At 43.9% G+C, this 232897-nt stretch overlaps 3 protein-coding genes across 4 annotated transcripts; 1 reads left to right on the plus strand and 2 right to left on the minus strand.

Moving 5' to 3' along the window:
- Window positions 1-9266: 9266 nt before the first annotated feature.
- Window positions 9267-35817, plus strand: ctxn1 (cortexin 1). Its single transcript, XM_014148717.3, has 2 exons — window positions 9267-9381; window positions 31897-35817. Exon 2 carries the CDS (start codon window positions 32894-32896, stop codon window positions 33161-33163), a length of 270 nt encoding a protein of 89 aa, XP_014004192.1. The 5' UTR covers window positions 9267-9381; window positions 31897-32893; the 3' UTR covers window positions 33164-35817.
- LOC106573567 (fibrillin-2) lies at window positions 35338-147963 on the minus strand. Its single transcript, XM_014148716.3, has 64 exons — window positions 147826-147963; window positions 145787-146117; window positions 132851-132933; window positions 132424-132531; window positions 121018-121113; window positions 120813-120908; window positions 111401-111598; window positions 99758-99883; window positions 89194-89319; window positions 84838-84990; window positions 83781-84023; window positions 79179-79322; window positions 78844-78963; window positions 78506-78631; window positions 78208-78330; window positions 77791-78066; window positions 77462-77515; window positions 77089-77214; window positions 76693-76818; window positions 76040-76159; window positions 74196-74333; window positions 74067-74117; window positions 73703-73828; window positions 72929-73156; window positions 72501-72626; window positions 69556-69684; window positions 69266-69391; window positions 68689-68814; window positions 68350-68472; window positions 68114-68239; window positions 67672-67797; window positions 58973-59095; window positions 58442-58690; window positions 58225-58347; window positions 57779-57901; window positions 57480-57641; window positions 57250-57318; window positions 57025-57150; window positions 56744-56869; window positions 56452-56601; window positions 56256-56327; window positions 55915-56040; window positions 55467-55592; window positions 49385-49510; window positions 49178-49294; window positions 48875-49003; window positions 48523-48642; window positions 47961-48086; window positions 47597-47749; window positions 47366-47431; window positions 47123-47248; window positions 45469-45588; window positions 44709-44831; window positions 43815-43946; window positions 43476-43601; window positions 43091-43297; window positions 42806-42931; window positions 42568-42690; window positions 41156-41272; window positions 40850-40978; window positions 40176-40295; window positions 39681-39912; window positions 39109-39268; window positions 35338-38962 (listed from the first exon to the last, which is right to left on the minus strand). Exons 2-64 carry the CDS (start codon window positions 145963-145965, stop codon window positions 38591-38593), a joined length of 8673 nt encoding a protein of 2890 aa, XP_014004191.3. The 5' UTR covers window positions 145966-146117; window positions 147826-147963; the 3' UTR covers window positions 35338-38590.
- A 67359-nt stretch (window positions 147964-215322) lies between these two features.
- On the minus strand, window positions 215323-221950 carry LOC106573565 (kelch-like protein 23). 2 transcript variants are annotated; one of them, XM_014148712.3, is made up of 4 exons: window positions 221457-221950; window positions 219360-220392; window positions 218760-219171; window positions 215323-218656 (listed from the first exon to the last, which is right to left on the minus strand). In XM_014148712.3, exons 2-4 carry the CDS (start codon window positions 220321-220323, stop codon window positions 218353-218355), a joined length of 1680 nt encoding a protein of 559 aa, XP_014004187.1. In that variant the 5' UTR covers window positions 220324-220392; window positions 221457-221950; the 3' UTR covers window positions 215323-218352. The 2 variants fall into 2 exon arrangements, with proteins under 2 accessions (XP_014004187.1, XP_014004188.1); XM_014148713.3 differs by lacking the exon at window positions 221457-221950 and adding an exon at window positions 221100-221433.
- Window positions 221951-232897: the final 10947 nt, after the last annotated feature.

Genomic DNA, 232897 nt, shown 5'->3' on the forward strand with positions numbered 1-232897 from the left:
AGAGCAGAGCCAATTAGAATTTGTAATGCCCCCCTTCTCCCCCCCCCCTCTTTTTTAACCTTTATTTAACTAGGTAAGTCAGTTAAGAACAAATTGTTATTTATGTTACCACCTCCAAACCCGGATGATGCTGGGACAATTGTGCGCCGCTCTATGAGACTCCCAATCACGGCCGGATGTGATACAGCCTGAAATCCAACCAGGGGCTGTAGTGACGCCTCTTGCACTGAGATGCAGTGCCTTAGACCGCTGCGCCACTCGGGAGCCCTGAATCACTCCCTCCTCTCTTCCTCTCTCACCACCCTGGTCTAGTGAATACCTTCATGGCTCCATTGAAGCTTCTTGGGCAGTTGCTTCAGTTAACACTATCCAGGTCAGGTCGGTTCCCAGAGGTAATGAGCTATTTTCCTCTTGACATGCGAACCTTAGCACGACTAAACTTAATTCACCGTGTTCGGTCAGGTCAACTGTGATCAAATATTCACAATAAACAACCAGGGCTAGGTGTTTATTCCGATCAGGTCACATATTGTAAAATAATTAAAAGGGCCAAGAGTTTTCCTTTGCCATGTAACCTGATCACGTTAAAAAAACTGTCCATCTGAACTTGACCCTTGTTCTGGTTGGAGAACTCTTATGGCTTTCCTGAGACTTTGTCCAAGAAACTGTGAATTCAGAGAGACAAATCACTAAAGGTCCACAAACTCTGCTCGACTCAGTGACTTCCCGCATGCAATCACCAGAGTCCCCATCAATAAAAAAGCACACTTTAGCTGGCTGGAGAAATCCATTTGGCCCAACATAATTACCTCCAGAACTCCTTCTCTCATAATTAACATTTTCCATTATTGATGTCCTCGGCTGGTAACGCTTCATTTGAAAGTGGCAGTAATTATGAAAAAATTCAATTTAATTTGTCAACTGTCATCTTAAGCTCTGTCAAATAATTGTTTTTTGCTGGGCTTTAATTTTGCATCGACGTCAACTTGTTTCATCAGTGGTTGGGTGGAGCTGGTTCGGGGGCCTGAACATGTAATTTCCTGCCTGGTTGGTCTCACCTTGCCTGGGGAAGCCTCACCTCCTTCCTCCCTGGGTCACTGGAGATCCAGACTGTGATTGGACTGAAAACCTCAATCACTCTGCTGAGATCTTCATCTGAGGGAGGCTCCCTGTCACCGCTTTCTAATGACACCAGACAAGCCTGTGATTAAACTATATTGAACCCAGTCTGCTGTTAATCACAGTATATAGACAACTATACAGACAATATTGATTCATTAAACTGGAGGGGGAAGGAGGGGGGTGATCAAGGGTTAAATCCAGAGCAGAGGCCATCCAGTCAAACCACTGGAGACATACCCTGGTTAGATGTCCTTTCCTTTAACCCTTATTTAATACCTTTGAGGTTAAAAACCCATTTTTCGAGAGCAACCTTTAGCCAGGCCCTGTGTGTGTGGGCGGGTGGGAGCGTGCATGATGGACTGGGATAGTTTCTCTCCACTGGCAACTCTGGGGAAAATAACACATTTGAAAGTGATTCATGGCTGCCTCTGACGTGACTCGGCCCTCATTCCTTATTAATATATTAATTCTTTTTTTCATTAATTTATGAAAATTATCAATCATTTTAAATGTAGCCAGAATGAATCATCTGGTGATGCTAATCTGGTGGAGAATTTTTAAATTGGGCATCATCAGTCAGCTGGCCTGGTCATAGTTATCTGTGCAAACTGTCCTCTCATCTCAGTCCATTCCTCTACCTAGCCCTCCTCAGTGACTATGGGATAGCCAGAGCAGTCTGCACACACTGCACAGAAAGAGCTACTCTATGTCAAGAGGGGTTATGTAGTACAATTGACTCCATCACGCTGCATGTTATGGACCTACCCTATCGTTGTCCATCATTGTAATGTGGAAAGACCACATTTTGTAGCTAAATGAGTGATGGCTCATTTCATTCTGCAACTTCAAGTGAGAAAAGAGGAAGACTGCTGGTTTGTATCCATGCCACTTGGGACTCTACCCTCAGGCTGGACTTGTAGGCAAAAGCAGTTTGTTCTGTGATAGGCTTTTGAGGGAGGTTGAGAGAATCAGAACATTGATGGTAGAAGCAGCTGAGAGAGTTGTACAGTATAAGGGTTACTGCAGGCACATTTTCCTCATGATCAAGTTCACGACACAAGGAGTAGGCCTACATCAATCAGACATCCCCAGAAATCTCCGACCAGCCAACCAACACAACCTCTGTAAACACAGATATACACTGAGTGTACAAAACATTAGGAACACCTGCTCTTTCCATGACATAGACTGACCAGATGAATGCTATGATCCTTTATTGATGTCACCTGTTAAATCCACTTCAATCAGTGTAGATGAATGGGAGGAGACAGGTTAAGGAAGGATTTTTTGTTGTTGTATTTTACCCCCTTTTCCTTGTCTCGTCGCTGCAACTCTCCAACGGGATCGGGAGGTGAAGGTCGAGTAATGCGTCCTCCGAAACATGACCCGCCAAACCGCACTTATTAACACCCGTCTGCTTAATCCTGAAGCCAGCCGCACCAATGTGTCTGAGGAAACACTGTTCAATTAACGACCGAGGTCAGCCTGCAGGCACCCGGCCCACCACAAGGAGTCGCTAGAGCGCGATGAGCCAAGTGAAGCCCCCCCGGCCAAACCCTCCTATAACTTGGATGACGCTGGGCCAATTGTGTGTCGCCCTATGGGACTCCTGATCATGGCCGGTTGTGATACAGCCTGGGATCGAACGTGGGTCTGTAGCAACTCCACTAGCACCGCGATGCAGTGCCTTAAACCGCTGCACCACTCGGGAGGCCCCAAGGAAGGATTTTTAAGCATTGAGACAATTGAGACATGGATTGTGTATATGTGCCATTCAGAGGGTGAATGGGCAGGACAAATTGTGTAAGTGTCTGTGAACGGGGTATGGTAGTAGGTGCCCGGCGCACCGGTTTCATCCAGCCAACTTGACACAACTGTGGGAAGCATTGGAGTCAACATGGGGTGCAACTCAATATTAGGAAGGTGTTCCTAATGTTTTGTACACTCAGTGTAGACTGTTTCCTTCCATTACAGAGCTATGCATAATTAACAGTTTATGAATATGAAAGTATTCTCACTATGGCCTACAATGCATTTCTGCCGTAACTCTATCGGTAAACACGCCTTGCGTTCTCAGGCTGTAACATAAATTGTAGAACTCCAATTTCCAAGGTCATTGGGGGAATATAATGTCCCTATCACACATCTCATTCTGCCATCATGAGAGCAGTCCCATTGGAATCACAAGGATGAATGGCTTCACTCTATTGATCTTTACCGGTTGGCTCTTTAGAAGTGGATAGTGAATGGCAGTCATCATTCCCATACATAGACTGCATAGTACTGAATGCCTAGCACCCCGGGCCTTGTACTTGGGTTGTTACAGTGCTAGGTAATGTCCATGGACCAGAGAAGGCCTCTATGAGGCAGGGTGTATCCAGAATGGTGCAGCCTGAGAGCTGGCCAGCTAGTTTGGGATAATTATACTGAACAAAAATATAAATGCAATATGCAACAATTTCTAAGATTTTACTGACTTACAGATCATAAGGAAACCAGTCAATTCAAATACATTAATTAGGCCCTAATCTATGGATTTCACATGACTGGGAATACAGATATGGATCTGTTGCTCACAGATAACTTTTAAAAAAGGTAGGGGAGTGGACCAGAAAACCACTCAGTATCTGGTGTGACCACGATTTGCCACATGCAGCACGACACATCTTCTTCGCATAGAGTTGATCAGGCTGTTGATTGTGGCCTGTGGAATGTTGTCCCACTCCTGTGCAAAGTTGCTGGATATTGGTGGGAACTGGAACACCCTTTCGTACACGTTGTCTGGTGAGTATGCAGGCCATGGAAGAACTGGTACTTTTTAGCTTCCAGGAATTGTGTACAGATCCTTGAGACATGGGGCCCTGCATTATCATGCTGTAACATGAGGTGATGGCGGCGGATGAATGGCACAACAATGGCCTCAGGATCTCGTCATGGTATCTCTGCGCATTGAAATTGCCATCGATGGACTGCGGTTGTGTTTGTTTTCTGTAGCTTATGCCTGCCCAAACCATAACCCCACCTCCACCATGGGGCACTCTGTTCACAATGTTAACTTTAATCAGTAAACCGCTCGCCCACACAATGCCATACACGTGGAGTGTAGTTGTGAGGACGGTTAGATGTACTGCCAAATTCTCTAAAATGACGTTGGAGGCGGCTTATGGTAGAAAAATGTAAATTAATTAAATTAATTGGTAACAGCTCTGGTGGGCATTCCTGCATGGCAATTGCACCCTCCCTCAAAATTTGAGACATCTGTGGCACTGTGTTGTTTGACAAAACTGCACATTTGTGAGTGGCCTTTTATTGCACCCAGCACAAGATACACCTGTGTAATGATCATGCTGTTTAATCAGCTTCTGTCATGTGGATGGATTATCGTGGCAATGGCGAAATGCTCACTAACAGGGACGGAAACAATTTTGTCCGCAACATTTGAGAGAAGTAAGCTTTTTGTGTGTATGGAACATTTTTGGGATCTTTTATTTCAGCTCATGAAACATGGGACCAACACTTTACATGTTGAGTTTATATTTTAGTTCAGTGTACATAAAAATGAAATAGTTAAATGGTCCATGCAGTGTGGGTCAGCCAGGAGAGGCTTGGACTGGTCAGTGGCCGTAATGTAAAGCGTGATGTATGCTTCTCCACAACATGTAGGTCACTGGAGGAACAATTAAGCCGTTATCACTGAACACTGATCACACACACAGACACACACACACACTAATGACTGAGAAACATACATAAGGGAAGAGATATATTGTGATCCTCTGAAGGAAATTGGACACATTACTGTATGATTCCTTATGGTAATGCTGACTTTGACATGTGGTTTTAACACTTTGAAGAGGGAGTTTGTTCAGTTGGTGGTTATTGTCATAGTAATCAAATCCACAATTATTCAAGTGCAGCCTGCTGTTGAGCTAGAAAGGGATCAGGCTATGAGGGATGTTGGACTTGGAAGTGGAGAGTTGTTAAGCTCAACAAAAAAGCCTTCAAACATATGTCTCTGTTGTCATGTACTGTACATGTGCACATTATGTAACACCTAATCCTGTCTATATGAGCAGGGCTTCATTTTATGAGCCCCAGTTCTGAGCTGTCAGGGCAAAATACCTCGCTTTCACAGGATATTTAGAAAAACACACTTCTACTTCCCTCTGTTAGTGTAAATCCCTGGTGCCTCATTTATCAATATTGCATAGAAACTGTTCTAAAGTACTATTTAGGAACGGAATTTAGAATGTTCATATGCATAGAAAAAGTGTGATTTATCAGACATTCGTGCAGCCTCATTTATCAATATCACGTGGAAATGATTTTAAAATTAAAATAAAATCTAAATAACATGGCTATAAAGAGAGGACTATTAAGACAATGAGTTGCTATAGCAATGGCAAATATACATCAAATGGGTAGGGAACACTCACCAATAAGCCATCCTTCCTCAACGGCTCCTTCCTGTAGGCGTATAGGCCAACATTGATGCTCTGCAGAATGAACGAGATGCGCCTTCCACCTGGCCAGCTTGCCACCATATTCAGCAGGGTCTTTTGCGGATCACATAACCTATCACCTGCACATTAAGAGTGGAAACCTTTTCTGTTCACATAGTTGAACTCGTTTTGTGATGGTGCTTTAATGGTGATGTGGGTGCTGTCTATTTCTCAGTTCATATTTGGGAACCCATTAAATGGCAAAGAACCCCCTCTTGACGTCAAACCTTTGTGCGATGATTTATGGAAAATATATGTAACAGTTCGTTTTGCTGATGATTGCATCAAAAACGATCGGCAAGCTCCCGCTGCCAAAAAACCCAGGCTGGATAGCACTTGGATTTGCACTGGAATGGCAACTGTTAGCTTTTTAAAAGTAGGCCTTAAGTCCTTGCAAAAAAAGACTAAGATTGGCTTATCAAATTTCATTTCCCAAAACCAATCTGTAATTTATCCCATAAAAAAGGTCCACGTGTCTGTAAAAACGCTTTCTGCGAAATTCAGCATATGCCGAATCTTCAAACAGAGCAAGATCAGCCTCTCATTCGATTTCACATCATTTCAGTCTTTATAGTATTTCAACAATTGTTTCACTTTAACACATGTAACATTACTGTACTTTTTATGGATTATTATCGCAAGAAATGCACTGATGTGGTCAAATTATATGCATGTCAAGATATGTTGCATGAATTCACAATGGAAATACAATGAAATCGAAAAATGATTTAGTTATTACTCTCACAATTTCTGACAATTTCAACATATAATGTATTTTATTCCCCATTCTATGCTTGACAAGCAGTTAGTTTCATTATTCCACCACTTGGCACTGTGTGTATGCAGGTCATGGCTCTGCGCACATTTACGCACACTCAAGCACGCGTATTGCGCGTTGATGTGCTAGTCGGAACTCGGACATTTCGACTCGCTAACTGGTTGTAGTTATACACGTGCCGCGTTCAACGAATCAGCAAGTCAGACATTTCTGAGTTCCTAGTTCCGACTAGCATTTGAACCGGCATTTCTATTGATACATCTCACACGTTGCGTGGAAATGATCCCATGCACAGATTTGTACCTATGCATGATTGATAAATGAGGCCCCTGGACTCTGTATTTCCAGTGTATGGCTACGTTTACACAGGCTGCCCAATTCTGATATTTTTGTTCAGTAATTTATCTTTTGATCAATTAGATCAGCTCTGAAAAAGAGTCAAGGGACCAATTAGTGGAAAAAAGATCAGAATTAGGCTGCTTTTCTAAATGCAGCCTATGTGCCCTATATGAAGTGGAAATTTGCCCTAAACCACAGCATACTGTATGTGAACACACACTAATATTAAATGAGCACTGGGCTTTATTTGTGCTTGTTGAGAATTTGTACATGTTTCATTCTTCATTAAAACGAGGAAAAAGCCATGTTGCTTATGAGGAAAAACAACAAAGCAGTGCATCCTCAGTGACGGGCTGGCTCTAAAGGTTAATGAGGTGTGTTTGTGTTCCGAGGAGAAGGCAGTGCTCTTTACGGACGAGGAGGCGTTCTCCGCCCGAGGGGCGACCATTATTACACCCCTCAGTTCTCATTATCCAGGTTATTGATTGGCTTGGGCCACCTACCTTCCCCTGTCTTCGCCTGCCTCTCTGGCCTCACCTACTTCACTCACCCTGGTTAACAGGCTCACAGCTGCCAGACTGCCAGTCAGTCAGCCAACTGTGCCACCCTGGGACTGCCACTCCAGCCTCCTCAACTTCAACCTCATCTTCCTCCTCCTCCCCCATAGACCTCCCATCAGACACATGGGTGACACTTGCACTCATTCACTCACTGACAGTCAGACACATCGCCATGGGAGAGATGGGAACCACACTTGGTTCCCAGAGCCTGACAAGCATATACACATGCATGCACATACAGGCAGGCTCTGTCTCTCTCTCCTCTCTCTCCTCTCGCCAATGGTCAAGGACATTTTAGCACATTAGGGAAGCTGCATTTGGCTCCCATTTTTTGGGGGGTTTAATCAGAATTGAAGTCCTGGTAATTTGTGTGTATCCAGCTGGGTTGTCAAAGGTTTGAACCTCAGTGTGTAGGCCTACATAGCTCTCCTCAGTAATGAATCTGGAGGGAATACTTGATATTGTTGGGAAATTTGTCCTCAAATTATTGTCATCCATTTAATTTAAACTGACTGGGTTTAGAATCCAGGGAACCTGTTCATGGAAACTCACAAAAATCCTAAAACACATTCAGATTGGGTTCTTTTGCCGGCCAAAATGGTGGAAGGTTGCAAGCAGGAACAGTGCTGTAGTAAATATAATTAGGGGCGTGAAGCATCCAGGACTCGTCTGTAATGACTCTGTGGCTCTGCCCTCACCCGGGCTCCTCTGACCCATTGGAGGGGGCATTGTTGAAGCGCCTGGCACTGATGAAGCCTGGCAGAGTGACAAGAGGATGGCAGCAGGTGGAACAGATGGCTCAGCTGCCACCTTTCCCTTGGAATGAAGTCTGGGAGAGGGGTCCTGGGACTGGGTCTGGAGGGAGGATGGATGGATGGATGGATGGATGGAGGAGCAGAGAGGTGGAAGGATAGATGGTCAGGCTGAAGGAGGTGTGTTTGAAGGTGAGATCTGGCAGAGACACAGCAGAGAGGTGGAAGGATAGATGGTCAGGCTGAAGGAGGTGTGTTTGGAGGTGAGATCTGGCAGAGACACAGCAGAGAGGTGGAAGGATAGATGGTCAGGCTGAAGGAGGTGTGTTTGAAGGTGAGATCTGGCAGAGACACAGCAGAGAGGTGGAAGGATAGATGGTCAGGCTGAAGGAGGTGTGTTTGAAGGTGAGATCTGGCAGAGACACAGCAGAGAGGTGGAAGGATAGATGGTCAGGCTGAAGGAAGCATGTTTGGAGGTGAGATCTGGCAGAGACTGTAGATGACTATCGGCTTCACTTTAACTACTCTCTCTCATCTTATGGAATAGCCAAGTCCAGTACATTCTTTTACTGGGCATTGGGCTGTTCCCCGTAGTAAAGGCAGTTGAAGAAGGTTAAAGGTGAGTAGTGAACAGTTAGGGGGAGGAGGGGGTGGGGCAGGGCATCCAACGAGCTTTACAGGGCAGTGGAATGATGCAAGAAAGTGTTAAAATTATACAATGACTCATGGGGGAGTCCTAAAAATAGAGGGCTGGAGTAATGTGAATATTTTCGACGCTAAAGGGGTTTAGGGTTAAGTACATTGGGTTTAGGGTTAAGTACATTGATTCCACCTCTATGTTTTGAAGCCTTATGAGGTGTCAAAGGAACACAGCTGCTGGCATTGTGTGCTCCATGGAATGGAAAACATGCCTTTGTCATCACACTTCAGTATGATGTATCATCATCGTCAGATCCAAAGTTACCTGCAGGCCTTTACATTAATAATCAGATTTAACATTGTTTATAGTTTGTCTATTTTTAATGTATAAAAAATGATGTGCACATAAAGTACATGCTCGAATTACAGTACGATCATAGGCATTATTTGTGTTACTGTATTGTGTGATGTTGTATTTTTTTCTGATTGGATGACTATCTCCCAGAAAGAGAAGAGGGTGGGGGTGCTTTAAGAGACTCGCGCAATAGCCCTCATCAAATAGTCGCCCCGGCAGGAGAGCGCATGAGCAACACATGCTACCAGCAAGAGCGCACATCATAGAGCACGAAGTTTGACCAACCCTGTCTCTTCTAACGATAACGACGTGTTGTCACCCCTCAACAACTCAGGTTTGTGAACACTATTAGCATACAGTTTTGAGGAATGATTGTCGTGACATTGTTTCTTATCAGCTTGCTTAGGCAAGGTTTTGAGGCGCGCGTAAAAGTAGTTTACCAGGTTATGTCAGTCTGTGTTTCCGAAGTGACTTTGGAAATACTGTAGCAATGTGGAAATGAATGTTAAGGCACAGGTTTTTAAATGCATTTGCATGTCAATAAGTGTCCATGTTTTGTAAAATAATACTGAACATTTTACAGAAAAAAACTAAAATGTATCCGTATTTTTAATGACTTAAAGAGGGTTGTAAGCTTTTATTTGTTTTGCTATTATGTGATATATAATACTATAGATTACGCGCCATATAGTCAGCTGTTTCTCTCAACAAAACGAATGCAAAGAAAATCGGTTCTGCCGTGTTGCGTCAATCGGTCGATATCGTTCTCAATTGTCAATACAGAATGTGAATTCAACCAAATGCCAAGACACATTAGCTACTCATAGTAGGCCTACCTTTTCCAACGTGCTGCAATAAACGTTTCTGTGAAAGCTCTTGACTGGAGCAGAATATTGGGAATAGCCTACTGTCTTGGCACAATATTATTCAGCAAAACAAAATGTTACTCTCAGTTATTATTATTTATTATGATAATAATGTGCAATTGTTTATACATTGCTTTTTGGATTATTATGTTTTTTCATTATGGTAAAAGCAGTATGCTTTCTTGGACCTAACAAACTGTATATGGTTGTTTTGTGTCAAGGTGATTAAACATGACTTAATATCACACCAGAGGAATGAGCATGGATCATTTGAGTTTAAAAAGAGAACACTAGATTCAGGGATCTATTTGGATATTCACAGGTACATTGAACGGACGTCATCTGAATAACAATGTCCAACAATGTCATATTTCTGTAATACATCATGTAACAAGTGTATAACTTGACTGTTAGGGAGCAGTGAGCGCACTAACAAAACAACAACAGTCACTGTTTTCCCGACACTGTTGGCCTTGAGTTATTTGAAACCATGCAATTACCTGCAGCTTCCCATATGAGGTGGACCAATATGTCAGGAAATTGTATGACAGCGTGTGTTAGCAACTAGACATTTTTCCAGGTTCCTTTTTTTGTTTCAGGCAAGCCAGAATAGAAAACCTGAATGAAATGAATATTTGTAGATATCTATGGTGCTATTCCACCTTCCAAACAGCTATTAGGTGTGGTTAGACCAATCACAAGCAACAGATTAGAACTGACAATAAGACGACGTGTTTCATTTGAACCTCATTATGTCCAGCTTGATGCTCTCTGCCCAGTTCATAATTGATATTAACAGGAAACACTAGCAGCAGTGTAGGGTAAGCTACTCAGAAAATGTAGTTTACCAAGCTACCAATTCCTTCACACTGGGATAAGTTAAGATACACTACAGCTAAACCTTACTTAACTGAAGTTACTACGTCATTCACTACATCCAAACTTCTTAGTGATAAATTATCTACATCTGAAATGTCAAACTCCAAATTGCAGAACAGATCACTGGAGTCAGATGTTAACAGAATGTGTCATTTAGCCTATTAAACACAACTGTTTCAAGTGAGAATTATCTAGAAGAAAAAGAAACGCACACCTAGGTGCTGGCTAGCGGAGTAGAAAACTTGAAAATAAGGGAGAGCCGCACACAGATCAAAGGTGTTATTACGTGCTCCACTAAGGCAGTTATTTATCTTATAACTTGTCCTTGTGGTAAAAATGATGTGGGTAAAACAAAGCGTGAATTAAAAGTACGTATCTCAGAGCATCGTAGCACCATTAGGTGCAAAAACTTGACTTACCCAGTTGCGGCCCACTTTTTGGAAGCAAACCACTCGATTTCGTCTCTGCGTTATATTGGCATCGAACATGTCACCCTCTCTAGGAGAGGGGGTGACCTTGATAATTTATTGTTAAAACGAGAGGCTGCCTGGATCTTTAACTTAAAGACCCTTGCTCCCTTCGGTCTCAACATAGACTTTGATCTGAAGCCATTCTTGTGATTAATGTAACTTTGCCATTGTAATTGTTTGTAAGCTAGTGTAGTCTAAAATGAATCTATGATCGTATGCTATCCACTTGTTTTTTTGTATGCTGTTCTTTGTATGCCATTTTTATATTTGAGAATTAACCAATGATATTAGGCCACACTTGGCCATGATTACAGACACCTGTGCGCCTTTTGACACTATATTAACGAGTCATCTCGCAGTGTTTGTGATCATACCCTGATGAAGACAGCTTGGTTGTCGAAACGTTGGATATAAAATATATATATATATATATATATATATATATATTTATTATTATTATATTTTTTTTTTTTTGCATCTGAGCTCCTAGAATGTGCGGCTCTCCCTTATTTTCAAGTGCGAATTAAGCAGGTCGGATGCCGAAAATGAAAATAAATTATTGCCTAATTCACCCATATTTTATTTTAGCCAAATAAGTAGTGTGTAGTTCCAATAGTTAGCTACAACGCTACATGGCAAACAAGTAATTAACTACTGAAAACACTACCTAGATTTGAATCCAAGCTACTGCAACATGTAGTTACATTTCTAGTTTGACAACATGTAGTTCACTACTCCCCAACACTGATCTAGGAGCAGCTGCTTATGTGTATACTGTATCTTTCATTTTGTCCTCTGTTTGTTATTGGATACAGCATGACCAGCTGTATCCAGACACAGGGAAGTGCTATTGGCTATCCCCGCTGTGCATACAGAACAGACATCTATTGCCTTAGTCTGTTGCCAGAGTCCAAGAGCAATTTGAGTTGAGGAAATCTGTGCTGGGTGTGAGTGACCTAAGCCTCCAAGGCTTTATCTGAATTGTGTTGCATTGTATTACTATCCTCCTGGCTTATTATGAAGCTGGTTGACTGTAATGAGTAATCAGAGGCTTCTTTTCTTTAGTCTGATATGGTAATGATGATCTACACCAGTAATCTGAGAAGCGACAAGGAGGAAACCTGTGGGATTAACACTAATAAAGCACTCATGTCCTTGTCAAGTGCTACAGGGTGACTAAACTCCTGCTATTATCCATTTCATAGCCCTTATCATATCTCACTATTGCTCTCAATGCTTATATTTACATAGGAACTGTGTTATAGAGTAAACCTGCCTTGCTAGCTCCCAACATGATGAAAATGTCACGCTGTGGTGGGATTCAATTTTGAGCGCCAGTTCAGATGTGGCCACACACTGCGTTTTGAATGTCTAACATCCTTTATTCCCTCGAACAGAAGCTGGCATCTCCCAAAAGGCCGTAGCGGCCAGCAGCTGCACGTACTGTTTCCATCAGCCGTATCTGCATCTACAGTTATTTGAATGGAAGAGAACAGAGCCGTCGGTCATGGAACTCTAACCTCGATTGGGAAACACAGGGTTTCGATTTCCTGCCGAGATCGCTCTTCAAATATTCATCGTCCCTATATTCTGGAGCCATTTGATAATTGACACTGGGACAGGTTTTATGATCTCCTCTCTTCATCTGAGCGTGTGGAGCACCATTACAGATTGTCCTTTAACCTCTCAAACCGGACCTATTAAACCAGCCTTTGTGTTGTGGCCCAATGCTTTCTTGGACTAGAATCTGCTGACAGTTAGGAGATATTCTGTTAAACTCTCCCTTTCTTCTCTAATTGTGTTTGGGCTGCTTTTCTTAGAGAAATATTATTCCGAGATGCTTGAGGATTTCCCTAGTCCAGAGATCAGTTTTACTGACTCTCTGACTTTACCAACATCCTGTGTTTGGGGACTTCACTTTCTTGCTTAATCCATTCTTTAGTGCTCAATTTATGCCTTCTGTTGTGACTTGGATCTGGACAGTTAGCATGTATTGTATAGCCCAGCTACCAGTTTGACCGGACAATTAGCATTTTTAGTCCTCAACTGCCATTTCACTTAATTTCATTTGTAACTTTGTGGCCAGAGATAAGAAAAGAGGGACCTTCAGCACGTCTTCTTTTCACAGACTGAAATGTATTGTATTATATCCTGTGTGAGTTGCTCTAACCTTTACCAACCTTTCCTTTGGACATTTTTAGTTTTGACTTTGCGGACTCTGTATTGTTGGTGCTCTGCGGAGCGTGTAATATATGTGTTGATATTCCCTGATCCCCACAGCCGACCAGAACAGAGGAAAGTTCTGTCCTCTGACTTTGGGAGTGCTGACATCTTCATATTCCTGCCCACCCTGCCACCCGCTCCCTCCCAGATATCTCTGATTGATGTTCGTCTGCCTGGCCGACTATCGTCCGCTTTCCTTCATGAATACAGACGTGAATCACAGGGATTAGCATTCCGCTCTTCTTCTCTGGCCGCCTCTTCCTCAGTGGTGTCTCAGCTCCATACACACGTCTGGCAGTTCCGCTGACGTGGGGGGTCTGTGATGAGTGGCAGGGGGCCCCGGCAGAGGGAGCCCTGTCGGACGCTACCTCACTCACTGCCACTTTGGAAAGCCCTCGTCTCACTGAATATTTCATGGTGTGATTTGGGATGTAAATTAAAGATGTATTCCAGGTGGGTTTGACTGGACTGAGTCTTATTCTCTGTGACTGCTGGGGAGAGTGGCTGTTCTAAGGCTGCCCTTCACCCTGGCAGTCTCGTAGGGATGCAGGGTTGGAGTGACCAAGTCTTTTCTGGGTCTTGTTGTTTGGCTTTTTCACAGGGAAATTGAGATGAATAGAAACTCAGAAAGAAAGAATTTGAGTGTTAGTGTCTATGTGTGTGTGTTGATTTACTGTAGACTGTGTGTGTGTGTGCCAATGAGAGACTTCTAAATTTGTAATGCCTGCATCCCACCCTCTGAGAGGTGGCTGTTTTCTCTGCCAGCATGGAGTAACCTCAAAGAGTGTAATATTACTTCATCAGCAGCATGGGCTCTTTATGGAAGGCCACAGGCTCCCTGCGGTGCGACACACACTGACAGCTCAGACAATCAGTAATATTACACAAGCATCCTGGAGTGGAAGCAGCCGTTCTGAACTAGATTATCTCCCCTGCTGGGTTGTAGTGTGTTGCTGTCCTCTCTCACCAGATGACCCTGAGTCTAGCACAACACCAGCCCAGCACGGGATATGTTCATGATGTAATACATTTGTCTCATAACTGATCCAAACACTAATTGGAATTGACTGATCATGTTTATGCTTCCAGTAGTCTGCATGATGCATCTGTGGGATAACAGAGTGGACTTTGTAAAAGGAAAACGCTTAGCCATTGTGCTCCTGTCTAGAACAGATTTGTCCTCCTCTCTCTGCCTGGGCAGTATCACGGTGAGGAATGTCTTCCAGGGAACCCACAAACAATTTATAACCTCCAAAGGCCACCGTTTCCTCACTAGAATAGCCTGAATGGCTTATACTTCAAAATTATGAGGGTGAATGGGAGAAAAGTACATTTATATATGTGAGTCGACATGTCTGGAGAATGTATGAATATACAATTCATCTCGCTGTCATTTTATTCGCTGCGTTGTTTTTAAAAGGTCAGCGGTCTCAAAGTGCTCCACCCCTTCACCCCCTGCTCGCCCCACTCGCCCCGGCACCAACACATGCACACTCAGCAAAAGAAGACTGTGCTTCTCTTCTCACTAAAGTGGCAGGCCGACTAGAAGGGGATGGCAGAGGGCTAAACGGGCACTACAAGATGGAATAGCTGTATGTTTAATTGCTCAACTTGATCTCTACAGTAGTGTTTGAATAGCAGCAAGCATCATTAACTACAGTGAGGATCAGAGACCAGGGCCTGGCCTGAGACTGAGAGGAACGCTTACTGTAAAGGGAAATGCCAATTTGCCCATTTTGTCTTTGGTTGTCTCTAAAAATACCTCTGTTTATGAGGTGCGTGAGCGTATAGTGTTTTTATATAGACTGACGCTAACGAGCTGAGAGGCTTGGATGCGGTTGGAATTTGGTTGGTTTGTTGTTGTTGGGAGCCCAAGGTGACCTGGTGCTATACTGCTCATTAAAAACGGAGTAGTTTGAGCCCTGAATGCTGATTGGCTGAAAGTTGTGCTATATAAGACCGAATACCACGGGTATGAAAAAAAACGAATTACGTTGGTAACCAGTTTATAATAGCAATAAGGCACCTCAGGGGTTTGTGGTATATGGCCAATATACCACGGCTAAGGGTTGTATCCAGGCACTCCACGTTGCGTCGTGCAAAATAACAGCCCTTTGCCGTGGTATATTGGTCATATACCGCACCAATTTGGGCCTTATTGTTTAATTAGTCCCCTCGTGCTGGGATGAATGGTAGAGGACAAACACTAGTATATCTATCTATACACGGCTAAAATCAAAGAAGCACATCAATAAGGGCCATGATGGATGGCATCAATAGGTTTTCCTATGGACCATACTGTGTTACCTCTTCTGTATTTCCTCAGCATATGTTTTTCCTACAAATAACAGTTTTTTTTAGGGGCTGGATATATCCTGAGATTTGTTGACTGGCTTCTCTCCTCTTCCAATTCACCTTTATAAACACAACATTGGAAAGGGTTCCTTCAATTCTCTGCAGTCCTGTGAGACTGGAGGACATTTAGATCTTTAGAGGAGGGGGTTGCTTCTCTATCTTTTCCTCTCTCTCTCTCGCTCTCTTTCTCTCTCGTTACCATCTCTCTTTCTCTTTCTGTCGCTCTTTCTTTTATCTTTCCTTCTCTCTCTCTCTTGGCTGTAGTTAGGTGCTGCAGTTAGAGGGAGTTTGATAATACAATAATGGTGTTGGACCTAATGAAAAGATATTGCCCTGCCATGTTAATGCAGGTTGTGTGTGTGTGTGTGTGTGTGTGTGTGTGTGTACACTTGGAGAGTAGGGAAAGGGTAGAGCAGAGCCCAGTAAGGTAACTAAATGTCATTTAGCTATTTCTTCATTTACTCTGATGAGCTCTGTCACCACCGGTGTGACCAATGGCCCTGTGTAGTCTGACCCGGTGTGTGTGTGTGTGTGTGTGTGTGTGTGTGTGTGTTAAGATGCGGGTGTTCTATAAAGAGTGATAAGGTAGGTCTTCCCTCTGCACCTCTCAGAGGACTCGTTCCAGCAGCAGGGCTGAGAGGAAGTGTCCTCATGGAGTAATGGAGTGGGCGAGCGAGCCTGATGGATCGTGATGGTTGGAGGGAGGACTAACGAGGAGGAAAATAAGCTGAACAGTCTCCCCTCCCCTCCCTCCCTTCCCACTGACTGAGTGACTGTACACACACACATGTACACACACACATGCACACACACACAAATGCAGGCAGGCAGGCTGGCAGACATGTGTATGCGCATTCACACACACACACGCGCACGTACACAAACACATGCATGCACGCTCACACACACACACACACACACACACTGACAGCCACTGAATAATGCTTTTCCTTGACTCCTCAGTGACAGAGAGACTCTATCTTTGTGTTATCCTCTATCTAACACACTATCAAGGTCAGTTGTAACGAGTGTTGAACAAAGCAACGAGTTATCAGACACGTACAAATGGATGGTGTGTAAGGTTTCTCTAAACAGTTTTGCCAAATTGCCAAATTTTTCCTTGCAAACTTTAATTTCTAAGTAAAATCAATAGTTAGTTTTCCTACTGTAGTGTAAAAGGAATGAGACCTTTGAGAACACACCTATGATTGGATGATTGAATCCATAGCCATTGTTGGCGTGGAGGTGAGTCTGTGCTCAATGGGACATGTGACAGGTGATTAGTTAAATGTTTGTCTCAGGGTGAATATGATCCTATTGAACAGTAGTCGGTTTCATAGGTACTCTGTCTCTGTCACACACAGAGAGCCACAGGCACGACGCAAGGAGCCACAGACACGAAGCAAGGAGCCACAGGCTCAGCAGGGAGGGAGGTGTGTTTCCTGTTTCTTTGTCATTCCCCAAAGAGGGGCATTCTCTGCCAGGAGTCTGTTTCTGCTCCTTACTTTACTTTGTTCCCTCTCTACATCCCTACCTCCTTTTTCTATTTCTGCTCTGCCTACCATCCAAGTGTCAGAGGAAATAATTGAGATGCCTGTGTGTGTGTGTGTGTGTGTGTGTGTGTGTGTGTGTGTGCGTGTGTGCGTGGGTGTCCATGTGTGCATGCAAGCTTGTGTGTGTCCACAAGGGCTTTCGTTAGCCGGTAATAACCGCCTTCTGATGATAAATAAAATTGATGCAGGCCAATTGTCTTGGAGAACAAAAATAATCCCATTGTGAAGAATGCTTTTTAGCCTATTAATTGATGGAAATACCAGTTGATGTAAATACATTTGACTGGCAATGCTTATCGGTCTATAGGTAATTTGCATCATTTTGGGGAATTAAATTCTTGTGTATTTTCGTTAGTCATTATATCTTATTTTTCACACATGCAGAGCATACAGATACATAACCTAGTTTTCTGCTACAGCTCCTGTTGCTGCTGGAGTGAAACGGACTTTTAGAAGCCCAATCAATGAGCAACAATTCTAAATGCAAAATATATATTTTTTATGGCCACGATTTAAAAGACTGGAAATTGAAGTGCGCTTCCCATTCACTGTTCAAGTGCATAGACAATGGTATACAGGCTTCAGTGTGTCACGGGACAGCCTTGCAATGAGCTGGAGGCAGCATGCAATTTGAAAACATTTACTTAATTGTTTGAAACGTGAATGTTTTACTACATATGAGGCATGTCTTTCCTTGCTTCAAAGTAGCCTAGCCAAAATCCGACAATAGAAATGTGGAGGCAATTATTTTATAAAGACTTCCATTGAAACCAGTAGCCTATTCTCTCATGTTCTATTGTTTTTCAAATCAAATTTATTTCATTGTCTATTAGCCAAAGTGTAACGATGTGCGCTGAGAGTCGGGAAGCAAGTTCAGGAAGTGAGTGATTTAATCAATAAACCAAACATAATACAAAACAAGAAACACGAACAACGCACAGACATGAAACAGAAACAGAAACAATGACGCCTGGGGAAGGAACCAAAGGGAGTGACATATATAGGGAAGGTAATCAAGGAAGTGATGGAGTCCAGGAGTCACGATGGTGACGGCTGTGCGCCATAACGAGCAGCCTGGTGACCTAGAGGCCAGAGAGGGAGCACATGTGACAGTACCCCCTCCCTGACGCGCAGCTCCAGCTGCAGGACGCCGACCAAAATGACGATCCCGGAGAACAGGACGGACTGGTCACCTCTGCAGAGGCGCAGGAAACCCGTCACTCCGGCTGAGATGCAGGAGCATGGCGCTGGAGAGAGAGCATAACTGATGGTACCACTGCTCGGCGCGTTCGGCTCCAGCCAAGGGACGATCCCGGGGATCAAGAGCGGACCGGTCACCCCTGCTGATGCGTGGGAACCTGTCACCGGCTGAGGCAGGGGAGCCTGGTGATCCGGTTGAGGCATGAGAGCCTGACGAGCCAGTGGAAGCAGGGGAGCCTGGCGATCCGGCGAAGGCATGAAAACCCGATGAGCCGGCTGAGGCATGAGAGCCTGTAGCGGCTCCCGGCACCCAACGTCATTCCCACCTAACCAAAGAAAAACAAAAAAAACACTCCCTGATGCTTCCCTTCGGTAAGGCGTCATTCTGTAACGATGTGCGCTGACAGTCAGGAAGCAAGTTCAGAGAGTGAGTGATTTAATCAATAAACGAAACATAATACAAAACAAGAAACACGAAGACATGAAACTGAAACAGAAACAATGACGCCTGAGGAAGGAACCAAAGGGAGTGATATATATATATATATACGGTGGGATTCGAAATGGTCGGTAATCTGTTTGTTGACTTGGCTTTCGAAGACCTTAGAAAGGCAGGGTAGGATGGATATAGGTCTGTAGCAACTTGGGTCAAGAGTGTCACCTCCTTTGAAGAGGGGGATGACAGCAGCTGCTTTCCAATCTATGGCAATCTCAGACGACACGAAAGAGGTTGAACAGGCTAGTAATAGGGGTTGCAATAATTTCGGCAGATAATTTTAGAAAGAAAGGGTCCAGATTGTCAAGCCCAGCTGATTTGTAGGGGTCCAGATTTTGCAGCTCTTTCAGAACATCAGCTGAATGGATTTGGGAGAAGGAGAAATTGGGGAGGCTTGGGCGAGTAGCTGTGGGGGGTGCAGTGCTGTTGAATGCAGTAGGGGTAGTTAGGTGGAAAGCATGGCCAGCCGTAGAAAAATGCTTATTGAAATTCTCAATTATAGTGGGCTTATCGGTGGTGACAGAGTTTCCTATCCTCAGTGCAGTGGGCAGTTGGGAGGAGGTGTTCTTATTCTCCATGGACTTTACAGTGTCCCAGAACTTTTTAGAGTTTGAGTTGCAGGAAGCAAATTTCTGTTTGAAAAAGCTAGCCTTGGCGTTTCTAACTGCCTGTCTGTATTGGTTTCTAACTTCTCTGAAAAGTTGCATATCGCGGGGGCAGTTCGATGCTAATGCAGAACGCCACAGGATATTTTTGTGTTGGTTAAGGGCAGTCAGGTCTGGGGAGAACCAAGGCCTATATCTGTTCCTGGTTCTAAATTTCTTGAATGGGGCATGCTTATTTAAGATGGTGAGGAAGGCATTTAAAAAAAATAACCAGGCATCCTCAACTGATGGGATGAGGTCAATATCCTTCAAGGATACCAGGGCCAGGTCGATTAGAAAGGCTTGCTCGTTGAAATGTTTCAGGGAGCGTTTGACAGTGATGAGTGGAGGTCGTTTGACCGCTGAACCATTACGGGTGCAGGCAATGAGGCAGTGATCGCTGAGATCTTGGTTGAAAACAGCAGAGGTGTATTTAGAGGGCACGTTGGTTAGGATGATATCTATGAGGGTGCCAGTGTTTGCGGCTTTGGGGTTGTACCTGGTGAGTTCATTAATAATTTGTGTGAGATTGAGGGCATCAAGCTTGGATTGTAGGATGGCTGGGGTGTTAAGCATGTCCCAGTTTAGGTCACCTAGTAGCACGAGCTCTGAAGATATATGGGGGGGCAATCAGTTCACATATGGTGTCCAGAGCACAGCTAGGGGCCGAGGGGGGTCTATAGCAGGCGGCGACGGTGAGAGACTTGTTTTTGGAGAGGTGGATTTTTAGAAGTTCAAATTGTTTGGATACAGACCTGGATAGCCTGCAGAGCTCTGTCCTGCTATCTCTGCAGTAGATTGCAACACCGCCCCCTTTGGTCGTTCTATCTTGTCTGAAAACGTTGTAGTTAGGGATGAAGATTTCAGAGTTTTTGGTGGACTTCCTAAGCCAAGATTCAGACACAGCTAGGACATCCGGGTTGGCAGAGTGTGCTAAAGCAGTGAATAAAACAAACTTAGGGAAGAGGCTTCTAATGTTAACATGCATGAAACCAAGGCTATTACGGTTACAGAAGTCATCAAAAGAGAGCGCCTGGGGAGTAGGAGTGGAGCCAGGTACTGCAGGGCCTGGATTCACCTCTACATCCCCAGAGGAGCAGAGAAGAATGAGTATGAGGGTACGGCTGAAAGCTATAAGAATTGGTCGTCTGTGACGTCCAGAATAGAGAGAAAAAGGAGCAGGTTTCTGGGGGCGATAAAATAGCTTCAAGGTATAATGTACAGACAAAGGTATGGTGGGATGTGAATACAGAGGAGGTAAACCTAGGCATTTAGTGATGATGAGAGAGATATTGTCTCTAGAAACATCATTGAAACCAGAAGATGTCATAGCATGTGTGGGTGGAGGAACTGAGAGGTTGGATAAGGTAACATGAGCAGGGCTAGAGGCTCTACAGTGAAATAAGCCAATAAACACTAACCAGAACAGCAATGGACATTGCATATTGACATTGAGGAGAGGCATGCTTAGCCGAGTGATCAAAGGGTCCAGTGAGATTCAGACAGCTAGCCGGGCCATAGGTAGCAAGCTGGTGGAAGATGGAGGGAGGTCTGTTTTTAGCCACCTCGTGCGTTTCCGTCTGTGGGTTAGTGGGGTTCCGTGTGGAAGGGGGGGACCAGTCCAAGTTGGCAAAATAGTTAGTTATAGTGGCCCAAGAAAAGTGTCCGATAGACCTATTCAGATCGCAGCCGATAAGACAGCTAACGATTAACGATTAGTGGGCCGCAGATGGGCGATCAGGTTACGTCGCGACGGAGGGGCCAGTTGGATAACTCCCTCGGGCAGATAACATCGGTGATCCAGTCGTGAAAGCCCGATGGGGCTCCGCATCGGCAGTAAAACGGGTCAGGATAGGTGATTGTAGCCCAGGAGACACTTCAGCTGGCTAGCTCAGGAAAAGCCCACGAGTGGCTGACGGAACTCTTCAGCTGGCTAGCTCCGGAATAATGTGTGTTAATTCCGGGACCGACGTTGCCAATAGTCACTCAGGTAGCAGCTAGTTAGCTGCAAGATCCAGGTGTAAATGTCCAGAGCCTGCGGTAGAAATCGGGGAAAGGAGAGAGAATAGGTCCGGTGTGCTCTGGTCTGAGTCGCGCTGTACAAAAACTGGCGATAGCTTTTTGAGCTAATGGATAGTTGAGGACAGCTAACCGTGGCTAGCTGAGCTCCAACGTTAGCCAGTGAAAATGGCTAACCTCTGGCTAGCTTCTGTTGTGGATTTCGGATTTGAGGTAAATAATACTTTATTTTTTAAATTGGTGAGGCGGGTTGCAGGAGAGTGCTTTGAGGTTGAGTTTTAGAAGAAAAAATGTAAAAAGATAATGCAAAGAAAACTGAACTGCTACGCCATCTTGGAACATACGCTAGTACAAACATTATGCTAGTTGTTGAATCTTTACATCTCCCCTCTTTCAACATATCTAATGGATATTTTCATATTTGTCACATGAGCTCTCTCACATTATGGTGCACTTTTGACTATTGTATTCCCGCTAATTGCATTATAGAACGAACATACAAATCAAATCAAAAATGTTATTTGTCACATGCTTCGTATACAACAGCTGTAGACTAACAGTGAAATGTTTTCTTATGGGTCCTTCCCAACAATGCAGAGGGGATTTTTAAAAAAAGAATATAAAAATGATGACACAAGGAATAAATACACAATGAGTAATGATAACTTAGCTGTATACACAGGGTACCAGTATCAAGTCGATGTGCAGGGGTACGAGGTAATTGATGTAGATTTGTACATATAGATAGCGATAAAGTGACTAGGCAACAGGATAGATAATAAGCAGTAGCAGCAACATATGTGATGAGTCAAAAGAGTTCAAAAGGGGTCAATGCAGATATTCTGGTTAGCTATTTGGTTAACTAATTATGGCTTGGGGGTAGAAGCTGTTCAGGGTCTTGGAGGAAGAAGCTGTTCAGGGTCCTGTTGGTTCCAGATGGTGCATCGTTACCACTTGCTGTGCGGTTGCAGAGAGAACAGTCTATGACTTGGGTGGCTGGAGTCTTTGACAATTTTTAGGGCCTTCATCTGACACCGCCTGGTATAGAGGTCCTGGATGGCAGTATGATGTACTGGTCCGTACGCACTACCCTCTGTAGCGCCTTGCGTTAGGATGCCAAGCAGTTGCCATACCAAGCAATGATACAGCCAGTCAAGATGCTCTCAATGATGCAGCTGTATAACTTTTTGAGGATCTGAGGGCTCATGCCAAATCTTTTCAGCCTCCTGAGGGGGAAAAGGCGTTGTCGTGCCTTCTTCATGACTGTGTTGGTGTGTGTGGACCATGTTAATTCCTTAGTGATGTGGACACCGAGGAACATGAAGCTCTCGACCCGCTCCACTACAGCCCCATTGATGTGGATGGGGGTGTGCTCGCACCTCCGTTTCCTGTAGTCCACGATCAGCTCCTTTGTCTTGCTGATGTTGAGGGAGAGGTTGTTGTCCTGGCACCACACTGCCAGGTGTGCTGTTTCATTGTTGTCAGTGTTCAGGTCTACCAGCGTTGTGTCGTCATCAAATTTAATGATGGTGTTGGAGTCGTGCGCAGCCACACAGTCATGGGTAAACAGAGCGTACAGGAGGGGACTAAGCCCACACCCCTAAGGGGCCCTCGTGTTGAGGGTCAGCGTGGCGGATGTTTTGTTGCCTACCCTTACCACCTGGGGGCGGCCCGTCAGGAAGTCCAGGATCCAGATGCAAAAAAAGGTGTTCAGTCCCAGGGTCCTGAGCTTAGTGATGAGCTTGGAGGGGACTATGGTGTTGAATGCTGAGCAGTAGTCAATGAACAGCATTCTCACATAGGTGTTTCTCTTGTCATTCGAGTGTAGCCTAGTAGGCATTGCTGTGCTTATAATGTGAAGAAATAATAGTTTATCAACATTTTAAGCTAAACTTCCTCTTCTGTTGCATCAGCTTTTAGCTTTAGATGTTTGTTATAATGCCTAGGTCTGCTGGTTGTATGAGTTTGGGATCTATTGTCCCACAACTGTCCCAGTCTGTTTTAGGTAGGCTATTTCGTTCTCACACAGAATGACAAGCTGACCAATAGAATAGGTTAACTTTTCTACTATGGAGGATAGTAGATTTACATAGGTTTGTGATTTTGCTGTTGGTTACTCATCTTGTTGGCTGAGGAAAAGTAAATGTGGATCGTTATTCTAACATCTCAAAGTGCACATCAGAATTCGGTAAGAAGGACGTATGCCGTTACATCCTCGAGTTGCATGTTCTGTTAGATGAATTACCATAATCTAAATGTGATTTCTGTCATTCTGAGCACCGTGAGTGGACGCCCTAATCAGGTTACGCACCCAATACATATGGGTCTGGTCAATTTCTCAAATGTCCGGTCAATTGAAATGCTGCAGGTCAAATGTCTGGCGCTATGTTTTCCTAACGGAAACCCTGGTGTGCACGTGTCTGTGATGAACCCCCATGCTGAGGGACATGTATGGCTCTGTAGCATCAGACACTCAGTTAGTCAGGCTAGTCTGCATGCCTCTACTGTTTTGTGATGTAATAGTTGTGTGTGGTGTGGTGCTGCCATCTGTCTCTGGTTGCTGTGGTGCACACACACAATTTGCCCATTTTCACTTTATATTAAAGTTCCATCACTCGTTCTCAGTTGTAGTACTTTAATGAAAGACCACAGTGCAGTGTGTAATCATACGTGTAGCCAGTCCTTACAGCTGGGGAGGCAGCCAGCCAGAGTCTGTAGGGAGCTGTGTGTCAGGAGTGGAGACCACTGGGGAGCTGGTGATTGAGGACGAGAGGAGAGGGACGGAGGGAGAGAGGGAGGAAGAGAGAGCAAGTCGAGGTAGACAATAGTAGACAACGAGGTAGACAATAGTATTAGCAGGGATGACAATGTACAGTCGTGGCCAAAAGTTTTGAGAATGACACAAATATTAATTTTCAAAATCTGCTGCCTCAGTTTGTATGGTGGCAATTTGCATATACTCCAGAATGTTATGAAGAGTGATCAGATGAATTGCAATTAATAGCAAAGTTCCTCTTTGCCATGCAAATGAACTGAATCCCCCCAAAAACATTTCCACTGCATTTCAGCCCTGCCACAAAAGGACCAGCTGACATCATGTCAGTGATTCTCTCGTTAACACAGGTGTGAGTGTTGACCAGGACAAGGCTGGAGATCACTCTGTCATGCTGATTGAGTTCGAATAACAGACTGGAAGCTTCAAAAGGAGGGTGGTGCTTGTAATCATTGTTCTTCCTCTGTCAATCACGTGCCGTCATCATTGCTTTGCACAAAAAGGGCTTCACAGGCAAGGATATTGCTGCCAGTAAGATTGCACCTAAATCAACCACTTATCGGATCATCAAGAACTTCAAGGAGAGCGGTTCAATTGTTGTGAAGAAGGCTTCAGGGCGCCCAAGAAAGTCCAACAAGCGCCAGGACCGTCTCCTAAAGTTGATTCAGCTGCGGGATCGGGGCACCACCAGTACAGAGCTTGCTCAGGAATGGCAGCAGGCAGGTGTGTGTGAATCTGCACGCACAGTGAGGCGAAGACTTTTGGAGGATGGCCTGGTGTCAAGAAGGGCAGCAAAGAAGCCACTTCTCTCCAGGAAAAACATCAGGGACAGACTGATATTCTGCAAAAGGTACAGGGATTGGACTGCTGAGGACTGGGTTAAAGTCATTTTCTCTGATGAATCCCCTTTCCGATTGTTTGGGGCATCCGGAAAAAAGCTTGTCCGGAGAAGACAAGGTGAGCGCTACCATCAGTCCTGTGTCATGCCAACAGTAAAGCATCTTGAGACCATTCATGTGTGGGGTCGCTTCTCAGCCAAGGGAGTGGGCTCACTCACAATTTTGCCTAAGAACACAGCCATGAATAAAGAATGGTACCATCTGTCAGGTACTCAGCAGGAAGGTCTGATTTCTCTATTATTAAAACAAGACCCAGATGGCAAATATAAAGACCCAGTCTATCTAAAAAACTGGAGGCCCTTTACACTTCAATGTTATGATGCAAAAATACTAGCAACATGCATAGCACTCAGAATTTAAAAGGGTTTTACCAGGTATTGTTCATCCTGATCAGACAGGTTTTTTACATGGACGATACATTGGAGATAATATACGAAAACTACTAGAAATAATAGAACATCATGAAACATATAAGAAGCCAGGAATGGTATTTATAGCGGATTTTGCAAAGGCATATGATAAAGTAAGACTGGATTTTGTTTATAAATGCCTGGATTTTTTTTCGATTTCGGTAATTCTCTTATAAAATGGGTAAAAATAATGTATAGCAACCCCAGGTGTAAAATAGTAAATAATGGCTACTTCTCAAAGAGTTTTGAATTGTCAAGAGGAGTTAAACAAGGGTGTCCGCTGTCACCATATCCATTCGTTATGGCCATCGAAATGCTAGCTATTAAAATCAAATCCAATAACAACATTAGAGGATTAGAAATCCAAGGCTTAAAAACAAAGGTGTCCATGTATGCCAATGACTCAAGTTTTATGTTAAGTCCGCAAGCTAGATCCCTGCAATGTCTCATTAAAGATCTAGATAACTTTTCTGTACTCTCTGGACTAAAACCTAATTATGATAAGTGTTCAGTATTACATATTGGATCCTTAAAAAATACAACTTTTACATTATCCTGCAGCTTACCTATAAAATGGGCTGATGTTGAAGTAGACATACTCGGTATTCATATCACAAAATATGTAAATAAGCTCTCCACAATGAATTTCAATAGAAAACTTGTAAAAATAGACAAGATCCTGCAACCATGGAGAGGTAAATACCTGTCTATCTATGGAAAAATTGCCCTGATTAACTCCTTAGTCATATCTCAGTTTACTCACTTACTTATGGCGCTGCCTACTCCTGATGATTCGTTTTTCAAATCATATGAGCAAAAAATATTTCGCTTATCTGGGACGCTAAACCAGACAAAATAAAACAAGCCTATCTATATAATGAATATGAATTGTGTGGGTTGAGATTATTAAATATAAAAGCACTAAACCTCTCTCTAAAAGCTTCACTCATTCAAAAGTTTTATTTGAACCCTAAATGGTTCTCAAGTAGATTAATAAGAAAAGCTCATCCATTGTTTAAAAATGGTCTTTTTGCCTTTGTGCAGATTGCCATGTCTCATTTTTGATTAATTGAAAATGATACTTTTTTCAAAGTATCTGTCTTTTTCAAACCAGCATTGCAGAGCTGGCTACAATTTCAATTTCATCCCCCTGAAAAGATAGAACAAATATTATGGCTGAACTCAAATGTGCTGGTTGATAAAATACCTGTATTTATGGGAAAGATGTTTGAAAAGGGTATTTTGTTCTTAAATGATATTGTAAATTGTAATGGTAGAGTTGTTCTTCATGGAGTTATCAGAATTGTACGGGAAGGTCTGCTCTATCCAAGAGTACAACCAATTGATTACAGCATTGCCCCAAAAATGGAGGAGGCAGGTGGCAGTGGGAGTAGGTAGGGAACTGGTCTGTCTGCCCAATATAAAGGATCAAAACTGGTGGAGGAATAAAAATAGCATAAATAGGAAAGTATACCAGTTTCATTTGAGGACCAGGATGTTGACAACTGTGCCATACAGATTGCAAAATAGTTGGGAAGAGATTTCTGATGTACCGATTCCATGGTACAGGCTATTTGATATATAAGACAACGCAAGATTCAAGACTTGGTGCTTTTCAGCTAAAATTATTATATAGAATTCTTCCCACCAACAAAATGTTGAATATTTGGGGCATAAAATCATCGAAGCTCTGCAGATTTTGTTGTGAGGATACAGAATCAATAGATCATTTATTTTGGTATTGCGCTCAGGTAGCCAGTTTCTGGTCTCAGGTTCAGGAATGTCTGAAAATGCATAGCATTGATTTAAAATTGACCCTAGAAATAGTACTGTTAGGAGATCTGGAGAGACCGGGTCAGTCAATTACTAATACTCTTAGTAAAATTATTTATCTTCAACACGCAATCTGTAGATTCTATTCAATTAGATAGATTGAAATTGTACGTTAAACATCATGGCATAGTTAAAAGATATGTGTTGCGTAGAAACACGAAGTGGGTGGCCAGCAGAGACAGATGGGATGGGCTGAGGGAAACTTAGGGTTGGCATGTGGAATTGGAGACAGGTGGGAGTGGAGTTGCTGTGTGTGTGTGTGAGAGAGAGAATGATGGTCAAAAGATAAAGTGGAAAAAAGTCTAAATTAAACATAATAAAAATACATTTCAATGACACTAAGTGGCAGTGTTTTCCAACTAATGCCGGGTTTGCCTGAGGCTGATGCCGTGCAGGTGTTTGTACACATGCATATAGACACACTCTCATTCAAATAAACACATACATGAACACAAACATACATGTAATAGTGCCAGACATGCACACAAACATATACAGTTGGCATTGCTGTTATGATTTCAGTTGTCATTGATGTCCTTTGTTTTAAATGTATTATTTTGTTTATTCTTTTTGCATTGTTACTTGTTTTCTTCTGTCTTTTCCTTTTTTCTCTTTAGTTCAGTCTCTTGGTTGTTGGTGCATTGGGGGGTTCTTGGTGGTGGGGAATGGAATTCATTGTTTTTTATTTTTTTTCTTCTGGGGGGGGGACGACGACGACTGTGGAAGGGGTCTCGAATGGTTGAGGGACAGCTATTGGGGAACTGTGGGGGGATCTTGGAGGGTTCGGGTTTCACAAGATTGTGGTCATGAAAAAGGAAACTATGACATATATTTTATATCGCTATCATGCACACGCACCCTCACACATAAGGATGGCTCTGTTGCGGAAAGACTGATACGTGTTTGATAGTGTCTTGATGCTGTATTGTTTGTCCTTCATGTTCTAATACTTTAATGTTACCCCTTCCTTGTGTTTTTTGTAATAAATAATACAATTACATATTTTTTTTTTTAAAGAATGGTACCAACACAGCCTCCAAGAGCAACTTCTCCCAACCATCCAGGAACAGTTTGGTGACGAACAATGCCTTTTCCAGCATGATGGAGCACCTTGCCATAAGGCAAAAGTGATAACTAAGTGACACGGGGAACAAAACATCGATATTTTGGGTCCATGGCCAGGAAACTCCCCAGACCTTAATCCCATTGAGAACTTGTGGTCAATCCTCAAGAGACGGGTGGACAAACAAAAACCCACAAATTCTGACAAACTCCAAGCATTGATTGTGCAAGAATGGGCTGTCGTCAGTCAGGATGTGGCCCAGAAGTTAATTGACAGCATGCCATGGCGGATTGCAGAGGTCTTGAAAAAGAAGGGTCAACACTGCAAATATTGACTCTTTGCATCAACTTCATGTAATTGTCAATAAAAGCCTTTAACACTAATGAAATTCTTGTAATTCATTATTCTATAGTAACATCTGACAAAAATATCTAAAGACAGTGAAGCAGCAAACTTTGTGGAAATTAATACTTGTCATTCTCAACTTTTGGCCACATCTGTACAATGTTACATACTTCTTTGTAGATACAGTAATGTGTCGGCGTTGTGTGTGAATCATGGCCAAGGTCGGCTAGCTAGAGGAGAGGTAGAGGATGCTATAACTGTACTCCAACCTGGCTCTGTCCAACCCTCTACTCGATTCTCCATACCTATGCTCATTACCTGCAGGTGCTTTTGCTCTGTCCATCCATCTCCCCCTATCTTTCTCTCTGTCGCTCTCTCTTTCTCGCTCTCGCTCTCACTCCCTCTTGATTTGAAACCCGTTCCGGTCGACAGGGAGATTTATATAATTCATGAGAAGCCATTTGATTGCACATTTTTCTTTCAGTGAGCAAATGAGCTGCTGAAACAATGCACTGATGAATGGATGACATTTGCATTATCAGGGTTGTTCCACAAAAAGAGTGCCTTTTGATATTTAAAGTCGAAATTGTGCAACAATACTGAATTTTAAAAGCCTGTTATATTAAATGAAATATAGAACACACGGTAACGTGCCAAAATTCAGCATTTTAACATGTCCCTCCGTCAACCCTGTGTCACTAATAGGAATAATCCCCAAATTTCTCCAAGTTTCACAATTATTATAAAGCCCTAGTAATTTTGTTGCTTTGAAAAAGTCATTTCTGAAGATTATAATTCATTTCATGTGAATAGTGATTCATTGACAACTGTCCCTCATGTTAAGGTCAACCCTGTTATGTTTTAATGTGGTGAAACTATTCCCTATAAAATATATTTTTGAAATGAAACATTGAACATTTAATAGTCAAATCATAGTGTAAAAGCAGGTGAGCTGGTTCTACTCTTTTTGGCCATTTTCTGGTGTTTTGTGGTGGAAAACGGAGTGCGTCTAGCTGTCAACCCATAGATAGTCAGGCTAGAAGTGTTTTAGCATTTGTTTGTTTTTTTAATATACATTTTTTTTGCATTCAATTGCCACTCCTCGTTGCACACAACACTTCCATGCTTCCATTCTCCCTGTCACGAGGGGATTTATGGCTGATTTAACATGAAACCGTCAACCCTGTTACTTTGTTTGGCACTTACTATAGTCTTTTTAACATTTATTTAACCTTTTGAGATGGGAAAACATGTTTTTTCTGAAGTTGAACATGTGCTCTTTATGACAGAATGTTAAATGTTTTTTAAATGATACCAAGTTCCACTTCGCCAAAGGTACCGGATTGGTGGAAAACCCATCATTGTTTATTAGTGTGTATTCATTACAGCTAATGCTCTTCTAATGCTGCTATAATCATCCACTAAATTAGTGTAATCAAGCAGAATGTCAGTGTAATACTCACTACAGCAGCTGGGAATTGTCAGAATGTTATTGTTACTTATTGACTTGAGTCTAACAATGGGAGCTGTTAGTCGGTGATCCTCAACACAGGGGCCCCTCAGGGGTGCGTGCTCAGCCCCCTCCTGTAGTCCCTGTTCACTCATGACTGCACGGCCAGGCACGACTCCAACACCACCATTAAATTTGCCGATGACACAACAGTGGTAGGCCTGATCACCGACAACAACGAGACAGCCTATAGACCTGGCCGTGTGGTGCCAGGAAAACATCCTCTCTCTCAACGTGATCAAGACAAAGGAGATGATTGTGGACTACAGGAATAAGAGGACTGAGCACCATTCTCATCGACGGGGCTGCAGTTGAGCAGGTTGAGAGATTCAAGTTCCTTGGTGTCCACATCACCAACAAACTAACATGGCCCAAGCATACCATGACAGTCGTGAAGCGGGCACGACAAAACCTATTCCCCCTCAGGAGACTGAAAAGATTTGGCATGGGTCCTCAGATCCTCAAAAGGTTCTACAGCTGCACCATTGAGAGAATCCTGACTGGTTGCATCACTGCCTGGTATGGCAACTGCTCGGCCTCTGACCGCAAGGCACTACAGAGGGTATTGCGAACGGCCCAGTACATCACTGCCAAGCTTCCTGCCATGCAGGACCTCTATACTAGGCGGAGTCAGAGGAAGGCCCTAAAAATTGTCAGACTCCAGCCACCCTAGTCATAGACTGTTCTCTCTGCTACGACACGGCAAGCGGTACCGGAGCACCAAGTCTAGGTCCAAGAGGCTCCTAAATAGCTTCTACCCCCAAGCCATAAGACTCTTGAACATCTAGTCAAATGGCTACCCAGACTATTTGCATTGCCCCCCCTCCCCTCTCCACACCACTGCCACTCTCTGTTGTCATCTATGCATAGTCACTTTAATTAACTCTACCTACATGTACATACTACCTCAACTAACCGGTGCCCCCGCACATTGACTCTACCGGCACCCCCCTGTATGTATTATTTTTTTACTGCTGCTCTTTAATTACTTGTTACTTTTATCTCTTATTCTTATCTGTATTTTTTGAAACTGCACTTTTGGTTAGGGGCTTGTAAGTAAGCATTTCACCTGGTGTATTCGGCGCATGTGACTAATAAAATGTGATTTGATTTGAGTATGTAGTGGAGTTTGCAGGGTTTTAAAGTTCTCTGTTCTGGCTATGGTCTATTAAGGCTCATGGTTGTGAGCATCAACCTTCAACCTGATCATTATAAGCCCCATAACACGTATAAATAATGCATACAACATTATATTGATGTTAGTCAGAGTGATCATAATGGGAATGTTGACTGTGTTTCTTGTGCTTCCAGGTTGTGTTTTAAGGGGAGGAAGCAGTGAAGTCGTGTGGAGGAGAAGCAGTTCGTCTTGGGTTACAGACCTGGAGTAATGCTTGGCTTAGTACACCAGAGGAAACCAACCCTTCTCTCAGAGGATCCTTTTCTTCAACACAGTAATACCCTACCGAGGACTCAGGACCATTGACTGTTATCATCAGTGACTGTTCAAACCCATTCACAGACAGACGGACATCTTTCACCACGTATTTAATCCTAAAAGTACACACTATATAGGGAGACCGCAGGGTGAGAGTGTTTACTTGTTAGACCCCCACTGGGCTATAGACAGAACCCTGCTTTTCAAACCCACTAACTGACCCTTCCCTGGAGAAACGGCTTACTGTGCGTTGCTTTCACATTCAGCAACATTGATCCTCTGCTCTGATTAGCCTTTTAGCATCTCTTATTGTTCACGCATATATATACACACATAGGCGCATGCTGCTGTCAGCTCGTTCACACATCTACGTCTCGCCTGGCTGTGATTAGCATCCACTACAGACAACACCTGGGTATATCCCATCTGTACACAATTAGCTCCCATTGAGGAAGCTGGGAAGTACTACCTGTACAGTACGCTGTTGCCCTGTGCTGTACTGCTGTGTTTATCCACACTGGCAGGTGCCTGTGTCATGTCCGGTCTGTCAAGGTGGATGTCTGTGTGAGAGAGTGGATACGACAGGGCTCTGATAAACACATGTTCTGTAGTCGTCTACTACTGCCTATGGGTCGGTCACTGTGAGCGGAAGAGGTCCTGGTACTGATCATACTGTCTGTCTATCGCCCTGTCAGAAGGGATCAAGATCAAATCTCTCTTGAAGAAGACACTTCATCAAAAAAGAGACTAACCTGGATAAACAAAGGCTGAATAGAACATATCACTCTGTCCATCCGTCCGTCCTTACCCCTGTGGCCCACTCCCCCCACCATCCAATTTGTGTGCCAGTTCTGCCGCCGGACCCCTTGGAGGATGAGTGATGTCCCCACTCTGGACTATGAGCTGCTGCTGTCCCCTGGGCCCTCCCTCCCTGGGGCCCCCAGCAGTCCTCCTCTGGTGGGGGGTGACGCGGAGCAGAGGACGGCCTTTGCCTTCGTGGGGCTCCTCATGCTCTTCCTTGTCTTCCTGCTGGTGCGCTGCTTCCGCATCCTACTGGACCCCTACAGCCGCATGCCATCCTCCTCCTGGACCGAACACAAAGAGGGTGCAGAAAGGGGGCAGTTTGACTACGCCCTGGTCTAGACCTGGGTCGTGTTCATTAGGCACCAAATGGACTGAAACAGAGAGGGACTACTAGAACTTGTCCAATAAGGAGGCTTGTTTTTGTTTTTTCTGTTGCACAACGTTTTGCTACGGTGTTCCCTAATGAAAACGACCCTGGTAGGGTCTAAAGGGGGCAGTTTGACTGGCCCTGCTGTAGAATCATACAAGTAGTCAGACTGGAGCTCTCAAGACCCAGACAAAGATCAGAACCCTCAAGACCCAGACCGAGATCAGAACACTCAATACCCAGACCGAGATCAGAAGCCTCATGACCCAAACCGAGATCAGAACCCTCAAGACCCAGACCGAGATCAGAACACTCAATACCCAGACCGAGATCAGAACCCTCAAGACCCAGACCGAGATCAGAACACTCAACACCCAGACCGAGATCAGAACACTCAACACCCAGACCGAGATCAGAACCCTCAACACCCAGACCGAGATCAGAACCCTCAACACCCAGACCGAGATCAGAACCCTCAACACCCAGACCGAGATCAGAACCCTCAACACCCAGACCGAGTTCAGAACCCTCATGACCCAGACCGAGTTCAGAACCCTCATAACCCAGACCGAGTTCAGAACCCTCATGACCCAGACCGAGTTCAGAACCCTCATGACCCAGACCGAGATCAGAACCCGCAAGAGCAGCCTCCTTGAAACTCAGACCAAGAGGTAGAAAGGGGTTATACTGCACTGCTGCCTTAAAACGCTATGCTGCATCTCCCCCTGCTGTAGTCCCTGTAGACTGGCTAAAATGCAGGGGAGAGCTACCAAGCCATTTAAAACATCCTGGGATTACAAACAAGATCTCTTAACTACAGAATAAACCTAGACATAATAGTATCTTGCAGTGTTTACATCTCACCTGTTTCTGCACCTACAGTTGATGATTTGTTACAGTATATTCAGCAGTTATGACCTTTTTAACCAACATTATTCTCTGACAGATTATTAGTATATTACAACTGTGTTTACAGATGCAGTCACCTCTTTAAGAAACCAAACTGGTGATTTGTCTTCATAGAAATATTATTAGTGTGTTTTGTGTCTGTATAACTGAAACAAAGCCATATATTTACTATCTATATCTACATATTGTTTGGTTGACCTGTTTGCTTTAGCCACCCTGCCAAACTTGGTGAAAACATGAACTCTACAACTGCGACTTTTAGAAAGACCAGAAATACTTTATTTTTGTATTCCGGCTCAAGTTTGGAGTCTCCTTTTGCTAGTGTTTTCTGTGGTTTGTAGCTCTCTCAATCTTATCGTTGGACTGTGATTCTTGAGGTAGCCAGGTCTTGGGACGAGGTGAGGCAGAGCGGGCAGCTTTGCTTGCGTTTTCAAGATTTGTAAGTAGATATATTTCCTAACTGCTTTGTTTTTGCTACGCAGGGTTTCATTCTGTGAAATAAAATGGGGTTCTTCAATTCATTTTTTCAATTTCCTGTGTGGGGGTGAATGGTTGGAGTGGGTAGATACAGGTAATTGACAAAATAAAGGAAACGTGAGTAAATGAGGGATACAAAGTATATTGAAAGCAGGTGCTTCCACACAGGCGTGATTCCTGAGTTAATTAAGCAATTAACATCCCATCATGCTTAGGGTCATGTATAAAAATGCCCAGTTGCCCATTATTTGGGCTACCATGGCTAGAAGAAGAGATCTCATTGACTGAAAGAGGGGTCTCAAAGGAGCATAGGGGGTTTAGTGTGTGTGTGTGTGTGTGTGTGTGTGTGTGTGTGTGTGTGTGTGTGTGTGTGTGTGTGTGTGTGTGTCTCACCAGATCTCAACCCAATTGAACACTTATGGGAGATTCTGGAATGGTGGCTGAGACAGTGTTTTCCACCACCATCAACAAAACACTACATTTTGGAATTTCTTGTGGAAGAATGGTGTCGCATCCCTCCAGTAGAGTTCCAGACACTTGTAGAATCTATGCCAAGGTGCATTAAAGCTGTTTTGGCAGCTTGTGGTGGCCCAATGCCCTATTAAGACACTTTGTTGGTGTTTCCTTTATTTTGGCAGTTACCGATAACTCTTCCTGTAAAATCAATAAAACATACCAGCACATTAACTCACTTTAATCACCTTAACAAAGCACTAATGGGACATTCACCGAGCTGGAAAATGAAACTTCAAGACAATCCTTTAAAAATATAACCCACAATACTTTTATTGCCATTAAATGTCACTGACAAAAGTTTACAAAATGATGAGAATCACTCAGATTTGACAGATCGCACATGTGTACACCCAATTAATGTTAGATTCGTTCCAGCATAAAATAAGAGTTTGGAAAATGACAAAAGACTAGTTTGTCAGGGGTGTTCAGTTTTGCCCCAGTTAGAGGTATGGTATGGCTCAATGATTGTCATGGAAACCATCAGCTGGTTTCAGAGAGAGCTCCAGGTGTTGAGTCTGTCTGTGTTCTCTACACCCTCCTGAGCACCTCTAAAGAAATGACATTTCAAGTTCTTTTTTCCCTCAAATTCAAAATCAGAACTGACCGATTGAGCGATACCAGTGAAGTTCAAGTTTGACACTGAAGCTGAGATACAGTACGCACACGCACATTATTTTCTTAACATGTATTGGCAAATAAAATAATGGACAGACAAAAAAAAAAAGATGAAGTATACAATGTTCCCATGTTCGAAAAATGGTTATGCATAAATATAGCCCAGGCTGTGGGAACAGTGCAGTAACCTTGGATGTTCAGAGAGCAAAATCATAGTTGAGCATCAGAGATAGGTTACTAGACAGAAGCCACGTTTATATCTGGTTCTAACATGCGTCCTTTGTTCTGATCTTGTCCTCATTCTGATTGTGCCCACATTTTACAGGTGTAGATGATTCAAAAGACTCATTGTGAACTGATTTTAATCAGATCTTATAAGTGTAAATGGGCAAGATCGGGACAAGATCGGGACTAAGGATGCATGTTAGCGGCAGGTATAAACAGGGCTAGGGACACTCACAGCCAGAGTGAGCGATAGATGGCCATGTTGAGTTTGCATTGATCCTATAGGCTTGTTACAGTGTCAACATCACGATAGAGAGACAAACTGTAGTGGGAATGCTACTATAGCAGTGTGTTCTGGTCTCTGACACTCAATCCAACCAGGTCCCAGATCTGTTTGTGCTATGGTTGTTGCACAAACTGATCTGAGATCAGGCTACTGGCAATCCGCACCCACTAACCGACAACATTATGAGCTCAGAGACTACAGTATGAGCTGAGAAGGACAATGATAGGTACAGTGTTCTAATCTACTGCATGATCACAAAATGGATGCCACTCTAGGATTTGATTTGATCTTTTCTTTTCTGTGCAAACAAAGCCACCAGCACTTTAAGGCATTCAATCTTGGGCAGCCTTGACGCTTTTAAAAACAACATAAAAAACATCTACATTTCACTTAAAAATATACAATTACATTTTCAAGAAGCAAGTTCGATAATATTGGTTTTCAGCATTAAGACATTACAAAAGACAGACAAACATGAAACATAAAACCTAGTAAAAATGACAGTTTTTGCAATCAAGATTCAAGACTGATTTTTTTTTTTGTACATCATGTAAGAGATGGAATTATTTAGCACCTTTTTCTCTGAGAAAAAAAGAATTGTGAGCTAATGGATGTTTATTTTCAGTGAGTTTTGGTGTTCACCTGTGTGTTTGTGCCTGCATTTATGTGTGTTCTGTAAAAATCCCAAACATGACCTGTCTGTTGTGGTAACGTTGTTATGTACCATTGAGGTTGTTACAGTATCTTACGTCTCCAGCTATGTTTCTCTATGGGCTGCAGTTGGTTCAGCCATCCAATAAGTTCCCACTACCAGTCAGAATGCCAACTCTCAGAAAAGCTTCAAAATAAAGTCTTGACTAAAGCCGAATCCCTCATGACCTGTTTGCTGCGTTTCTAAGCAAAATCTCCCTGATTAAATTCAAAGAGCAGTTTCAGTGCATGATATAAAACTGTAGCACCACTAGTACAATGTCCTGGCAGTCTTTTGGAGAGAGGACTCGAGGTAGTAATCACCCCTAACCACTGAGCCAGGATCAGAGTACCCTACCCGCGTTTCCCACCTTAACCATTAGGGAGATAAAACAATATCTGATCCTGGACCAGTGATTAGGGGTGGCCTCTACCTCCTCTTCTGTCTCTGAGACACTGGACATGGTTCATGCTGAAGGACAGTGTGGCCCTCTCCTGGCCAGAGGCAGCATTACAACAGCGTTGTATGGTGAGTGGAGGACATGAGTGAGACGCATTGAGGTAACAGAACGCGGGCCGGCAGCACATGCCATCACACCAGAGGGTCCCTGCTTACCGATGGTGATTTACTCCTAGAGTTGTATACTATGCATGATGGCCAACTCTACATTACTGTTAAACCTGACATGTGTAAATGTTGCAGTCCTTCGTGTGAAGTTTTTTGACAGTACAATACATTAAATGACAGAATACTGAGTAGGGCGAAGCATGACCTCTATCCCCAGTGTTGTGTTTTCACAGAGATTACAGACAGGCGAGGGACTGCTTGGACCACCATTCACCAACACATACCCTTATATCTCTTTTAGCAAATCAGTGGTTCTTACCTTTCCACATCATCATAAGAAGATTGTCCTACACACGCTCAACTCAACAGTAAAATACCCCCCCCCACTTTATTGTTGACCATTGTTTAGCATTTCAACAATTTTCTGCTTTTTTGTGCATCTTCTTTCATTTCTACTTCATCCCAGAGGTTCATGGATTCGAGGGCATGAATCGATTCTCGTCAGCCATTTTGTGTGTAAAATCTAAAATGGCAGGGGTTTGTGGTCCAAGCACTGCACACCTTTCTGTAATCTCCTCCACTCGTTCTCCAAGTAGAATACAGATATAGGATCTTAATTTGATCACGCTTTTGTTGCTGGAAATGTTCCTGCACAGCAGGAAATGCAAACTTGTAGTATATTTGATTGTAGTATATAAATTTCCAATTTGAAATTTCAGACTTGATTTACCCTAACAAAAAAATGATCAACCCCTAAAAAATGCCCATTCATTATAATCCACATAATAATTCACATTTCCTGTTGCTGCAGAATTATTTTCCTGCTGTAGCAAACTGGCTCAAATTAAGATCTTACATCTATAGGAGGGGTGGGTCTGGGGTGGGTAGATACAGTAAGGAGGGCAAGGCAGGGTGTGGGTAGTCAGGGTAACAAAATAAAATACTTGACAATTTAAAAAGTGGTGGTTGGGCTGGTTGACTCAGTCTTTCAAAGCCCCCTACCCCAATTTGTTGGATGGTCCTGGGGTTAAGGTCAAAGGTCAGAGGGGCCATTATAAGGTTAGTCCAGGGGCGGGAAGGAAGGACGTTAGGGAGGGTTGGAGTGCTTGCAGCTCAGTTCAGGTGGATGTGCAGCTTGATGCGTAGGGCGTCTCCTATCTCTCCCAGCAGGTAGTCGCTGTCGTGTTCCTCCTCCAGCTGTCGGAGGCGCCGCGGCCCAAACAGGGGCAGGCTGGCGATCTCCAGGTGGTAGGAGCCAGGGGGAGGGGGCTTCCTGCCCAACCTCAGCACGCTCTTCCCATTGTGGCGCTCCAGCAGGCGGAAGTGCTCGCCCTGGTTGCCGTGGGTGATGACGTAGCGCACATGGTGCTCCAGGGGCACCAGGGCCGGCAGCAGCTCCAGCAGGGGCTCCTTGTTGTGCAGCGAGGCCAGGCTCAGGTTCATGGGGATGGACTCCTGGGTGTCTAGGCTGGACATGCTCACCTCCTGGGGAGATGAGGGAGGAGAGGGTCAGCACATAGCAACACAACAAAAAACATACACATAACATACACATTTATAACCTGTAGATTTGATAAGGAGTGAGAGACTTCAAAATAGCAGAAAAAGAGAAAAGAGAGTAGCAGTAGCACCTTGAGGTCGTTGTCTCCAGCAGCATGACGTCTGTGTCGGCCCTTCTTGCCGACGTCTCCGTTGATCTTACATTCGTAGCAGGCCTCTGGAGAAAGACTGTCCTCATCATCTCCCTCTGAGCTAAACTGGTCCTGGAAGCCCTGACCTGAAATACAATGACTGGAGAGACAACAGAAAGAGAGAGAAGTCAGGACTCACAGTAGAACTCACATCCCTTAACACTGAGAGAAACTCTTTCTTGTGGAGAAAATAAGTGTGACTGTTTATACAGTGTTGTGTTGTATGAGGTTCCCAGTGATTCCAAATACATTTTTGTGCTGTGACCAATCTAAAGCTTTTGAAGTCTTTAAGATATTTTAGATTTTTTTTTTTAATCTTCACCCAATAAGTGAATAAAACCAATGGTTGTAACCAAGAGCAAGTTTTGTGCCATTAACCCATAAGGAATCAGCCACAAGCCACAACCCATTGGGGAAACCCTGGTGTAAGTCAGTCAGTCAGTCAGTCAGTCAGTCAGTCAGTCAGTCAGTCAGTGTCAGTCAATGTAAGGCTAAGTCTCCCATCCACTCACCCCTGTCCAGCCCTGTAGTACCCTCCAGGACAGCCACACAGGTATCCTCCGTCTGTGTTGGAGCAGCCGAAGCTGCAGGGGTTACTGCCCATGGAACACTCATTGACATCCTGGCACCCACCCCCTCCCTGCTCAAAGTCAAAACCGGACGGACACACACACTTAAAGCTTCCCAGGGTGTTGTAGCAGGAGGCCGAGCCGCACACGGACACACCCGAACACTCGTTCTCATCTACAGAGAGAAAGATAGATTGATGGGTCAAAATGAGTAAAAGACAAGCCTAAGCACAATGTGCACACGGTATCAGAGTTAGTTGATTGATGCAGATACTTGGTAAATTAGGTCCTGAATTGAGATTATGACACACATAGAGGACAGCTCCTGTGTCTCAATACTGGGCAGTGACATATCTTGTGGCCGTATGCACCCCTTGAAGCAAAAAGTGTTTAAGTAAGTGACTGGTCTTGTGACTGGTGTCCGTCTGTCCCACTCACCCACACACTGGTTCCACTGGTAGTGTTGCACATAGCCCTGAGGACAGCCACAGCGGAAACCTCCCATCATGTTCTGACAGCCGTGCTGACAGCGATGGTTACTACCACACTCATCCACATCTGAAGGAGAGGTCACAGACATGGACAAGTTACACACTCCATAAGGCATTTTGGGTTAAAACTTACAAAAGTTTGTGGAGTGTGTGTGTGTGTGTGCTTATGGCGGGGAGTGTGTGTGTGTGTGCGCTTATGGCGGGGAGTGTGTGTGTGTGCGCTTATGGTGGGGAGTGTGTGTGTGTGCGCTTATGGCGGGGAGTGTGTGTGTGCTTATGGCGGGGAGTGTGTGTGTGTCTGCTTATGGCGGGGAGTGTGTGCTTATGGCGGGGAGTGTGTGCTTATGGCGGGGAGTGTGTGTTTGTGCTTATGGCGGGGAGTGTGTGTTTGTGCTTATAGCGGGGAGTGTGTGTTTGTGCTTATAGCGGGGAGTGTGTGTGTGTGCTTATGGCGGGGAGTGTGTGTGTGTGTGTGTGCTTATGGCGGGGAGTGTGTGTGTGTGTGCTTATGGCGGGGAGTGTGTATGTCTGCTTATGGCAGGGAGTGTGTGTGTGTGTGCTTATGGCAGGGAGTGTGTGTGTGTGTGTGTCTACATGCGTGCTTGTGTGTTTGATCCTCACCTTCACACTCCAGGCCAGTGGTGTCCAGAGAGAAGCCTTTCCCACAGTCACAGTTAAAGCTGCCAGGAGTGTTAACACAGGAAGCTCTGGAGCCACACACACTGTTCTGCCCATTACACTCATTGTTGTCTACGAGAGATGAAGATACACATTCATGAGATTTCACTGACAAAAATGTTTGGGTTCAAATTAGGTGCAAGTGAGGTGCTTAGGGGAACTACCAGCTCTAAGTCTAAGGGTTCTTTAACTTTTGTAGGTAGTAGAATTGTCCTAAACAAAGTGTGTATCTTGTTCATGGCCACTCACCGATGCAGGCGGTCTGGTGCTGGGTGAAGCCTGCAGGACACTTGCATGTAAACCCTCCGATGGTGTTGACACACAGGAACTGACAGTTGTGCTGCTTGGTGGAACACTCATCCAGATCTGGAATTGAGGGGTAAAAATATGGATTTGTTAATATATTGTGTAATATATTGTGAAAAAAACATGTATACTGTGTGTACTGTAGTTGTATGAAAGCGTTAATTCAGGACTTTAATCGAATCCTACTTTGCCTGCTCTGATGCTTGTCAAATGTGGCAGGGCTTGCAAGCTACCACGGACTACAAAGGAAAACCCAGCCCCGAGCTCTCCAGTGACGCGAGCCTACCAGACGAGCTAAATGTCTTATATGCTCGCTTCATGAAAAGCAACACTGAACCATGCTTTAGAGCACCAGCTGCCCTGGATGACTGCGTGATCCCGCTCTCCGTAGCCGATGTGAGTAAGACCTTTAAAGAGGTCAACATTCACAAGGCCGTGGGGCCAGATGGAATACCAGGATGTGTACTCAGAGCTTGTGCTGACCAGCTGGCAAGTGTTATCAATAACATTTTCCCTGACCCAGTCTGTAATAAGTTAATGTTTCAAGCAGACCACCAAAGCCCCTGTGCCAAAGAACGCCAAGGTAACCTGTTTAAATGACTATTGCCTCGTAACATTCACATCTGTAGCCATGAAATGCTTTGAAAGGCTGGTCATGGCTCACATCAACACCATCATCCCAGACACCCTGGACCCACTCCAACTTGCATACCGCCCCAACAGATCCACAGATGACGCAATCTTTACTCCACACCGCCCTCTCCCACCTGGACAAGGGGAACACCAATGTGAGAATGCTGTTCATTGACTACAGCTCAGTGTTCAACACCATAGTGCCCTCCAACCTCATCGCTATGCTCAGGTCCCTAGGACTGAACACCTCCCCCTGCAACTGGATCCTGGACATCCTGGATAAAGATTTGGCATGGGCCCACAGATCCTCAAAAAGTTATACAGCGGCACCATTGAGAGCATCTTGATTGGTTGCATCACGGTTTGGTATGGCAACTGCTTGGCGTCGGACTGATAGGCGCTACAGATGGTAGTGGGTACGGCCCAGTACATCACTGGGGCCAAGCTCCCTGCCATCCAGGACCTCTATAGCAGGCTCCAGCCAACCAAGTCATAGACTGTTCTTTCTGCTACCGCACGGCAAGCGGTACCGATGCACCAAGTCTGAAACCAACAGGACCCTGAACAGCTTCTAGCTTTTCTAGTGTTAGCATTTTTCTATTATTTCTATTTTTTTCTCTCTACATTGTTGGGAAGGGCCCGTAAGTAAGCCTTTCACTGTTAGTCTACACCTGTTGTTTAAGAAGCATGTGACAAATAATATTAAATTTGATTTGAACCACCTTTGCAGGTCTTTCCGTCAGGCTGCAGGGTGTATCCTCTGGGGCAGGAGCACAGGTAGCTGCCCTCTGTGTTCTTACACAGGAAGTTACAGGGCTTGGGAGATGCGGAACACTCATCCATATCTGAAAAAAGAACAGGAAGCAGTAGTAAGTAATATGATCAGAATGAGGGCCATTTCTACCCCGGGCAGGATGGTTTGGTCCAAGGCCCAGTAAGAGAGAGAGAGACAGGTCATACCAATGCAGGAGGTGCCGGTGATGTCGGTGGTATAACCCACGTTGCAGTGGCAGCGGAACGATCCGATGGTGTTGATGCACTGGCCGTTCTTACACAGGTCTGGCATCACCGTGCACTCATTGATGTCTGCAACAACAGTAGACAAGGAGGTTAGACAAACACACACACACACACACACACACACACACACACACACACACACACACACACACACACACACACACACCTATCTCCTTTAACATTTACTATCACCCTCCCTCAACCCATTCTCACATCCTCTCTAACCTCTGCCGTCGGTGGTGTACCCGGGTCCCAGTGGGCACATCCTCTTGTACTGCACGGTGCCAGGCAGTGGGCAGAGCTCACACTGGGGTCCCCAGCCACGTCCGAGGTTGCAGCAGCACTCAGATTTGGTGACACTGTTCCTGTTGGTGGAGCCCTGCTGGCACATAGTCTGGAGCACCTCGGTGAAACAGAAGCCCTTTCGGTTATCTGTAGGGGCGGAGGGAGGAGAGAGAGATGAGTCAGCAATATGCAGGAGCTGTATATCAAATGTGTGTGTTGAAGGGTTGAAACATTCTTTCATTCTTTTGTTTTGATGTGGTTACATAGAAATTGCATGGATGGGTTGTGCATCCTTCTGCAGAATCCTTTGAGGTGATATGCTCACCGATACAGTCCGTTCCAGTGGAGCTGGGCTGGAAGCCCTCGTTGCACACACAGCGGTAGCTGCCCACTGTGTTCTCACAGCGCCCGTTCTTACAGATGCCAGGCTTTGCACGACACTCATTCAGGTCTGCCAGGGGGAGGAGGATGAAAGATGAGAGGAAGATGAGAGAGAAGAGGGGGCGGAGGAGAAGAGGGGAGAAGATGAGAGTTTAGAACAGTGTGAAATAAAATGTAATCATTTTCAAGAAGTGTCCTACTTCTCTCCTGCAGTGTGTGTGTCTTTGTGTGTGTGTGTGTGTGTGTGTGTGTGTGTGTGTGTGTGTGTGTGTGTGTGACTCACCCATGCAGCCCTCTCCGTCAGGTCTGCGCTGCATGCCAGGGGGGCAGATACACATAAAGGTGCCAATCAGGTTCTTACAGGACATGCCCTTGGACTCACAGTCATCCAGCCCCTCTGAACACTCATCCTGGTCTGGAGAGAGAAAGATGGAGTGAGTGAGAGATAGAGAGTGAGATATATATATAGAGAGAGTGCGAGATAGAGATATTGAGAGAGAGAGAGAGAGAGAAAGTTAGAGATATTGAGAGAGAGAGAGAGAGAGAGAGAGAGAGAGACAGAGAGAGAGAGAGAGAGAGAGAGAGAGAGAGAGAGAGAGAGAGAGAGAGAGAGAGAGAGAGAGAGAGAGAGGAGTAAAGGTTTAAAGAACAATAAACCAATATGTTTAATTTTAATGATAAGAAGGGGGGAAAAACACTTCACTAAAACAGATGAATGACAAAAAGGATTGTCCTGTAAATTAATTTCAGAATCCAGCCCAGTTCACTGTAAAACTGGCATCTCCAAAGAATGACCATATAAAACCATCCTGGTGAATTTATGATGATAGACTGCTTCACTCTACCACAGCTGTATAATAACTATCCCACATGGTTTCATCTTATTGAATGTTTCCATATGACTACAGGGAGAGAGAGAATCCTGTAGAGAAAGAGAGAGATGGAAGGAGAGAGGTGAGACAGAAAGAGATAAAAAGAAAGGCTCCTGTAGAGAAAGAGAGAGATGGAAGGAGAGAGGTGAGACAGAAAGAGATAAAAAGAAAGGCTCCTGTAGAGAAAGAGAGAGATGGAAGGAGAGAGGTGAGACAGAAAGAGATAAAAAGAGAGACTCCTGTAGAGAAAGAGAGAGATGGAGAGAGACTCCTGTGTGGAGGTAGGTTATGGCGTGTCCCCTCACCTCTGCACATGCGGTGGTCGTCTCGCAGCACGTAGCCCGAGGGACACATGCACTCGTACGAACCAAAAGTATTGACACAGCGGAAGGCACACAGCAGGGGGTTCAGAGAACACTCGTTGATATCTGGGGAGAGAGATGAGTACATGAACATTCTATCATACAAGACACATTGTAGAATCTGGAGTCTCTTGTCAAAGACTCCAGCCACCCTAGTCATAGACTGTTCTCTCTGCTATTGCACGGCAAGCGGTACCGGAGCGCCAAGTCTAGGTCCAAGAGGCTTCTAAACAGCTTCTACCCCCAAGCCATAAGACTCCTGAACATGTAATCAAATGGCTACCCAGACTATTCACATTGCCCCCCCCCTTCTATTCTGCTGCTACTCTCTGTTATTATCTATGCATAGTCACTTTAGTAACTCTACCTACATGTACATATTACCTCAATTACCTTGAAAAAACGGTGTCCCCACACATTTACTCTGTACCGGTACCCCCTGTATATAGTCTCGCTACTGTTATTTTACTGCTGCTGTTTAATTATTTATTCCTTTTATTTCTTATTCTTATTCATATTTTTTAAACTGTATTGTTGGTTAGGGGCTTGTAAGTAAGCATTTCACACCTGTCTACACCTGTTATATTCAGCTCATGTGACTAATAACATTTTATTTGATGGTGTATCATCATATGCATTTGTAATTTTCCATGTGTAACGTCAAGTGAAAGGTCAAAGGTCAGTGTTTATATGAGTCACATACCTTCACAGGTCATCATAGGTCCGGGTTCGAAGCCTTCATGACAGGAGCACTCGAAGCCTCCCAACACGTTAGTACAGGTCCCGTTACCACAGGGGTTCCCTATAGAGCACTCATCAGTGTCTGGGGTGGGAGAGGGAGGAGGGGAGGAAGAGGAAGCAGGGAGGAGGGGAGGGGAGGAAGCAGGGAGGAGGGGAGGAAGCAGGGAGGAGGGGAGGAAGAGGAAGCAGGGAGGAAGAGGAAGCAGGGAGGAGGGGAGAGGAGGAAGAGGAAGCAGGGAGGAGGGAGAGGAGGAAGAGGAAGCAGGGAGGAGGGAGAGGGCAGTAAATGGTAATTCATTTGGCCTCAGGTATTATGACCTCTGACAAGAATGTCCTCTTGAAGAACAGTAAATGTAATCATCATTACATTTACATTACATTTAAGTCATTTAGCAGACGCTCTTATCCAGAGCGACTTACAAATTGGTGCATTCACCTTATGATATCCAGTGGATAACCACTTTACAATAGTGCATCTAAATCTTTTAAGGGGGAGGGAGGGGGGGGGGGGGGGGGTTAGAAGGATTACTTTATCCTATCCTAGGTATTCCTTAAAGAGGTGGGGTTTCAGGTGTCTCCGGAAGGTGGTGATTGACTTCATCATCATCATCATCGGTTTATCTGTAAAAAATTGTAACCTGCACTTGTATGCTGATGACACTGTTGTGTAAGTCGACACCCCCACTGTTGACCAGGATCTTTCTGAGCTACAGTCTGCATTAATTTCTTTACACAAAATCTTTGTTGAACTGAAATTGGTGCTGAATGCAGATGAAACCAAGTGTATGTTGTTTTCCAGAACACTTAAACATTTATCTGATGATTTAGGCATATGTACTTTGGATGGTGCCCACATGAATTATGTCCCTGCTTATTAATATCTGGTCATTTGGATAGACGAAAAGCTCTTTTAAAAAGATATTGATGAGTTAGTTTATAAGTTGAGAATAAAAATCGACTTCTTGTATAGAACTAGGTCATGCCTCTTGTTAAATGGCAGAAAGCTAATCATTCTGTTGACATTCTTCCCAGGTCTAGACTATGGCGACATCATCCAAATGAACTCAGCTGCCACTACATTAAAGCCTTTAGATTCAGTTTATCACAGTGCACTACAGTTCATTACAGGCGACAGGTTCAGTACACATCACTGCATTCTGTATCAGAAAGTAGGTCGATTCATTGATCTCTTTTTATGTATAAGGATCTCTTACAAAAACATCTGCAGTACCTAGCTAACATCATTGCTAACCTTTAGACGTGCATGTTACCATACCCGGTCTCAGGGATGGCTAACTCTGGAGACCTCTTTGTTAGGTAAATCAGCTTTTAGTTTCTTTGCATCCCATGTATGGATCAATCTACAGAGTTCCCTACAACTAGATGTACCAGTGCCTCTCGGTCAGATCAAATTGTTGATTGGGGTCCTCTTTGCTGAGGAATGTGATTGTTTTTCTTAAGTGTATTTTGTAATTTTGGATATTTTCATTATGTTGTATTTGTAAATTGTGTAAATGCAGGACTCCCTTGTAAAATAGACATTGGTCTCAATAGGACCCCCTGCTAAAATAAAGATTTAAAGAAATCTTCATCCCCCCCAATAGGGGTCAGCTCACCAACACAGTTGACCCCAGTGTAGTCCAGGTTGTACCCGAAGGGACACTCGCAGCGGAACGATCCATCCGTGTTGATACAGACACCGTTCTGACAGACGCCTGGGTTGTCCAGACACTCATTCATATCTACAGAAAGACAGATGAGGACAGTTTATTGACCAGAGAGTTTTGGCATGGGGTCATCAAAGAGCTGATGCAGTTGAGGGGTGGGTATGTCTGGGGGTGGCCCAGTCTGTCACTCACCCTCACGGGCGTCCCCTAGTCCAGGCAATGCTCCATGGCCGTAGGGACACAGGCTGTCAAAGGCCGCTGGAGACACAAGGAGACAGAGGTCAGAGGTTAGATCTACGGACTGATAACAAGACAGGATCATTTTGGTTTAGCTCATATCAACTGGCTTGAGTTGAAGAATGCATTTTTATCACTACATTGACTGTGTGTGTGTGTGAAACATGTGTCGTGTGTGTGCCTCACCCTCGCTCTCGCGTGGGCACAGCTCGCAGGGGTCTCCCCAGCCCTCGCCTGGCATCTTGCTGCAGCAGCACTTGGCCTTAGTGGTGTTGAAGGCTTTGGGCACAGAACACTTGCCAGACTCAAAGCGGGTGAAGCAGAAGCTCTCTCTAGTATCTGCAGGGGTTGCAAACAACCAAGTGAGGAGGAGAGTAGACAATTGACTACCACCAGTGGGTCTGAGACAGTATAAAAAAGGTTATTACTTTTTGGCCACACTAGAAAGAGCAGAAGTGTTGTGACTTCTAACAAATCTGAGAGTATATTTCCACAACTGTACTCTCTAACATGGCCATTTAGTGACTACTTGGAGGGTTTTCTCCCTCACCAAAGCAGCGGCGTCCATTGTCAGACAGAACGAAGCCATGCTGACAGATACACTGGAAGCTTCCTGGGGTGTTGGTGCATGTGCCAAACTGGCAGATATTTGGCTCCACCTCACACTCGTTGATATCTGGGAGGTGAGAGGGAGGAGAAGACGGATGACAGGAGGGAGAAGGAATGAGTTTCAAATTCCAAGGCCAGATGGTGTATGGGTGTATGTGTGTGTATAAACGTGTCACCCCAACAGTGCACAAGGCTACACGGCCGTTACACAGTAGTGTATGTGTGTGTTGGACCAGATGGTGGTCATTGACACCCTGATGTGTAGTTGTGAGCATATTATGGCTCTAGCTGTGTGAGCAGGTGGAATCAGTATGTACAGGAGTCATGGAGTCATGTTCCTTGTGGTGGTCCAGTGTGTGTGTGTGTGTGTGTGTGTGTGTGTGTGTGTGTGTGTGTGTGTGTGTGTGTGTGTGTGTGTGTGTGTGTGTGTGTGTGTGTGTGTGTGTGTGTGTGTGTGTGTGTGTGTGTGTGTGTGTGTGTGTGTGTGTGAAGGAGACTTCTACCTATACACTGGTCGTTCTGGACCTCGTATCCAGCTGGGCAGATACAGCGGAAGGATCCATCCAGGTTCTGACAGATTCCAGGAGAGCAGGTCCCAGGAAGACTCACACATTCATTGATATCTGACAAACGACAGCGGTACACTCCTCACTAGAAATACCCTACAGCTCACACACACCAACGCCGGATCAGACATACATTACAACAAATAGTTGATTTAGCTTGGAGTTTGCACTTTTTGGACTATTCCATTGGTTCCATTGTAACTAAATCAAGCGTGGGTCAAGTATTTTAAAGTATTTGACATACAATATGTATTTGTCCCTGGTCTGCCTGGAAGTTGACTTGACTTACCAACACAGTTCTTTCCGTCTTGGGTGAGTTCGTAGCCTTCCTGACAGAGACACTGGAAGGAGCCCAGGCCGTTGATACACTGGCCATTCCTACACACCTGACCCACCAACGCACTGCACTCATCAATGTCTGGAAAGTGGATAGAGATAGTTTGTTTTCATCTTATTATTCAAAATATGCTACAAACATTTCTCCATTACAAAATTGAAAGTGTTCCTTTTAACATTTAGCCTGAATTATTCCTAAAGGGTGGTAATATAATTATTTTCCAAGATGTGCGCTGGGATGTGATCGAGTACGTACCCATGCAGTCATTGTTGTGCGTGAGCTCGAAGCCAGAGAAGCAGAGACAGTTGTAGGAGCCCACCGTGTTCTTACAGGTTCCATTCCCACACGGCTGTCTGTCACACTCATCAATATCTGAGATGGAGAGAGACCAGGTGAGACTATAGAGGATCAACTGTGTCTGCTATTGTAAGTCTATTTAGTTTACTGGGACTCTTTACTCACCCATGCACATGGTCTGGTCGGCGGTGGCCTTGAATCCGTTGTGACAGAGACAGCGGTAGCTGCCCTGGGTGTCGATACACTCTCCATGACTACACACGTTAGGGATCTCCTGGCACTCGTTACGGTCTACACACATTAGGGAGAGAAGATTCATATATCATACACTCTTTTTAGTTCATTTGTAATAAATGATCTAACTAGGAAGTTCCATGGAGATCAATAAATCGGTTTTCCAAGGGAGACCAGGCCAAGGCAGCTCCAGCATTAACTAATTGACTCGGGGGAAATACATTTCATGGGTCATTCCACGAAAAGAGTTCCTTTTGCGTCCCTTTGATATTTTAAGTAGAAATTGTGCACCAATATTGAATTTTAAAAGCCTGTTATATTGAAGCTCCCTTTAATATAGACCACATGGAGAATTCAATATATCTGGTTTGCTAAAGCGCCAAAATTCAGCATGGACTTCTAGGAAGATTTTAATCCACTTTAAGTTTCCACCATCTTTGTAAATCCCTAGTTATTTTGTTGCTTCGACAAAGTAATTTCTGAAGATAATTATTTATTTCATGTGATTAGTGATAAATGTACTTCTGTCCCTCATTTTAAGGTCAACCCTGTTACGTGAACTCTCATTTTAATAAGGTGAACCTGTTATTTTATTGTTTATCAAAAGAAACATTGGACATTTAAGGTTCTATTTTAACAAACCTAATCCAATGGTAAATCTAAGCGCTGACGATAGGGCTACAGGTCCGGGGGTGTGTCAGAAACATTTGAGCTATTTTCATTGCAGGAATTAATGAGCGCAATAGCTGGCGGTGACGCGAAAGGGCTGGGTTTTTATGAATAAATAAATTATAGGTGTGACGAGGGCTTGGCCACTCACTGGCCAATCAACGCGTTTCATGGCTTAATACTGCATGTCGTTGTCTCAAGTTCTGTAAGTTATTGACGGTCTTTGTGTTGTCATCAACTCCAATTCGGCTGCATGGGGGCACCGAATATTACCTTCCTAGTCCATTGGGGATTGATACAGTTTATTAAAAGGGGATGCTTCCAAACTTGATATTTGGTGATTAAAGCTTTGGTGATTAAGATTTGTTTCAAAGCGGTCTCATGAGCCAAACCCTTTATGATAGTGTTGACTACTTGGCGAATGCATTGGGCAGAAAAAAACCTGCCTTCATTGACAGGAGGCTCTGCTCTGCTTGGTTTGTGATCAAATGAAATGGAAAAAAAAACAATAGTTTTTTATGTTTCTTAATACAAGGTTTACGGGCACAAAAAGAACATCTCTCTTGTTCCATGTGCATTTGGGCACTGTGCGTCACGGCTGGATAGGCTGTGCTTCCGCTGTCAAAATTCATGCCATAACCAACCAGGTTACCACTAAGACCAGCTTTTGGTTGGCTGCCTGAAATTGGCACTTTGGCATGTATTTCCACCCCTCACACCTAGCGCAAGCCAGCTCATATAAGACAGGTACATTTCCAATCCTAGCGCTAGGATTCGAATACAGAAAAGCACCATCTTAAACAGGTCGAAATCGCAAACTAGTGTGCGTTTGACAATTGCGCTGGCTTCACGCCAGCCGAAAATAAAGCCCATAATAGTAAAATCATAGTGTAAAAGCAGGTTATTCTTTTTTGCTAATTGTTTGGTGTTTTGTGGTGGAAAACTGAGCGGGTCGAGCAAAACATGTCAACCCTGTTACCATCGATAGACAGGCTAGAAATGTTTTAACAATAAAAATGAAATTGCCACTCCCTGTTGCACACAACAAGCTTCCATTAAGGGGATTTATGGCTGATTTAGATCAAAGAATCCTCAACCCTGTTATGGTCAACCTGTTGAGATCTAAATTATTGGCCCCCCTTAAATCTGGTGTCTCCACTCTTATTACTCAAGGAAACAGCCTTCAACTGTAAGGTGCTTTTTTGAGCTCTCCTAGCTTTGCCATTGAGGAACTGAAGCAAGCACACTTGTAGTTTTTTGTTTGGAACACAGCCCTGAATCCCCACCATCACACACTTACTGTTGTTGTTCACGCAATCCAAAAACGGTCCATTATAAACCCAGTCTGGGTCAGGTGGGCATCATTTGAAAGCTTATTCTATTGAAAACATGGCCAGCTAAGTTACAAAATACAATATTATAGTGTTAGGCTTTCAAAAAGCCCTTCAGACAAACAGATTGTAATTTTGGTATGCATAGAATGGAGTCATGAGTGCATTCAAGTGTATGTTCCGTGGCTAAATTTGTTCACAATATGACAGACAAAGGCTCATTATGTTCAGGACAACCCAGGGTATAACTCATGTCATCCTTGTAACTGTGGATCAAACATAGACATCATAAATGTTGATACTGTAAATTACATGAGTTTTAAAATATGGAAATGTGAAGTGCACATTTGGACTCACAGGTGTGTGGTTTACTTGTATGACATCACAGTGGTATTTAATATAATCCCCAACGTCTCATCTTTCAGATCACATTGACTCCTCTCAATTTACAGCATTTCCCTCACACAGACAATAACAAATGTGCAAAAGAAGCCCAATTAGCGGGAGGGATGGGGCATCTTCTTGTCACGTCAGGTGCTCAAGTTTATAACAGCTGTCAGTCAAAACCCATACAGCGTTGTGAAGCGGAGAACCTGAGCTCTGACATCATGTATAGCATGTTACTGTACAGCCACTGAGCTCTGACGTCATGTATAGCATGTTACTGTACAGCCACTGAGCTCTGACGTCATGTATAGCATGTTACTGTACAGCCACTGAGCTCTGACGTCATGTATAGCATGTTACTGTACAGCCACTGAGCTCTGACGTCATGTATAGCATGTTACTGTACAGCCACTGAGCTCTGACATCATGTATAGCATGTTACTGTACAGCCACTGAGCTCTGATGTCATGTATAGCATGTTACTGTACAGCCACTGAGCTCTGACGTCATGTATAACATGTTACTGTACAGCCACTGAGCTCTGACATCATGTATAGGATGTTACTGTACAGCCACTGAGCTCTGACATCATGTATAACATGTTACTGTACAGCCACTGAGCTCTGACATCATGTATAGCGTGTTACTGTACAGCCACTGAGTTCTGACGTCATGTATAGCATGTTACTGTACAGCCACTGAGCTCTGACGTCATGTATAGCATGTTACTGTACAGCCACTGAGCTCTGACATCATGTATAGCATGTTACTGTACAGCCACTGAGCTCTGACATCATGTATAACATGTTACAGTACAGCCACTGAGCTCTGACATCATGTATAGCATGTTACTGTACAGCCACTGAGCTCTGACGTCATGTATAGCATGTTACTGTACAGCCACTGAGCTCTGACATCATGTATAACATGTTACTGTACAGCCACTGAGCTCTGACGTCATGTATAACATGTTACTGTACAGCCACTGAGCTCTGACATCATGTATAACGTGTTACTGTACAGCCACTGAGCTCTGACATCATGTATAGCGTGTTACTGTACAGCCACTGAGCTCTGACATCATGTATAGCATGTTACTGTACAGCCACTGAGCTCTGACGTCATGTATAACATGTTACTGTACAGCCACTGAGCTCTGACATCATGTATAACATGTTACTGTACAGCCACTGAGCTCTGACGTCATGTATAACATGTTACTGTACAGCCACTGAGCTCTGACATCATGTATAACGTGTTACTGTACAGCCACTGAGCTCTGACATCATGTATAGCGTGTTACTGTACAGCCACTGAGCTCTGACATCATGTATAACATGTTACTGTACAGCCACTGAGCTCTGACATCATGTATAACATGTTACTGTACAGCCACTGAGCTCTGACATCATGTATAACATGTTACTGTACAGCCACTGAGTTCTGACGTCATGTATAACATGTTACTGTACAGCCACTGAGCTCTGACGTCATGTATAACATGTTACTGTACAGCCACTGAGCTCTGACATCATGTATAGCATGTTACTGTACAGCCACTGAGCTCTGACATCATGTATAGCATGTTACTGTACAGCCACTGAGCTCTGACATCATGTATAACATGTTACTGTACAGCCACTGAGCTCTGACATCATGTATAACATGTTACTGTACAGCCACTGAGCTCTGACATCATGTATAACATGTTACTGTACAGCCACTGAGCTCTGACATCATGTATAACATGTTACTGTACAGCCACTGAGCTCTGACATCATGTATAGCATGTTACTGTACAGCCACTGAGCTCTGACATCATGTATAGCATGTTACTGTACAGCCACTGAGCTCTGACATCATGTATAACATGTTACTGTACAGCCACTGAGCTCTGACATCATGTATAGCATGTTACTGTACAGCCACTGAGCTCTGACATCATGTATAGCATGTTACTGTACAGCCACTGAGCTCTGACATCATGTATAACATGTTACTGTACAGCCACTGAGCTCTGACATCATGTATAGCATGTTACTGTACAGCCACTGAGCTCTGACATCATGTATAACATGTTACTGTACAGCCACTGAGCTCTGACATCATGTATAGCGTGTTACTGTACAGCCACTGAGCTCTGACATCATGTATAACATGTTACTGTACAGCCACTGAGCTCTGACATCATGTATAGCGTGTTACTGTACAGCCACTGAGTTCTGACGTCATGTATAGCATGTTACTGTACAGCCACTGAGCTCTGACGTCATGTATAGCGTGTTACTGTACAGCCACTGAGTTCTGACGTCATGTATAGCATGTTACTGTACAGCCACTGAGCTCTGACGTCATGTATAGCATGTTACTGTACAGCCACTGAGCTCTGACGTCCTGTATAGCATGTTACTGTACAGCCACTGAGCTCTGACATCATGTATAGCATGTTACTGTACAGCCACTGAGCTCTGATGTCATGTATAGCATGTTACTGTACAGCCACTGAGCTCTGACATCATGTATAACATGTTACTGTACAGCCACTGAGCTCTGACATCATGTATAACATGTTACTGTACAGCCACTGAGCTCTGACATCATGTATAACATGTTACTGTACAGCCACTGAGCTCTGACGTCATGTATAGCGTGTTACTGTACAGCCACTGAGCTCTGACGTCATGTATAGCATGTTACTGTACAGCCACTGAGCTCTGACATCATGTATAACATGTTACTGTACAGCCACTGAGCTCTGACATCATGTATAACATGTTACTGTACAGCCACTGAGCTCTGACATCATGTATAGCGTGTTACTGTACAGCCACTGAGCTCTGACATCATGTATAGCGTGTTACTGTACAGCCACTGAGCTCTGACATCATGTATAGCGTGTTACTGTACAGCCACTGAGCTCTGACATCATGTATAGCGTGTTACTGTACAGCCACTGAGTTCTGACATCATGTATAGCGTGTTACTGTACAGCCACTGAGTTCTGACATCATGTATAGCGTGTTACTGTACAGCCACTGAGTTCTGACATCATGTATAGCGTGTTACTGTACAGCCACTGAGTTCTGACATCATGTATAGCGTGTTACTGTACAGCCACTGAGTTCTGACATCATGTATAGCGTGTTACTGTACAGCCACTGAGTTCTGACGTCATGTATAGCGTGTTACTGTACAGCCACTGAGTTCTGACATCATGTATAACATGTTACTGTACAGCCACTGCATTCCAATTAAGGTGCTTATCGATGACACAATCTGCCATGTTCAACATATAAGGGCTGACGGGCTGTGAATAGGAAGAGCTAGTAGGCACTTACTAAAATATTTATTTAACCTTTTTCATTTTAACATTCTCTTTATGATAGAATGTTAAAATTAGGTGAAATCAAACTTTTTTTCGGACAAATTCAGACCTCAAAAGGCACCGAATCTCAGTGTGTTTTCCCATTGACTAATAAACCATCTAACTCTCATACAATTACCTCTCGACAGGGAAAATCACTGTAGTACACTTCACTCATAAACCATTAACATAATCCCTCCAACCCCCTATTGTTCTGAGATGGTAAATCCCTGCTGTCCCTGGGCACAGAGTCTGGACTCACCCACGCAGGCCCCGCTGGGGGACAGCTTGAAGCCTGGTGAGCACTCGCAGCGGTAGCTCCCTGGGATGTTGATACAGTTGGCGTTGCGTTGGCACAGGTTGTCTCCACTGTTACACTCGTCAATATCTGGAGGGAAGAAAAACAACAGCGGGCAGCGACCGTCAGTCACAGTGATCATAACTGTCTAGTAAAAGCCCAGTGTGAGGTCATTCAGAAGCTGAGGAGGACCAAACAGAACAGTGACAAGGTTGCTGGTTTGAATCCAAGCCGACTAGGTGAAAAATCTCTCCATGTGTCCTTGAGCAAGGCACTTAACCCTAATTGCTCCTGTAAGTCGCTCTGGATAAGAGTGTCTGCTAAAATGTAAGCGATTGTTTTGTGTGTCAGAGATTATATATAGACTGAGTGGGAGTATGTGTGTGTAGTTGCATGTGTGTCTGAGCCTTACCTTCACAGATGAGCAGTATATTGTTATAGCTGAAACCCATGGGACATTCACAGCGGAAGCTTCCTATCTGGTTGATACACACTCCGTTGGCACATATCCCCGGGATCTCTCGACACTCATCAATATCTGCGGAACAATACAGAAACATCATGCTATGTTAGCTACTCTTCAACTCACAAAGCACCTTTCTACTCGATTAAGTCTCAAACGTATGATTTACAATAGACACAGACATAGTGGTACCATAAAATTACAATAATGACGACAACATTGATCAGTTTATGTGTTGAGCAAGCAGTAGGCCATTATGACCTATTTGACCTTTGACCTAATGACCTTACCGATGGGCTTGCCCGTGTGGATGTCTATGATGAACCCAGGAGCCTGGTTCCCACACAGTAACTGGTACTCCGCTGTGGGAGAGAGGACAAAACAACTGAGTGAACTTATGCACCAAGAACATATTAAGAACATATTAAGGGGCTGTATTGAAAGTGCTGGAGATAATATGTCTGTGTGTCTTATGTTCCAGCTCACAGGTGGCAGGGGTAGGGCAGGCTTCACAGGGCTTGTTCCAGGCCTTGCCAACATTGTAGGCACAGCAGCACATCTTCTTGGTCATGTTGAACGACAGCTCGTTCTCACACGTGTCGTTGAAGTTGCGGTAACACACGCTCTTCCTCATGTCTGTGATGTCACCAGAGAGAGGGTTGAGAACGACTTACCATAAATACACAACTCAATAACCGTTCAGAATCCATTATAGTTTATAAACCATTAGTAAAGTGTTTATTCACATATATACGGTACCCAGTGTGGTCTGACTCACCCATGCAGTTGTTTCCTCCGTTGACCTGCATGTACTCAGGAGGACACACGCAGGTGTAGTTCCCCAGGGTGTTGTAGCAGGTACCAGGACCACAGATTCCAATGTGGGCTGTGCACTCATCAATATCTACACACACAAACAGACAATATAGACAGTTACCCACAGTGCTAACATAATACCCCTCTAACTGTACAGTACTGAATAAGTACCCAACTTACAGACAGTACAGACATAACAGACCGTATTGACATCTGACCCCTCTGCAACCTTTGCCCTCTTACCCTCGCAGATGCGTGTCTCCTCGTTGAGGTAGTAGCCTGCAGGGCACTCGCACTGGAAGCTGCCGAAGGTGTTGACACAGTTACCACCCTGGCACAGGCCTGGCAGCTCCTGGCACTCATCAATGTCTGGTGGGGCAGAGAGAGAGAGAGTCCGGTTTAGTTTGTTGGGACATACTCCAATACAAACAGGACGAGTAGAAGAATAGGACAGAGAGGATGTGTTACCTTCCAGGATGACAGTGATGGGGTTGGGTCTGAAGCCCTCTCCTCCAGGACACAGTGTCTTGTACTCAGCTATAGACCAAAAAATCCCACGAAACATCAAACTAGCACAACATACCCTCAAAAACACAAGTGGAATTGGGCACGATTAGCTCAGATCGTTTTTTCCCCCGTATTTTTCAAAAAGAAAATGTCTGTCATGTTTTGGTTCGACCAAGCTTTATTTTACGTACTGGAGTTGATGGGGGGGCAGAGTTCACAGGGGTTCCCCCAGGCTCCTCCCAGGGAGCAGCAGCAGGAGGCGCGGGTGACGCCCACGCCGATCTCAGCGCTGCAGGAGATGCCCCCGTCGCCGCGAGCCAACGTATCCAGGAAACAGTTGCCCACTCGCGTGTCTGAGAGGAGGGAAAGAAACTATTGTTACACTTACACCCATCAACACCTTCTGACAATCATTCATTGGCTGAGGTGTCTTCATCTCCATGGCTACGAGACATTAGCATTGCTCTGATGCCAGTTGTCCAGTACTTACCCACACAGCCCACTCCAGTAGGGTTGAGCTCGAAGTCAGGAGGGCAGTTACACAGGTAGCTTCCTGGTGTGTTCACACACAAGCCATTGATGCAGTTCACAGGGTCCGCACACTCGTTAATGTCTGGAACACAAACGCACAGAGCCAGAAACACACACTTTAGGACCAACAGTAGACAACACATAGAGCCACACACAAACACTTTAACACGACACATACACTCGATGAAAGCTATGCTCTCAGACTGTGAAAGGACTTGAGAAAGCAGAAAGACCCCTGTTAATCTCACAGACTTGCTGCGGCTGCATTCCTGAGATTGAGGAGGTACAGTGAGGGAATAGAAAGTCCAAATTGATGGAGAAATATGTGGGATACCAGATTGGGTTGGTACAGAGCGATGCTGTGGCAGAGTTGTCAGTGTGTGGAAGAGGGTGTGTGTTGCTCACCAGTGCAGTTTCCTCCGCTGCGGTCCAGCTCGTATCCGTCGTCACAGACACACCGGAACATTCCCGGTAGATTCTGACACGTTCCAAACACACAGATGTTCTGGAAGTTACATTCGTCAATATCTACCGATGGAAAACACAGAGACGATCAGTCAGGATCTATGGTGATAAAATGAGAGGAATCACAGGGTGAAAAAGAAGAGTGTGTCATTCTGACCCTGGCAGGCCTTGCTGTCCTCGGTGGGGGTGAAGCCCATCTCACATTCACAGCGGTAGCCCCCCGGAGCGTTCAGACACTGGCCGTTCTCACACAGGTTCACGTTGTCAGCACACTCATCCATATCTGAACAGGAGAAGCCGTCCCCGTTGAAGCCCTCCTTGCAGGCACAGCGGTAGGAGCCGGGCGTGTTGACACAGTCTGCGTTGAGGTTGCAGTTGTGCTCCTCAGTGGAACACTCATCCACGTCTATGGGGAGAGAGAAGGGTCAAACAAGAGTGGGGTCACAGTCAGGGTCAGCCATTATCAATGGAGACCTTGGAGAAATTAGGGTTAAGTGCCTTCCTCAAGGGCACATCGGCATATTTTTCACCTCGTCGCCTCTGGGATTCAAACTAGCAACCTTTCAGTTACTGGCCCAACACTCTAACCGCTAGGCTACCTGCCGCCTAGTGGTCACATCTCCTGGCCATAGAGAGCTGAACAGAGGAATCAGTTTTCTTCCCCAGGCCAGCGTTATAGTGAACTCACCTACACACTTGATGCCGTCTCCCACCCAGCCGTCACGACAGCGACACTTGAAGCTCCCAGGAACGTTGAGACAGGCAGCATGCATGTCACAGTTGTGAGCCCCAATCTCACACTCATCGATATCTGGAAGAAATAAGAGAGAGATCAATAGAGGAAAAGACATAAAATGTTAGTCCCTCTCTCCTTCTGTCTGTACCCTGGTTTATACCTTATATTCTGTACTCTGGTTTATACCCCATAGTCTGTATGCTGGTTTATACCTTATAGTGTGTACGCTGGTTTATACCTTATAGTCTGTACGCTGGTTTATACCTTATAGTCTGTACTCTGGTTTATACCTTATAGTCTGTACTCTGGTTTACACCTTATAGTCTGTACTCTGGTTTATACCTTATAGTTTGTACTCTGGTTTATACCTTATAGTGTGTACCCTGGTTTATACCATATAGTCTGTACTCTGGTTTATACCTTATAGTCTGTACCCTGGTTTATACCTTATAGTCTGTACTCTGGTTTATACCCCATAGTCTGTACGCTGGTTTATACCTTATAGTCTGTACGCTGGTTTATACCTTATAGTGTGTACTCTGGTTTATACATTATAGTCTGTACTCTGGTTTATACATTATAGTCTGTACACTGGTTTATACCTTATAGTCTGTACCCTGGATTACACTTTATAGCCTGTACTCTGGTTTATACCTTATAGTCTGTACTCTGGTTTATACCTTATAGTCTGTACTCTGGTTTATACCTTATAGTCTGTACTCTGGTTTATACCCCATAGTCTGTACGCTGGTTTATACCTTATACTGTGTACTCTGGTTTACACCTTATAGTCTGTACTCTGGTTTATACCTTATAGTCTGTACTCTGGTTTATACCTTATAGTGTTTACTCTGGTTTATACCTTATAGTGTATACTCTGGTTTATACATTATAGTCTGTACTCTGGTGTATTCTGGTTCATACCTTATAGCCTGTACTCTGGTTTATACCTTATAGTCTGTAGTCTGGTTTATACCTTATAGTCTGTACTCTGGTTTATACCTTATAGTGTTTACTCTGGTTTATACCTTATAGTGTATACTCTGGTTTATACATTATAGTCTGGACTCTGGTGTATTCTGGTTCATACCTTATAGTCTGTACTCTGGTTTATACCTACAGTCTGTACTCTGGTTTATACCTTATAGTCTGTAGTCTGGTTTATACTTTATAGTGTGTACTCTGGTTTATACCTTATAGTCTGTACTCTGGTTTATACTTTATAGTGTGTACTCTGGTTTATACCTTATAGTCTGTACTCTGGTTTATACTTTATAGTCTGTACTCTGGTTTATACCTTATAGTCTGTACTCTGGTTTATACCTTATAGTCTGTACTCTGGTTTATACTTTATAGTGTGTACTCTGGTTTATACCTTATAGTCTGTACTCTGGATTATACCTTATAGTCTGTACTCTGGATTATACCTTATAGTCTGTACTCTGGTTTATACCTTATAGTCTGTACTCTGGTTTATACCCTAAAGTCTGTATACATTATAGTCTGTACCCTGGTTTACACCTTATAGTCTGTACTCTGGTTTACACCTTATAGTCTGTACTCTGGTTTATACCTTATAGTCTGTACTCTGGTTTACACCTTATAGTCTGTACTCTGGTTTATACCTTATAGTCTGTACTCTGGTTTATACCTTATAGTGTATACTCTGGTTTATACCTTATAGTGTGTACTGTGGTTTACACCTTATAGTGTATACTCTGGTTTATACCTTATAGTCTGTACTCTGGTTTATACCTTATAGTGTATACTCTGGTTTATACCTTATAGTCTGCACTCTGGTTTATACCTTATAGTGTGTACTCTGGTTTATACCTTATAGTGTATACTCTGTTTTATACATTATAGTCTGTACTCTGGGGTATTCTGGTTCATACCTTATAGTCTGTAGTCTGGTTTATACTTTATAGTGTGTACTCTGGTTTATACCTTATAGTCTGTACTCTGGTTTATACTTTATAGTGTGTACTCTGGTTTATACCTTATAGTCTGTACTCTGGTTTATACTTTATAGTCTGTACTCTGGTTTATACTTTATAGTGTGTACTCTGGTTTATACCTTATAGTCTGTACTCTGGTTTATACCTTATAGTCTGTACTCTGGTTTATACTTTATAGTGTGTACTCTGGTTTATACCTTATAGTCTGTACTCTGGATTATACCTTATAGTCTGTACTCTGGATTATACCTTATAGTCTGTACTCTGGTTTATACCTTATAGTGTGTACTCTGGTTTATACCTTATAGTCTGTACTCTGGTTTACACCTTATAGTCTGTACTCTGGTTTATACCTTATAGTGTGCACTCTGTTTATACCTTATAATCTGTACTCTGGTTTATACCTTATAGTCTGTACTCTGGTTTACACCTTATAGTGTGTACTCTGGTTTATACCTTATAGTGTGTACTCTGGTTTATACCTTATAGTCTGTACTCTGGTTTATACCTTATAGTCTGTACTCTGGTTTACACCTTATAGTGTATACTCTGGTTTACACCTTATAGTCTGTACTCTGGTTTATACCTTATAGTCTGTACCCTGGATTACACCTTATAGCCTGTACTCTGGTTTATACCTTATAGTCTGTACTCTGGTTTATACCTTATAGTCTGTACTCTGGTTTATACCTTATAGTCTGTACTCTGGTTTATACCCCATAGTCTGTACGCTGGTTTATACCTTATAGTGTGTACTCTGGTTTACACTTTATAGTCTGTACTCTGGTTTATACCTTATAGTCTGTACTCTGGTTTATACCTTATAGTGTGTACTCTGGTTTATACCTTATAGTGTATACTCTGGTTTATACATTATAGTCTGTACTCTGGTGTATTCTGGTTCATACCTTATAGTCTGTACTCTGGTTTATACCTACAGTCTGTACTCTGGTTTATACCTTATAGTCTGTAGTCTGGTTTATGCTTTATAGTGTGTACTCTGGTTTATACCTTATAGTCTGTACTCTGGTTTATACTTTATAGTGTGTACTCTGGTTTATACCTTATAGTCTGTACTCTGGTTTATACTTTATAGTCTGTACTCTGGTTTATACCTTATAGTCTGTACTCTGGTTTATACTTTATAGTGTGTACTCTGGTTTATACCTTATAGTCTGTACTCTGGTTTATACCTTATAGTCTGTACTCTGGTTTATACTTTATAGTGTGTACTCTGGTTTATACCTTATAGTCTGTACTCTGGATTATACCTTATAGTCTGTACTCTGGATTATACCTTATAGTCTGTACTCTGGTTTATACCTTGTAGTCTGTACTCTGGTTTATACCCTAAAGTCTGTATACATTATAGTCTGTACCCTGGTTTACACCTTATAGTCTGTACTCTGGTTTACACCTTATAGTCTGTACTCTGGTTTATACCTTATAGTCTGTACTCTGGTTTACACCTTATAGTCTGTACTCTGGTTTATACCTTATAGTCTGTACTCTGGTTTATACCTTATAGTGTATACTCTGGTTTATACCTTATAGTGTGTACTCTGGTTTACACCTTATAGTGTATACTCTGGTTTATACCTTATAGTCTGTACTCTGGTTTATACCTTATAGTGTATACTCTGGTTTATACCTTATAGTCTGTACTCTGGTTTATACATTATAGTCTGTACTCTGGTTTATACCTTATAGTGTGTACTCTGGTTTATACTTTATAGTCTGTACTCTGGTTTACACCTTATAGTCTGTACTCTGGTTTATACCTTATAGTGTGTACTCTGTTTATACCTTATAATCTGTACTCTGGTTTATACCTTATAGTCTGTACTCTGGTTTACACCTTATAGTGTGTACTCTGGTTTATACCTTATAGTCTGTACTCTGGTTTATACCTTATAGTGTGTACTCTGTTTATACCTTATAATCTGTACTCTGGTTTATACCTTATAGTCTGTACTCTGGTTTACACCTTATAGTGTGTACTCTGGTTTATACCTTATAGTGTATACTCTGGTTTACACCTTATAGTCTGTACTCTGGTTTATACCTTATAGTCTGTACTCTGGTTTATACCTTATAGTGTGTACTCTGGTTTATACCTTATAGTCTGTACTCTGGTTTATACCTTATAGTCTGTACTCTGGTTTATACCTTATAGTGTGTACTCTGGTTTATACCTTATAGTCTGTACTCTGGTTTACACCTTATAGTCTGTACTCTGGTTTATACCTTATAGTGTGTACTCTGTTTATACCTTATAATCTGTACTCTGGTTTACACCTTATAGTGTGTACTCTGGTTTACACCTTATAGTGTGTACTCTGGTTTATACCTTATAGTGTGTACTCTGGTTTATACCTTATAGTGTATACTCTGGTTTATACATTATAGTCTGTACTCTGGTGTATTCTGGTTCATACCTTATAGTCTGTACCCTGGATTACACCTTATAGCCTGTACTCTGGTTTATACCTTATAGTCTGTACTCTGGTTTATACCTTATAGTCTGTACTCTGGTTTATACCTTATAGTCTGTACTCTGGTTTATACCCCATAGTCTGTACGCTGGTTTATACCGTATAGTGTGTACTCTGGTTTACACCTTATAGTCTGTACTCTGGTTTATACCTTATAGTCTGTACTCTGGTTTATACCTTATAGTGTGTACTCTGGTTTATACCTTATAGTGTATACTCTGGTTTATACATTATAGTCTGTACTCTGGTGTATTCTGGTTCATACCTTATAGTCTGTACTCTGGTTTATACCTACAGTCTGTACTCTGGTTTATACCTTATAGTCTGTAGTCTGGTTTATACTTTATAGTGTGTACTCTGGTTTATACCTTATAGTCTGTACTCTGGTTTATACTTTATAGTGTGTACTCTGGTTTATACCTTATAGTCTGTACTCTGGTTTATACTTTATAGTCTGTACTCTGGTTTATACCTTATAGTCTGTACTCTGGTTTATACTTTATAGTGTGTACTCTGGTTTATACCTTATAGTCTGTACTCTGGTTTATACCTTATAGTCTGTACTCTGGTTTATACTTTATAGTGTGTACTCTGGTTTATACCTTATAGTCTGTACTCTGGATTATACCTTATAGTCTGTACTCTGGATTATACCTTATAGTCTGTACTCTGGTTTATACCTTATAGTCTGTACTCTGGTTTATACCCTAAAGTCTGTATACATTATAGTCTGTACCCTGGTTTACACCTTATAGTCTGTACTCTGGTTTACACCTTATAGTCTGTACTCTGGTTTATACCTTATAGTCTGTACTCTGGTTTACACCTTATAGTCTGTACTCTGGTTTTACCTTATAGTCTGTACTCTGGTTTATACCTTATAGTGTACTCTGGTTTATACCTTATAGGGCCTGGCCCGTGTACTCTGGTTTATACCTTATAGTCTGTACTCTGGCCGTGTTACTCGGACCTTATAGTCGCCTGGTACGTCTGCCGGTTTATACCTTATAGTGTGTACTCTGGTTTATACCTTATAGCGACTCTGGTCACCGTCTGCCGCTTTATACCTTAGGGTACCGCTCTGTACTCTGGCCGTCTGTACCGGCACCTTATAGTGTGTACTCTGGTTTATACCTTATAGTGTGTACTCTGGTTTATACCTTATAGTCTGTACTCTGGTTTATACCTTATAGTCTGTACTCTGGTTTACACCTTATAGTGTATACTCTGGTTTACACCTTATAGTCTGTACTCTGGTTTATACCTTATAGTCTGTACTCTGGTTTATACCTTATAGTGTGTACTCTGGTTTATACCTTATAGTCTGTACTCTGGTTTATACCTTATAGTCTGTACTCTGGTTTATACCTTATAGTGTGTACTCTGGTTTATACCTTATAGTCTGTACTCTGGTTTACACCTTATAGTCTGTACTCTGGTTTATACCTTATAGTGTGTACTCTGTTTATACCTTATAATCTGTACTCTGGTTTACACCTTATAGTGTGTACTCCGGTTTACACCTTATAGTGTGTACTCTGGTTTATACCTTATAGTGTGTACTCTGGTTTATACCTTATAGTCTGTACTCTGGTTTATACCTTATAGTCTGTACTCTGGTTTACACCTTATAGTGTATACTCTGGTTTACACCTTATAGTGTGTACTCTGGTTTATACCTTATAGTGTGTACTCTGGTTTATACCTTATAGTCTGTACTCTGGTTTATACCTTATAGTCTGTACTCTGGTTTACACCTTATAGTGTATACTCTGGTTTACACCTTATAGTCTGTACTCTGGTTTATACCCCATAGTCTGTACGCTGGTTTATACCTTATAGTGTGTACTCTGGTTTACACCTTATAGTCTGTACTCTGGTTTATACCCCATAGTCTGTACGCTGGTTTATACCTTATAGTGTGTACTCTGGTTTATACCTTATAGTGTATACTCTGGTTTATACATTATAGTCTGTACTCTGGTGTATTCTGGTTCATACCTTATAGTCTGTACTCTGGTTTATACCTACAGTCTGTACTCTGGTTTATACCTTATAGTCTGTAGTCTGGTTTATACTTTATAGTGTGTACTCTGGTTTATACCTTATAGTCTGTACTCTGGTTTATACTTTATAGTCTGTACTCTGGTTTATACCTTATAGTCTGTACTCTGGTTTATACTTTATAGTGTGTACTCTGGTTTATACCTTATAGTCTGTACTCTGGTTTATACCTTATAGTCTGTACCCTGGTTTATACTTTATAGTGTGTACTCTGGTTTATACCTTATAGTCTGTACTCTGGATTATACCTTATAGTCTGTACTCTGGATTATACCTTATAGTCTGTACTCTGGTTTATACCTTATAGTCTGTACTCTGGTTTATACCCTAAAGTCTGTATACATTATAGTCTGTACCCTGGTTTACACCTTATAGTCTGTACTCTGGTTTACACCTTATAGTCTGTACTCTGGTTTATACCTCATAGTCTGTACTCTGGTTTATACCTTATAGTCTGTACTCTGGTTTATACCTTATAGTCTGTACTCTGGTTTATACCTTATAGTCTGTACTCTGGTTTACACCTTATAGTCTGTACTCTGGTTTATACCTTATAGTCTGTACTCTGGTTTACACCTTATAGTCTGTACTCTGGTTTATACCTTATAGTCTGTACTCTGGTTTATACCTTATAGTGTATACTCTGGTTTATACCTTATAGTGTATACTCTGGTTTACACCTTATAGTGTATACTCTGGTTTATACCTTATAGTCTGTACTCTGGTTTATACCTTATAGTGTATACTCTGGTTTATACCTTATAGTCTGTACTCTGGTTTATACATTATAGTCTGTACTCTGGTTTAAACCTTATAGTGTGTACTCTGGTTTATATCTTATAGTCTGTACTCTGGTTTATACCTTATAGTCTGTACTCTGGTTTACACCTTATAGTGTATACTCTGGTTTACACCTTATAGTCTGTACTCTGGTTTATACCTTATAGTCTGTACTCTGGTTTATACCTTATAGTGTGTACTCTGGTTTATACCTTATAGTCTGTACTCTGGTTTACACCTTATAGTCTGTACTCTGGTTTATACCTGATAGTGTGTACTCTGTTTATACCTTATAATCTGTACTCTGGTTTACACCTTATAGTGTGTACTCTGGTTTACACCTTATAGTGTGTACTCTGGTTTATACCTTAGTGTGTACTCTGGTTTATACCTTATAGTCTGTACTCTGGTTTATACCTTATAGTCTGTACTCTGGTTTACACCTTATAGTGTATACTCTGGTTTATACCTTATAGTCTGTACTCTGGTTTATACCTTATAGTGTGTACTCTGGTTTATACCTTATAGTCTGTACTCTGGTTTATACCTTATAGTCTGTACTCTGGTTTATACCTTATAGTCTGTACTCTGGTTTACACCTTATAGTCTGTACTCTGGTTTATACCTTATAGTCTGTACTCTGTTTGTACCTTATAGTCTGTACTCTGGTTTATACCTTATAGTCTGTACTCTGGTTTACACCTTATAGTCTGTACTCTGGTTTATACCTTATAGTCTGTACTCTGGTTTATACCTTATAGTCTGTACTCTGGTTTACACCTTATAGTCTGTACTCTGGTTTACACCTTATAGTCTGTACTCTGGTTTACACCTTATAGTCTGTACTCTGGTTTACACCTTATAGTCTGTACTCTGGTTTATACCTTATAGTCTGTACTCTGGTTTATACATTATAGTCTGTACTCTGGTTTATACCTTATAGTCTGTACTCTGATTTATACCTTATAGTCTGTACCCTGGTTTATACATTATAGTGTGTACTCTGGTTTATACATTATAGTCTGTACTCTGGTTTATACCTTATAGTCTGTACTCTGGTTTATACCCTATAGTCTGTACTCTGGTTTATACCTTATAGTCTGTACTCTGGTTTATACCTTATAGTCTGTACTCTGGTTTATACATTATAGTGTGTACTCGGAAGTTAAACATGACCAAAGCTTCATGACAGCGTCCTAACCAAGATAGTGTTTTACAGTAATACCCTTGCTGTTACTACCAGTATGTGTGTGTAGCCCACGGTGCTGTGTGTGTGTGTGTGTGTGTGTGTGTCTGTGTGTGTGTGTGTGTGTGTGTCTGTGTGTGTGTCTGTGTGCATATGCGTGTACTGTACCTGTGCAGCCGGTGGAGCCCTTCTTAACAAAGTACCCCAGCTGGCAGTGACAGATGAAAGATCCCTTGGTGTTCTCACAGTCTCCATGTAGACATATGTTAGGGTTCAGCTCACACTCATTCACATCTGGACACACAGACAGGAACACACACACAGAGGAACATGAGTTAACTGGTCTTGGAGAGGCGACAGAGGAGTATGTCTAACAGGGTCAAGGAGAGAGAGAGCGAGACAGAGAGAGAGAGGTGGGGAGAGCGAGAGAGACAGAGAGAGAGATACAGCGAGAGAGAGGTGGGGAGAGCGAGAGAGACAGAGAGAGAGAGATTCAGCGAGAGAGAGAGAGAGGTGGGGAGAGCGAGAGAGACAGAGAGAGCGATACAGCGAGAGAGAGGTGGGGAGAGCGAGAGAGACAGAGAGAGCGGGAGAAAGAGAATAGTCTCACCGATGCAGGTCCTCATGTCCATGGAGGCCATGAATCCATCATAGCAGAGACAGCGGTACTCTCCAGGCACGTTGGTGCACTGGCCTCCATCACAGATATCAGGGCTGTCCTCACACTCATCTATATCTACACGGGTGTGACAGAGTGAGTGTTAACATGACTGTTTTCCATGAGTGTGTATGTGTGTGTGTGTATGTGTGTGTGTGTGTGTGTGTGTATCCCAGTGACATACGTACCAGCGCAGGTCCTGAGGTCAGGCATGAGAGCGTATCCCTCACTACAGCTGCATTCGTAGCTGCCCTCTGAGTTGGTACAGTGTGTGTCACAGCCTCCGTTCATAATGGTACACTCATCAATATCTGCAATCAGATGGATTACAGGTAAGTAACACACACACACACAAAACTCAAATATTTCCTTTTCTGATATGACAAAATGCTTCTAAGTGATCAGCAAAGTCTGTTAATGATCATTTTTGTAAACTTACTGTATGTCAGGTATTTCAGTACACTGAAGTATGGCACCCCCCCCCCCCAAAGACAAATGATGACATGTCTCAGTCAGTGGTCACTCACCCACACAGCCCTGTCTGTCTGGTGTAACCTGGTAGCCCGTGTCACAGGAGCACTGGTAGTTCCCCACCATGTTGACACAGTGGCCGTTCTTACACAGGTTGTCACTCAGCTGGCACTCGTTCACATCTGGAAACACACAGAGAGGACATGACAGTCAGCTTAAATCTAAAGAACGAGCTTCCACAGTAGACAACATAGAAAGTAGTAGAATACCTTCAGATGATTTTATGGAGTAGGAGTGTTAACCCCGGTGTCCTGGCTGAATTCCCAAGTTGTCCCTCATACCATCACGGTTACCTAATCATCCCCTTCCTCTCCCCTGTAACTATTCCCCAGGTCTTTACTGTAAATGAGAATGTGTTCTCAGTCAACTTACCTGGTAAAATAACGGCAAAATAAATTAAAAAATTTTTTTTAAAAGGGGTTAATGTCTGGTTAACTTAAAAATGCATTCCAGATGACTTTGGGATGATGTAAAAAACAGAAGAAAACTGTGATGTATAGTGTCTCATATTCTAGGTGTGTGTGGGTGTGTGTGTAATGTATAGTGTGCACTGTGGATGGATATATGACCTACCTTCGCAGGAGGAACCATCGGGACTAAGCTGGTGTCCGGGGGGACATTCACACTCATAACTCCCCTCTGTGTTCAGACAGGTGCCTCCTAGACACAGCAGAGGGTTCCGCTCACACTCATCGAAATCTGCAGGGGAGAGGGGGAGGAAGGAAGAGAGGGAGGACAATAGAGGGACAGAGTGCAATGAGGTCAGCTGTCAAAAATGACCTGCACAGAGGATCTCTGAGGAAGTTCTCCCACTCTCCAGTCAGCTAGAGAGCAGTGTGTGTCTGTTTGTGGGCGTGACTCACCCATGCAGTTCTTCATCATCATGAAGCCACTTTCATAGCCCTCGAAGCATTCACACTCGAAGCTGCCAGGGGTGTTCACGCAGGTTCCGTGGCCACACAGGTCCGGAGAGATATGGCATTCATCAATATCTGAGACACAGAGACAGAGGAGGGAGTAGAGACAGAGAAGGGAGGAGAGACAGAGGAGGGAGGAGAGACAGAGGAGAGACAGAGGAGGGAGGAGAGACAGAGGAGAGACAGAGGAGGGAGGAGAGACAGAGGAGGGAGGAGATCCAGAGGAGAGACAGAGGAAGGAGGAGAGACAGAGGAAGGAGGAGAGACAGAGGAAGGAGGAGAGACAGAGGAGTGAGGAGAGACAGAGGAGGGAGGAGAGACAGAGGAGTGAGGAGAGACAGAGGAGGGAGGAGAGACAGAGGAGAGAGGAGAGACAGAGGAGGGAGGAGAGACAGAGGAGGGAGGAGAGACAGAGGAGGGAGGAGAGACAGGAGGGAGGAGAGACAGAGGAGAGACAGAGGAAGGAGGAGAGACAGAGGAGGGAGGAAGGAGGAGAGACAGAGGAGAGACAGAGGAGTGAGGAGAGACAGAGGAGTGAGGAGAGACAGAGGAGAGACAGAGGAGAGACAGAGGAGAGACAGAGGAGGGAGGAGAGACAGGAGGGAGGAGAGACAGAGGAGGGAGGAGAGACAGAGGAGGGAGGAGAGACAGAGGAGGGAGGAGAGACAGAGGAGGGAAGAGAGACAGAGGAGAGACAGAGGAGGGAGGAGAAAGAGGAGGGAGGAGAGAGAGGAGAGACAGGAGCGAGAGAGGAGAGACAGGAGAGAGAGGAGAGACAGAGGGAGGAGAGACAGAGCAGGGAGGAGAGACAGAGGGAAGAATGCACATTACAGAAATATAATATTCAGCATTATAATATAATTTTCAGCATAATAATATAATATAACATAATATTCAGCATTGCTTTACTGATCTCATGCGGAAATGAATCTGTGTCAACAAACAGCCCACTGGGCACACACTGGTTGAATCAATGTTGTTTCTACATCATTTCAATGGAATAGACATTGAATTGACGTCTGTGCCTAGCAGGAGTGTTTAAAAAAAAAATATATATCTATGTATTTTTTTCTGCCCCTAAAACATTCTCAAATACTACATACAGTTGAAGTCGGAAGTTCACACACACCTTAGCCAAATACATTCAAACTCAGTTATTCACAATTTCTGACATTTAATCCTAGTAAAAATTCCCTGTTTTAGGTCATTTAGGATCACCACTTTATTTTATGAATGTGAAATATCAGAATAATAGTAGAGAGAATGATTTCTTTCAGCTTTTATTTCTTTCATCTCATTCCCAGTGGGTCAGAAGTTTACATACACTCAATCAGTATTTGGTAGCATTGCCTTCAAATTGTTTTACTTGGGTCAAATGTTTCGGGTAGCCTTCCACAAGCTTCCCACAATAAGTTGGGTGAATGTTGGCCCTTTTCTCCAGACAGAGCTGGTGTAACTGAGTCAGGTTTGTAGGCCTCCTTGCTCGCACATACTTTTTCAGTTCTGCCCACAAATTTTCTATCGGGTTGAGGTCAGGGCTTTGTGATGGCCACTCCAATACCTTGACTTTGTTGTCTTTAAGCCATTTTGCCACAACTTTGGAAGTATGCTTGGGGTCATTGTCCATTTGGAAGATCCATTTGCGACCAAGCTTTAACTTCCTAACTGATGTCTTGAGATGTTGCTTCAATATATCCACAATTTTCCTTCCTCATGACGCCATTTATTTTGTGAAGTGCACCAGTCCCTCCTGCAGCAAAGTACCCCCACAACATGATGCTGCCACCCCCGAGCTTCACGGTTGGGATGGTGTTCTTCTGCTTGCAAGCCTCCCCCTTTTCCCTCCAAACATAACAATGGTCATTATGGCCAAACAGTTCTATTTTTGTTTCATCACACCAGAGAACATTTCTCCAAAAATACAATCTTTGTCCCCATGTGCAGTTGCAAACTGTTGTCTGGCTTTTTAATGGCTGTTTTGGAGCAGTGGCTTCTTCCTTGCTGAGCGGCCTTTCAGGTTATGTTGATATAGGACTCGTTTTACTGTGGACATAGATACTTTTGTACCGGTTTCCTCCAGCATCTTCACAAGGTCCTTTGCTGTTGTTCTGGGATTGATTTGCACTTTTCGCACCAAAGTACCTTCATCTCTAGAAGACAGAACGCGTCTCCTTCCTGAGCGGTATGACGGCTGCGTGGTCCTATGGTGTTTATACTTGCGTACTATTGTTTGTACAGATGAACGTGGTACCTTCAGGGGTTTGGAAATTGCTCCCAAGGATGAACCAGACTTGTGCGGGTCTACAATTTTTTTTCTTAGGTCTTGGCTGATTTCTTTTGATTTTCCCATGATGTCAAAGAGGCACTGAGTTTGAAGGTAGGCCTTGAAATACATCCACAGGTACACCTCCAATTGACTCAAATGATGTCTATTAGCCTATCAGAAGCTTCTAAAGCCATGCCATCGTTTTCTGGAATTTTCCAAGCTGTTTAAATGCACAGTCAACTTAGTATATGTAAACTTCTGACCTACTGGAATTGTGATACAGTGAGTTATAAGTGAAATAATCTGTCTGTACACAATTGTTGGAAAATGACTTGTGTCATGCACAAAGTAGATGTCCTAACCGACTTGCCAAAACTATAGTTTGTTAACAAGAAATTTGTGGAGTGGTTGAAAAACGAGTTTTAATGACTCCAACCTAAGTGAATGTAAACTTCCGACTTCAACTATAATTCATATACAAGGATATTTACTGAAGATATAGATTTCTGCTTTAATCATACAGATTTTAAAATGCTTTTTTATGGAATAAACATAATTTTCTCCCTCTCCCCCCTTATCATTCTCTCTCTCTCTCCTCTCTCTTTCTCTCCCCTTCTCTCCATACCTGTGCAGTTCCTCTCCTCCATGGTGAGGGCGAAGCCGCTGCTGCAGCGACACTTGAAGCTGCCGATGGTGTTGCGACAGGTTCCGTGGGAGCACAGGCCGCTGAACACCTTACACTCATTCACATCTATGGAGGGACAACACAACGGACAAACATCAACATCATCTAAAAAAATGCCTAGTGGTTAACGAGATTAGATGCTGTGGTTGGTTTGCAACTGCTGGCGTGAGGCCATAATGGTGTACGTGTTTTGTGTGTAGCTCTTTACTCGGAAGCTGTTAGCGTAAGAAACATACCTACTGGTGTTCAGAAGATTAGGACTCTTTATGTGATACTCATGAAGGCTTCATGAATATGTTGTGAATGCTACATTATCACAACGCAAATGAAAGTGTTACCAAGACTAGATAATGAGTGTTAGTGCCTACCTTTGTAGAAGGGTCTGCCAGTCAGGATGTCTCCTCGGTTGGCGAAGCCTGGTCCTCTGGGGCAGATGGCCTTGTACTCCGGGGTGCCCACCTTGGGACACTCCTCACAGTCAATGCCCCAGGCCGCGCCCACGGAGCAGCAGCACATGTCCACGCGGTAGCGCCCGGGCAGCGGCTCGCCACACTCATCCTCGTGCCACTTCATGTAGCACTGCTCGCTGCGCACGTCTGACGGACAGACAGATGGACGGACAACAGTCAGACATACAGAACTTTACGGCTAATGCCACAATATTCTAACAATGCTAATATTTGTTTTCACCAAATTTGTATGATGTCTTTTCTCCCATGTAGGTTATCATTCATATTTTATAGTGTATTATAACCTGGGTGGTTCGAGCACTGAATGCTGATTGGCTGACTGCCGTGGTATATCAGACCGTATACCACGGGTATGACAAAACCTTTATTTTTACTTCTCTAATTATGTTGGTAACCAGTTTATAACAGCAATAAGGCCACTCAGGGGTTTGTGGTATATGGCCAATATAACACGGCTAAGGGTTGTATCCAGGCACTCCACGTTGCGTCGTGCATAAGAAGAGCCCTAAGCCGTGGTATATTGGCCATATACCACACCTCATGCCTTATTGCTTAAATATAGTATATGTGTGAAGTCAACAGCAAAGATACATAATAGCCAGTTCTGATTTCTGTTATTATAAAAATGCATGGTGTCTGCCAGAGTTTATGTTGGTGACAGTGGTGTCTTACCCACGCATGTGCGTCCACTCCCGTCCAGAGTGAGCCCCTCGCCACACTCACAGCGGAAGGAGCCCTGGGTATTGACACAGCGCCCGTTGGTACACACCCCCGGGAACACCTCACACTCATTGATGTCTGCAGGGAGGAAATAGGGACAATATTACAAGACTCACTGTGCTCTATGGCTCATCATCTTCTGTGGGAGGGAGGGTGAATGGAATACCACAGGGAGGGAAGAAGAGGGTCTGCTACCTTCACAGTTGACTGTGTGTGTGTGTGTGTGTGTGTGTGTGTGTGTGTGTGTGTGTGTGTGTGTGTGTGTGTGTGTGTGTGTGTGTGTGTGTGTGTGTGTGGGAGTCGATTAGTGTCTTACCTTCACAGTTGACTCCCTTCATACGAGCGAACCCTCTAGAACAGGCAGTGTCTGTGGAGAGAGACAGCAGTTACTGTACACACCTCACACTTCATTACGTTTATTAGGTGTGTGTGTGTTTGTACTGACCGATCTCGCAGCGTTCACAGGGACTGCCCCACGCAGCTCCCAGTGTAGAGCAGCACTCGGACTTGAGCGTGGCACCATTGATGTTGACCTCACAGCGGCCATCTTGGATGTTCAGCCAGCACGTTCCCTTCATGCTGTCTGTAGAAGGAGGAGGGGGAGAGAGAAGAGAGGGGTAGGGAAGCGAGAGAGAGAGAGAGGTAGGAGGGAGAGAGAGGGAAGAAAGAGAGAGAGAACGTGAGCAAGTGAAGGCCTTCAAGAGAACCCTGCTGAAAAGGCCCATCATTGGTATACAGTACTCCAATCGTTCCTAACACAACAGCACCATCTGTTGTAAGTAACTAACTACAGCTTTCCCTTTCAACAGCTGCCATCTTACCTCAGCCCAAACTGAGACAAATGCATCATTGAATTTAATAATTTGCTATGGCAGTCCTAATGGACTGAGAGCACAGTCTGAACAAATTTGTTCTCCTGAGACCGCAGGCCCACCCAAAAACTAGACCACAATTTACATTCTCGCCGCTGAGCCATGCCTTTGAACTAATTACACTACCGTTCAAAAGTTTTGGGGTCACTTAGAAATGTCCTTGTTTTTGAAAGAAAATCACATTTTTTGTCCATTAAAATTACATCAAATTGATTAGAAATACAGTGTAGACATTGTTAATGTTGTAAATGACTATTGTAGCTGGAAACGGCAGATTTTTTATGGAATATCGACATAGGCGTACAGAGGCCCATTATCAGAGACCATCACTGCTGTGTTCTAATGGCACGTTGTGTTAGCTAATCCAAGTTTATCATTTTAAAAGGCTAATTGATCATTAGAAAACCCTTTTGCAATTATGTTAGCACAGCTGAAAACGGTTGTTCTGATTAAAGAAGCAATAAAACTGGCCTTCTTCAGACTAGTTGAGTATCTGGAGCATCAGCATTTGTGGGTTCGATTACAGGCTCAAAATGTCCAGAAACAAAGAACTTTCAGTCTACTCTTGTTCTGAGAAATGAAGGCTATTCCATGCGAGAAATTGCCAAGAAACTGAAGATCTCGTACAGCGCTGTGTATTACTCCCTTCACAGAACAGCGCAAATTGGCTCTAACCAGAAAGAAAGAGGAGTAGGAGGCCCCGGTGCACAACTGGGCAAGAGGACAAGTACATTAGAGTGTCTAGTTTGAGAAACAGATCCCTCACAAGTCCTTAACTGGCAGCTTCATTAAATAGTACCCGCAAAACACCAGTTAAACGTCAACAGTGAAGAGGCAACTCCAGGATGCTGGCCTTCTAGGCAGAGTTGCAAAGAAAAAGCCATGTCTCAGACTGGCCAATAAAAATAAAATATTAAGATGGGCAAAAGAACACAGACACTGGACAGAGGAACTCTGCCTAGAAGGCCAGCATCCTGGAGTCACCTCCTCACTGTTGACGTTGAGACTGAGCTTTTGAGCTTTTGACGTTGAGCTTTTCTTTCAAAACAAGGACATTTCTAAGTGACCCCAAACTTTTGAACGGTAGTGTATATGACTCTGCTTTGAACAGAAAACAGCACTATATTCTAAAGTACAGGAATCTATTAGACTGACAAGGCTGGCTCATGTTGGTGTTTATTCTAATGATTCATCCCTGATTACCATCTGTAGATGTCCAAAGCGGACATTGACTTGTTTATTTAGACTAGAATACACATTCTAGAAGGCCTACGAAGCTAGAAACCTTGGCTCATATCCCACTTCACTCTGTCTGCTTGATGATGATTCTCCGACAGAAGTTTGTCTCAGGAATCCGTTGGTTTTCATTTGTGTCAGATTGAGTCGGGCAGTTGTGATAGATGCCTCGTTCTCTTACCCACACAGATGGTGTTGGTGGAGTCCAGCTTGCTGCCGTGGGAACACTCGCAGTTGAAGGACCCGGCGATGTTGCGGCAGACTCCGTTGACACACGGGCTGGACTCACACTCGTTGATATCTGAAACACATGGATCAGAGCAGGGTTAGGTAAGGCATTGAATAGCCAGTTAAATGGGTCATATAGACCAGTGGAGGCTGCTGAGGGGAGGACGGCTCATAATAACGTCCGGAACGGAGCAAATGGAATGGCAGATAACACCTGGAAACCATGTGTTTGATGTATTTGATACCATTCCACTGATTCGCTCCAGTCATTACCACGAGCCTTTTCTCCCCAATTAAGGTGCCGCCAACCTCCTGTGATATAGACAGACGTGTGTTTACTTCAACAAGGACAGAGGATATAAGCCAACGTGTTCATATATCTGATGTTCTATTTAACTCTGTCATGTGTTAAACAGTTGCAGGTGTATGTACATCTAGCAGATTTCACATCTACAACGTTTAGTCAATGAAAGGAAAGGGGAATACCAACACTGCTCTGATACTCCTAGCATGTTCAACTGTGGTTGTGCATTAGCATGCTGATATTGAGGCATTAGAAATGTGAGGTGTGTGTCTTCTCCATTGGTGTGTGTATGAAGTGTTCACCTTCGCAGGTCTCAGAGTCAGGTTTGAAGACGAAGCCTTTGGGACAGGAGCAGGAGTAACTCCCGGGGGTGTTTCTACACAGGCCGTTGTCACACAGCAGACGGTTCACTAGGCACTCATTGATGTCTGGTAGGTTGAGGATAAGAGGACAACAGGGTTGACTTATCACATGTAACACAAACCAACCAAAACAATCAACCCCAGTGTTTGAAATGTAGAAGATGGTTCACCCTGAAAAACTAACTTTGTTCATTCATCAAGACCACGAAAGTACAGCAGATGCTGTGAAAAATATGGGACTCTGTTTGACTTTAGATCACTTTTAAGGTCTGATAAACTTTCATTTGGGTTGCCGCTTTTTCCACCAGACATTGAATACAGGAAGACTGGACTCACCCACGCAGTTCTTGCCGCTGGAGTCGGACTCGTAGCCAATGTTACAGATGCAGCGGTAGCTCCCTCTCAGGTTCTCACACATGCCGTTCTGACAGATGTCAGGGTCCAAGGCACACTCGTTGATGTCTGAGGAGACACCCACCACAAACCACAGCCTTAGCTTTAAGCTCTCTCCAACGTCCAGATTCCTTTTCTTCACTTTTCCTTTATTCTCTCTTTGATTTGAAATTCAGAGTGAAATTCACACCTTTCTGAGGGATGCATTGGAATGTTAGGGGAGGCCTGTTAAATGCCAGAATAACTAGCAGTGATTGTAGGGCAAGCTCCAAACCACAGAGACCTAACATTAAACAGCACCAGTCACATGACTCACCTCTGCCGTCAGCAGTAATGCCAATCCCACTGCTGCACACCGCCTGGAACTCAGCTGAAAGCCAAGAAAAACCCCTGTAAGTCACCTGCTAATATATCCAGTGTAACTAAAAATCACAATTGACATTATAATTCTAACAATCACTTCTGCAGTATTTGGAAGAGTTCTACAGGATCTTAGTCTGGAATTTGAACTGATATGAACAACATTGTGAAGTGAAACAATACTGAAACAGAGCATATCAGCTTGGATTCCAGGCTAACAGGATGTGAATGACAGCACATGTAAACCAATGATGTTTGCTGGTGTGGTTAAGGTTAGTCAGTCACCTGAGTTGCGGGCAGGGCAGGGCTGGCAGGGCTCTCCGAAGCCGTGTTCAGGACTGGCACAGCAGCACTCAGACTTAGTGACGGCGCCAGGGAAGGGACGCGAGCACGTGCCCATCTTGATGGCACCGTAGCAGGTGGTACGCATGTGTGTGTCGACACACACTCTCCCGTCCACGTCGATGGCCAGGCCTGGTGGGCACTCACAGCGAAAGGAGCCCTCAGAATTGATACATCGTCCGTTCATACAGATGCCTGGTGTCTGGCACTCATCAATGTCTGAGGGAGCAGAGAAGGGGAGAGATATGATGATGGTACTTGTCCCACATGGCTGCAATACAGTCATGGAATCAATCACATTTCGATATAAAGAAACCTTTAGAGAGGATGCACGTCCAGAAATGATATCAGATGACGTACCTGTGCAGTAACGTCCGTTAGGTGCCAGGGCGAAGCCAGGTTTGCAGATACACTTGAAGCTACCGTCCTCGTTGATACACATTCCATTGAGACACATGTTGGTGGTGGCACACTCATCATGATCTGGTTGAAGAAATAGAGGTGAATTAGGCTTTCTGCCACGTAGGCTTTCTGTCACGATGGCTTTCTGCCACAAACAAATGAGCGTAACCTAGTGACATACAGTATGTATTTACCATGTAACAGGCCTCTAGGTGTAATCCATGCTGTTAGAGCGTAAGGTATGTGTGTAGCTCACCTATGCAGTTCTTCCCATCAGGAGTGAGCTCAAAGCCAGCGTTGCAAATGCACTGGAAGCTTCCGTCAGTGTTGACACAACGTCCGTTACGACACATCACTCCGTTCACGATGCACTCATCAATATCTGGGGAGGGAGGGAGGAAGAGGGGTGTTTAGGCTTAGTTTGACTGTTAGCCAGGTTAGGTACCAGTCTGTTTCTGTTCTGGACACCTTGTGGTGTTGTTACAAGCAGAGTCAGTCAATGGGCCAATGTACCCAGTCTGTCCATCCAATACAACTGTTGTCATAAAAAATGATCATGTTCTGTAGTTGTTCTGGTGAGTGATTGAAACATACCAATGCAGGCCTGTTTGGTGGGCGTGCCCTGGTAGCCTTCGTGACACTTGCAGTGGTATGATCCAGGTGTGTTGACACAGTCTCCGTTGACACAAGGGTTGCTGACACACTCATCCACATCTGAAGGAGGGAGGAGAGGAGGCAATGAAGAAATATACATTTATCAGTGCAACCCAGGATGCTCCAACTACAAATCTGAACACTCCCATACGTGTTAAAACAGGTTAAAGAATGAATGCTATTGTGTTTTACATCTACCAGAGAAGTTCTGTGTGGTCAGAAGATGGCAGTACAGTATATGATTTTCCTAACTGTAATAACTGCAGTGGGCTTACCAATACACTCCCCGCGTACGTCCTGCCTGTAGCCCATGTTACATTCACAGCGGTAGCTGGTCGGGGTGGGGATACAGCGGCCGTTCAAACACAGGTTGGTGAAATGTTTACACACGTCAACGGTCTCATTGACTGACACAGGGACTGAGGATACACAACACAATACATTACCACACAATATTTATTATTTATTAAAACACAGTGAAGAAAAGTTGATGAAAAGCCATAGACTATTGTCTCTGCTTCCACATGGCAAGCGGTACTGGAGCAACAAGTCCGACAGGCTCCTGAACAGCTTCTATCCCCAAACCATAAGACTGCTAAACAGCTAACAAAATGGCTACACAGACTATCTGCATTGACAGTTTTATTTTTGTACTGACTCTAAGCACCCTCACAAGACTCTACACACACACACTCCCACTGAACACACACACACACACACACACACACACACACACACACACACACACACACACACACACACACACACACACACACACACACACACACACACACACACACACACACACACACACACACACACACACACACACACACACACACATAATTTGCTCACACACACATAACACCCCTTCAAATGAGTGGAATCGGCTATTTCAGCCAAATCAAGCACACAGCCATGTGATCTCCATAGACAAACATTGCAGTAGAATGGCCTTACTGAAGAGCTCAGTGACTTTCAACGTGGCACCGTCATTGGATGCCACCTTTCCAACAAGTCAGTTCGTCAAATTTCTGCCCTGCTAGAGCTGCTCCGATCAACTGTAAGTGCTGTTACTGTGAAGTGGAAACATCTAGGAGGAACAAAGTCTCAGCCGCAAAGTGGTAGGCCACACAAGCTAACAGAACGGGACTGAAGTGAGTAAAAATAGTCTGTCCTTGGTTGCAACACTCACTACTGAGTTCCAAACTGCCTCTGGAAGCAACCTCAGCACAAGAACTGTTCTTTGGGAGCTTCATGAAATGGGTTTCCATGGCCGAGCAGTCGCACACAAGCCTAAGATCACCATGCGCAATGCCAAGTGTCGGCTGGAGTGGTGTAAAGCTCGCTGCCATTGGACTCTGGTACAGTGGAAAGACATTCTCTGGAGTGATGAATCATGCTTCACCATCAGGCAGTCCAACGGACCAATCTGGGTTTGGCGGATGCCAGGAGAACGCTACCTCCCCGAATGCATAGCGCCAACTGTAAATTTAGTTGGAGGAGGAATAATGGTCTGGGGCTGTTTTTCATGGTTCGGGCCCTTAGTTCCAGTGAAGGGAAATCTTCACGCTACAGCATACAATGACATTCTAGACGATTCTGTGCTTCCAACTTTGTAGCAACAATTTGGGGAAGGCCCTTTTCTGCTTCAGCATGACAATGCCCCCGTGCACAAAGTGAGTTCCATACAGAAATGGTTTGTCGAGATCAGTGCGGAAGAACTTGACAGGCCTGCTCAGAGCCCTGATCTCAACCTCATCGAAAACCTTTTGGATGAATTGGAACACCGATGGCGAGCCAGGTCTAATCGCTCAACATCAGTGCCCGATCTCACTAATGCTCTTGTGGCTGAATGGAAGCAACTCCCCGCAGCAATGTTCAACATCTAGTGGAAAGTCATCCCAGAAAAGTAAAGGCTGTTATAGCAGCAAAAGGGGGGGACCAACCTCATATTAATGCCCATGATTTTGGAATGAGATGTTCGACGAGCAGGTGTCTACATACTTTTGGTCATGTAGTTTATATCCTGATGCCTAGTCACCTTACCTTATACACCTTATACATATCTACCTCTTTATCTCCAGTATCCCTGCACATTGTAAATATGCTATTGGAACTGATCCTGTATACATAGCATTTAATCCTAATACAAATTCCCTGTCTTTGGTCAGTTAGGATCACCACTTTATTTAAAGAATGTGAAATGTCAGAATAATAGTAGAGAGAATGACTTATTTCAGCTTTTATTTCTTTCATCACATTCACAGTGGGTCAGAAGTTTCCATACACTCAATTAGTATTTGGTAGCATTGCCTTGAAATTGGGGCAAATGTTTCAGGTAGCTTTCCACAAGCTTCCCAAAATAAGTTGGGTGAATTTTGGCCCATTCCGCTTGACAGAGCTGGTGTAACTGGGTCAGGTATGTAGGCCTCCTTGTTCGTACAAATTTTCTATAGGTTTGAGGTCTGGGATGTGTGATGGCCACTCCAATACCTTGACTTTGTTGTCCTTAAGCCATTTTGCCACAATTTTGGAAGTATGCTTGGTGTCATTGTCCATTTGGAAGACCCTTTGCGACCAAGCTTTAACTTCCTGACTGATGTCTTGAGATGTTGCTTCAATATATCCACAATTTTCCTTCCTCATGACGCCATTTATTTTGTGAAGTGCACCAGTTCCTCCTGCAGCAAAGCACCCCCACAACATGATGCTGCCGCCCCCGTGCATCACGGTTGGGATGGTGTACTTCGGCTTGCAAGCCTCACCCTTTTTCCTCCAAACATAACAATGGTCATTATGGCCAAACAGTTCTATTTTTGTTTAATCAGACCAGAGGACTATTCTCCAAAAAGTACAATCTTTGTCCCCATGTGCAGTTACAAACCGTAGTCTGGCTTTTTTTATGGCGGTTTTGGAGCAGTGGCTTCTTCCTTGCTGAGCAGCCTTTCAGATTATGTCGATATAGGACTCGTTTTACTGTGGACATAGATACTTTTGTACCTGTTTCCTCCAGCATCTTCACAAGGTCCTTTGCTGTTGTTCTGGGATTGATTTGCACTTTTCGTACCAAAGTACGTTCATCTCTAGGAGACAGAATGCGTCTCCTTCCTGAGCGGTATGACGGCTGCATGGTCCCATGGTGTTTATACTTGCATACTATTGTTTGTACAGATGAATGCGGTACCTTCAGGCATTTGGAAATTGCTCCCAAGGATGAACCAGACTTGTGGAGGTCTACAATTTTTTTCTAAGGTCTTAGCTGATTTCTTTTGATTTTCCCATGATGTCAAGCAAAGAGGCACTGAGTTTGAAGGTAGGCCTTGAAATACATCCACAGGTACACCTCCAATTGACTCAAATGATGTCAATTAGCCTATCAGAAGCTTCTAAAGCCATGACATAATTTTCTGGAATTTACCAAGCTGTTTAAAAGGCACAGTCAACTTAGTGGATGTAAACTTCAGACCCACTGGAATTGTGATACAGTGAATTATAAGTGAAATAATCTGTCTGTAAACAATTGTTGGAAAAATTACTTGTGTCATGCACAAAGTAGATGTCCTAACCGACTTGCCAAAACTATAGTTTGTTAACAAGACATTTGTGGAGTGGTTGAAAAACGAGTTTTAATGACTCCAACCTAAGTGTATGTAGACTTCAACTGTATCATGTTCTACTTTACTTTATTTTATAGTACGACGGATATTGATTACTACATTGTTTGGAAAGAGCTTCCAAGAAAGGCATTTCACTGTACTTGTGCACGTGACAATAAAACTTGAAGTTACCATAATTATTTTGGCATTCAGGTTAGTCTCATTGAGATATAATCTCTTCTCCAAAAGACCTAGTCCAATGCCGCATTAAAAGCAACTGGGAACTCTGAAAAAAACAAGGTCAAATCATAACGTCAGGGAATCTTAAGGTCGGAGTTCTAGAAAGAGGCCAGAGTTCCCAACTTGGAATTCCGAGTTGGATGACCCAGATGGGAGCTCGTTTTTTTTCACAGTTCCCAGTTGTCTTGAACGCGCTGAAGTCGGACATTTCTGAGTTCCAAGTTCCCAGTTGTTTTGAACGCGGCGCAAGACCTGATCGACAGTTTAAAAGATCAATATGTCATATACTCAGTTTAAAACCTCTACAGGATCTGTGTCCCCCCCGCGGGATGGTTGAGCTAACGTAGGTTAATGTGATTAGCATGAGGTTGTAAGAAACCAAAAAAAATTCCAGGACATAGATATATCTGATAGGGGCAGAAAGCTTAGGTTCTTCTAAATCTAACTGCACTATCCAATTTACAATAGCTTTTACAGTGAAAGAATACCATGCTATTGTTTGAGGAGAGTGCACAATTATGAAAATGTATGAATAAACCAATTAGGCACATTTGGGCAGTCTTGATACAACATTTTGAAGAGATATGCAATGGTTCATTGGATCAGTCTAAAACTCTGCACACACACCGCTGCAACTAGTGGCCAAAGTCTAAATTGGGCCTGGGTTTGAATAATACATTTTGGCCTTTCTCTTGCATTTCAAATATGATGGTACAAAAAAAATACAAAAAAACGCATGTTTTTATCTTTGTATTAGCTTTTACCAGATCTAATGTGTTATATTCTCCTACAATAATTTCACATTTCCACAAACTTGAGTCCTTTCAAATGGTAACAAGAATATGCATATCCTTGCTTCAGGTCCTGAGCTACAGGAAGTTAGATTTGGGTATGTCATTTTAGGCGAAAATTGGGAAAAAAAGGGGCGGATCCTTAAGAGGTTTTAAACACTCTAATATCTCTGTTACAAAACTTAAAACCGCAGGCTAATAATGCAACACTACCCTATGGACACTTGTCGTGGCCTAACCAACTCACCGATATTACGCCCGCCGCCGTTTCCTCCAAAACCATTGCCTCCTCCTCCCTGTCCCCCTCCTCCGATTCCTCCTCCGTTGCCATGGTGACCGTTTCCGTTAGGCCCGTTGGCGTTGAGTTTGTAGCCGTAGCTGTAACCGCCGCCGTTGGGGTAGCCGCCCCCATTGGGGAAGCCTCCGTGGGGGAAAGCTCCGTTACCCGTTCCATGGGGCACCCCCTCGATGCACAGCCTTCTGTACTCATCTACGAGGAAGAGGATAGAAAGGGTTCATATTGGTTATCTTCAATGAAAATGACATGCATGTTTTGTTATGGTTTGGGTCAGTTTGACTTATTTTGATGGTATACTGTACATATGGGCCAGTGGTTGCATAAAGTCACACACTTGAACAATGCCTGGACATGATTATGGCTGGAAAAATGGGATGTATGAACACACACACACACACACACACACACACACACACACACACACACACACACACACTGAGTGAACCCCAGAGGAGGAAATAGCCAAAGGGAGGCCTCCCACCATAATGAGTGGTGGGAACGAAGGCTGTGTGTGTGTGTGTGTGTGTGTGTGTGTGTGTGTGTGTGTGTGTGTGTGTGTGTGTGTACAGCTTGGCACTCATTCATACAAACAAATCACAAATGCATGAAAGGAATAAGTATGAAAACACACACTCTCACAGGGGAATAGACATGCAGTAGGTGAGCTAGATGGATGAGGCCAGGGCCATGGTCTTCACCCAGATCTCTTCCATCGTTCTCCTTTGGTTTTTAGTCATGATGTCATCCTCTTCAGCCCCTTTCCCACAGTGAGGGGATGTGGGATCGTGAATTATTTACATTGTCAGTTAAATGGGAAGCTCTTTATGTTTAATCCAAGCTGTTCAAGCTGTTCATTCATAACACATGTCAAAAATAATTATTCCATTGATATGCAAAAAGGAGTTTGGACTCCCTTAAGGCTGTGGGTCAGTAGTGATAAGTGTGTGTGTGTGTGTGTGTGTGTGTGTGTGTGTGTGTGTGTGTGTGTGTGTGTGTGTGTACTCACCGGATCCCCTGACAGGACACATCTCAGGGATCTGTCCAGATGCCCAGCAGCGGCCTGTGTCACAGCAGCACTGCATCTTGGTATACTGGCCCTGCATGTCACCCGCACAGCGCCCGTTCGCCAATGCCGAGAAACACGTGCCCACACGCTGGTCTGAGCGGGGGGATGGAGGGAGAAGGGGAGAGAAAGAGAGATGGGAAGAGAGGTCAGTATGCTTCAGGGTGAGTCACTCAGATCACTCATGACCTGTGTTGTAACACGGCTGACTTTCAGATCATGTTGAAAATCTACTGTTACTCTTTCACCTTTATGCAGACCATGTTATAATGCACATGCTTTAACATACTGTAAATACTCTGGTGACCAAGTATAAACACAATATTGCAGTGTTTCACTTAATGTGGGTCACAGACAGTTTCTACTGGCTCACAGTGTACGGTTGTGATGGGAAACAGGTGTTTGTACATTCTTGAGGATCACAAGAAAATCCAGAAGCCTTCAGCACAAAAAAGCCTGACAAGCACCTCCCTACCACACAGATGATATAGGGAGTGACGATGGAGGTGTGGTTCCTCCAGCCCTGTTGAGGGGTTACAGGTAACAGCTGTCCCCAAATACCAGGGCTGCCTCTCCCCAGGAAGTCTCTCCCCTGCCTGCCCTCTACATGGTAGCCTGGGAGGAAGCTAATTTATGGTCTGGGAGCTGTAAAGGTCTGAGGTGTCCTGACTAACTGCAAGTATTACAAGGGCCTCCTTATTTGGTCTTGTTTGTTACAGTCTCTCAGGTCAGAGTCAGTGGGGTGGAGGAGGGAGGGTCGCACAGAGGGAGGAGGGTGTGTTTGGGGTAAGTGGAGAAGAAGTGAGGGTCCCTTAGTGCGTGTGTGTTTTTGTGTGTGTAATGAGGATGAAAGTGAAGGGGGAAAGAGAGGGGCAGGGGGAAGGGGAAAAAGAGAGGGGCGGGGGAAGGGGAAAAGAGAGGGGCGGGGGAAGAGAGGGGCGGGGGAAGGGGAAAAGAGAGGGGCGGGGGAAGGGGAAAAGAGAGGGGCGGGGGAAGGGGAAAAGAGAGGGGCGGGGGGAAGAGAGGGGCAGGGGGAAGAGAGGGGAAGGGGAAAGAGAGGGGGAAAGAGAGTGGCAGGGGGAAGAGAGGGGAAGGGGGAAAGAGAGGGGGAAAGAGAGGGGCAGGGGGAAGGAGAGGGGCAGGGGGAAGAGAGGGGCAGGGGGAAGAGAGGGGCAGGGGGAAGGGGAAAAGAGAGGGGCGGGGGGGAAGAGAGGGGCAGGGGGAAGGGGAAAAGAGAGGGGCAGGGGGAAGAGAGGGGAAGGGGGAAAGAGAGGGGGAAAGAGAGGGGCAGGGGGAAGGAGAGGGGCAGGGGGAAGAGAGGGGCAGGGGGAAGAGAGGGGCAGGGGGAAGGGGAAAAGAGAGGGGCGGGGGGGAAGAGAGGGGAAGGGGGAAAGAGAGGGGGAAAGAGAGGGGCAGGGGGAAGGAGAGGGGCAGGGGGAAGAGAGGGGCAGGGGGAAGAGAGGGGCAGGGGGAAGGGGGAAGGGGGAAAGAGAGAGGCAGGGGGAAAGAGAGAGGCAGGGGGAAGGGGGAAAGAGAGAGGCAGGGGGAAGGGGGAAACAGAGGGGCAGGGGGAAACAGAGGGGCAGGGAGAAGAGGGAAAGATGGGGGAAAGAGATGTGAAGGGGGAACGGGGAGTGCAAGTTGATTAACTTGGCTAATGAGGCAGAAGTCTGGAATTAACCAGATCCATGTGGAGCAATCCTGGCCAATTATATTATACATGAGAAGCTGTGTGTCTAGGGTTTACAGCCAAACTTTCCCCCTTACTTCCCCCATCACTCCCTGCCTCCCTCCCTAGGACCAACCTAGCTGGGGGCATGATTGGGGGAGGATGGGTGTGGAGGGGTGGGAATATGGGAGCAGAGAGGGGGAGAGAGGAGAGGGAAAGTGGTGATGGGGATGATGATAACTTCAATGGGAACCAGACCCGTAGCTAGCTAGTCCATAGCAAGCCACACAAACGCATGCTTTCTCTTTTACAGACTGGGTTTCACAGTGTGACGAAGGGGGCATTAGGGCTGATTAGCCTTGCGCTCAACATGTCCCTCTGGTCTGCTTCTCCACGCTATGCTGCTAGAGTTGACATTCCTGGACCTGGAGCCCCCCGCTCACTTCATGTAATCTGGTGGATGGGGGAGGAGGGGTTAGTTTCTTAGTCTACCTCCCACTCACAAAACACACCCAAGCAAACAGGGGAGCCAGCCACAGCATGGGTCTGGCTGGAGCTGAGGAGATATGGTGGGATGTGTCAGACAGGCCCTGATATCACAGCTCTCTTTTATTTGTTCCTGGGGACAGTTCACCGGATTACACTAGACAGATGGATGAGCGCTGAGGGTGAGAAGCGATGGAAAGAGAAAACAGGGGGAAAGAGAAAAAAGGGCCTGGAGGAGAGAAGGAGAAATACAGAGAGCAGGGGGTGGAAGGACGGAGTGTGAGAGAAATTGTCAGTCCCCTTGGAGAAAGACAGAGAGAGAGAGAGAGAGAGAGTTGTTATACCATACGGCCTGCAGCTTGTTTTCCCAATCAGGCTACACTTCCCTCTCTTCCCTCTGCTCCCTCTCTTCCCTCTGCTCCCTCTGCTCCCTCTCCTCCTTCTCTTCCCACTCCTCCTTCACTTCCCTCTCTCCCACTGCTCTACCCTTTTTTGCGGCACAGAACAACAGAGAAAGGGGTGTTTTTTTCCTCCTCTCCTCCCGCTCTTTCTGTCTTGTCTTGCTTGTTGTCGTGGTGGTGTCAGCTTTGTTCTCCTGCAGGCCTCTAAGTGGGTCCAGATGCCTTCTACCTTGACGCTAAACAATCTTCCACACAACCAGGCCAGGCAGAACAGAAGAGAACAGAGGCCTCCTTGTGAGATCAACGTTGACCCTGTTCATTGTTCCCTTGGCATTTCCACCCTATTTCCCTTTTTTCGTCAAAAGACAACAAACAAGTACAGCAGAGATTGTCAACAGATGATGAAAAAATTGATTGCGTGCCAAAGAGAGCGGGGGGCCAACAAAACTTTGATCCGGGAGAGAATTTGAATATGGCATTCGACTGCCTGGTAGACTTTGGGGCGCACAACTTTTCAATTAAAGTAATCAAGGGGTTCTGCTTGGCTATGAGCGGGGCCTTGAATGAAGGACAGTTATTGGACTCCCATTCGGACGCTGTTTAAAAGCAACAGAACCAGCTCTCTGGCGGCCATTTTGATACGAGTTGCTGGTGATTGCAGGCGCTCTACATTAACACCTGGTATTGTTTCAGGGTGTGAGTCAGAGGTGCTAATGCTAAATGTTATAACAGCAGTCAAGACCTGCTGCAGAACTTCTTGACTCATCAGAACACTAGTCACAGGAGGACAGGAGGGAGAAGTCCAGATGTGAGCAGTCAGTGGCTAACAGGAGGGAGAAGTCCAGATGTGAGCAGTCAGTGGCTAACAGGAGGGAGAAGTCCAGATGTGAGCAGTCAGTGGCTAACAGGAGGGAGAAGTCCAGATGTGAGCAGTCAGTGGCTAACAGGAGGGAGAAGTCCAGATGTGAGCAGTCAGTGGCTAACAGGAGGGGGAAGTCCAGATGTGAGCAGTCAGTGGCTAACAGGAGGGGGAAGTCCAGATGTGAGCAGTCAGTGGCTAACAGGAGGGAGAAGTCCAGATGTGAGCAGTCAGTGGCTAACAGGAGGGAGAAGTCCAGATGTGAGCAGTCAGTGGCTAACAGGAGGGAGAAGTCCAGATGTGAGCAGTCAGTGGCTAACAGGAGGGAGAAGTCCAGATGTGAGCAGTCAGTGGCTAACAGGAGGGAGAAGTCCAGATGTGAGCAGTCAGTGGCTAACAGGAGGGAGAAGTCCAGATGTGAGCAGTCAGTGGCTAACAGGAGGGAGAAGTCCAGATGTGAGCAGTCAGTGGCTAACAGGAGGGAGAAGTCCAGATGTGAGCAGTCAGTGGCTAACAGGAGGGAGAAGTCCAGATGTGAGCAGTCAGTGGCTAACAGGAGGGGGAAGTCCAGATGTGAGCAGTCAGTGGCTAACAGGAGGGAGAAGTCCAGATGTGAGCAGTCAGTGGCTAACAGGAGGGAGAAGTCCAGATGTGAGCAGTCAGTGGCTAACAGGAGGGAGAAGTCCAGATGTGAGCAGTCAGTGGCTAACAGGAGGGGGAAGTCCAGATGTGAGCAGTCAGTGGCTAACAGGAGGGGGAAGTCCAGATGTGAGCAGTCAGTGGCTAACAGGAGGGAGAAGTCCAGATGTGAGCAGTCAGTGGCTAACAGGAGGGAGAAGGAGAGAGTGGTGTGGGTGTGTTTGCAGGGGGCAGTGGTAACTCACCTACACATCTGGCACCGTCAGTACTGGTGATGTAACCACGGGGACAGGTGCAGACGTAGCTACCGGCTGTGTTGGTGCATTCACCTCCGTCACACACACCTGGGATAGTGCTGCACTCGTCAATATCTGAAACACACACACACACACACTTAGATCATTGGAGTTAGAGCATCCACTGAGCTTCACGATAGTCATACACTTATCACACACAGTAAATCAAAACCCTGTCACAGGCATTGCTTGGAAGAATTCCTCATCCTTAATAGCAGCTGTTCAAAGTCTTTGGATCTATGTAAAATATTTGAAGAAGTGGATGATATCTCATCTGTCAAAACGCACTTGAGGGCCTCAAATAATCACTAGTCATAATAACTCTACAGACAAGAGCAGGACCTACAGCCAGACTCAGTCAAGACAACCTGAGTCCAGGTCTGAAGGGAGGAGGCGATCAAATGGAAAATGTCTGGGTTCATTTTCTGCCAAAGACTCATTACTTTATTTCACACTGGTCTACATTAATCAATGTCCAACACACCTCAGTGGACTTCATAACTGTGGTGGATTTTAAGAGGTTTAAATGGTGAGAGTTTCCCACACACACACCATGAGAGAAATTCAGCTGCCCCAGAGAGATTACATTAGACCTGGGAGTCAGCAGTAAAGAGCTAGTGTGTGTGTGTATGTGTGTTTACGTGTGTGTGCACACGCCTGTGTGTATGTGTGTGTGTGAGTTAGCCAGGACTTGGCAGGGTCTACTCCTCTGTGTGGTGTATTACAGTATATTACCTCACACATGAAAAGGCCTCACTGCTATGAGCTTCCAGAAGGCATTGGGTTTTTATGACGTGCTACCACTTATCTATACACATACATAATTACCTTTATTTGGTCAAATTACAGTATGCGTGTGTGTATACCGTGGCGTGTGAGACGCGTGGTGGCATGCCGTAAACGTGTGTGAGTAGTCGGCGGGTATGCATGAACGCTGTCTATGAGGCTGTGTGTGTGTGTGTGTGTGATAATGCACACAGTGGGAAGTTAAGAGCACTGGGTCCCCTGCTGGGTCCCCTGCTGACTATTGTCTGACTGCAGTGGTAAAAGGTTCTCCTCAAGTCATATATAAAAAAGTAGCAAAATAAAGGTGGAGTCAGCATTCCCTCAGAATAGGAGCAGACTTTACACAGCTCAGACATGGACAGCTGTGTGTGTGTGTGTCGGTCTCTGCATTTGTGAGAAAGTGTTTATGTGTGTCGGTCTGTGTGTGTGTGGGTGTGTGTGTGTAACTGTGTATGTCTGTACAGTATGTGTGTATGTGTGTTAGGGTTGCACATTCTGGGGAATATTCAGAGGTGGAAACTTTCTGTGGGAATTAACGGGAATATATGGGAATTAATGGAAATATATGCAAATTAATATTATTACCACTTAAATGAAGATGTTCTTTGCATTGGATATATTTACCATATCATATGGAGACAGAAAAATAAACCTTTACCTTATCATAAGTACATAATTGCAAATTATTAAATCCTTCCAATAAAAAAAAACGATTTAGTTACGAATTGAACTTAAATGAGCTGAATCTTCATATGGGATGATGTCACTGAACAACAAAAGAAAGGGAATATTGAATGATCCCCAATGATCCATCGCGTCTCCCAAAAACGTTTTCAACATACATCTGTAAAATGATAGTCTGGAAACTAAAGCTTTGGTTGTCTTCCTGTCAGGCTTCCATGTCTTCTCCCTGGACCTCCTCAATGTCCACCTCTTGAACATCAGACTCATCTGTCACTTTCCGACCTTGTTGAGGATGGCTCGTTGTCAGGCTCAAAAAGCCTCAAATTTGCCCGGATGGCCACCAATATTCCAACCCTTGTATTGGTCAGCCTGTTGCATGCTGTGGTGTGTGTGTTCCCAAACAAGGACCAGTTGCGTTCTGAGGTGGCTGATGTTGGTGGGATTTGGAGGATGATGGAGGCAACAGGGGAAAGAGCCTCAGATCCACAAAGTCCCTTCACCAGGTGGCTGATGAGATATGTTGGCACGACTGCCATATTGCATCTCCATCCCAAAGCCATTGCTTGGAAGTGTACTGCGCCAGACTGCCAAGAACCTTGCCCTCATCCAGGCCAAGGTGGCGAGACACGGTAGTGATGACACAATAGGCCTTGTTGATCTCTGCACCAGACAGGATGCTCTTGCCAGCATACTTGGGGTCCAACATGTACGCTGCGGAGTGTATGTGCTCCAGGCAGAAGTCTTCACGCTTTTTGATGTATTTCAGAAATGCAGTTTCCTCTGTTTGGAGCAACAGTGAAGTGGGCAGAGCAGTACGGATTTCTTCTCTTACATCTGCAAGCAGACAGGATGGCTTTGTCTTCCTCAATCCGTGCAATGGCTACTGCTATAGGTTTCAGGAGTTTCACTACATGATCCAGGAGGATCCTCTTGATGGGGCTGTCCATTTCAGCAGACAGTGATATGGCCATTTCTGGGAGAGACTCCTTCCCCTCCTGGAGACGGTCAAACATGATGACAACACCACCCCAACGGGTGTTGCTGGGCAGCTTCAATGTGGTGCTCTTATTCTTCTCACTTTGATTGGTGAGGTAGATTGCTGCTATAACTTGATGACCCTTCACATACCTAATCATTTCCTTGGCTCTCTTGTAGAGTGTATCCATTGTTTTTAGTGCCATGATGTCCTTGAGGAGCAGATTCAATGCATGAGCAGCACAGCCAATGGGTGTGATGTGAGGGTAGGACTCCTCCACTTTAGACCAAGCAGCCTTCATGTTCACAGCATTGTCTGTCACCAGTGCAAATACCTTCTGTGGTCCAAGGTCATTAATGACTGCCTTCAGCTCATCTGCAATGTAGAGACCGGTGTGTCTGTTGTCCCTTGAGTCTGTGCTCTTGTAGAATACTGGTTGAGGGGTGGAGATGATGTAATTAATTATTCCTTGCCCACAAACATTCGAGCACCCATCAGAGATGATCGCAATACAGTCTGCTTTCTCTATGATTTGCTTGACCTTCATTTGAACTCTGTTGAACTCTGCATCCAGCAAATGAGTAGATAAAGCATGTCCGGTTGGAGGGGTGTATGCTGTGCGAAGAACATTCAGAAATCTCTTCCAATACACATTGCCTGTGAGCATCAGAGGTGAACCAGTTGCATACACAGCTCGAGCAAGACATTCATCAGCATTTCTCTGACTACGTTCCTCCATTGAGTCAAAAAACTTCTGATTCCAGGAGGACCGTGAGCTGTTGCTATCGATAAGGTGTCTGATTCATCATTTTCACCTCGAATAGAAGTAGAGGGACTTTGGTCAGAGTTTGCTTGTTGTGAGTGCTGAGGGAACTTTATGCACATGGCCAGATGATTCTGCATCTTTGTTGCATTCTTCACATATAATTTGGCACATTATTTGCAAATGTACACAACTTTTCCTTCTACATTAGCTGCAGTGAAATATCTCCACACATCTGATAGTGCCTGTGGCATTTTCCTGTAAAGACTAGAAAAAAATGAGTAAAAAAAACCCCAAATACAATTCCATGTACATATAAATAGTTAAGCAGTTAGATTAAACGACTCCTTTGTAAGATACATGTTTTAAAATGAAATGTGTATGGAAACAGGTGAATTAACACTCCTCAGGTAGCAGGCTCAAGCAAGCTAAAACCCACATGGTAGCAAAAACTAATTAGCAGAAATTGTTAACAAGTTAGAAATGATTTAAACACTTTGCTGTAGGCTACTAATTACTAGTTAACAAAAAATGATGTATTTCATATAAAATATATTCACCACACCCAGTATTGTAATCAAAACTTACCAGAAAGCATGTAGTCCTTGGCTCAGACAGTGTAGTAGTGTGGGCTCAATAGCATCTCATTAGTGTGCAAGATCTTGAGAATCAGCTGTACATGTGATTGAAGAGTGCACTGCACACATGTGATTCCATTGAATTGGGGATAGTTTAACCAAAATATGCCACAAGACCTAGAATTGCCTTATGTGTATCCCACAAAAAAGGTTCACTGTTATAAGCTAACTTTTTTGATGAATTTAACCAAAATTCCCCAAATTCCACGGCTTAACTTCCCATGGAAAATTTCCAGAAGAATTCCGGAAATTTACAGGAAAGTTTCCGACCCTTTGCAACCCTAATGTGTATGTGTGTGTGTGTGTGTGTAACTGTGTTTGTCTGTACAGTATGTGTGTGTGTGTGTATCTATAAGTGTCCGACGCTATGGGGAGGTCCTTATATATAACACTAAAATCATCTCTGCTCTGTAAGTGTTTCTTTGTTCTAGCCCTAACAGCTGGTCCTGGGCCAGTAGTCTGTATTTATCGAAGGAAAATGAGGGAGGAAAAAAACAACAACTATGAAATCAGGTAGGTTGCTTTGGCCTAGAAGAACTACCTCCCTGACATGTTAACTGCTCCAAGGCTGGCTCCACAGGAACATGAGACCATGTTGGTGCATAAACTTGGAGGGCATTTTGAAACCCATTTTCCCTTTGGAAAACAGATGGTGGTCTGTGATGTCTTAACCGAACAAAATGGGGTTTGAATCGGTCAATCTCAGAGCTGTGCTATTTGAGGTATCTGGGCATTTATAGTTATGGATGGTTCAACTCAGTATTCCCTACCCTTAAATGGGCTATGGAATGCTTGATGTTTTGAAACTAAAACTGACTGCCCCACTTAAGTTCAAACACAATGTTCCCTAAAAGCAGCCCCATCCACCATCCAACCCCCACCTTGGCCCAAGCGAAGCCCACGTACGGAGCCTCAGACTTGGGGCTGTAATTACTTAACCTTCAAGGACCTCCACCCCCATACGCTGCCTCTCACTCCACCAGGCTTCAAAGACTACAGGGCATAGGTCACCTCTCCTGCTTGTCCAGCCAACAGGCCTCCAGTCATCATAAGACCATAGCACAATCCAGCATTTCAGTGGGACTGTGATAGGACAGCCGCCATCACATGATCAACTAATTTGACATTCACATATTGTCCATAATGTCTATACACACCATTCACATACATATATACACTACCGTTCAAAAGTTTGGGGTCACTTAGAAATGTCCTTGTTTTTGAAAGAAAAGCACATTTTTTGTCCATTAAAATAATATAACATTGATCAGAAATACAGTGTAGACATTATTTATGTTGTAAATGACTATTGTAGCTGGAAAAGGCAGATTTTTTTTTATGGAATACCTACATAGGCGTACAGAGGCCGGGGCCTCCCACTCCTCTTTCTATTCTGGTTAGAGCCAGTTTGCGCTGTTCTGTGAAGGGAGTAGTACACAGCGTTGTATGAGATCTTCAGTTTCTTGGCAATTTCTCGCATGGAATAGCCTTCATTTCTCAGAACAAGAATAGACTGACAAGTTTCAGGAGAAAGTTCTTTGTTTCTGGACATTTTGAGCCTGTAATCAAATCCACAAATGCTGATGCTCCAGATACTCAACTAGTCTAAAGAAGGCCAGTTCTGTTGCTTCTTTAATCAGAACAACAGTTTTCTGCTGTGCTAACATAATTGCAAAAGGGTTTTCTAATGATCAATTAGCCTTTTAAAATGATAAACTTGGATTAGCTAACACACCATGCCATTGGAACACAGGATTGATGGTTGCTGATAATGTAGATATTCCATGAAAAATCAGCCGTTTCCAGCTACAATAGTCATTTACAACAATAACAATGTCTACACTGTATTTCTGATCAATTTGATGTTATTTTAAATGGACAAAAAATTTGACTTTCTTTCAAAAACAAGGACATTTCTAAGTGACCCCAAACTTTTGAACGGTAGTGTATATATTTATATTCCGGAATCTGGTCCGGAAGCTAATGTCCTGCAATTCTATCTATTTTGCTATGGGGTTTTGTACTGTGTATTTAAATACTGTATTCTTGACATAGCTCATTCTAATATTTCTGCTAATGTACATTGTATTTTAGTTACACTGTTTATACACACAGCATATGTATGTATATACTAGATTCTTGATATAGCTCACGGTAATATATCTACTGCTGTACATATTATTCTTAGTATATCTTGTGTAAATTCATCCGGTGTATATAAGTATAGATTGCATTTGGATTACTGTTACAGTGCTATTTGGGTTACATAATTGGTTTTGTTTTTTTAAAGATGCAATATGTAACTTTTTGGGCGACCTGACAAAATTCACATAGAAATGTGAGTTATAGATCCGTCATTCTCATTGAAAGCAATTTTAAGAAGCGTTATGTTCTATGTACGCTATTTCTATGCTTCCCGTTTTAAGTTTAGTCTTTTACTTTCGGTTTGTACACCAGCTTCAAACACCTGAAAATACAATATTTTTGGTTATTGAAAATATTTTTAACAGAGATTTAGATGGTACAATGATTCGCTAGATTATACTTGCTCGTTTTGTCACATAAACTGAAATTAGGAAAATTATTCTAATTTTAGCAACCCGGAAATGGTGGAGCGATTTCTGCATAGTGAATCTTTAAATACATCTTTTTTAAATGATTTGTGCACTTGTTTGACATTTACTCCATTGTTAGGAGCTAGTAACATAAGCATTTAGCGGCAACTGCTATTAACATCTGCTAAACTGAGTATGCGACCAATACATTTTTATTTGATTTTATTTTGAGTTTCCTCCAGGTATATGACTGTTTCTAACCCTTCATTGACCCTCAGGGCCTACCGATCTCCCCCAGCTGATCTCTCTCTCTCTATATCTGTTACTGGACACCCAGGGCCTGTTCAAATACTCTTAAAATGCACTCTTCCTTCTTTCCCTTACTAATCATAGATTGGAAAGTGATTGGATAAGTAAAAGCAAAAAAAAGTACCACCCTATTGTTCTCCCTAACATAACTCTTAGACCAACTCTCTCCTTCTTTAAGGAAGGAAGGAAGGAAGGAAGGAAGGAAGGAAGGAAGGAAGGAAGGAAGGAAGGAAGGAAGGAAGGAAGGAAGGAAGGAAGGAAGGAAGGAAGGAAGGAAGGAAGGAAGGAAGAATTTCCAAAGTATTTGAGCAGAGCCTGAGTTTCTCTCCATCACTCAATAGGGAATCATCAGTGATCTAGCATTGGTTCTATGGTAGTTAATGATATTAGGGAGTGGAGCCCTGGGAATTGACCAGAAGAAGCTGGTGGGATGAGCTATAGAAGGATGGGCACATTTTATTGCCTAGAATGGAATAAATGGAACGAAGTCAAACATGTGGTTGCCATATCTTTGATTTGTTTGCTACCCTACCATTTATTCCCTTCCAGCCATTACAATGAGCCCGTCCTCCTTTAGCTCCTCCCACCATCCTCTTCTGGAACTGACTGGGTGAGGAGTGAGGTGGGTAAAGGACCGAATATTGGTCATGCTCTGCCCTATCACTTAATGCAGGGGTTCTCAAAGTGGGGTCCGCGGAGGTCCGTGGCCAGAATATATATCAAGTGTATATTATTATTTCGGAAAGTATTCAGACCCCTTGACTTTTTCCACATTTTGCTACGTTACAGCCTTATTGTAATATTTAGGAAATCGTTTTTTCCCCTCATCAATCTACACACAATACCCCATAATGACAAAGCAAAAGAAGTTTAGACATTTTTGCTAATTCATAAAAAAATATATATTTAAAAAAAATCACATTTACATAAGTATTCAGACTCTTTACTCAGTACTTTGTTGAAGCACCTTCGGCAGCGTGGAGTCTTCTTGGGTATGACTCTACAAGCTTGGCACACATGTATTTGGGGAGTTTCTCCTATTCTTCTCGGCAGATCCTCTCAAGCTCTATCAGGTTGGATGGGGAGCGTTGCTGCACAGCTATTTTCAGGTCTCTCCAGAGATGTTTGACCGGGTCCAAGTCCAGGCTCTGGCTGGGCCACTCAAGGACATTCAGAGACTTGTCCCAAAGCCATTCCTGCGTTGTCTTGGCTGTGTGCTCAGGGTCGTTGTCCTGTTGGAAGGTGAATGTTTGCCTCAGTCTGACGCTCTGAGCGCTCTGGAGCAGGTTTTCATCAAGGATCTCTCTGTACTCTTCTCCATTCAGCTTTGCCTCGATCCTGACTAGTCTCACAGTCCCTGCCGCTGAAAAACATCCCCACAGTATGATGCTGCCACCACCATGCCTCAGCGTAGGAATGGTGCCAGATTTCCTCTAGACGTTGACATTCAGGTCAAAGAGTTCAATCTTGGTTTCATCAGACCAGAGAATCTTGTTTCTCATGGTCTGAGAGTCTTTAGGTGCCTTTTGACAACTCCAAGCGGGCTGTTATGTGCCTTTCACTGAGGAGTGGCTTCCGTCTGTCCACTCTACCAGAAAGGCCTGATTGGTGGAGTGCTGCAGAGATGATTGTCTTTCTGGAAGGTTCTCCCATCTCCACATAGGTACTCAGAGTGACCATCAGGTTCTTGGTCACCTCCCTGACCAAGGCCCTTCTACCCTGATTGCTCAGTTTGGCCGGGCGGCCAGCTCTAGGAAGAGTCTTGATGGTTCCAAACATCTTCCATTTAAGAATGATGGAGGCCAATGTGTTCTTTGGGACCTTCAATGCTGCAGAAATAGTTTGGTACCCTTCCCTAGGTCTGTGCCTTGACACAATCCTGTCTCGGAGCTCTATGGACAATTCCTTCAACGTCATGGCTTGTTTTTTGCACTGTCAACTGTGGGACCTTATATAGACAGGTGTGTGCCTTTCCAAAACATGTCCAATCAATTTAATTTACCACAGGTGAACTCCAATCAAGTTGTAGAAACATCTCAAGGATGATCAATGGAAACAGGATGCACCTGAACTCAATTTCGAGTCTCATAGCAAACGGTCTGAATACTTATGTAAATAAGCTATTTCTATTTTTATTTTTTATACCTTTGCAAAAAATTATAAAAACAGTTTTCGCTTTGTCATTATGGGGTATTGTGTGTAGATTGCTGAGAAAAACATTATATTTAATCAATTTTAGAATAAGACTGTAACGTAACAAAATGTGGAAAGAGTTAAGGGGTCTGAATACTTTCCGAAGGCATTAATACATTACAAACTTTTTAATAAATATTACTAACAAAAGATAAAACAACTTTTGGCCAAGGGATCCATGGAATAAGTTTAAATTGTGAAAACAATACAAAGTAATATTATTAGTCTGCAATTTATGTTCTTAACCCTGGGCATCATGGGCCTGGGAGACTTACAGTGATATTGGTATCCACAGTACAATTATATATTTTTCAACTCAAAACTATTTCCCTCAAATGTTATTTTTGTACATAAATGCACTCACTGCATTTTAAGCTTTAAAACGGAAAAGTTCTCTCTGCCAAAATGTGTAGAATTCTAGGAAATTAGCTTGAAAACCGCATTAAAATGTATCTGATGCCAAGAGGCGGGACTTTTAAATGTTCTTTCCCCGGGTCAGAGACTTGGTTCGTTCAGTCATGCACTGCAGACGTCATAGTAAAAATTCCTTGTAGACTATTTTTATCGCACTCAAGTTGTGTTCTGATTATGAGGGGGTCCCTGATGAATTTGCTATCACAAAACCCCAGACTTAATGAGTCCCTAAGGTGAGTGATTATTACAACGCCTCTCTCTGCCTGATAGGAGCCAGGGGATGGTTTGTACACCATAACCCTGCTGAGTCACTCCTTCTCTCCTGCTGTGCTGGTTTAATAAGGACTCAATCCTAACATGAGATGTGTGTGCGTAGTGTAATTCAGACTTTGGGTAATATAAGGGATACATTACATTGATGTCAATGAGAGGTATGCGTGGGACAGTGAGTTAGGCACGCAATCTCCAGACTGAAGCTAAACTGTTGTGAGGTTTTAAGGTATAGTATACTACTTTGGTATGTACTTGTATGGTACAGTATGATGTTAGAGTACAAGTTACTATGAGCCACTAACTGGACTGAGGCTAGTGATTGGCAGGTAGAGGGGAAAACGAAGTGTACACAACTATACTCCTAGACAGCACATCAGACAGTGTAGTTAAGTGGGTAAAATACCTCTGGCTGAAACAGTCCCAGAGCTCTTTCCAACCTCCCCAAAGACTAGGAACCCATCCAAGGCCTACAGCCCCCACCTTGCAAAGTGCCTCAGCCTGCCTGTCTTCATTATGCATTGTTTAAATTCCACCCAACAACACATAACAATGCGACCCCTAACCGGAGTGTGTGTGTGTGTGTGTGTGTGTGTGTGTGTGTGTTTCCATATCAGTGACCAGATAACCACAGAAGCTAATCGCCACTGACTGTCTGGCAAAAGTATTCAAAACACTGATAGTAGTGCATAACAAAACCCCGCCAAAAAAGCACAACAATGGATCTATGCTCACAATTCAAAATCCTTCCTCTAATTCTTAACTGAGGCACTGAGTTCAGTTAGCTAAGCCTACTTAAATTACGACCAATAAGTTTTCCATTACATGAATTCACTGTAAGTAATACATTCCAGTTTGTTATATAATGTGTATAATAATATGGTATTACCACAGGGGTTAAGTGAGAGAGCTGTGTGTGACTTACCGTCGCACTTGTGGCTGGTGTCACTCTGGCGATGGCCCGCGGGACATTTACACTCATAGGAGCCCACTGTGTTGATACAGTTACCTCCTGCACACAGCCCGGGGATGGCCTGGCACTCATCCACGTCTAGAGAAGGGAGAGGGGGAGAGGGTGGGAAATTGAGGGAGAGAAAGAGAGGAAAAGAAAGAGAAGGGAGATAGGGATAGAGGGAGGGAAGGAGAATGGAGACCATTAGCACAAATAAGCAGCACTTAACATGAGTTGCTTTTAGAGATGCGGTTTAAGTACTCAGAATCTACTCTTAATGAGTGAAGAATCTCCAAAAGATTTACTGCCCACCCACTAACCTTGAATCAGATGGAGTCTATAAATGTGGTTGAAAAAATGTGGATTTTAAGCTCTGTGATATACAGCGTCTTAGATTTGAAAGGGAAGTAGGTGTAAACATTACATTACAGTACCACAACCAATCATGATCGGTCATATGGCTAAAATACGTTTTTCAGGAGTTTTTGTTGCAGCATTAAAAACAGTTTAGAGGGGCACAGCAGGACAGAACAGGGGATATATTTTGGCACCGCCACCTAGGAACCAAGACCACTCCAGACTGTAGCCCTTGTTTGAGCAGGGCGTGGGTTCATGTACACGCATATTTTCTATCATGCTGTAAGTAAAGATGACAGAACTGTATGCGTAGGTTTCTGATTGGACAGTGGACACCGTAACCAGGAAACACAAAACAGTGTCTTCTTTAAACTGGCTTAATGAGAGGGAAAAGTCATTTATCACCTCATCTTCCTCCCCTCTTCACACATTTACACTTCGTTAGCTCACAGTCTGGCCATGATAGCCAGGAAGAGGTGTTGGTATCTCATCATCTTCAGTGGAAACACATTGACAGACCCCTCAGATGGTTAGTGTGTCTAGAGGGGTTTGTCTGGGTATGTGAATATGTGCTGAGACTGGTATGTGTCTGGATGGTATGAAGACATGGACATAGAAACACTATGTGTGGGCAGAGACGTGCACACACACACCTGGTCATCTAACTCTGCACCAGTCTCAGAGAGGGAAGTTGGCACGCCTTGCCAGTATCCAACCAAGCAACCAAGATTTATACCCCCCCTCTCTCTCTCACCACACACACACACACACAAACTCAGTCTGTTTCTAGTCATGTGAATACCTTCGACCTCTATTCCTTTTTAACAAAGCCTGAAAATGTGCTCTCATGTTGAGGAGTGCCGACTGCCAGCGGCGGCAAGAGCATCCAAACCCATGATGTCTGGAATGCTATCCTTACATTGGGATTCATGTGCATGTGTGCTTTGAACTGGTTCCAACAGGACTTTTCTCTGGGCCTTTCTTGAGATTAGGTGACTTCCTTGGTGTGTATACTGTATATAAAGGCAGACTGATAGAGGCTCAGTGAGAGAACGTGACTTTTCAGATAAAAAATACTTTAACAGAAAAGCTATCAGGAAGGAAGGATTTTATTAAGCTATAACTGTCATACAGTCACGTCTGTGGCCAGGTCTATTAATTTGGCAATAATTGTGTGTAATGAATGGGTTGACTCAGAGTTGAATGTACAATGTGTGCTGAATGTACAATGTGTGCTGTATTAACTTGAATCAGCTTTGGATATTTTAGGAATACTTTGGTTTTTGAAGTGTCTTAAGGACACATCTGAGGTATGATTTAGTTTGAGCATCAATTGTTTTCTTGCTTTTTGTCCTGTGGCCAAAGCGGACAAATTATCCACCGGGCACATACGTCAATTCAACGTCTATTCATGGTAATGACGTGGAAACAACATTGACTAAACCCCAAGGCGCTCGGTCACATTGGTAATTCAAAGGTGTGCAGAGTGAAGCTTGAAAGCCTAACTGCTGTTTCAGGATCGTATTTCTTTTTCAGTTGTTCAGTTTTTACAGCTATTTTTCATTAGCCTGTGTGCAAAAGCTTTTGTATAAAATGTGTCTCTAACCACACCTTACTGAGAACGTGTCAACACTCAACAGGCACTTTAGAGGACACTGCTGACTTGTAAAACGACTAACCACATCTAAAACTGACCTTACCTTAACCCTTACCTTAAACAAACCCTAACTTAATTATAAATAATTCTGAAATTAAATATCTGTCTGGAATGTAGCGAATGGAATGGCATCAAACACATGGAAACCACATGTTTGATGTATTTGATACCATTTAAGGTGCTACCATCCTCCTGTGGTATGTATGTGTCTAACAGAAGTGTTCTCTGAGGTCTCCCGAGTGGTGCAGTGGTCTAAGGCACTGCATCACAGTGCTACTGCCACTAGAGATCCTGGTTCAAGTCCAGGCTCTTTTGCAGCCGGCCGTGACCGGGACACCCATGCACAATAGGCCCAGTGTCATCTGGGTCAGGGGAGGGTTTGGCTGGCAGGGATGTCCTTCTCCCATTGTGCTCTAGCGACTCCTGTGGTGGGCTGGGTGAATGTATGCTGACATGGTTGCATGGTGTTGGCCCAGTGTCGTCTGAGTTTGGCCGGTGTAGACCGTCATTGTAGTAAATAAGAATTTGTTCTTAACTGACTTGCCTAGTTAAAATTTTTTTAAATGGGGCATTTTTTATTATATTTTAACTAGGCAAGTCAGTTAAGAACAAATTCTTATTTACAATGACGGTCTACACCGGCCAAACTCTGATGACGCTGGGCCAATTGTGCGCCGCCCTATGGGACTCCCAATCACGGCCGGTTGTGATATAGTCTGGATTCAAACCAGGTTGTCTGTAGTGACACCTCTAGCTGAGATGCAGTGCCTTAGACCACTGCAGCACTGTCTCAAGAAACAGTGCAGTTGCCTTGTGTTTCAGAGGATGCATGGCTCTCTACCTTCCCGAGTCCGTATGGGAGTTGCAGCAATGAAACAAGACTGTAACTACCAATTGGATACCACGAAAAATATATATATATATTTTTTTTTATATGAAATAAGAAGTGTTCTCCAAATGTCCCAGATATGTTAATATACAAATCTTATGCAATAGTGAGATTTTACACCAGTGCAGCAAACGAGTGGACTCTATCAAGTACTGTTGAAATCAATTTGATCTGTCTGTATACGATGACACGATGACACCTAGTGGTCTTATGGTTGATTTCTCCCTAACCATTCTTTTTATCTCCCCCTCGCTGTTCACTGTTTTTGTGATTTGGTAGGTCCCTGAAAACTGTCTTCACTTCTTTCCTGTGCCAGAACTACGAGCCAAATGTCAGAGGAATTGTGGACCAATATGCAATGTATTGAGAGATATTTTGTTGTATGCATTTTTTGCGTGACAGCAAGATGTATAGCTAGATCATCAAACTGTATTTTCTTTGCTATTTCTGCACAATAGTACTTATTAGGGCCTTGAATCTCATATACGGACCTCACTGTCACCACTGGTCATCTAGCTAGCCATGTAGCCAGCAGAGATGCATCCATTTCCATTGGACTAGACTAGAGCTTGCTAGCTAGATAGCTAACGCTGGCTATCATATGAACGTTAGCTAGCTAGCTAATGACGATACACCCTAGTCGTGGGTCTGCAAAATCAAGCAAATGGTACTGAACTCATGATAAAATAATGTTTTGACATTGTAATAGCTATTGCTGTTGTGATTGTTTGTTATTTCGCTTAGTGACATTGTGAATATCATCTTTTTGATATTTAACTCTGATTTATCTAGCTTTATCTAATCCGGTTTCGGTATGATGACTGGTCCCAAATTCCCACAAGACTTCCCACTAATGGATACGAAGCCTCAGAAATAAAAGATCCGGTCATGGATTAGGAGCCACTTCCTATTTAGAAACATATACATCCCGTTCTCAGCATCAATAAAACTCTCTCTATACTCTATCTTGTTAAGTGTGTTCAGGTGTGTTGGCCACACCCACTAATTGGCCACCAGGTTAATGAGTGTCTGTTTCCTTTGAAATGGGGTCTGTTTGAATAGACTGAAATAAACAGTTTTGTATGCGTAAAAAACATGGCATAGTAGCTACATCCTGGTGGCGCAGTTGACTAATTCCATGGATATAAAACAGAAGATTATAGGTTTGAATCTTACTGGTCACGAAAAAAGAAATGTGTTTGCATGGTTATTGCCTAAGAAAATAATTGTCCAAGTTTCCTATTTAAAAAAGTTAACCCCAAATAAGATAGCAGTCTTATTGAAAGTTTGAAGGATGTTATTTAAAAACTTCCAAATAACCTCAGAGTGTTAATAAAACCTCCCAGGAAAACCTTCAAAGAACGAGAGTAAAACATTCTCAGAACCTCCCTGCAACCTAAAAACAAACGTTCCAAGAACAGGAACATTTTCACTTCTGTTCTTAGAACGTTTAAAAAACATACAGTTTTACCAGTCAGGAAACGTATGGCTTCGTTCCTACAACCAACGTGAAACCAAAAACATGTTCCCACAACTCCCAAGGAACCAAATGTGCTAGCTGGTAAGTGTCCCCCTTTGTAAAACATTACATAAAGGCAATCCATTATCATGAGATGAAGGTGTTGGCTAGACATATCATATTAAAATCTCCACAAAGAGGAAGAGGCTCCAGTCCATGGAGGGTCGTTTGAACATTGCTGGGGGGTGAGACGCTGTGTTTCATAAGAGGGCACGCGACCTCTACACTCTTAGAAAAAAGGTGCTATCTAGAACCTTAACGTTTTTTTGGGCTGTCCCCATAGTAGAACCCTTTTTAGTTACAGGTAGAACCCCTTCTACAGAAGGGTTAATTCTACCTGGAACACAAAAGGGTTCTACCTGGAGCTAAACATGGTTCTCCTATAGGGACAGCCAAAGAACCCTTTTGGAACTGTTTTTGTTAAGAGTGTACATGTCATCTACTGATACAGCCTCACTGCTTCATCTGGTTGGCCATTATGGAGCCTACCCACTGGGCACACCACGTCATTTTAACATGGAAATGTGGGTAATATTTGGTTGACATGTTGATCAATGAGATTCCAACCTTTATTCACACGCTCAAAAAGACAGCCAGAAGTTTGTTGAATTACCAATGTGTTATCACTATGCTTTCAACCACAACAAAGCACAAAGTTCAAATGGGAATACAATGTCAGATATGTTGTATTTCTACATGTTATCACTGTTTTATCTAATAGCACAACCAAATGACTTGGATTGCCGTTGAGATTACATTAAACGTACATAGTGCAAGTGATCAATGTTGTTCAATATTGTGCGCAGACTGTGAAGCTCTCCTCAGACCTGAAACCTTTGCATCTTGATGTAACAACCGTCGTCAAGAATGGACCAAGGCGCAGCAGGTATGTGGATACTCATGTTTTTTAATTTAAAAAAAAGGAGTAAAGTATCCACTGGACAAAAACAATAAAGACGACAGCAGCAGTCTTGCAGGCACATACAACGCAGTGCAAGGACAACTACCCACAATCCCAAAGAAAAACACGCCCTTCTATATAGGTCTCCCAATCAAAGGCAACTCAACACACCTGCCTTCAATTGGGAGTCCAATCCCCAACACAAACCCTTAACATACAAAAAACCTGCCACATCCTGACCAAAACTGATACAATACCTCCCTCTGCTGGTCAGGACGTGACACTTGAACATAAGAAGACATTTACAGTTACATTAGGCAAACCTCAAAATGAGGCCAAATGACCAATTTAAGGTTGAATAACTACTGTTACATTAATTTGTAAGCCTTCATTTTATTTTTTTATTTTTATTTACCGTATTACAAAAAGATTATTGAATTGTGTTTGGTTGACAACGCAACCAAATATATATTTATCTGAGCCACTGAAAGTTTGATTAGCTTTAGTCTTATTCTTAAACTTTTTCTGGTTGAGATGGATATGTGAATCCAACATATAAATGATTTGTGGATACACAATTCCAGTTTGTCTACAAATTAATAATTGATATGTTAGGGGGAGTGATGAGCTCTACAGCAGAGTCTCACAACTCAATCGCTGGTTGAAAACTGTTTTCTGCCCCTCCCAAAAGATAGAATTTGTAGATAATTGGCCCTCTTTCTGGGACTCACCCACAAACAGGACCAAGCCTGGCCTGTTGAGGAGTGACGGACTCCATCCTAGCTGGAGGGGTGCTCTCATCTTATCTACGAACATAGACAGGGCTCTAACTCCTCTAGCTCCACAATGAAATAGGGTGCAGGCCAGGCAGCAGGCTGTTAGCCAGCCTGCCAGCTTAGTGGAGTCTGCCACTAGCACAGTCAGCGTAGTCAGCTCAGCTTTCCCCATTGAGACCGTGTCTGTGCCTCGATCTAGGTTGGGCAAAATTAAAAATGGCGGTGTTCGCTTTAGCAATCTCACTAGTATAAAGACCTCCTCCATTCCTGCCATTATTGAAAGAGATTGTGATACCTCACATCTCAAAATTGGGTTACTTAATGTTAGATCCCTCACTTCCAAGGCAGTTATAGTCAATGAACTAATCACTGATAATAATCTTGATGTGATTGGCCTGACTGAAACATGGCTTAAGCCTGATGAATTTACTGTGTTAAATGAGGCCTCACCCCCTGGTTACACTAGTGACCATACCCCCCGTGCATCCGGCAAAGGCGGAGGTGTTGCTAACATTTACGATAGCAAATTTCAATTTCAATATGCAGTGTTCCTCACTGAGTTCCCTGAATTCCTATCGGATCTTGTAGTCATAGCAGATAATATTCAAATTTTTGGTGACTTTAACATTCACATGGAAAAGTCCACAGACCCACTACAAAAGGCTTTCGGAGCCATCATCGACTCAGTGGGTTTTGTCCAACATGTCTCTGGACCTACTCACTGCCACAGTCATACTCTGGACCTAGTTTTGTCCCATGGAATAAATGTTGTGGATCTTAATGTTTTCCCTCATAATCCTGGATTATCAGACCACCATTTTATTGCGTTTGCAATTGCAACAAATAATCTGCTCAGACCCCAACCAAGGAGCATTAAAAGTCGTGCTATAAATTCTCAGACAACCCAAAGATTCCTTGATGCCCTTCCAGACTGCCTCTGCCTACCCAAGGACGTCAGAGGACAAAAATCAGTTAACCACCTAACCGAGGAACTCAATTTAACCTTGCGCAATACCCTAGATGCAGTTGCACCCCTAAAAACTAAAAACATCTGTCATAAGAAACTAGCTCCCTGGTATACAGAAAATACACGAGCTCTGAAGCAAGCTTCCAGAAAATTGGAACGGAAATGGCGCCACACCAAACTGGAAGTCTTCCGACTAGCTTGGAAAGACAGTACCGTGCAGTATCGAAGAGCCCTCACTGCTGCTCGATCATCCTATTTTTCCAACTTAATTGAGGAAAATAAGAACAATCCGAAATTTCTTTTTGATACTGTCGCAAAGCTAACTAAAAAGCAGCCTTCGCAAATGGAGGATGGCTTTCACTTCAGCAGTAATACATTTATGAACTTCTTTGAGGAAAAGATCATGATCATTAGAAAGCAAATTACAGACTCCTCTTTAAATCTGGGTATTCCTCCAAAGCTCCATTGTCCTGAGTCTACACAACTCTGCCAGGACCTAGGATCAAGGGAGATAGTAAAGTGTTTTAGTACTATATCTCTTGACACAATGATGAAAATAATCATGGCCTCCAAACCCTCAAGCTGCATACTGGACCCTATTCCAACTAAACTACTGAAAGAGCTGCTTCCTGTGCTTGGCCCTCCTATGTTGAACATAATAAACGGCTCTCTATCCACCGGATGTGTACCAAGCTCACTAAAAGTGGCAGTAATAAAGCCTCTCTTGAAAAAGCCGAATCTTGATCCAGAAATTATAAAAAACTATCGGCCTATATCGAATCTTCCATTCCTCTCAAAATGTTTTGAAAAAGCTGTTGCACAGCAACTCACTGCCTTCCTGAAGACAAACAATGTATACGAAACGCTTCAGTCTGGTTTTAGACCCCATCATAGCACTGAGACTGCACTTGTGAAGGTGGTAAATGACCTTTTAATGACGTCAGACCGAGGCTCTGCATCTGTCCTCGTGCTCCTAGATCTTAGTGCCGCTTTTGATACCATCGATCACCACATTCTTTTGGAGAGATTGGAAACCCAAATTGGTCTACATGGACAAGTTCTGGCCTGGTTTAGATCTTATCTGTCGGAAAGATATCAGTTTGTCTCTGTGAATGGTTTGTCCTCTGACAAATCAATTGTAAATTTCGGTGTTCCTCAAGGTTCCGTTTTAGGACCACTATTGTTTTCACTATATATTTTACCTCTTGGGGATGTCATTCGAAAACATAATGTTAAATTTCACTGCTATGCGGACGACACACAGCTGTACATTTCAATGAAACATGGTGAAGCCCCAAAATTGCCCTCGCTAGAAGCCTGTGTTTCGGACATAAAGAAGTGGATGGCTGCAAACTTTCTACTTTTAAACTCGGACAAAACAGAGATGCTTGTTCTAGGTCCCAAGAAACAAAGAGATCTTCTGTTGAATCTGACAATAATCTGGATGGTTGTACAGTCGTCTCAAATAAAACTGTGAAGGACCTCGGCGTTACTCTGGACCCTGATCTCTCTTTTGAAGAACATATCAAGACTGTTTCAAGGACAGCTTTTTTCCATCTACGTAACATTGCAAAAATCAGAAACTTTCTGTCCAAAAATGACGCAGAAAAATTAATCCATGCTTTTGTTACTTCTAGGCTGGACTACTGCAATGCTCTACTTTCCGGCTACCCGGATAAAGCACTAAATAAACTTCAGTTAGTGCTAAATACGGCTGCTAGAATCCTGACTAAAAAAAATTTAAAATTAAAAAACCAAAACATTTGATCATATTACTCCAGTGCTAGCCTCCCTACACTGGCTTCCTGTTAAGGCAAGGGCTGATTTCAAGGTTTTACTGCTAACCTACAAAGCATTACATGGGCTTGCTCCTACCTATCTTTCCGATTTGGTCCTGCCGTACATACCTACACGTACGCTACGGTCACAAGACGCAGGCCTCCTAATTGTCCCTAGAATTTCTAAGCAAACGGCTGGAGGTAGGGCTTTCTCCTATAGAGCTCCATTTTTATGGAATGGTCTGCCTACCAATGTGAGAGACGCAGACTCAGTCTCAACCTTTAAGTCTTTACTGAAGACTTATCTCTTCAGTAGGTCCTATGATTAAGTATAGTCTGGCCCAGGAGTGTGAAGGTGAACGGAAAGGCTGGAGCAACGAACCGCCCTTGCTGTCTCTGCCTTGCCGGTTCCCCTCTTTCCACTGGGATTCTCTGCCTCTAACCCTTTTACAGGGGCTGAGTCACTGGCTTACTGGTGTTCTTCCATGCCGTCCATGGGAGGGGTGCGTCACTTGAGTGGGTTGAGTCACTGACGTGGTCTTCCTGTCTGGGTTGGTGCCCCCCCTTGGGTTGTGCCATGGCGGAGATCGTTGTGGGCTATACTCGGCCTTGTCTTAGGACGGTAAGTTGGTGGTTGGAGACATCCCTCTAGTGGTGTGGGGGCTGTGCTTTGGCAAAGTGGGTGGGGTTATATCCTGCCTGTTTGGCCCTGTCCGGGGGTATCATCGGATGGGGCCACAGTGTCTTCTGATCCCTCCTGTCTCAGCCTCCAGTATTTATGCTGCAGTAGTTTATGTGTCGGGGGGCTAGGGTCAGTCTGTTACATCTGGAGTATTTCTCTTGTCTTATCCGGTGTCCTGTGTGAATTTAAATATGCTCTCTCTAATTCTCTCTTTCTCTCTTTCTGTCTTTCTCTCGGAGGACCTGAGCCCTAGGACCATGCCTCAGGACTACCTGGTATGATGACTCCTTGCTGTCCCCAGTCCACCTGGCCGTGCTGCTGCTCCAGTTTCAACTGTTCTGCCTGCGGCTATGGAACCCTGACCTGTTCACCGGACGTGCTTGTTGCACCCTCGACAACTACTATGATTATTATTATTTGACCATGCTGGTCATTTATGAACATTTTAACATTTTAACATCTTGACCATGTTCTGTTATAATATCCACCCTGCACAGCCAGAAGAGGACTGGCCACCCCTCATAGCCTGGTTCCTCTCTAGGTTTCTTCCTAGGTTTTTGGCCTTTCTAGGGAGTTTTTCCTAGGGAGTTTTTCCTAGCCACCGTTCTTCTTTCACATGCTTTGCTTGCTGTTTGGGGTTTTAGGCTGGGTTTCTGTACAGCACTTTGAGATATCAGCTGATGTACGAAGGGCTATATAAAAATAAATTTGATTGATTGATATGCTGGATTTACGCTTCCATTTAAACCAAAAATCTAATTGAAATAATAGGACCTAATCCAATCAAACTTTAAATAAAGTTTAGTCTTATTCTTGCACTTTTAATGTTGTTTTAGTTGGAGACGTGAATCCAACATATCATTTGTTAATATGCTATGTACTGTATTGCAAAAAGTGATAATGAATTGTGTTTGGTTGTCAACAAATTCCAGTTTGTCTGGAAATTAATCATTTATATGTTGGATTCACGTCTCCATCTCAACCAAGAATCAAAGTTAAAGAATTTACTTTTTGGTTGAGATTTTTGGTTGAGATGGAGACGTGAATCCATCATATTAATGATTAACTTGATGAACCCCTAGGCCTATATGTATTGTCTATTTTTAGTTGAACCCTGGGTTGAACTGAAACAATAGCTGTTGATGACTTTGCAAATGCTATATAGGCCTAAATAGTATCATTGATGATTTATGATTTATAAAGTATGGTCACTTTTATTTTCTCTGTTAAACCTACCCTTTGTAATGACTTCGATAGCAACAGTGAATATATTTAGTTACTAAGAAGTCTTCAATAATCATTCTCACGATAGCACATTGGTAGTAGTCAGGGACAAATAGAAAAGCTAAGTAAGGCAGGGCTTGGTAAAAACCCTGGATGAGAGACCAAATGAATAGCTGTAGATCAACTCTCCAGTAGGAGATTGTTTGTTTTTTTTATAGCGGATATAACACTGATTGGAGTGTGATATAACACTGAAGGTCTGATGTTGTTTCAAATGTACAAACTCAACAACTTTTATACAAGGTGATGACAATCATGTGGTTGAAATTTCACCCTCAAAACAACCGTTTTTCAAATCCAATGTTTTTTCCACGTAGATTACACGTCACAATACGCTGACAAATAATGTTGAAACCCAGTGGGTAGTGTGGAGGCAGGGAGGGGCCAGACAATGAAGAGAGAGAGGACAGCCTGTATTTACACAGACACTGGCCTGGATCTGCTGCTGGAATGTTGATGAAGGAAGGTGAACTTCAGTTCATGTGGCGATGAAATGAGAACTCCTTCTCTCTTTCTCTGGCTTTGATGTGTATCTCAGCTCTCGCTTTCTCTCCCTATCTCTCTGTGTGTGTGTGTGTGTGTGTGTGTGTGTGTGTGTGTTGGTCTCTCTGTATGGGTGGTGGTTGCAGGCTGCAGGAGTTTGGTTGCTGATGGTGACAGATTAAGTAATGGTTACAGTGCTCGTGATGAGGAGGGTGAGTGTGTTTGTGCGTGACTCACTTGTTGAGTTTATTAGACTGAAAATCATCCAGGTGTGTTTATATGCAAGTGTAAAAATGCAATGTGTGTGTGTCTGTGCGTCTTACCCTGGCACGCTCCACTGCGGATGTTGGGGATGAAGCCTCGGCGACAGGGGTGAGGCTGGGCAGGGCACATCTCACAGGGGTGTCCCCATGCCCGTCCGATGGTGGCACAGCACAGGGTCTTGGTGCACACAATGCCACTCAGCTGGCCCTGGCACATCTGATTGTTTACCTGCGTAAAGCAGGGCCCGGTCCGGTAGTCTGGAGGGAGAGAAGGAGAAGGGGAAAGGGGGATACCTAGTCAGTTGTACAACTGAATGCATTCAACTGAAATGTGTCTTCCGTATTTACCCCAACCCCTCTGAATCAGAGAGGTGCGGAGGGCTGCCTTAAGAGAGAGAGTCAGCTATTTTCTTGTTTTACTTCTTCAAAATGGCCTTCTGAATGTTCTGTATAACTGAAAGCCAAGTCTATTTCACACTTCTGCTAGCTCCGTTTCATTGAATTTGAAGTGTTATTGAAAAATATAAATATACACTAAATATATAAGAACACCCTTTAGCAGACTTTAAATGTTGCAGTAGGAGATATTGGGGCCTAAGAGAGAGCAGGCACTGTCTGGGTGAATTCATTTACCTCCCTCGTCTTTAACCTATTGGACTAAATGAACGCTGCTGCTCATTCCTGGTTAGAGACTTTGGTCTGGAAATGCATTGAAAAGTGGATTCTCCTATTCATTTGTCTAATGAGATAACTATATAATGGGAGACCCATTTAGTGCTGGTTCCCATCAACAACAACCTTCCCATGACAAACATTCTCGGTCCAGCCTCAGGTCTGAAGCTGGTCTAAAGGTCTGGTGGACCGTGGTGAAGCTATCACGACCGTACCAACAACATTTGAAACCTCTCGGACTGTACTGTACTAACACAGATACAGTGTGTCACTGTGTGGAAACAAAGTAATTACAAGAACACAATGTCCTCAGACTTCAATGGCCACCTTGCTGCGCTGCTCTCCAGGCAACGACCGCAGCGACATAATCTTGTTAACCGCACTTCACGAATCAAACACAATGAACTCATGCTGAAACCATTTGAGCAATATGATTTCCATTCAATCGCACGTAATAAAACTCAAACGGGCCTAATGATGGCTTCTGGTGTGGTGGAAAGGCCTTATTAACTCCAGTAGTGGCGCCAAAGCTAATGCAGCATTCATTAGAGGTACTGTAGATGGAGAATGAAATAGAATACAGTGTCTGAGAGGGGCTGTCAGGAGGAATGTAACTAACATAAACCCTGGAGAAGTGGTTTAAGTTGATTCTCTTGAGTTCTAAAGGAGATGTACAGAGAGATAGGGCAGCTTATTGTGGTAGCGCTGATCTTATAACTTCCTGGTGCAACTAAAATAAAGGTCAATCACAGCCAGCCCAGACTGAAAATGAGAGAGACAGAGAGAAAATAGATCAAAGCCAGCAGAAAGAGTGAGAGAAAGAGAGAGGACAGAGCTCCCAGCAACTTCCAACTGTCCCCTCTCCTCTCCTGCTCACACCCATGACCTGACAATCTGGCCTGGACAAGATTGTCCCCCTCCCAGTGGCAGAGACCCACTGCGGTGATCACCGCCATCTGGGCTTGATTAATCTGGCCTGGTCGGGCCTGGTCCAGATGTGTCCATTGGGAACTCTGAATAACTCTGGACTACATCCACAACCCCCCACTAACTAACAAACACTGCCTCTCCTCTTCTCCCAGTCAACACCACATTAAAAACGAATGTAAATCAGAATACTCACACTAATGCTGGACTCATATGGTCCAATCCTTTATGTTCGTCATGCTTTGATCTGGTTTTGAGCTAATCTGGTTTTGATCTAATCAACGATTTCAGTACACTCTTAGAAAAAAGGGTTCCAAAAGGGTTCTGCGGCTGTCCCCATAGGATAAGCTTTTTTGGTTCCAGGTAAAACTTTTTGGGGTTCCATGTAGTACCCTTTGTGGAAAGGGTTCTTCATGGAACCTAACAGGGTTCTACCTGGAACCAAAAGGGTTCTTCAAAGAGATCTCTTGGGGACAGCCGAAGAACCCTTTTTGGTTCTAGATAGCACCTTTTTTTCTAAGAGTGTAGAACTTAGTGGTGGAAATGAGCGAGGACCAATGACCTTTATTGAGAGCTACAGTATAGGGAAGCTGTTCATGCAAAAGGTATGAGATGACTTGGAAGGGAGACATTTAAATTTAAAGAAAGAAAGAAAGAAAGAAAGAAAGAAAGAAAGAAAGAAAGAAAGAAAGAGAGAAAGAAAGAAAGAAAGAGAGAAAGAAAGTGAAAGCTGGGGATTTATCCCTGTCCGGCTGCCATTCCTTTGATCAGCAGTGAGGCCCTGAAAGTGAGGAGGCGCCTGGGCTTTCCCATGGCCAAACCTTTCAGAAGAGCTTTAGTCGACTGCTGGAGGCTGCAGCCAAGTTCAGCAGAGCCCTGTCTGTCTGTGTGCAAACGCCCACCAAGCCAGGCCAAACAAAAGACTGGAGCGATCAGAGAGTTCGCTCTTTTAATGGACTGAATAACAATTGCCACGCCAAGGTCTCTATGTCTCAACGCCACAAGATCCGACTGACTCAGAACCAGACAGGCAGGCCATGCAAGAGGCCATGCAAGAGTGTGTGTGTGTGTGTGTGTGTGGACTACGATCAAGGAACATGAACATTCCAGGGCCAGAAGAGTTAGGAAAGGGAATGGGGTATAGGAGGTACTGGCAGAAGTCCACAACATTCAGCAATTTGGTCTGATTACAGTTCAAATTGCTCGATAGATCAAAACCATTCACCGGAACCTCGTCGTCTGTATCCTGCTTTTCACCAACACGCCTCCATATTTAGTCACATCTGTATCCTTTCCAGGTATCTGCAGTTTCCTACACATTCTCCCAATGATATGAGCATTCTGAACTATATGTGTGTGTGTGTGTGTGTGTGTGTGTGTGTGTGTGTGTGTGTGTGTGTGTGTGTGTGTGTGTGTGTGTGTGTGTGTGTGTGTGTGTGTGTGTGTGTGTGTGTGTGTGTGTTCATGAATGTGTTTGTGGCTACTTTTGTATGTGTGCACGCATCTAAACTCCTCAAATGTGTGTATAGTAGCTACACTATATATACAAAAGTATGTGGACACCCCTTCAAATGAGTGGATTTGGCTATTTCAGCCACACCCGTTGCTGAAAAAAAATCGAGCACACAGCCATGCAATCTCCATAGACAAACATTGGCAGTAGAATGGCCTTACTGAGGAGCTCAGTGACTTTCAGCGTGGCACCGTCATAGGATGCCACCTTTCCAACAAGTCACTTCGTCAAATTTCGGACCTGCTAGAGCTGCTCCAGTCAACTGTAAGTGCTGTTATTGTGAAGTAGAAACGTCTAGGAGAAACAACGGCTCAGCTGCAAAGTGGTAGGCCACACAAGCTCACAGAACGGGACGGCCGAGTGCTTAAGCGCATTGTGCGTAAAAATCGTCTGTCCTCGGTTGCAACACTCACTACTGAGTTACAAACTGCCTCTGGAAGCAACATCAGCACAAGAACTGTTCATCGGGAGCTTCATGAAATGGGTTTCCATAGCCGAGCAGCCGCACACAAGCCTAAGATCACCATGCGCAATGCCAAGGGTCAGCTGGAGTGGTGTAAAGCTCACCGCCATTTGTCTCTGGAGCAATGGAAACACATTCTCTGGAATGATTAGTCACGCTTCACCATCACACTTTACGAATCTGAGTTTGGCGGTTTCCAGGAAAACGCCACCTGCCCAAATGCATAGTGCCAACTGTAAAGTTTGGCGGAGGAGGAATAATGGTTTGGAGCCGTTTTTCATGGTTCAGGCTCCTTAGTTCCAGTGAAGGGAAATCTTAACGCTACAGCATACAATGACATTCTAGATGATTCTGTGCTTCCAACTTCGTAGCAACAGTTTGGGGAAGGCTCTTTCCTGTTTCAGCATGACAATGCCCCGTGCACAAAGCAAGGTCCATACAGAAATGGTTTGTCGAGATCGGTGTGGAAGAACTTGACTGGCCTGCACAGAGTCCTGACCTCAACCCCATCGAAAAGCTCTTGTGGCTGAATGGAAGCAAGTCCCTGCAGCAATGTTCCAACATCTAGTGGAAAACATTCCCAGAAGAGTGAGGCTGTTATAGCAACAAAGAGGGGACCAACTCCATATTAATGCCCATGATTGTGGAATGAGATGTTTGACGAGCAGGTGTCCACATACACTGTGGTGTTTCTGTTACTGTTATGAACAGCATTATCAACAGCCCTTAAATCTACTTCCCCTTCAGCTTAATGGCTCTAAGAGGCTGAACCCTTCCTTACGACACTCACCCAAACGTGATGATACGCTAGAATGCTTCCCTGTGTAACCCCTGCTTTGAGACTGTGGGAGGTTTGGGGAAAGTGAGAGAGATAAGCTTAAACGCAGGATAACAATCTCTCTCCAGTGATATAAAATGTGCTTTTGGCACCAGAAAGCTGTGTTGCCTGACTGCTAAGTTAATGGATAGCATTCTTTAAAGCAGAAACCACCACTGTGGGTAAATATGCAGAACACACACGACTGTGGAAACTTAAGTGAACACAGAGGGCTCAGTACCGACACAACCCAATTCTTGCTAACCCATTAAAAGTGTGCTTTACGGTCTGTTATCACTCTTTCAATGTCTGTCTGGCAATCATTTTCCTTCCACAGATACAATTAGTTATCCTCTCAAGTTCATTCTAAAAACAATTTATACTCTAATTCAGAACAAAATGGACTTATCCTGGGTTCAAGTCTGATTCTGCTTCAGTCATCTTGTCACAGTGTTTTTTGGCAAGTCAACCATGTGGCATTACTGATTGGAGAAACAGTCAGGCACCCAGGCTAAAAGTCTCTGGACTCCCCATCATTGGTACATTGAGGGGACTCTCACTTCTAGGACGTCAACTGATTTTCCATCACGCAAGATCAAAGGCTGTCCTTCACTGTGCCTCTTAGGACCATTCACAAATTCATTTACGAGGTCATTTTTTGAGGGCAAATTATTTCAAAACATTTTTATGGGAGAAATATCAAAATTTAGTGCTACTATGAAAAGTGGACTCAAAAGCCAGCGTGTGTTTTTAACATTTCCAATGACACATAAAACATAATTTGGCGATGTCATTAAAACGACATAAAAGGCATAACATGACGATGAGGTAGTTACTGTACTCTACTCATTACAGAGTCACGGATCTCTCTTTCTGGCAGCACGTCCCACTCTATGCGGTCTCTATGGAGCGAAAAATGTCACACTTTTCTCACTTGAAACCATCCTTCCCTTCCACTGGGGGAGCCGTTGACAGACTACAGGAGGAGGACAGAAATAGCAACACTTCCCCCTTTCCACTCCTTCCCTCCTTTCCATCCTGTCACCATCGGCCTGATGTCATCATGGGACCAGCTCTCCCGTGTTTTTTTTCGCTTGGTTTGTTTGGGCTGGGCTGGCCTTAGCTGGGCTGTGCTGACTGTGTGGGCTCATAAGAGTAGTAATGTTCACTATTGGATCTGAGCCTGGTTAATGGACGAGAATCACTGAACACATGAGCAAAACAACTCCCCATGGCAGCGTTTACACAGCTGCTTTGTAATGAAAGGGTTAGGAACTCCAGGCTGCAGAATGGACGGCTGCAGGCTGGGGTTAGGGTTAGGCTGCAGGCTTAGGCTGGCGATGGAGGAGAACTGGGGATATAGGAGGCTAGGGTTAGGGTTAGGCTGGGGATGGAGGAGAACTGGGGATATAGGAGGCTAGGGTTAGGGTTAGGCTGTAGGCGGGGGATGGAGGAGGCTGGGGTTAGGGTTAGGCTGCAGGTTGAGGGAGGCTGGGGTTAGGGTTAGGCTGCAGGCTGGAGGGTTAGGCTGGGGATGGAGGAGAACTGGGGATGGAAGAGGCTGGGGTTAGCAAGGCTGCAGGGTTAGGCTGGGGATGGAAGAGGCTGGGGTTAGCAAGGCTGCAGGGTTAGGCTGGGGATGGAAGAGGCTGGGGTTAGCAAGGCTGCAGGGTTAGGCTGGGGATAAAGGAGAACTGTGGATGGAGGAGGCTGGGGTTAGGCTGTAGGCTGCAGGGTTAGGCTGGGGATGAAGGAGAACTGTGGATGGAGGAGGCTGGGGTTAGGGTTAGGCTGCAGGGTTAGGCTGGGGTGGAGGAGAACTAGGGATGGAAGAGGCTGGGGTTAGGGTTAGGCTGGAGGGTTAGGCTGGGGATGGAGGAGGCTGGGGTTAGATAGGATGCAGGGGTTAGGCTGGAGGAGGCTGGGGATGGAGAAGGCTGGGGCTTGAGGAGGCTGGTGAAGGAGGAGGCTGGAGATGGAGGAGGCTAGAGTTAGGGTTATTCTGTAAGCTGGAGGGTTAGGCTGGGGATGGAGGAGGCTGGGGTTAGGATGCAGGCTGGAGGGTTAGTGTTAGTCTGGGGATGGAGGAGGCTGGGTTAGGATGCAGGCTGGAGGTTAGTGTTAGGCTGGGGATGGAGGAGGCTGGGGTTAGGATGCAGGCTGGAGGGTTAGTGTTAGGCTGGGGATGGAGGAGGCTGGGGTTAGGATGCAGGCTGGATGGAGGAGGCTGGGGTTAGGATGCAGGCTGGAGGGTTAGTGTTAGGCTGGGGATGGAGGAGGCTGGGGTTAGGATGCAGGCTGGAGGGTTAGTGTTAGTCTGGGGATGGAGGAGGCTGGGGTTAGGATGCAGGCTGGAGGGTTAGTGTTAGTCTGGGGATGGAGGAGGCTGGGGTTAGGATGCAGGCTGGAGGGTTAGTGTTAGGCTGGGGATGGAGGGAAACTCAGCTGATTAGAGAGGGGCCAGAGTGGCTGTCAGTCTGCGCTGTAACTCAAGCTTAACCAGACTGTCTGCAACACACACACACACACACACACACACACACACACACACACACACACACACACACACACACACACACACACACACACACACACACCACACACACACACACACACACACACACACACACACACACACACACCTTTCACCAATATTGCTCCTGGGCTCCACACCCCGCCAGAGAAACCCATTATATCTGCAGATTTCTCTGTGATTCACAGACGTTAAGTCAACAGGGAAAAACAGCACACCTACTGTAACCATACTGTGCTGTCAAAGCACCTCTGGGCTTGGTTTATTGTAATACCACAGTACCACTAAGTGAAACCCTGAGGCAGTGTGAGTCAAAGCTTTATCGAGGTGGACGTCTTTACAGCCATCACAGGACAGGATAGTACTAATAATGACATGTACATTCTCACTGAGATGATGGCTGTTGTCTTAAGGAAGTCCTGTATTTATGTGAGAATTAGAGCATATCTTCTTTCTTTGGCTAGATGCTCTGTGGATGATTGAGGAGGAGATAGAGCAACAGTTTTACAGCATCCTCCAGACTACGGCAAGCGAAGACGGAGAGAGAGACAGGCAGGGCTAATATTTTTACAGGACACAGTGAGGAGCCAGCAGGGGATCTGACAGGTTGGCACCAGACACACACACACACACACACACACACACACACACACACACACACACACACACACACACACACACACACACACACACACACACACACACACACACACACGGTGGGTGGGTGGGGTTTACAGTAGGGCTGCTGGGGTCCGGTAGTCTCCCTTTTCTCTTAGCACAGAGACGAGACTGTTTGTGCCTGCCTCTGTGTATACAGCTGGGGAGTCCATTTTGACTTTTACCTCCTGCCCCTCCCTCCTTCCCTCTCTCCCTCCATCCCTCGCTCCACTCCTTGTCAGGAAATGTCCACAGCACTCCACAAAGAAAGGTTTTTCTGTCATTCCAAGGGCACTTTATTTATTACCAGATGTCTGCGAGGCTCCCTCTCCCCAGTGTTGTGTTTTCCAAGAAAACAAGACCCAAGTTGCTTAGGGGGATGGAGGAGAGCAGAGGGGAGAGAGCAGGGGGAATGGGGGAGAACAGGGGGAGAGCAGGGGGGAGAGAGCAGGGGGAATGGGGGAGAGCAGGGGGAGAGCAGGGGGGAGAGAGCAGGAGGAATGGGGGAGAGCAGGGGGAGAGCAGGGGGGAGAGAGCAGGGGGGAGAGCAGTGGCGAAAGCAGGGGGAGGCCAGGGGAGAGCAGGGGGAGGCCAGGGGAGAGATCAGGGGGGAGAGCAGTGGCGAAAGCAGGGGGAGGTCAGGGGAGAGCAGGGGGAGGCCAGGGGAGAGCAGGGGGAGGCCAGGGGAGAGCAGGGGGAGGCCAAGGGAGAGATCAGGGGGGAGAGCAGTGGCGAAAGCAGGGGGAGGTCAGGGGAGAGCAGGGGGAGGCCAGGGGAGAGATCAGGGGGGAGAGCAGTGGTGAAAGCAGGGGGAGGTCAGGGGAGAGCAGGGGGAGGCCAGGGGAGAGATCAGGGGGGAGAGCAGTGGTGAAAGCAGGGGGAGGTCAGGGGAGAGCAGGGGGAGGCCAGGGGAGAGATCAGGGGGGAGAGCAGTGGTGAAAGCAGGGGGAGGTCAGAGGAGAAAATCGCAGATCATTTTCTTTCGACTCATGAATTGGATTTGCAGTTCACCTCCAGAATTGACTGTATTCAAATGAGACATAGTCCCACTGAGACACAGTCCCTCCTCTCAGCTCTTGCCTCCCCCTAACCATTCATCTCAGCTGTAGTTTCTACAGGAGAGAGTCCACTATCCACAACACTACACAACCAGATTCAAATCCCTGGTTAAGCTGTCTGTCCTTACTGTATGAAGTCATCCTACGGTCACACTATGTCTAGATTTGAAGTTAATATATGCTTTAATAGGACATCTCTCGACTCCCCATCATTGGTACATGGAGGGGACTTTCACTTCTAGGACCAAGACTAATTTCCCATTAGGCAAGATCAAATGCTGTCCTTCACTGTTCCTCTTATTTAGACTGATCTGAAGTTCATATATACAGCAGATCAAAGCCTCTAAAGTTCCTGGCACACAAATTTCCACAGCACTGGTTGGTGTGTGATGAGAAAGGTGTGTGTCATGTGGCGTCTCTCAGTCAGAGCCCCAGGCAGTGTTGTCATGTGTCTGTCTGTAAGAGGTTTTCAACAACTCTTGAAGAACCAATGGATGTTGCTAGGTTTCTTTAGAGTTAAATGCCAAATCATTTTGGCTATAGTATTTAGTTAAAAAAATTGTATTTTGGCTACAGCCTTTAACCATACACTTCAAACACATTGGTTTTTAACAATAAAGATCAAGAAACATTCCTGTGTCAACTTCCATTTATCCTCCAAGGTTGTTGAATACCTCTGGCATCTCCAGTCTGCTCCTCAGTTGATAATGTCTGTGAGCAGAAATAAGGGTTATGGGATGAACCAGGATCTCGTGTTGATTATGTAGCCACCTATGAGCAGACCCATGGGTTTACAGTAGGAGTGAAGTGAGAATACTGGGAAGGCTCTTACCTCTCTCACACTGCGGGCCCGTGAAGCCGTAGACACAGGCACATCTGTTGGGCCCAATGCAGCGCCCTCCGTTCTGGCAACCATTCTCACACACAGCTGCAGAGAAGAGAGGGGAAGAGGTGTGTTAGGGTTCTGAAACACACACACACTCACGCCACACATACACACACTAGCCGGGGGAGTGCTGAGTGAAGTAGATACTCACGCTGTCCACAGTGGTTGCCGGTGTAGCCCTTCTGACAGGAGCAGGAGTCTTCCTGGCAGCTGCCTCCGTTCATACACCTGACGTTACAGCTCTGCACTGTGGGACACACACACACACACATACACCTGACGTTACAGCTCTGCACTGTGGGACACACACACACACACATACACCTGACGTTACAGCTCTGCACTGAGGGACACACACACACACACACACACACATACACCTGACGTTACAGCTCTGCACTGTGGGACACACACACACACACACACACACACACACATACACCTGACGTTACAGCTCTGCACTGTGGGACACACACACACACACACACACATACACCTGACGTTACAGCTCTGCACTGTGGGACACACACACACACACACACACACACACACACACACACACACACACACACACACACACACACCTGACGTTACAGCTCTGCACTGTGGGACACACACACACACACACACACACACACATACACCTGACGTTACAGCTCTGCACTGTGGGACACACACACACACACACACACACACACACACACACACACACACACACACACACACACACACACACACACACACACACACACATACACACACATACACCTGACGTTACAGCTCTGCACTGTGGGACAGCACACACACACACACACACACACACACATACACCTGACGTTACAGCTCTGCACTGTGGGACACACACACACACACACACACACACACACACACACACACACACACACACCACACACACACACACACACACACACACACACACACACACACACACACAGACACACACAGACACACACACACACACCTGACATTACAGCTCTGCACTGTGGGACACACACACACACACACACACACACACACACATACACCTGACATTACAGCTCTGCACTGTGGGACACACACACACACACACACACACACACACACACACACACACACACACACACACACACACACACACACACACACACACACACACCTGACATTACAGCTCTGCACTGTGGGACACACACACACACACACACACACACACACACACACACACACACACATACATACACATACACCTGACATTACAGCTCTGCACTGTGGGACACACACACACACACCCCTGACATTACAGCTCTGCACTGTGGGACACACACACACACACACACACAGGGGTCAACAGATGCTGCCGGAACAACTTGCCTGTGCTAGCCGAGAACCTCAACTCAACCAGCTGGTGGTCACATACACAAGCAATGACCTCCAAAGAGAACTTCAACCCCCAGGTGCTTGTTTACAGTTTTTTACGATTGCTTACACACTAAAATGTAACCTTTCCCACAATTAGCAAAACCTTACACTCAAGGAGCAAAACACAAGGCTAGATTTGCACAACTGTAAGCACATTGTCAGATTCACACTATTTGCAAAACATTACACACAGTGATTTGCAAAACACTAAACACACTTGTATACATCAGACACAGAAGTGTATCATGATGTCACTTCCTTGCAATTCCAAAGCACTGACTGTCAAATTACCACACCTATGAGCCAATCTGTTAAACACAGCCATCAGGTGCACAAACACATGATCGCTAAATTGTAGACACACCAATCAGGTTTAAGCACTATAAAAATGCAGCAGGTAGGTTCACCTGCCTTCAACCAAAATGGAAGGAGTCAGAAGAAGAGTGAGGGTGAGAGGAGGAGAACACAGAGGAGGAGAACACAGAGGAGGAGAACACAGAGGAGGCGAACACAGAGGAGGAGAACACAGAGGAGGAGACCACAGAGGAGGCGAACACAGAGGAGGAGACCACAGAGGAGGAGAACACAGAGGAGGAGACCACAGAGGAGGAGAACACAGAGGAGGAGACCACAGAGGAGGAGACCACAGAGGAGGCGAACACAGAGGAGGAGACCACAGAGGAGGAGACCACAGAGGAGGAGACCACAGAGGAGGAGACCACAGAGGAGGAGACCACAGAGGAGGAGACCACAGAGGAGGCGAACACAGAGGAGGAGACCACCGAGGAGGAGACCACAGAGGAAGAGACCACAGAGGAGGAGAACACAGAGGAGGAGACCACAGAGGAGGCGAACACAGAGGAGGAGAACACAGAGGAGGAGACCACAGAGGAGGAGACCACAGAGGAGGAGACCACAGAGGAGGAGAACACAGAGGAGGAGACCACAGAGGAGGAGACCACAGAGGAGGAGAACACAGAGGAGGAGAACACAGAGGAGGAGACCACAGAGGAGGCGAACACAGAGGAGGCGACCACAGAGGAGGCGACCACAGAGGAGGAGACCACAGAGGAGGAGACCACAGAGGAGGCGACCACAGAGGAGGAGACCACAGAGGAGGAGACCACAGAGGAGGAGACCACAGAGGAGGCGAACACAGAGGAGGCGAACACAGAGGAGGAGAACACAGAGGAGGAGAACACAGAGGAGGAGACCACAGAGGAGGCGAACACAGAGGAGGCGAACACAGAGGAGGCGACCACAGAGGAGGCGAACACAGAGGAGGCGACCACAGAGGAGGAGACCACAGAGGAGGAGACCACAGAGGAGGAGACCACAGAGGAGGCGACCACAGAGGAGGCGACCACAGAGGAGGCGACCACAGAGGAGGCGCCCACAGAGGAGGCGACCACAGAGGAGGCGACCACAGAGGAGGCGACCACAGAGGAGGCGCCCACAGAGGAGGATAAGGAGGTAGAGGTAGAGGAAGAGGCAGAGGCAGAGGCAGAGGCAGAGGTCGAGGAAGACCTGAAGCAGGAGGAGAACGTGCACAAAGAAGAAGAGGACCAAACTTATCAAATGACATTCGTGCAACACTAGTGGGCCATGTTGGGAACCACGGATTGACGCTGAGGGAGGCTGGACTGAGAGTTCAGCTAAATCTTAGCAGATATACAGTGGCATCTGTCATAAGGACTTTTCGACAGGAAAACAGGTAAAAGATCTGTCTACAGTTACAGTAATTAGCCGCTTATTTTATGCACCATATCAGCACTTGTGATACCCCTTCCCGTGACATTGTACAGTAAGTTACATATATTATTCTCTACATAGGATTGAGGGTTGGGAACGACAAGGAGGAAGGGGGCCCATATTCACGTAAGAACAAGAGAGGGAGATAATTAACATGGTTTTGGCCAATAATGCTATCAGGCTCAGAGAACTACAAGCCAACATTATCGGTGACCATGCCATTTTCAATAATGTCCATCAGGTCTCTCAGTCAACACTGGCACGCATCCTGAAAAGACATCAGGTTCAAATGAAACAACTTTATCCAGTGCCTTTTGAGCGGAATTCAGAGAGGGTCAAACGGCTGCGGCATGAGTATGTGGAGGTTTGTATTGTTCACTTTAGCACTGTGATGTTGCATACTGCACACATGACTTTTTTACATTGACTGTATACTAGACCTATCCTGAACTACACAATCTTGTCTTTCACTGTATTTCAGGGAGTTTTGCAGATGGATGCTGAGGAAATCCTGCATGAATTCATATATATTGATGAGGCAGGGTTCAACCTCACGAAAGCAAGAAGGAGAGGCAGAAATATCATTGGCCACAGGGCTATAATCAATGTCCCAGGGCAACGTGGGGGTAACATCACCCTTTGCGCTGCCATTTCACAGCATGAGGTTCTCCTCCGTCATGCCAAAATGGGCCCTTACAACACACCTCACATTCTTGCATTTTTGGACCGATTGCACCACTTCGTCACAGCAGGTAATGAAATGCACCAGATGCAATACACTGTCATCTGGGACAATGTGTCATTCCACCGCTCTGCTTTGGTCCAGAACTGGTTTCAACACCATCCACAGTTGACAGTACTATACCTTCCACCATACTCTCCGTTTCTAAACCCTATGGAAGAGTTTTTCTCTGCATGGCGGTGGAAGGTTTACGATCTCCAGCCCCAGGCTCAGGTACCCCTCATTCAGGCCATGGAGGACGCCTGTGACCAAGTCGACGCCGCAGCTGTGCAAGGATGGATTCAACATTCAAGACGGTTCTTCCCGCGTTGTCTTGCTAATGAGGATATTGCTTGGGATGTTGATGAAATTCTCTGGCCAGATCCAGCTAGACGAAGAGATAATGTATAGTATGTTTACTGTAGTATTTTCTGTACAATATTGTCCATTTTTTTTCTGATTATTTTTTTATGTTTGTTGTTATTTACTGTAATTGTAACCTGTACTGGATACAGTATTTTACGTTTGTCTGTTTGCTGAGCTAACAGTGTTATGCACACTACTGTAGTAGCATGAAAACTGGGACATGTTTTGTTGTGATTCTCCATGTTGACTGATTTGGGTATATGGAGAGAAATAAATGATATTTCCCTCAGTCTGCAGCATTGGTCTTGTGTAGTGTTTGTGTAGTTGCACTTTCTCTGTGTACTTCATTTTCAGTACTCTAATCACTGACAATAAGACTTGCTAAAAGTGTTTTAGGTTAGCAACAGCAGTGTGTAACTGGTTCAAAAAGATTGAAGTCATTAGAAATGTGTGTTTCGTATGGTAACAAAATATTGTTTTTATGAAGTCGTGTATAGTTTTGACAAGTGTTCCATTTTGCAAATTATCTGAAGTGTTGTGCTACTTTGGTGTAGGGTTGTGCTAATTGTGTGTAGTGTTTTGACAAACCGGGCCCTGTTTTCAAAATTGTGCTTACACAATTGAAAAAAACTAACTTGGAACACCATTACAGTTCAACTCCATATTTGTGTAACAATGTTGTACAGTTAGGTCTAGTATCAGACGGGTGACAAGACTAACAGTTCGTCCAATGGAATTAACACTTGGGTACTGACTGTCTTTTACATACTGGTATTTGGGCTCTAAAAGCATTTCAGTTCAACTCAACTATATCAACACACTTTGTACTATAACATTTGTAGAGCACTCTTACTGCAATTCTGGGCTGTACTTGTGTAGACTTAATTGTATTAGTATATTGTAGAGCACTTTACTGCCAAACAAGGCCCAGGCAGACCCCACTCCAGCTACAGTATAATCAAACAGATTGTGGAGGCTATAAGTTGAGCCAGCTGTTTCCTATAGATAGGAATGTGCTGAGAGCTGAAAACCTCAATTCTGGAGGAGCATCATACTTAGAACTCAAATCAGCGAGCTTTCGACAGACTGACAGACAGACAGGCAAAGCCTGCCCGAGACAGACAGGCAGACAGATACACAGACAGGCTTGACAGACAGACAAGAAGGCAGGCTGACAGACAGAACGACAGACTATGTTCGGGGGATGTAAAACAGGACCCCACTGCTCTGCTCTATCCATCCAGATCTGGCAGAGAGCAGCCATCCCAGAGCAGAGTGAGAAGTGTCAGCAGGCTTCAGTTAGGATGAAGCCTAGCCAAACTTGGCTAGCCGAACCGAACAAATGTGCTCGCATACTCCCTTAAAAGACCTTCACTTGAAAAACGGGAAAAAGCTTGTCCATTTTACGACGCCATAGTCAAAACAGACTAACTCAAAATAGTCTGAGTTAACCTAAGATAACTCAAGATATTTGTCATTTCTGACGTTTTTGCCGAGGAGATCTTAGTCACGTAATTTTACATCTAACTAAGATGTTTGACGCAGTATTTCTCAATTAAAAAATGAAAACGAGTCGTCTCTCGTTGAATGACAAAGACTTTATTGAAGAATCCCTACTGTTGAGCAATCACCAACGAAGGGGCGTAGACTTCGGCTCCGAACTTCAGCTTGCCTACAGAAAAAAATTGTGTGCCTGAGCAGCAGAAAAAACTCTCACTGAAGTCCAAAATGAACAAAAATGTCACAAAATGTAATCTTACCGTGTTATGGGCTCTTAACCAACCATGCTATTTTGTTCGTTTTTTCGCATTGTTCCTAACTTGTTTTATACATAATGTTGCTGCTACCGTCTCTTATGACCGAAAAGAGCTTCTGGACATCAGAACTGCGATTACGCACCTCAAACTGGACAAAGAGTTCTTCAATGAGTCGGACGGGGGGATATAATACAGACACCCGACCAGGCCCAGATCCCCGTGATTCGCTGGAGAAGGAAACTGAGATTTTGCGGAAAGAGATCAGGGTGACTTGTGAGGATCAGGCGACGAGTGGCTAATCTGCCCTTGTCTTCCGTCCTGCTAGCTCCTAGTTGCCGGAGACTTTAATGCAGGGAAACTTAAATCAGTTTTACCTAATTTCTATCAGCATGTTAAATGTGCAACCAGAGGGAAAAGAAATCTAGACCACCTTTACTCCACACACAGAGACGTGTACAAAGCTCTCCCTTGCCCTCCATGTGGCCCTCCATTTAGCACAGACTGGAATATGTTCCGGGATTCTTCTGATGGCATTGAGGAGTACACCACATCAGTCACTGGCTTTATCAATAAGTGCATCGAGGACGTCGTCCCCACAGTGACTGTACGTACATACCCCAACCAGAAGCCATGGATTACAGGCAATATTCGCACTGAGCTAACGGGTAGAGCTGACACTTTCAAGGAGCGGGACTCTTACCCGGAAGCTTATAAGAAATCTGCCCTCAGACAAACCATCAAACAGGCAAAACGTCAATACAGGACTAAGATCGAATCGTACTACACCGGCTCCGAGCCTGCAAGCTATTACAGACTATAAAGGGAAGCACAGCCGTGAGCTGCCCAGTGACACAAGCCTACCAGAGAAGCTAAATTACTTCTATGCTCGCTTCGAGGCAAGTAACATCGAAACATGCATGAACGCATCAGTTGTTCTGGACGACTGTGTGATCACGCTCTCCGCAGCCAATGTAAGTAAGACCTTTAAACACGTCAACATTCACAATGCTGCAGGGCCAGGTGGATTACCAGGATGTGCACTCCGAGCATGCGCTGACCAACTGGCAAGTGTCTTCACTGGCATTTTCATCCTCTCCCTGTCTAAGTCTGTAATACCAACATGTTTCAAGCAGACCACCATAGTCCCTGTGCCCAAGAACACTACGGTAACCTGCCTAAATGACTACCGACCCGTAGCACTCACGTCTGTAGCCATGAAATGCTTTGAAAGGCTGGTCATGGCTCACATCAACACCATTATCCCAGAGACCCTAGATCCACTCCAATTTGCATACCGCAACAACAGATCCACAGATGATGCAATCTCTATTGCACTCCACACTGCCCTTTCACACCTGGACAAAATTAACACCTATGTGAAAATGCTATTCATTGACTACAGCTCAGCGTTCAACACCATAGTGCCCTCAAAGCTCATCACTAAGCTCAAGATCCTGGGACTAAACACCTCCCTCTGCAACTGGAACCTGGAATTCCTGATGGGAATTCCCCCAGGTTTTAAGGGTAGGTAACAACACACCCGCCACGCTGATCAGGGGTGTGTGCTCAGTCCCCTCCTGTACTCCCTGTTCACTCATGACAGGCACGACTCCAACACCATCATTAAGTTTGCTGATGACACAACAGTGGTAGGCCTGATCACAGACAATGATGAGACAGCTTATAGGGAGGAGGTCTGAGACCTGGCTGTGTGGTGCCAGGACAACAACCTCTCCCTCAACGTGATCAACACAAAGGAGATGATTGTGGACAACAGGAAAAGGAGGACCGAGCACGCCCCCATTCTCATCGACTCGGCTGCAGTGGAAGCAGATTGAGAGCTTCTAGTTCCTTGGCGTCCACATCACCAACAAACTAACATGGTCCAAGCACACCAAGACAGTCGTGAAGAGGGCACGTCAAAACCTATTCCCCCTCAGGAGACTGAAAAGATTTTGCATGGGTCCACAGATCCTCAAAAGGTTTTTATAGCTGCACCATCGTGAGAATCCTGACAGGTAATCATAGACTGTTCTCTGCTACCGCATGGCAAACGGTACCGGAGCACCAAGTCTAGGTCCAAGAGGCTCCTAAATAGCTTCTACCCCCAAGCCATAAGACTCCTGAACAGCTAATCAAATGGCTACCCAGAATATTTGCATTGCCCCCCCCCCCCCCCCCCCCAATTACTGTAATTGATCCACATTTCTCTTTCTGTCTTTACAGGCTGTGATTCATGAGGTGGTGAGGGGATACAGCATGACTGACTTTCCTGGAACCCTTCTTCACCTACAGTTTCTTTAGGACTTCCAGTTACTGTAAATGACCCAGTAGTAGCGTTCTGACTAACTGTACACAGCTGGTCCAGCTAACGACCATTCTGACCCCAGGCCTGGCTAGCATCTCGTGCAGACACTTGGTGATGGATTAATGTGAATGCCTTTGGACTACAGGTTTATAGGTTTGTGTACAGGTCTATTCTCACCAGACTCAACCTCAGCTCAACCCAGAGCTCCAGGACAGTGGGCCATATTGTTGAACTCCCACAGCATTCAGCCTAATCTCTTCTCAGGCCAACAGGGAAATTAAACATGAAATATGGCAATTCCAGCATGACGTAATCATGTAAACGTTTCATCAAAGCAGAGTACATTTTTCAAATGTCTCTCATCTGTTCCAAAAAAGTGATTCTAGGTCACAAAGGGGGGATAGGAAGAACATCAGACATGGTTGTAAACTCTAAGTTTCCAGAACCTTTGTGTTACAAACCATTCAGGGGCTGGAGGGGTTCATGTGTTTTCTCTGTAACGGGGGTTGGTGGAAGTGGAGGGGGTGGAAAGGGGTGAGATGGCCCGTTCCTGTGACCTGTTCCTAAAGTGCCACACATGCTGAACAACAGGTAGGAGGTTGGGGTCCCACATACCCGGGGAACCACAATGCACCTCTGTGTGGCTGCCCTGTGGGTCGGCCTGCATCCTCCACATCTGTGTGTTACGGGGGGTTGAGAGAGCACAGGAAACTGGTGGTCGTGGGGCTGAACACTGAAGCACTTTATGACTGTGTTCTGTTCTGTATAGGCTTATACGCAGCTCCTGAGAATAGTGACATGTCAACGTCAAGTTCACTATGGAGATGTCATGTCGTCAAATACAAGTGCTCATGCTAAAATGTTGACAAACTGTGTCTGAAACGATTCACAGCATGAAGTTTTTCATTGCCATGCAAATCAGTCTTCCTTAAGTAACAGTGTAGTCTGGTGAGTTTGTCTGAATCACATTTCCATCTTTCACTTAAAGACTTCAGTAAACACATCTGCATCTGATTAGTAAAGTTAATCAAATAGGGCTGTAGAATCTCCATTAAAATAGTGTTTTGGACCAGTTTAATCTGTGGCCCATAGTGTTTAAATGAACTTTGGAAGTGATTAGGGTTTCCAAGGTCTTCAGAAAGCTTTTATCTGTGGCTCTTCTGTCTGTGTAATAGATCTATATAATACCACTTCCCCAGAGTTGAGCTGTCCTGAGGCCGTTTGGACCCTGTTAGTTGACAGCTGTTTCTGAGGGACTGTGAGGTAACGGGTATAATAGTTCTGGGAAGAAGTCTGACATGACTGGACTGATCCAGGACACAACTGCTCCACTGGAGACTAGATTATTATGGCCAACAGATATTTATATTGTCTACATTCATTTATTTGTCAGGCACCATGTTGTAACAAAGTCAACGATAATCAACAGATCTCCCTTAGGACAGGTCTCCCTTAAATATGAGATGGACCGTCTCAATGGGATGAACTATATCAATAAAGAATAAATAAATCAAGTTTATTTGCATCTGTGACGTCTGGAAATGAACCCACAGCTATATGACTATAGCATGTGTATGGGTTAAGATTGATAGCAACAGCTTGATCAAAAACATGTTGCTCATTTCTTCTGAGTAGTTACAACCTCTACATTCCAGATGTGGCTTCTGAGCCATAAAAGTACTATCAATAACCTGACCAATGACTACTGTGTCAGAGACTGGATATAATTAAAGGGAAGGGAAATGCACAGTATTTACCAACAACTCTATTTAGCTTCTGTTAGTCTGAATTACCCAAAGCAGTACTGCAACATAAGAAGGCCTGAAATTTCTGTAAGGTGTCAAAGTGCTTTGCTTCCTACTAAAAACAAGCACTGAGATGCATAGTGAAAACTGAACACCCCAGTGAAATAGAGCCACAGGTCAACCTACATTATCAAAACATATGGAGGATTGATTTAGACAGAGCAGGTTTTTATGAAGTATCAAATATAGCTTTTTTGGACAGAAAGTCCCCAGCGCTATACTGACCTGTACGAAACCTGTATGAAACAGAGGCCAAGCTTTGACAGAGCCATTTCGCAGCACTGGCCGATGGGTGTATTTATGCCATCAGCAGTCATAAACATGCATGACCCTTGACCCCATAAAATCTTCCAGAAGGCCAGAGAGAGAGAACAGTCTTTATTGATAGACACAACTCACAGTGTTGAATTACAATATTTTTGGACCCTTTGCCAAAAATCAGTCAAAACAAACTCCAGACCTACTATTCCTGTCCTAGTTAATCTGGACAATCCCAATACTGTAAGGCCGGTCTGTAAAAAGCCCATAAACCCCCTGTATGAGAGCAGAAGCAGTGAGTGTGACAATCAGTTCTCTACTGCACGATGGGAAGCTCATGCCTCTAGGGCCTCTCTCTCTCTCTGAGGGAAATTACTTCATACTGTTTCATACCATTTCCCATCACTTGGCTCGGCTCTGCTGGAGGCCTATCCTGTCTATGGGGGGACGTTAGCCTCTCATACTCTGGTTTTGGGAACTGTTTTCCCAAAAAGCTGGTGTTGGGCCTCTCTGGGGCATCTGACCAGTGTGGACGGTGGAGTCGATCCCTGTTTTACACCTCAGGGTCAGACGGGGAGGCCTGCGCTCAGGGCTCAGAGCTCAGTGTGCGTGTACAAGGGCCTGAAGGGGCTAGGCGTGACTGACGAGACTGCCCGGGCCCAGCCGAGCATGCAACACACACTCAGTAAGTGTTGTAGAAGTACTTCTCTAAAGGCTAGGAGCCCCAGCCATGTGTATTAATTCTCCCAAACCCTGTGACCTGGAGACTGCAGTCTGAAGCGGCTGAAAGTTTCAGGCTAAGAAATGGGCCATGTTTGAGAGCATCAAAACCATGGTGCATCATGGGTAAATTGTGACTGATCTACAAATAATATTGAGTAGTTATTTATGATTTAAGGTGATTTGTAGATCAATCAGTCTCAATTCGCCTTTAAAGTCGGCTGCAATGTCGAACGCTCCCATGAATACACAGAGCGATCTAGGCAAACTCAGTTTGAGATTTAGCAAAGTAGAATGGTGATATTGTCATGGAACAGCTGGTGGTGCCAACATGGATTGCTGTACTTTCCAGTATCTATAGCTGTGGTGGTGCATTGTGTGTGTTAGGTTGTCTTGAGTGGTGTTGGGGTGTATTGGGTGGTTTCTGGTAAATTGCTGGGGGTTGGGTGCTCACCTCCGGCACCGGCACCGGCCCCACAGCTGGGGGAGAGCTGGCCGCTGCCGCAAGTGCACATGTTGGGTCTGGAGCAGAAGCCATCACCGCACGAGTTACGGCAGATTGCTGGGAGGAGAGAGAGAAACAATGTCATATAGTGTCACAGCAACCTCTACACAGCCAGCCGGAAGAGGATGGCTCCCTTCTTGGCCAACTCTTTCAAATCAAATCAAATCAAATTTTAATGGTCACATATTTAGCAGATGTTATTGCGGGTGTAGCGAAATGCTCTGCAGGGTGTTGGCACTTCATTTGTGGGAAACCGCTACACAAATACAATAAGCTTCCATTTTTTTTATTGGACTAGCAAAGGCAACCCACAATGACTCAAGTTATTTAGTCATCAACAAATTGATATAATGTAATATAACTTATTAGTACTTACGGACGATACACTGGTTCCCTGCAGGCAGAGTCTTCCAGCCAGGGCAACAGTAGGAGTGGAAGCGAGAGCCACACACATTGGGCCTTCAAAAGGTAAGACAAGGAAAACAAACTCAGTACTCAACAGAGCCCCGATATAATTTAGGCAAAGTCCTCAACAAATACACATTGTCATGATTGTTTTCCAAGTGCTCAGAGACCCACTTTCACTCTAAACGGACCCAACGTTGATACGAAGCCTCCCAGAACGGTAGGCATTTTTGAATGGGGCTTACACAAAAATACCAGTTTGTTTTCAGTCATACTCAATGTAAACTTCCCAAGAAACAGGAGATATGTATAAACACCTTTCTCTAAGCCTCCCTGGTCTCTGGTCTTCTGGCATCCTGCCCGGTAACGCCCCTCTTGGAGTCCAGGTTCTGCCTGCTGATTGGTACCGGGAGTTTTTTAATTTGTATTATTGGACGGAAGGCTGCCCTGACCCCTGACACATGTAAGAGTCATCACACAGCTTGGAGTGCGGCTGACTGGTCTGCCAGGTTATCCACAACATCCCCCTGAGGAAACGGCCCAAACACATCTACAGGTCTGTCTCTGGTTTACACATAATGAACCTGGACTCAAGTACCCTAACAGCCATACTGAATTCTCCCAAACTCTTAGTGTCTTCAGAGCCTCTAATGCAGAGGTACTCAACTACTATTTGGTGTGGATGGATATCGTCCTTTATCGGTGCTGTGGTACAGCGTAGTAACAAACATAGTTGTCTACGACTTAGGAAACATGTTGTTATATAAAATGTACATTACATGAGACAAAAAATGTATTAATTACAACCTCTTTCGAATGTAAATATGTGCAACATTGCATCAACATTGCTGAGGAACAAAAGTGGTTGCATAACTGTCTATGCAAAAAAGTGCACTGTGAACCATTGTACATGGCCTTGAATTATTATTATTTAGATTTTTTAGCAAATAAAGTGCATGTTTTGTGGAGAACAAAGGAGAGTTGAACAAAAATAATCATCTGAATGCACAGAACGTCACTGTGGGCCATGTAATATTCATGTTGAGTATCTGTGGGCCATGTAATATTCATGTTGAGTATCTGTGGGCCATGTAATATTCATGTTGAGCATCTGTGGGCCATGTAATATTCATGTTGAGTATCTGTGGGCCATGCAATATTCATGTTGAGTATCTGTGGGCCATGTAATATTCATGTTGAGTATCTGTGGGCCATGTAATATTCATGTTGAGTATCTGTGGGCCATGTAATATTCATGTTGAGTATCTGTGGGCCATGTAATATTCATGTTGAGTATCTGTGGGCCATGTAATATTCATGTTGAGTATCTGTGGGCCATGTAATATTCATGTTGACTATCTGTGGGCCATGTAATATTCATGTTGAGTAACTGTGGGCCATGCAATATTCATGTTGAGCATCTGTGGGCCATGTAACATTCATGTTGAGTATCTGTGGGCCATGTAATATTCATGTTGAGTATCTGTGGGCCATGTAATATTCATGTTGAGTATCTGTGGGCCATGTAATATTCATGTTGAGTATCTGTGGGCCATGTAATATTCATGTTGAGTATCTGTGGGCCATGTAATATTCATGTTGAGTAACTGTGGGCCATGCAATATTCATGTTGTGCATCTGTGGGCCATGCAATATTCATGTTCAGTCACTCTGGGACTTTCCCTGCATTAATGAGAGAAATTACACTTTCTGTCTCTTGCCAATGCTTTGAACTTTGACACAAATGGAGTGAGAGCCACTCTGAGACACTGGTGCAGGTGTTCATTGGTGGGCTTGGTGCGGTATTTGTTTTGAATAAAGTTAATCGTGGAGAAGGCTGATTCACAGTTGTATGTGGAGCCAAACATGGTCAGGATGTATAGTGCCAGTTTCTTGAGAACAGGGACATCAGCTGCAGGCACCATCTTTCCCCAGAAAGTGACAGGGTCACAATCACCAGCCTGCTCCTTCAAAGACACATTTTCTTGCAGCTCAATCAACTACATTTGCAGTGATGCAAAATCTACCCATCTGAAGATCTGTTTTGCTTCTTCTGACAACTTTGTCACATTTGTGACCAAGAAGGGTTCTGGATGAGCAGCAGCAGTTCTCTTCCAACAGTGAAGTCATCAAAACGAGCCTTAAAGTTATCCATCAGCTTCTGGATGAAATCAACATGGTTGGGAACATCTTTGTCTCCCTGCGTTTGCACCAGAAGATTGGTAACGTGGACATGGTCTCCCTGGAGATCACTCTTGAAACATTCATACAGTTTCTTGACTGTGTCCAGCTCGCTTGCTAATAATCACAGAAATGAACGCTCGACAGTTAGGGAGCATCGGAAATGGTACAAACCATAGATAGAGGGCTATCTGTAGTTTGGATCTTTAGATCGACCGAAAGCAGAGCAGAGAAGAGCACACCTCCAACAGCATTGTCAGATGGCACAGAGACAGATAATGAGGTAAGGAGGGAGAAAGAGAGAGAGAGGGAGGGAGAGAAAGGGAAGAGTGTGAGACAGAGACAGAGAGAGATAGAAAGCGATATATAGAGAGATAGAAGAGGGAAAGGAGAGACAGAAATGAAAGGTTAGTTGGAGAAAAGACAGAACGGTGGGGAAAGGGATCAGTAGGAGGTAAAGGAAAACAAGTTGATGTTAAGGAGAGGAGGAAGGACTCAGAGGAGGGAGTGGAAAACAGAGCAGCAGATAAGGAAACAGAGAAAAGGGAAACAAGATTTTTTTGGGTCATACAGTACAAAAATCTTGAAAAATGCTGTTTTGACATACACGAAAACAGCGCAAGAGTACAACATTCTAACAATGAATGGTTAAAAAAACTGCTTGCTTGCTACAGACATCCATCTTTCTACACAGCAGTTAGCAGTTTGGCTTGGGTTTGTTGTTATTGCTCTCTCCTTCAGGCTAAACCTGGCATTTCAATATTCAGGCAAAGGGGATTTGCCTGAATATGGAAAATGAATGCTGTTTTCAGTGCTCAATTTAAAGCTGGGATCCGCATAAGGTGAAACAGCATCACCGGTGCATTAGTTTGTTGTTGTTGTTTGAAACTCATTCAAATTAGATCAGAGAAGTGTGTTGTAACTGTTGCCAAATAATTACATTAGCATATATTGCTAAGAATGTGACAGTAGTGTGATTCCCTTAGCGGGTCTAAAACCCAGGCCACCAACACCAATGACAAACACCCTAATCACTGTCCCAATACGGAATATCTCTAGGGCATGTGCTTATTGGGCCAGTACAGTTAGGCCCTGTCCAGAAGAAACCCTAACCCCTCCTCCCTAGGCACCGGTGTAGAACTAAAACAATGACATAGGTGTAAGCAAAGGGTGAATGCACTTTGAAGTAAATATCAGCTCTGTTAAAAGTACACTCAAGAAAAATTTGAATTGAGCGTAGTGACTCAGGAGTATCATTAAAACAGGTTAATATGCCCCACCAACATCAGACAACTTTACAGAAAGCCCTTCAATTGTTGAAATGAGTCATCAATGATGAGAGAACAGTCAAATGAACTGATAACTGATAATTGATACAGACATGGTGGCGTAGAAGGACAATCTGAATGCTGTGAATCAAGAGGTTGTGAGTTCAACTCCCAAGTGAGGACATGTTGAATAATAATTACTGTATAAATGAACATGCATAATGTAATCATTTGTGTCACATATGTAAGTTGAAAGCACTGTGTGTGTCTTCATCCCTAACCTTGTCAACAGACAAAAAGAGCTGTGTGTGTCTTCATCCCTAACCTTGCCAACAGACAAAAAGAGCTGTGTGTGTCTTCATCCCTAACCTTGTCAACAGACAAAAAGAGCTGTGTGTGTCTTCATCCCTAACCTTGTCAACAGACAAATAGAGCTGTGAATGAATGGATCAGTGTCTTGATTGGCTTGGCAACACATAAATGTTCTTACAACAATCCCATGAAATGTGTCTACAACATAAATATCTTATATTCTGAAAACATGGCAACCATGTTCTGTGTTTGTTTGTTGGGACGTTGATGGAATATTCTCCTAAACCACAGAAAACTGGACACGAATGTTCTTGCAACGTTCCCATGAAATGTGTCTAGAACAGTAATATCTTAAGTTCTAAGAACATGGTAACAACGTTCTGGGTAAGTTCTATTTGACAATAAGGGAATGGTATCTTGGAAGCATTCTTTGCACATCCCGGGAACATTCCTATAAAACAGTTAGTTAATGACCTAATGAGACTCTTAAGGGAACATTCTCGAAAGTTGTGGGAACATTTGTTGTTAGCTGGGTATGGTATAGAACTGGAAGGGTTGCTGTCGATGAGGTTAAACAGGGGCTTTGTTTAAGCCTAGTAACTGTAAGGAAAATAAGTTTAACCTGGTGAAAGAACTAGAGCTGAAAGGCTTTCAGAAGAAACACCTAATTGCTCCTTTCTCCAGGGCCCGGTTTCCCAATAGTGATGGAACTCAAAGTCTCTGCATTGTAAATCCGACTTCTGCAGTAGCTGTACAGTATTTGCTGCAATACGGCCTCTGCAGAAGCCAGGGCATTTATACTTATTGTGCTTTGCTGAGCAGAGCTGTTGTGAAGGAAGTTGTCAAGGAAGTGAGTTTGTGTTTATACTGGAACTTTCCGCCCCCACCGTCAACCAATCATGTCAATGTGGAGCTATACGGAGCCCTCCGCAGTTGTTACAAAATTTGGGAGGCACAAGGCGATGCGGTGCGAAGCTCAATTTGGCCTCTACAAGCCTCCGCAATTGCGTCACACCCTCCATACGGAGCCTCCAAACCACATTTTCAGATCAAGCATAAAATTGGCTTTTAGGCTTATGAGTGTTTCAACAATGGATCTTTCCTAAAACAGCCAAAGATGTAACATGCGTTTCCCAAAACACCATGCAGAGAGAACGTTTTCTAAGGGCGTTGTTGAGGCATGTGTCCATACTGATAGGATCGAAAGAAAGAGAGCGCTGCTCTCTTATAAGCTTTCTATGTTCAAATTTTACCTTAACATTATAATACTAACGATGGATCAGCTCCTAGAGAGATATTACTACCCACGGCTGCAAATATTGACACCTTAAAATGTACTACATCACCGATTTGGCACATCATTGAGCACATGTTAGGCTACACATTACAGACAGTAGCCGACAAGTAGCAAAATATGACTAAATTGATTGAACATGAAATGTATTCCAGTATGATACTGTTTATATTAATGCAGTCGTCTCGGTTTTCATTTGAAGCATCTTTTTATACATCGCTTGTTTGTATCAGTTGCCAAGACATTGGTAACTTTGTATTTATAGTCAACTTAGTTCTGAGGTTATTGGTGGTCACAGAGAGACAGATGAACCATGTGTTTCTATGTTTAGCGGAGATCTTCTGTGTATAAAGTGACGCCGGAGGGAAAAAATGTATCTAATGATGCACTTAGCTGTTCTACGATTGGTCTGATGCAGGCATTAGATTACAAACATTTTCAAGTGCAACTATGGTTTTGGGAAACAGCTCTGAGATTTAATGATGCTCCTTCAAAGGTTAGAACTAGAGGTCGACCGATTATGATTTTTCAACGCCGATACCGATACCGATTATTGGAGGACCAAAAAGGTCGATACCGATTCATCGGCTGATTTTTATATATATATTTGTAATGACAATTACAACAATACTGAATGAACAATGAACCCTTTTATTTTAACTTAATATAATACATAAATACTATCAATTTAGCCTCAAATAAATAATGAAACATGTTCAATTTGGTTTAAATAATGCAAAAACAAAGTGTTGGAGAAAGTAAAAGTGCAATATGTGCCATGTAAAAAAGCTAACGTTTAAGTTCCTTGCTCAGAACATGAGAACATATGAAAGCTGGTGGTTCCTTTTAACATGAGTCTTCAATATTCCCAGGTAAGAAGTTTTAGGTTGTAGTTATTATAGGACCATTTCTCTCTATACCATTTGTATTTCATATACCTTTGACTATTGGATGTTCTAATAGGTACTTTAGTATTGCCAGCCTAATCTCGGGAGTTGTTAGGCTTGAAGTCATAAACAGCTCAATGCTTGAAGCATTGCGAAGAGCTGCTGGCAAACGCAGTAAAGTGCTGTTTGAATGAATGCTTACGAGCCTGCTACTGCCTACCACCACTCAGTCAGACTGCTGTATCAAATCATAGACTTAATTATAATATAATAACACACAGAAATACGAGCCTTAGGTCATTAATATGGTCAAATCCGGAAACTATCATTTTGAAAACAAAACGTTTATTCTTTCAGTGAAATACGGAACCGTTCCGTATTTTATCTAACGGGTGGCATCCATAAGTCTAATTATTGCTGTTACATTGCACAACCTTCAATGTATTGTCTTAATTACATAAAATTATGGCAAATTAGTTCGCAACGAGCCAGGCGGCCCAAACTGTTGCATATACCCTGACTCTGCATGCATTGAAAGCAAGAGAAGTGACACAATTTCCCTAGTTAAAAGAAATTCATGTTAGCAGGCAATATTAACTAAATATGCAGGTTTAAAAATATATACTTGTGTATTGATTTTAAGAAAGCCGTTGATGTTTATGGTTAGGTACACATTGGTGCAACAACAGTGCTTTTTTCGCGAATGCGCTTGTTAAATCACCCGTTTGGCGAAGTAGGCTGTGATTCAATGATAAATTAACAGGCACCGCATCGATTATATGCAACACAGGACAAGCTAGATAAACTAGAAATATCATCAATCTGTTGTCCGGGCCGCTGGCAGTCTCTATGGGGGTGCCACAGGGTTCAATTCTTGGGCCGACTCTTTTCTCTGTATACATCAATGATGTCGCTCTTGCTGCTGATCCACCTCTACGCAGACGACACCATTCTGCATACTTCTGGCCCTTCTTTGGACACTGTGTTAACTACCCTCCAGACAAGCTTCAATGCTATACAACTCTCCTTCCGTGGCCTCCAACTGCTCTTAAATACAAGTAAAACTAAATGCATGCTCTTCAACCGATCGCTGCCTGCACCTGCCCGCCCGTCCAGCATCACCACTCTGGACGGTTCTGACTTAGAATATGTGGACAACTACAAATACCTAGGTGTCTGGTTAGACTGTAAACTCTCCTTCCAGACTCACGTCAAACATCTCCAATCCAAAGTTAAATCTAGAATTGGCTTCCTATTTCGCAACAAAGCATCTTTCACTCATGCTGCCAAACATACCCTCGTAAAACTGACCATCCTACCGATCCTCGACTTCGGCGACGTCATTTACAAAATAGCCTCCAATACCCTACTCAATAAATTGGATGCAGTCTATCACAGTGCCATCCGTTTTGTCACCAAAGCCCTATATACTACCCACCACTGCGACCTGTACGCTCTCGTTGGCTGGCCCTCGCTTCATACTCGTCGCCAAACCCACTGGCTCCAGGTCATCTACAAGACCCTGCTAGGTATAGTTCCCCCCCTATCTCAGCTCGCTGGTCACCATAGCAGCACCCACCTGTAGCACGCGCTCCAGCAGGTATATCTCTCTGGTCACCCCCAAAGCCAATTCCTCCTTCGGCCGCCTCTCCTTCCAGTTCTCTGCTGCCAAAGACTGGAACGAACTACAAAAATCTCTAAAACTGGAAACACTTATCTCCCTCACTAGCTTTAAGCACCAGCTGTCAAAGCAGCTCACAGATTACTGCACATGTACATAGCCCATCTATAATTTAGCCCAAACAACTACCTCTTTCCCTACTGTATTTATTTATTTTGCTCCTTTGCACCCCATTATTTCTATTTCTACTTTGCACTTTCTTCCACTGCAAATCTACCATTCCAGTGTTTTACTTGCTATATTGTATTTACTTCGCCACCATGGCCTTTTTTGCCTTTACCTCCCTTATCTCACCTCATTTGCTCACTTTGTATATAGACTTATTTTTCTACTATATTATTGACTGTAGGTTTGTTTTACTCCATGTGTAACTCTGTGTTGTTGTATGTGTCAAACTGCTTTGCTTTATCTTGGCCAGGTCGCAATTGTAAATGAGAACTTGTTCTCAACTTGCCTACCTGGTTAAATAAAGGTGAAATAAATAAAAATAAAAAATAAAAAAATAAACCATGTGTAGTTAACTAGTGATTATGTTAAGATTGATTGTTTCTTATAAGATACGTTTAATGCTAGCTAGCACCTTACCTTGGCTCCTTGATTCACTCGCATAACAGGTAGTCAGCCTGCCACGCAGTCTCCTTGTGGAGTGCAATGTAATCGGCCATGATCGGTGTCCAAAAATGCAGATTACCAATTGTTATGAAAACTTGAAATCGGCCCTAATTAATCGGCCATTCCGATTAATCGGTCAACCTCTAGTTCTAACAATTAACTTAGTCTTAAAATGCTTTTGGGATACAGGGCCCAGGTGACTGTCAACAACATATGTAGTCAGCTAGCAGATCTTCTGGCTTTTTCTCAGTCCTTTGATCTTACAGACCAATATATAGGCTAGAGGCCTTCTGGGGGCCACATGCTCCTGGCTTGAAGGTGCAAACTCAACAGTTATGAGACAGAGTGTCGGAGGCTCTTCACATGGAGGATTCCAGAGGGCCAGAAGTTCAGAGCCAGACAGTTCAGAGGCAGAGCAGGGGCCACGGAGGCACTGCTGGGAAATAAAGTGGGTGGTTTGGGGGGGCTGTAAAGACAACAGTAAAGTCTGAAACCCTGGGCTGTGGAGTATTCAGCCAGCAGATAAACACTGTTCATACAACAAAGACCAGTGTAATGACCACAATTAAAATAATCTCTCCCTCACAGAGGGAATCTGTGACTCTGATGCTGTACCACCATTAACATAATCTCTCCCTCACAGAGGGAATCTGTGACTCTGATGCTGTACACAATGTTTAATGAAAGACTTTCCAATTTCATGTCATGTCAATGTCATTATGTTGTGAGGGGAGGGGGGCTATCAACTTGGATAATCTATATATGGTGAGTGCTAATATAGTCCTTAGAGGTCGACCGATTAATCGGAATGGCCGATTAATTAGGGCCGATTTCAAGTTTTCATAACAATTGGTAATCTGTATTTTTGGCCACCGATTTGCAGATTTTTTTTATTTTTTATATGTCATATTTTTTAACTAGGCAAGTCAGTTAAGAACACATTCTTATTTTCAATGACGGCCTAGGAACTGCCTTGTTCAGGGGCAGAACGACAGATTTTTACCTTGTCAGCTTGGGGATTCAATCTTGCAACCTTACGGTTAACTAGTCCAACGCTTTAACCACCTGCTTTACATTGCACTCCACGAGGAGCCTGCCTGTTACGCAAATGCAGTAAGAAGCCAAGGTAAGTTGCTAGCTAGCATTAAACTTATCTTATAAAAAACAATCAATCAACCAATCATAATCACTAGTTAACTACACATGGTTGATCATATTACTCGTTTATCTAGCCTGTCCTGCGTTGCATATAATCGATGCGGTGAGCATTCGCGAAAAAGGACTGTCGTTGCTCCAACGTGTACCTAACCATAAAGCTCAATGAAAATCAATACACAAGTATATATTTTTAAACCTGCATATTTAGTTAATATTGCCTGCTAACATGAATTTCTTTTAACTAGGGAAAATGTGTCACCTCTGCAACAGAGTCAGGGTATATGCAGCAGTTTGGGCCGCCTGGCTCGTTGCGAACTGTGTGAAGACTATTTCTTCCTAACAAAGACAGCCAACTTCGCCAAACGGGGGATGATTTAACAAAAGCGCATTTGCAAAAAAATCACAATCGTTGCACGACTGTACCTAACCATAAACATCAATGCCTTTCTTAAAATCAATACACAGAAGTATATATTTTTAAACCTGCATATTTAGCTAAAAGAAATCCAGGTTAGCAGGCAATATTAACCAGGTGAAATTGTGTCATTTCTCTTACGTTCATTGCAGACAGAGTCAGGGTATATGCAACAGTTTGGGCCGCCTGGCTCGTTGCGAACTAATTTGCCAGAATTTTTATGTAATTATGACATAACATTGAAGGTTGTGCAATGTAACAGGAATATTTAGACTTAGGGATGCCACCCGTTAGATAAAATACGGAACGGTTCCGTATTCCACAGAAAAAATAAACGTTTTGTTTCGAGATGATAGTTTCCGGATTCGCCCATATTAATGACCTAAGGCTCGTATTTCTGTGTGTTTATTATATTATAATTAAGTCTATGATTTGATATTTGATAGAGCACTGACTGAGCGGTGGTAGGCACCAGCAGGCTCGTAAGCATTCATTCAAACAGCACTTTCGTACGTTTTGCCAGCAGCCCTTCGCAATTCTTCAAGCATTGCGCTGTTTATGACTTCAAGCCTATCAACTCCCAAGATTAGGCTGGTGTAACCGATGTGAAATGGCTAGCTAGTTAGCGGGGTGCGCGCTAATAGCGTTTCAAACGTCACTCGCTCTGAGACTTGGAGTAGTTGTTCCCCTTGCTCTGCATGGGTAATGCTGCTTCGAGGGTGGGTGTTGTCGATGTGTTCCTGGTTTGAGCCCAGGTAGGAGCGAGGAGAGGGACGGAAGCTATACTGTTACACTGGCAATACTAAAGTGCCTATAAGAACATCCAATAGTCAAAGGTATATGAAATACAAATGGTATAGAGAGAAATGGTCCTATAATAACTACAACCTAAAACTTCTTACCTGGGCATATTGAAGACTCATGTTAAAAGGAACCACCAGCTTTCATATGTTCTCATGTTCTGAGCAAGGAACTTAAACGTTAGCTTTTTTACATGGCACATATTGCACTTTTACTTTCTTCTCCAACACTTTGTTTTTGCATTATTTAAACCAAATTGAACATGTTTCATTATTTATTTGAGGCTAAATTGATAGTATTTATGTATTATATTAAGTTAAAATAAGTGTTCATTCAGTATTGTTGTAATTGTCATTATTACAAATAAATAAAAAAATCGGCTGATTAATCGGTACCGGGGTTTTTGGTCCTCCAATAATCGGCATCGGCGGTGAAAAATCATAATCGGTCGACCTCTAATAGTCATCCTATAAAGAATAGTGTTGTAGAACTTAAAAGATATGGAAAGAATCCACAGGCTTTGTTACTTGCCATGAAAAGGCTGCTGGCATCCCCCGGCCATTCAGTTTCTGAATTGTTGCATTCGCTACATGATTATTTTTATATCTAATCTAATCTTGACGCCATGCAACACGGTTCTGCTTCACTGAGCAGATCAAAGGATAAGATTGCTAGACCCGAACAGCCCACTATGTGTGTTCTGAGTCAACCATTGAGTGAATGTGACACAGGTCAAGCCTGAAGTGGCCTTGTGTCTAGCTGGCTCTCAGACGAAATGGCTCCAATGAGACTCAATTTATGTCAGGCAGAGTTGTCCAATGGCTGCTGAATTAATCACACTGACTGACAAGAAAACAGCAACTCAGTCGTATGTGTGCTTTAGCCCACTCAAATAAAAAAAAATATGTTGTATTTTTGCATACACCGGATAGGTGCGGTGAAATGTATTGTTTTTTACAGGGTCAGCCATAATAGTACCTCAACCCTGGAGCAAATTAGGGTTAAGAGCCTTGCTCAAGGACCCATCTACAGATTTTTCCCCTTGATGGCTCGGGTATTCAAACCAGCAACCTTTCAGTTACTGGCCCAACGCTAACCATAAGGCTACCTGTCACCCCATGTCTGCACTGTAACTGAATACTATTTCATTCCAAGAAGGCCTAGCTTTCTCTCTCTCACTCCTTCTCTCTTTTTCTCTGCTGCCATGCGTTCTGTTGCTTTGTCACCTGCGGCAGTGAAACAAATGTCCCTTGTCGTGCCCCCAGAGCAATCAGAATACCTCATTTCCTGTGTTGGGGCGCAGGGGAGCCATAAGCAGGGACAGATGAGAGACTGATTGGAATAACTGATGCTGACATTCAAGACTAGTCCCAACAAAACATCCTTTGTTTTTCCGAAAGGGGGAAATATACAGTAAAAGCTTTGCCTTGCTCATTGACACACATCCCACCCAGTCCCAGGGGGGGTTGAGGGGAGACGGTGGGGATGATGATAAAGGAGGGAGAAGGGGGGCTCTGTGGTTTCTATGATCCACCCCACTGGAAAACTTGAACAGCCCCGCCTTCGCAAATTCCCAATTTACTGCCCCTTTACCCCTACTTTGAGTGATTACCTCCGCTCAAAACATTGTTGCCAATAAACTTTCCCCTGCAGTCTTCAGCTATGTGTTCTCCAGCTAATACGCTTAACAGAATGCCTGCTTGCTTAGATTTGGGTCATTGCATTCACTCAACAAACTTTCATTAATGGTCCTACTCCTTGACCTAGACTCTCCCATGAAAATGCCAATTTTCTGTAAATACTCAAGGATCTCTCAGTTTTGCAAGCAACCTTTTAGCTTCGAACATGTGCTGTCTTTTGGAGAACAATGATGTATTCAGCATTATTTGGTTGTACTAAGGCTATGTTGGCTTTAGCCCAGGAAGCACAGCAGTGGAGAGAAAGTTGCCAAGACAGCTCTAGTGGCAAAACCATCCAAATTGTCCAACTGTCCACATTCTAAGCCTAATCTATTTTCTAATCATATAACCATGTTTCAGTGGATCATTATGGATAAACTCAAAGACAGACAACCCCCACAAGTGCACTTCCTTTCTTCATAATCAATCAAAAATAAAGACGTTTTTTAATATATTTTTTTATTTAACTAGGCAAGTCAGTTAAGAACAAATTCTTATTTACAATGACAGCCTACCCTGGCCAAACCCTGCCCTAACCCGGACGATGCTGGGCCAATTGTGCGCCGCCCTATGGTTGCTGTCCTGGCTTTAATACTCAGCAAACAGCCAAACTCCTTACCCTCTGAGTGTCTCCTGTCCTCTCCGGCGAACCCTCTGCACCTCCCTCTCGTCCACCTTTCCGGTGAAGCGGCTGGCTTGGTACCCTCCGTCTCCCGCCTGGCCGTACGCAATGTGGACCGAGGCCAAGCACACGGCCGCCCATCCCAGCAGCACCCGGGCCAGCTTCCCTGCTCCCATTGGCTGCTTTGTGTGGCTCTGCGTAGCTCTGCTGCTGAAGACTACTGGATGATGTCACTTCCTCCTACTCTTTGTTGATGTCACCTGGGGTGAGCTACACACACGTCTGTGTGGACCTGTCCCAGTCCCTGTGTGCACTTCAGGGTTGGGGGCTGGTGGGGGGCAGACAGGAACATACATCAGGGCTTTTGGCATCCAGCAGACATGTGCAAGTTAACCATCTCAACACAAGAGTATTGGCCAAAAGTGATTGGTACTTAGGGTGGCATGTATGCTGTTTCAAGTCTGCAGAAAAAGTAATGGGTTGCTGTGCCAAATGACAGTGAAATATATTTTGAAATGCTGATGTCATTGCTAAAAAAGTCACATTTTATTTAGAAATCCCCCTCCAAACTACACCAACCCTCTTTCTCTCTCCCTTAATTGGGAAAATCTTCTGTTATTCTTCCAGGGGGAGAACTAAACCCAGTGCTTAACATATACTTTCACCGGTATCTGGATTTCATATCAAATTAATTTCTAAGTACTTACCTGCATTAAAGCATATTAAGTTGAAAAACGATCAAGTCTAATTGGACAGCCATTGGTTTTATTATTTCTCATTAAAAGTCAGCTTTAAGACTAAATGATTGGCCCCCAGTGATATATAACCACCGTTTAAACCACATCAGGGGGTTACAGAGAAGGAAGGAAAGATTGGCCATTTTCTCCTCAATAGTTGGTTATTATGCAAAACATGGGGAAGAAAAATAGCCTCCATCACTGCCTTCAATAAAAATGTAATGGAAGATGAGTGATAAATGACTGGTAACGATACTCCGCCTTCCCTCACTCCACCCCCGCTCTCTTTCTTTCGATCTGTCTTTCACTCTCTCCACACATTCAGACGCGCGTGCACACAAACACTTTAACACTGCTTTACATTAAATGTGTTGAAATATTGAAGCAGGAAGTCATTACAAAAATGACCGTAGCCATGTGAATATGCAATATTATTCATAATTTGTTCTAATATTTGAAATTATACATATAACGTTTTTTTTCCCCTGTCTTTCACAAATGTGATAGGCTACGACACCCTCAGTGGTAAAACGTTTGGTGGCTTCATTTACAGTAGGCAATGTTCCCCGGATCAATCCGCGAGCCCGAACAAAGAAATGCCTGATCAATTACAGTACTTATTGCAGTATATATATATATATAGCCTGTTTGTCGACTCAAATGTCAAATGACCGGTAAGCTATTTACACTGCAAAAAAAGACAAATGCAAAACTTAAATCAGCTAAAATGAATATACAACTGTTCTTGTCTTTGTCTTACATCTGAAAAACGTTTAATTAAAGGACAAGATAAAACTACATTGAACAGTGAAATGAATGAACTTCTAAATATCTGAAGGGCAAAACATTTAGGCACAATCATGCAGACATTTTGTTAGCAACTTTTTTTATGGGACAAAAATGAAAACATGATATCGAAGTGGACCACAAAGGTATCGTCTCTTGAAGCAAAGTTGCAAAGTAACAAACTAAACACCTTGATAATATAACCAACCACACAGCATAACAATTATATTCCCAAAGCATACAGGGAACCTCGGCTCGTAGGTAGGCTCCTGAATACTTATCAGCCACGGAAAAAATGCCGGCAAAACAGATGTTGCAGCTTTGCCTAAAATAATCCTCGCCGAAACAGTTTTGACAATTCCTTTCAACCATTCACAACTGAATAGGCAAGTCAATGCGCATTACTTTTGTTTTATAACACAAACATAACATTCTCAACTCGGGTAAAAAAAAGTCCTATGACAATAGTGAATAATTGATAACCATTGTCATAAATCAATAATTGCACAATACCTTATAATTGTTGCAGTGCCTTGAAGTCGAGGAGCCGCGAGTCCGAATTTGAAATGCGATATGTGCCTCGGAATGGGATATTGAACTATAGCCTTTGAGAAAAAGAGAAAAGTTAGGGAATTGCCCTGATTGGAAGAGGGGAGGTGCTTTTTTAGAAACACGGAGAGGGGGGTTACTAACGGACCACAGGACAAACCCACATTCCATAAGACTCTGTTATAAAGTGGGCAAGTATTTAGACAGACCTCTAACATGACCTATTTTCCAGCTACTTTCCTTTATAGCTGTGTAATGAAGACGAGTCTAATTAAGCAAATAATCAGTTAGACTAAAGCAATTAGTCAACTAATAATCCTCAATCGATGGAAATGTGTAAGACAAACTAACCTTGCCAATAGGATAGAATTCCATCATTAACGCCACAAAAGGTTGTTATAGTTCTATGGGGTTTGACTAATTATCACATGGAAGTGATCTGTGGACCTTTCCAATCATATTGAATGAGATCTTTTGTCTTTAAAGTTTGGTCAGTGGACACACCCTGTCATTTATCACAGGCAATTTAGTATGTTCACGTTAAAACCAAACTTAAAGGACACGTTATTGCTATATTGTCTGTATATTTTATGAAAGGTTTACACATGCTATTTAGATAGCTCTTCTATTTATTGCAGTAGCCCACAGGGCAGGAGCCCAACTTTCACTGGGGACATTCTGAAATTGCATTTTTGTCCCCCCCAGTTGTAAATCAAAGTTGGCCCCTGGCACATCGCATTGATTGACAGATCTTTATGCAATGTTGTTAATGTTGATAGAAAATAGATCAAATGAACTGGTGGCCTATTAAGCAGCTGAGCACATCCCAAGTGTTGGGATACCCTGTTTGTCTAAGGAAACAAGTTTGGAAAACACAGCAAGCAGTGTTTGTCAGGACTGCCCTAAAATAGTCTCCTACCACTCACAATTTGTAAGGAAGTTGTAAATACTGGTCTTTTTACAACAATGCACGAAAATTCTGAAAACTCACATAATACTGTAATTAGGGAGTACCACGTCAATGGAGTTATGAGTTTTGAGAACAAAAGACTTAGTGATATAATGAGTGAAAAGGTCAAATGTCAGTACTCCTGATATACAAATCATTTACATTTCCTTTTGTTCTGTTGGGATCGTTGACATTTAGAGGGTGGGTGTTTCCCTACAAACTAAATAAATGGACACTCCCAAGCCTTCATAGAGAAATCAGTGTTCAGGCCAGCTGGCATGGCCATGCTCTAAAGGTAATAAAACTAATTAGGAAAATTTGTATGAAATCATGTTTTAGCACTCTCTCACACTCACACACTTTCGCAGACGCACACACTCTTACACACACACACATCTGCATGTTTAAACCAATTATCATAGCACTCCATTCTCACATGGAATAACACACCCGAACAGGCTTAGCCTTGAACATGCAGCAGTTGAGTGACTGGGATGATTTGTGATGTGCTTAGTTTGCAGTCCTCTTGGGTCTTCGAGTGGCTATCTTACACAGTGTGTGATGGGAAGAAAGACTGAACACCCCCAATGACTGTCTTCCAGCCCCTTCCACCCTTATGGAAAAACTACATTAATTTCACGTGATCACATGTAAAGTGTTCCAAAAACACTTGATCACATGTGATCTTATGTAAAATTAATGTGATAACATGTGACAACATCTAAAACAACACGTGATAACATGAAACCACATGTGATCACATGTGAAATGTTAAAAAAACATGTGATTTCACATGTGAAATTTCGCATGGAAAGTGAAAATCATGTGTTTCTTCTGTAAAGGTACCGTCCCCAATCCGCTAAACAGAACCACGTACCCATGTAATCGACCTGGCCAAGGCTTTCGACTCTGTCAATCACCACATTCTTATTAGCAGACTCGACAGCCTTGGTTTCTCAAATTATTGCCTCGCCTGGTTTACCAACTACTTCTCTGATAGAGTTCAGTGTGTCAAATCGGAGGGCCTGTTGTCCGGACCTCTGGCAGTCTCTATGGGGGTGCCACAGGGTTCAATTCTCGGGCCGACTCTCTTCTCTGTATACATCAGTGATGTTGCTCTTGCTGCTGGTGATTCTCTGATCCACCTCTACGCAGACGACACCATTCTGTATACTTCTGGCCCCTCTTTGGACACTGTGTTAACTAACCTCCAGACGAGCGTCAATGCCATACAACTCTCCTTCCATGGCCTCCAACTGCTCTTAAATGCAAGTAAAACTAAATGCATGCTATTCAATCGATCACTGCCCGCACCTGCTCGTCCGTCCAGCATCACTACTCTGGACGGCTCTGACTTAGAAAACGTGGACAACTACAAATACCTGGGTGTCTGGTTAGACTGTAAACTCTCCTTCCAGACTCACATTAAGCATCTCCAATCCAAAATTAAATCTAGAATCGGCTTCCTATATCGCAACAAAGCATCCTTCACTCATGTTGCCAAACACACCCTCGTAAAACTGACTATCCTACCGATCCTCGACTTCGGTGATGTCATCTATAAAATAGCCTCCAACACTCTACTCAACAAACTGGATGTAGTCTATCACAGTGCCATCTGTTTTGTCACCAAAGCCTAATACAGTACCCACCATTGCGACCTGTACGCTCTCGTTGGTTGGCCCTCGCTTCATACTCGTCGCCAAACCCACTGGCTACAGGTTATCTACAAGTCTCTGCTAGGTAAAGCCCCGCCTTATCTCAGCTCACTGGACACCATAGCAGCACCCACTTGTAGCATGCGCTCCAGCAGGTATATCTCTCTGGTCATCCCCAAAGCCAATTCCTCCTTAGGTCGTCTTTCCTTCCAGTTCACTGCTGCCAATGACTGGAAGGAACTGCAAAAATCTCTGAAGCTGGAGACTCATATCTCCCTCACTAGCTTTAAGCACCAGCTGTCAGAGCAGCTCACAGATCACTGCACCTGTACATAGCCCATCTGTAAACTGCCCATCTATCTACCTACCTCATCCCCATACTGTATTTATTTATTTATCTTGCTCCTTTGCACCCCAGTATCTCTACTTGCACATTCATCTTCTGCACATCTACCATTCCAGTGTTTATTTGCTATATTGTAATTACTTCGCCACCATGGCCTATTTATTGCCTTAACTTACCTCATTTGCACTCACTGTATATAGACTTTTTGTTTTCTTTTGTTCTACTGTATTATTGACTGTATGTTTTGTTTATTCCATGTGTCACTCTGTGTTGTTGTATGTGTCGAATTGCTACGCTTTATCTTGGCCAGGTCACAGTTGCAAATGAGAACTTGTTCTCAACTAGCCTACCTGGTTAAATAAAGGTGAAATAAAAATAAATAAAATAAAATCTGGTGCCGAGTGAAAGCACCACTGTTTGTCTGTACCAGGGAAATACAGGAACCCAGGGAAATACATTAACTAGCCCCTCTACCTCTTTCTCTTTCTCCCCTTCGCTCACTACTCTCAACACACTCATTGCTGGGCGTATGTCTACATATGGAGAATATAGAACCCTCACAGAACACGCTACCGGTCTGCCCCAAACCACCCAGGTACAGTATGGTGATGACATCACTGCTATGATCCAGATAGACCAGCTTATTAAACTAGTGGAACAGTGGATGTTTTGTTCATCTGGTGTTCTCTTTACACAGTAGTGCATTATGCTTTAGCTACAGTATGGTCATCTGGTGTGTTCTACATACATAGTAGTGCTTTAGCTACAGTATGGTCATCTGGTGTGTTCTACATACATAGTAGTGCTTTAGCTACAGTATGGTCATCTGGTGTGTTCTACATACATAGTAGTGCTTTAGCTACAGTATGGTCATCTGGTGTGTTCTACATACATAGTAGTGCTTGTAGCTACAGTATGGTCATCTGGTGTGTTCTACATACATAGTAGTGCTTTAGATAGATACAGTATGGTCATCTGGTGTGTTCTATATACATAGTAGTGCTTTAGATACAGTATGGTCATCTGGTGTGTTCTACATACATAGTAGTGCTTTAGCTACAGTATAGTCATCTGGTGTGTTCTATATACATAGTAGTGCTTTAGATACAGTATGGTCATCTGGTGTGTTCTACATACATAGTAGTGCTTTAGATAGATACAGTATGGTCATCTGGTGTGTTCTACATACATAGTAGTGCTTTAGCTACAGTATGGTCATCTGGTGTGTTCTACATACATAGTAGTGCTTTAGCTACAGTATGGTCATCTGGTGTGTTCTACATACATAGTAGTGCTTTAGATACAGTATGGTCATCTGGTGTGTTCTACATACATAGTAGTGCTTTAGCTACAGTATGGTCATCTGGTGTGTTCTACATACATAGTAGTGCTTTAGATAGATACAGTATGGTCATCTGGTGTGTTCTACATACATAGTAGTGCTTTAGATAGATACAGTATGGTCATCTGGTGTGTTCTACATACATAGTAGTGCTTTAGCTACAGTATGGTCATCTGGTGTGTTCTACATACATAGTAGTGCTTTAGCTACAGTATGGTCATCTGGTGTGTTCTACATACATAGTAGTGCTTTCGATACAGTATGGTCATCTGGTGTGTTCTACATACATAGTAGTGCTTTAGCTACAGTATGGTCATCTGGTGTGTTCTACATACATAGTAGTGCTTTAGATAGATACAGTATGGTCATCTGGTGTGTTCTGCATACATAGTAGTGCTTTAGATACAGTATGGTCATCTGGTGTGTTCTGCATACATAGTAGTGCTTTAGATACAGTATGGTCATCTGGTGTGTTCTGCATACATAGTAGTGCTTTAGATACAGTATGGTCATCTGGTGTGTTCTACATACATAGTAGTGCTTTAGATACAGTATGGTCATCTGGTGTGTTCTATATACATAGTAGTGCTTTAGATAGATACAGTATGGTCATCTGGTGTGTTCTGCATACATAGTAGTGCTTTAGATGGATACAGTATGGTCATCTGGTGTGTTCTGCATACATAGTAGTGCTTTAGATACAGTATGGTCATCTGGTGTGTTCTGCATACATAGTAGTGCTTTAGCTACAGTATGGTCATCTGGTGTGTTCTGCATACATAGTAGTGCTTTAGCTACAGTATGGTCATCTGGTGTGTTCTACATACATAGTAGTGCTTTAGATACAGTATGGTCATCTGGTGTGTTCTACATACATAGTAGTGCTTTAGATAAAGTATGGTCATCTGGACTGAGGTGTGATAGATGCATTATTATCCTGCCACAGGGCACATTTTTATGGGTTGTGCATGGTCAGCATTAAATATTGTTATTGCATGTTTAAGTATGCTACTAGAAGCCCTGCGCGTCAGTCTTAAAAGGACTCTTGTGAGATGCCATGCCCCATAAAAAAGAAAAATCTATTTGTCTAACATCATCCAGACTTGCAAAGAGCAGGAATACAGCCGGTGGTGTAGTACAGTGAGCGTTGGGGCTGGGGTCCTTCCCAGAGATCTCTGTATATGAGGAATGACAAGTGTTACAGAACCCAGACGAGGTCCCATTTGGTGCCCATATGGGCCCAGCCAGTCCCCTTTCGGCACTCCCATCCAGTTCCTCAGGAGAAGACTTCTAGGGATGTCACTTTTCATTTTTTGTGTTGTGTGTCAGCAGGGGCGGACTGGGCCGGTACATTTTTATCGCAGTGGGCCTGTCTAACTTGGGTTTTTTTGTGCAAAATTATAATTATCTGGCTAATAATTGGGGCCTGAAGGAAAGAAATGGTCCATTGTGAGGGCCACAAGGAAGGTAAATGGGCCGTTGTGTTAGAAATGCCAAGGCAGCTTTTTGGTCCCAGTCTGTCCCTGTGTTTCAGAGAGGAGAGGGACGGTGGTAGAGGGGTTGGAGGAATGAATATAGTGGAGAGATTCTTGGTCCCATGCCCAGTTTGTTTCTTCCTGGTGCTGTCTGAACCTTGTGAAAACACCAGGGGCCTGGATCTTAGAGGACGGCCCTGGAACGATGAGATACATCACTCAGACAAACCAGCTCACTGACAGGCCCACAGCAGGGATAAATAGCGCACATTACTCATCCTGCTCATAGTAATGAATCAAAATGCCACATCCTATATGGGCCAGAGAATTTTAGATAGAAATGTCTGGAAAAATCCATAGTTTGGTTCGGAGGGGAAAAGCGGAACAGTAGAAGCCCTGATTTCTGATTTTATTACGATCCCCTTTAGTCGATGCCAATGGCGACAGCTAACCTTACTGGGGTCCAACACAATGAAAAATAAATTAGAGAAAAAAAGGCTTTACAATTTACATACATTAAAAAACTACATTCTAAATACACACACATTTAACAAAAAAACTATACAACTAAATAATAATAACGTATGGGTGTGTGTAGTGTGTGTGCATATATCAGTTACACATACCAGTACATACACACAAGTAGGTCACATGTGGGAGAGGTGTTGTGCCGTGAGGTGTTGCTTTATTTGTTTTTTGAAACCAGGTTTGCTGTTCATTCGAGCAATATGAAATGGAAGGAGTTCCATGCAATCATTGCTCTGTGTAATACTGTACGTTTCCTTGAGTTTGTTCTGGACTTGGTGACTGTGAAAAGACCACTGGTGGCATATGTGTGTGTGTCAGTACTGTGTGTAAGTTGACGATGCAAACATATTTTCAACACTATCAAAGGCTATCAAAGTTCTGGTAGGCACTGCATAAATGTCAGAAAGGATTGGTGAAGATTTCCTTTGAAATGTGATAGCTGTATATGCCCTGATGTTTCAGCAGAGCAAGTGTTGGATGCATGTTGGATAAAATCTTTCTGGGAGTGGGTCTTTCAGTATAACAGACTCCAAGGTTACTACTCTGTCATTTATTATCCTACAGTCTGTAGATGGAAGACACATGCAAAGCTTTGGATATTTCTCCCCTTCTGTGAGTTTGCGCGAGAGTTTGTGTGAGAGCGAGCGACATATGGAAGTCTTTGAAGACAATTCATTATTTTCTCCCTAACTGGACAAAAAAGTCAAAGACAAGATATGCTTCATTGATGACCTCAAAAGCTTCAAGATTTGTGCGTCTCAAAACAAAAACTAAACTAAAGCAAACCTGGTCTCAAAAAACCTACACTCGATCCCTCCGATGTCAACAACTACAGACCAGTATCCCTTCTTTCTTTTCTCTCCAAAACTCTTGAGCGTGCCGTCCTTGGCCAGCTCTCTTGCTATCTCTCTCAGAATGACCTTCTTGAGCCAAATCAGTCAGGTTTCAAGACTGGTCATTCAACTGAGACTGCTCTTCTCTGTGTCACGGAGGCTCTCCGCACTGCTAAAGCTAACTCTCTCTCCTCTGCTCTCATCCTTCTAGACCTATCTGCTGCCTTTGATACTGTGAACCATCAGATCCTCCTCTCCACCCTCTCCAAGTTGGGCATCTCCGGCGCGGCTCACTCTTGGATTGCGTCCTACCTGACAGGTCGCTCCTACCAGGTGGCGTGGCGAGAATCTGTCTCCGCACCACATGCTCTCACCACTGGTGTCCCCCAGGGCTCAGTTCTAGGCCCTCTCCTATTCTCGCTATACACCAAGTCACTTGGCTCTGTCATATCCTCACATGGTCTCTCCTATCATTGCTATGCAGACAACACACAATTAATCTTCTCCTTTCCCCCTTCTGATAACCAGGTGGCGAATCGCATCTCTGCATGTCTGGCAGGCATATCAGTGTGGATGACGGATCACCACCTCAAGCTGAACCTCGGCAAGACGGAGCTGCTCTTCCTCCCGGGGAAGGACTGCCCGTTCCATTATCTCGCCATCACAGTTGACAACTCCATTGTGTCCTCCTCCCAGAGTGCTAAGAACCTTGGCGTGACCCTGGACAACACCCTGTCGTTCTCCGCCAACATCAAGGCGGTGACCCGATCCTGTAGGTTCATGCTCTACAACATTCGCAGAGTACGACCCTGCCTTACAGAGGAAGCGGCGCAGGTCCTAATCCAGGCACTTGTCATCTCCCGTCTGGATTACTGCAACTCGCTGTTGGCTGGGCTCCCTGCCTGTGCCATTAAACCCCTACAGCTCATCCAGAAAGCCGCAGCCCGTCTGGTGTTCAACCTTCCCAAGTTCTCTCACGTCACCCCGCTCCTCCGCACACTCCACTAGCTTCCAGTTGAAGCTCGCATCTGCTACAAGACCATGGTTCTTGCCTACGGAGCTGTGAGGGGAACGGCACCTCCATACCTTCAGGCTCTGATCAGTCCCTACACCCAAACAAGAGCACTGCATTCATCCACCTCTGGCCTGCTGGCCCCCCTACCTCTGCGGAAGCACAGTTCCCACTCAGCCCAGTCAAAACTGTTCGCTGCTCTGGCACCCCAATGGTGGAACAAGCTCCCTCACGACGCCAGGACAGCGGAGTCAATCACCACCTTCCGGAGACACCTGAAACCCCACCTCTTTAAGGAATACCTGGGATAGGATAAAGTAATCCTTCTAACCCCCCCCCCCCCCCCCCCCAATTAAAAAAAACAAAAAATTAAGATATAGATGTACTATTGTACTAGTGGTTGTTCCACTGGATATCATAAGGTGAATGCACCAATTTGTAAGTCGCTCTGGATAAGAGCGTCTGCTAAATGACGTAAATGTAAAATATAAATGTAAAGAGCACAATTTCTCCATCCTCCATTGAATGACACAGATTCAAGTTTCCACTCTGCACTCCATCATTACACCCCGTGTATAATATAACACTCATGTTAAGGGGTGGTGTTAAGGTCAGGGAGGTGGTGAGGTGGGGCTGAACGGAGGTTTGGAAATGTCATCATCCTGGGGTTTGTGGTCACGCCCGAGGGGTCTGGGTGGAGCGTGGCTGAGCGTGGAGATGCTCCCAGCTGGGAATCCTGTGGTCTGGTGGTTAAGGGCCCGGGAGGATTAAAATAGGGTCTTCCCTCCTCACAGGAAAAAAAATGGAAGGAAAACCACCCTTGAAAAACAGCGGCCATCTTTAATTGAGGTCCTCTGAGGCCGTCAGTGAGACTGTGGTCGGAGAGAAGGAGGGTAGTCGCCATTGGGGTCAGCACAGGAGATTCATGGAGATTATTAAAGAGGGTTGCTGGGTACCATGTGGTGAGGAAAAGGGGGCCATTTTGTGGCGAGGCGCGGAAGTTGGCTACACCAAACTTTTCCATAAATCCCATTGACCAACAACACTCCGTCTTTTTATTGTGATTTGTTTCAGCGTGTTCTTTAAAACGTCTGAGTGACGGCCATATGAGTGAGTGAGCTTCGGGCTGGGGTTATATTTGGTACCCCCGCCACTTTACATAAACCTCTTACAGCTCTTACCTAGCTCTGTCTGTTTCGAAGTTCTTTGAGATTTGAGCGAATTAAAAGACTTCACCAGCTCTTCATATGTGATGCTGCTCCAACTCCCCACTTCTCCCCTCCACCCATCCTCCTTCAGAAAGAGTCTAACCTAGCTAGGCTCACCTCACCTCGAGATCTCCTTTCCTCTGCCCCCAGCAGCCAGCTGCACAGCCCCAGTGATGCAGTGTCTGAAGAATGCAGCACTTCAAAGAAGATGGCTAGAGACAAATGGGAACAGTGTTTAGGGATGAGACTGTGTCATCTCATAAAAAGCACACAAACACACTGATCCACTTATGCTGGGGTGGACTGACCTCACATGTCTTCAGTGAGGTCCGTGAGAACCAGAGGAAGCGTACACATGAGTGAGGCTCCCTCACTGATAGGACGCAGTGAACATAGCATCTTAGCCATGCTTTATTGCCTCTTTAAAACATACTGTGGAGGGGAGACAGAGAGAGGGAGAGGGGGATGGAGACAGGGTCTGTTATATGGGTGATGTTTGGAGAGCTTTGGAATCAGTGGGCCATGCAACAAGACTTCCTGGAAAAGGACTCAGAAATTCCATGATCCTTGTGACTGTGAAAAGACAAGTGAAAAAAGAAAAGAAATTAAAAGAAAGGGAGAGAAATAAATGTAACAAGATTCCAAGAAAGCAGTAATAATCCTTTGCTTGCTAACAGTTCCCTGGACTAATGGTTCTCAGATGTGAGAAGAACATCTTTAATTTTCAATAGCACATTCCATCTCAGGGGTATCCAGAATAATGGCAGGAATTTACTGCATGAAAGTCACAACTGGACTCCAACTAAACATTTATCCTCGACATTATGACTGTAGTTCTCCAAGTCTGATCGAGGTGACTGATGCCTCGTTGAGGAAACATGCAGAGCTCCAACTGTAACAACTTCGATAACTCTCTCTCTCACACACGGCTCCCCACACCGAGATGTTTGCACTTAAGCATATCATAAACATGTCGTGTCCGTTCGGCGAGGCACTAACTCATGGCCTGGCTGGAATACATACAGTACATATTGAATTCCACCCTCAGGTTTTAACTGGCTGCCGTTGCTAATGATTTTAGAGCCCTGGCCTTGTTCATGGAATAGTATCTTATATTCGATTGTCTTATAGTGCCTTAGTGTTTATAGCTATCCCCCTTCCTCCTTGTGGGGGTATTTGACGCTCAGCGCAGGGTAAGGGCTTAAGCAAAGGCAGCCTGGGCAGAGGGAAATTGCCAAAGCAAAGATCAAGTTTCACCAGCGCTTCGTGGTCTGGTGGGATGAGATCGTTTTCTCTTTTTTGAGGGAAGGAGAGAAAGCAAGAGTCTGCTTTTGTTTTGTCTCGGTGAACGCCAGGGATCTAGCCCACACAGTGACATTGACCATGCAAACACAGTCAAGGCCTTTTCATCCCCATCCATTTCCCCTTTCCACACAGTGGACCTCCAGATCAGATCAGATTCACACAGCTCTTCAGGGACTATGCCAGAGACCCAGGCCTCCGAACTAAGTCAAGCATTTCTGTAAACATCAAATCTATCCACTCAAAATCTGTCTGTCTGTCTGTGTATGTAGCCTACTTTATAAATATGTATCTCTATCTGCGCCTCTCTGATCAAGATGCTGTGAGAGTTAGATTAGTGAAGTGGTGAACAGGAAGCTGCTTCTCACTGAATGTATCTTAGAGAAACACCATCTCCCACCATGATAATAAATCTTGGGGCCTTGTCTAGCCCTCAGTATGATCTGTGCTTGTTTGAACAGCAGGGCCTCATCTCACTCATTCTTCCTCCAATTATTTACACTGAAACTCGACCGGCTGAGCTGGGTCACTCAGTCCACTGAAACCAGATCCACCTCCCTAGCTCCCTGGCTGGATGCAGCATGGCAAAGTTTCATCATAAAGACCTGGACAAAGAAGAACATTTTTTCGATTTGATTCTGTTTGTCTTACAAAAGTCACTGAATAAGCCTCTCTCTCACATATACTGTAGCTGTGGGATTTATTTAAGATACTGTAACGCCCTGGCCATAGAGAGGGGTTTTTTGTTCTTTATTTTGGTTAGGCCAGGGTGTTACATTGGGTGGGCGTTCTATGTTCCTTTCTCTATGTTTTTGTATTTCTTTGTTTTGGGCCCTGTGTGGCTCCCAATCAGGCACAGCTGAAGCTCGTTGTTGCTGATTGGGAGTCACACATAAGGAGCATGTTTTTCCTTTGGGTTTTGGTGGGTAATTGTTTCTGTTCAGTGTGTTAGCTGTCAGTACTGTTTGGCTGTCGGTTTTTTCTTGTTTTTTGTATCGTGTTCTTACGTAATTAAATATTCATGATGAACACTAACTCTGCTGCACCTTGGTCTCTCTCTCACGACAGCCCTTACAGAATTACCCACCAACAACGGACCAAGCAGCGGAGGAAGGAGCAGCACAAGGAGAGGCACCAGGAGAAAAGCTATCTGGAGTCGTGGACTTGGGAGGAAATCCTGGACGGGAAAGGACCATGGGCTCAAGCTGGGGATTATTGCCGCCTGCAGTGGGAGATCGAGGCGGCGAGAGCTGAGGCGCTGGTTTGAGGAAAGGGAGCGCAACGGACACGGGAGGCAGCCCCCCAAAAACATTTTTTGGGGGGGACACATGGGGAGATTGGCGGAGTCAGGCGGTAGACCTGAGCCAACTCCCCGTGCTTACCGGAAGCAGCGTGGTACTGGTAAGACACCGTGTTATGCTTTGGAGCGCACGGTGTCCCCAGTGCGCGTTCAAAGCCCGGTGCGCTACATACCAGCCCCCCGCAAGTGCCATGCGAGTGCAGGCATCGAGCCAGGGCGGATGGTGCCAGCTCAGCGCGTCTGGTCTCCAGTGCGCCTCCTCGGTCCAGGTTATCCTGCGCCGGCGTTGCGCACTGTGTCTCCAGAGTGCTGGGAGGGTCCAGTTCGCCCAATGCCTGCTCTCCGCCCGTGCCGGGCCAAAGTGGGCATTCAGCCTGGAGTGTGGGTAAAGAGCGTCCGTACCAGAACTCCAGTGCTCCCCCACAGCCCGGTTTATCCTGTGCCTCCTCCTCGGACCAGGCCTCCAGTGGGTCTCCCCATCCTGGTCCGTCCTGTGCCACCTCCCAGGACCAGGCCTCCAGTGGGTCTCCCCATCCTGGTCAGTCCTGTGCCTGCTCCACGGACTAGGCCTCCAGTGGGTCTCGCCAGTCCGGAGCCGCCAGAGCTGCCCGCCAGTCCGGAGCCGCCAGAGCTGCCCGCCAGTCTGGAGCCGCCAGAGCCGCCCGCCAGTCAGGAGCCACCAGAGCCGCCTGCCAGTCAGGAGCCGCCAGAGCCGCCAGGGACGCCCGCCAGACGGGCGCAACCAGGGCGCCGGGCGCGCCTCGCCGCCCGCCGCCGGGCGCAGCCATCGCCGCCGCCGGGCGCCCGGGCGCCCGCCAGCCGGGCGCCCGGGCGCCGGGCGCAGCCATCCCGCCCGCCAGCCAGGCGCAGTCAGGGTCGCACACCAGACCTTCGGCGCGGCCAGGTGCGCCACCTAAGAGGGCGACGCCAAGGGTGGAGCAGAGGCCACGTCCCGCACCTGAGCCGCCGCCGTAAGAAGGCCCACCCGGACCCTCCCCTTCAGAGTCAGGTTTTGCGGCCGGAGACCGCACCTTTGGGGGGGGGGGGTACTGTAACGCCCTGGCCATAGAGAGGGTTTTTTTTTTCTTTATTTTGGTTAGGCCAGGGTGTTACATTGGGTGGGCGTTCTGTTCCTTTCTCTATGTTTTTGTATTTCTTTGTTTTGGGCCGTGTGTGGCTCCCAATCAGGCACAGCTGAAGCTCGTTGTTGCTGATTGGGAGTCACACATAAGGAGCATGTTTTTCCTTTGGGTTTTGGTGGGTAATTGTTTCTGTTCAGTGTGTTAGCTGTCAGTACTGTTTGGCTGTCGGTTTTTTCTTGTTTTTTGTATCGTGTTCTTACGTAATTAAATATTCATGATGAACACTAACTCTGCTGCACCTTGGTCTCTCTCTCACGACAGCCCTTACAGATACTCTTTTAAGAGGTAGGGTTACAGATGTTTTCGAAAGATGGGCAGGGACTCCGCTCTGCTGACGTTAGGGGGAAGCTTATTCCACCATTAGGATGCTAGGACAGAGAAGTTCCTTGACTGGGCTGAGCGAGAGCTGACCCCCGGTAGGGGTTGAAGGGTCAAGAGACCAGAGGTGGCAGAATGGAGTGCTTGGGTTGGGGTGTAGGGTTTGAGCATAGCCTGAAGGTAGGGCGGGGCAGTTCCCCTTACAGGGGGCAGTTCAAGCACCAAGGTCTTGAAGCAGAGGCGAGCTTCAACTTGAAGGCAGTGGAGTGTGCGGAGGAGCGGGGTGACATGGGAGAAATTGGGGAGGTTGAAAACCAGGCAGACTGTGGAATTCTGAATAAGTTGCAGAGGTTAGATGGCACAAGCGGGGAGCCCAGTCAACAGAGTTGCAGTAGTCTAGACGGGCGATGACAAGTGCCTGGATTAGGCCACTTCTGGTGTGAGATAAGGTTGTACTCTACGGATGTTGTAGAACATGAACCTACAGGAACGAGTCACTGCTTTGATGTTTGCAGAGAACTATAGGGTGTTGTCCAGGGTCACGCCAAGGTTCTTTGTACTCTGTGGTGTTGTTAACCGTGATGGAGAGGTTGAAATGACCCTGTGCCCTGCAAGCACAAAATCTGCCTGGCCACAACATCACCTCATCAGTCTGGCCTGCCTGTATGAACAGTAGAAAAGCCACAAAAGCCTTTTGAGTGTGAAACTCCAGTAAAGAAAGTGTACCCTCGATAAATGGATGGACAGTCTGCATGATCATTAGGGGTTTAAACAACAGATGCTAAGATTCTTCATTGCAGAGTGCCCTACCTACCTGCATCCCACGCCTCACACACTTCATGCAGCTATTTTCACAGCGCCTCCCAAGACAGATGAATATGAAGGAGAGGCTCTGTCAGCACTTTGTGTAAGTGTGTGTGTTTTGTTTGTGTCAGTGTATGTACGTCTTCATGTGTTCAGTATTTCATTTAAGTGGGTGATGACAATTTGCTTGTCCAAAAAAAAAAAACTTTATGGAAAGATTACTTAAGATGAATAGAATACTTGAATGTTGTTGCGAATCCTGCCACATTCCCTGAGACTGTGACGCTTTGTTTATTGTCGAGTTTTATTCCTGTAACACATGCTCTGTGCCTGTTAAACTGGGTCAATGGACCACCCAGGAGTTTTATTCCTGTAACACATGCTCTGTGCCTGTTAAACTGGGTCAATGGACCACCCAGGAGTTTTATTCCTGTAACACATGCTCTGTGCCTGTTAAACTGGGTCAATGGACCACCCAGGAGTTTTATTCCTGTAACACATGCTCTGTGCCTGTTAAACTGGGTCAATGGACCCCCCAGGAGTTTTATTCCTGTAACACATGCTCTGTGCCTGTTAAACTGGGTCAATGCACCACCCAGGAGTTTTATTCCTGTAACACATGCTCTGTGCCTGTTAAACTGGGTCAATGGACCACCCAGGAGTTTTATTCCTGTAACACATGCTCTGTGCCTGTTAAACTGGGTCAATGGACCACCCAGGAGTTTTACACAACCCAAAAGGGCAGTTAGTCTAGCAACACAGGACTGCACGTAGTGACACCGGGGAAGATCTGAAAAGACAAATCAGTCAATTTTCACACTTAGAACTGCTAACACTCAGACGCCCCCACGGCAGCGGTTTAGGTTGAGGGCATCAGGTGGCCAGCTGTATTTGCTGTCTGCTGATAGTGGGACTGAGGAGCCAATTAACACACACACATCCCATTCATCCTCTTTACTAGGTCACATCAATGTTAAATCAGTACACATCCTAAAACAAAGATGACAAGCACAGCATTATTGTTGCTACTGTTTTGTGCACATTCAGTTATTTTGTGCCCCCATGGAGTCTGTGGAGTGGGGTTGGAAAGCCCTGCGTAACAGTTGGTGTGGGACACCACTGTTTTTCAGTGGGTCCAGTAAGAAGCTATTCCTCACACCCCAACTCAAACGTCTGTTTACTCGGCATTAACTAGTGTTATCCTGTTAGCCTGTGCTGCGACTGGTCACCCCACTGGAACTCACAGGCGGAGGCTTTGAAGTGTCCCGCTGCCCCCCAGACTGGAGGGGGCTGTGTGGGGTGGAGTAGGGGGTCGGAGTGGGGTGGGCCTCCATGGAAGGTGGGACAGGAGCGTCCCAGCTGTTAGCCCAGCAAGCGAAGTGGCGAGGCGGACATATTTGTCAATACACAAGTGTTAAGAAAGAGTAGGAGCCAATATCAACTTTGAGGTACTGTTTGAGGTGGCGGTTAACCCTAAAAGCGCCAACATATTTATTTGCTTAAAAGCGCCAATGTGGGTCATTTTTTACCCCAAATTGGTAATGATTGCGAAACAATGTATGTCAAGCAGTGATTATTTTTATTTTATTAACCTTTTGTAAAACAAGTAAATTGTTTAAATTCTTCAAAATAAGCATATATTGCATAGTCAAATTTGATGTTTCAAAATGTGTTTTTCATGTTTTGAACAGATATTTTAATATATTTCATCCATAGCAACTTGTTATGAACATATGTCTGTTATTCATTCAATTTGTTGTGTTTCTGTGATATTCAGAGGCTGAGAAATTGGCATTTGAGCTAATCTGACAAACCTAAGATGGCCACCAATATGGCAATATAGGTGATATGGGTGCCAGTGGTATCAGACTTTTAGCTCTAACTTTGGAACCTATGGGCTATCAACTCAGATCCAACTGCATCTGAAAGATGAGAATCCTGATTCGGTATAGAGACATCAACAGATTTAATTTTTATTGTGGCTGCCACGCCCCCCAGGGGGCAAATATGAGGTGGCTCCATATCTATATCTTTTCAGGGTACATACATCTACCTCTGTAGCAAATCTGGTGCTTTAATCACAACCTTTTCTATTGAGTCTACATTTTCATCTTAGTATAGAAAAGAGGGATTATTTGAAATTCCTCCCTACTAACACAGAAATCATGGTAAATTGTGTTTTTGCGTCTGTAACTAGTTGCTTGACAAAGTCCTAACATTTCAGAAATATATATTTTTTTAAAGGGTTCTGAAATTGACATTTACACCATGGAGTCAAAATTGACCCCTGTTGGCACATTTAGGTTAACTGTTTGTCAGATAGTTAAGGAGAGTAAAAGAGCAAAAAAGTGATTTTAAATGTGTGTGGTCTCGGTAAGGAAATGAAGACTATAAGCCTCTCTTGAACATGGTTTCTAGCATCTGTTACTTGTTGAGGCTTGGCTGTTTGATTTTGCTCTGTAGTCTGTGAGCCACAGCAATGTCAATGCAGCATGTGACTTGATTAGCAAGGAAAGCTGGATATAGCCAAGCTCTCCGCATGTGGTATCTTACCTCTGCACAGCTACAGATGTCATATCTTAATTTGACCAGTTTCTCACAGCAGGAAAATAATCCTGCAGCAACAGGACAAGTTCATTATTATGTGGATCATAATTAATGGACATCTTTGTAGGGGTTGATAAAATTTTAGTTAGAATAAATCAAGTCTGGCATTTTAAAGTTGAAATTACAAACTTTAGAATTCTTTGTAATCCTCAAATATTGCGGTAATTGTAGTAATTTGTATTTCTTTTGCACAGGAAACGTCTCTGTTACAACAGCGACTTAAGATAGGACATCTGTACAAAAAGTTGTGGCCATCTCTATACAGTTGTAAACAGCATTGCTTCCCTATGTGCGCCCCTACAATCTTGTTAGCCAGAATAGTTTCGACCTGTGGGTCGTGTCTCCCTACAGGTCTGAACAGGGAGCCGTCACTGGGTTTTGGCTTGAAAACGTACCTCAATACAGGGATGAAAGATGTCGCTGGACTTGTAATTATCCCATTATCCCCACTGACAAATTAAGATTGAAAACTGATAGTTTTGAATACAACTGTCTTTTTCATCCTCATGCTAGGTATCAGAAGCCACAGCTGGAAGCAGCCATTTTGGAACGGCATGTAGAACATTGTGTTGAACAGAAAAGGAGCCTGATTGCTGACTATCCTTTGTTATTTCACGCAACGTTCTACGTGCCATTCCAAAATGGCTACTGTGCCTTCTGCTACCTAGCAACTTGACTTCATTTTTAAAATAGTCCCTGCAAGATTTTTGCCCTTTTGGAGCCCTACAAGAAAACAACAACCCTTCACTTAGATTCCTGTTGCCACGGCTCCCTCCTTCCACTCCACCAACACATTCTAGCCGCCAGTGCCATCCTTTCAAGACTGAGGCCCTGAGTCTCTTTTATACACCAGGTGACATTCAACCACTGTGCCGCACACACCTACTCATCTACAGAGCCCCCCCCCCCCCACACACACACACACACACACACACACACACACACACACACACACACACACACACACACACACACACACACACACACACACACACACACACACACACACACACACACACACACACAGTTTAGATTGACACAAACAGTTTATATATAAATACAATGCTATACATGCACACACACAAACATTGTCTTATACACTAACGTGTTTGTGTGTGTGTGTGTGTGTGTGTGTGTGTGCAAGTGAGTTGTAAACACGTTAGACTAGAGGAATGCAGCCTCCTCTGCCACCCTTCTCCTCCTCAGCCTATCCATCTTCATTAACAGCTGTTAGCACATACTGGTCATCTGATTTACAGCTCCTGCTCTCGACAGAGATGTAGGGAAAATTCCTCACCTTGATCAGTCAAGTTCCACACACAGCGGGAGCAAGGCCCCACTAATGGGCCAAGCAGTAGAGCAGTGTTTCCCAACTCCAATCCTCCAGTACCCCCAACAGCCCACATTTCTGTTGTAGACCCAGACAAGCATGTTTCATGTAATTGAAGAGGAGCTGAGGAGAGGAAGTCTCTTTAGACTATTATTTAGACTATAGACTGTGCCTGTGGTACAAGGGATCAGGGAGGTTTAAAACATCCATTTGTTGTCCTGCTGCAGGGGTGGCTCAGTTCAGTCCTGGAGGGTCTGGTATGGCCTGGTGTCGCTCTACATGCCTAACGAGGATCTGATTTTACACCTCTGGGAACAGGTGGGATGGATCCTTATTCAAATAATAATGATTAGGGGCCTTCTCTCTCACTTTCTCAGGTGTTAGATGTTAAGGCCGATACACACTTCAAGCAAACAGAGCGACGGAGCATCATATACGGTCCGTTTCTAAATTTGAGCCACACAAAAGTACGTAGAACTACGTGGGAAAATGGTGCTCTGTCGCTGTGTTTGCATAGTTTGCATGACGTGTGTTGGGCCCTTTACCGTTTAATCCCCACAATGTGTTGACTACTCTAGACCTCTCTACAGGAGATCACAGGCCGGTGAGGAAACAATAAGCCCTGCCTGGTCTGGGTGACAACCCTCCAGATACCTCACATTCTTAGCTGTCATTAGTGATGCTAGATAAGAGTGGCTTTACTAGAAGCTATTCTAACCTTTGTGTTTGGGGTTTACTACCTGTTATCTGGCCTATTGTAAGTGGGTGGGGCCATTATCTACTCAAACAAAGAGCTTTGTGTAAAATAACGTGCAATTACATGTAGACAAAATATTGGAGTAAATGTTAAATACTGAGGTAAATGTTCATAGTAATGTATGAAAAGGGGTTTTGAGATGACCTACATCATGAAGATGATGATGAATATGACGAGGATGACATCAGTGCTGATGATGACGGTGTTGACGATAAGAAAACAGATTTTGCGTCAGATAGAATTTAGCGTCAGAGAGAACTTCTTGGCCAGCGGATGATCCAACACACAGCTAGATGCAAATCACCCAAATGTGGTTCCACTTACCTCCCTGTTGTTCTTTCCACCTCCGTCTCGCAACCTGTTTTCACGGCCAAAGGAAACTCGCCAGAAAAGCCAGTGCAGACTTTTAATAGTGGCTGATAATGATACTCATTACAGAAATTATCAAGAAAGATGTCCTCACCAAGAAATTCTATGATGTCATGCAGAGACAATGAGAGGTCCAGGCAGGAAAGGCAGCTCAGCATGTTCCAACCTGCAGCCCAGATCAGAAGAACAGAGCTGGGCTAAGTGTGTGTGCGTGTGTGAACACGCTCATCAGTAAATCAGCAGACTGAAGACCCCATTGCTTTAGACGTCCTGATTCTGTCAACTTACTTTCCATTGCAGCGCCATCTTTCCATGTGCTAATATCTCTGACACATACAGTAAGCTTCTATGCCTTCAGTTTAAGAATCCCCCAGAGCTACTTCTAAGTCTAAGTTTAACCTCTAAACCTAATCTATGTACCTGCAACAGCTGTGACATAGTTGTAAGCAATAAGTGCATGTATACCGTTAGGTGGTAAGAGGACACTAGATGAAAATTGTATTTTATTACTGGCCTCACCTGTTTTTGCTTTAAAGCAGAGTAGGGGCCATACAGGGGCCAGGTAGGTATTTACGATGGCTCTTCTGCCTCAGGCTCTTTCCGAGAAATCTGTCCATTAGCCATTTGCTGGTCATACACTTACGAAGCTTTAGAATGATAGGTTCACAATTGGTGAATAGAGCTATTTCTATTTATTTTATTTAACCTTTATTTAACTAGGCAAGTCAGTTAAGAACAAATTCTTATTTACAATGCTAGCCTACACCGGCCAAACCCTAACCCAGACGACGCTGGGCCAATTATGCGCCACCCTATGGGACTCCCAATCACAGCCGGTTGTGATACAGCCTGGAATTGAACCAGGGTCTGTAGTGACGCCTCTAGCACTGAGATGCAGTGCCATAGACTGCTGCGCCACTCGGGAGCTAAATAGAATAACTTTGCAGGAGAGAACTTCTTGCAGGATGCATACATTGTATGATACATAGGGTCCATCCTATGATCATAAACCGAAATGCTTTGAATTGGATGGTTTGGTTGGCAAAGGGTCTGCTGTTTTTATGTCTGGGCAGTTCTTCGTGCATTTTTGAATGACTGAAACAAACTTTGATGTAATGATGTAATGTGTGACTAATGATGATGTTCTGTTTTACTGACTTGTTTTGGATGATAGATATAATCTGCACCACATCCTTTCCATGCGCAAACGTGCTATTCTAGTTCAATAATGAGTGCTATGACGTTTCAAATAGCAAAAAGATCAAAGATGCCATATCCAATATAAAAATATCTTAAATGAACATGGACTGGAGTTTGCCATTGTTGTCATTATGCCTCTGTACAGTTGTTTGATTACTCAGAAGACTTCATTCTCTGAATCTTTTTTTGTGATTGGCCAAGCACTCCCTGTTCTCTGATATCACAGCAGATACAATAGAAGAACTAGAACACAAGTGGGCATGCCGACATAGTCCATGGTTTAGGGGTTATGGGTTACGGTTATGGCTATGGGCGAGTAGGCTCAAATACTTAGGATACTTAGGGCCCGATTCCGACGTAGCAAAACGTATGACTTTCCTACGCACTTCTCAGTAGTTGGTATTCAGACTTACCTTATGAAGGTGCGTAACGGGCTTTGCAGGCCTGGTTCCCTTGCGAGTGCTGAATAAATGCAATTCAACTGCTGAAAACCCTCCCACTTGCTAGCCAACAGATTTACTTGTGGAGTTTTGAATACGATGTACCTTTTAGTTTGAATTTTGTCGACAGACTCAATAGAATATAGTGCATTTGGAAAGTATTCAGACCCGTTCATTTTTCCCACATTTTGTTACACTACAGTCTTATGCTAAAATTGATTACATATATTTTTTTCCTCATCAATCTACACACAATAGCCCATAATGGCAAATAGAAAACAGATTTTTAGAAATGTTTACAAATGTATTAAAAATAAAAAACTGAAATACCTTATTTACCTAAGCATTCAGAACCTTTGCTATGAGAATCGAAATTGAGCTCAGGTGCATCCTGTTTCAATTGATCATCCTTGAGATATTTGTCCATTGGCGAAAATCTGATATCAACTTTGGAGGGGACAATTACATTACATTTTCTCAAGAGCAATTCCTGAGGGGGACACCAAAAGTAGTGCTGTAACACATAGCCTACATTGTAATATGGTAAATGTATATTGAGGAACCAAAGAAATAAGGTGTTTGCCGTACTCCTAACTACCGGTACCCAAAACTACACAACTAATCACAACAGCAATACCATTGCCTTTAACAAATCTTAGTTCAGTCACCAGTTTAAGTTGAGAGTGGGGGTATCCATGGCATTTTCCAATTATGTTCCTATTTTACAAGTAAAAAAAATTGAGAACCTTTCATAATGTTGCCAAACAAAGACTCAACAAACTTACCTGAGACTCCCTGTCTCTGCCAGTCTGTCCCTGCATATCTGTCCCCAACTCTGCTGTCTGTGTGCCATCTGTTGCCTGCTCTGCCTAATGACATCATTGTGAAACATTTCCATTAGAATTTCATTTCTTTCTTATGAACATTTTATCAACTAGTCTATGAGATATTAGGCTACTAGGGTTCTTACTATGCGTTTTGGTGTATTGAAAAATACTCTGATGTCCGTCTTTTATTTTTCTGCCATTTTTCTACCTGGCTGGCTGGCTACACACACAGTGTGTAGGTTATTTACAGTAGGAGATGGGCTTCTATCATATTCAATCATTCTATTTGGGCTTCGATCTAAAAGGTAGCTAGCAAATGTGAAACGGATTAAAATGACAAGAGTTGACAGCTGTATGAGTTCACCATTTACACAACATATGCTGCAACATTTTGTAATTTTAATAGTTTGTTTCATATTGGCTGGCTTCCAACAATAGCTGAATTTGCAAAGCTAGCGAGCACCAATTTAGTTTCAGTGGTGTTTGCTATAATCTTTGCTACCCGGGTTAAATAAAGGTGAAATAAAATAAATAAATAAAAGTTCACTTGCGACAATTTAGCTTTTGCAACGAGACCATTAAATATATTTAAGACAATGGTAGAAGAGAGTGCAGTTCTGTTCAGTTTGGATTTCAGTTTATCGCTAACCTTATCACAGGGACTTTGAAGCACTAACTTACATCATCTGCATGCTGATTCCATCTTTGACGACGCCACATAAATGGAATAGGTACTAGCTAGCTTAATAGTTAATATTTGCGCGCTAGCTCTGCATATTCAGCTAGTGTGTGTGCGCGATTGACTGGATTAACCTCACGTCAGTTACGTGCATTGAGTGCCTTTCAGACAGTAGATACGACCTCTCTGTTAGCTAGCAAGCTAAGGAACTGGCAGTGGATCAAACCATTGTGAGGCAAAGGGTGGGGGGGTCGCAATCTTTTGAAACTTAAAAACGCGCTATTAAGTGTCTATAATCAGCACAATTGCTTTCATTGCGTATTATTAATATTATTTAAATTACATAGTTATGTTTCAGTGATATATTGGGGGGGACAAATCATATTTTTCCCAGGATGGGGGGGTCGTGTCCTCCCCGTCCCCCCCGGGATTTCCGCCCCTGTATTTGTCTACAACTTGATTGGAGTCCACCTGTGGTAAATTCAATTGACATGATTTGGAAAGGCACACGCTTGTCTATATAAAGTCCCACAGTTGACAGTGCATGTCAGAGCAAAAACCAAGCCATGAGGTCAAAGGAATTGTCCATAGAGCTCCGAGACAGGATTGTGTCGAGGCACAGATCTGGGGAAGGGTACCAAAAAATGTCTGCAGAATTAAAGGTCCCAGTGGCCTCCATCATTCTTAAATGGAAGAAGTTTGGAACCACCAAGACTCTTCCTAGAGCTGGCCACCCGGCCAAACTGAGCAATTGGGGGAGAAGGGTATTAATCAGGGAGGTGACCAAGAACCCAAATGGTCACTCTGAGAGAGCTCCAGAGTTCCTCTGTGGAGATGGGAGAAACTTCCAGAAGGACAACCATCTCTGCAGCACTCCACCAATAAGGCATTTATGCTAGAGTGGCCAGACGGAAGACACTCCTCAGTAAAAGGCACATGACAGCCCACTTTGAGTTTGCCAAAAGGCACCTAAAGGACTCTCAGACCATGAGAAACAAGATTCTCTGGTCTGATGAAACCAAGATTGAACTCTTTGGCCTGAATGCAAAGCGTCACGTCTGGAGGAAACCTGGCACCATCCCTACGGTGAAGCATGGTGGTGGCAGCATCATGCTGTGGGATGTTTTGCAGTGGCAGGGACTGTGAGACTAGTCAGGATCGAGGGAAAGATGAACGGAGGAAAGTACATAGAGATCCTTGATGAAAACCTGCTCCAGAGTGCTAAGGACCTCAGACTGGGGCGAAGGTTCATCCTTCCAACAGGACAACAACCCTAAGCACACAGCCAAGACAACGCAGGAGTAGCTTCGGGACAAGACTCTGAATGTCATTTGAGTGGCCCAGCCAGAGACCGGACTTGAACCTGATCCAGTGGTGTACAGTACATAAGTAAAATTACTTTAAAGTACTACTTAAGTAGTTTTTTTCGGGTATCTGTAGTTTACTATTTATATTTTTGACAACTTCTACTTTTACTTCATTACATTCTGAAATTAAATTATATACTTTTTATTCCATACATTTTCCCTGACACCCAAAAGTACAGGTTATATTTTGAATGCTTAGCAGGACAGTAAAATGGTCTGATTCAGACTTATCAAGAAAACATCACTGGTCATCCCTACTGCCTCGGATCTGGCGGACTCACTAAACACATGCTTTGCTTGCAAATGATGTCTGAGTGTTGGAGCGTGCCCCTGGCTATCCGTAAATCTTTAAAAAGAAAAGAAAATGGTGCCGTCTTGTTTGCTTAATATAAGGAATTTGAAATGATTTATACTTTTACTTTTGATACTTATGTATATTTTAGCAATTACATATACTTTTGATACTTAAGCATATTTAAAACCAAATACTTTTAGACTTTTACTCAAGTAGTATTTTATTGGTTGACTTTCACTTTTACATGAATGTTTTTCTATTAAGGTATCTTTACTTTTACTCAAGTATGACAATTGGGTACTTTTTCCACCACTGACCTGATCGAACATCTCTGGAGAGACCTGAAAATAGCTGTGCAGCGACGCTCCCCATCCAACCTGATAGAGCTTGAGAGGATCTGGAGAGAAGAATGGAAGAAACTCCCCAAATACAGGTGTGCCAAGCTTGTAATGTCATACCCAAGAAGACTTGAGGCTTCAGTTACTGCCAAATGTGCCTCAACAAAGTACTGAGTAAAAGGTCTGAATACTTATGTAAATGTGATATTTAAAAAAAATGTAAACACAGTTTTTGCTTTGTCATTATGGAGTATTGTGTGTAGATTGATGAGAAAAAATATATTTAATCAATTTTAGAATTAGGTTGTAACGTAACAAAATGTGGAAAAAGTAAAGGGGTCTGAATACTTTCCGAATGCACTGTATATGGAGAGAACGGGTTCAGAATATTAGGGGTCAATAAAAGAAAGCCATCTAAATACTGCACATGCATATTCGTCTCTGTTTCAGCAACAATTGGTAGATGTAAAAATACTCTGATCTTGTAGATTATTTAGGGTTCATAAAAACAGGTTTGGAGACCCTTTACGCACGAAAGAAAAAAACAGTGGTTTGATTCCCTCAGAAAATTGCCAGAAGATTAGAGTAAATAGAATTATAATACGGAGAATGTACAATAGTAGGCTATACCCTTGTCCATTGCCTGCACTAACCATGGAACTATGTGATGACACAGCCAAGTATTGCGCCACGCGTCGGGTTGAAGCTGTTATGGCTTGGTCTGTGCGCCGCTCCATAACGATATAATTAGTCTACATGTATTTTTTTTATATTATCAACTGTTACTAATGATCCTCAGCAACAACCACATGGTCGTGACGGCGTTTACAGAGGAAGCGAATTAAGTCCAACGAAACAATGTAATTGGGAACTAACAGTAAATTGGCAGTTGAATACAGTATGTGTTGTTATTTAGCCTACTGACGGTTGAAACTGATATTGGCTAATATTTAACTTAATAAAAATAGGAAACAGAGAAAGTCGGGGTAGCCTATGATTAAGACATTCAAGTGTACCCATCCCTGCAAGTTAAAAGGCTGTACAATTTCAATTCATAACGGCACAGCATTTCATAAACTTTACTGTGGAAAAGTTTCAGTTTGCTACTATATGGCTTCACATTTTGTCTCCAGTGATTATATGGTCAAATATATCTCAATCAAGTGTTAATTATATGTACAATTCCCTTATCCAAACAGATTACTCATTTACATAGCTCTTATCAATAGCTCTTATTAAGTTGTAAAATACAGTGCATAGAGAATGGTGTTATTTCTATCGGAAAAATAAAGTAATTCCTTTTCCACTGGGAACCGGTAGGTTCGCTAGACCTTATTCATGGTTTCCTCGCGTGTAAAGCTAGTGGAATTATTAGGGATTAAGTCAAGGTCAGAATACTGTGTATCTGTAGACACACCTCCGCCACACCTTCATTTATTCGATCCCCACTCAAAACTAATAGCAGGTGAATAGTATGCTATTCTCATGCTTAAATTCAAGGTCAGAATACGCATACAGAGAAAAGTTCATAAAAAGATAATTATGTTCCATTTACAGGCGCTTAACTCAGGTCGGAATCGGGCCCTTACTGAGTGAGATGGACAGTAAACACTGATCCCTGGTCTTTGAAGTACCCTTAATTTGACTTAGCGTATGGCTGCTAATTAAGGCTACAAACAGGTGGGTGAGACAGGCTTTGTAGCTTTGCCTTACTTGATAAACACAGCCAGACCATGACTTTATACTTGATAGTCAAGACAAGCTCTGAGTTTACCTTTCCACCTCCTCTCGAGATGGGAAAGTGCTCAAGTACTTACATAAACTCACACATCAACAGGCAGGCAGGCAGGCAGGCAGGCAGGCGCACACACACACACACACACATCACACACACCAAACCAGAGGGATAAACAGCTGGATGGAAGACATACTGAAGTTTCAGTGACAGAGGTAGGAGAGTCAGACCTATTTTCCTCATATCATCCTGACAAAGGGTTAAATCTCTGTCACAAAATGCCCACTTATGTTGAAGATGACAACTAGGAGTTCATCTAACTGTTTCTGCACTTTAGTCCCTCTTAACAGTTCATACAGACAATCAGTTGGAATGTTTACTGACATTACAATTTAGATTACAACTACTTTCATTCCTGTAAACTCATCCATATCTGACCTAAGTAGAAAGCTGAGAGAGAGGGAAGAGAGATGGGTGAGAGGGAGAGATGGTTGAGAGAGTGCGAGAGAGCGCAAAGAGAGAAAGAGAGAGAGCAGAGAGAGGGAAAGCGGGAGAGAGAGAGGGGATTCAAGGAGCCAGACAGAGGAGAGGAAAAGATGACTAGCTCTCTGGGAAAACCATCTGAGGAGTGAAAGGAGAGATAGAGAAACCAAACAGAGAGTCAGAGAATGGGATATGATTAATTTCTATGGCGTCAAGGGATATTACCTAAAGATGTCCATCAATTGGACCTATTCACCATTTACTATTCCTTTGTGAAAAGGATGTTGTTGTTTTGGGATTCCTTCCCAAACCTCTTAATTAAAAAAATGTGATTACCATTAGACCTTCATGACCTGACCCTTTTTTTAAATAATTTCGCCTAAAATGACATTACCAAATCTAACTACCTGGAGCTCAGGACCTGAAGCAAGGATATGCATATTATTGATACCATTTGAAAGGAAACACTTTGAAGTTTGTGGAAATGTGAAATTAATGTAGGATAATATAAAACATTAGATCTGGTAAAAGATAATACCAAGAAAAAAAACAACAGTCCCTTTTTTTGGTATCATCAGCTTTGAAATGTGAGAGAAAGGACATATTGTATTATTCCAGCCCAGGTGCAGTTTAGATTTTGGCCACTAGATGGCAGCAGTGTATGTGCAAAGTTTTAGACTGATCCAATGAACCATTGCATTTTTGTTCAAAATGTTGTATCAAGACTGCCCAAAATGTACCTAATTGGTTTATTCATACATTTTCAAGTTCATAATTGTGCACTCTCCTCAAACAATAGCGTGGTATACTTTCACTGTAATAGCTTCTGTAAATTGGACAGTGCAGTTAGATTAACAAGAATTTAAGCTTTCTGCCCATATCAGATATGTCTATGTCCTGGGAAAATGTTTTGTTACTTACAACCTCATGCTAATCACATTAGCCTATGTTAGCTCAACCGTCCCGCGGGGGATACCGATACCGTAGAGGTTTATTAAAGGCTCATTTGAATTAAAGGTTTCATGGTGAAAGTCTTGAAAAAATGTTCAAGGGGCTCATTTATCAATATTGTTTAGAAACTATTCTAAAATACTACTTACAAATAAAATTTAGAATGATATGCATAGAAAAAGTGTGATTTATCAAACAGATAACATTGATGAATATCAATTGTTCTCAGCCTCAGTGCTTGTGAACGACCTTGGCTAGTTGTATTTCGAAACGGCCCTCATTAGCCACATATGGCCACTGTTGATTCCCTAAGAAGCAGGCAGGCAATAATGATACATGGAAGCCCATTTCCATGTCAGAAACCCTGAAAGACTACTGGAAAACTGCACCCCTCTATCAACTGCCTTTCCCCACCACTGTCATGTCATGCAAAAGGTTTCTGACAATCTCACGGGCGCTTCATATCAGTGACCCAAAAGTTGATGAGGACAACGAGAAGAAGCGAGGCACAGCAAGGTTTGATAGGCTCTGCAAAATAAAACCTCTCTACCACAACATCGTTGAGGCCTGCAAGACTTATTTTCAGCCCGCCCAGAACCTTTCCATAGATGAGAGGATGGTAGCCTCAAAGGCCAGAATTGACCTAAAACAATACATGCGTAACAAACCAACTAAATGGGGTTACAAACTGTTTGTTTTGGCTGATTCTGCGTGTGCATACACGTGCAATTTTTTTGTCTATGAGGGGAAGAGCAGTTGTGCGACCCGGTAAGGGACTTAGCTATGGCCTGAGCTACAGGCAGTTAGATTAGGGTATGTCTTCAGGCGGAAATTGAGAAAAGGGGGGGGGGCTATCCCAAAGAGGTTTTAAAGCCTGTGGGATAATCAACATTAGTATACCAAACATTAGGAACACCTTCCTAATATTGAGTTGCACCCACTTTTGGCTTCAGAACAGCCTCAATTCATCAGGGCATGGACTCTATAAGGTGTCAAAAGCATTCCACAGGGATGCTGGCCCATGTTGATTCCAATGCTTCCCGTAGTTGTGTCAAGTTGGCTGGATGTCCTTTGGGTGATGGACAATTCTTGATAAACATGGGAAACTGTTGAGCGTGATAAAAGCCAGCAGCGTTGCAGTTCTTGACACAAACCGGTGCGGTTTAAATCTTTTGTCTTGCCAAGTCACGCTCTGAATGGCACACATACACGATCCATGTCTCAATTTTCTCAAGGCTTAAAAACCTTCTTTAACCTGTCTCCTCCCCTTCATCTACACTGATTGAAGTGGATTTAACAAGTGACATCAATAAGGAATCATAGCTTTCACCTGGATTCACCTGGTCAGTCTATGTAATGGAAAGAGCAGGTGTTCTTAATGTTTTGTATACTCAGTGTACAACACTGTACCATGAAATGCAACCTGGTCTCAGAGTATTTCGTATTGTTCTGTAAGTAAATCCAAGACATTCCACTTGGTATGATATCAAATAAAATTGTATTCAAATACAAAATTCAAATACACATATTTAGATGTTATTGAGGGTGTTGCGAAATGCTTGTGTTCCTTGCTCCAACAGTGCAGTAATATCTAATAATTCACAACAATACACACACATCTCAAAGTAAAAGAATGGAATTAAGAAATATATACTGTAAATATTAGGATGAGCAATGTCGGAGAGGCATCGACTAGAATACATTAGAATACAGTATACACATATGAAATGAGTAAAACAGTATCTAAACATTATTCAAATGACCAGTGTTCCATTATTAAAGTGACCAGTGATTCCATGTCTATAAACACAGGGCAGTAGTCTCTAAGGTGCAGGGTTGAGTAACCGGGTGTTAGCCGTCTAGTGACAGTGACTAAGTTCAGGGTAGGGTACTGGGTGGAGGCTGGCTAGGGAATATATAAAAGGCTATTTAACAGTCTGATGGCCTTGAGATAGAAAATGTTTTTCAGTCTCTCGGTCCCAGCTTTGTTAAACCTGTACTGACCTTGCCTTCTGGATGATAGCGGGGTGAACAAGCCGTGGCTCGGGCAGTTGATGTCCTTGATGATCTTTTTGGCCTTCCTGTGACATCAGGTGCTGTAGGTGTCCTGGAGGGCAGGCAGTGTTGGGTCATGCTGCACCGCCCGGTGATGCGTTGGGCAGACTGTACCACCTTCTGGAGAGCGCTGCGGTTGCGGGCTGTGCAGTTGCCATACCAGGCGGTGATACAGCCCAACAGGATGCTCTCCATGGTGCATCTGTAAAAGTTTGTGAGGGTCTTAGGTGCCAAGCCAAATTTCTTCAGCCTCCTGAGCTTGAAGAGGCACTGTTGCACCTTCTTCACCACACTGTCTGTGTGGGTGGACCATTTCAGATTGTCAGTGATGTGTACGCCGAGGAACTTGAAGCTTTTCACCTTCTCCACTGCGGTGGATGGGAGCGTGCTCCCTCTGCTGTCTCCTGAAGTCCACGATCAGCTCCTTCGTATTGTTGACGTTGAGGGAGAGGTTATTTTCCTGGCACCAATCCGCTAGGGCCCTCACTTCCTCCCTGTAGGCTGTCTTGTCATTGTTGGTAATCAGGCCTACTACTGTTGTGTCATTTGTAAACTTGATGATTGAGTTGGAGGCGTGCGTGGCCATGCAGTCATGGGTGAACAGGGAGTACAGGAGGGGGCTGAGCACGCACCCTTGTGGGGCCCCTGTGTTGAGGATCAGCGAAGCAGAGGTGTTGTTTCCTACCTTCACCACCTGGGTATGGCCCGTCAGGAAGTCCAGGACCCAGTTGCACAGTGCGGGGCTCAGACCCAGGGTTCCAAGCTTAATGATGAGCTTGGAGGGTACTATGGTGTTAAAGGCTGAGCTATAGTCAATGAACATCATTCTGACATAGGTATTCCTCTTGTCCAGATGGGATAGGGCAGTGTGCAGTGCAATGGCGATTGTATCGTTTGTGGATCTATTGTGGCGTTAAGCAAATTGAAGTGGGTCTAGGGTGTCAGGTAATGCAGAGGTGATATGATCCTTAACTAGCCTCTCAAAGCACTTCATGATGACAAAAGTGCGCGCTATGGGGCGATAGTCATTTAGTTCAGTTACCTTTGCTTTCTTGGGTACAGGAACAACAGTGGACATCTTGAAGCAAGTGGGGACAGTAGACTGGGATAGGAAGAGATTGGATATGTTCGTAAACACTCCAGCCAGCTGGTCTCCGCATGCTCTGAGGATGCGGCTAGAGATGCCGTCTGGGCCGGCAGCCTTGCGAGAGTTAACATGCTTAAAAGACTTACTCATGCTGGCCACGGAGAACGAGAGCCCACAGTCTTTGGGAGCGGGCTGCCTCGGTGGCACTGTGTTATCCTCAAAGGGCGCGAAGAAGATGTTTAGCTTGTCTGGGAGCAAGATGTAAATAAAATAAAATAAATCGTGCCATCTGGTTTGCTTAATATAATGAATGTGAAATTATTTATACTTTTACTGGAAATACAATTAAATCAAAAAAGTATTTATGTATTACTCCCACAATTTCAACATACACTACCGGTGAAAAGTTTTAGAACACCTACTCAATGGTTTTTCTTTATTTTTACTATTTTCTACATTGTAGAATAACAATGTAGAAAAACTAGGAAATAACACATATGGAATCATGTAGTAACCAAAAAAGTGTTAAACAAATCTACATATATTTTATATTGAGATTCTACAAAGTAGCCACCCTTTGCCTAGATGACAGCTTTGCACACTCTTGGCATTCTCTCAACCAGCTTCATGAGGTATTCACCTGGAATGCATTTCAATGAACAGCTGTGCTTTGTTAAAAGATAATTTGTGGAATTTCTTTCCTTCTTAATGCGTTTGAGCCAATCAGTTGTGTTGTGACAAGGTAGAAGAAGATATACAGAAGATAGCCCTATTTGGTAAAAGACCAAGTCCATATTATGGCAAGAACAGCTCACATAAGCAAAGAGAAACAACAGTCCCTCATTACTTTAAGACATGAAGGTCAGTCAATACAGAACATTTCAAGAACTTCGAAAGTTTCTCCAAGTGCAGTCGCAAAAACCATCAAGCGCTATGATGAAACTAGCTCTCATGAGGACCTCTGCTGCAGGGGATAAGTTCATTAGAGTTGCCAGCCTCAGAAATTGCAGCCCAAATTAATGCTTCAGAGTTCAAGTAACTGTTCAGACTGTGTGAATTTGGCCTTCGTGGTCAAATTACTGTAAAGAGACCACTACTAAAGGACTCCAATAAGAAGAGACTTGCTTGGACCAAGAAACACGACCAATGGACATTAGAACCAGTGTCCAAATTTGAGATTTTTGGTTCCAACCGCTGTGTCTTTGTGAGACGCGGTGTGGGTGAACGGACCAAATTGAGATGGTTTGGCATGAATCAGACCGCAGAGTGAAGGAAAAGCAGCCAACAAATGCTCAGCATTTGTGGGAACTCCTTCAAGACTGTTGGAAAAGCATTCCAGGTGAAGCTGGTTGAGAGAATGCCAAGACTGTGCAAAGCTGTCATCAAGGCAAAGGGTGGCTATTTGAAGAATCTCAAATATAAAATATATATTGATTTGTTTAACACTTTTTTGATTACATGATTCCATATGTGTTATTTCATAGACATTTTGATGTCTTCACTTTTATTCTACAATGTAGAAAATAGTAAAAATAAAGAAAAACCCTTGAATGAGTAGGTGTTCTAAAACTTTTGACCGGTAGTGTATATTTTCCCCATTCTACACTTGACAAGCAGTTTCCTTATTCCACCACAAGGCAGTACATACCCACGGTCACACTTTGCGTGGACATTATACCACGCACGTTTTGCACACAGATTTGTGCCTACACATGACTGATATGAGGCCCCTGGCATTTAGATAAGGTTTAAGAAAAGCAGAGCCACCTACTGGCCAGTCAGCCAACTGCACTACTTTGCATAACTTGGCTTTGGCTTTGCAGAACATTGAAACAATATGTGCAAAGAATTTGATTCTGTACATGATGCGTCAAAACATAGCATATCTCATGCTTTCACCGTATAGAGTACATTTGCGAAAATAGTAAAAATACATATAATAATACCTAACTTTTGGTTGTGGTGTCTTTTTAGTTTGCAATGCATATCACCATTTAACTGTTGACACAATGTTATAGAAAATGTATAAGAATGCAGAATTAACATTTACATTCCAAACAGATGACATACAATGTCTCCATTGTGCTTGCTGCCTCAGTGAGTGTTTCTATTATCTCCACTGAATTCCACTATGGAGACACAGAGAGAGATAATAGGACAGACAGACCTCTTGGGCTTAATTCAATCAAACCCACAATGCACTGTTTACACAGTAACGAGTAAACACATTTTTCTCTCGTCAAAATCAAATTGCTAAATGGGTTTGGTTGCAAAAATAGCAAGCACAAAGGTCTAAATAAAAATGTACTAGTAACTAAAAACATTTCAATGCATTTTACTGGAAGAGGCACCTGGTTTCTGGTTGCTTGTAAATGTTTATTTAGACCTTTTTTGGAAGTACATACCGGGCGTAACGGCAGTAAATGACGATAGTTGCAGGCATTTTGGTAAGTAACGAACATATTTTGACATTATAAAGCTTGCGGAGCTGGTTAATGGTAGCTTGAATGGTAGCGTTCTGGTCAGAGAAGAGATCTCATCATCTCCTGGGCCCAGATACCGTTTCAACAAGGCCCATGCGCTTACAAACTGATAAGATGATCTGACCACTTATGCTCAGAGAGGTAGCAGACAGATGGACAGACAGACCTGCTGGAAGGCAGGGATCACAGTCATCTCTTCAGCCTCCCCTCTGCCTCGAACTCACCCCTCCAATAAAACCAATAAGGACAACCAGGGGAAAGGTTCTGCATTGTTTCTGTCACGTCTACTCCCTCTGGCGCTCGATGTTGCCAGTTTATTCGTTGTTACGCACACCTGTCAACATTGTTACGCGCACCTGTGCCTCATGACACTTACCTGGACTCCATCACCTTCCTGACTACCTCCCCTATATGTGTCACTCCCTTTGGTTCTTTCCCCGAGCGTTATTGTTTCTGTTCCTGTGTTACTTGTCTGTCTGCTACCCGTGTTTATTGTCTGTATGCTACCCGTGTTTCTTGTCTGTTTGCTACCCGTGTTTCTTGTCTGTATGCTACCCGTGTTTCTTGTCTGTTTGCTACCCGTGTTTCTTGTTTTGTTCCATGTTGGTTTGTTTATTAATTCACTCCCTGTACCTGCTTCCAAATTATTTGAGTACACATTACAGTTTCAGATGGAAAAAAACATTAAACCAGGGTGGAAGTTGAAGGAAGTAGATTTTAGAGGAGAGATAGGTAATTCATTGCATGATGGGAACTGTTTTGGCATTCGTCTAAGTAGTGTTCATTATAGTATTACACCAGTATCAACTCAAGCTCAGGTTAAGTCATGCTATAATGTTTTATTTTGACCTTTTTACCTATACCAGAAATTCATTAAGATTTAAAACAACTGCACAGAGTCAAGTTCATAAAATGTTTCTGACATACTATATGGCAGTACAGGATATATTTGGACACATGAAATTATTTTGATCCCACTTACTACATTGTAAAAGCAATCCGAAACAGCTATTTCAACAAAGTCTATTCACAAAGTTATACATAGACAAGCCAAATGGGTTAATTTCCATGTAACACAATACAACAATGATACATTTCAGCAGCCAAGGGGTTTTAAATAATGTGTTGATTTGGTTTTGTATGTAATTTATCCCACAGAGCTGTCGGGAGCCCCAATGCATTGGGCCAAAACTCATACTCATGTGCGCTCTCTGGTGAACAGTTTTAGGTATAGCAAGACTCATGTCAGTGGGCAAGATTTTCAATTAGCTGGCCCCAGAGCAACATTCATATCTCCAAGTTGTTGTGTTGTCCAATGCCTTGGGAGTGGGTGCGTTTTAAGAGAGGGTTTGTTCTGTTATCTTTAGAGCTCAGCGTTGCTCTGGGGGTCTGAGAGGGTCCACGCCAAAAACAACAGGATGAAAAACAACACAGGGCGGAAGGATTGAGGAGGGGAGGATGCGGGTCAGGGACAGTGGTGGGTAGAATTTATGAGATTTTTCTCTCTGAGTGAGAAAAGTACCCAGCAATGTTTTATATGCAGGCTGAAACAGTGGTCCTGTTGTGTAGGAAACCAGGGAGCAGTCCAGACACCTGGCACACATAGAGACATTGCCCAGCTTTCCTGTGTGTGTGTCTGTGTCTGTGTGTGTGTGTGCGCTTGTGTGAATGTGTGCTCTTGCGTGTGTGTGTGCTTGCATGTGTGCATACTTGCGTGTGTGTTCTTGTGTAGCACATGGAGATGTTGGAAACGTACTCCTCAGCCTTAGGTGTCCACGTTTGTGCCGGTCAATAGCTAGCTTTTGAGTGGGGTGACCGGTAGAGACGCTTGATGGAAGACGGTCACTTGTTTTAGTGAAGCAGAGGCCCGGAGTTCGAGCCAGGTTTGTGCCGAATCGGGGGGAAGTGGTACTTGCTAAGCAAGCAGTGTGACGTCCTTTACAGTGGTGCCTAGTGACTTGGATCTACAGTTGCTCTCAGCCCAATGCTGGGGTCTATGTTGAGTAAGTCTGAGGTGTGAATGCAGCAAATGGAGATGTGTGAAACGTACTCCTCAGCATTAGGTGTCCACGTTTGCGCCGGTCAATAGCTAGCCTTTGAGTGGCCCGACCGGTAGAGGCGCTTGAGGGAGGACGGTCACGTGTGTATGTGAAGCAGAGGTCCTGGGTTTGAGCTAGGTATGTGCCAAATCAGGAGGAAGTGGTACTCGCTAAGCAAGCAGTGTGACGTCCTTTACACTTGCATGTGTGTGAACTTGGGTCAGGAGGATCCCGTGGGAAAGCAGAGTGTGTTTCCTGATGGAGGACCTCTCTCTCTGGGCAAAATGGGACTCCACTCCGGCCAGGTCTTCAGCAGCTTAGCTGAGATGTAAAATATTGGTTTCCTGTCCACATTCCCTACCTCCCCGGCTGTGTTGTTGTTGGCCCTGAGAGAGGTATCAGGCTGGAGGCTGGGAGTCTGCAGACGAGCGGGGCCTCCCCAACCACCCCTCTGCCCCTTGGGACTGCATGTCTGTGGTATTGCTTAACCCACAGACTCTTGGCAGCCAGTTAGGTCCACTTCATTTTATCTTCCCCCTTTCTCTGTGTTTCACACCCTCTCTGTCTGTTTAAATGTTGTTTCCTCTCTGTGGCTGAGGCTGGGGCTGTCTGTGTCTAAGCTGGATCTATGTGAAGTCCGTCCAGAGAAGAACAGCTTTGATCACTGGCAGACTAGAGATGTCTACTCCATTAACCAAGGCTAAGAGAGGACAAGAGCTATGGTCAGTTTAACCTTCCATTTTTCAGCTAGCATCACACCATCATTTCTAACAGTCAGAAAACATGATTTAGAAACCTCTTATTACAAAATAAAGTACAGTATTCTTTTTTTTACAGTAATTGAGGGGTTCAGGAGGGTCGTTTATACCATCCACCAACCCTTCATTCCCACATCATTTATAAACAGCATTCCTGTGAAAACTCTTGTCCCTGAATGAACTACAGTAGATATCAATAGGAAGGGATTTCACTATCTACAAGGCAACACACTGAAGTTAGGGAAAATAACGAACTGTGTTGAAATGCTCTGGATCGTTTCTGTACTGTATTTCAGCTCAGCTTCATAATGGCTGGTATTGATGGCTTTGACTTTGAACCTTGAAACATGAAGAATGAATTATTCATGTCAATGTGTTGCTGTCACGTGTGCTCCCTCTCCGACCTATAGGTCACCAGGCTGCTCGTTATGGCACACACCTGTCACCATCGTTACACGCACCTGCGCATCATCAGACTCACCTGGACCCTGATTACCTTCCCTATATATGTCACTCCCTTTGGTTCCTTCCCCAGGTGTTACTGTTCCTGTCGTGTCTGTGTGTTGTTCATATTTATTAAAACACTCACTCCCTTGACTTGCTTTCTGATTCTCAGCGCACATTGTTACAGTTGCTGTGCAGATTGGGTGACACTCAGTCTGTCTGAAACAGGTTCACTTTGTACACTTACATTAGTCATCGCTGTCATTTTGATCACCTTGGTTAATTTGAACAGGATATGAGTTCATAAGCTCAGGACTCATATGTTTGGACAACTGTCACTGGTCCCTGTCGGTGGTAAAACACATCTAACAGGTACACACACACACACACACACACACACACACACACACACACACACACACACACACACACACACACACACACACACACACACACACACACACACACACACACACACACACACACACACACACACACACACAACCCTCCGAATGACACACTGATTTCACAAAGGTCATTGGCCCTGTTGATCATGAGAAATCCGCACTATAAAATGCTCTCTGGCTTCAGGTCAGGACCAAAACCGAGCAGAGTTTTCCTCTTCTCCCTACAATGTTTCAAGAAGTTACAACCTCCAGGCTTGGTGGGGGAGAAATGTCCATCTGTTCTTCTCAGGTTGTTTATTTTCCCCCTCTGTGTGTAATGACTCAGGCCTTCAGAGGGCACTTTGATCATTTTTCCCCTGATGCTGTCTGCAGGCTGACTGGTTGGCTGGCTGCCGAGGGAGGCTGCCTGAACACCCCAGTCTGTCATACTACATTCCAGCGTGGGTCCAATAACCACATTGCTTCTCACAGATTCGGTGATTGCTTTGAGGGTATAAATCACATGGCAAACATGCCCTGTGACAGCTTAACCATCGGACTGACGGCTCAGAGTGATAGCAGTGTGAAAAGTGAAAACACAGGGGGGTGTCAACTTTATGCCCACGTGCATGGGTGTGTGTGTGAGCGTGTGTGTGTATGCATGTGTGTTTGAGTAAGCTACCCAGCATGGGGGAATGAAAAAGCCTTATGTGCATGTTGAAAGCAGTGCTGCTTGTAGTTCTGGTGACAAACATTAAATGCTAACAGATGACGACAACCTATAGGACCAGGTAATTTCCCTCCCTGTGGAGATGCTATCGAGGTCTCAGCCCTACATACTAATGTAAACCTGTCACAAGAACAAGCTGCAACGTCATGGTTGCTATGGTCACAGTACCTCCGTGGTGACCTGTGTAGCTGGTGCCTTTGGGGACAATAGTAAAGGAAACATAAGTCCTACCGCTGCAGACACATCACTGTAAATCACATTTAGAGTGGTTGTGATAACAAAGACTGACATTTGTAGGTTAAATTAGATGAGTGTCAAGTTAAACTTACAGTAGAATCTGATGTACATTTTGTTGAATTGCTCACTGGAGGCTGCTGAGGGGAGAACGGCTCATAATAATGACCGGATTGGAGCAAATGGAATGTCATTAAATACCTGTAAGTCATGTGTTTGATGTTTTTGATACCATTCCACTCAATCACCTCCAGTCATTACCATGAGCCCGTTCTCCCCGATTAAAACTTCTTCAGGATTGGTGGGTCCCCTGCGGGACGATTGAGCTAACGTAGGCTAATGCGATTAGTATGAGGTTGTAAGTAACAAGAACATTTCCTAGGACAGACATATCTGATATTGTCAGAAAGCTTAAATTCTTGTTAATCTAACTGCATTGTCCAATTTACAGTAGCTATTACAGTGAAAGAATACCATGCTATTGTTTGAGGAGAGTGCACAGTTTTGAACATGAAAAGTTATTAATAAACAAATTAGGCACATTTGGGCAGTCTTGAGACAACATTTTGAACAGAAATGCAATGGTTCATTGGATCAGACTAAAACATTGCACATACACTGCTGCCATCTAGTGGCCAATATCTAAATTGCGCCTGGGCTGGAATAATACATTATGGCCTTTTTTTTGCATTTCAAAGATGATGATACAAAAAAACGTTTTTTTTTCTTTGTATAATCTTTTACCAGATATAATGTGTTATATTCTCCTACATTCCATTCACATTTCCACAAAGTTCAAAGTGTTTCCTTTCAAATGGTACCAAGAAAATGCATATCCTTGCTTCAGGGCCTGAGCTACAGGCAGTTAGATTTGGGTATGTCATTTTAGGCGAAAATGGGAAAAAAGGGGCCGATCCTTATTAAGGTGCCACCAACCTCCTGTGGTACACTTGTGTTTGGTTAGTCAGTCATTGAAATGACAGTGTTAACTTTTTAACAGAGAGCTTTTCCAGAAATATTAAGCTAATTTAGTTAATCAGAACGAATTTAAGAATATTTCACTAGCGCCTCAAGTCCACACCCTAATATAATGTATTCTAGTTTCCAAGCGATTATTTGGAATCTGATAGGAGTATAAATATGCCTTGACAGTCAGGTGATCAGAGAGCAGACATTAGACACATGCTGTATACCCATTTCAGGTGCCTCGACTCTAAACACACCCTGAATTCCTGAGGAAAGACAGAGTAACATTTTTACAGGGGGATACCTTCAACTGCAGGTTAGAAACAGACAGAGCCATGCATTGTAGAGCCTGCTGGTCCTCTAGGGAAACTCTGGAGAACCCCTTCCCTTCAGAAGACTGTTAGTTTTGGACTAAAGCCACTTATAGCCTAGCAGCATGGAAAAAGGAGATGGTTGCCAGATTGGCCAGGTTATGAACAGTACAGCGCCCTCAGGGAGATGCTGCATCTCTAGGGTGGTGGGATTATTTTTGGGTTCAATGATTTAGTCTGGATTTGGCTACCCAAATGTTCCTAAAATCTTAATGAGTTCAGGAAGAGGGGATGCATGTGGTTTAGACTGATTAGTGAAGGGAAGTCATGCAAGGGCCAGGAGTTTTTCTGACCACATTACCTAATCAGGACAAACCCCAGTAATAGCTTATAAATAGGACCTAGAGTAGGGAGTTTTTCCAGGAAGAACTGTGATACATTGCTGATGAGTAAGACACAAAAAGGAGAGCAGGAAATTGAATAGTGCCAACAAAACCACTCATTTGGTTGTAAAGAAGCAATCTGCCGATATGTCCCTAGATGCTCTCAGCCTAACAGCAGGTGTAATTCCCCTGCTCACTTCCTGTTACATGGGTTCCATTCTGTTAGGAGTACCATCGGGTATGAACGGTATGCAGTAGTCTGTCATGTGAGTGGTACTATAAATGTTAGCAATACTGTCGATCTGACAGGGAAACATGTTTCATCCTCCCCATGCTGGATTCCCCTTCCGTCAGTGTCAAGTCTAATACTAAGGCACACTCATTAACTGAGTCAGAGTCAGCTAATAACAGTTTATGAATAACAATTACGTTTCTCTGACAAATATGATGTAGGCCTAATTAAGCTCATAAAACATGTGTTAACAAGCAAGGTACTCAGATATGAAAGACTGATCTCACTAGAGTAGGTAGTACTAGATATTATGAAGGCAGGGCGTAAATGAAGGTTAATCCTAGGACAATAAATCTAGATATTATTCACTGTTAGCAAAGGGAAGCTCCCTAATATACAGTACATATGCAGTACAGTAGGGTATATGTATAAAGTGTTTATATATACAGTACCAGTCAAAAGTTTGGACACACCTACTCATTCAAGGGTTTTTCTTTATTTTTACTATTTTCTACATTGTAGAATGTAGAAAAACTAGGAAATAACACATATGGAATCATGTAGTAACCAAAAAAGTCTTAAACAAATCTACATATATTTCATATTTGAGATTCTAAAAAGCAGCCACCCTTTGCCTTGATGGCAGCTTTGCACACTCTTGGCATTCTCTCAACCAGCTTCATGAGGTAGTCACCTGGAATGCATTTCAATGAACAGCTGTGCCTTGTTAAAAGTTAATTTGTGGAATTTATTTCCTTAATGCGTTTGAGCCAATCAGTTGTGTTGTGACAAGGTAGAAGAAGATATACAGAAGATAGCCCTATTTGGTAAAAGACCAAGTCCATATTACGGCAAGAACAGCTCAAATATGCAAGAGATTACTTTAAGACATGAAGGTCAGTCAATACGGAAAATTTCAAGAACTTTGAAAGTTTCTTCAAGTGCAGTCACAAAAAACATCAAGCGCTATGATGAAACTGGCTCTCATGAAGACTGCCACAGGAAAGGAAGACCCAAAGTTACCTCTGCTGCAGAGGATACGTTTATTAGAGTGAACTGCACCTCAGATTGCATCCCAAGTAAATGCTTCACAGAGTTCAAGTAACAGACATCTCAACATCAACTGTTCAGAGGAGACTACGTGAATCAGGCCTTCATGGTCGAATTGCTGCAAAGAAACCAATACTAAAGGACACCAATAATAAGAAGAGACTTGCTTGGGCCAAGACACACGACCAATGGACATTAGACTGGTGGAAATCTGTCCTTTGGTCTAATGAGTCTAAATTAGAGATTTTTGGTTCCCACCGCTGTCTTTGTGAGACGCAGAGTAAGTGAATGGATGATCTCCGCATGTGTGGTTCCCGCAGTGAGGCATGGAGGAGGAGGTGTGATGGTGCTTTGCTGGTGACAGTGTCTGTGATTATTTAAAATTCAAGGCACACTTAACCAGCATTGCTACCACAGCATTCTGCAGCGATACACCATCACATCTGATTTGCCCTTAGTGGGACTATCATTTGTTTTTCAACAGGACAATGATTCAACACACCTCCAGGCTGTGTAAGGTATATTTGACCAAGAAGGAGAGTGATGGAGTGCTGCATCAGATGACCTGGCCTCCACAATCAACCGACCTCAACCCAATTGAGATGGTTCGAGATAAGTTGGACCGCAGAGTGGACGAAAAGCAGCCAACAAGTGCTCAGCATATGTGGGAACTCCTTCAGGATATTAGGAAGGGGTTTATATATATATATATATATATATATACTGCTCAAAAAAATAAAGGGAACACTTAAACAACACATCCTAGATCTGAATGAAAGAAATAATCTTATTAAATACTTTTTTCCTTACATAGTTGAATGTGCTGACAACAAAATCACACAAAAATAATCAATGGAAATCCAATTTATCAACCCATGGAGGTCTGGATTTGGAGTCACACTCAAAATTAAAGTGGAAAACCATACTACAGGCTGATCCAACTTTGATGTAATGTCCTTAAAACAAGTCAAAATGAGGCTCAGTAGTGTGTGTGGCCTCCACGTGCCTGTATGACCTCCCTACAATGCCTGGGCATGCTCCTGATGAGGTGGCAGATGGTCTCCTGAGGGATCTCCTCCCAGACCTGGACTAAAGCATCCGCCAACTCCTGGACAGTCACTGGTGCAACGTGGCGTTGGTGGATGGAGCGAGACATGATGTCCCAGATGTGCTCAATTGGATTCAGGTCTGGGGAACGGGCGGGCCAGTCCATAGCATCAATGCCTTCCTCTTGCAGGAACTGCTGACACACTCCAGCCACATGAGGTCTAGCATTGTCTTTCATTAGGAGGAACCCAGGGCAAACCGCACCAGCATATGGTCTCACAAGGGGTCTGAGGATCTCATCTCGGTACCTAATGGCAGTCAGGCTACCTCTGGCGAGCACATGGAGGGCTGTACGGCCCCCCAAAGAAATGCCACCCCACACCATGACTGACCCACCGCCAAACCGGTCATGCTGGAGGATGTTGCAGGCAGCAGAACGTTCTCCACGGCGTCTCCAGACTCTGTCACGTCTGTCACATGCTCAGTGTGAACCTGCTTTCATCCGTGAAGAGCACAGGGCGCCAGTGGCGAATTTGCCAATCTTGGTGTTCTCTGGCAAATACCAAACGTCCTGCACGGTGTTGGGCTGTAAGCACAACCCCCACCTGTGGACGTCGGGCCCTCATACCACCCTCATGGAGTCTGTTTCTGACGGTTTGAGCAGACACATGCACATTTGTGGCCTGCTGGAGGTCATTTTGCAGGGCTCTGGCAGTGCTCCTCCTGCTCCTCCTTGCACAAAGGCGGAGGTAGCGGTCCTGCTGCTGGGTTGTTGCCCTCCTACGGCCTCCTCCACGTCTCCTGATGTACTGGCCTGTCTCCTGGTAGCGCCTCCATGCTCTGGACACTACGCTGACAGACACAGCAAACCTTCTTGCCACAGCTCGCATTGATGTGCCATCCTGGATGAGCTGCACTACCTGAGCCACTTGTGTGGGTTGTAGACTCTGTCTCATGCTACCACTAGAGTGAAAGCACCGCCAGCATTCAAAAGTGACCAAAACATCAGCCAGGAAGCATAGGAACTGAGAAGTGGTCTGTGGTCCCCACCTGCAGAACCACTCCTTTATTGGGGGTGTCTTGCTTATTGCCTATAATTTCCACCTGTTGTCTATTCCAACAGCATGTGAAATTTATTGTCAATCAGTGTTGCTTCCTAAGTGGACAGTTTGATTTCACAGAAGTGTGATTGACTTGGAGTTACATTGTGTTTTTTAAGTGTTCCCTTTATTTTTTTGAGCAGTACACTTAAAAAACACAATGTAACTCCAAGTCAATAAACAATGTAACTCCAAGTCAATAAAATGAAAAGTTGCGCTGGCTATGCCTCGAATGACTACATAAAATATGAGGTATATCCTATACATTACGAGTTCATTATAGCTCCGCAATCTTCAATAAACATGCCTCAATACAACACCAAAACAACCGAGATAAATAGATCAACTATTATGTAGCCTAAAAAAATACAACATCAATTCGCCAAAAGGCATTATGGAAGACGGTAAATGTAATTTGCCATTGATTTAAATTGAAAACAACATTGGGATTACCTGTCCTCGCTGGATTAATGGGACGGAAAGCACAGTGTTGTCACAGCGGTAAACGGCCAGGGCGGGCCGAACATCGCAAAACTGAACACGGAATATAGAACTGCAATTGAGAGTTTCAAATGTATGAATGTTGTAGCATAGCCTAATCATACTGCTTGCAAGTACCGTACCAACTTTAGTAAAAATGTTTTGTTGGTTTATTTATTGTACCTGGCCCCTTGGGCGTTATTCTGTGTAAAAACTGAAATATGTTTACTGGTAGGTGTAACAGTGTAGGTTCCGTCCCTCTCTTCGCCCCAACCTGGGCTCGAACCAGGGACCCTTGCACACATCAACAACTGATACCCACCGAAGCATCGTTACCCATCGCGCCACAAAAGCCACGGCCCTTGCAACGCAAGGGGAACAACCACTTCAGGTCTCAGAGCGAGTGACGTCACTGATTGAAACGCTATTAGCGCGCCCCACCGCTAACTAACTAGCTAGCAATTTCACATCGGTTACATAGGCATACATCATTTTCCAATCTGAGTAAACATATGGGCATACAGATGTGGCATGCATATGTGAATAGTTTCTTTTGGAATGGATTAGTGTTTTTCACTTTGTTATATTTTCAGAGGGCCCATGCCATACACATCACTCACCTAATGAGCTGAAACCTACAGGTTTGCTTGAGCATATGCACCAATGAAACAGCATATGGTTGTGTAACTATGGTGTATAAACTATCGTTTCAGATTATGACTGCATGAAATTAGTTGGCACTTGCACTACAGCAAACCCTGGGAACTCCAAGAAGAACCACTGGAATCAATGAAAAAGATGCCTCAAGTCATACTCACCCAGGAAAGAGTGAGTAATATTACACAATTCCCATTGAATGGTTGGAGAACTAGATAAGTTTAGTCATACAAATAAAACAGGAGGAAAAGGGCATTTAAAGAGATTTAGAAACAGGTATTTAGAAAAAAGGATTTAGAAACAGCGCAACTTTTCATTTTACTGAAACCGTTGTTTGTTTTGGGTCTCTATCATTGGCTACATTATGAGCCATTTACATAGCTCATCTGTAAATAGCCCATCCAATCTACCTCATCTCCATACTGTTTTTATTTATCTTGCTCCTTTGCACCCCAGTATCTCTACTTGCACATTCATCTTCTGCACATCTACCATTCCAGGGTTTAATTGCTATTGTAACGAGTGTCGTGTGTGGAGGACCAAGACAACAGGGAAATGTATACTCATCTTCTATTTTTAATATATAAGAAGGAGAAACAAAATAAACACGTATACAATTAATAGACACGACGCTAACAGTTCTGCCATGTGACAAGCACAAAACAGAATACAACTACCCACAATCCACAATACAAACACACCCCTAATTATAGGACCTTCAATCAGAGGCAACGATAGACAGCTGCCTCCAACTGAAGGCCCCAACACCAATTAACTAAACATAGAAATACAAATGACTAGACAGAACAATAACCAAAACCCTGGACTAATAAATCAAATACCCCTCTCTACATGGACACAAACACACAACCACCCTGAACCACATAAAACAAATACCCCCTGCCACGTCCTGACCAAACTAAACACAAAAAAATAACACCTTTACAGGTCAGAACGTGACAGCTATATTGTAATTACTTTGCCACCATGGCCTATTTATTGCCTTACCTCTCTTATCCTACCTCATTTGCACTCACTGTATATAGACTTTATACTGTATTATTGACTGTGTTTGTTTATTCCATGTGTAACTCTGTGTTGTTGTATGTGTCGAACTGCTTTGCTATATCTTGTCCAGGTCGCAGTTGCAAATGAGAACTTGTTCTCAACTAGCCTACCTGGTTAAATAAAGGTGAAATATATATATATCTTTTTAAATCTATTAATCAAAGTGCTATGCCAAACCCGTAATGTTCTCATCTCGTCGTTATGGTGGGAGTATTCATTGGGACATTTCACCAGGCTGATAAATGCAGAGAAATGATATATGCCGAAGAAGGCATGCAATTAAATCCCACAAGGTTGATGGAGTGAGGTGCGCGATCATGAATGGGAGGGACTGTTTACATTGCTGTTCAGGGAGGCGAGGTCCATCCATCCACTCAACAACAATTCTATCAAGTGGACAAGAGATAATAATACAACATTGGGGATTTACAGACACACAGACAATCCTAATAACATGCTCTTGGTTATTAGCTTTTTATGTAGGCTACTGTATTGTAATTGGAGGAGTAGCTACACTAATGAGGAATGTATGGTATTTTAAGGCTCACACAGATTTCATGTTGGCTCTCACTTAGAACAATTTTTTTGTCTGGGAGATTTGAATCAAGGACACATAGTGTCTTGTTCACTCCATTTAGCTGCCATATTTTAATTTGCAGGCTCCCAGCTGATTCAGCAGGGACAGCCACTTGTGAGGATGGAGATCTCAAACATTCCCTCTCCTCTCTTTCCCTCCCTCCCTCCCCTCTCCTCTTGGTAGGATGGAGGGATTGCTTGACCAGTGGCTATGGAAGGAGGAGTACTGGCTGCGTTCAGGGTTTACCTGGAAGGACATAGAGATGGAGGAGGGGGACCGGTACCCTCTACCCCAGGACCTGCTCTACACCTGCCTCTGGCCCTGGGCTTCATTGCCCTGCGCTATGTCTTTGAGAGGTGAGCTGTGTCGCATTCATTGGGCATGCTGTAGTAAAACGTTTTGCAATGGAAATGAAAACAAGCATTTCTTATTGGATAGTACATCCCTATTTTGTCCCATTAACTTCCATTTCGTGTTTAGTGAATATGACTCTGTCTGTGGGGGTTATGCTTGTGCCCTTCGGAAGTATTCCCAGTAGACAGTGGCTACATGCCTGATGTGTTGTCTGTTTTTGCTGGGGCTGTGAAATGCCTTCCTGTTAGGTTTTCTTCTCAGGGGATTGGGTTCACATTGATTCTGGCTGTGGCAGGATGGTGATGGTGTGTTTTTCTATCAGGCTGATGTGCAGTAGATAAACATGGGTTGAGATACAGCAGATGCTGACGACTAGGTGTGTTTGTCTGAGAAAGGGTAGAATATATGCACACACAATGGTTTCTCTGCAGGCATTGGATACCGATTTATGAGTCTTTATCAACAAAAGAGGAAATGCTTCACACTGAGATCTATGTTCCATTTTTACATTTAAGTCATTTAGCAGACGCTCTTATCCAGAGCAACTTACAATAGTGAATACATACATTTCATTACATCATTTTTATTTTTTTTTTCTGTGCTGGCCCCCCGTAGGAATCGAACCCACGACCCTGGCATTGCAAACACCATGCTCTACCAACTGAGCTACAGGGAAGCTGTGTTATGAGAACATTGTTATAACAACATTTCAACTAAACCCAGTAAAAAATGAAACGTCCCTTTTTCAGGACCCTGTCTTTCAAAGATAATTCGTAAAAATCAAAATAATTTCACAGATCTTCATTGTAAAGGATTTAAACACTGTTTCCCATGCTTGTTCAATGAACCATAAACAATTAATGAACACGCACCTGTGGTGCATTAAGACACTAACAGCTTACAGACAGTAGGCAATTAAGGTTACAGTTATGAAAACTTAGGACACTAAAGAGGCCTTTACAGACTCTGAAAAACAAAAACAAAAAAGATGCCCAGAGTCCCTGCTCAACAGCGTGAACATGCCTTAGGCATGCTGCAAGGAGGCATGAGGACTGCAGATGTGGCCAGGGCAATAAATTGCAATGTCCATACTGTGAGACGCCTAAGACAGCGCTACAGGGAGACAGGACGGACAGATGATCGTCCTCGCAGTGACAGACCACGTGTTCACCGGACGTGCTTGTTGCACCCTCGACAACTACTATGATTATTATTATTTGACCATGCTGGTCATTTATGAACATTTTAACATTTTAACATCTTGACCATGTTCTGTTATAATATCCACCCTGCACAGCCAGAAGAGGACTGGCCACCCCTCATAGCCTGGTTCCTCTCTAGGTTTCTTCCTAGGTTTTTGGCCTTTCTAGGGAGTTTTTCCTAGGGAGTTTTTCCTAGCCACCGTGCTTCTTTCACATGCTTTGCTTGCTGTTTGGGGTTTTAGGCTTGGTTTCTGTACAGCACTTTGAGAATATCAGCTGATGTACGAAGGGCTATATAAAAATAAATTTGATTTGATTTGATTTTTGATTTGTGTAATGACACCTGCACAGGATCGGTACATCCGAACATCACACCTCCGGGACAGGTACAGGATGGCAACAACAACTGCCCGAGTTACACCAGGAACACACAATCCCTCCATCAGTGCTCAGACTGTCCGCAATAGGCTGAGAGAGCCTGGACTGAGGGCTTGTAGGCCTGTTGTAAGGCAGGTACTCACCAGACATCACCGGCAACAACGTCGTCTATGGGCACAAACCCACCGTCGCTGGACCAGACAGGACTGGCAACAGTGCTCTTCACTGACGAGTCACAGTTTTGTCTCACCAGGGGTGATGGTCGGATTCGAGTTTATCGTGGAAGGAATGAGCGTTACATCAAAGCCTGTACTCTGGAACGGGATCGATTTGGAGGTGGGGGGTCCGTCATGGTCTGGGGCGGTGTGTCACAGCATCATTGGACTGAGCTTGTTGTCATTGCAGGCAATCTCAATGCTATGCGTTACAGGGAAGACATCCTCCTCCCTCATGTGGTACCCTTCCTGCAGGCTCATCCCGACATGACCCTCCAGCATGACAATGCCACCAGCCATACTGCTCGTTCTGTGCGTGATTTCCTGCAAGACAGGAATGTCAGTGTTCTGCCATGGCCAGCGAAGAGCCCAGATCTCAATCCCATTGAGCACGTCTGGGACCTGTTGGATCGGAGGGTGAGGGATAGGGCCATTCCCTCAAGAAATGTCCGGGAACTTGCAGGTGCCTTGTTGGAAGAGTGGTGCACAGCAAGAACTGGCAAATCTGGTACAGCCCATGAGGAGGATATGCACTGCAGTACTTAATGCAGCTGGTGGCCACACCAGATACTGACTGTTACTTTTGATTTTGACCCCCCCTTTGTTCAGGGACACATTATTCAATTTATGTTAGTCACATGTCTGTGGAACTTGTTCAGTTTATGTATCAGTTGTTGAGTCTTGTTAGGTTCATACAAATACTTACACATGTTAAGTTTGATGAAAATAAACGCAGTTGACAGTGAGAGGACGTTTCTTTTTTTGCTGAGTTTATTTAGAAAACGGTCTCTGAGACATAATGAAGACCAAGGGTCGAAACATTGCTTTAGTAAATGCACTTTGGAGCATATATCCATCTTTTCTAATGGGCAAGATTGGGCAATGAGTTTCTCCTGACCTAGAAAAGCTCTGGACCCAATAGCTATAAGTCTGACAAGGACCCTTTGCAGTCAAATTTGCTAATAAACCTACTGGAGAATTCCATGTGCAGGTGTTTTTATTCTTCTCAGCATGGCATTTATTTTACCCTACACCTGTGGAAGTGTGTTCGCAGCCTGGTGTCGTCAGGCTGCATCACATCCGGCCGTGATTGGGAGTCCCATAGGGCGGCGCACAATTGGCCCAGCGTCGTCCGGGTTTGGCCAGGGTAGGCCGTCATTATAAATTAGAATTTGTTCTTAACTGACTTCCCTAGTTAAATAAAGGTTACATTTAAAAAAAAATAATAATAATAATTAAAGTCAGAAAGGAAGCAGGAATGTGAAGTGGAGGGCTCAGGCCTGGAATCAGGAAGGACAGAGCGATTGATAGGACACTCGTTTTTTTACATGCTTTTCTGTATAAGTTATTTCCTCACTATTAATGGTGTACTGCACTCAACTCGCCTACGGTGGTGGCTGTAGACACACATGCATTTTGTTTTGAACCTCTGTTTGGACCTGTGTCTGCACGTGCTTGTGTGTGATGTGACTAGGATGTTTGATGGCAGGACAGGGAGGGGTTTGTTTACATATTATTAGTATTAGTAGTAGTCAGTATGGAGTCAGTGTGCGTGTGTCTGTGGGGACTTCATTAGCAGCAGATGTTTCCTGTGAGGTTCCTGTAACCAGAAAAGCCCTGCGGTAACATTAGCTAACATATTCCATGTGTTTTGCGTTAGCCTCGACCGTTCGCTAACATTAGCTAACAGTCTGAGAAAATACATTTGAAGCACACTAAGTGTCTGTTTCGGGTCTAAACTGCCGCTAAAAATAATCAAGCGGCCATGTATTTAGTAGGAATAGATAAGTCGTTTTTATTTGGAATATTATCGCTAAAAAGCCACAGTAATCCTTACAAAAAGTAGCTGTTTGATGTTTCACCGTAACATCTTGGAATGTTCATTCAAATCGTTCCTCCGAGCTAAGCTACCCAAACCTTACATTCACTCTGATCTCCCTGCCTGCGCACTTACCTCTGACTGATCATTAGTTACATACATACTGTACAAACACACACTCTTACCAGCCCATGCATATACACACATACACCCAAGCGCATGCACACACCCTCTCAGTCAGACACACAAACACAGATCAAGTGTCCCTGAAGGAGTAGTACCAGTTAAGCACAAAGGTTGTCAGGCCTGACACTAAGCGCATGGGAATGGAAGAGGCTCCAGTGGTTGTCTGTGCATTTGTCATGCTCCTTGATGAACATTGACATGATGAGTTCTCATGTTCCTTCTCTACTCGTTGTTGTTCAGGAGATAATGATTGCATCTCAAATTATACTTAGGGCCATGAGTTTTTCCCACAAGGCACTATATGAGGGCCTTTGTCAAAAGTAGTGCACTTTTATGGGGAATAGTGTACAGTCTTATACCCTGACTACACCGCTCGCATCGCATGCCCGAGTGTTGCAAAATAAATTTAGAAATTATTGCACCCACACTGCTCGTGCCTGCCAACGAGCGTCTGCATTGCCAAGGGCTAAAATAGAAGTCAGTTCTATTTGTGACGCAGATCGCGCTGCAAGTCCTACCTTTCCCATCTCCTCATTGGTTTATAGAAGCAGGTACCCACGTGCCATCTCCTCATTGATTATACCCACGTGGGTTACTGAAAGACGAACGAGGGGTAATGCACCTAATTTATGAAAGTTGCCAATCGCAATATAAAGTTCAGGGAAGAAAAAGCCTGGAAGGAGGAGAGATGACTAGAAATGATTCGGTTGAACGTTTTATGTGTGGATTAATTGTCGGAGTAGAGGACCTTGTGCATTTCAGGTAAAATAAAAGTCAATGTTTATATCCCAGGACAAATTAGCTAGCAACAGCAAGCTAGCTAAGTAGAACAAATTAGCTAGCAAGTGCTAGCTAAATTGCCATAAATGTTTAATGCTTTTCGACCTGTCTCCAAATTAATGTAATTGGTTCAGTGTTTTGATAATTGAACCTGCGTGTCGTGATCGTGTTTGGTGTGGGGGGACAAAATCAATTTATGCACGATGGCGCACTGCGCAGCGGGTTTGGGTTCCGTGTTAGAAAAAAGAGTTCCATGGTGGTTCTTCGGCTGTCCCCATAGGATAACCCTTTTTGGTTCCAGGTAGAACCCTTTTTAGTTCCAGGTAGAACCCTATTGGGTTCCATGTAGAACCTCCAGGTAGAACCCTTTTGGGTTCCATGTAGAACCTCTAAAAGGGTTCTATCTGGACCCGAAAATGGTTCTTCAAAGATGGCATCTCTTTTTCTAAGAGTGTAGAACCAAGAGTTTTTCTTGACCACCTGACCCATCCAAGGAAAACTCTGGTGCCATGTTAAATATTCCCCATAGTGCACAAATGTTTACCAAAGCCCCCATATAGTGCACTGTGGCTAAATGCAGTGCACCATATCAAAAACAGTGTGATTTGAGATTTGCCTAATTGAACTAATGCTGAACTCCATTGTCGGTCTGCCTGTCCTTCCTACAGGGCCATAGCCATCCCACTGAGCAGACTGCTGGGGGTGAGAGACAGTTGTCATTTTATGGTCTTTACTGGGTGAATAGGGATCAGGTTGGAGTTTAAGTAGTTTCTGCTATGTCTTTCTGAATGGAAGAAGTCATACTTTAGATAAAAGGGAACAATTAGATGGAACTCATTCAGCGGTATTGGGTTGGGTTTTGTTGTCTACTGTTCTGGGTTGTAGTACAGCAGGAAATGATAAGATAGTTGTTTATTTGTCAGGTATATTTGGTGGCATAGGATAAATAATAGAGTACTTCCTTGGGTAAAACCCTTATTACTCAGAAATGACTTGGCTAAATGCTTTGGCGTGCATTGTTCTAGTAGCCTTTCCCTTCCTTGCAGGCATGTAAGTACAGGTGTAGATAATATTTGATGCTTTGGCTTGGTTCACATGGAAATGTTTGTTTATTTTATTTTATTTAACCTTTATTTATTAATGTTCCACTCCTTCTACTGGTTAGGAGCTAAGAGTGACATGTGGGACTGTACCCCTGTCTGGGTGTGGGTCTCCTCGTTTATATGTTAAAATGTGATAGTAGAAACACTACAGTATATTCTCTTCTGGCCAGAGTGCAAATTACACCCTGACATTTGGAGGTCTCTATTGAGTGTTCGATTGAGATTTTAATTTTTTTATGGGACTAATATTAAAGAAGCCATTTAAATTGTAAAAATGAATGACCATTTAATGTGGCATGAACACAACCAGTCATGATATTTTTATCTAATTGTCAAACAAATCACTTAAAAAAGTAGGCTACCTGTGCATGGTCGTCCACACCAAAATAATTCCAGCATAGGCTACTCGAGCCATTTGATGAATGGAAATAGACATCTGTTACATACTTTTTTAATGTATAGTCTACTTGTTGGATGGATTAGATGCACATTGGTGTCTAGCTGTAGGCTAGATGTCTAGTGATATTGTTGACCACCATCAGCTGATCCAGGAAAGAAAACCAATATTGATAGAAAATGATAAAGCTAAATGGTCTGGTACTTCTGGCCACGGATTACACGGAGAACACCAGTACCCGCGCGCACCCGGAAAACAAAGCAATGAGCACTCTAAAAAGCTGACTGACAAAAGCAAACAATGATAAATCAACAGATAAATCTAATGCATTGGAATAAAAGCTATTTTTCATCAAGGTTAATGCTCTTAACATATACATTCACCAGGACTACACTAGCTCAACCCATATTGTGTAACCACCTTATTGGCAGGGCTCTATGCTGACCTTTTTAATAAACCTGTCTGGGCTAGGGGGCAGTATTTTCACGGCCGGATAAAAAACGTACCCGATTTAAACTGGTTGCTACTCTTTCCCAGAAACGAGAATATGCATATTATTAGTATATTTGGATAGAAAACACTCTGACGTTTCTAAAACTGTTTGAATGGTGTCTGTGAGTATAACAGAACTCATATGGCAGGGAAAAACCTGAGAAAATTCCAAGCAGGAAGTGGCCTGTCTGAGAAATTGTAGTTCTTCTTTCTAGTCCCTTTCGAAACTACAGTATCTCTGGGGTTACGTTGCACTTTCTAAGGCTTCCATTGGCTCTCTAAAGCCTTCAGAAAGCGGATTGAGGCGTCTCCTGTCTCTGGGAAGAGTATACTAGCACAGTTTGTCAGTGGTCTGCCTAGTGACAAAGAGATTGGAGATGCGCGGTCCCGCGACCATGCTGTTTTTTCTTTTTCTCTTTGAATGAATACACTATTGTCCGGTTTGAATATTATCGCTATTTTACCAGAAAAATACCATAAAAATTGATTTTAAACACCGTTTGACATGCTTCTAAGTACGGTAAAGGAACATTTAGAATTTTTTTGTCTCAAAATGCGCTCGAGCGTTACCCTTTGGATAGTGACCTGAACGCACGAACAAAACGGAGGTATTTGGACATAACTATGGATTATTTGGAACAAAAACAACATTTCTTGTGGAAGTAGCAGTCCTGGGAGTGTATTCTGACGAAGATCAGCAAAGGTAATACAATTTTTCTAATAGTAATTCTGAGTTTAGTGAGCCCCGAAGTTAGCGGGTGTCAAAATAGCTAGCCATGATGGCTGAGCTATGTACTCAGAATATTGCAAAATGTGCTTTCGCCGAAAAGCTATTTTACAATCTGACATAGAGATTGCATAAAGGAGTTCTGTATCTATAATTCTTAAAATAATTGTTATATATTTTGTCAACGTTTAGGGTGAGTAATTTAGTAAATTCACAGGAAGTTTTGGGTGGGAATGCATGTTCTGAACATCACATGCCAATGTAAAAAGCTGTTTTTGGATATAAATATAAACTTGATTGAACAAAACATGCATGTATTGTGTAACATAATGTCCTAGGAGTGTCATCTGATGAAGATCATCAAAGGTTAGTGCTTCATTTAGCTGTGTTTTGGGTTTTGGAAAATGGCTGTGTGATTATTTGTGGCTATCTACTCTCCTAATGTTTTGCTTTCGCTGTAAAGCCTTTTTGAAATCGGACAATGTGGTTAGATTAACGAGAGTCTTGTCTTTAAAATGGTGTAAAATAGTCGTATGTTTGAAAAATTGAAATGATTGCATTTTTGAGGTTTTGTATTTCGCGCCACGCTCTTCCACTGGCTGTTGAATAGAGTGGGACGGGGACGTGCCACCTAGCCCATAGAGGTTTTAACAAGGAGCCTAAGTAAACATTTTTAGGAGTACAATGAAAAATATAAAGCTATAATCCTTCATTTTTATAAGCACACTGGTGCTCCTAAATTAAAAAAATCCAGGTCGCAGCAAAATATTTAGGCGCATATGCAAGTAAAATGGTCGCACTGTCGAGCCCTGCTCATTGGTACAGTATGTTACAGATGATTGCCCCCCAAAACCTTGGAGATTTAGGTGAGTGGTTTGTCTGTCTCTGTGCTCGGCCTTTACTCAAAGTGACAAGCTACTGTCCTACTACTACTAGGAGCCTCCTAGGTTAATGAAGTACCTCCCCACACAACAGCCATTCTACAGTGCAGTAGAAACATGAGCCTGGGTAGTGTAAAGTATCAGGGAGGAGCGGAGGGGAAGGGGTACAGCTTACACAGAGCAGGGATAAGGGGAAGACAAATGGTGGGATTAAAGACATTTGTCATTTTAAGAAACTTCTTTATTTCTTTTACATACAGTAAATATTGGAATTCTGTTCTAATAAACTTGTGATAAAACACCTGTTGAGATCATTTTAAGGCATTGAAGTAGGTAATGGATTATCGCTCAGAAAAATCTGTATATGAAAGATATTGTATTTATATTGATTGTCTTCTTGGGAAAAGGGACAGTGGAGCTGCTCTCTCTGAGGTCATTTGTCCCGTCTGTGTTCAGAGTAAGGTCCTGGGCCTGGGGAAGCAGTGTCGTCTCAGTCAGCGGCAGATGGAAACGTGGTTTCCATCGACAGACCGAGCAACACCAAGAAGTTTTGTGAAGCCTTGTGAGTCAACTCTCATTCATGTCAAGGTATAGTTTATTATAGAAAGAATATTAAGTTATTGTCTTATGACAAATATTTAGTTTAGTTGTTTTTGCAGTTGGAGGTTTGTTTTCTACATCATTGCATTTGTGGCAGCACTTACGTATCTGATTTGATGTAAGTATATTAAGCACATTCACTGTTTCAACCTTTATCCTGTACAGTGCTACTGCTCCATGCAGGCCTACTACTACTAACAGGCCCTCTCTGTGACCATTTGTTCTACCCCTCAGACCCCCTAGTTCTGGGACCACAGCGAGTGCTGGCGAGGCTACCCAAAACAAGTGAGTAGAACAGTTCACTCTAACCAGTGGTTCCCAAATATATTTGTCCTGTCACTCATCAAAATCCTATGGAATTTTCCTGTCACCCACAAAGTAAATACATCCAATGTTTCCAGTGACAACCCATTCGAAGAGGAATAAGCCGCATCCCACACCGTAGAGAGTTGAGTCCCGAAACAAGATTTGAGAACAAAACTGCATTGGATAACCTCAGGAAACTCACTCTTTCACCATTGGCAATTATGTCTGTCTGGAGGAATTGATAACAGTAATGACATTCCTCAAGGGGACTTAACCCCTGCTCCCTCCTTGCCTTTGGAGGTCATGACCTGAAACGGAGAAAACACTACAAGGACAAATATCATGGCATCTCTATCTAAACTAAATAACCTCTTTGGGCTAGGGGGCAGTATTTTGACATCTGGATGACAAGCGTGCCCAAAGTAAACTGCCTGTTACTCAGGCCCAGAAGCCCAGAAACACTCTAAAGTTTCTAAAACTGTTAAAATAATGTCTGTGAGTATAACAGAACTGATATGGCAGGCGAAAACCCGAGGACAAACCATCCAGATTCTTTTTTATTTCAGCCCACTACTGATTCCTATGGCTGTCATTTTTAATATGAAGGGAAAGATTGCAGTTCCTAGGGCTTCCACTAGATGTCAACAGTCTTTAGAAAGAGTTTCAGGCTTGGTTTTGGAAAAATGAGCAAGAATTTGTAGTTTTTCTAAGTGTCTCCCATTTTGGCTGTAGTGTTTTCACGCGTGTAGATGAGAGCACGTACTTTGTTGTTTATCTCCGGTAAAGACAATAACGATTCTCCGTCTTAAATTTGATCATTTATTTACGTATTAGGGTACCTGAGGTTTGATTATAAACATTGTTTGACTTGTTTGGAGAAGTTTATTGGTAATGTTTGGGATTCATTTTGTATGCATTTTGAAGGAGGGAAACCGGTGGATTATTGAATGAAGCGCGCCAGCTAAACTGAGTTTTTGGGGATATAAAGAAGGACTTTATTGAACAAAAGGACCATTTGTGATGTAGCTGGGACCTTTTGGAGTGCCAACAGAAGAAGATCTTCAAAGGTAAGGCATTTATTTTATCGCTATTTCTTTCATGGCGCACCTGCCTGGTTGGAAAATGTTTTTAATGCTTTTGTGTGCTGGGCGCTGTCCTCAGATAATCGTATGGTGTGCTTTCGCCGTAAAGCCTTTTTGAAATCTGACACAGCGGCTGGATTAACAAGAAGTTAAGCTTTTTTTCTGATGTATGACACTTGTATTTTCATGAATGTTAAATATGACTATTTCTGTCATTTGAATTTCGGGCTCTGCAATTTCACCGGATTTTGTCGAGTTGGGTCGCTAGCAGCACGTCTAGCCCAAAGAGGTTTTTAACTGATTATGGCACTGTAACCCCCTAATGCTGTTGACCTTTTCTTTGTTGAAGCCTGGCTGTTTTCTGTGCCTTGCAGGGAGTGAGGATGTGATTTCTAGGTGTTAAATGGCCCAGTAAGCTTCCCTCTATTGTCTCTCTGGAGCCTTGGAGAGTACTGTTTGGTGGTGGATGTTTGGTTCAAGTCACAGACATTTTTTTGTGACAAACTTTTTATTTAGTTTTGTTATTTTTCTTTTTCAGAGGGGGGTTACAGGTATTCCCATCCCACCCTGCAACCAAAGCTGCTTATCTGTCCCACTCCCACCCATCCATCGGGAGTCTCCCCTTAGATTCCCCCCAATGATCAGATACACCACCCCCCCCCCCCTTGTACCACTCCTTCCCAGTGGGAAGAAAGCACCAAAAGCCTAAATCAATTCATATAACTGGTTTGCATGTGTGGGGCTTTAGCTGAGATTGTTCTTTAGAGGAAAGTATATTTGTCCAGGCCTCAATTGGAAAGGGAAAGGGGGATACCTAGTCAGTTGCATAAGTGAATGCATTCAACTGAAATGTGTCTTCTGCATTTTACCCAATCAGAGACTAGCTGTTGCTGTCGATAATTGCAATGGTATAACTTCTAATAGTAACTGTATCCACTGGTTAAATGGGAGCGAGTGTCACATCGTGTGTGTAGGTGGCAGGGAAGTCAGGCGCAGGAGAATCAAACTTGGTATAAATGGAGTAGTTTAATAACGTAAAACAAAAACTCCAAAACTAAAGTACATAATAAAATAAACGTGGGTACAAGAACCCGTCGCGCACCAATCCATAATCACGAGCATAACAACAAACAATCTCTGACAAGGACATGAGGGGAAACAGAGGGTTAAATACACAGCATGTAATTGATGGGATTGGAACCAGGTGTGTAGGAAGACAAGACAAAACCAGTGGAAAATGAAAAATGGATCAATGATGGCTAGAAGACCGGTGACATCGACCGCCGAGCACCGCCCGAACAAGGAGGGGCATCGACTTCGGCAGAAGACGTGACAGAGAGTGAGGTGGTTGCCATCTTAGAGTCCAAAAAAATTCTGCATCAATGGTGCCTGCCTGCAGTGATCTTCTCTGATTGATTGAGAGATTCAAGGGGCTATCATTGTTAAGTTAGATAATAGATGGAAAGCATTGAATATTTAAATTCATGCACTTCGAAATGAATTTTGCAACTTTGACTGCAGGGCACTGCCACATCATAAGAAGGAATGTGCCTACCTGATTTAGGGGGCACAGTAAACAGTTGAGAGTTGGGGCCAATTTCATCATAAAACATTTACTTGGTGTTAAGTATAGTCTGTGAACAAACTTAGTGTATAAATTGATGGTTCGGATTAGGGGATGCCAAGGTCATATTTTTCCATATTCTGTTCCAGTTAAAGCGTCACAGCCATTTTGATTTATCACCACTTTCTATGCGTGTACATATCCTCTCTGTTTTTTAAGCACTAGACTGAGGAGGCGTTGGGGAACGCTTGCTAAAGGACAGGGTTTTCAAAGCTTCAGCTTCAAAGCTTGGCTTGTGAATTGGAGGGGGTGTAATGAGCAAAGTAGCACTTTTTTTCTATTTCAGTCAAGGGAGGACCTCCAAACACAGCGCTCCATGTTGTAAATACTCAGCTGTGTGGACTCCGGCCTGGCATGGGCTGAGTGTCTATCTGCTGCTGCTGGGCCTCCTTGGTAACCTTCCCTGACTGACTGCTCTCTCCCAGTGCACCACTGGGGGAGGGAGTCTCTCTCTCTCACCTGCTGCCTCGATCTCTGAATGCTTGGCTATGAAAATCCAACTGACATTTACTCCTGAGGTGCTGACCTGTTGCACCCTCTACAACCACTGTGATTATTATTTGACCCAGTTGGTCAACTATGAAAGTTTTTAAATCGTGAAGAACGATCTAACCTTAATGGCCATGTACTCTTATAGTCTCCACCGGCACCGCCAGAAGAGAACTGGTCACCCCTCGGAGACTGGTTCCTCTCTAGGTTTCTTCCTAGGTTCATGCCTTTCTAGGAAGTTTTTCATAGCCACTGAGCTTCTACATCTGCATTGCTTTCTCTTTGGGGTTTTAGACTGGGTTTCTGTATGAGCACTTTGTGACATCTGCTGATGTAAAAAGGGCTTTATAAATACATGTGATTGATTGATAATCCTCCCTACTTGGGCTGGGTCTCAAAAGGTCTCCTTACTCTCCCTGGTTTCCATTTTCTCATCATCCACGCTTAAGTGTGAGAACCGGACGGGTGAAAGCAAATACCTCCATTTAGGCTTCCGTTCCCATTTAGCCTTCAACTTTCCTTCTCTGTCAGATCAGTGCAGATAAAGAGAAGAGGAAATTAAAAGGAAGCCACTTTAGACGATTGGGATGCACCCAGGGTCATGGTCAGTAACCTTTAACCCCCCTGGTGTTTGTTTTGTTTCTCTCTTTCCCTGCAGCCTGTCGCTGAGGCTCACTATTGGTATTACATCACAGAGCTTGGTTTCTATTGGTCCCTGCTGCTCTGTGGATGTAAAGTGGAAGGTATGTGTCACTCCTGTCACCTCACACACTCTCCTGTCATCTCACACAAACTCTCCTGTCTCCTCACACAAACTCTCCTGTCTCCTCACACAAACTCTCCTGTCACCTCACACAAACTCTCCTGTCTCCTCACACAAACTCTCCTGTCTCCTCACACAAACTCTCCTGTCACCTCACACAAACTCTCCTGTCTCCTCACACAAACTACTGTCATTTAGCAGACGCTCAATTTACAATCAGTGCATTAATCTTAAAATAGCTAGGTGAGACAACATCAAAGATGTGAACACATATTTTTATGACCTAATGATTAATTGCTATCTAAGAGGAGATATGTCTGTTTCAGTATAAATTAGTCCGGACATTCTACCATTCGTCAGTGTTCAGTCTATTTAGAGAATCCTGGATTATGGTTCAAAATGTTCAAAAAGCTCTACAACAAAAAATGTGGAATATGATTATAGCTAATGGCATGGCAGCAAAGATGAAAACTTTCTCCACACACACACACACACACACACACACACCACACACACACACACACACACACACACACACACACACACACACACACACACACACTCCTGCCTATACACACACACACACATAGTGACTCTAAACCGCAGGACGGCCTCAGCTTTCATAGGAAAACCATTACTTTCCATTCCAGATTATAGTTAGTGTTCACAGCAGATTTCCAGCTTGTTTTGCAGAAACTTCTTTTTCATTTTTCTAGAGTCATGTTTCCTCAAAGGAACTGCCTGCAGAGGTGGTTGATGTTTTCAATGATAACTACAGTATGTATCTGGATGTTGTCCAATGAGGTTTAGTAATTATACACTAGTCCTGCCCCTCAGGACCCAGGTTACCTGCTCCCTGCCAAGCCTTCCCTTCCCCATCCTCTCATCATTCAAATGGGCAACTGAAAGGTCGCTGATTTGAATCCCCAAGCCGACAAGGTGAAAAGGGAGAGTTTGGGATCAGCAAAAAAACATATTTTCAATTCACACATTAGTATTAATACACACTTGTACATGTGTGAAATAGGACAATTATAAGCACCCACCTAATTATTATGATTATTCTCTCCTGCTATTCCCTCTGCTGTACTGATAAAACATCTACCTGTAATCTTTCAACAGATGGTATCACGTACAGTGCATTCGAAAACTATTCAGACCCCTTGACTTTTTCCTCATTTTGTTACGTTACAGCCTTATTCTAAAATTGAGGGAAAACATTTGTTCAATCTACACACAATACCCCATAATGACAAAGCAAAAACAGGTTTACACATTTAGCAAATGTATTAAAAATAAAAAACAGAAATATCACATTTATGTAAGTATTCAGGCCCTTTACTCAGTACTTTGTTGAAGCACATTTGGCAGCGATTACAGCCTTGAGTCTTCTTGGATATGACACTACAAGCTTGGCACACCTGTATTTGGGGAGTTTCTCCCATTCTTCTCAGCAGATCCTCTCAAGCTCTGTCAGGTCGGATGGGGAGAGTCGCTGCACAGCTATTTTCAGGTCTCTCCAGAGATGTTAGATCGGGTTCAAGTCCGGGCTCTGGCTGGTCCACTCAAGGACATTGAGACTTGCCCCGAAGCCACTCCTGCGTTGTCTTGACAGTGTGCTTAGGGTCGTTGTCCTGTTGGAAGGTGAACCTTAGCCCCAGTCTGAGGTCTTGAGCGCTCTGGAGCAGGTTTTCATCAAGGATCTCTCTGTACTTTCCTCTGTTCATCTTTCCCTCGATCCTGACTAGTCTCCCAGTCCCTGCCGCTGAAAAACATCCCCAATAAAACCACATTTTATTGGTCACATACACATATTTAAGGAATACCTAGGATAGGATAAAGTAATCCTTCTAACCCCCCCCCCCCCCCCCTTAAAAGATTTAGATGCACTATTGTAAAGTGGTTGTTCCACTGGATATCATAAGGTGAATGCACCAATTTGTAAGTCGCTCTGGATAAGAGCGTCTGCTAAATGACTTAAATGTAAATGTATATTTAGCAGATGTTATTGTGGGTGTAGCGAAATCCTTTTGTTTCTAGCTCCAGCAGTGCAGTAGTATTTAACAATTCACAACAATGCACAAATCTAAAAGTAAAAGAGTGGAATTAAGAAATATATAAATATTAGGACGAGCAATGTCGGCGTGGCATTGACTAAATACAGTAGAATAGAATACAGTATATACATATGAGATGAGTGAAGCAGTATGTAAACGTTAAAGTGACTAGTGTTCCATTATTTAAAAAGTGGCCAGTGATTCCATGTCAATATAGGGCAACAGCCTCTGAGGTGCAGGGTTGAGTAGCCGGGTGGTACCCGGCTAGTGATGGCTATTTAACAGTCTGATGACCTTGAGATAGAAACTGTTTTTCAGTCTCTCCGTCCAAGCTTCGGAGTGATGGTCCCAACGACGAGCCCCTTCATTTTGTTGACATTGAGAGAGAGGTTATTTTCCTGGCCTTAGGCTGTTTTGTCATTGTTGGTAATCAGGCCTACTACTGTTGTGTCATCTGCAAACTTGATGATTGAGTTGGGGCCCCACCCTTGTGGAGCCCCTGTGTTGAGGATCAGCGATGTAGAGGTGTTGTTTCCTACCTTCACCACCTGGGTATGGCCCGTCAGGAAGTCCAGGACCCAGTTGCACAGTGCGGGGCTCAGACCCAGGGTTCCAAGCTTAATGATAAGTTTAGCGGATACAATGGTGTTAAAGGCTGAGCTATAGTCAATGAACATCATTCTGACATAGGTATTCCTCTTGTCCAGATGGGATAGGGCAGTGTGCAGTGCAATGGCGATTGCATCGTCTGTGGATCTATTGTGGCGTTAAGCAAATTGAAGTGGGTCTAGGGTGTCAGGTAATGTAGCGGTGATATGATCCTTAACTAGCCTCTCAAATCACTTCATGATGACAAAAGTGCGTGCTACGGGGCAATAGTAATTTAGTTCAGTTACCTTTGCTTTCTTGGGTACAGGAACAATGGTGGACATGTTGAAGCAAGTGAGGACAACAGACTGGGATAGTGAGAGATTGAATATGTCCGTAAACCGTCCAGCCAGCTGGTCTGCGCATGCTCTGAGGACGCGGCTAGAGATGCCTTCTGGGCCGGGCAAGCCTTGCGAGGGTTAACGAGCTTAAATGTCTTACTCACGCCAGCCACGGAGAAGGAGAGCCCACAGTTCTTGGGAGCGGGCTGCGTCGGTGGCACTGTGTTATCCTCAAAGCGGGCGAAGAATGTATTTAGCTTGTCTGGGAGCAAGACGTCAGTGTCCGCGAGGTGGCTGGTTTTCCCTTTGTAATCTGTGATTGTCTGTAGACCCTGACAAATACGTCTTTTGTCTGAGCCGTTGAATTGCAACTCCACTTTGTCTCTGTACTGACGTTTTGCCTGTTTGATTGCCTTACGTAGGGAATAACTACACTGTTTGTATGCGACCATATTCCCAGTCACCTTGCCATGGTTAAATGCAATGGTTCACACTTTCAATTTTGCGTGAATGCTGCCATCTAGCCACGGTTTCTGGTTTGGGTAGGTTTTAATAGTCACCGTGGGAACAACATCCCATATACACTTCCTGATGAACTCAGTCATGGTGTCCGTGTAAGCATCAATGTTATTCTTAGAGGCTACCCAGAACATATCGAAGTCCCCGTGATCAAAACAATCTTGAAGCATATATTCCGATTAGTCAGACCAGTGTTGAATAGAACTTAGCACGGGTACTTCCTGTTTGAGTTTCTGCCTATAGGAAGGAAGGAGCAAAATGGAGTCGTGATCTGATTTGCCGAAGGGAGGGTGGGGGAGGGCCTTGTAGGCATCTCGAAAGGCGAGTAGCAAGGATCTAGTGTTTTCCCTAAATGAGTTCTACAGTCAATATGTTGATAGAACTTCGATAGTGTTTTCTTCAAATTTGCTTTGTTAAAATCCCCAGCTATAATAAATGTGGCCTCAGGATATGTGGTTTCCAGTTTGCATAAAGTCCAGTGTAGTTCCTTGAGGGCCGTCGATGTATCGGCTTGAGGGGGAATTTACAATGCTGTGACTATAACCAAAGAGAATTCTCCTGGGAGGTAATACGGTCAGCATTTGATTGTGAGGTATTCTAGGTCGGGTGAACAAAAAGACTTGAGTTTATGTACGTTATCACAATCACACCATGAATAGTTATATCCCGAGAGAGCCATGGTTCCATGAAACAGAGTATGTTACAGTCCCTAATGTCTCTCTGGAAGGAGATCCTCGCCCTGAGCTCGTCTACTTTATTGTCCAGAGACTGAACATTAACAAGTAATATACTCGGAAGTGGTGGATGGTGTGTCTGCCTCCTGAGTCGGACTAGAAGTCCACTCCGAATACCTCTTCTCCGCCGGCGGCAACTTGGAGCAACCTCTGGGATAAGTTCAATTGCCCGAACAAAGGATCCAATTCTGGAAAGTTGTATTCCTGGTTGTAATGCTGGTGAGTTACCTCAGCTCTGATATCCAAAAGTTATTTCCGGCTGTTTGTAAAAAAACGTTCTGGGCTAATAATGTAAGAAATAATACACAAAAAAAGAATACTGCAAAGTTGCTTAGGAGCTAGAAGCAGAGCTGCCATGTCTGCTTCACTGTAGGGATGGTGCCAGGTTTCCTCTTGACATGACGCAGGCCAAAGTGTATCTTGTTTCTCATGGTCTGACAGTCCTTTAGGTGCCTTTTGGCAAATTCCAAGCGGGCTGTCATGTGTCTTTTACAGAGGAGTGGCTTCCGTCTGGCCACTCTACCATAAAGGCCTGATTGGTGGAGTGCTGCAGAGATGGTTGTCCTTCTGGAAGGTTCTCCCATCTCCACAGAGGAAGTCAGGAGCTCTGTCAGAGTGACCATCGGGTTGTTGGTCACCTCCCTGACCAAGGCCCTTCTCCCCAGTTTGCTCAGTTTAGCCGAGCGGCCAGCTCTAGGAAGAGTCTTGGTGGTTCCAAACTTCTTACATTTAAGAATGATGAGGTCACTGTGTTCTTGGGACCTTCAATGCTGCAGATGTTTTTTGGTAGCCTTCCTCAGATCTGTGCCTCGACACAATCCTGTCTCAAGGCTCTACGGTCAATTCTTCAGACCTCATGGCTTGGTTTTTGCTCTGACATGCACTGTCAACTGGGGGAACTTATATAGACAGGTGTGTGCCTTTCCAAATCATGTGTGTGCCTTTCTCCAATCAAGGTGGACTCTAATTAAGGATGATTGATGGAAACAAGATGCAACAGAGCTCAATTTCGAGTCTCAAAATAATGGGTCTGAATACTTATGTAAATAAGGTATCTGTTTTTTATTTTTAGTACATTTGAAAAATGTCTAAATCTGTTTTTGCTTTGTCATTATGGGGTATTGTGTGTAGATTGATGAGGAAAAAGTTTTATTTAATCCATTTTAGAATAAGGCTGTTACATAACTACAGTAAATGTGGAAAAAGGGAATGGGTCTAAATACTTTCGGAATGCACTGTATATCTTATTTGTATTCTTTTTTTAAACAGCTTTTTCTGCCTTCTGTACCATTGATAAATCAACCAGTACAGTACACAGCTGACTGATTTACAGCACCAGGAGTGAAGGACTGCTGAAGCCCAGGTTATAGTATCCTCTACAGTTGTGTGGTTTGTTTGTTTCCAGGATTTCAAAGAACAGATTATCCACCACATTGCTACCATTTTCCTCATCGGATTCTCGTATTGTGCGAACTATGTGCACGTTGTCACTCTGGTGATGCTAGTTCATTTTTCCTAAGACTTCCTCCTAGAGGTAGGAGATCAGTCTCAGCTTACAAGTCTCACACAAATCATACAGACACAGTAAACTAAAGGGGGAATAGGAATACAATAATATTCTTATCATACATGCACGTGATCAAGCTAATTTGGCATTACCATTTTCGCACAGACTGTTTGGATGGGTTGTGTGGTTATTTAAGCAAGGTTCTTGGCTACCATGGAGGTCACTAAACTTGATTTGAATACAGGGATTGTTTATTCACATAACTTCCTTTTATTTTGACTATTATGTTCATAGCAATCAAACACATTTGGTTTTAAGTAGCAATTTTTTGTGGAAAGCAAAACTCGTCTTGGGGGTAAACTTCTCTTACCGCTCCCAAGAGACTTTCAGCTATGAAATACGACTCCTATTGTCACATTTATTCCTAAAACTGTTTTTAAATGAATTTAGTAAAGTCTAGTATTGCCTTGATGTTATCTCATAATAATCATTGTCTCCATCATCTTGAGCCTGATGAAATATGTATGGCTTGTGGTGAGGATCCAGGCATGAAGAATACCTCCTTTAGAAGCAGTCAATGGGAGACATTGGAACAGAAGGGGACAGTGGGTGTCAGGTAGCCTAGCAGATAAGAGTGTTGGGCCAGTAAGGTTGCTGGTTCGAATCCCCATTTTATAGATAGTTTACAGTTGAAATCAGAAGTTTACATACACTTAGGTTAGAGACATTAAAACTTGTTTTTCAACCACTCCACAAATTTCTTGTTAACAAGCTATAGTTTTGGCAAGTCGGTTAGGACATCTACTTTGTGCATGACACAAGTAATTTTTCAAACAATTGTTTACAGACAGATTATTTCACTTATAATTCACTGTATCACAATTCCAGTTGGTCAGAAGTTTACATACACTAAGTTGACTGTGCCTTTAAACACCTTGGAAAATTCCAGAAAATGATGACATGGCTTTATAAGCTTCTGATAGGCTAATTGACATCATTTGAGTCAATTGGAGGTGTACCTGTGGATGCATTTCAAGGCCTACTTTCAAATTCAGTGCCTCTTTGCTTGACATCATGGGAAAATCAAAAGAAATCAGCCAAGACCTCAGAAAAAAAAATTGTAGACCTCCACAAGTCTGGTTCATCCTTGGGAGCAATTTCCAAACGACTGAAGGTACCACGTTCATCTGTACAAACAATAGTATGCAAGTATAAACACCATGGGACCACGCAGCCGTCATACCGCTCAGGAAGGAGACGCATTCTGTCTCCTAGAGACAGAAAAAAAAAAAATCTATGAAATGTATGCATTCACTGCTGTAAGTCGCTCTGGATAAGAGCGTCTGCTAAATGACTAAAATGTAAATGTATGGTCACCACCTGCAGAACCACTCCTTTATTGGGTGTGTCTTGCTAATTGCCTATAATTTCCACCTGTTGTCTATTCCATTTGCACAACAGCATGTGAAATCTATTGTCAATCAGTGTTGCTTCCTAAGTGGACAGTTTGATTTCACAGAAGTGTGATTGACTTGGAGTTACATTGTGTTGTTTAAGTGTTCCCTTTATTTTTTTGAGCAGTGTATATAATTAATATACAATGCATTCGGAAAGTATTCAGACCCCTTCCCCTTTTCCACATTTTGTTACAGCCTTATTCTAAAATGGAAGAAATAAATGAAAATCCTCATCAATCTACACACAACCCCGTAATGAGAAAGTGAAAACCGTTTTTTAGAAATGTTTGCAAAAACAGAAATACCTTTAAGTATTCAGACCCTTTACTATGAAACTCAAAATTGAGCTCAGATGCATCCTGTTTCCATTGATCATACTTGAGATGTTTCTACAACTTGATTGGAGTCCACCTGTGGTAAATTCAATTGATTGAACATGATTTGGAAAGGCACACTTGTGTCTATACTGTATAAGGTCCCACAGTTGACATTGCATGTCAGAGCAAAAACCAAGCCATGAGATCGAAGGAATTGTCCGTAGAGCTCCGAGACAGGATTGTGTCTAGGCACAGATCTGGGGAAGAATACCGTAATTTCTTGACCATTTAAGCGCACCTGAATATAAGCCGCCACCCACTGAATTTAAATTTTTTTTTTATTTTGAACATAAATAAGCTGCACATGTCTATAAGCCGCAGGTGCCTACCGGTACATTGAAACAAATGAACTTTACACAGGCTTAAACGAAACACGGCTTGTAACAAAAATAAATAGGCTTTAACGAAACACGGCTTGTAAAAAAAAATAAAAAATTAGCAGTAAGCTTTAGTTGTCTTTTTGCACTGAGTCAATTCCTCACGCTGCTGTTTCCAACGTCTTATCATCGACTCATTAAGACCAAGCTCCCGTGCAGCAGCTCCATTTCCTTTTCCAACAGCCAGATCAATCGCCTTCAACTTGAAAGCTGCATCATATGCATTTCTCCGTGTCTTTGCCATGATGAGGGTGACAAAATGACTACCGTAATCAGAATGATGGGAAGTTTGAGAGCGCTCGATTTAATCTAAACAGTAAACAAAAAAGTTGTTTGACCTTAACCCGTTCGGCAATTTCATTGGTCTAATGAAAGCTTCATGCCGGCAAAAAACTGAGCACGTCACAGTATGTGTTTTTTTGGAGAAAAAAAAATTGAAAGCGGGAAAAATCCATATATTAGCCGCGTCATTGTTTAAGCCGCGAGGTTCAAAGCCTGGGAAAAAAGTTGCGGCTTATAGTCCGGAATTTACGGTACCAAAAAATGTCTACAGTATTGAAGGTCCCCAAGAACACAGTGGCCGCCATCATTCTTAAATGGAAGAAGTTTGGAACCACCAAGACTCTTACTAAACTGAGCAATCGGGGGAGAAGGGCCTTGGTCAGGGAGGTAACCGAGAACCCGATGGTCACTCTGACAGAGCTTCAGAGTTTCTCTGTGGAGATGGGAGAACCTTCCAGAAGGGCAACCATCTCTGCAGCACTCCACCAATCAGGCACTTATGGTAGAGTGGCCAGACGGAAGCCACTCTTCAGTAAAAGGCACATGACAGCCTGCTTGGATTTTGCCAAAAGGCACCTAAAGGACTCTCAGACCATGAGAAACCAGATTCTGTGGTCTGATGAAACCAAGATTGAACTCTTTGCCTGAATGCCAAGTGTCATGTCTGGAAGAAACCTGGCACCATCCTTACGATGAAGCATGGTGGTGGCAGCATCATGCTGTGGGGATGTTTTTCAGCGGCAGGGACTGGGAGCCTAGTAATGATTGAGATGAACCTGCTCCACAGAGCTCAGGACCACAGACTGGGGCGAAGGTTCACCTTCCAACAGGACAACAACCCTAATCACACAGCCAAGACAACGCAGGAGTGGCTTCGGGACAAGTCTCTGAATGTCCTTGAGTGGCCCAGCCAGAGCCCGGACTTGAACTCGATCAAACATCTCTGGATGTGTGCAGCATCACTCCCTATCCAACCTGAAAGCTTGAGAGGATCTGCAGAGAAGAATGGGAGAAACTTTCCAAATACAGGTGTGCCAAGCTTGTCGCTTCATACCCAAGAAGACTCAAGGCTGTAATCGCTGCCAAAGGTGCTTCCACAAAGTACTGAGTAAAGGGTCTGAATAGTTAAGTAAATGTGATCAGTTTTTTATTTTTAATACATTTGCTAAAATGTCAAAAAAACTGGGGGGTTTTCATTATGGGGTATTGTATGTAGATTGAGGGAAAACATTTTTTAGATCCATTTTAGAATAAGGCTGTAATGTAACAAAATGTGGTCAAGGGGTCTGAATACTTCCCGAATGCACTGCATATGGCTTGTATATTGTCAATGCAGTCCATTTGTTATTTCATTTACGGTTTCAGATAATACTTCACTGCGATTGAAGTATATTACTGTTTACTGCACTGTCAAAATAATGGTGTGGCCAAACAACAAGAACACTGGTTTTACTTTTAGATCAAGTTTGTTTTTTGAAATTGTGTGTAAATAATGAAAGACATAGTATACTTAGTCTCTGGCACAGTCAAAGTGTGACAATTCCTCCCTGGATTAAAATGTTTATGAAAAATGACTGAATCAGCATTATAAAAGAAACAGTCTAGTAATCTATTGCCCTTTTTGTTCATTGTACTAACAACTGACATTAATAACACTAGTATGATGGTAGAATTTAGAAAAATGTATACATTTAAACAATTAGCTTTTTATTAAAATTAAGGATATCTCAGGCAACATTGATCAAGGATCAAGTTTGGGAAATCCTGCCTTATGGAGCAGCGTCATGACCAGGCATTTAACATTTTATAAGAAAAACCTTGGGGGAAAAAATTGTGTTTTTCTATAATTGTTTTATATGAATATCCCTGTGACAACAGAGAGGAGTGTGCAGCATGTTTCACCAACAGGTTGTTTTACTCTGTGCTACTGAACCTTTACACTTTGTCTGTCACAAGCACTTGTTACAAAATATGACAATGTTTTAGATTCTGTCTGAATCTATAACTGGAATAATGTCTCAATCGATACAATTGTACTACTCATATTGTTTACAGGAGCTTTTGCAAAAATGTGATGTCATTAGATTGACAAAAAGTTCAAGCACTAAAGACATGATACTACTGTGCTGTGAAAAGATGGGGGTTTGGAATGACTTGTATTCCTTTTTTGCCCAGAGACGTGTCAATCACAATCATCTCTATCGTCTCACACTGGAATAACAGATCTGTATGAGCTTGTCATGCAATGACAGCGATAATCAGATGAGATGACTAAAGCACACACAGATCTGGGACCAGGGTAGGAACACACTTCTTTGAGACGGACTATGTTGTTACCAGGGTCTAGGTGTGCCTCAATCTCTTAATGCTGCTTTTGTACTGTAACACCAGTGTTACACCCTTATGTTATACTAGGGAAATGTTGTTTCCATAGCAAGGGCTGACAGTGAGGACTTGTGAAGAGCAGAATCAACAACCTCTGCATAACCAAAACAGTTGCTTTGTTTTGAAGATATTAAAGTTCACAGTTATTTTTGTATGTTTTTGACCATAACAACTATCTTCTTAGCAAAGATCAATTTCTCAAGCAAGAATTTAGCTAGAACTGTCTGGGAGTGGTCTGAGTGGGAAGGGAACAACTGAAAACTAGCTGTTATTGGCAGAGAGGTTTGGAACTCTCTTTCTTATTGGTCTATTAACTGTGAAATTGTGAAAATTATGATGATGCCCTTTTAGTGTAAGAGCTGTTTGAAAAGACCACCTGAAATATTTGACTATTTTGTTGGGATGAAGGGCATTATCAGCATTTTCAAATGTTCACAACCTCATAGTGTGGAAATGTACTGCATATATAAAACACGGGAAAATCCCATTTTTGACTGCACTGGGCCTTCAATCATGATTATTGGATGTTTATTTTATTAAAAGTTCTACTAGTGCAACGATACAAATGGCAATAACACATGACTAGTTTGTTCACTCTGGCCAGTTCAACAAAATCAGTAAATAACTTTTATCAAACTATTGATAAATGTGTTTGTACCTTTTTCATTCAAAAGCAAAATCAATAGCTGATAAGTGTCTGACCATTTCAATAGAATATCTCTTATATTGGGGAGAGGGAGTTGGTGAGAAGGATGTGAACTGCTGAATGCTTACTGGCAACGCAGTGTCATGTGACCAAGCGCATGGTGACACAGCCACGGAGAGGCACAGGACAGGGTATGGCATTGTCTATTTCCATGCAGGTGTCGATGTAAGGATCCATCAGTACCATGTTGGGGAATGCTTTGTTCATCTTTCGCTCGCTCAGCAGGTAGATCTGCCCATTGACTGTGGTGCAGCCACCAAAGAACTTTCTGTCCAGACATTCTTCTTCTAGAACTGTCCATTCGTCTGTCTCCACATCTAGCCGCAATGCCTGACCTCCCAGGAGATAGATGGCCCCGTTGAGCACTGTTGCAAGAAGGTCATACCTACGGGACATAAAATGTATTTTCATAAGGAACCTGCCCCAGAACTAGCTAGTTCCATGACTTTCAACCTAGCAGAACTAGTGCAAGCTCTGAGTTCACTTACCTGGGCAGAGGGGAGTAAGTGACCACGTCCCATTGGTCCTCCTTCACCAGGTATCTCTGAATGCCGCTGTACACCTCCCCATTCTCATCCAGTCCACAGGCGACATAGATGCACAAATCCAGAGCGACGGTGGCAGCCCTATCCACAGCCCGCACCATGGGGCTGACATCCTCCCAGCCCTGTGCTCCCAGCGGCAGCTTCTCCACGTGGGCCACAGGCCCCTCGTCCATGGTGCCCCCCAGGACGTACAGCTCCTGCCCCAGGCCCACAGAGCAGTGGCTGTGCCTGGACTTCTGCAGCGGAGGGCCATCCACCCAGCGCTCATTCCCACACTGGAATATCCGCACCCAGTCCACGCTGTACCAAAAAATCGCATCACGGAAGTTGCCTCCGGTGACTACAATGTTTTCTCCTGGGAGAGGAAGAAACAAGAGGCTGACATAAATTACTTGAATTATGACTCGTATGGCTTATTCAAGTATACATTCTCCCGATAGCATACTGATAGTAAGTTCATGGATCACTTTAGCTGACTTAATTTATTCAGAATAAGAAAGGGTGTTTAACTTCAGAAAGGGAGTCAAATTGTCAAATCATTACCTACTGCTGCCACAGAGTACTGTGTGAGATTCTTCCTCTGAAGTGGTGCATGGGACTGCCATCTCCCACTGTGGGGGTAAAACTGGTAGAGAGACTGTTTGTCCTGGTCATGGGGCCCTCCGAGTATGTACAGTGTCTCTCTGGCCCGAGGTACGGACCTGCCCATAGACCAGCTAGTAGGAAAATTGTCATTCAGTTTACAGATGAGTTTGGCTTGCGGGTCGGACCCTTTGAGCCTGGTGAGCAGATCAGTGATGTAGGGCAGAGACAGGCTCTCTAGTCGCACCAGCTCCACCAACTCCATGAAGTCCTCCTCCCGACTGGGGTCAAAGGTTGCCCAGCGTAAGGTCATCTCCAAGGCTTGATCCTCCCTGGGTACAAATAGTTTATCACTGGCAAGGAGGTCCGCCACACTCTCCTTGGACAGATACATGAAGTCATCCTCTGTGGCGATAGCAGGTAGGTGGGTTAGAGCCACCTCACGTGCTGCTGTGTAGAGCTCCCGGCATCCCAGCTGCCAAGCGTAGGACATCATGCCCAAGCAGTTGCTCAGATGCAGCTCTCTCTCCAGGAACTTGCCGCACAGGAGCCTGGGTCTCTCCAGCTGGAGGAAGTCTGCTGTCTCGAGGATCCTAAGGACATTCTCTCTGCTGAGAGATAGCTTGGATGTCTGGGTGTATTCCATCAGGACACGAAACTGCTCCACACCCACACCTTTGATCTCAACGTGGCGCTTGCCACTCTCTCTGCCGCCGCCATAGAAAAGTGCACGGAAATATGGGCTCTGAAGAGCCAGCTGTTGACGGTTCACAAAGAAGGATTCTGTCTCTATGTGAAGAACTGTGTCAGGTATCATCACATTTATCTCAGCCTCCTCGTTGGAACTGTCGTTATCGGGGCATAACACAAGAGAAGGTGTTGCTCTTACAGTATACGGCACCAGCTCTGGATTTCTGCAGGCCATGTCACAACAGCCACGGTCCTCCCCTTGTCTTACTTTCTCTGGTGCGACCCTTCTCTGGTTCTCTGTTGGCTACCAATGGGGAAATTAGGTCAGGTCAGTTTGCAAAACACAAGCTAAATATAACTATGGCCTATGTGCCAACCAGACAGCAGGCATACCAAACTATTTGTTGTGGGTGAAAGGGGTTTGTAAAGACCCATGTAATAACATTGAATTATAAGGTTGGCTCCTTTATAAGTCGCAGTTTTATGTGTTAAATAGAGAATTATCAATTTACATGTATTTTTGTAGGCCCTGCATGTGACCCCTGCTCTTTGCCAAACATTAGAGATTTCTGCACAGAGGGAAATTAATAATTATTGGGTCCGTTTTTTTCTATGAAACATATTTAGACTATGGAAAAAACACTTCTTTATCATTAGTAGAATATTCTATTATTATGGTCTCAACTACTAATCAGGTCAAACTGTCACTGAATTTACGGAAGAGCGAAAATGGCGGGGAGTTCGTATTTTGTTCGTCTTGTTTGAATGAATAAACAAAAATAATTTAGCTAATTTCCATACATATTCTAAAGGGTTCAACTTTTAAATATTTTTGTCGTCTTTACTTATTATTCCGACTAGATAGAGACATCTAACCACCTAGCAAGACTGTAAGTCCTGGCTATCATGGCTAGCTAGCTAGCTAACGTTGCCAACTATCGTGTTTCTAGCTTTGCTCCATGGCATTACATGTGGCTTGAGTCCGCTTCAACGCCCTGCATCTTTACTCACCAAAGTAAAATATGTTTAAGTTCTGACGAAATTCGATGCAATGTGCGAGCAAGCCCATGGGCATGCGTCGGATCTGCATTACGAGCTGCGTGCGCATGGACGAGAGCTAGTTTGACTCAACCAGAGTGCTAGAAATTTGTTTATTTCGTATTTTGGACAAATGACAACTTGCGCATACATAAATACGTTTGTAAGCACTCCTGTAACACTTATGTTTGCGAGTAACGAAAGTATATTAAAGCCAGTCAGTAAACACAATTTGAAAAAAATCCTCTATGGAGGGTAGCCATGTTAACTCGAACCTCAGCTGCATATCTAATATGCTGTTTATTAGCTGTAAAGATATTTTCGACTAACCTTTACTTGGCGATACTTTCTTTGTTCTCGATTCGGAAGGGGCCGGTGTCTAGTTTACAGTTGAAATCAGAAGTTTACATACACTTAGGTTGGAGTCATTAAAACTTGTTTTTCAACCACTCCACAAATTTCTTGTTAACAAGCTATAGTTTTGGCAAGTCGGTTAAGACATCTACTTTGTGCATGACACAAGTAATTTTTCCAACAAATGATTACAGACAGATTATTTCACTTATAATTCACTGTATCACAATTCCAATTGGTCAGAAGTTTACTAAGTTGACTTTGCCTTTAAACACCTCGGAAAATTCCAGAAAATGATGTCATGGCTTTATAAGCTTCTGATAGGCTAATTGACATAATTTGATTCAATTGGAGCTGCACCTGTGAATGTATTTCAAGGCCTACCTTCAAACTCAGTGCCTCTTTGCTTGACATCATGGGAAAATCAAAAGAAATCCGCCAAGACCTTAGAAAAAAAATTGTAGACCTCCACAAGTCTGGTTCATCATTGGGAGCAATTTCCAAACGACTGAAGGTACCACGTTCATCTGTACAAACAATAGTACGCAAGTATAAACACCATGGGACCACGCAGCTGTCATACCGCTCAGGAAGGAGACGCGTTCTGTCTCCTAGAGATGAACGTACTTTGGTGCGAAAAGTGCAAATCAATCCCAGAAATGCTGGAGGAAACAGGTACAAAAGTATCTATATCCACAGTAAAACGAGTCCTATATCGACATAACCTAAAAGTCTGCTCACCAAGGAAGAAGCCACTGCTCCAAAACCGCCATAAAAAAAAGCCAGACTAAGGTTTGCAACTGCACATGGGGACAAAGATCGTACTTTTTGGAGAAATGTCCTCTGGTGTGATGAAACAAAAATAGAACTGTTTAGCCATAATGACCATTGTTATGTTTGGAGGAAAATGGGGGAGGCTTGCAAGCCGAAGAACACCATCCCAACCCCGTGAAGCACCGAGGTGGAAGCATCATGTTGTGGAGGTGTATTGCTGCAGGAGGGACTGGTGCACTTCACAAAATAGAGGGAGGAAAATGATGTGGATATGTTGAAGCAGCATCTCAAGACATCAGTCAGGAAGTTAAAGCCTGGTCGCAAATGGGTCTTCCAAATGTACAATGACCCCAGCATACTTCCAAAGTTGTGGCAAAATGGCTTAAGGACAACAAAGTCAAGGTATTGGAGTGGCCATCACAAAGCTCTGACCTCAATCCTGTAGAAGATTTGTGGGCAGAACTGAAAAAGCGTGTGCGAGCATGGAGGCCTACAAATCTGACTCAGTTACACCAGCTCTGCCAGGAGGAATGGGCCAAAATTCACCCAACTTATTGTGGGAAGCTTGTGGAAGGCTACCCGAAATGTTTGATCCAAATGTAACAATTTAAAGGCAATGCTACCAAATACTAATTGAGTGTATGTAAACTTCTGACCCACTGGGAATGTGATGAAAGAAATAAAAGCTGAAAAAAATAATTCTCTCTACTATTATTCTGACATTTCACATTCTTAAAATAAAGTGGTGATCCTAACTGATCTAAGACAGGGAATTTTTACTAGGATTAAATGTCAGGAATTGTTTAAAACTGGCTAAGGTGTATGTAAACTTCCGACTTCAACTGTAAGTCTCCAGCTTCAGTGATTTTTGCAATTCGTTCCAGCCATTGGCAGCAGAGAACTGGAAGGACAGCCGGCCAAAGGAAGTGTTGGAGCGCGTGTTATGGGTGGGTGTTGCTATGGTGACCAGTGAGCTGAGATAAGGCTGGGCTTTACCTAGCAAAGACATAGATGACCTGGAGCCAGTGGGTTTGGCGACGAATATGTAGTGAGGGCCAGCCAACGACAGCATACAGGTTGCAGTGGTGGGTAGTATATGGGGCTTTGGTGACAAAACGGATGTCATTGTGATAGACTACATCCAGTTTGCTGAGTAGAGTGTTGGAGGTTATTTTGTAAATGACATCGCCGAAGTCAAGGATCGGTAGGATAGTCAGTTTTACGAGGGTATGTTTGGCAGCATGAGTGAAGGAGGCTTTGTTGCAAAATAGGAAGCCGATTCTAGATTTAATTTTGGATTGGAGATGCTTAATGTGAATCTGGAAGGAGAGTTTACAGTCTAACCAGACACTTAGGTATTTGTAGTTGTCCACATATTCTAAGTCAGAACCATCCAGAGTAGTGATGCTAGTCAGGCGGGCGGGCGGGTGCGGGCAGCAATCGGTTGAAGAGCATGCATTTAGTTTTACTAGCATTTAAAAGCAGTTGGTGGCCACGAAAGGAGTGTTGTATGGCATTCAAGCTCATTTGGAGGTTTGTTAACACAGTGTCCAAAGAAGGGCCAGATGTATACAGAATGGTGTCGTCTGCATAGAGGTGGATCAGAGAATCACCAGCAGCAAGAGCGACATCATTGATATATACAGAGAAAAGAGTCGGCCCGAGAACTGAACCCTGTGGCACCCCCATAGAGACTGCCAGAAGTCCGGACAACAGGCCCTCCGATTTGACACACTGAACTCTATCTGAGAAGAAGTTGGTGAACCAGGCGAAACAGTCATTTGATAAACCAAGGCTAATGAATCTGCAGATAAGAATGCGGTGATTGACATAATCGAAAGCCTTGGCCAGGTCGATGAAGACGGCTGCATAGTACTGTCTTTTATCGATGGCGGTTATGATATCGTTTAGGACCTTGAGCGTGGCTGAAGTGCACCCATGACCAGATCGGAAATCAGATTGCATAGTGGAGAAGGTAGGGTGAGATTTGAAATGGTCGGCGATCTGTTTGTTAACTTGGCTTTCGAAGATTTTTGAAAGGCAGGGCAGGATGGATATATGTCTATAACAGATTGGGTCTAGAGTGTCTTCCCTTTGAAGAGGGGGGTGACCGTGGCAGCTTTCCGATCTTTGGGGATCTCAGACGATACGAAAGAGAGGTTGAACAGGCTAGTAATAGGGGTTGCAACAATTTCGGCAGATCATTTTAGAAAGAGAGGGTCCATCATGACAAGAGAGACAAAACAACACTACAGACCTAAGACAACAACATAGCAAGGCAGCAACACATGACAACACAGCATGGTAGCAACACCACATAACAACAACATGGTAGCAACACAACATGGTAGCAGCACAAAACATGGTACAAACATTATTAGGCACAGACAACAGCACAAAAGGCAAGAAGGTAGAGACATCAATACATCACACAAAGCAGCCACAACTGTCAGTAAGAGTGTCCATATTTGAGTCTTTGAATGATGAGATTGAGATAAAACTGTCCAGTTTGAGTGTTTGTTGCAGCTCGTTCCAGTCGCTAGCTGCAGCGAACTGAAAAGAGGAGCGACCCAGGGATGTGTGTGCTTTGGGGACCTTTAACAGAATGTGACTGGCAGAATGGGTGTTGTATGTGGATGGTGAGGGCTGTAGTAGATATCTCAGATAGGGGGGAGTGAGGCCTAAGAGGGTTTTATAAATAAGCATCAACCAGTGGGTCTTGCGACGGGTATACAGAGTTGACCAGTTTACAGAGGAGTATAGAGTACAGTGATGTGTCCTATCCTATAAGGAGCATTGGTGGCAAATCTGATGGCAGAATGGTAAAGAACATTTAACCGCTCAAGACCACCCTTACCTGCCGATCTTTAAATTACGTCTCCGTAATCTAGCATGGGTAGGATGGTCATCTGAATCAGGGTTAGTTTGGCAGCTGGGGTGAGAGGAGCGATTACGATAGAGGAAACCAAGTCTTTAGCCTGCAGCTTTGATATGGGCTGAGAGAAGGACAGTGTATCTTCTAGTCATACTCCCAAGTACTTGTATGAGGGGGACTACCTCAAGCTCTAAACCCTCAGAGGTAGTAATCACACCTGTGGGGAGAGGGGCATTCTTCTTACCAAACCACATGACCTTTGTTTTGGAGGTGTTCAGAACAAGGTTAAGGGTAGAGAAAGCTTGTTGGACACAAAGAAAGCTTTGTTGTACACAAAATCCTGGGAGGGGCCAGCTGAGTATAAGTCTGTATCATCTACATATAAATGGATGAGAGAGCTTCCTACTGCCTGAGCTCTGTTGTTGATGTAAATTGAGAAGAGTGTGGGGCCTAGGATCGAGCCTTGGTGTACTCCCTTGGTGACAGGCAGTGGCCGAGACAGCAGATTTTCTGACTTTATACACTGCACTCTTTGAGAGAGGTAGTTAGCAAACCAGGCCAAAGACCCCTCAGAGACACCAATACTCCTTACTTAAGAACAAATTCTTATTTTACAATGACGGCCTACCCTGGCCAAACCCTCCCCTAACCCCAGTGGTGTAAAGTACTTTAGTAAAAATACTTTAAAGTACTACTTAAGTAGTACTACTTTAGTACACTTTGAAGGACTAAATGGCAGTATTTTTTATTTCAACCACATTTGTGTATTCAAAAGAAGGCAGAGGCTCAGAAAACAGAGTTTTCACCCTCATGACAAAAGTTGCACACAAACTGTTAGGGCCTACATAAAGCTGTCCCAACAGCAGTCCCAACATCTTACCACTGCTACACCTGGCTATCAGCGGAGCCTTGCCTGGCAGCGAAATAGTTAATTCAGCCTCATTTACTGCATTTTAAGCAAACATAGCTGATATGGCTGACTTGCTTAAACAAATGTGGTTTCTAAAGACAATTGAGATGTAAAAACTATAGCATAAGGGGACGACAAGCAGGTAAGAGGCCATCCGTAATTTATATTAAGACATTAATGAGCGAGCTAGGATGGGCGTAGTCAATATAACTATTTGTTAAGGACTTTTGAAATGTACAGCGACAGAATTCAGAACATGGGCCATTCTTACATTTTTTTTACATTTACATTTTAGTCGTTTAGCAGACGCTCTTATCCAGAGCGACTTACAAATTGGTGCATTCACCTTATAATATCCAGTGGAACAACCACTTTACAATAGTGCATCTAAATCTTTTAAGGGGGGGGTTAGAAGGATTACTTTATCCTATCCCAGGTATTCCTTGAAGAGGTGGGGTTTCAGGTGTCTCCGGAAGGTGGTGATTGACTCCGCTGTCCTGGCGTCGTGAGGGAGCTTGTTCCACCATTGGGGTGCCAGAGCAGCGAACAGTTTTGACTGGGCTGAGCGGGAACTGTGCTTCCTCAGAGGTAGGGAGGCGAGCAGGCCAGAGGTGGATGAACGGAGTGCCCTCGTTTGGGTGTAGGGCCTGATCAGAGCCTGAAGGTACGGAGGTGCCGTTCCCCTCACAGCTCCGTAGGCAAGCACCATGGTCTTGTAGCAGATGCGAGCTTCGACTGGAAGCCAGTGGAGAGAGCGGAGGAGCGGGGTGACGTGAGAGAACTTGGGAAGGTTGAACACCAGACGGGCTGCGGCGTTCTGGATGAGTTGTAGGGGTTTAATGGCACAGGCAGGGAGCCCAGCCAACAGCGAGTTGCAATAATCCAGACGGGAGATGACAAGTGCCTGGATTAGGACCTGCGCCGCTTCCTGTGTGAGGCAGGGTCGTACTCTGCGAATGTTGTAGAGCATGAACCTACAGGATCGGGTCACCGCCTTGATGTTGGTGGAGAACGACAGGGTGTTGTCCAGGGTCACGCCAAGGCTCTTAGCACTCTGGGAGGAGGACACAATGGAGTTGTCAACCGTGATGGCGAGATCATGGAACGGGCAGTCCTTCCCCGGGAGGAAGAGCAGCTCCGTCTTGCCGAGGTTCAGCTTGAGGTGGTGATCCGTCATCCACACTGATATGTCTGCCAGACATGCAGAGATGCGATTCGCCACCTGGTTGTCAGAAGGGGGAAAGGAGAAGATTAATTGTGTGTCATCTGCATAGCAATGATATGAGAGACCATGTGAGGATATGACAGAGCCAAGTGACTTGGTGTATAGCGAGAATAGGAGTGGGCCAAGAACAGAGCCCTGGGGGACACCAGTGGTGAGAGCACGTGGTGCGGAGACAGATTCTCGCCACGCCACCTGGTAGGAGCGACCTGTCAGGTAGGACGCAATCCAAGCGTGCGCGGTGCCGGAGATGCCCAGCTCGGAGAGGGTGGAGAGGAGGATCTGATGGTTCACGGTATCAAAGGCAGCAGATAGGTCTAGAAGGATGAGAGCAGAGGAGAGAGAGTTAGCTTTAGCAGTGCGGAGAGCCTCCGTGACACAGAGAAGAGCAGTCTCAGTTGAATGCCCAGTCTTGAAACCTGACTGATTAGGATCAAGAAGGTCATTCTGAGAGAGATAGCAAGAGAGCTGGCCAAGGACGGCGCGTTCAAGAGTTTTGGAGAGAAAGGAAAGAAGGGATACTGGTCTGTAGTTGTTGACATCGGAGGGATCGAGTGTAGGTTTTTTCAGAAGGGGTGCAACTCTCGCTCTCTTGAAGACGGAAGGGACGTAGCCAGCGGTCAAGGATGAGTTGATGAGCGAGGTGAGGTAGGGGAGAAGGTCTCCGGAAATGGTCTGGAGAAGAGAGGAGGGGATAGGGTCAAGTGGGCAGGTTGTTGGGCGGCCGGCCGTCACAAGACGCGAGATTTCATCTGGAGAGAGAGGGGAGAAAGAGGTCAAAGCACAGGGTAGGGCAGTGTGAGCAGGACCAGCAGTGTCGTTTGACTTAGCAAACGAGGATCGGATGTCGTCAACCTTCTTTCCAAAATGGTTGACGAAGTCATCCGCAGAGAGGGAGGAGGGGGGGGGGGAGGGGGAGGAGGATTCAGGAGGTAGGAGAAGGTAGCAAAGAGCTTCCTAGGGTTAGAGGCAGATGCTTGGAGTTTAGAGTGGTAGAAAGTGGCTTTAGCAGCAGAGACAGAAGAGGAAAATGTAGAGAGGAGGGAGTGAAAGGATGCCAGGTCCGCAGGGAGGCGAGTTTTCCTCCATTTCCGCTCGGTTGCCCGGAGCCCTGTTCTGTGAGCTCGCAGTGAGTCGTCGAGCCACGGAGCAGGAGGGGAGGACCGAGCCGGCCTGGAGGATAGGGGACAGAGGAAATCAAAGGATGCAGAGAGGGAGGAGAGGAGGGTTGAGGAGGCAGAATCAGGAGTTAGGTTGGAGAAGGTTTGAGCAGAGGGAAGAGATGATAGGATGGAAGAGGAGAGAGTAGCGGGAGAGAGAGAGCGAAGGTTGGGACGGCGCAATACCATCCGAGTAGGGGGAGAGTGAGAAGTGTTGGATGAGAGCGAGAGGCAAAAATGTTATTGACTAAAATGATACAGTACTGCTTGCTGGTGGAGTAGGCTAGCTAGCAGTGGCTGCGTTGTTGACTTTGAACGTGTAGCTGGCTAGGTAACCTCGGTAGTTTCAGTACTACACCTTGTCATGATACAAAGCAACTTTGTAGCTAGCTAGCTAACATAACACTAATCAAGACGTTCCTTGTAGTGTATTTAGTTTCAACAATGCTGCTCGTCGGTAATAGTTGGCTGGGTTAGGAAAAATGGCGTCGCGGGGGACGGAAATAGCTGGCTAGCTAACCTCGATGGCTGGCTAGCTAACAATTATCAAGCTATGACAAAGACAACTAAGTAGCTTGCTAGGTAACACTGCACTAGTCAAATCGTTCCGTTGTAAAGTATTAGTATCTACAGCGCTGCTAGTCGGTAACGGTGTTCAGTGTTCTCCCATTACACCAAGTCAGAACCGTAGGATAAATAAAGCAGACAATGAAATCTTTTACATAATTTTACATAATTAGCAGACAATGAAAGCTTTTACAATATTCAATGATTGCATTTCTCTAAAACAGGTTATAGGCTACCTGTGCACCACTAAGTCAGAACAGTAGGCAAAATTAAGAGGGGTAAATAGACCAAATTATTAGGGTGAGGCACATGGGCAACTAACATCTTACTACACATTAGTATTACTTTCCTAGCTACATCATACATATCTCCCTGGCATATTACATCATTTATGTAGCAGCATACAATACATTTTTGGACTCACCTTGTTATGCTGTGCTCACTTGAACAGGAAGGTGGCGTGACGGTCCTTCGTGGGCAAATTTTGTCATCAAAGTCTGGCATTCTCTGGATTTATGGTACTTTCAAAACAACTGGGAACTTGAAAAAAAACAAGGTTGAATCATGATGACATCATTGGTCTTCAGGTTGTAGCTCTAGAAAGAGGCCGGATTTACAATTCGGAGTTGGATGACCGTTCAAAACTTATTTTCCCAGTCATAGCTCATTTATTCCCGACTTCCCAGTTATCTTGAACTCACTGAAGTCAAGTTTTCGCAGTTCCGAGTTAACAGTTGTTTTGAGTGCGGCACCACTCATGCTTCATTGACACCATGACCAATGTTGAATGTTTATCATTTTAAACTTGGAAAAGAGCCCCTTAATCCCAGATTTGGGACCATACAGCCACTCTACTGAATAGCACGCTCGTGATTGCTTTGCAATGCTTGCAGTTAGCCACTGTAACTAATTCCTTCCAAACCACTCATTGTTGAATTTGTGATTTCCAACTTGTTGTGAAATGTTTATGTCCAATGGCCGATGAGCACAAATACATTTTATCTGTAATTTCTCTTCATTATTTCTCTTCATGTGACAAGGATTAAAAATGATTGTCGACTTGATTCATGATGATGACTGCTCGCTAAAATTTTGAAAATATGATGTTGACATGTCAGTCCAATCAAAGCTACTGTACATACAATGTGATTTGCCGTAATTTTATCTGTGGCCAATGACCTTGAGCCTTTTTGGATGGGCACTTCTATTGTAACTATATCAAATCAAATTGTTGTTGTTACATGCGCCGGATACAACAGTGAAATGCTTACTTACAAGCCCTTAACCAACAATGCAGTTTTACGAAAAATAAGTGTTACATAAACAATAGATAAGTAAAAAATAAAAGTAACAAATAATTAAAGAGCAGCAGTAAAATAACAATAACGAGGCTATATATAGGGGCTACCGGTACAGAGTCAATGTGCGGGGGGGCAATGCAAATAGTCTGGGTAGCCAATTGATTAGCTGTTCAGGAGTCTTATGGCTTGGGGGTAGAAGCTGTTAAGAAGTCTTTTGGACCTAGCAGAGAGAACAGTCTATGACTAGGGTGGCTGCAGTCGTTGACAATTTTTAGGGCCTTCATCTGACACCGCCTGATATAGAGGTCCTGGATGGCAGGGAGCTTGACCCCAGTAATGTACTGGGCCGTACACACTACCCTCTGTAGTGCCTTGCGGTCGGAGGCCAAGCAGTTGCCATACCAGGTAGTGATGCAACCAGTCAAGATGCTCTCGATGGTGCAGCTGTAGAACCTTTTGAGGATCTGAGGACCCATGCCAAATTGTCTCCTGAGAGGGAATAGGCTTTGTCGTGCCCTCTTCACGACTGTCTTGGTGTGTTTGGATCATGATACTTTGTTGTTGATGTGGACACCAAGGAGCTCTCAACCTGCTCCACTTCAGCCCCGTCGATGAGAATGGGGGCGTGCTCGGTCCTCTTTTTCCTGTAGTCCACAATCATCTCCTTTGTCTTGATCACGCTGAGAGAGATGTCGTTGTCCTGGCACCACACCACCAGGTCTCTGACCTCCTCCCTATAGGCTGTCTCATCGTTGTCGGTGATCAGGCCTACCACTGTTGTGTCATCGGAAAACTTAATGATAGTGTTGGAGTCGTGCCAGGCCATGCAGTCATGAGTGAACAGGGAGTACAGACGGGGACTGAGCAAGCACCCCTGAGGGGCCCCCGTGTTGAGGATCAGCGTGGCAGATGTGTTGTTACCTACCCTTACCACCTGGGGACGGCCCGTCAGGAAGTCCAGGATCCAGTTGCAGAAGGAGGTGTTTAGTCCCAGGGTCTTGAGCTTAGTGATGAGCTTTGAGGGCACTATGGTGTTGAACGCTGAGCGGTAGTCAATGAATAGCATTCTCACATTGGTGTTAATTTTTTCCAGGTGTGAAAGGGCAGTGTGGAGTGCAATAGAGATTGCATCATCTGTGGATCAGTTGGGGCGGTATGCAAATTGGAGTGGGTCTAGGGTTTCTAGGATAATGTGTTGATGTGAGCTATGACCAGCCTTTCAAAATACTTCATGGCTACAGACGTGAGTGCTACGGGTCAGTAGTCATTTAGGCAGGTTACCTTAGTTTTCTTGGGCACAGGGACTATGGTGGTCTGCTTGAAACATGTTGGTATTACAGACTCAGTCAGGGCCTGGTGAAAAATGTCAGTGAAGACACTTGCCAGTTGGTCAGCGCATGCTCGGAGTACACGTCCTGGTAATCCATCTGGCCCAGCGGCCTTACTCACATCGGCTATGGAGAGCGTGATCACACAGTTGTCTGGAACAGCTGATGCTCTCATGCATGTTTCAGTGTTACAGTCCTCGAAGCGAGCATTAAAGTAATTTAGCTTGTCCCTAGGCTTGTGTCACTGGGCAGCTTGCGGCTGTGCTTCCCTTTGTAGTCTGTAATAGTTTTCAAGCCCTGCCACATGCGACGAGCATCGGAGCTGGTGTAGTACGATTCATTCTTAGTCCTGTATTGATGCTTTGCCTGGTTTGTCAGAGGGCATAGCGGGATTTCTTATAAGCTTCCGGGTTAGAGTCCCGCTCCTTGAAAGCGGCAGCTCTACCCTTTAGCTCAGTGCAGATGTTGCCTGTAATCCATGGCTTCTGGTTGGGATATGTACGTACAGTCACTGTGGGGACGACGTCATCGATGCACTTATTGATGAAGCCAGTGACTGATGTGCTGTACTCCTCAATGCCATCGGAAGAATCCCAAAACATATTCTAGTCTGTGCTAGCAAAACAGTCCTGTAGCTTAGCATCTGCTTCATCTGACCACTTTTTTATTGACCGAGTCACTTGTGCTTCCTGCTTTAGTTTTTTCTTGTAAGCAGGAATCAGGAGGATATAATTATGGTCAGATTTGCCACCAAATGGAGGGCGAGGGAAAGCTTTGTACGCATCTCTGTGTGTGGAGTAAAGGTGGTCTAGAGTTTTTTCCCTCTGGTTGCACATTTAACATTCTGGTAGAAATTAGGTAAAACTGATTTAAGTTTCCCTGCATTAAAGTCCCCAGCCACTAGGAGCGGCACCTCTGGATGAGCCTTTTCCTGTTTGCTTACAGCCGTATACAGTTCATTGAGTGCGGTCCTAGTGCTAGCATCGGTTTGTGGTGGTAAATAGACAGCTACGAAGATGAAATAGATGAAAATAGATAAACTCTCTAGGTAAATAGTTTGGTCCACTGCTTATCATGAGATACTCTACCTCAGGCGAGCAAAACCTCGAGACTTCCTTAGATTTCGTGCACCAGCTGTTGTTTACAAATATACACAGACCGCCACCCCTTGTCTTACCGGAGGCAGCTGTTCTATCCTGCCGAAAAAGCGTAAAACCCGCGAGCTGTATGTTATTCATGTCGTCATTCAGCCATGACTCGGTGAAACATAAAATATTACA

Source organism: Salmo salar, chromosome 16 (genome assembly GCF_965601325.2).
Source record: "Salmo salar chromosome 16, fSalSal1, whole genome shotgun sequence".
NCBI lineage: Eukaryota > Metazoa > Chordata > Actinopteri > Salmoniformes > Salmonidae > Salmo > Salmo salar.

Bases quoted from the DNA above. Each gene is read 5' to 3' on its own strand.
- ctxn1 (XM_014148717.3), top strand. From the start codon at position 32,894: ATGAGTGATGTCCCCACTCTGGACTATGAGCTGCTGCTGTCCCCTGGG.
- LOC106573567 (XM_014148716.3), bottom strand. From the start codon at position 145,965: ATGGGAGCAGGGAAGCTGGCCCGGGTGCTGCTGGGATGGGCGGCCGTG. The intron at 84,991-89,193 runs GTGAGTTACCAC...CCCCCCGCTCAG, and splicing joins TGACGGTGCCAGATGTGTAG to ACCAGCGTGTGGGCACGTGT. The intron at 77,516-77,790 runs GTGACTGACTAA...CTTGGCTTTCAG, and splicing joins CTGCCCTGCCCGCAACTCAG to CTGAGTTCCAGGCGGTGTGC.
- LOC106573565 (XM_014148712.3), bottom strand. From the start codon at position 220,323: ATGGCCTGCAGAAATCCAGAGCTGGTGCCGTATACTGTAAGAGCAACA. The intron at 219,172-219,359 runs GTAATGATTTGA...TTCCTCTCCCAG, and splicing joins GTACTCTGTGGCAGCAGTAG to GAGAAAACATTGTAGTCACC. The intron at 218,657-218,759 runs GTAAGTGAACTC...TATGTCCCGTAG, and splicing joins ACTTACTCCCCTCTGCCCAG to GTATGACCTTCTTGCAACAG.